The following is a 288,358-nucleotide window of genomic DNA, read 5'->3' as shown; positions in this document are numbered from 1 at the left end:
GGGATGAAGGGCTACGGGAATAGTAGTGCAGATACCCCATAAAGGTGTTCTCAGTTGTGTCTGACTCTTTGCGACCCCATGGACTGTAGCTCGCCAGACTCCTCTGTCCATGGGATTTCCTAGGCAAGAATGCTAAAGTGGGTAGCCATTTCCTTCTCCAGGGACATTCCCAACCCAGGGATCAAACTCAGGTCTCTTACATCTTATGCACTAGCTGGCAGATTCTTTACCATTAAGCGACCTGGGAAGCCCACCCCATAAAGGTATGCCCATGGTTTATTCCATGGTACATCAGAACGTTGTCACTTAACCTGATGACCTGTCACTTAATCATTTCTAGACCACTACCATTCTTGCACCTTTACAAGGTAAAGGCATAAAGAAAATATGCTTACTTGCCAAGATGAGAACCCCCACCCCAGAAGATATTGCAGTTCTGGTCAGACAATATCCATTTCCCCCAGAGTGGCAGTGGAAAGCCATCAGCAGCTCATCACCAGACATCAACTCAGGCCCCACCTTGACCAATGCCTGGAAGCACTGTGCATGCAAGGACCACTCCGAAAAGACTTTCCTGCTTCCCCACTTCTAACAGTGGGGACTTGCCTTGACTGTGAGCTGGAGAAGGATTACTTACTTATCATAGTTATCCAACAATAATAATGGTCATAGCAAAACTAATAATAATGACTAGCATATATTGAGCACGTACTATATAAGTGATATGCATGTAAAAATTCACATGTGGCATCTTATGTAATCCTTACAGACTCTTCACGAAACACCAGGTCTCACCCCTTTCAGATCTAAGGACTCTACAGACTGAAAGTGTGGGGATGGAAAAAAAGGTATTCCAAGCAAATAGAAAGCAAATGAAAGCTAGAGCAGCAATACTCATACCAGATAAAATAGACTTTAAAATCCAGTGACAAATCCTCTAAGCCCAAGGACAATAACACCATTCAAAAGTGTGTATTATTATTATATACAGTGGGGTTTTCTGTAAATTCAAAGTCAGAGATGCTCTTAGAATATTTCTAAGAAACCAATATATTTTGAACACCATGCATTACAACCAAAAAAAAAGTTTAAAAATTCATGTCTCATTATTTCCCACCATATTTCATGGAAAGTTTCCCAACTCACCCTCAAGATTGTTAAGCAGTCTCTCCAAAAAGAGCCAGAAAAGCAGAGGTATGCTTATCTGAAAGCTTCCAATTCTTTAGGAAAATGTTATGATAATAAAAGCAAGTTTTGGTGCCATGAGCAACTAATTATTGGCAAAACAGTAGTAATAATAACAGTAATAGCATAAAGACTGAGAATGGGAAAGTCTGGGCAGGAGAAAAGTGACCCTTGGTGGAGGAGAAATCGATCAATGCCAAGTTCGGGGGTTATATTGACTGTATTGCTCGTTTGTTTAGTAGACAACCAACGGTAGGTAAGGACTCACCTTCTCTCCACCTGCCACACCAGGCAGTGGTTTCCTATCGTCTGAGGCAGCAAACCCTGGGCTGTGATTTGTGTTAGCAACAGAAGTTTCATTTCCATGGTTCCCTTATGATTTCTAGAGACAACTACGTATATATATATATATAATTTTTTTTAAAGCTTGGCTGATTTTATCCATGGATTCCACCCAATAGTTGACACAGTACAAGTGGCATAAGTCCACATTTTGTAATGTGCATCAACACCTCACAGTTATGAAGTACTGCATTATTAAGCAGAAAGGTCTTTTTAAAATGATGCATCTGTGACAATCCAGCTCAGGGCACCCAACTGTAGGCTCCTGTTGCTGATGGGAACCAGGGTATCTCACTGGTCTTTGCGGGCTGAGGCCTCACAGAGGTCCCCCGGGACAGCACCGAGGCAGACTGGCAATTAGTCTCATCTCAGGTGTCAGTGCCAATGGGTGGCAGAGGCTGCAAAGAACGTGCATTCATGGAGGAGAAGGACTCAAATTCTCAGGACATGTGGTCTATTCTTTAGTATTTTTTAGGACATAATAATTAACTCTGTTTAGGCACCACCTTCTCAAGAAGAATTTCTGCAGAAGGTATAATATGTAGGCTGGATTTTTAAAGAAAAATAAGAATTCACCAGGTGGCAAAGTGGGTGAAGGCCCAGCAGGTGGAAAAAAATAAAGGCATTAGAATATTCTCAGCCTTGGTCGAGACAAATTGTGAGGTTTACATGCACTTCTATCTGAGATCATAATATTTATCAGTTTGTGTAGGGATTATTTTTTAAATTCTTGAAATACCATTTAAAATGGTAATCTCTTACATAGATGGGCCACATTTATTTAATCACACATTAATTGTGGGGAGTTAGGTTTTTCCCAACTTTTCTGTATTATAAACAAGCCTTCAAATAATATCTCTGTGTATAAATTTCCATCTGATTTTCTGATAATTTATTTACGGACTATTCCCAGAAGTGGAAATGCTCAGCAAAGGGGAATGGAGATACATGCCCTTCTAGATGTGTATCGACAAATTGCTTTCCAGAAAAGCTTGCATCATCTGACTTTCCATCCACCTATTAGAGTGTTTGTATCACTAAACCATTTGCATTTGGGAGCATTAATTTGATCAAAACTTGCTAATGTAACTGAGCTAAAATTTTTATTTCTTTGAACATTTTCTTCCTAATGTGAAATGGTCATTTGTTCATTAAGTACTAACATTTCTCTTCTTTTGGAGAATGTACTCTGACAGGGAGAATATCAATTTTTCTATTGCATCTACCCACAGTATAAAGAGTGGAAAGGATTACTGCCCACCATTCTGACCTGGTCTAAGGGATAGAGGGGGAGCGAATAGAGGGACTTTAATTCCCAAATTTCTGCCTGGTGTTGGAATAACAAATGTTGCTGAGTCTTGCTTGATAAGTCTCAGAGCATGATCTAGAAGCAGAAGGATGAGGAAAGAAGAATGGACATTGCTCTGCCTGATAATGTAATGCTCCGCCTTGCCTGTAGGAAAAATTTCTTTTTTCTTATTATCTAAAAACTACTGTCTGCTGTTGGGTGATGTGTTCGTGTGTTCTCTTCACAATTATATGCCAAATTTTACATGGTCACATGGCACAGAGGCTGAACTCAGAATAGCTGAGGGATTAATAAGCATTTGTTGGCATCAAATGTCAAATTGCTTGCTTAGTCATGTCTGATCCTTTGCAAGCATGGGGACTATAGCCCTCCAGGCTCCTCTGTGCATAGGATTTCCCAGGCAAGAATACTGGAGTGGGCTGCCATTTCCTCCTCCAGAGGATCTTCCCAACTCAGGGATCGAACCCACATCTCCTATGTATCCTGCATTGCAGGTAGATTCTTTACCCTCTGAACCATCAGGGAAATTTAAATGCTCTATCCAGGAACTAAAACAATAAGCACAAGTCATCATTTTCTCGCTCTTGATTTAGACTTTATTATCTTCTACACTGACTTCATTCTCATTCAGGCTTTCCCCATGGACCTGTCCACGTGGACCTCACCAGCTCCATACTTTCTGGGACTTTTAGTGTCTAAGATCTCAAAAAGAGAGGGTACCTCTTTTTCAATCACTTTTCAATCATTTCAGGATAAGTCCTACACAGGACTTTGACACATCTTAAAAATTCTACCCATTTTTGTACCCATCACCAAAGCCAGGGAGGATGTGGCACTCTGTGTACTTCTTGGTGTTCAGTCGCTAAGTTGTGTCCGATTCTTTGTAACCCCGTGAACTGCAGAATGCCAGGCTTCTCTGCCACCGAGGAGGGCAAAGGATGACCATGCAACAATGAAGTCAATGACAACAACAACATGTGTGCTAGGTCACTCAGTCGTGTCTGAGTCTTTGGTACCCCAAGGGCTGTAGCTCACCAGGCTCCTCTGTCCATGGAATTTTCCAAGCAAGAATACTAGAGTGGGTTGCCATTTCCAATAGCATACCTCAGTTATTTCCAATAGCATACCTCCAGTACAAAGTAGACTGACTCCAACCACCCACACTAACAACTTGAGAGAATAAGATGGCCTGTTGCCAGAGAAGAAGAGTATTTACCTTGCTCTCTATTATTCTTCCACATTCAGGGTCCAGCATTTCATTAACAACTATGAGATACACACAAAGTCAAGGAGAAAAAAAATCCGTGCATTGTTAGAAGATAAAGCAAATGACAGAATGAAAGCCAGAGACACCCCAGATGTTGGCACCGTCATGCAGGAACTTTTATAAAACTACAGCTAATCTGTTCAAGGATCAAGTATAAAATATGGGCAACATGCGTGAACACATGGGGAATTCAGCAGGAAGATGAAAATGATAATTAAAAGTCAGAAAGAAATGCTAGAAATAAAAATCACCCACAACAGAACTTTGGCATACGTAAAGCAGAACCTGATAGTACTGAAAAGAAAAATAGACAAATCTATAATTAAAATTAGAGATGTCAACACTTCCCTCCCAGTAACCAATAAATAACACAAGTAGGCAGAAAATCACTGAAGATATTGGAGACCAGAACATTACCAAACAAGCTGATATAATTGACATTTATAGAACATTTATTCACCCCAAAACAAGATACAAATTCTTTTCAAAGGCACATCGAGTATTTATCAAGACAGACCATGTTCTTGGATAAAAACAAATCTCAGTAACATAAAAGGAATGAGATCATAAAAGTACTAAGAAGTTCTGAAGTAACTGTACATTATATGTTAATAAGAAGAGAATGTCAACTCTTTCATTGCATCATACATAAAAATTCACTCAAAATGAATCAGAGACCTAAATAAAAGTGTTAAAATTATAAAACTTTTAGAAAAAAGATATATAAGCCCTTGTTTATAGGAAAGATTTCTTAAATAAGATATAAAAGCACAAATCATACAAGGAAATATTAACAAATTGGACATTATCAAATTTAAAACTCTCCCTTTTTTAATCTTCTACTTTCTTTGAAAACCGACATGAGTTTTTAAATTTCTCTGGAATTTATTAAAGTCTGATTTTTTTTCTCGATCACTGCTTATAATTCAGACAGCCATCTTCATCCAGACTTTGAGTTAAGAATGTCTCATATTTCATCCTTGTATCTCTTTAGGGACTTAAAAAGAAGTGGCTGAAAGTTACCACTATTTCCACTATTATCACTGAATATAACTATCACATACTGCTTTGTATGTAACTATTACAACTACTTTGTAGTTATCTGTTTGTCAGACTTTCCCCTTCTATGGGAAGAGTCTCATGAGAAGAAATCGCGTTTCATTGATCTCTGACCACAGTGTTTGGCACATGATAAAGACTTGATAACGGTTTCTTGAGAAATAAATGAGTGATATTGGTCTGAACAGTTGGGCCTTATCCCTCCCCCTTCCATGGCCATGGGGTCAACACAAGCCTACTCACAGCACTCTTTATAAAAGCTAAATTCTGCTTCTCAGTATCTTGTGGTATAACCCACAAAAACTAAGCCTCACCAGAGAAGCACCTGACCAGTTCAGTTCAGTCACTTAGTCATGTCTGACTCTTTGTGACCCCATGGACCACAGTACACCAGGCCTCCCTGTCCATCACCAACTCCAGGAGTTCACTCAAACTCATGTCCATCGAGTTGGTGATGTCATCCAGCCATCTCATCCTCTGTTGTCCCCTTCTCTTCCTGCCCTCAATCTTTCCCAGCATCAGGGTCTTTTCAAATGAGTCAGCTCTTCGCATCAGGTGACCAAAGTATTGGAGTTTCAGCTTCAACATCAGTCCCTCCAATGAACACCCAGGACTGATCTCCTTTAGAATGGACTGGTTGGACCTCCTTGCAGTCCAAGGGACTCTCAAGAGTCTTCTCCAATATCACACTTCAAAAGCATCAGTTCTTTGGTGCTCAGCTTTCTTTATAGTCCAACTCTCACATGCATACATGACTAATGGAAAAATCATAGCCTCGACTAGACGGACCTTGGTTGGCAAAGTAATGTCTCTGCTTTTTAATATGCTGTCTAGGTTGGTCACAACTTTCCTTCTAAGGAGTATGCATCTTTTAATTTCATGGCTGAAATCACCATCTGCAGTGATTTTGGAGCCCCCAAAATAAAGTCAGCCACTGTTTCCCCATCTATTTGCCATGAAGTGATGGGACCAGATGCCATGATCTTTGTTTTCTGAATGTTGAGCTTCAAGCCAACTTTTTCACTCTCCTTATTCACTTTCATCAAGGGGCTCTTTAGTTCTTCTTCACTTTCTGCCATAAGGGTGGTGTCATCTGCATATCTGAGGTGACTGATATTTCTCCTGGCAATCTTGATTCCAGCTTGTGCTTCTTCCAGCCCAGCGTTTCTCATGATGTACTCTGTATATAGGTTAAATAAGCAGGGTGACAATATGCAGCCTTGACGTATTCCTTTTCCTATTTGGAACCAGTCTGTTGTTCCATGTCCAGTTCTAACTGTTGCTTCCTGACCTGCATATAGGTTTCTCAAGAGGCCGGTCAGTATTCCCATCTCTTTCAGAATTTTCCACAGTTTATTGTGATCCACACAGTCAAAGGCTTTGGTATAGTCAATAAAGCAGAAATAGATGTTTTTCTGGAACTCTCTTGCTTTTTCAATGATCTGTCGGAAGTTGGCAATTTGATCTCTGGTTCCTCTGCCTTTTCTAAAACCAGCTTGATCATCTGGAATTTCACAGTTCATGTATTGCTGAAGCCTGGCTTGGAGAATTTTGAGCATGACTTTACTAGCGTGTGAGATGAGTGCAATTGTGCAGTAGTTTGAGCATTCTTTGGCATTGTCTTTCTTTGGGATTGGAATGAAAACTGACCTTTTCCAGTCCTGTGCCCGCTGCTGAGTTTTCCAAATTTGCTGGCATATTGAGTGCAGCACTTTCACAGCATCTTCTTTCAGGATTTGAGATAGCTCAACTGGAATTCCATCACCTCCACTAGCTTTGTTCACAGTGATGCTTCCTAAGGCCCACTTGACTTCACATTCCAGGATGTCTGGCTCTAGATGAGTGATCACACCATCGTGATTATCTGGGTTGTAAAGATCTTTTTTGTACAGTTCTTTTGTGTATTCTTGCCACCTCTTCTTAATATTTTCTGTTTCTGTTAGGTCCATACTGCTTCTGTCCTTTATTGAACTCATCTTTGCACAAAATGTTCCCTGGGTATCTCTAATTATCTTGAAGAAATCTCTAGTTTTTCCCATTCTGTTATGTTCCTCTATTTCTTTGCACTGATCACTGAGGAAGGCTTTCTTATCTCTCCTTGCTATTCTTTGGAACTCTGCATTCAAATGGGTATATCTTTCCTTTTCTCCTTTGCTTTTTGCTTCTCTTCTTTCCACAGCTATTTGTAAGGCCTCCTCAGACAGCCATTTTGCTTTTTTGCATTTCTTTTTCTTGGGGATGGTCTTGATCCCTGTCTCCTGTACAATGTGATGAACCTCCATCCATAGTTCATCAGGCACTCTGTCTATCAGATCTAGTCCCTTAAATCTATTTCTCACTTCCACTGTATAATCATCAGGGATTTGATTTAGGTCATACCTGAATGGTCTAGTGGTTTTCCCCACTTTCTTCAATTTAAGTCTGAATTTGGCAATAAGGAGTTTATGATCTGAGCCACAGTCAGCTCCTGGTCTTCTTTCTGCTGACTGTATAGAGTATGCATTTCTTTGTGTTCTGCCTTTTATGACATAGGAGGGGCTCATTACATTACTTGCAATGAAGGGGTTTTCTCTGCTGGAAGGCAGTATAGCTAGAAGTTTAGACCATAGGCTGTGGAAACCAAATTCGTGAGATTAAAGGCAAGTTTTGCAAAGATAGTGTCTTTCTCTATAAGATGGGGAAAGTACATCTCTGATATGGCCATTTCAAGGATTAGTTGAGATAAGGTACGTGAATATAGCACCTAGGAAGGACCCAGTGAAGGTGAGATCTCTTTTTGTTAGCTATATGGTTGCTGCTGCTAAGTCATGTCCGACTATTTCGCAACCCCATGTACTGTAGCCCACCAGGCTCCTCTGTCCATGGGATTCTCCAGGCAAGAATACTGGAGTGGGTTGCCATTTCCTTTTCTAGGGGATCTTCCAGACTCAGGGATCAAACCTGAGTCTCCTGCACTGGGAGGTGAATTTTCTACCACTGAGCCATCTGGGAAGCCCCTTTATCAGCTGTGTTGTCCCTCTATCCATTTCACTGAGGGTTAGCATTTCACTGACAGTTTGCAGTGAAAACTGTACAGGCTAGTACATTGGGAAGAGGCGGAGGGCCAGGGGCAACACTGAGTTGTATGTTCTCACGCCCACTGACCTTGCTGGTTGGAAGAAGGCAACTCTCTTAACATCTCTGGCTATGTTAAGAATGAGGGGCTGTGTTCAACCTTTCCGGACCCTGTGGTTCTGAGATTATCCTGCAGGATGGCTGTGACTGATAGAAGAGCGTTCTCAGTGAGCTTTGCTCTTGTGCTCTGTCTCTGCAGAGATGAACCATTATTTTTCATCTCATCCTGTCATCAGGGTCCCTCCATTATCCCTGATGTCTCCACTGACACATATGCTGAAAGGTCTGAGAGCCTGGGCACCATCCTCATTCAGCTTCATTCGTGCTGTGATTTCTCACCTATGGAGAACTGTTCTATTTGGGTATCACTTCAGCAGCTGGCTTTCTCCTGCTCTTTTTATGTTTCTTGCTTGCTTTACAAATTAGAGAGAAAAATTCTTTCCTCCTTTTTTATTTCTGTCATGGGGCTGAGGGATGGGAGGAAGCTGATCTTCAAATATCTCTTTCGAGATGCTCAGACAACAGGAAATCGAAGGACACTGTAGAATTTGCTTTTAAGCTGAAGTAAATACATCTGGGACTGTACCTGCTGGGTTTCTGGGCTGTAAGTAAATACTAAACAAGTGGTTATTTCACCAGGATTTTAAACACAGGCTCATTTGCTTCTGTGGAATTCTAAGTGAGACTCATTTTTGAAACGGCTGGTGAAGAGAGACCACAAACTCTGTATTCTAGGCAAATGGTATAACCTCCCAAGGCCATCCACCATCTGCCAGCCAAGTGTCTAAATTGCTCCAGCACAAATCCCACTCCAGTAAACAACATTAACCAAAAGGTTCACTTTGCTGAATCATTTTCAAGTCCTGAAAAGTGGTCCACACTGACATTCAGCATGGCATGAGGGGAGAAGACATCACTTTAGAGGAAGGGTGATCTGAGTTTGAGTAATTCGCAGGAAAGTATGAAGACTAATAATAATAAAATCACAGTAGATCCTGCTTACTGGCAACTTACTCCTCCCTGGCCCAGGGCTCAGAACATCCCAATATCATCTTGTTGTATTTTCAACACAACTCTTGGAGGTGAACACATTACATACTTTAGAAGATGACAAAAGGGAGGCTCTGAGAATTTCAATGACCTCACCTCAACTCACACAGATGGTAAATGGCAGAACCAGGATTCATACTCTGTCCTGCCAGAAACCCAAAACTGCTCTGAATCAGTGGTCTCCTGAATCAGGACTCCGGGCAAGCACACTTCCCCCACTATACGTGTGTCCCCTGAGGAGCCTGAAAAAACAGAAACCACTGGCTTTGTCCTGAGAGATACTGAATCAGAGCATTCAGATGTGAGCCAGGAAATACTTACAGTAGCCACAGCCCAGCATAAACTCTACAATAAGCCCTGGGCTGTGGCATCTGGTCCCATCACTTCAGGGCAAATAGAAGGGGAAAAAATGTAAACCGTGGCAGATTTTATTTTCTTTGGCCCCCAAAATCACTGCAGACAGTGAGTGCATCCATGAAATTAAAAGACGCTTGCTCCTTGGAGCAAATGCTGTGACCAACCTAGACAGCATATTAAAAAGCAGAGACATTACTTTGCCAACAAAGGTCCATCTAGTCAAAGCTATGGTTTTTCCAGTAGTCATGTATGGATGTGAGAGTTGGACCATAAAGAAGGCTGAAGTGAAGTGAAGTGAAGTGAAAGTCACTCAGTCATGTCCTACTCTTTGTGACCCCATGGACATGGAATTTTCCAGGACAGAATACTGGAGTGGGTAGCCTTTTCCTTCTTCAGAGGATCTTCTCAACCCTGGGATTGAACCCAGGTCTTCTGCATTGCAGGCAGATTCTATACCAACTGAGCCATAAAGGAAGCCCAAGAATACTGAGTGGGTAGCCTCTCCCTTCTCCAGAGGATCTTTCCAACCCAGGATTTGAACTAGGGTCTCCTTCATTGCAGGTGGATTCCTGACCAACTGAGCTATCAGGGAAGCCCCAAAGAAGGTTGAGCACCAAAGAATTGATGTGTTCAAACTGTGATGCTGGAGAAGACTCTTGAGAGTCCCTTGGACTGCAAGAAGAACAAACTAGTTAATCTATTCATTGGAAGGATTGATACTGAAGCTCCAATACTTTGGCCACCTGATGCGAAGAACCAACTCATTGGAAAAGACCCTGATGCTGGGAAAGATTGAGGGCAGGAGGAGGAGGGGATGACAGAGGATGAGATGGTTGGATGGCATCACTGACTCAATGGACATGAGTTTGAGCAAACTCAGGAAAATGGTGAAGGACAGGGAAGCCTGGCATGCTGCAGTCTGTGGGGGTGCAGAGTCAGACACGACTTAACAACTAAACAACAATAATAATCCATGGACTCTGGATTTGTGGGAGAAGATTGTAGAAAGAATCTCTAGATTGTGGCTGAAGAAAAGAGAAAGACGGCTGGGCTTGGAGGTAAAAACGCAGGCTGTCATCTTTGGGGCAAGTTGTTTGATGGTGCTGCACCTCAGATTCACACATCTAAGACGGGTGTCATGTATCCCCCGTATCTTCCAGTATCATCTAAGGTTTCAATAAAGATCAGAAAAGGTCATGGTAGACTGCCGCATACACACATATCATAGACATATTACTCTAGTATTCTATTTCTTGAATGCCCTGCATAGAGAAGACTTCAGTGCTCTGTCCAGAACAATGTGGATTCTGTTTTCACAATTTTTTAAAATTGAGGTATAGTGTGGATCAGTGGTAAAGAATCTGCCTGCCAATGCAGGAGATGCAGGTTCCATCCCTGGGTCAGAAAGTTCCTCTGGAGAACAAAATGGCAACCCACTACAGAATTCTTGTCTGGGAAATCCCATGGACAGAGGAGCCTGGCAGGCTACAGCCCATGGAGTCACAAAGAGTCGGAGACAACTTAGTGGCTAAACAACAATAGCTGGTTCACAATATTCTATTGCAAATCCCACTCCCCACACCCACATCTCAGTGCCCTTATTCACAACCATCAGCACCTAGGTTTCTCCGCAAGGCTGCCCTGAGGCAATTGAAGTTGCTTTGTCCTTATACCAGGTGTCAGGGAAGACTGGAGGCCCTCCAGGCTCAGATCCAATTCTGAGGCAGACCCTTCCCTGAAAAGTTCCCTCTGCAGGAGCAGGACTCTAGGATTATACCTGAGATCACATTCTCATATGGCTTTTCCCCCTTTCCTATCTCACCTTGCTCATTTCCCCACCAGTCTCTCCTGGGAACCCTTCTATAATCAACTGCACAGGAATCTTCCACTGAAACTCTGCTCTAACCTAATCTCTAGGTTTCCTCTCAAAGTCTGACAGCAGTGCCCTTTTATCCAGTACCTAAGAACACAGACACTCATCACTTTGCTTGCGTCTTTCCTTCTTCCCAAGCTCAGTGCCATCTTCTAATCTGAGGTTGTGATGGAGTTCTAGACTCTCACCCTGCTCATCAACACTTTTTCCCCTGCCTTTCAGTTGAAGGCACTGGGAATGCTGGGGGTGGAAGGTAGGCCAGGAGTAGACTGTGGCCCATTTGCTTGCATGCATGCTAAGTCGCTTCAGTCATGTCCGACTCTTTGCAATCTCCATAGATTGTAGCCCTCTAGGCCCCTCTGTCCATGGGATTCTCCAGGCAAGAATACTGCGGTGGGTTGCCATGCTCTCCTCCAGGGCCCATATGCTTGGTGAGTGTCAAATCTCTTCCCAGAGGCAGTAAATGAAGTAGCTGCTCAAATGGGAGAAAGGGGAAAAGAGGAGAAATTGATGCGGTGATACTAGTTCATATTTCCAAAATATTGTTTTACCACATGAAACTCAGTATCACAATTGCTTTTTCCATTTTTGCTTACTGTTAGCTTCCTTTTTACTGCTTGGTTCTCACTGGTCAAGATTTTGGGAAAGAAGTTTCCCCACTATTAGTTTCCCACTATTCTCTTCCGAGTGGCAGATGAAGGTCCCTCTAAATAGGGCTCCATGCTGCCAGATCCCTCCCTTTGACTCCCTTATCCTAGGCTGAACAGGATCCATAGGGTGTGAGGGAGGTCAAAACTCCTAAAATTTCTAGATGAAAAGAAACATCTCTGAACACTAAGAAGTTTAGCTGTTTGAGCAACGAAATATTTTTCACAATACGGCTATTTCACTTTAACTTATTCAAGCTCCAGTAGGAAATTCTCAGCAGAAAAAATAAAAACCTGAACTCTTAGAGTCAGTGCATCCTTCTGCCTGAATACTGAATATCTATAAACCCCAAAATAGCTGTAAGAAACTATTTTAAGGAAAGGATTGACACAATGATCCTAAAATGAATGTTATCAACTGTTTCATATCCTATATTTAGAAAGCATCTGTTTACGTTGTTTTGCTGTGCTAATGATTAAAATTTGAATGGCTTGATCATCTTTCAAATATCAAATAATCTTATTTTGACAAATGTCCTTATTGGTTAAAGATTTCAAACCCAAGTACCTAGAATGAAGCATCATAGTCAATTTTTTTTTTTTTTTGCCATCAAGAGAAGCAACTGTAGGGCCTTAGGCATCACAGAATCACCTTACATCCCAACCTACTACCTGGTGCAGACCATGTGATGCTGAAATAGACAGGTGAGAATCAGAACATTCACCCCCTCGAACGGCTATTTCAGCTGCACACTGACAAACAGTGGGAACGGCTGGTATTTTACTTATGGCTAACAGATTTAGGTTTTTAACAGATGACCAAGAAAACTGGATTTTAAAAAAAATAAACTTATGACTGAGATGGCAGGGGAAAAGATCGATTTCCAATCAATATGGAAAAACTGATTAAAAACTCTATAAATAATTCAGACTCAGGACCTGTAGCAATAAGCTACTTAATGCTTATGGGAAGGAAGAAACACAAAGCCCATGAATGAAGAAAAAGGCATCAACACTTTTAGGTATGGAATGAAAAAGACTGAATTCCATTTCAATATTCCTTCAGTAAAATTGTTGAGTTCAGTTCAGTTCAGTCGCTCAGTCGTGTCCAACTCTTTGCAAACCCATGAATCACAGCATGCCAGGCCTCCCTGTCCATTACCAACTCCCAGAGTTCACTTAAACTCATGTCCTTCAAGTCGGTGATGCCATCCAGCCATCTCATTCTCTGTTGTCCCCTTCTCATCCCGCCCCCAATCCTTCCCAGCATCAGAGTCTTTTCCAGTGAGTCAACTCATCCCATGAGGTGGCCAAAGTATTGGAGTTTCAGCTTTAGCATCAGTCCTTCCAATGAACACCCAGGATCGATCTCCTTTAGAATGGACTGGTTGGATCTCCTTGCAGTCCAAGGGTCTCTCAAGAGTCTTCTCCAGCACCACAGTTCAAAAGCATCAATTCTTTGGCAATCAGCTTTCTTCACAGTCCAACTTTCACATCCATACATGACCACGGGAAAAACCATAGCCTTGACTAGATGGACCTTGGTTGGCAAAGTAATGTCTCTGCTTTTTAATATACTATCTAGGTTGGTCAGAACTTTCCTTCCAAGGAGTAAGCGTCTTTTAATTTCATGGCTGCAATCAGCATCTTATTTGTTTTATTTTTTTGGCCATACAGCTCAGCATGTTAGGTCTTAGTTTCCCCACCAGGGATTGAACCCATGACCCCTTGCATGGAGCCTTAACCACTGGACCACCAAAGGAATCCTGTAAAACTTTAAATGATGCTTATAGACATACTGCAAAAACCTGAAAATAATAATAAAAAAAAACCTATTACATATGATGGTACATATATAAGAACATTTTTAAATGTATGTATCAATTTTATGCCATCAGTGATTACATCCATATGTACTAGAAGGTATACATAAAACTACCAGTGAGTTAGATTTGGGGCACCATTTTCCAAACTTTCTGAAATATGGTAAAATTCCTCATAAAAATATGAAAATATAAACCCATTAAAAATTACATCAACTTTTAAATAGGCACCAAGGCACACTTTACAGAGCTCTGAAATCCAGCTAAATGTTACAGTCACTGTTTGCCGGCCGGCAGAAATGCCATGGCTGCCACTGCTTCTCTGTTCCCTGAAACTTGCAGAACAGGTGTCAGTGGCTTGAATAAAACTGCAGAAACATCTGCCCCCATGTCTACCTTCAGCCTTCAGCACATTAGTCTCCACCAGGACCCCTGCCTCCCTCTCCCCAGTCAAGTGCCTTCCCCCAGTGCTGGTTTTATAACAAAACAAAGGAGTTTTTCTTTATAAATAAAGATCATTTGCACAGAGAAAAAAAATCTTAGAAAGACAATGTGGATATCACTACAACCACAGAGAAGCTATACAACAACCCTTAACTAAAAATCATATAGAACACTTTATGTTTTCAGTACACAGCAAAACAACAAATAAAATCATAACTATGTAAACAAAAGAATGTATGTGTGTGTGCTAAGTCATGTCTGACTCTGTGCGACCCCGTGGACTGTAGCCCACCAGGCTCCTCTGGCAATGGGATTCTCCAGGCAAGAATACTGGGGTTGCCATGCCTGCCTCCAGGGAATCTTCCCCACCCAGGGATTGAACATGTGTCTCTTACATCTCCTGCACTGGCAGGCAGGTTCTTTACCACATGTGCCACCTCAGAAGCCCAAACAAAAGAATGACTGCTGATAAATCAAGAACTACAGCAGCATCACCGCTTAATAAATTGAAAACAATTTTTTTAATAAAAGCTGCCTAAGCTTCCCATGAATCTAGTCTCCTTATTTTTTCACTATTTAACACAAGCTGGGGTATAAAAATTCTCTTAGAGATCCTTGTGGAAGACATGAGAAATGGAATGCTGGATTCAAATTATATATAATGAAAAGAAAAATGATTCAGACAAAAAGAGCACACATGCGCATGCATGCGCGCGCACACACACACACACAACTATTCCCAAACTGCTGCACTGATAGCTTTGAATCAGTGTTCAGAATAGCTGGACTCAACGGAGGGACAAAGTTTTAATGACACCTCAGTCCATTCATTCGCACAGAGTCAGACATGACTTAGCACACACACATACATTCTGCTTCCTTCTTACCATGTACACAGAGGCATACATGATAAAAGATATCTGGGTCTAATCAAGGCTAATATTCTTTTCAACAAGTATAAAATGAATATTCTAAGCGACAAGGAATCATTATGCCATAGTTAATTGACAGCAATTTTTCTTCCTTAGCTGTTCAGTCGCTAAGTCATGTCTGACCCTTTGTGACCCCATGGACTGCAGCACGTCAGGCTTCCCTGTCCTTCACCATCTCCCAGAGTTGGTTCAAACTCATGTCCACCGAGTTGGTGATACTATCCAACCATCTCATCCTCTGTCATTTCCAATGAATCTTTTCTTCCTTAGTGGAATATAAAATAATGGTGAAATCTTGCAATCAGTGGTGACTTAGATTGAATAAAATGTAGCATTACCAACGCCAGTCCTTTTCAGCAGGTTTTGTAGCTACTTTGAGTCATTAACCAGTCCATTCTAAAGGAGATCAATCCTGGGTGTTCATTGGAAGGACTGATGCTAAAGCTGAAACTCCAATACTTTGGCCACCTCATGTAATGAGTTGACTCACTGGAAAAGAGTCTGATGCTGGGAGGGATTGGGGGTGGGAGGAGACGGGGACGAAAGAGGATGAGATGGCTGGATGGCATCACTGACTCGATGGACATGAGTTTGAGTGAGCTCCGGGAGTTGGTGATGGACAGGGAGGCCTGGCGTGCTGTGATTCATAGGGTCGCAAAGAGTCGGACACGACTGAGCGACTGAACTGAACTGAACTGACCTGAGCCATTATCCATTATTTTGGAACTACTGTGCTCTTCTATTTTGTTTAACACCACACCCATCATTTAGGGGGAAATTATTAACAAGGAGTTGTGAATGGATAGAAGTCCTGAAAATAAGAAGACCAGTGAGATGATACTGAGACTGAAGATGATTAAACTTAATTTCAGGAAAAACAGCTATCTGGGGATTTTTATGCCTTCTAATCATTTGGGAGGAAGAATAGATCTTTAAGGTTAGAAAGAATTCCAACTGGTAGAAAAAACCGAACTCCTGGGAACAGGTCAAATAAAAACCTCATCCCACTCCTGGAATTCTCTCTTCCAGGAAGAAGATCCTGTCGGGGAGAAATCATCTGAGGAGGGAGAGAGAAGAAGTTAGGACCAAACTGGGGACAGGGAAAGTGAGAGGAGAAGGACTCAGAGGATGCGCTTCACACAGGAACAGAAAACCTTTGCGGTTGTCCTACTCTCTCACTTAGCAAACGTTCATTGAGCATCACCACGCACCAGGACCTGAGCTGTGATGAAGGGATTTAAAATTAAGGATGACTCAGCCCCACAGCGGTGAAGAATCCACCTGCCAGAGGTACAGGTTCAATCCCTGGGTGGGGAAGATCCCCTGGAGGAGGGCATGGCAACCCACTTCAGTGTTCTTGCCTGGGAAATTCCATGAACAGAGGAGACTGGCTGGCTGTAGTCCATGGGGTTGCACAGAGTCAGTCATGACCGAAATGACTAAGCAGCAGCAACATAATATAAACTGGAGGACCCCAATTTATATTTTCATAGAAAAATCTAAGCTTCTGCCCCTTCTGTCTGCCCCTTCTTCATCAGTGGGCAGGAGAACTCTGGTGCCAGATATTATCAATTATAAACCACGAAGGCAGTTACACTGTCTTTGTACACTGGAAGAGCTCTCAGAAATAACTGGGTATTCAAAAAGCATCACTGCAGGGCTCAGGTGCATGGAGTGATTATTTCTGATGATAAAATTCTTTAGGACTCAAATCACTGAATTTTATTAATAAGATCTTTTATATCTTCAAAGATTCTCTGAATAGGAATATCATCCCTTTAAGGTCACTTCTACCTATCATGATCATTTCCCCTCCAAAGGAGGGAGGAACATGGTAGCAGACAGTTGATGTATCTGAAACTGAAAAGGGGGAGTGGGGATCCGCTGTGTTCATTCAAAATGGGCAGAATATTCTGTTCCTTTCTCATTAGGGTAAACAGCACATATTCCTTAAGGTCAAGCAAGTACAGAATCTCAAGCATGAATAATTAATAAGGATGTACAAGATGTCAGAACTCACGTTCCCTGGGTTTGCTAAGATACAGAAAAATTGGAGTCTGGCAAAAACAAATTGTGTTTAATAACCCTTAAAGACGTGATCTCTGAAGCATTCCGCACTGCTCCGGTTGCCCCTTGTCCAGCTTCTTCTATCTTAATTTATAGTTGACAAAGACTAGCAAGAAAAGAATGTTTGAACTTAAGTAATAAAATCAGTTACAAAACCACTTACTTTATCACATATTTAATGTGTTTCCCTACCCCCTCTTTTCTTTTAAATATAACTTTCTAATCTCTTTATTTTAGGGAAGACACATAAAGTATCATTTAGTTTCAGCTGAGAAAGCATCTTCCAGAACTAGCTCTGTGATCAGAGTCATGGGCTGAAGCATCTTTGTGAACTTTCTTGGCTATGTGGAAGAGATGGGTGGTAGCCCCAATTAGAGGTGGAAAAGAAAAAGTCATCTGATATCTCTGTGCTTAGCTGCTCAGTCGTGTCTGACTCATGGACTGTGGCCCGCCAGGTTCCTCTGTCCATGGGATTCTCCAGGCAAGAATTTAGGAGTGGGTTGCCATGCCCTCCTCCAGGAGATCTTCCCAACCCAGGGATCAAACCCAGGTCTCCTGCATTGCAGGTGGATTCTTTACCGCCTGAGCCACCAAGAAAGTAAAACTTTCCAATACTGGACATAGTTCTACCCTGGGCAAGAGGATGAAGCCAGGGAGAAATTATATTGCTACACGATTCTGTATTCCTCCAAATTTTTATCTATCACTACTCCTTGGGGTACCTTTAAACCTCTCAATTAGTTCATGACAAATGTTATTCATTTGTCTTTTTTGGCTTCTCCAAATATTTTCTTCCTTTAAGAATAGATGTGCCCATGGGACTTCCGTGGCAGTGCAGAGGTTAAGATTTTACACTTTCAATGCAAGGGGGGCAGGTTCAATCCTTGATCTGGGAACTAAGATTCCACATCTAGTGGGGTGTGGCCAAAAAATAAATAAAGATTAGATGTGGTCAGTTAGGGAACTGTGCTTGTCTCACAACTGAAGGAGAGAAAACATGATGACTCTGAATTACTCCAAAAGGGATTTAATACAGATAACTCCTTCCCACACAAAAGGAAAGCATTACCAAAATTCAAGGCAGCATTCAAGGTTAAGTAGGTCAAAAGGCTTTCAGCAGCTCTTTAACTGTGCTGTGCCTAGTCGCTCAATCATGTCCAACTCTTTGTGATCCCATGGACTGTAGGCTGCCAGGCTCCTCTGTCCATGGGATTCTCCAGACAAGAATACTGGAGCGGGTTGCCATGCCCTCCTCCAAAGGATCTTCCCAACCCAGGGATCGAAACCAGGTCTCCCACATTGCAGGCAGATTCTTTACCATCTGAGCCACCAGGGAAGCCGTTGAATACTGGAGTGGGTAGCCAATCTCTACTCGAGGGGATCTTCCTGACCCAGGAATCAAACCAAGGTCTTCTGCATTGCAGGTGAATTCTTTATCAGCTGAGCTACCAGGGAAGCCCAGCTCTATAGCTACCTAGAGTTAAATTATATCTTCAGTGTATGCCCTTCCCGGTGTTGTGTGTGTGCATATATGACAAAATAATGTTACTCACACAACTTCATTGGAGCCTTGACACAGCCCCACAAAGGAAAAAATTTTTTTCTCTATCTCAAATAGCTAATTTAGATTGATATTAAGAAAAATTCAGTTCAGTTCAGTTCAGTCGCTCAGTCGTGTCCAACTCTCCGCGACCCCATGAATCTGGGATTAGGAAGGCTACATTATTAAGGGAAAAGGGAAAAATACAATTCACAAATTATCAATCACTGAGGATAAAGACTACATTAAAAAATTATTATTTTCTGATAAATCTAGAACTTCCCATCACTGAGGAAATAATGTATTATTTACTCAATGGTGTTGGAACACACTACCAATCATTTGTATAACAAATTACAGTGGTTCATATATAATACAGCACCAAAATGAATTCCATGTGGATTTTAGATTTAGACATAAAAATAAAACCATAAAATATTAACAGAAAGTCGAAGTGATGATTTATGTAATCATGTTGTAGAAACAACCTTTGGAAGAATTGTGCCAAAAACAAAAAACATTTTTTAAATAGATGTTACAGGATGACATGGTTAGATAGCATCACATACTCAGTGGACATAAATCTGAGTCAACTCCGGGAGATACTGAAGAACAAGAAAGCCTCGCGTGCTGCTGTCCATGGGGTCGCAAAGAGTCGAACAAGACTTAGTGACTAAACAATGTTTAATCATATAAAATTAGAACTTATCTGTATCAAAGATCTATTGTGAGAAAAATTAAAACAATACAAAAAATTTAGAAAAAATATTAGCAACCTATGATGAAAAAAGAATTGAGGTATTGAAAGTCTATCAAAACAAATTAGAAAAATGAAACAACTTGTAGAAAAGATTACAAATAAGATAAAAAAGCACTTTACAAAGATGAAACCTCCCAGCCCACAGCATCTGAAAAGATGCACAAAGCACCCGTCATCAAGGAAACTCACATTAAAATAATGATGAGATGCTACTGTTCAATTCTAGGGATTAAAAAGTGTTCTGAAAAATGGTCCCTCAGAGAAGCATAAATTAATATATATTTTCTAGAAGCCAGTCAGGTGATACATATGAAAAGACCTAGAATTGTTCTTTCTCTTTTTCCCAAGGCTCCTATTTCTGGAAATATTTCTTATCTACTAAGATGAATGGCAATATATTAACATGTATCTGAGAATCACAAAGCACACTGGCTCATTCACCTCCATTCCAACTCCCTGTATCAAAAAATATCAACTTTGTTTACATATGCATTCCAAATAGTTTCTCCAAATATAGTTGTTTTTGATCTTTATGTTAATTTTTTCAATATAAAATTTTAAAATTTCTACAAATTTCTTTAAACGGTGGGAAAGGGAGAGGGAGAAGGTGGGAAGACTTGAGAGAGTAGTATTGAAACATATATATTATCATGTGTAAAACAGATAGCCAGTGGGAATTTGCTGTATGTTTCAGGGAACCCAAAGCCAATGGCCTGTGATGACCTAGAGGGGTGGCATGGGGAGGGAAGAGGGAAAGAGGTTTAAGAGGGAGGGGACATATGTATACCTGATTTATGTTGATATCACCACAATATTGCAATTATCTTTCAATTAAAAATTAAATTAAGTTTTAAAAAATAGAATATGTCTTTAAGTTGCTGGTTGGTTTGAATCATTTCTAAACCAGGCTCACACACTACTTTGGATTTCATGTCTCTTCTCAGATCTCCTTTAACCTAAGAATTTCTGCCCCTTTTTCTTTCTTTTTTCTTGTTACTCAATTGTGACAGAAACCAGATTCATTATCCTAAAAAACGTTCCTACTGTTCAGATATACTTGTCGACCTCCTTGTGGTGTCAGGTAACTTATTCCTTTGTCTCTACAATTCCTGTAAATAGAGGCTAGCTCTAAACACTTGATTAGACTCAGGTTTAGGGTGTTTTTTCTTTTTTCTGTAAGAAAAAGAATACTTCATCAGTGTTACTATGGGCTTCATATAGCATCCTGTCATAAGACAGACAATATCTGATTGTCTCACCTACTTACACTAAGATTGGTCTGGACTGATTTAATTTTCTCATCACCTAGAGTTCTACAGTTACCCCAAATCATGTTCTTTTAACTGAGAATTTTCAGAGTAAGAATCTGGTACCTAATTACTTCAAACAGTGTTAAATTACTTTGTTTTAAATTTTTCATCATGAACCTATGGGTTTTTGTATATTCAATGTGCAACCAGATGACTGTCAACCAGTCATTTCCACTTATAAATTGTCCCATTTTTTGGCCCTTGGGAGCCCTGTCATGTTGGTTGCTATATCTTTTGACATAAAATTAACAGATTTTTTAAAATGAGCTTTTACCCAGAGGGGTGGGATGGGAAGTGAGGTGGGAGGGGGGGTTTAGGATGGGGAACACATGTACACCCATGGCAGATTCATGTCAATGTATGGCAAAACCAATACAATATTGTAAAGTAAAATAAATAAATAAATAAATATAACTGAGACCAAAAAAAAATGAGATTTTAATTTCAGAATTGTTTTACTTTTATAGAAAAATGACAAACACAATATAAAGAGTTCTCATATGTTTCACACACCCATTTCCCCTTATTATTATTAATGACCTCTTATGTTAGTATGGTACATTTGTCACAATTAATGAGACAATATTGACACATTTTCCAAATGACTTAAAGTCCACACTCGATTCAGTTTTCCTTAGTTTTTACTTAATGTCCTATTTCTATTGCAGGATCCCATCCCAGTTAACATAATACATTTATTTGTCATGTCTCATAATGCTCGTCTTGCCTGAGATAGTTTCACTTCAGTGTAAAATAAAAGAGATAAAAGTGTAAAATTAAGCACAAATTATGCGATGAAAATTTGCATGGAAAACTAGAAATTCTTGACTGTTTTTTCTCAAAAATGTACATTTCCTTGCTCTGTTCACTAAAAATATTAGAAAGAAATGAAAATCTATGTACTCTGTATATCACTCAGTATCTTGCTTTTTTCAACTAGTATATGCAAAAGATCATTTTATTTTAGCCTATAGATATTCTTTTAGGATATGATTTACGTGCTATAAATTTTACCCATTTTTTAGTATACATGTCAATGATTTTTAGTAAATTTACTGAGTTGCACAATCACCAACATAATCCATTTTTTGGACATTTTCATCAGCCCAATAAGATCCCTCATGCCCTTTAATAGTTAATCCATGTTGCTATCCACAACCCCAGGTAACCACTAACCCACTTACTATCTCTAGAAATTTAACTTTGAGATCTGCATCGTATTCAACTGAGTGTGTGCTCACTTGCTAAGTCATAACTCTTTGTGATCCCATAGACTGTAGCCACTAGGCTCCTCTGTCCATGGGATTTCCCAGGCAAGAATATTGGAGTGGATGGCTCCTTCTCCAGGGGATCTTCCCAATCCGGGGATTGAACCTGCATCCCCTGCATTGGCAGGTGGGTTCCTTACCACTGAACCACCAGGGAAGCCTCTTCAACTGTACATAATAGTGGTCCCTTTAACTGGACCATAATATGTACAACCTGGTCACATCTCAACAGACATTAGGATTGCTTCTTGTATTTTGTTGTTACAAATAATGCCGTAGGGAATAGACTTCTGCATAAAGCATTTCAAATTTTTCCTATGTATGTTGAGAAAGATTTCTAGAAGTGGAATAGCTGAATTAAAGATAAATTTGTCATGTAGTGATGCTAAATTCCTTTTCATGGAGTTCCACTTTGCATTGTCACTAGCAAATACTCCAGTGAATCTGTTGCCTTCAACCATATCAATAGAGAATGGACTAAACTTGGGATTCTGTCAACTGCAAATCTGAGAAGTATGTTTTGGATAATTTTAGCTTGCATTGCTATTACACTGAATATACTGCTTCCCTGATGGCTTAGCAGGTAAAGAATCCGCCTGCCAATGCAGAAGACACAGGAGACATGGGTTTAATCCCTGGGTCAGGAAGATCCCCTGGAAGAGGGAATGGCAACCCACCCCAGTATTTTTGCCTGGAGAATGCCACGGACAGAGGAGCTTGGCCAGCTACATAGGGCTGCAAAGAGTTGGACACAAATTAGCAACTAAAATATGTAAGCAAATTTTTGTGTGTTTTTGAGTGATTTTCATGTCTTATATGAAATATTTGTTCATATATTTTGCTCATTGTTTTTTCTGCTTTAAGAAACTTTTATATTTAGATATTGTTTGATATAAACTGCACACATATGTTTCCCCTTTGTTTTTTGTCTGATTTTTCTTGCCATGCAAAAGATTTTTAGCATATCATATAATATTTTCACCTTTTCTTATATTACTTCTGAATTTTGAATCATAGTCAGATTTTCCCCCACTTTTAGATTATAAAATGATTCATCAACATTTGCTTCTTACACTTTAATACCATGACAACACCTGACTTTAGTGGAACTTAATTCCTCATTTAGCAAGAAGCTGACTCTCTCCCTGAGAAATACATATTTCAGGCCAGTAAAGGATCTAGCCATTCCTATTTTCTTGAATTTTTAACAATTGAACAAATGTGTTCAATTTTCTCTGTTTTTTCAATATCTGTGGAGATGATCACACTGAACATCTTGGAGTTTTTTTCAGTGAACTCCACTTGGGTATCAGAGAACGCAATGGCAACCCACTCCAGTACTCTTGCCTGGAAAACCCATGGACAGAGGAGCCTGGTAGGCTGCAGTCCATGGGGTCCCTGAGTCAGACACAACTGAGTGACTTCACTTTTACTTTTCACTTTCATGCATTGGAGAAGGAAATGGCACCCCATTCCAGTGTTCTTGCCTGGAGAATCCCAGGGATGGGGGAGCCTGGTGGGCTGCCATCTGTGGGGTCGCACAGAGTTGGACACGACTGAAGCGACTTATTAGCAGCAGCAGCCACTTGGGTATTACATTGATTTTTAATGTGCTGATAGATACCATTGCTACTATTTGAAGGTTTTCTGTTTTGTTTTATTTCCTCAGCTGCGCACTAAAGAGCTCGGTCCTTCCAAGAAATCTAAGGCCTCACTTCATCCTAAGCGAGGTGAGGTCTTCACTTTATCCTAACATTAGCACCAAGTGCCATGGTGCTAGTTCAGCACTAGCCCCCACCATGACCTGGATGGAAGCATCACTATTGCTGATATTGCAAATACGTTTGCTCTCAATACTGCCATCCTGTTGCGTGTTTGCATTGACTATACATTACAGTATCATGTGATCTCATTTCCTTGTTGTTTCTTTTCTCTTAGTTTTAGAAAAGCTAATTTATTTGTTCCAGCCCTTACATTTATACTAAGTAATACTTTTATATAATTCTTTAGTCACTTTTTTCTTTTTTGGGGGAGGCCACATCATTCAGCTTGTGGAATCTTAGTTCCCCCACCAAGGATCAAACCCATGCCCCCTCCATTGGAAGTGTGTAGTTTTTTTTTTTGGATGTGTATAGTCTTAACCGCTGAACTGCCAGGGAAGTCCCTAGTCACTCTTACAGTAAGACATTATCTGTTGGTTACTGAAAATATTAAAGTTAGCTTTAAAAATAATAGGGTCATGTGGGAGAAAGCCAGGGAGGATGTAAAGGAGACGCCCCTCAGAAGAGGCTTGAGTGTGGGGCTAGTCCCCTGTGGAATCTCCAAGGGGGTTGGTGTGACGGGAAGTTATCTTACGTGGCCTGAGTTTATTAAATTGCATCACTACCTGGCACAAAAGGACAGAAACAGAGAGCATGTTCAGAAAGAAGCCTCTCTAAACAAGATGAGCTTGTCATTGAGGGAAAAAACACAAAAAAAGATAAGAAGAAGGGTGGTATCAAAATGTCACTTCAAAAATTTGCATGAATTTGGCCTCATCAGTTGGCAATTTCTACTAAAATTTCCTTAGGAGACCCCCAAGGCGTATCTCCTATGATCCAGTCTGAGGTTGCCCTCTGGGTACCTCCCTAAACTACTAGCTTGCCAAGCTTTAAACCCCAAATATCCTCTGAAATAGAAAATGCAGTTTGGATTAACTTCAACTGAAGGTGTCCTTACGATGCAGAGAAACATATCAGTAAAGAGGTCTTTCCCACAGAAGATCCAGATAAGAGATTTTGGGTAACGAATGAAGAGTTGTGACGTGTGTTGATGGTGCTGGCCCAGAGTTCCTTGCACATCATTGGCCTCATGCTGCACTAGACTACAGTACGTGCCCTAAATATGGGCCTTCAAGCTGAGAACTTTCAAAGATGCAAACGTACCTGGTTCCAGCAAGAACCAGAACCCATGCCATCAACATCAGGCCTGAGTGAAATTGCAGCCTGCCCTCCATCTCCTGTTGCTGACAATCCTTCAGCTCTTCCACCTCCCACTTCCTGTCCCTCCTCTCGTCAGAAATTCTTCTTGCCTGTTCACTCCATACCAGCCCCTGAATGCCGGCTGTTGTACCATGCGTGTGTGCTCAGTCGCTTTGGTCATCTCGATTCTTTGCAACCTCATGGACTGTAGTCCGTCAGGTTTCTCTGTCCACGGGATTCTTCAGGCAAGACTGGAGTGGGTTGCCATTCCCTTCTCCAGGGGATCTTCCTGACAGAGGGGTCGAATTTGGGTCTCCTGCATTGCAGGCAGGTTCTTTACCATCTGAGCCACTAGGGAAGCCCTGTTGTACTGTACTACTGTACTTTTCAAGGTATAGTACTATAAGATTTAAAATGTCTATTTTTGTGTTTGTTTTTTATGTATTATTTGTGTGAAACGTATTATGAACCTCTTACAGTGAAGTACTATGTAGTCAGCTGTGCTAGTTGGATACCTCGGCTAACTTTGTTGAACTTACAAACAAATTGGACTTGGGAATATGCTCTTGGAACAGAACTCATTCGTAGTAGGGGACCTACTGTATCTTCTTCCAACAATGTTAATGAGGTAACTCAGGTTGTAAGGTGGGTGATCTCAGGCATAATACCTCAAGGCACCTACCTAAGGGGGATATTCTGAAAAGTGAAGATTTCACCCATATAAAGTGTTTAGCATGGTTTCTGATGCATCGTGGTGGTGAGTTAGTCACGAAGTCATGTCCAACTCTTGTGACCCCATAGACTGTAGCCCACCAGGCTCCTCTCTCCACGGATGCACTGTAGGACATCAAGAAATCATTCTACTACTTCTATCATTAGAAACCTCCATTGGAATTAGGCCAAGGGGAAGTACTTTAGCACAGCTGTATCTCTGAAGCAAAGTATACTCTTTTGTCCTTCATCGAGATGGGCTATTTCTCAAAAAAAGGATACCTTCCTTGATTGTTGTGACAATTTACTAATGAACACTGTAAAGTGCTTTGGAAACAGCAAGTGAAAAAAAGTGTTAAATGTTGTATAACAGTTTTCTTTTGCATAGCATCTCAATACACAATAATTGTAACCTGATTTAATTAAACAATACAAAGTTAAAAAAGAGCAGAGGAAAAAATAAATATAAATTAAGAGGCATAGTCCAGGGAGAAGGGCAGGTTTTCAGCTGAGATTTGAAAAATGAGTGTGAATCAATGAGGCAGAGAAACCCTGGAAAGTTGTTTTACTTGAGAGAAGCTACAGACAAGGTCTTGTCTTAGACAATCTGCTCCATTCCCTGGGACCTCATTATAACATTAAATGCATCAGCATCTCAAATAACAGTGAATGTTAATGGCCATTGCTGGTGAGACACAAAAGAGCACTTAATTACCCTTTGGGGGAGTAAATGCAATCATTACTGAGAATTGTTGAAGTCATATAGAAGTTGAAAAATGTAATAAATTGTGGCTGGCTAACACTGAAGATCCGGGCTTCTCTTCTGCAAATTAGAGTCATTCCTGGGAGGCACCTGCTCAACCAGGAACTCCATTTCTCCTACTCTAACTGATGGAATGTAAACAGAAATGATGTGTGTCATTTCCAGACTGAGGTGGATAATTAGTAATTGTGCTCTTGCCATAATCCTTTTCCTTCCCACAGTGTCCTGTACGTTGAAGAGAGTGGCATCAAAAAACAAAAAAAGAAAGAACGAAAGAAAATGTCTGAATCCCAGAGTCTTAACTTGAAGGAAAGCAACCCAGGAGAGCAGACCAAGTAGGAATACCCACCTTGACTTGGCATGGGTGAGAAGTAAGTTGTGTTTATTAAACCACTGATATTTTAGAGCTGTTTGCTACCATGCCTAGTCATATATTGCCATCGCTAGTAAGATATTTTTATTTCTAAAATTATATTTTTTACCTAAACACTTATTAGAATAAACATCTATCACAAACCATGTAAAAAATGGATTAAAGGGGCAGAGCAAGGAACAAAAACTGTCATAGACAGAATATTTATACAAAGTAGAGAGAGAATAAAGCATTTGGTCAGCATGGCTGATGAAGAGCTGGGCCAGGGTCCATGCTTAAACATGATGCAGAGGTCAAGTAAGAGAAGAAAAATTTCAGGACTCTCCTGGTGGTCCAATGGTTAAGACTCCATGTACACAATGCAGGGGGTCCAGGTGTGATCCCTAGTCAGGGAATTAGATTCTACATGCCTCCACTAAAGATCTGGTGTGCCCCAACTAAGACTCAGCACGATCAAATAAATTTTAAAATAGTGATAAAATAATAAATATTTTAAAAAGAAGAAAAACGTATTTAAAGTGAATTGAACATTGGAATCTGGTTGCCATAAATGCCTTTAGTGAAAGCAATTTTCACTGAGCTTTGGTAGGCTAAATCAGACTGTAGTGTTTTGAGAACTGAAGTGGAAGTGAAGCAGTGCTCTTCTCTAACAACCTTGGCATGAAATAGAAAAAAAGCAGGAAGGTAGCTAGAGGAAAATGGGACAGCGTGGTACAAAGCCCATGGGAGGGACATGGCAGCAGGAAAGGCACCTCTTCCTCTAAAAACTAGAGGCAAGAACAGGTCCTGCTGCAAGCTGGAGGAGGAATGGCTGCCTGCTTTCACCATGAGTGCAAAAAATTTAGATGCACGGGCACTAATGTTTCAGTCAATCAGTTATGATAATAATAAAAGAAATGGGAATAATTTCAAGCCAATATATAACCAAATGTGAATAAAAATATATAAAACCAAATATTCCTTACCCATAAAAAAGAACAAAATAATGTCATCTGCAGTGACATAGATGGACCTAGAGATGTTATACTGAGTGAAGTAAGTCAGAGAAAGAAAAAATCTCATATGATATCACTTACACGTGGAACCTAAAGAAATGGTACAAAAGAGCCTATTTACAAAAGAGAAGTTGAGTCACAGACATGGAAAACAAGCTTGTGGTTACCAAGGGGGTAAAGGCGAGGGTGGAGGGATAAATTGGGACATTGGGATGACATATACCCACTACTACACATAAAACAGATGGGGGGGCTTCCCTGGTGGTTCAGAGGTTAAAGCGTCTGCCTCCAATGCGGGAGACCCGGGTTCGATCCCTGGGTCGGGAAGATCCCCTGGAGAAGGAAACGGTAACCCACTCCAGTATTCTTGCCTGGAGAATCCCATGGACGGAGAAGCCTGGTAGGCTGCAGTCCACGGGGTCGCATAGAGTCGGACACGACTGAGTGACGAAACGGAACGGAACACATAAAACAGATAAGCAATATGAACCTACTGCATAGCACAGGGAACTCTACTCAATACTCTGTAATGACCAATACGGGAACAGAATCTAAAAGAGTGGACGTGTGTATACGTATAATGATTCACTTTGCTGTACAGCAGAAATTGACACAACATTGTAAATCAACTCTACTCTAATAAAAACTTAATTTAAAAATATATAATAAGCAGTAAGTGGGAAATCCACAAAGTTAGATACAGTGATAGATTCACATACAATAAAGATACAGTATGAAATACAGTAAAATAATATGTAGATAACTGGCAATACATTTGATAGTTATTTTGCAAATATTCTAAGTTAAGTGAAGAAGAAAACTAATTATTATAAAGGGAAACTATGTGCCAGATAGTGGGCTAGTTTTACAAATATCTTCTTATTTATTTTGCATCACAATTGCATGAGGTATCATTTCCCCTTTTTTTTTTTAGCTTGAATAAACTGGCATTCAATTCAGAGTTATTAAGCAACAGAGCTAGGGTTCAAATTCATATCTGTGACTTCAAAACTCATGCTCTCATTATATTCAAAACTGCTGTTGCTTTAGCAATGAAAGGGCATTCACCTCAAAGACAAATAAACCAAAATTAATCTATTATTTCCACATCTTACTTCCTACATTGTCAGTTTTTGAGAGCTCGGTCTGCGCTTTGCTCACCTTTGTGCCACTTAACACATGGCACAGTGCTCAAGTATGTGGAAGGGGCTCAGTAACTGAGTATAGTATGCACCTTCATCTTTTTGTGTCTATTGCAACATTCCCAGCAGGCTAAAATGAAAATATTACCAAAAAAAAAAAAAAAAAGACAAATGAAAGAGAGAAAACAATTTTAAAGAAAAAAAATTTATGATGAGATGATTGTGTGCCGTGTGCCAAGTTGTTTCAGTCGTATCTGACTCTTTGCAACCCTATCATTCTTCTGTCCATGGGATTCTCCAGGCAAGAATATTGGAGTGGGTGTCCATGCCCTTCTCCAGGGGATCTTCCAGACCCAAAGATTGAACCTGCATCTCTTATGTCTCCTGCATTGGCAGGTGGGTTCTTTACCACTAGTGCCAAATGGGAAGTCCAGTGAGAGGATTAAGAAAGAACTAAGATGAAAAAGTAGCAAGGCAGAGATCACATAAATGTACTTGCAAGGGTTGTTTGGTGATCTGCACATGCTGATAACAGCAAAAGTTCTATCATTGTCAGTGGATGAGGATAGTACATTCCTGAGAGTTGGACTGTGAAGAAAGCTGATTGCCAAAGAATTGATGCTTTTGAACTGTGGTGCTGGAGAAGACTCTTGAGAGTCCCTTGGACTGCAAGGAGATCCAACCAGTCCATTCTAAAGGAGATCAATCCTGGGTGTTCATTGGAAGGACTGATGCTAAAGCTGAAACTCCAATACTTTGGCCACCTCATGCGATGAGTTGACTCCCTGGAAAAGACTCTGATGCTGGGAAGGATTGGGGGCGGGAGGAGAAGGGGACGACAGAGAATGAGATGGCTGGATGGCATCACCGACTCTGTGGACATGAGTTTGAGTGAACTCCGGGAGTTGGTGATGGACAGGCAGGCCTGGCGTGCTGTGATTCATGGGGTCGGACACGACTGAGTGACTGAACTGAACTGAACTGATTCTATGCCAGATCCTAGTATTTCTGAGTGGGTGCATTCACAAAAGTCTAAACAGCATATTGTTGTCAATTAATCACTATCATATATTCCAAAAATGCTTTGTTTTTCCCAAAACCTAGATTGAATTTTAAATTACATATCCATGTTCACACTGCAAATAATGATTTTTGCCTAAGTTGATTTTAACCCTTTTTCAGACTCCATTTGAGAAACCCAAAGAGCCCTCCTTTTAAGAGCCAGACTTTCACATATACAATTTTAACAACATGGAGTTAAGAGTTTGGAGGCAAAATAATGCATATTCTAACAAAAGTTCACAGTGTTAGGTATCAAAGGAAATCATAATAAGCATAATGCACAATAAGCAACATTTGCAAACTACACGTATGGAGCGTGGGTACATCTGGTAGAATATTTAATTTTGAATTCTATCTTTGTGTTACGCACTCAGCATGTCAAATAGTACCAGCTATTTTAGTCACCCAAGTTAACAAAATATTTAAGTGCTTTACTCCAAGTCTATAACCAACAAAGTCCAAAACCAAAAATCATAGGGAAATGCGATGGTATGTGCTAAAGCTAAAACACCAGATTTTATTCATTTAAAAATACTTTTATAAATGATAATGGCTTTTTATGATATTCCAGCTAAAAAAAAAAAAGAAATAATGGCTTCAAACCCAACTAGCTAGAAGTTATTCTTATGAAACATAAGTGAACATCAACCTAGACATCTCTATATGAATAAATATACATAAATAAGAGACATAAATGACAATAACACAGTGATTGTTCTAGGCGTGCTTTAAAATTATTTAATTTTTGCATTTGATAGCAAAATAGAATTGAAATATAAAACATCATACTTTTGGATAAGTTTTTACCACTAAAATTAATAAAAGGGCTTCCCTGGTGGCTGGGTGGTAAAGAATTGCTTGCAATGCAGGAGATCGGGATCTAACCCTGGGTCGGGAAGATACCCTGGAGAAGGAAATGGAAACCCGCTCCAGTATTCTTGCCTGGGAAATCCCATGGACAGAGGAACCTGGCAGGCTACAGTCCATGGAGTTGTAAGAGTCAGACACGACTTAGTGACTAAAACCACCACCAAAATTAATAAAAATCACAATGAAAAAGAATTAAGTGGTTGGAATTATCATGGTTACTTTTTAAACCATAGCCATGTTTTAAATACTACTTTTAGTATATTTTAACATACTTTTTTAGTATATTTTAACATACTTTTAAACACTGCTGCTGCTGCTAAGTCGCTTTAGTTGTGTCTGACTCTGTGCGACCCCATAGACGGCAGCCACCAGGCTCCGCCTTCCCTGGGATTCTCCAGGCAAGAACACTGGAGTGGGTTACCATTTCCTTCTCCAATGCACGAAAGTGAAAAGTGAAAGTGAATTCGCTCAGTCATGTCCGACTCAGTGATCCCATGGACTGCAGCCTACCAGGCTCCTCCACCCATGGGATTTTCCAGGCAAGAGTACTGGAGTGGGTTGCCATTGCCTTCTCCACTTTTAAACACTACTGATTCATAATATCAGTGAAGATTCTCACACCAACACTTTCTCCTTTCATTTTTGTTAATTAAATATTCTTTTGGACTGTCAAAGTTTACATTCTATCCCAATTCTAATAATCCCTATATATGTTTTGTCTTAGTTTTATTTTATTTTAATTTTTTAATATAAACTTATTTATTTTAATTGGAGGCTAATTACTTTACAATACTGTATTGGTTTTGCCAAACATTGACATGAATCCGCCCCGGGTATACATGTGTTCCCCATCCTGAACCCCCCTCCCACCTTCCTCCCTATCCCATCCCTCTGGGTCATCCCAATGCACCAGCCCCGAGCATCCTGTATCATGCATCGAACCTGGACTGGCGATTCATTTCACACATGATAATATACATGCTTCAATGTCATTCTCCCAAATTATCCCACCCTTGCCCTCTCCCACAGAGTCCAAAAGACTGTTCCATACATATGTGTCTCTTTTGCTGTCTTGCATACAGGGTTATCGTTTTATCTTAGTTTTATACTGAAATGAAGTGCTCAACTCCATTCCTTTCATCAAGCTGTCTGCATTCCTGAGTTCTCTATTTTAATTAATAGCCTAACTGGAGAAATCTCAGCATCAAGTCATTTTTTAAGGAATGACTCAACAGTTTGAATTCTTTGGGACTAGCTGTCTCTTGCCTTCAGACTTAATGGACAGCTTTGATGGGTATAACATTCTCAGGTCTCACTTAGCCACAGAATCAGGCTTTTTTTTAACTCCCTTGGGAGTCTGAGCATTGAATGTTGCTGTGAAGAAATCAGAAATCAGTCAGTCTTTCCTCTGATAGTTGCCAGATAGGAAAACACTATGTAGACTCTTTTATAGATTAAGAAACTGAGGATCGGAGAGGTTGCGTGCTAAGTCACTTCAGTTGTGTCTGACTCTTTGCAACCCCGTGGACCGTAGCTTGCCAGGTTCCCCTGTTCATGGGATTTTCCAGGCAAGAATACTGGGAGTGGGTTGCCATTCCCTTCTCCAGCGGTATCTTCCCAACTCAGGGATAGAACTTGTGTCTCTTATGTCTCCTGCACTGGCAGGCAGGTTTTTTACCACTAGCCCCACCTGGGAAGCTCCCAGTGAGGTTGCTGCTGCTGCTAAGTCACGTCAGTCATGTCTGACTCTGTGCAACCCCATAGACGGCAGCCCACCAGGCTCCCATCCCTGGGATTCCCCAGGCAAGAATACTGGAGTGGGTTGACATTTCCTTCTCCCGGGTATGAAAGTGAAAAGTGAAAGTGAAGTCGTTTAGCCATGTCCAACTCTTCGCGACCCCATGGACTGTAGCCTACCAGGCTCCTCCATCCATTGGATTTCCCAGGCAAGAGTACTGGAGTGGGTTGCCATTGCCTTCTCCACCAGAGAGGTTAAAGGTCATATAATTTAATGAATGAAAAAACTGGAATCAGACACTAGGTCCCTTGACTCCTTGAAGTTCATGATAGAAAGTCAAGAAAAAGCTGTGGACTTTATGATCCCCCATGAACATCATGCTTGAATGTGTCTCAGAAGATGGCTGTTCCTCACTTATTTCACCAGCTGCGCTGGAGTTCACAGTCTAAGTAATGGAGCGACCTGTGTTCCTGTACATGGCTCATAGAATAACATTGCAAGTATTTTTTTTCCTCTTTAAGACATAAGACAAAATGTACAATTATTCACAGTCACAAATTAAACTGAAACCTCAATGAAAGAAGATGAAACCCGAATACAATGAATATGAAACATCAAATATGTGTTTAAGGATGTGTTAGAAACAAATAAAGATGAGAATCAGTGAATGAGAGAAAGCTAAGATACATGAAGCCATTCACCAGCCACTCTTAAAAAACTGTAAGTAATTACAGGCATGGGAAGTATTGAAATTACGTTATACACATTTGAGCAAGTGGAAAATCCATACAATTCATTTCTGTATTATAAGATGAGATTTTAAGAAGTATCTGTTTGCCTGTCTAATGGTCCATTTTGCAATAAGTGCCTTTGTAATCTCCAAATAAATTTAGAAGTCTAGTATGCTATGATTATTTTCTATCTCTTTTCTAAAGTAAACTACGTATATGCAATTATAAGGGCAATGGAGTGGATGCAGAGTTAAGGAGAGATTGTGATAAAAGGGGTGTCTTTCCTGGAAGGAAAGAAAAAAAGTAAATTTTGATCGTTTCAATCACAAGTAGAAAATTTATTTTATGATAGCTACTATAACATTTACTGCTACTGAAATTACATTGACTAACCAGATACTCCAGGGACATGTATCATGGCCACAAATTCTTGCCACTGGGTGGCAGTGGCGCCATCTAGGGTAGCACTGACCTCTTTTAACAATCATTTCATCCTGATTAATGTACCATCCCCTCTTCCTGTAGCATCTAGAGCTTGCCAACAGTTAACACGTGTCTCCTTCAGAATTCTTAAGTTTTTATCAAAACAGAATTGAATCAACAAAAAATTAATTAGACACCTATTCCTAAGAGCAATCATCTTAGAAATAAAATTTAAAGAAAGCCCTGTACACAACCACAGAATATTTGCTGTGTTGCTCTGCGTCCAATTGAGCTGGATTGCAATGTGTGAATTGAATCCAGTTTGTACAGATAGATGCACTGCTGGGATGCTAAAATAGGTTTTGTCACCACTTACCTTAATTTAGGTTACAAAATTACTTTGACATGCTTCACAGAGGCAGGATTCTGAACCTTCAGGTGAGTTTTAAACTCAGTGCTTACTCTTATCAAGATGATGATCACATTGGATCCTGCTAATGAGCTTTGAAGCAGCGTTTCTCCTTGCAGAACCGTTACTCTTCAAAAATAGGCTGAAGAAATTCTTGCTGGAGCCCTCTGCTTTTTCTTTTCACTCCCAAGCCGACCCATGGTTCAAAACTGTCACCTCTGTTGCAAGTCACACTCACTAAGAATCAGTGCTTCTCAGAAACATTGTCATCTGTCAACCTCACTAATCCACTTCCTCTTCTGACACTTCATTAGTAGGGGAGGTTCTTTTTTTCCCCATGCATTCATTTAAGATACCCTATTAAGTCAGTCAGTACTTTTTAAATCTCTTTAAGATCCTTCTTAAAAAAGCTTTGCTCTCTTATCTTTCATTGTGCATCAATATATTTCAATGTAGAGAGAAGAGACTTATTTTAAAACTTCTATAGGTAACTATCATGTCTTCATACCTTAACTAACATCAAGTCCTACAAAAAGTGCCTGTATTTATTCAACAAGGAAAAAATGCTTTCCTCATTAATGTAGTCTGAGATTGTATTCAACATGTCTATTTCTGTATCATATTTTTAAAATGAAAAATAATCCATGAATTTAAAAAGAAAAAAAGTGCTATAAAGCATCAGTAACAAGAAAATACAGGGAGTTTGACAGTAACGAAAAAACAGTCAAGAGCTGCCCTGACTTTAAGTCGTCTGCAAACTGTTTTCTTTTAAATGGTTGCATGATGAACGCAAGTGATATTTCTGGGTCTTGGCACATCAAACTACCCACAGATGAAAGATGACTTAATTGCTTTGACCACAGTCCGAGTCAGAAGAGCTCAGTTGGCAAATATAAAAATAGCCTGGTGCCATGTGCATTTGCATTTGAGTAAAGAGTGATTTCATTTCAATGCCCAAAGTCTAGGTAACAAAGCAACCCATGGGTAGTGAAACACACCTTACAAGTAGCAGCCTCAATTCCAGACCAGACTGTCTAAGGTTGCAGCAGACACCTTGATCTTGTCAGCTCCCTCTGTATGCATAGGAAATATCACTGTCAGCACAGAGCTTCCGAATTCAGATGACAATATATTGAGAGTTTATGTCTTTAGAGGTTAAGCACTTAAGCATTCACAGAGATTTGTTACCTGAACCATCACTTTTAAATAACCTCCTAAAAACCTTTTAATAATTAATTATTATTCTAAATACCTGCAGTTACTATTAATAGCTTCAGTTGCTTCTCATAATTTCACCTAACAAAGTATTTTCAAACAACAGTCACAGCACAGTGAGGCTTGCTGTATTTTAGACTTTACTACACAGCAGCCTAAATAAAGTAAAAATATATAGAAGAGGAAAAATATGACACAAAGAATAGGAAATTTCTCTAGGCCTTGTATTAAATGTGATTCCAAAGCAAGTAATGGTAAGACATGGACTATAGACGCTCCATTTCTTCTAACCCGTTGTCTTTGAGATGATGTTACTTTCATATTTTCTTAACTTTGTAATATAAACTGCAAACTTAATTCAGGGGGAAAAAAATCTGCTATCACTGATTACCATAGCCAGGATCACAGACATTTAAATCAAAAGTCACCTGAGTTGGAAAAGGTTTAAGTTTTTTCAATAAATTATTTTTTATAATGACTATAAAAGTTATATAGTACATAGAGGCGAGCTGAAGCTACATACTTTACTATACCTGAATTGCGAGGAGTACTTTCGGAGACATAAAAGCTGACAATCAGACATCTGAGTGCGACTGGAAAATAGCAGCCCCTGAAAGATTAAAGTGTGAATTTTAGTAACCTCAGAGGCAAAAACCATTGTTCTTTCACTTTTGAACCAGGAAACAGAATGGGCAAATGATAATACAAATACATGCAAGGAGATCAAAGGTTAAAGTCAGACCCCCAAATCACTTTGTCAAATCTGGAATGAGAATTCTTGCCCTACAACAATCTATAATTGTTCTGCTCTTTAAAAAGAGTTCTGTGATCATGCTAAAATGAAAATATAAAATGGCTCAATTTACAAAGTAAAACTGAGTCATTCTTTACTGAAATTCAATAAAGCCACTAACATTGTAATATAATCATATACAATATGTAAGTAATACATATTATATATATTTTTAATATCATAAATTTTCTCAAAAATTTAATTCCCTCAGTTGGTAAACAATCTGCCTGCAATGTAGGAGACCTGGGTTCAATCCCTGGGTTGGGAAGATCCCCTGGAGTAGGGCATGGCAACCCACTCCAGTATTCTTACCTGGAGAATCCCCATGGACAGAGGAGCCTGTGGGCTGCAGTCCGTGGGGTCGCAAAGAATCAGACACGACTGAGTGACTAAGCACAGCACAGCACATCTCTGGTTAAGTAAAGATATATGTTGTCACTAAATATCACTAAATATCGTGATTATTTTTTAATGCATTCTGGATCCAAACAACATGAAAGAAAATGGTTTTAGGTAATAAAACGTCAGAAGCAAAATTACAGAAAGCAAGTGCTTAAAATCAGGAAAATCACTCTTAATATTTTTAAAATAATAATTGATTTATTATTATTTAATTATAATTTATAATTTAATTTTAAAATAAAAAGAGAATGAATAATGATGCAAACAACCTATAGGAAATAGTAACACTTTCATTTAATCATTTATTGGTAAGTTTTTGTTTCTTAAAAAAAAAAACTACATGCATAACAGACAGTAAATATCTGTCACTCATAATCTTTATCAAGCTATTTAAAATAACTCATGAAAAACCCTGCCCTTGAATCTCAAATCTTAGTTCCCAGAGAGAACAAGGGTTTAACTGTTCTGTAAGCTTCTTTCAGATTTTTAAAAACATTTATTTATTTTTAATTGAAGGATAATTACAATATTGTGTTGGTTTCTGCCATACATCAACATGGATCAGCCATAGATATACATATGTTCCCTCCCTGTGTGGGTTCATGTTTTTTTAATATAAAAATGACTCTTTAGATTCTCTGTCTTGGTTTGTAGACTTAATTATGCATCAGAAATGTTTTTCCATAAAGATTGATTTCATTTACTTTTTATAACCACATACTATTTTATAGAATGAAGAAACCATCATTTATTTAATCATTTGCTTACTAAAGAATATTGTTTCTTATTTTTTGCCATTTCGGAAAACTCTTACACTATTTCTATAGTACTTATGCCATTATTTCTGTAGGAATGGTTCTTAGGCATCAGAGTCAAAACCACCTGCACAAAAAGATTATACTCATTTTCACTACAATCATTTCCCTTACAGCTCTACATATTATTATTATTTAAAAATTTTGCCTATTTAAAATTGCTTTAATTTCTATTTTCTTTTGATTAAAGATTTTGAACATCATTTTATTTCATTCTTTTTTAAAATTTAATTTATCATTATTATCTTTTTTTGGCCATGCTTTGCAGCCAAAAAACAAAGGGATCCTTTAGTTCCCCAACAAGGGATTGAACCAGTGCCCCCTGCATTGGAAGCATGGAGTCTTAACCACTGGACTGCCAGGGAAGTCCCTGAACATCTTCTAATATCTTTTTTCTTTTAGAAATTTATATTTTTTCTATTAATTGCCAGATTACATTATCTTATTTTTCTAATAGATATCTTCTTGTTTTGTAGAAGCTCTTTATATATTTGATGTATCTGCTGTTTGTTTTTACAAAACAGGAATTTTAATTTTTAAATGTGTAGTTAAATGTGTCAAGCTTTCTCTGTGTGAGTGTCTGAATTTTTGCCTTGCTTAGGAGAACTCCACTGTAAATCTATACAAAGCATCTCTATCAATAGTATTATCATTGCCGCTGCTACTGCTGCTAAGTCGCTTCAGTCGTGTCTAATTCTGTGTGACCCCATAGATGGCAACCTGCCAGGCTCCTCCATCCCTGGGATTCTCCAGCAAGAACTGGAGTGGGTTGCCACTTCTTTCTCCAATGCATGAAAGTGAAAAGTGAAAGTGAAGTCACTCAGTCGTGTCCGACTACCCTAAACGCCTTTCTCAGTCCACAGAGAATTGATGTAACTCTGATTTTAGCAAAATAATAAAACAAAATTTAAGTAGAAATTATCTTGAAATACTTACAGGATAATAAATATTGCCTAGGGGCAATAAACAGCTGAAGTTTAAAAAGAAAAATAATTCAGACAAATCTGATTTCCCGTCTTGATAAAAATAACAAAATTAGTGGGTAAGGGAAGAGAAGGTGTGTAATATATTTAGACCTTTGACATACATTGTCTCTATAAGTCTTTCATAAAAAATTAATTAAAATTGGCTTCAAAGTGAATACTGTCAACTGAATTGCAAACTGCCCGATGGACCGACAGAGACAATAAGAGCATTGACCTGCCCAGTGTGGGAAGGGAGGAAACAAACGCCACACAGAGACCAGTGATAGGTCTGGATTCAGGAAGTCTTTACATTAATGATCAAGACAGAAGAAAGAAAAAGGATGTAATCAATAATTTAACGAATGTCACTCTGAAAAGCATGGTCCACACATTTTAAATCTTTAAAATAGAAGCTTGTGGTAGGAGACAGAAACACAGGCGAATAGCCAAGTCGGAACTGACCTTGAACCAAATCCATGGCCATTTCTCCATCCATATACCAGTTAGTGCCATCAAATCACACTATGGTGCCCACTTTATAATTGGCTAGGGGCAAATTCATCCATTCAAGATCCAAGGAAGACAACCAGGACTCCCAGGTAGGGCAGTAGGGATATTCAAGAGAGGGGAGAGCAGTGGAGGCAAAGGGCACTGCTGGTGGGAACATAAAAAGTCCAGCACCTGCGGCTCCTACTTCCACGATCCTCCAAAATGGCTCAGCAGTGAAAGATGCTCTAAAATCTGCCAGCACCTGAAAGCTGTGATTTTTTTTTAAAAGTAAATGAAATGCAAGCCAGTAATGATAATTAAAGGTGATTGGGCTGGTCTAGATGACACAAAGAAGCATCAGTTCAGTTCAGTTCAGTTGCTCAGTTGTGTCTGACTCTTTGCGACCCCATGAATCACAGCACGCCAGGTCTCCCTGTCCATCACCAACTCCCGGAGTTCACTCAAACTCATGTCCACAGAGTCGGTGATGCCATCCAGCCATCTCATTCTCTGTCGTCCCCTTCTCCTCCTGCCCCCAATCCCTCCCAGTATCAGAGTCTTTTCCAGTGAGTCAACTCATCACACGAGGTGGCCAAAGTATTGGAGTTTCAGCTTCAGCATCAGTCCTTCCAATGAACACCCAGGATTGATCTCCTTTAGAATGGACTGGTTGGATCTCCTTGCAGTCCAAGGGACACTCAAGAGTCTTCTCCAGCACCACAATTCAAAAGCATCGATTCTTCAGCAATCAGCCTTCTTCACAGTCCAACTCTCACATCCATACATGACCACGGGAAAAACCATAGCCTTGACGAGATGGATCTTGGTTGGCAAAGTAATGTCTCTGCTTTTTAATATGCTATCTAGGTTGGTCATAACTTTCCTTCCAAGGAGTAACCGTCTTTTAATTTCATGGCTGCAATCAGCATCCGCAGTGAGTTTGGAGCCCAAAAAAATAAAGTCTGACACTGTTTGCACTGTTTCCCCATCTATCTCCCATGAAGTGATGGGACCAGATGCCATGATCTTAGTTTTCTGAATGTTGCATAATAAAGTGCTAACATTAAATTCACATGACATTTTAGTGTGTACAAAATGCTTCCACATCGTTTCCTCTGATTGATACCCAGAGGAGGTCAGAAAAGGCATGATGAATAGATCCATTTTTCTGCTGAAGTTAAGTGGGATCAAGAAAACTGCCAAAGATCACACAGTTACTTCACCCAGGTTCTGCTATTTCTATAATACCTACCCATACCTTCTAAAGTTATTCACAGACAACAGCAATCAAGTTTGGACATATGTAAAAATTATAATTCAAATACTTGTTTACTTTTTATTGTTTTATTTATTTTGTCCACATGGTTTGCGAGATCTTAGTTCCCTGACCAAGGATCAAAAAATTTCTTTTTAAAAGAAAAGCAAAGTGCATCTTCCTGAGACAAGCAAATTTCCACAAACACTGAAAACATGCATCTTTTGGTCTTTATTCTGCACACCTACCTTTCCTCAGTCTTCCTTCTTTCTATCCTTCCTTCCCTTTCTTCCTTTTTGTCCCCAAGACCCTCTCAAAAACACTGGGATATGGGAAGTAACTCAGGGGAGTAAGGATTTTAATGTACATGAATCACAAACAACCTTCCTGGGAAAACCGCAACTTCTTATCTTTGAAGGCAATGGGAATTTTTGTTTTCCTTAAGTACCTAAGGCCTGAAAGAAAGTAAAAGTGTTTTTTGCTCAGTCCTATCCAACTCTTTGAGGACCCATGGACTGTAGCCCACCAGGTTCCTCTGTCCATGGAATTCTCCAGGCAAGAATGTGTAGTGGATAGCCATTCCCTTTTCCAGGGGATCTTCCCCGCCCAGGAATCGAACCTGGGTCTCCTGTACTGCAGGCAAATTCTTTACCATCTTAGCCACCAGGGAAGCCCAACTCTTATGTCACTTTCAGACTAACTTTCATTTCTCCCTGCCTCTTGGTAACATCTTTTCTCCACAAGGGCAGTGCTGGACAATAGACAGATATCCTGGTTTTCCTGCCAATGGAATTGTAGCAAATGATGCCCCCCTTCATGCCCCCAAATGAAGTATTTCACTGGAGGAATGTTATTTTTATGTTAAGACACTCATGTTCTGATGCCTTACCACTGGTGATTTCCTTTTTTAATACTTGTTTAACACTGAGAAAATATAGCACAAATATGTGTGTATGTGTATATATGTAAGTGTGTGTGTGTGTGTATTTCTAAGTGGGCAGTTCAAACAGTACCATTTTAATCAAAATACACTAATAGAAAAACCAAGTTAAATGTTTCTTAAACATAAGTTAAAATGATTATGTGCAGCAATACTGCATTGCTAGAATAGATCAAATGACCTCATCGAAAATGTTTGAGAAGGTGTCAAACTTATCCATGTTAAGTTTAAAAATTTCAACTGTGAAAAGCTCTCTAGCTAACCATCTGTTTATCTTGTTTCTCCTATATATAATCAAATTTCTTTCAAACAGGAAGGCTTACATTGACAGAGTAAATGAGTCCAAATATTTGGCTTAATAGAGCTTCACTTTAATTAATCAAATAAAATTAATCTTTCAACTGAAGTGAAGTTTACATTTGTCTGTTTGATCTACAATATTTTTGAAGGATATTCATAATATTTTGTACACTACAAAAACCATATCTACTTTCATTTGTATTTCAAGCAGCTGGCCTGGGCATATTATCATAGATGAGAAATGTTCTTAATTGGGATATTATCTCTTTACTGGATTCTGATCTTACTTACAAAAGGAAGCAGGACTTGCAAAAATACATTTTGAAAATATTTTAATTCGCAAAAGTGTTAGGTATCCATGGTTCTATTATGTGCGTTAAATTTTTGGAAAACAATTTAGCTTCAGATGACATTTCAGGCTCAGAAAGCCTAAATTAGACATTCTGAAAGATTGTGAGTTGAGAAGATTGTTCAAGAAAGTGAAGGGCTATTGAGAAAAATGGGGCAGATTCTTTACTAATGTTGATGAGTAAAATTCGACGAGGCACTAGAAGGAGAATTTGTTTCAACACAGCATCATCTCACAGTAGTCTCCTTTCTATCATATTATATGGTAAGCATAACCCAGAAAAAGTAAAAAAAGACAACTGCTTTTAATAAATAAACCCACACTTAACAAGAAATGCTTTGGTAATTAAAATATCCCAATAGTAATTCAGCAATTGCTTTTCACTAGTCAATTAATGCCTGAGAGCACTGAGATATTTGTAAAGTTACAGTATCTTTTGCATAAAATAACTGGTTCAAATCCTGATTTAGAAATTAACCTGGGATTTAACTTCTTCCATCAAATTATGTATTGATAATAAATTAAAGAATCATATTTTATCACAAGTCCCTAGAATAATAACTATATCCAAATCTATAAAAATTATGTGTGTAAATATAGCATGCAAACTTCTATTCACAAATAATTAGCTTCCGGGATTGTGTCTGACAACCTTTAATGATCATAAATTTCCAGCTCATATTTTATCATCGCAATCAATTTATCACTGAAATAATTTTTGAGGCGTAAAATAAAGTGTCTCTCATATTTGAAAACTTCATTCTCAGTATTTAATTATCTTGCTGTCTCCATCGTTACGTTCTCCTCACTGCCAGGAGATGGCGCTGTGGGTTTTAAATCTCAAAGCTAAAACTCCAAAGCAGAATTGAGCCCTTTTCAGTTTGTTTCTTCTTAATTCGTGGACACCAAGACAAGCCCTAAAAGTGTTCACTTTTTTTAGGCCAGCAATTTTTCTCCCCCCCACGAAATCGAACGTTTTCCAAGATTCAAAAAGATAAACGCATGTAACAAAAATAAGTATTATCAAACTCTAAGGAACGCGACTGAATATGTCCAGGTAACCAAGAAGGCAGTGAATTCTTCAGAAACTCTTTTCACTGTTTCCCTTTATCTGCGTACCCTGCCCTACCGCTCGAGTCTCAGCAGTGCTATACCACGCCCCTCCCCTTAAAAGTCACCTGGAAGCCAGGTGAGCCCTTCGCTGCGAGCCTGGGGACCTGCCTGAGCGTCCGCCTGGGGCGCATCCTCGCGCTGAAAAAGCTGCTTGTCTTGGGGCGGTGGGCGGGGGGGTCGGGGTCTGAGCGTTTCCCTTCAATGTTTGTTCACACTTAAGCCAGCTAGTCGCCAAAGAGTCGTGAGGATCAACCTCTTTTCTTTAAAATAGATAAAGAAAAGGGGAAGAAAATCTTCACGAAAGAACTTTATATCAACAGGTTTCTGCTTTTCCAAGGTCGAAGTCCTTGGAATTGCCAAGAACTTCAGACCTAAGGCTGGGGACCTTGGCGCGCTGCCAGGGCTGGTCCACCTCCCACTGCCCCTGCTCCTTCGCGGCCCTCCTCCCCATCAGCCCCGCCAATCCCCAACGCACATGCGGACATATAGCATTTCTTGCACTGAGCTTTGGGGGACCTAGCTAAGAGGGTGAGAAAAGACTGATGAATAAACAAACGGGGGCCGAAAGGCTTGACTTCAGGAGCTCGATGGGTTTGAAGCTCTCCGCCACCAAGTCGATCCTGAGTTCCCGAAGCCGGCGGGGGCGCAGGATGACTAACCTCAACTGTACCGGCTTCAAACCGACCTAAGAGTCACCGAACAGCGCCGAGCAGGCGAGGGAAGCCGGTAGGCATATGCAAGTTCAAGGTCACCGTGCCTCTGATTGGGGCTGGAGAGCGGCCAAGAATGCGAGGGCCTGAAGCTCTGGGGATGCGCCCTGCCATTGCGCGCTTTGGACGAGGCGGAGGAGTTCTCGGAGCCCCAGCTCCCTGGCGCTTTCCCAGGACGACGTTCCGCCGGGGTCACTGTGGTCCCGGCCTGATGCAATCCCCAAGGTTGGGCTCCTCCGCCTCGAGGGCAGCGCAGCCCCAGGCGGTTTCCATGGCTCTCAGGGAATTTGCTTTTCCAAGCAGCTCCCAAGCAAAAGTTCGTGACATTTTGGCCAAACTTTGCTTTTTACCTTCTAGAATGTCCTCAAATAGATAAACGAAAATACATTCACACAAGTACAATTCTCCCTTTCAGAAAACACATACTCAAATCCCAGTATTCCAGGGTTCTAACTTTTAAATCTTGATAAATAATAAGAAGTTTATCAGGGCTATAGAAATAACAAAGAGGAACTCCTGGATTTGCTCTTAAATGCTGGATTCGATTGTGTTCCGTTCTGATTTTATTCAGGTTCCTATTTCAAATTACAAGGAAATATTAATGAAGATGATCACCAAGGAATGTAAGTACGACCTAAAAAAAATCAGTTTGGTCTGAAATTCAATAGCCCTGTCATGTCAATGCGGGGTGGCTTGTTAAGTGTTTAAGCGTCTTTACAAAGCCGTAGGTGTGTTCCTTCTGCTGAAACAAAACTGTATTCATCTTTGCACAACATGCGCTGGCGTCTGTAAATTTGGTATGCAACACTCGGCCAAGAATGCTCCCTGTCCGGATATGTGTCTGCCAAACCGCACGGCTGCGCCCACCAGCCCAGCACCAAGGGCAACCTGCTGGGGTGTCCCTGGCCGGCTCCCACCCCGCCGTCTGGACCGCGGGGTGGCCTGAGTTGCCACCACCTCGACTGGGCAGAGGGAACGGTTCCCTGCGTTTCCTGTCCCCGCATTGCTTCAGTAACTCACACTGATGTTCTCTGAAACTGCAGAGTCAAGAGGATTTCGCTTCCACCGTTTCATTCCCAGGGGTCATTTGTGGGTCAGAAGTTTCCCTCGAGGGCTGATTCCACTCCCCATGCCACCCTCCCACCCTTCCCAGACCACCACAAAGTGCTTCCTTTGGTTTTTCCTCTGCTCTCTTTCTAATTTGCTAGTTAGATGAGGAACCGAGGCCCTTTCCCCTCTTCGTGTCAGAATAAAGTTCAAGCGCAGACATTTTTGGAGCTCCTGAGGCCAGAGAGGGGTACTAAGTGAGCAGCTGACGTCAGCCCTTTGCTGGCCCGAAACCAGGCGGCGGGATTTCTACTCAAGTGGTGACAAAGAGCCTAGGCCGTGACTCAGGGCTGGCGACGATTAAACCAGGTAACGAGACACCAGGCAGATGTGTTTTCATTGCCCTGTAAGATAAATGCAGCGTTAAGTGCCTGACAACTTCCCAGAAGCAATCAGCAAAAGTTTACGAGTGCATAAACCTCAAAGACCATTCCCCGACGGTTGTTATAAGGCCCACGTTTAGAGCTTCTATAAATTCTTCAGCAGTTCCCCCAAGCGAAGTTTTCAGGGACTATTAAGCAGCCACCTCCTCCGGGGAGACCTGGGGGATTTTCTTGAACCGCCAAAGAAAGAGGTTTGGGGCTCCTAGTGAGTGAAATGAAGTTGCGCCAAAGTTTGTTTCAGAAGTTTGGGTGGCCAGGGAGGGAGGAGGGAGGAAGGTGGACCGGAAGTGGGGTCCAGGGAAAAGTTCATGATATGCCGAGTTAGCTGACAGCAGCAGAGGACCGGGGTCTGTCGAGGGTCGAGGATCTAGCGGAGCCTTGACTGCTTTGGGTGGTGGCCCCAGTTTGGCCAGTCCGGTTCTGCAGGGCACAGCTCCCTGTGGCGCTCCTAGCTAAGCCCAAGCGCCCCCAACTCGGCCCGGACACGGTAGCTCCTTCGTCTGTCTAGTGCCCACTGAGTGTCCGGCAGGAACCCAGCCGGCCAGCTCACCAGGAAGGCGGCCTGGACGGAGAACGAGTCCGACACCGGAAACGTGTCTCCACTCCGCCCAGAGCCAAGACGGTGCCAGCCTCGGTCCTTCGCCAAGTGGCCAGAGTTCTTGGGTCATTTAGTATCAGACACACTCGACTCACCTACGTTTATAGAGAACCTTTGTTTACGATCCCGGTGAAAACAAAGCTGCTAATTGAAAAATAGTCACGGGAGCGTGTCTTTCAGCCTCTTAAAGCCCGAGGTTAACAGCTGCGCGCGCCGGGGGAGGGAGGGGCGAGGGAAGCGAAGAGCCAGGGGCCGCCCCGCACGTCTACGTGCCTTGGGGGTCCCGGGCGAGACACGTGGGCCGGATCGAGCCTTCAAGAACCCAGGGCCAGGGTCCCAGGCTGGAAAGCCTCCCGCAGCCCGCCAGCTCTTTCTCCACCTTTGGGTTCCAGTCAACCCCAAGGGGCGAAGGTAACCGACGACTGCGTAGCATTTCTGATCCCGTGAGATTTAATTTCGCGCAGTTATTTTGGAAAGATAGAGCTGGGCCCCTTTCCCTGCTTTCCAGGTGAAAACGCAGACGTTTCTCTGCCGTCCTCATCCCTCCTTTCTGAAATAAGGCGTCCAACTGTTCCGATATTACCATTCAAAAACAGGTTCTGTGGCGAACCTCATTTGTGAATCTATTACAGAGATTAATAGATTATTTCTCCTTTTTCAACTAATTCTCAGTGGGGAAATTTAACCATATGGTAAGGAGAGAATTAGAATTTCATCACATTAGAGCAAAATGTAATGAAAAGAGTCCAACACCTGGGGCCAACTCTGAAAGCCACAATTAAAAGGTTTTTAATGAAACCAGAGAAACCAAAAATTTCATAGGCTTCAGTAATTCTGCCACATAAGGAAGATTTATTGGAGATGTTGGGAAATATTGTTTTTACTTATGTTGTAAGGATGAAAACCAGCCGCTAAATACCATGTGCGCCCGGACACGGGACCCAGAAGCTGGAGTCCCATTTCTCATCCGGGGAGCAGCACTTGTTTCCACACTTCGGCTTCCTCTCTCTCCAAGAACAATCGAGGCAGACCCAGTTGTCCCTGAATGGCTTCCTAGCCTTGGAGGCGACGTTTCCGGGTAAATAAATATGCACTGATGCCCCACTTAGTGTGTCAGAGGGTTTGACTCCCGTTGAAGTTGACTATTCTGAAACCACTGGATTTTAATCTGGAGGGAAGTTTGAGCAATCAGTTTCTTCCCGTTTAGGAAATCGTGTGCTTCATCATCACCATCACTGTAGCCGTGGTTTGGAGGCGGCTGCGAAAGTAACCCCCTCCACCACCACCTTTACAAAAAAATCTAATGGGCTGCATTCCCCCCTCCCCCAATCCGGGTAGGAAATGGGCAAGGAGCAGAGTGGCTGGGGCGGAATAAGGCGGTGTTGGCGAGGGGGTGGTAGCGATTGCTTTGCTCTTTTACTAGCTAAGAATCTTGGGTGAATTTAGGGCAAGCCAGCGGAGACACCGTGTCCCCCCCTAAAGTCCCATATCCAAATCCAGATCAGAGTCATCCTATGAACAGAAGTGGAGTATCAGTCTCCCCCGGAAGGGTCATGTAGCAATGAGACAGCAGTGGCGAGAGAAGGGCGGGGGGTGTGGGGGGAACGGGGTGCGAGGGGGGAGTTATTTGCTTTCCCCCGGACTCCCAGGCTTCGCCGCCGATCTACAATTTGCTGAAGGAGCAAAGAACATCGTCGACTCTAAGTAGGGCTTTTAGTGTGCTCATTGATGAGTGAAAGTCGCCACACATGTCAAGCTAAAGGCAGTTGTTGGGTTACTAACAGGACCCAGCGCCTTGCAAACATATGCGCTAAGCTGTGTATACAGATGGCAGGCAGAATAATGGAGCAGGCGCCTTTTATAAAGCTCTAGCTGCTGCCTGTCTTCAGACCTGGGAAATGAAACTATTCAGACTCGCGGCCAGATAGCGCCTGCGATTGTTTGTTACCGTTTTAATCCTATTAATTAAAACGTTAACCTGATTGGGTAGAAAGCGCTGTCCCAACAGGCGACTCTTCTTCATAATAACCTACTCAGAGATAATGATGTAAAAGACTCCCCCGTCTGTGGCGGCGGCTGGTTGATGGGTCCGGAAATCTCTTGAAGGTGAATCCAAGCAAGATAAACGGTGCGGAGAGGAGGCGCGGGGCTGGGCTCAGAGCGGCGGCGGCGGCGGCGGCTCCACACCCTGCGCGCCCACCCTCCCACCATGCGGGGCCGCGGCCCATGGTGAGCCCCAGCAGCCAGCACCATCGGCTGGAGACGAAGAAGAAGAAGAAGAGGAGGCGGCGAGCGCGGGGGAAGGCGAAAAAGAAAAAGAAGGGGAGAGGGCTGCCAGCAGCGCCGGGACCGACGCGCGCACCAGCCCCGGAGCCCGGCTCGGGCGCGTCTGCGGCGCCGCCCGACTCCCGAGCCCAGGAGGCGGCGGCGGGCCGGGGCTGCGCGCCGGGGCCGGACCATGGAGCGCGGGCTGCACCTCGGCGCGGCCGCCGCGGGCGAAGACGACCTCTACCTGCACAAGAGCCTGAGCGCCTCGGCCGCCAAGCGCTTGGAGGCGGCTTTCCGCTCCACGCCTCCGGGCATGGACCTGTCCCTGGCACCGCCGCCCCGGGAGCGCCCAGCGTCCTCCTCGTCGTCGCCCCTCGGCTGCTTCGAGCCGGCTGACCCCGAGGGGGCAGGGCTGCTGCTGCCGCCGCCCGGGGGAGGCGGCGGCACGGGAGGCGGCGGCGGCGGCGGGGTGGGCGTCCCCGGGCTGCTCGTGGGCTCCGCTGGCGTGGGGGGCGACCCCAGCCTGAGCAGCCTGCCGGCCGGGGCGGCCCTGTGCCTCAAGTACGGCGAGAGCGCCGGCCGGGGCTCGGTGGCCGAGAGCAGCGGCGGAGAGCAGAGCCCCGACGACGACAGCGACGGCCGCTGCGAGCTGGTTCTGCGGCCCGGAGGCACCGACCCGCGGGCCTCCCCGGGCGCGGGAGGCGGCGGCACCAAGGCGGCCGAGGGCTGCTCCAACGCCCTCCTCCACGGCGGCGGCGGCGCCCCCCCGGGGGCCCCGAGCAGCGGCGGCGGCGGGGGTAGCGGCAGCGGCGGCGGCGGCGGCGCGGGTAGCGGCGGCAGCAAGAAATCCAAAGAGCAGAAGGCGTTGCGGCTCAACATCAACGCCCGCGAGCGCCGGCGGATGCACGACCTGAACGACGCGCTGGACGAGCTGCGCGCGGTGATCCCCTACGCGCACAGCCCCTCGGTGCGGAAGCTCTCCAAGATCGCCACGCTGCTGCTCGCCAAGAACTACATCCTCATGCAGGCGCAGGCCTTGGAGGAGATGCGGCGCCTCGTCGCCTACCTCAACCAGGGCCAGGCCATCTCCGCCGCCTCCCTGCCCAGCTCCGCGGCGGCGGCGGCCGCGGCCGCTGCCCTGCACCCGGCGCTTGGCGCCTACGAGCAGGCGGCCGGATACCCGTTCAGCGCCGGGCTGCCCCCGGCCGCCTCCTGCCCGGAGAAGTGCGCCCTGTTCAATAGCGTCTCCTCTAGCCTCTGCAAACAGTGCACGGAGAAGCCTTAAACATCCCCTCCACCCACCCACCACCACCACCACCACCCCGCCCCGAAAAACACCAGACCGACCCCAAAGCTAGAGGACAGTGCACAGCTGCTCACCACCCCTTTTATTTGGTCCTCTCGTAGTTGTGGAACACTTGCAGAACAGACAAAGCGGAGGCGAGAACTGAGAAGTATCAGAGACACTCGGGACTTCTAGCCTCGACAACCCCAGAATCGTGGTCTTTGGGGTGGGGAGTGAGGTGGAGTTGGTATGGAGGATAGATGTCTTTATTTTTTCCTCGGAAAAGTGGCAACTTTGGTGGCAGCCTAGACCGCGAGGAAGCAGTTTGCCTTTAAGGTTAAAAAACAAGTTGAGAAGTAGTCGTTATTAAGCGTGGAGGGTATTCCAGAGCAAAATAGTAATCCTACTGATAATTGTGAATTTGGCTAGTGCTGAGGGGGGAAGGAGGAGTCCGGGGTTGGGTGGCTTGTGGGACGGAATATTCATTCAGACAAATCAGAAAGGGCACTTGAAAATAAATTTTGATTCTGAGCCAGGAGAAAAACTTGAAATGTAGATTTATTTAAGTGGAAAAAAACAAAAACAACAGAAAGAGACACACGTTGCTATGAAAGACTTGTATTTTTTATTGTCTCTGAACTTTAATCCTGTGAAAATGCTCAAAAGTTTTGGCAAGAGTGATATAAAAAAAACTGACTGTGGCTGAAAGAAATTGCATTTAAAAATATTTATGTGCACCTTGTTACTTTCCACTCTGCAATGATGTATTAACGATTCATGGTATTTATTTGTTATTCACCAATGACCCTTCCACATCAACAGTATTTATCATGTGTTAAGGTCATGGGGTCTTATGTGCAGATTTTTTTTAATGCCTCTAAAGTTCTGTTTTATAGATTAACTTATATTGTGTGCCAAGTGTTTAAAAGGGTTTATTTGCCAACAAGTATGAAGAGACATATTGATGTATCTGAGCTGCTTAGGTTTATCAAAGGTCACCTGGATATCTTCAGTTGCATCATCCCTGTATTTAAATTGAGCTTTAATAAATTGCTTCAGTCCAAAAATTACAGGAAAGGTGTATTCTTAATTGATGAATGAATTGATCTCTCTCTCTCTCTTTTTTTTTTTTTCCAAAAGGGGACTCTTTTGCATTCTAAAAAGGAAAGACATCACAGCAATAGATCCTATAAGTAAGAACATGCTAAACAAGTACTTTTTCCAGGCTGTGCTGTGCATTTTTAAAAGGTCTAATTTAATTGCTTTTAATATATGTGTACATATATAAGTTATTTTAACTGTGGAGAATTAAGTTGAAAGACTGGTTTGATTTGCCTATGGTGTGAAATTCTTTGTTATTTTTCTAAAAAACAATTAAAAAGAAATAAAATAAAATTAAGGAAGAGCAAGAAGCTATTTACCCAAAGCGAGCTTTCAGTTTTAGTTTGCATGGCTGTTTGCCTGCCTTTCTAGCCTATGAAAATCCAGAAAACCTTTTTTAAAAAATGGAGTCCTGCTATTTTCCACTCCTTGCAGATAATACAAATTCAGTTTGTCAGGTTGGATGGTGAGTGGGGAGTTGTGATGGATCTCTTGGCGGGTTTTGGATGTGTAAAGAATGATATATATATTAAATAGGTCAATCAGACTATGACAGCTATGTACGACCATTTGTATGTGTATCTATGTCAGAAAGAATCTTTATTAAAATATTTTGATCAAACATCTTATTATGCTGTGCTTTGTGGAAGAAGCCATCACCTCTTTTCTGTGTTACTCTTTGCTTGAAAGGTAACGAAAAAGAAAGGAGTTTAGAGAAGGTGAAACTAAAGTTCTGTCAGGGATACGCAATTAGGAGCAGCCCTGGTTCACTTGTTTGCTTGTTAAAAGAGGATGGCTGGGCCTGGTCATTGGAGGAGAGAGAAATGGGGTCAGTGGCGAGACACCAGAGGAGGTCTAGAGCTCCTGTCTGCTGCCATGAACTTTGAAGGCCCTTCTCTCCCTGGAACGCTTTTCCCACTTTGTATGGCATTGTTAACTAACGGTGCCAAGGCCCATCAGAGAGAGTAAAGTTTCTTAAAGAGTTTTTATTTCAAAAATTTCTATCTCCAACTTCCAGAAAGCCAAGGAAAACAGATGAATTTGGATTCTCTGAGGATGAATTCTATTGTGGCTTTCCCCTTTTTTGTGTGGTCCAAGAGTCAACCAGGTTGAATGATATGTGTAAACAATGTCCATAGAGATTTTTACAATGTACTAGTGTTGCTTGTTAATGAGATTTGTAGGGGCTGTGTTTGGATTGGGTTGGGCATTGATTCTATTAAAGAATGCCTGTATAGGCTTGTATTTGGACTTTCCTAATGCCCTCACATTTAGAAGGTTTTATTTTTATTGTGGTGAAGGTTATAGAGATGGTGGTCGTGAAGTTAAGAGTGTTTCCTCTATAGGCAGTTTGCTGATTGCGTTTTGGTCTGTATAGTCTCAGCTCATAATGATATTCTTAAATGCCATCAAACTTAGTAGGGGGTGAGGGAGGATATTTTCTGCTCCACTTGCCATCAAAAAAGATTAATCAGAACCTGTAACTTTTCAGAAAACATCACAGCAAAGGGCCTTGAAGCTGAAGCCCTCCTAGTCTGGCAGTGGGGGTAGAGGGAGGGAAGAGACCAGGGCAGCCCCCAGGCAGGAGAAGACCCGTCTCTCAGCATTTGCCAGACAAAGCCTGGGTGCGTCTAATTATGATTATTAAAACAATTTCCATGACGATGTCTAATATTATGTTAATTTGAAAACAACTGTGTATGAAAACTGTCGACTATAATACCTAAATTCATTTAATGAAACACATCGTTAAGGCAATTAAACCTCCTGGATGTGATTAAGAAACATAATTACGACACTGTTCTGCGCCATAATTGGGTGTCTTTAATCAAGGGGTAAAGTGCTCAGCAACACAGCCATTAGTTTGTATTGTTCTGGCCCGGCTGTCCATCATTCTGATTAGGAATTAACCAGAGCCACCATCAGTGAATTTTTTTTTTTATATATTTTGCATGTTAACATTGTAGAGGACATATTTGTTGCAGGATTTTACTGCTTAATATTTCTCATTTTTAAGAGGACCTCCTTAATATACTCTCTGTAACCTCTGATGTTCAACTCTGATTAGAAATAGTACAAATAAGAGATCTTGAACTTCAGGGGAAAAAGAAATACTCACCCTCCTCTTACTCCTTTAATAACTCAATCCCCAAAGTTTGTCCTGAAAAAACTGGGTGGGGGAAAGGAGAGGATAAATGTCAGGCAAATATGAGCAATTATGCAAAGTAACAGAGTTAATAATATTTAGTTTCATTTTGATAATTTCAGACACATAAATTCTCTTTCCAAATACAGGAGTTGACCAGATGTGAGTTCTAGGAATAAATGGGGGACATCTGAAAGGAACAAGAGAGGACTTTTCCGTGATTTACTAGGTGGAATTCCCTGCCCTCAGCCAACCTTTGTAAAGTTTCTTCAGCAGCAGTTTTTAGGGAGGGAAAACCACTGATTGAAGAGACAATTCTTCCCCCACCTGTCAAAGCCCTGGGCCGCTTTCCGAGGCCAGCTGGACTCCTGTATTTTCAGCCCAGGGTGGAAAGTTGGTGCACACACCTCTGGCCCCAGATGTCTTCCCAGTGCGCAGCATCCACTTCAGGATTGGGTGACTGAGCACCAAGGGGTCAGGGTGATCTTGCTGAAGTGCCCTGGGGCCTGAACAGAGACCCTGGCCCCTAAAACGTTGGTGTCTGTCAGAGTACTTAGGTCAGCTTCAGAGTCTGCATCCACTGCGCCTTGGGGTGCTTCTGAGGGGAGTGCGCCGGCGGAAGGGTCCCGGCAGCTTGAATTTCTTAGGGAACTGACTGTAGGCCGATGCAGTGAGCGAGGAACCAGAATCTCACTTGGCCTTTTATTCCACCAGTTTCCTTCTCTAGTTTCTAACTTCAATATCTCTCTCTAATTTCGAATTCCTATTTAGATCCCATCTCCAACTTGACATCGGGCACCTACAGGAGTGAAGCGCTCGGGGGCTCTTCGTGGACTCCTTCCTACAGAACCCGCAAATGATCATCTTCGGAGAGCTCACTAGTTACACCCTCCTCCCTCTCTGTGGTGCCTGTAAGTGTGTGTGCGCTCATGAGCGTGTGCGCGCGCGCTTGTGTGAGCGCGCGCGCAACGATGCGCTCTCATTCTCGGCATCTGGGCATCCCTTCTAAGATCCCGTGCTGCTCCGTCCTGTCGCACCCAGCACCATCCTTCCTGCCAACAGCTCACTGCGGAGGGCCAAGGCTCACTGGTTCCCGTCTCCACGCGCTCTTGGCCCTGACGCCGGAACCGAACCTTTCTCCGCGCCCGGGACCCTGAGATTGTTCCAGCCTGAGTGGCATTGACTTTTCCAATGTAATGACTTATGAAAGATATAATCATGTGTTAAATTGAATCCTCCGTTTAACTGTTAATGGTGTGCTCTGGGCACATTTACGTATTAGATGCTATGGTAACTAATTACCACTAGGAAAAAGGATAATACACTTCCCAGACTTTGAAAAATAATGATGAAAGATCACGTCCCAGTTCGCAACACACAGTGGCGGCTCTGCCGGGCGAAGACGCACTGAGCGGAGACCCCATCGTGTTCTGGTGACAGGCGGGAAGGTAATGAATCCTGCCCAGAAGAGGCTCCTTAGTAAAAACCTTTGATGAAAATGTAATGCAGTGGGGAAGTGGGGGATGGAGTGGAACAACCAGACAACGTTGCCTCTAAACAGAATTAAATTGCAAAACAAACGTCAGAAACAAAAGAATTCTTTTAATTACAACGCAGTTCAGACTAAATTAATCACTTGCCAAGCAACTTTACATGAATGAACATTTTTTGTTGTGTGGGCACCATAAATGAGTCCCGCTTCTTCGAGCTCTGCCTTGGCGCTTACAAAGTTGGATACCCCTGGATCTGCCAAGCCAATGAGCTGCGGGTTAAAGTTGGCCTTTTAAGTCAGACATTGGGCACAGGAGAAGGAAACAGGAGGGAAAACCAGGAAAAGGTAACTTAAAAGAAAAAAACCCCAAACAGTTCTCAGGACGGTTTTCTTCTCTCCTTGCCGGATCTCTGGCTTTTCTGATCAGTTGATCTGTGTTTAACCAGAACCAGGGTTCTGTAGACTGTGCGAAATAACCAGGTGTCTGTTTGGCCCAGGGCCAGGACCAGTGTTTGTGCTGGGGACCCGGGAGGGCAGGAGGAAGGAGGGAGCGGCTTTCCCGGAAGGCCAGCCCAGTGTTGCAGACCAAATGATGTCCACAACGTGTGCCACTGCGCTGCTCTTCTCCGGCTTCGCCCAGGGAGGGATTTGGGCTCCACAGCAGCAGAGCATCCCTGGACTGGCTGTCGTTCTGGGCCCCTCCTGTGGGGCGCAAGGCCATTCAGCCCCCAAGTTCCTAGGGAGAGAAAGGGAACTTCAGGGGCTCTGCCTCAACTCTTTCGAGGGAAGGCACTAGGATCGGGGTGTCCCTTGCACCTGCCATGGCCTGGTGAGTTCACCGTAAGATTCCCGGCTTATAAGAAGCACCAGAAGCCCAGCCAAATCCAGGAATTCTGCGAAAGCACCTCAGTTTTAAACCCCAAAGAATCTCATCTCTTCCCAGCCAGGCAATGAAAATTAGCTTGCTTTCCCTGAAGCTCGATTTTGGTTAAATTCTACCACTTTTCCTAAATGACTCGTCTTAACATAATCCAGGAGACTTCTGGACTATTGCAAAACTATCAGGTACTCCTAAGTGCTTGTGAGTGTTGCATGTAGGACTTTCTTGTCCTTTCCCTTGTGTCCCCTCCTTCCGACAGTACAGAAACACAGATTAGGGAGCTTTGGAAGAGAAATGACTGGGCTGGGAATGCTAGACTGCAAACGGAAAGAGGATTTTGCAGTTACCATCCACCCCCAGACCTAGCTTCCAATATGTGATGGACAAGCCTATCTTAGAAGTCACCAGGATGCTCTGATGGGGAATTGGCTTTAATTATGCACAATGTGATATCATTTTCCTTCCCAGATTGAGAAAGAGTTAATTCTTTCCCAAAGACCATAGTTGCCCTTGTCTTTTCAACCTGATTCAGAGATGCAATAAAATATGAAGCAAATTTATGATCTGTTTCAAGCATTTTATTGCTGTATTTTTAAATTCATATATGCACATATAAGAACTATGATCTGTGAATAATTTGAAATGCTACACTGGAATGATACATTTTAGATAAAACATAACCATATCTTTATATAATTGTCTCAGATTAAAATAAAAAAGAAAAATAGATTTCTAATGTGGACCAAACTGAAAAACTAATGACAGCCATAAACTGCTAACCAACCATAAATTAACATCTTCATCAAATGCTAAAATGGTATCAGTGGTTATATAAAGCAATTATTATTTCTCTTTATAAGTTTAAGAATAAAGTTCAGGGATATTTAAAGGACCCATTATTTACAAATGCTTTCCAATTTTAAAGATTTCATAATTTTATTAGGAGGATGGTTGCAACTCAAATCTCCTATGTTAATAGGGATGTTTAGAGATGAGAATTTAGTTTTAGAGATAAAAATGCTTCATGGCCTAACCTCATTTTATGCATTTACTCTGCTCTGGCAATTATTGAAGAACTTGGTGTAAGGATTTCTTTGTTAATATCCTTATCTCCTCTTAGAAAATGAAAGACAAATAATTTCTTATTGTGAGCGAGACTGAGATTATGTACCCAACTGGTTAAAACATTAAATCATGCACTGTCTATTCAAGCAAGTGAAGCTGCATTTGCCATGTATAGTCTCTTTCTGAAGAGCTATGGTCAAAATTCAAGTGCTAAGTGCAGCTTGTCCCCTCCATCGAAGACCTGCATGAAAAAAAAAAAAAAAAAAGAGATTTTCCTAACCAGGCCTCCACAGAAACATGAACAGCCATGAAGGAGGAAAGGAAATCTATCTATTAAATCTATAAATGCATCAGAAAGCAGGAGCAGTGAATATCTTACATTTTCTACTGCAGAAGCATCAAGAAAATACATTCTTTAAAGTGTAGATGTCTCGAGAAAGTGAAATTAAGAAATTATTCAACAAAGTAAGCTCTTTTTAACAACTTAGAAAAATTATTTTTTTTATGAAAACAAAACACTGATTTGAACTATGGAGGATCTGGGTGGAATACATACTCAAATTACCTCTGCCACTCTGGTGTTACTTCTGTGTGTTGCCTTTCTGTGGATAAACATCTCCAAAGGTCAAGGATTAACTAAGATCTTCAATTGGCTGAGTCCTGCATTGTTTAGTCTGAGGACTTTGTTTTTAAAAAATGAATACTATTTTTATAGCTTTCCTTGTAAGTCTAAAATTAGTTAAAAATAAAGTTAAAAAATACCAAATTTTAAAATATATGGAGAAAGTACTACTTCCTGTATGCTTTTAGATTTAAAAATTCAAAAGTGATTTCAAATACTTCAAAAATATTCCATCTAAAGTATAAAACAAAGGCATTTATAAAATTTTAAATATATTGGCCAGTTCTTAGAAGTTATGGAATGAAAGTCTATTTCATTTAAATAGTAATCTGAATCTCAAAGACAAAATCATTTACTTAAAAATGTGGGTTGTCATGTAATGATGACATACATTTCATGTGAACTATAATGGTTAGTTCTTATAAAAGTTATATGGAGTGAACGTTCTCTTGCAAACAAGTAAGAATCACAGCTAATATGTGCTTTATAAGTGCTTAAATTTGACGCAATGACAAACCATTAGGTACTAGTATCTTTACCTGTTACTTCCATCACCCTGGCTTCTTCCATGAGCACAGAACATAAATTGTAAGGGAAATAAAATACCTCAAGAGTTTATCTCTAAATATTTACTTTCTAGGTAGTCTGCAGTATATCATGTCTCTCCTTATAAAAATGAATAAAGTTAGGAATTAAGAACATGAGCTATACCTCAAAAAATTAAAAAACTGTATCACATTGAAAATTATCCAGCATGGCCACTGAGTATATATTTTTTCCTATTCAACTATATCCTGAGTAGAAAATGCACAGTATTACCCACATGACCATGGATAATGCCAGGCAGTTCTGCAAAATTATTGTTTATTTAGTAAGTGTGTTTAAGAGTCAAACTGAAAGCCAAGATGATCATTTCATAGATTGTCCATTTAACGACATAAGTGACCCTAAGTGTTCAACCATACTGAATTGCCTAGTTCCAATGAATAGAAACACCCTCAGAGTCCAAGGCAGTCCTTTAAAACATGAATGAATTGTTTCTTAGGAAAGCCAAAAGCCCCAGTGAAATGCTGTATGTAACGGTGACTGAAGGAGCCACATTTCATCAATACTCTTCTGTGTTCTGTGTTTTATTTACAGCTAGCATTTCAGCTCATGAACACACAGAATATTGTCCAAATATTACTCAGCTTCATTCACTATCTGTGGTAAAGTGATCTACAGAAAACAAAGACCACGTCTCTTTTCTGTAGAAACAGAATCTCTCTCTGATTCTTGTTTTCTTATACATCTCTCCACAGAATCATAGTCTATAATCATAATCTGTTATTAAGAACAGCAGCCTAGCAAGATCAACCTTGTTAAAATAAAGTTTAAAAACTTATTAGTCACTGATATTCTTGTACCTGTTTTTATTTCCCACATAAATACGTGAAACTATACTGAAAAATGGGCTTCCCCGGTAGCTCAGCAGTAAAGAATCCACCCGCAATGCGGGAGACACAGAGACATGGGTTTGATCTCTGGGTTGGGAAGATCCCCTGGAGAAGGAGATGAATGGCAACCCACTCCAGTATTCTTGCTGGGAAATTCCATGGACAGAGGAGCCTGGTGGGCTACAGTCCATAGGGTCGCAAAGAGTTGGACACAACTGAAGTGACTGATTACACATGCATGCATACTAAAAAATGTTCTGAATGTAACAATTAATGATCTTTTATTGAAAATATGAGAAAATAAGAATATATATGTATATGGTGGGGAAAGATGAGGGTTGAGGGTCTCTAGACAGCAAAATTATTTCCCAAATCATTTACTAACTGTAATAAAATCTTCTGTCACCCAACATGCTCTTAGTAGGGAAAGAAGGAGACAGTCATTCACCTGTGCTTTAAAAGTTAATTTATTGGCTCATTGCATATTAAAAAAAACACATTAAATTGACTTACAAAGCATTTTCATTTCTTACCTAAAATCTTTTCAAGATAATTTGCTTCCTCATAAATCCACCTATACACCATTTTAAAATCAAGAGTATTACATATTTAGGATTTCTTTTTACAATATACTCTCCTACTTAAAAAATACTTTAAAATGTTAAGTGTTGTCAAATTACTCCTTTTAAAAATTGTTCAGTAGAGATTTTCACAAATTAAATTTATCTTACTCAAGAAAATATTATAAACAAAGTAAACATTTAAGCCAAATATTTCCAACACCAATCATCACTGACTCAGATTAACACTCTGAAACAGAGTAAGTAATAGAAACAAAGACAGTTTTATGTGATCACCCACTTTAATTTAAAATAATGCTACAGGGAACTTAATCTTGGCTTGCTAACTTTTTCCTAATTGAGTATGTGAATATGAATACCTAATAATGCAATTCAGTAAATAATGGCTTGCAATATTGGCACATTTAATAGGTTAAATCAGTGTACATTCTCAGGGCCTATAATTCTTGTTTTAAAATTATTGATATTATTTTATACTAAGATCAAAACCTAGATAATTTTTGTGCTTTGATCTTTGAAATTGTTTTAAGATTCCAGGGTTCAACTAGAAGGATTAGCTTATAGAAAGGCTACTCAAATTATTTTTCATAAGAAAATAAACAGAAGTAATCATGCAAATTTTGAGCATAGAAGCTCTTTTGCCTTAGACTTGTGACCCAAACTTAATGATAAAATGGACAAAATATAATGAAGTGTGTTAGGAAGACAAAACAAGGCAGATAAAAGTTCCCAAACAGGTTGCTTACCAACATTCTTTACTTAGTGACAAATAGCCTTTTCCTGAATACCTTTAGAGCATTTCGTTTTTGCTCAATGAATGCTTCAGTTGGTCACTGATATAATACTGCTAGTCATTCATTTTCTTTAACTTGACATTTAGAGGAGGGGCTGTAAAAATGAAAAGGGTGGGTTTTTACTATATGTAAAATACAGTTTTTTTAAAATTCTGATGCCTCAATGACTGTATTTTGTTTTGGACATCTTTAACATATAATCACTATATATATACTGGATGTATATGTTTTGTTGTATCTAATTAGGCACATAGTAATTTCTCATTGAAGAATACTAATTTGGAATGAGTGATGGAAGGTCAGTTAGAACTAGCGTTGAATCAGAATTTTAAAACAGTTTTAGGAAAATGAATTTATTACAACTACATTTATAATAAATGAATTGGGTATATATTGCTTTCTCTAATAAACTGTGTGTTCTTGAAGAAGGGTAATCCAGTGCATAGTATCAGTCTAAGAGGAAATGCTCAGTAAATGTTTGACTGAAAAAATGAATAATCATTTAACCAATAACAAAAAATGCTTCCCTTTAACAAATAGATACAAACAGTTTTTAATTTAAAAGGCACAGCATTGTCAAAGTATCCCCTTACAACTTTGCATTTGGATATTGCATTACACTTTTCAAAATAAGTGCACACATCTTACTGTGTTCAATCCTCATAATGAACCCTGGCATCCAAAGGCCTTATTATTTTTATTTTGCAAATATGGAAACTGAAACACTGAGAGGCAAAGTGACTTGTTGATAAAGAAAATTTCATGTCTTTTAACTTATTTCTCTATGACATTTATTCTATTCATAGACAATCTTTAATGACCAGGTTTAGGCCTGTCACAAGACTCCATCCATTGCTTTTATGTAATATTTCCACCCTAAATTCCTTTCACTATAAATCAAGCAGAAATTAGAATGGAATGCTTTTCTGTGCTCTCTCTGCTATAGCAGCACCAAGTGTGCTACTAAGATGAATTTAACAATCTGGAGGTTTCCACATCAGGCAATATGGTGGAATAGATGTCCCAGTACAAAATGAATGGGCTCTCCTTTGTGGCAGGATGGGATAAAGGTTGCAGCCGAAGGTGGTTGGGGCGTGTGTGCATGCATGTGTTTGTGTGTTTAATCCAAGACCTGTGCACAAAGGCAAGAACTTGCAGAGGCAACACCTTCAGTACATGACTAGAAAGAAACCTCACTCCACAGAGGACTGGGTATTCTTGCTTATCCCTATCCATAGGGTTGCAATCTGGCTGACTTAGGGCCAGAACCCACCCTATCTATGCAGTTTCCCACATGTGTGTGCTCAGTCGCTTCAGTCATGTCCAGCTGTTTGCGACCCCATGGACTGTACCCCGCTAGTCTCCTCTGTCCATGGGATTCTGCAGGCAAGAATACTGGAGTGAGTTGCCATTCTCTTCTCCACCCAGAGATCAAACCCACATCTCCTGTATTGGAGGCGGATTTGTTACCACTGAGCCACTGGGGAAGCCCAGGTAGTTTCCCATTCCCTCTCAAAATACTCAAGGTGAAATTTTAAATTGATCTGAATTTGATAGTAACAGCAGCCAGGTGAAAGCAAACACAAATTTTCTCTGGAGGTGTGAACTTTAAACTCGGGTCTTAAAAAAAATTCCAGAGATAAAATTCCAAAGAACGAGTCCAGTAAACAAGCAATTCCGAGGAGGAGTTAAAGAAAAACAAACTACAGGATCAGACCCATAAAATACTGATGATCTGGAAATACCAGATATGAATATAAGTTTCTTAATATATTTTTTAAATTAAAGAAGATGTTGAGTGTATGATGAAGGAACAAGACACTGTCAAAAATGACCAGGCAGATAGGAGGAATAAAAGATAATTCTCAAATTGAAAATGTAACCACTAAATTTATCAGACTCAGGGGAACTGAAATTCTGAAAGCTGACAAATTGAAGCCTGGCACTCTGGCTCAGATCAGCTCTGGAGACCCCATAGAAGGGACAGGGTACTAAGGATCTGAGCATGAAATACAAGTCTAGAGCATCTCAGAGAATGAAGGCTGTCATGGACTTCATGTGTGTGTGGATGTTCGGGGGTGGTGCTGACAACAGGGCTTATGGCAGCCCAGGGCGGAGGGTGGGGCATGCAGTAGTGAGAGGATGGGTGGGGGCAAGAGTTTTAGGTTCTGCTTTGGCCTTTCCCCCAAATTACCTGTCCCACCAACACAGTTTACATCACTGGGTGAACAGAGCATTGAAACATCATGGGTACACCTTATGAGATACTGTACAGTAGTTAGAAGCAATAGATCAAATACACATAAAGTAATATGGATATACCTTTAAAGTATAGTGCTTAATAAAAAATTAAGAATATGATGTATAGAATAGACATTTATGAAAATTAAAAAACACATGCACCCAAGATAACATATGTTTTATAAAAACACCTACAAATAAAAAGATACATACCAAACACATTAGACTATTTCCTGATGATGGAGAAGGGAATAATGGTAGGGTTTAGGGATAGAATAGAATGAGTAAATTAAGCCTTGTTTGGACCAATTATAATTGTGTACCGTGAACTAAGGGATATAAGGCATGTGATCACTCAATCCTATGAACCTGAGGTTAAAATAAAAAGACAGAAGAAACAAACCCAATGGATGAGTTAAAGAGTAGAATAAACTGAAATCAATATAAAGATCCAAAGAAATGGCGTAGAATATAAATTAGAGATAAAAAAATACAAGGAGAAAAGGTCAAACAACATGGACTATAACAAGATACAGAGCTGAAAAAGGAAATATTCAGAGAGATGATGACTGTGGACATTCTACGCTTGATGAAGGACACCATGGCATGCAAACACAATAAACAGAAACTAAGAACCTCAAAGACAAAGAGAGCATGTTAAAGCTGTCAGAGAAGAGAGGCAGACTAACCACTGAACAATTAAACCGAATGAAGGCTAACCTCTTAACAACATGAGATATCAAAACAGGAAAGAAGGCAAACTCAGGAATGAGGACAAGAAGGAAAGCATCTTCAAATTGGCAAAAACAAAGTTTAGACTGACCGACCTTCACTTAGGAGCATTTAGTGCATGAACTTCAGGAAGGAGAAAAACAGATGCTAGAAAAGCTATTTAGCTACTAAATATGGTTCAGTATTTTATAATGTTATTTTAAAGATAAATTTCCTTTTCAAAAACGAAAGCACTTTTCTGAAATACTACAAGTTTCAATGAAATAACTAGAAGTTATACCTAGAAGTTCCCATGAAATAACTGGGCTCATTTACCGGCTTTGCCTGTTTATATATGGCATCAGCATTTAAGTTGAAAGACAGACCGTCATTTGGCAATCTGATATTAGCAATCTTTGAATCATCCAGCCAATGCTGCATTTTGGCATATGGAATTATACTGCATTATATAATGCTGTAATTCAAATACTACAAATCAAATCCCAGTCCAAGAGGTGAGGCGTCAAGAACAAATACTGCTATCTAGTTTCTCAGTTGATATAAATCGAAGCATTCAGGAAAGTTAATTATAACACTGGCATAACCCTTACAGTTTACACTGGAGTCAAATGCTATAATCAATCCTGTAATGGTCTCAACATTTACTCCTACAATAAACCTAATACTAATGTCTAGGGCAATTGCTGAATATATAATAGGTTTTGTGTGTTCTTACACTGATAAATCTTATCACTATCTAACTTGAACATGAGTAGCCTTATATAACAAGAAATTTTGTTCTACTGAGCCACAGTACACAAAGTAATAAAGTACACTTATGGATGATTAAATATTGAAGTGAAGTTGAAGCATTTAATCTACCGCAAACCTCATTTAATGCAAACGTACCCAGCAATATAGATATTATTGATATTATACTTGAAGGGAACATTTTCATCTAGTGTATCTCATGGAAATTTAATTTCCTTCTTCTCTGAGAACTTGGAATTTGTTAGACTCTGTCCATTTACAGCATAAATTTCCATTAGTACATAAAGTGTATTTTTACATATTATAGAAGAATTTGTGACTTAACAAAATCCCACAGTGTCAGATCTATTACTGTGAAGGCACACTTACAATGACGTTTGCAAATCACAATATGTATAAACTTAAAAAAAGTTTACTTTAAATTTATCATTATGTTGATTTTGATGTCCATTTTCATGCTACCATCTTTTGTTTTTTTATGATAGGTTTTGTGATCAAGTACAGATGGGACTGATCTCAGGTCAAATAGAAATTGGCATTTTTAAAACAAACAAAGCAATTACACTTGCAGAAATTAAAAACAAATAGACGAACTGAGGACATTTAGGTTAGTTTTTGAGATAGATTTCTTTCCTTTCCTTTTAGCTTAAGGTTTTATTTTGTACCTAAATAAAACATCAGAGTCTGGGTAAGGAATACCAAACAAAAAGCGGCTATAGTTTAGTTCTAACGGCTTATTATCAATTATTTCTAAATCAAAGTAAGTTAAAAGCACAATCAACAACTGCTTTATTTCAACCATGGCCAAAAATCGGCCTGGACATTTGCTGACTCCCAATCCAAACGGCAAGTGGTAATACTTCAGCTTTTTCCCTCTTTTAAAAAAGGTGGTTTTCTTCTTACCATTTTCTGTAAAACGATCAAATCTAAACTCCTGTAAAGAAGAAAACAGCATGTTAAAAAATTTCCATGAAAAAGTTTGAGTTCAGTTCACAAGGATGCTAGCTCTCCTTGCCCATCTTAAAAGGTTTATTTTAATCTAGCAAACACCAGGAAATAAAACTTAATTAAGTGAAAATCAGGTATGAACTTTCAAAAATCTCCAATGTTATTAGACATTTACTCCTCTCATATCAAACAGAAATCAAGACTCATCTGTAGGACTTTTCTTCACATTTTTTTCCTATGCTAAGTATAGAGGCAGTATTTCTGTTTTTGTTCTCTAAGATGGGTCTTAATGACACCTGAAATACCAAGGCTGGGAGAAAGGGAAAGGCAAGGCCTCCATGGTTACTAGGGAATAGTGAATTCCACTGACCAGAGAGGCTGCTACAGATGGACAAGTAGAATGAGTTTAGGATTCAGTGCTTATGTTTGGATGAAACAGATATGAAATAATAAGATTCACATTAAGCACTAGAAAAGAAGAGCACCAAGATACAAAGTCTGTCTGGATTGCTTTTTGACGTTTTATTGACTTTCTTCTATGACAGTTCTCTTTAGAATGACTGTTCCTTGGGTTAACTCTCTTGGTTTCTGATATGCTTTCATAAATAAGTTATATTATTTGTTACAGAAAATTATGGGACTGGTTTATGGAAAGTGTTTGGTCCACCATCTTAATTCACTCTCAGTTGAGTTTCTGAGAGGACACTGAGTGACCTTATTTCAGCCCACGGTAAATTAAACCATTGATTAGATTAACACACGTGGCATGCATGACAAGGGAGAAGTCTGTCCTGTTTGCTGTGCTCATTAGCACTAGACCTGCTCAGCACACAACTTTGCCATGAACTATGAAGCCAGAGGCAAAGAAGCAGGTCAGACTGAAGGCATTCAGATTATAGCAAAAACCCCACAGTACCCAGATAGATTCTGAATCTATGACAAATGATCTAATTTTCTCACTCAATGCCAATATTCATGTCATTTCCTTTAAACCATTTCCTTTAAAAGTATTGGTTTCACCCTCATTTACCTAGGATACTGATTTTGATAAGTAATTAAGCTTTTAAAACACATTTTGGGTAGTTTCTATTCCACCCCTGCCCCCTAAACTTGCAAGCTGATGAGATCATAATGGGAAAATTAATCTGCATCAGAATCGAGCATATTTTGCCATAGATAGTTCTAGGATGTATCTGAATAGGATCTACCAGTGGTAACCTATAATAACTGTCCATCCTTGTAGCATTGATAAGGACATTCTCTAGGGACATCGACTTTGTTACTAGAAATGGAATTACAACTTGGCACTGTATCTCAGTAAATCTTTTTTTGTTATTGGAGCCCAGGCCTGCCTGCCTGAGTTCAATACTGCTGCTTCCTCCTTCTCACTGACCAATCTAAGATCATGCTCTTCTCAAGAGTTCTTTGCCTAGGCCAAACCAGTGGACATCACTTTTACATTTGAAAAACTCTCACTGCAGTACAGTCTCATAGTTTAAGTCAGAATATACAGAAGGAAAATTTAGGTTGAGTTACGACTTTATAGTATGCTGATATCATAAATAAGCCAGACACTGTTACGGCATTTCGATTTTCCTTTGTATACATGGATATACAGCTGAGAAGCCACAGTGACCAACAAAAAATGCCTAAATCCTCCCCCTCCCCTGCCACCTTTGCACATGCAAATCCCTTAGACTTCTAGTCAACAGTAATATCACTTGTCCAGTTTTCCATCACCTCCCAGTCAATTTCCTCACAATAAATATCACAGAAATTCCTATTTAGTTGTTTATATTATGGACCAAGAAAGGAAAAGGCCAATTTCTTTTGTTCTGTGGCTACCATCAAGCTCAAAGGGAATATGGGCATACATAGCAATTTTTTTTTTAATGTGGACCATTTTCAAAAACTTTATTGAATTTGTTACAATACTGCTTCTGTTTTATGTTTTGTTTTTTGTTTTTTTTTGGCCATGAGGCATGTGGGATCTTAGGTCTATAACCAGGGATTGAACCTGCACCCCTTTCATTGGAAGGTGAAGTCTTAACCATGGGACTGCTGGGGAAGTCCCCATAAATAGCTTTTTGTGTTAAAATTTCTTTTCAATCTGTTTTCCATTGCCAGGACATGGAGAACCTGAGCAGGTTCAATGTTATTAGGAAGGGCTTGTGACAGCTGCTAGAAATATAGTCTGTTTTTTTTTTTTTTTTAAATAAAAGGAAGGGTGTAATAGTCTCACTTCAGAGATTCTGAGGTCACAGTGACATAGAACAAAAAGTCAGAAAGCTTGAGATGCCTTGATCTTTGATCAGGAACACAATGAAAACAGGACCCATCACGTGGCAGTACACTACCATAACAGTTCAGTGCTACACAATTAAGGAACCATTAAACGCAGTATTATTCAATGTGTGAGAAGAGAGAAATCCTAAGAGACAAGCATTAGGCACCGAGATTCCCCAAGGCTCCTCTGCTGATTGTCTACTTCTCCACCGGCTGCTCCCCTTCATCATTTTTCTGTATGAGACCTATTGAGGCACCCATCATGGTGATCATATTGCTCTGGCCTCTGACTGATTCAGGACAGGGTGTGTGAACCAATCTCTCAGGGCTACAGGAGAAGAGTCTGTGGGACCATCTGGGAGAAAGTCCCTTCTCATGAAGAAGGAAAAACACAATGAAATGGTTCACCACTCTTCCTCCTCTGGATCTGGTTATATGAGAATAAGATCCCTGCAAGGCTGCAGCTATTCTGTCACCAGGCTGAAGACGAAGCTAACCCACAGGAGATGGCAGAGCCAAGAACTCCCAAGAGATGAGACTCGTCACATTGTCTTATTTATCTCCATATTTTCAAAGTCCCCACCAGAGTGCTATGCACATAGTGAGGTTCCATATATGTTTGTTGAATTAATGAATAAATGCATGACAATAAAGTATATTTTAAAAGCAATCTTCAAGCTTTTGAAGAAAACAGAGATATTGAATGAGTAAATAAAGATGGGGAGAATGAAGAGTAGATGAATATTCAAATAGAAAATGTTTACAAATAGAAAGTGGTATAATATTTAGTGCTAGAAATAAAGATTGGGTAGACGATACAATTTCCTGGATAGAGAAGAATTTTGGGTCTGAGTGACTGAGGAACATTGCATAACACCCTAATCTGAGTTCTTCAAATTTTATGTTTAGTTCAAGTCAACAGCTTTTTTTTTTAAAGCATTTCCAGCATGTGAAGGAAGCACTAAAGTTTAGAAAGGCATAGAGACTTCCCTGGTGGTCAATAGTGGTTAAGACTCCGTACCTCTAATGCAGGGGTGTGGGTTTGATCCCTGATTGGAGAACTAAGACCCCACATTCTGTGTGGTGTGGCCAAGGAAATATTTTTAAAAAGTAAAAGACATAAAACGTAGTCTTGTTGGAGTAGTTGTAGGTGTTCATATCCATATGATCAGCTCTTGTATTCACTCAATTCATCATTTTCGGTTTAGAAATCTGGATTAGATAAAAGATATGACTTTCTAGAAATAAAAACTGTCACTATTTTGAATGTATGACTAAGAGGCTGCACACTTGCCTGGTTTATAGCCAGACCTCCTGGGAGCAAGATGACTAAGTACAGAGATTTCTTTTTTATCTCCGTGACTTGGATTCCAATCAGTGGAGCGCTGTGGCCAGTTTGTACCAGCAAGAGAGGACGTACACATCTCTTCCCCACACTGTGTTCAGGGTCTTCACGTTGGGTAGCAGGAAATCAGTGAAGATGAGAGCATTTACACCATGACAATTGACAAAATCAGGGTTTTGCAGAGTGCTGGTTGGTTCCAACATGGTAGGAATGCAAGTGCCAGTTCACTCAGTTCAGTTCAGTCGCTCAGTCGTGTCCGACTCTCCGCGACCCCATGAATCACAGCACGCCAGGCCTCCCTGTCCATCACCAACTCCCGGAGTTCACTCAAACTCATGTCCACAGAGTCGGTGATGCCATCCAGCCATCTCATTCTCTGTCGTCCCCTTCTCCTCCCGCCCCCAACCTTTCCCAGCATCAGAGTCTTTTCCAGTGAGTCAACTCGTCGCATGAGGTGGCCAAAGTATTACAGTTTCAGCTTTAGCATCAGTCCTTCCAATGAATACCCAGGATTGATCTCCTTTAGAATGGACTGGTTGGATCTCCTTGCAGTATAAGGGACTCTCAAGAGTCTTCTCCAGCACCACAGTTCAAAAGCATCGATTCTTCGGCGATCAGCTTTCTTCACAGTCCAACTCTCACATCCATACATGACCACGGGAAAAACCATTGCCTTGACTAGACGGACCTTGGTCGGCAAAGTAATGTCTCTGCTTTTTAATATACTATCAAGGTTGGTCATAACTTTCCTTCCAAGGAGCAAGCGTCTTTTAATTTCATGGCTGCAATCAGCATCTGCAGTGATTTTGGAGCCCAAAAAAACAAAGTCTGACACTGTTTCCACTGTTTTTCCATCTATTTCCCATGAAGTGATGGGACCAGATGCCATGATCTTTGTTTTCTGAATGTTGAGCTTCAAGCCAACTTTTTCACTCTCCTCTTTCACTTTCATCAAGAGGCTTTTGAGTTCCTCTTCACTTTCTGCCATAAGGGTAGTGTCATCTGCATATCTGAGGTTATTGATATTTCTCCCAGCAATCTTGATTCCAGCTTGTGCTTCTTCCAGCCCAGCGTTCCTCATGATGCACTCTGCATATAAGTTAAATAAGCAAGGTGACAATATACAACCTTGACGCACTCCTTTTCCTATTTGGAACCAGTCTGTTGTTCCATGACCGGTTCTAACTGTTGCTTCCTGACCTGCATACAGGTTTCTCAAGAGGCAGGTCAGGTGGTCTGGGATTCCCATCTCTTTCAGAATGTTCCACAGTTTATTGTGATCCACACAGTCAAAGGCTTTGGCATAGTCAATGAAGCAGAAATAGATGTTTTTCTGAAACTCTCTTGCTTTCTCCATGATCCAGCGGATGTTGGCAATTTGATCTCTGGTGCCTCTGCCTTTTCTAAAACCTGCTTGAACATCTGGGAGTTCACGGTTTACATACTGCTGAAGCCTGGCTTGGAGAATTTTGAGCATGACTTTACTAGCGTGTGAGATGAGTGCAATTGTGCGGTAGTTTGAGCATTCTTTGGCATTGCCTTTCTTTGGGATTGGAATGAAGACTGACCTCTTCCAGTCCTGTGGCCACTGCTGAGTTTTCCAAATCTGCTGGCATATTGAGTGCAGCACTTTCACAGCATCATCTTTCAAGACTTGAAATAGCTCAACTGGAATTCCATCACCACCACTAGCTTTGTTCGTAGTAATGCTTTCTAAGGCCCACTTGACTTCACATTCCAAGATGTCTGGCTCTAGGTCAGTGATCACATTATCGTGACTATCTTGGTCGTGAAGATCTTTTTTGTACAGTTCTTCTGTGTATTCCTGCCACCTCTTCTTAATATCTTCTGCTTCTGTTAGGTCCATACCATTTCTGTCCTTTATCGAGCCCATCTTTGCATGAAAAGTTCCCTTGGAATCTCTAATTTTCTTGAAGAGGTCTCTTGTTTTTCCTATTCTGTTGTTTTCCTCTATTTCTTTGCATTGATCACTGAGGAAGGCTTTCTTATCTCTCCTTGCTATTCTTTGGAACTCTGCATTCAGATGCTTATATCTTTCCTTTTCTCCTTTGCTTTTCGCCTCTCTTCTTTTTACAGCTATTTGTAAGGCCTCCTCAGACAGCCATTTCGCTCTTTTGCATTTCTTTTCCATGGGGATGGTCTTGGTCCCTGTCTCCTGTACAATGTCACGAACCTCCGTCCAGAGTTCATCAGGCACTCTATCAATCAGATCTAGTCCCTTAAATCTATTTCTCACTTCCACTGCATAATCATAAGGGATTTGATTGAGGTCATATCTGAATGGTCTAGTGGTTTTCCCTACTTTCTTCAATTTAAGTCTGAACTTCGCAATAAGGAGTTCATGATCTGAGCCACAGTCAGCTCCTGGTCTTGTTTTCGCTAACTGTATACAGCTTCTCCATCTTTGGTTGCAAAGAATATAATCAATCTGATTTCGGTGTTGACCATCTGGTGATGTCCATGTGTAGAGTCTTCTCTTGTGTTGTTGGAAGAGGGTGTTTGCTATGACCAGTGCATTCTCTTGACAAAACTCTATTAGCCTTTGCCCTACTTCATTCCGTGCTCCAAGGCCAAATTTGCCAGTTACTCCAGGTGTTTCTTGACTTCCTACTTTTGCATTCCAGTCCCCTATAATGAAAAGGACATCTTTTTTGGGTGTTAGTTCTAAAAGGTCTTGTAGGTCTTCATAGAACCGATTAACTTCGGCTTCTTCAGCATTACTGGTTGGGGCATAGGCCTGGATTACTGTAATATTGAATGGTTTGCCTTGGAAACGAACAGAAATCATTCTGTCATTTTTAAGATTGCATCCAAGTACTGCATTTCGGACTCTTTTGTTGACCATGATGGCTACTCCATTTCTTCTAAGGGATTCCTGCCCACAGTAGCAGATATAATGGTCATCCGAGTTAAATTCACCCATTCCAGTCCATTTTAGTTCACTGATTCCTAGAATGTCGACATTCACTCTTGCCATCTCCTGTTTGACCACTTCCAATTTGCCTTGATTCATGGACCTAACATTCCAGGTTCCTATGCAATATTGCTCTTTACAGCACCGGACCTTGTTTCTATCATTGGTCACATCCACAACTGGGTATTGGTTTTGCTTTTGCTCCATCCCTTTATTCCTTCTATAGTTATTTCTCCACTGAGCTCCAGTAGCATACTGGGCACCTACCGACCTGGGGAATTCCTCATTCAGTATCCTATCATTTTGCAAAGGGCCAGTTCACTAGCGGAGCAGAAATCCTCTCAACACGGAGCACGTGGTTATGAGAACACAGCCTCATCCTAAGGACAAATCCCTGAATAATAAGCTCTTAAGGACAGGGGCCTTTGTTATATCTATATCACCCATTATGTCCATCAACGTGCTTTCTGGATAGTAGATGCTCAATACAGATTTGTTTTGTGGAAATGTACTAATGGCACAATCTCTATTCTAGTTTGAGAGACACAAAACCATTGAGACTGTTTCCACATTTGTCATGATCTGTGTATTTTAATAACAGTGACAATAATCCAAAGAATATTGATGAAACAATTTTTACAGCAATTTAGAATTTTTTCAAGGGCTTTCAAACTCATTTATCATTTTTTAATCCCTACACCTCTGAGAGGTAGACTGGGAAGGCTTGTATGGCATTAACTCAGAGCTTTGGGGTTGGTAGGGGGTACTCCAATGGTTTTGTAATTACTTTGTTTCACTGTGTCCTTCTTTAGAGGCTATTTGGTTATAGAAATGCATCACCATCTAAATGCTGGCTATTTCTTCCCATGGGCCAGCTTCCCTTTATACCTTAGCACCTCCACAGAGAAACCAACCAATCAATACATTTGGTCTTCTCCACGGCTCTACTTTAGGATGCTTCATTTTGCCAGAAAAGTAATCATCACCATTTACTAATTACTTGAAAGCCAGCGGCTAGAATTCTGGCTGACAATTGACATAAATTTGAGGAAGCTTCCAGAAAATTTTAAAGGTAATTATTTAAAAAGGTACCCATTCCGAGTTAATTAAGAGATCATCCAGACTTTCTTGGGTGGCATTTAGATGGATAAAGAAGGAAGAAGAAAGAACTGGGAAGGGGGTTTCCTTTGTTCTCTTCCACTGTTTTAAATTTCACTTGCCAATCTGTTTTTCCACATCAGCATGTGCCACCTGACAGGCTAACATCACAAAAAACTAAGGAACCCACATTTAGGAAAAAAAAATTTTCAGTACAGGTTACATGCTGGTAGCTTACAGGCCCAATTAGGTCTCCAAACATTTTTTGATAAGCCCACATTGTGTTTAGACTTAATTTTTTCAAATATTAAAAAATTCTAACCTTCACCCAAAAGTCTTTTTTTTGAAGTTTAAAAAACTAATAATAAAAATGACTTGGTTACATCAGGTCTATGTGCTTATAAGAACTGAGGGTTGGTTCAGAAGCAGCCAAATGATCTCACATGCCTCCTGAGCGGTCCTTTCACCAGAGTTTTTACCACTCCCAATGGGATTGCATATTTACACACAAGCCACCCTATCTATTGGATCTAATTAGGCCCCGAACACATTTGAGTGTGCGGTCTCTACAGTGATTTAACATTTTAACTGAAGTATAATTTCACTTTCAGAACACTCACCCATCTTAGCACTTCCTATTTACTTCCTTCTGTGGGTACCCTCCTGCGTGCCAGGCACTGAGAAATCAGAGAAGGTTGAGGACAGGGTCTCTCCCCTCAGAGAACTCATAGGATATGGGCACATGAGCAAACAAGTCACTGCAAGATACCGTGGGGTGTGCCCCCTCACACAGGCTACACAGGCCACAGAGCGAATGATGTGGAAATCAGGGACATTGTCAAAGACGGTGAGTAAGAGAGAGTCTTGTGAAGTCAACTGGAGTCTCTCGGTAGACAAGTCAAGAGGGACACTCAACAAGAGAGAGATGTGTGAGGAAAGAGGTGGCCTACTTTTAGAATGTAATATTCCAGGGTCTCTTGGGCTTGAACATCCTGAAACCATGCCTCACTGGTTAGGAGGAACCCATCTTCTGCTGAGGATTCTGTCTCCACGTTCTCTAAGAATAACTATACTTATATCTGGAGTTCATCTTCTCCATGATTTTGGCCTAACAGCTAGTGGTTGTTTTCTGTATCTAAGGAAGGCCAGGTCTTCGTATATCTGTAGAGTACCAAAGTCAGGCAGTGAGGAATATAAGCTTTTGATAAGCTCCTGGGACGATGCTGTCAGTGACAAATAACCAAGGACAGAACTTCCCAGAATTTTCTTCTCTGTTTTTACTCTTATCACATGATGGTTTTGGGATGGGCATCTGTTCTATGAGCATTGATAGCATCTACTTATTGCTATACTAAGTTATTAAGCACAATAGAAATCAACCCACAAGGCTGAGAGGAGTGAGTGCTCAGTAAATGTTTATAGAATGAATAATTATGTAAGACTTTGCCAAACATATAAAATTGGTTCTTCCCCATACCATTTTTTTTTCTGTGCCACTAGCTATCACATGTCACCATTCCACAACTAATTTCAAGGAAACAATCTCACAACAAAAATTAGCTAGTTGATTTTAACATTAGTCAGGCATAACTGACTAAGGTTAAGTCTGGTAAATAGTACAGAATGCTCATCAAGTCAAGTCAGAGCTGTCCAAATGATGCTAACTCGGGGTTCACAGTACTGCAATTTTGTTCTTCCCACCAATTTAGTATGAGGCAAACCCTTCTGACTACAATTTATTATGTATAGTTTGGGGATTGATATTTAGCATTGCACAGAAAAAATATAATTGAGCACACTTCCAATGTTTACCTTTGATACTGGGTTGACCAATGTTTAACTTCCTAAAAGTCTAACCCATGAGTCTAACTCATGGGGGTAAGACTGGGGATACAGATGAGGAGGAGTCCAGGGATTCTTAATGACAGTTGTGGTTGGGTAAATATTTATTATTTGCTGATGACTTAAATGTTGATTTGACTATCATGACATGAATGATAAATTTAATGACAGTGGAATAATCACAAAATAAAAATACAAAGTGGAAATTAAATTAAAAATTGTAGATAGAAATCAAACTATTTTCAAATTTTAAAGTATTTTTCAAAGATTAGCTATTTACTTGCTTTATTTATTGAACACCTAACTATGTGTGGAATTTTTTTTTTTATATTTACAAACATGGAGATGAAGCTTGTTGTCTGTACAATGTTCATTCACTCACTAATACCCAACTTCTGATTTGTCATCATTAGTTAAGTAAGACCTCTTCTGAAACACATAGAAACTACATGTATATTCTCCCCTCACTTAGGAAGTTTTGTCTTTGCTGATGAAATAAATGCAAAACTATCTCATTGCATTTGAAGTCTGTCCCTTTCTAATTAATTTCCAAAACTCAATCAGATTTTAAACCAGCCTGGCTGTCAAACACCTTAGAAACTGGGTTCAGAAGTGGTTCAGCTCTAAACTGCTCAGAAAGTACATGGAAGTTTCTCTTTTTTCTCTTTGAAACATGGCATTTTACATATAAAAACCACTGCAGCAACAACCTGACTCCCTGAGAAGCACAGGCAGAAGATGACTGCTTGCAGTTTGCATGCAGGTGGTGAACCTCTGAAGTGGTATTAAGGGATGAGCCAGGGTGGATTAATTTCCAGTCTTTGATATTCATTAACTCCAGCTTCAGAAAAAAATACAAGGAGATGACACAATTACCCTCAGAGCTTCACCCGTGAGCAGCAGTTTTACAATCTCAAGTTCACAGTGCCATCCTAATTGATCAAGAAGGGGCACGTGCCTTTAGTGAGAGGTGAAGAAGTAGAGAGCTTAACTATAGCAGTGATGGTATTAGACTCTGGGACCGTCAAGCCCACACTGGAAACACTTAGCAGAACAGTCTACCAATGTTTATTCTCTAAGTGACCTGTCAACAGCCAGCCCTCCATGGTTTTGTAACACATCTCTGCCAAGCAAGACTTAATTTTGGCCTAAAGTGAATAGTGTCCATTGTGGTATATGTTCATTTCACTTGATGAAACTAGAGTTTAGTCTCATCTCCGTACTTTTATTTATAGACCACAAAACCTTTGAAAGAGAGGTCCTTAAGAAAACCTCTCAGTAGATAGGATGATCTTTCCATTGGAAGGAAAAACTGGAGTCATTAAGCTCTCTCAAATTCTTTCTGGAACAAGGCGGCAAAAGAAAGACAGACCATGAGGAAGGAATGTGCTTGCAGCATCTATGAGGGAGCGATGCTGGCAGGATGTTTACTTACATCTGGAGCTTCAAAGATTTCAGGGTCGTGGTGTAAGATGGGGGGAAAGATGACGACAAAGTCTCCCTTTCGCAGACAGCAGTCCTGGCTCTCTAAATGAAGTGTCACGTCCTCTTGAACGAAACGAAAGATGCCAGAAAAGGAGCAGAGTCGCAAAACCTCGAGAATGGTACTTTCTGAAAGAAACAAGCAAGCATCATTTTTATTAAAATATGACTGTTCTTGAAAATTACTCTCATTTAACCATCAAAGCTCATTACCAATAACTTCAATTGACAAGGAAATCCTTTCCCAATCAGATCCATCGAGCAGCAAGAGGGAGCCGATGCGGGCTCTGGATGGGAGAGGAGGAGGGTAGGAGTGAGACAGTGTGGGGCATTTCACAGGCAAGACACAACTCTGCTGTACTGGGACAGAAAGTCATTAATTAAGATTTTTTTGTAGGAAAGATTGATCTGCAAGACCGGAAAGCTGTGTTGGGGTACACACTTTGGAAATTAAAACTGTATCCCAGTTAAAGTATACCCCTGATGAGTTATTTCACCAACCTTCTGAAGAACAGCGATGCCTTCAAAGCCAGGCTTAGGCATTTAACATCCACTTAGGCAGTTAATAGTAAAATAATTGTAGTAGTGCTTTCTGAGACAGCTTAACACTTAATTTCTTTTATGCTAGCTGTAAATAAAATGTGAGTCAGCATTTGCTGGAAAAATTTCAAAGGGAAAATACTTTGTGAGTATTCAGAAGAAAACCAGATTTCTCTGTGGCATCCAGGGAAAATAACAGCCACCATCATAACGTGGAAGATTCCAGAAGCTGAATGTCCTTGCTTTCCCAGTGGCCTTCACCTTTTGCTCCTAGCACGACAGATTTTATGGCTAATTTCCGGCAATTTATCCTGGCAGTTTGAGGAGGAATTCCTTTGGGAATAATATGCATAATTTGCATAAATCATTCTGATAGCATGCACATCAGCATGTAGCTGCTGTCTAGGTCTGCATCTCTGCCTTCATAATCAAAACTGACTATGTTTTCACCACCGCGAATGGGTCCTAGAATAAAAAGCTTGATTCTTTCTAATCAGCAATGTGAAAGAAGAGCTCCAAATTGAGCATTTTCTCCCTCCTCCACATGGTAACAAATGGTTGTGTTTATGGCTTGCAGTTGAGAATCACACACACACACACACACACACACACACACAGAGAGAGCCCAGTTTCTTAGTGTTCAGTAAAGCTCTGAAATGTAGAATGACTAATTATTAGATGATAGAAGCAGGCCACTCAGGGAGGGCTTGCATCAGCCAAACAGATAAAAATAAATGCTATTTCCCCAAAATTGAAATCTATGCACAGCTTGCATGGGGATATCTAACAGCTTTCGGGACCTTCTCCCAGGAGGTTTTTCCCTAAGCATGCATTTGTCTAAAGAAATGAGGCTGCGGTCAGCTCTGTGTGGCCAGTGTGGTGATTCGATGTGACGCACAGTGAGACCGTGCATATTCTTTTAGACTGCCTTCGTTATTATAATCAGGCAGAGTCAAATCGGTTTGTTGGTGATGAGGCCAGAAAAGAACTTTGGTTTTGGAACGGGAACTCTACTGCAGATAGCCACAAGGCACCTGACACGACGGATTTCAGCTGGCAGGACACCAGCGACCAACATTTCCATGGTGCAAAGCAAGGGTCAGCTTCCCATGAGCTGCTGCTGGCTCTTGCTGAATCAACAGCAGCGCAGCATCATTTTAGCTTGTGGTGTGAAATGGTAGCTGACATATGCAGCAGAGCTGGGCACCCACCCGGTCCAGTAGGGGTGCGGGAGGGAGAAATACAAAAGCATGGTAATTGCGGGCTGGCCACTGTGACAGGGCAGGCATCGAACGGTCTGAATAACACGGTCAAATCCCATTGGCTGACGTGCTCTGGGGGAAGCGTGGCAGCTTGCGGCCACCACAGGATCACAAATGACAATCGGGCAAGCGTATCTTAGGCAGAAGTTAATCACAATAATGGAGCCCAAAGTGTGGCTTAGTGGCTGGATCGCAAATGACAAATCTGTTTTACCTTCCAGTACCAGTTATGTGCGTGAGATGAGGCTGGCTCTGGGCCTGAGCGGTCATGCGATCATCATCAGAGGACACAAGTCATGAACATTATTATCGTCAAAGGAGGGGGGCTTCTATGGCTCTGCGTCACAAGGTGCAGACACAAAAGCCATAGCCTCGCTACCGGCCCCAGGAAGAACACGGGCAGGGCTATACGTTGAGAAGAATGACAACTGCACAATTAAAAAAAAAAATCGCAGCCTCAACTTGTAGTTGTCATAGTTGAGCAGACACCAGCCAGTGCCACTGACAGACCAGCTGGGCCTTGGGAGGCCGTCCATGCCGCACCAGGAGGTAGAGTAAATTATCCTACACGCCAGAGCAACATCTGTTTCTGTGCTAGTGCCGAACAAACAAGGCAATTGAAAACATACCAAGGGATAACCAAGCAACAGATGAACATGACCCTCATTTTTTCCCCCTTCTCACCCTCGAGGTGCTAAACTTCATTGTGCAAGCACTCCACGAAAGAGGGGCCAGGTTGGTTTGAGAAGGTGTTGTCAGAGAGAGTTTACATATTGCCAAAATGGAAAGAAAAACCTGATAGTATTGTTATTCTTAGAATCTTCCTTCCCCCTTCTATCTTCATTTCTTTTATACCAAAGCTAGCACTCAGTTCTCAATTCGCTCTAGAATTAAAAAAAAAAAAACTTTCCATACACTTATAAATATTCAGTCTTTAAACCTAATTTGCTATACTTAGTTCACATGCCTTCAAGCATTTGTCTTCCAATTTCCACTGAATAAATGCGTACTAATGAGAACTAGAGCAAGCTGCTGAGGCAAAGCTGGGTGACTTGGGTCTGGCCTGCCACCAGCTTGTGATAGGCGGGCAAATTGAGTTAAAATGAAAAGTCTTGTCAGCTGAAATTCAACATGGTAGCCAAACAGCAAGCTGTCAATCATTCCAGCCAAAACAAGGGACTGCAGGTAATAAAAGGTCATCGTGATCATTAGTGCACTTGGCTTTCACAGGCAAGTTAATTTTAATTAAATGTGATCTCTATCTGTAAATGTTTTATAAAACTTATTGTGCATAATGGGTTGTTAATTTATACTTACATTTAGGAGGTAATAGGACCCTCTACTTACTAAACGCACCATAGAGAAATGGCTATCAAGAAAGCAAATATTTGGAGGATCATTTATACCAGCCACTGCAAGGTGCCAACAATTGCAATTTTGAATACAATAAGGCTGCTGATGTTTTATGAAGAACTGAATTTTACTGACCAGTATCCCCAGGAAATTAGACTGCAGAATTCCCACAATGAACTTACAGTTCTGAGCCTGCCCTGTCTCCTTCACTTGACTAGGAGAGATTTGTTTCTATTTGCAGGATATAAAAATATTCTGATTAAGTATCTTTTCTAAGCAAAAAGCTGAGAAGTATGTTGAGCTAAGAAGCATCACAATGTGACTGGGAAAGAAAATGGGAAAGAAAAGGAAAGGCAGGTAGAAAAAAATATATACACTTTCTCTTCTGCCCTCAGATCTCAATTCTGGCTGTAATAATTGACAGATGATTCTCATTTGCAGATTTAAAGCGCTGAAGCTGCTTATGACAATCAATAATGCATGTTACAATGCAAACACAAACAAGCACATCCAAGTTTCTGCCTCACACTTAGGCCATGTCTGGATGTGTGGAATGAATGTACTGTGACATGGCCAGGCTGTTAATTTGGGTCATCTTAATGATTGGTGCAGACTGTCACACCATCTGATTAGCCATGGTGATCGGTGGATAGCAATGATGGCTGGAGTGAAATAACAGCCAGCCTCTGCTGAAATGGGCTGGGATGGTCTCTAAAAAGAAGGCGGACAGGAAAGGGGCTGGGGGGCTCGCAGATAGTGCTCTAGATGAGTGAGAAATGTAGTGAGGCTACAGATGTGCGTGCCAGTTTTTATGTCACTGCCTTCAAGACAGGTGAGAAGCTATTGAATAAAAAAGACACTATCATCATCAGATAATCTGAAGCCAAATAACTACTTTTTGGCTCAACAATTGTATATTTTAAGTAAAGTTAAAAATAAATCTGAATCAGTACGCATGCCTACTTTCACTCTGCACTGCAGACACAGCTTTTGGTTCACTGCTAAAACACAGAAATGTAAATTCAACATTCATAGAGTCAATAAATAGACTATCAAAGTTCTTCGCTGCTCAGGACACTGGGCCACCGCTGTTGGAAAAAAGAACAGAGATTATGGATGCTCCCCAGGGTCCTACTGAAGATACTGTTAAATTTCTGATTGGATAACTCCAACGATGGCATTCTGAAAGTCCATTTGGTTAGCAAGTTATTTTCCATATTGGCTGAAATTTTCCTCCCTTTATAAAACACAAAGGCAAAAATTTTTGAATCTCTCTTCTATATTACAGCCCTTTAAAAATATTTAAAGACAATGATCATGTCATTTTTAAATTGTACGTCAGAGATGATAACGGCTTTTACTCTTTAACTCAATTAGTTCAACGTGCCTCTTAAAATGTGGCAGAGCTGGGTGTGCTGTTTCAGCTGGGAAAGTAGACAGGAACTACTTTGTCTGCCCTAGATACCACACTTCTATTAATATTTTGTTGGATGCATACGAACAACAGATTTTTGAAGTAATATCACCATGGACTTGTGTTAAGCTTTCTGATGTCCCTGAAGTATCGGCTCTGATGGCTCACTTACAATCACCTGAGGTGGTTTTAAAAAAAAAAAATACTCCATCTCAGGCCAATGGCATCAGAACCACTAACATTAAGGAAAACCTTTACATTCATGGTTTTGAACCTTGGTTGCACATTTGAGTCCCCTTGAGAGCTTGTAAAGCCATCAGCCTGTACCTCATACAATTGAAATCAGAACCTTTGAGGGTGGGACCAGGTTTGAGTACTTTTGTAAGCTCCACAGATGATTCCAAAAGCAGCAGCACATGGGATCTTAGTTCCCCAACCAAGGATCAAACCCATACCCCCTGCCTTCAAAGCATGGAGTGTTAACCACTAGACCACCAGGAAAGTTCCTGAACCTAAACCCTCCTCTGCTGGGCCACTCATTTCTTTCCTTATCCTATTCTTACGCAGTTGATGTTTGGACCTATGTACAATAATCTGCATTCTCTTTAAATTTCCCTTTCAATCCCTTCAACACCTGTTTCCAGCATTCATTATATTATCTAGCCCTCTTTGCTTTGTGCTGAGTTGAAAACTTGATAAACATCTAAACCAGTATTTTTCACTTTTTAACCACTGTCTCCTTATGTTACTTACAAAAATTCCATCACGTTTTTCTGGTGTACACCTTGTGGGAGATGCCTCTCTCCCCTCCTCCAGTTGAAAATATCTAACATGAAGTAGAATTTGAACCTCCTGTATAGCCCCACTGGAAGAGAGGATTTTGTTGAACTTTACTATTGCTGTTTAAATTATAGACACTCTTAATTTTTAAAATACACAATTTTTTAAAATAATGTATGTGCTTTTACAAAATAACATCCACAGTTATGACAAACATAATACATCAAACTAAGATGTTAATAGTGAGGCAAACTGTGCGTGCATGAGGCATATGGGTATTGTCTTTGTAACTATTCCGTAAATCTAAAACTATTCTAAAATAAAAAATTTATTTTTATTAGGAAAAACCCACAAAATTATATAATGTGAACCTCTAACCCCAACCTTACCCTCAAATCCAACTGCATTTGAGAATTCATGATATATATCCTTGTGAAATATAATGGTCAAGGTCTCTGGTACATTTCTAGAGCATTTTTCCCTGAGTTGACAATGTTTATGGATTGGCATTGAAATTAGGTAGACCTGACTTCAATTTCAGGCTCTGCCACTATCTAGTTGTATGATTTAGATCAGTTAACTAATCTCTGCACCTTGTTACCCAACAAGTAATGAATATAATATACTTGAGGATTAGATAAGTTATACTTGAGTTTACTTACATGTATATAAGTATGTTAATACTGGATGATGATGAAGTAAGCTAATATATCTGCTACATAATAAAATAATAATTGTGAATATTGTCATTCATACTGTCTCATCCTGAAATTAAACTCTATCACCTTCTAGCTCACATTTTCTGGTCTCTTCTATATGCACATCACAGGTGGCTTTGATGAATCAAGATACAAAGAACTCCCCTCCTTTCTTTGTTTGGACAAATTAAAAAAAAAACTCCTTTGGGGACTTCCCCGGTAGTCCAGTGGGCAAGAATCTGTCTTGCAATGTAGAGGACATGGGTTCGATCCCTGGTTGGGGAACTAAGATCCCAGGCAAGTAGCCCATGTGCCACACTACTGCACACGAGCACCACAAGGAACACTCTTGCATAACACAACTAAGACCCTGTGCAGCAATAACGAAATAAAAATATTTTTTAAAAACTCCCTTCCCTCTGTATGTTCTACTAATATAAAAGTTCTCCTTCCTGGTTTAAAAATAAATTAGCATTCCTTTCATCCTTGTGATCCTTTTTCTTAAAATAATAAAAATCCAAGATACCTATCTTTAAAGAAATGATACTTAGAATACATAAAACTCTTTTCTTAAGGAGATGAGATGCACCTACACTCAGTCCATGAAGTGCACTGTAAATATTTAATCCTGTAAATCTTGCCTTTCAGCTTATAACTCATACCCTTCTGATAGAGATACCCATCATACAGTTATGACTAGATGCAGAGGTCATCTGTTCTCAGACTGTTCATATTAAAGAAATTGCTTCAATCTGTCATCTGGAAAAAGAAAAAAAAATGGACCCGATTTTCTAGAAGATTCAATTCTAGTAATGAATAACACTGGCCTCTGCTGGTACCTGAGGCGGTGATGAACAAAGTCTACCTTCTAGATTGCTGAAGGTGCTGCCTGTACTCAGGTGGATCGCCAGGCATTTGGGGTTGGTGGTGGTCCATTCATTGATGATAAGTGAATGATGAGGTCTCTACTCTAGTGATGGACTTCAATGGCCCCAGTTATGGCTCTGGAACGTGCCGTTTCTTCTGCTCGAATAAATTTAAACTTGCCTGCTCTAATGTTGTTCAGTCGCTACGTCATTTCCAACTTTGGGATCCCACAGACTACAGACTACCAGGCTCCAATGTCCATGCTGTTTTCCAGGCAAGAGTAATGGAGTGGGTTGCCATTTCCTCCTCCAGGGGACCTTCCCGACCCAGGTATCAAACCCACATTTCCTGCATTGGAAGGCGGATTCTTTACCACTGAGTCACCTGGAAAGCCCATCAGCTCTAATAGCACAATTTTAAAATAATCTTGTCTTTGAATAGTGAGAAATTGAGAGTGAAAAGAAAGTTGATGAATCTCAACTAGATTGTACTGGATACAAACACTTATTCCTTAAAGTTTATTTGCTTTATTTCCTGGTATATATCATCTGATTCATAAAATGCAATATAAATTACTTGAATTTATGGGAAACACAACCTTGATCTTGGTAGGAACCATAAATCTTCTACCTCGAAAATAATGTAGATCCATGGGAAAGCAACTACTCAGAACTTGATGCAAATTTTGTGCATTTGAAGAAAGGGTGTTAGCCGCTCAGTCAGGTCTGATTCTTTGTGACCCCATGGACTATCGCCGCCAGGCTCCTCTGTCTATGGGATTCTCCAGGCAAGAATACTGGAGTGGGTAGCCATTCCCTTCTCCAGGTGGCGTTCCTGATCCAGGGATCAAACCCGGGTCTCCTGAATTGAAGGCAAATTCTTAACCGTTTTAACCAGCTTAACCAGCTACCAGGGAAGCCCCATTTATGCATTTGGTCCCCAGTAATTCTGAAAACTAAAAATAAAATAATGTTCATATTTTAATAATGCTGGGGTTATTTTCCTTCTCCAAGCAAATATAAAATTACTTTGATAATGTATGCTAAAAACAGCATGACTGAATAAGCTAGCCAACTGTCACTACAAGGCAAGCTTCCTGCTATTGCCTCTGATGGGCTTTATCCTAACCAGGGGGAACAATCTCTCAAACACTTGGACCAGTCTTTTTAATGTCAACTGGTGGTCAACACTGATCAAGACCTGTAGGGCCTCTACTCTCAGAAGTCCCCATCAAAGAACCTGGAACATATTTTAAAAATATGAAAAAAATGTAGACTAATGTGGGCAAAAATACTTGTTACATTGTCAAAGGAGTGAAATAACAAACATCTTTGTCCAAAGGGACCTGGGATAGAGTGTAAAGAAAGCTACAGGATGAAAGGCCAATACAGAAAAAAAAAAAAAAACAGAATAATTTGCTGATGAGGAATTTAACTTTGGGAATTAAAATTTATTCACATAATGACAGTCATCTGACCAAAACTGGGAAAGGAGAATCCACTGTCATCAAATGCTCATTGTTACTGGCACACAGACCTACATAGATGTTTAAAAGCAACTTAGTCACTTCTGACTTCAAACATATCTGAAAGGGTGACCACACATATCTCATGAATCAGTGACTTTTTTATAAAACATGGACATTTCACATGAAGTAATCTGTAGCTGTAACCTGCTCTTTTCCCTCCTTCACTCCCTACTTTTCTTCCTTCATTTTTTTTTTCTTCCCCAAGTATGTTTAAATCGTGAATTTCCAGGGAAAATCGCTCTTACTAAGTTTTGGAGAATCAAACACTGTAAGCTGTATATGACATCCTAATCTCTGCCTAAAAAAGACACCATTTTAGGGAAGAGTAAGTAAGTTTTACACAGAAGCTGCCTGTTTGAAATACTTTCTTTTTCAATCCCAAATACCTTTCTTGTTAAGATACTACTGCAGTGTTTGGAAAGCATTAGCACACCAACAGATGCTCAGAATCAAATGACTTAATAGGCATAAACTTTTTTTTTTCAAATAATTGCAAAGCTTTGGTTTAGCCTTTTGCATACCTTACATAGTTAATTACCTAGGCTTTAATGTTTACATGCAATGAGAGCATCTACAGCTATAAACTACATAATTTATAATTGATGTAAATGGGTGTTATTATGTCAATTAGGCAGCTGTGTCCTCCACCTCTTGGTAAACAGCTTTGAGTGATAAACTGAGTTTGCAGAGAGGTACCTTCTTTTCTTCATAACAGATAAAAATAAATTACCAAGGTAGACCAGGCTGTCCAATTGTTCTCTGGTGAGGTAGATGGAAAATCCGGGCCCTTTCTTTTGACCTGTTGACTGCAGCAAATGGTCAATTTCGTCACGCAGCACGGCCATAGCTTCTGGGTGCCGTAGAAGGTAATACATTGCCCAGAACATGGTTGGAACAGTGTTTGTCACAGAGGCCCAGAGCAAGCCTAAATGATGTGCTGGGAGAAAATAAGTGAAAAGGAAGATTAATAGCGTTTATTACACTGATTAGATTTGCAGTGTGCTAATTAAAAGATGTTAGGACACAGACCCAGCCAAGGATCAGTGCATGCTAATGAGGACCAATAGGCTTCTGAAGTCTAATTTTCTGCTTAATGAGAATAGTTTAAAATGTAATGTGTGTGTGGTGGGGGAGGGGAGGAGGGCGACGAGATAAGGGGAGTAAATGCAGCTTAGTTATACTCTTTCTCATTATCACCATTAAGTATCTTGCATTACCATCTCAGCAAAAAAAAAAAAAAAAAAATCAATTATCACAAAGGGTTGTTTCAGAGTAAAACATTTTATCATTAGCCAATTAGAAGGAGCATAAAAATTCTCAAGGTCGCCATTTTGTCTTTTTATTTCAAAGGTCTATTGTAAATTATTTTATTTTAGACAAGTTATCATTCAGAAGTTTCTTACCTCCTATTTCAGTGTCCTTGGGCGTATAGTATTTCTCCAGGATATCATTCCTTCTTTGAACAACTTCAGACAGTCCTTGTAACTTAGCTAAGCTCTCTATTGTCAAGTCTTTTATAAGTTTAGTTCGAACAGACTTGATGTTTCCTAGAAGCTCAATGGGTATGCCTGATACTAAATGTGTGACTTTTTCGTCAAATTTTAAAAAATCATCTTTTAACTCAGCAATAAATGTTTTCTTATCATAAGCAAGAACATTTCCATATATGGTTGTAAATGTCATTTCAAATATTACTGAGTTGCAGAATGGCAACAAATATTCCGTGCTCCAACTTGTGGTTTTTAAAAGTTGGGGTTCAAAAACTTGTTTTAGATTCTGCATTGTGCTTTCCATCAGTATGTCCAAATGCTTCCCTTGTAGAAATTGATAGGTACTATGAATCTCATCGATGAGGTCAGAATCTGTTATCATCTTTTTGATAGAAAATACTCTCTTTAAGAATTTATTAGTAAATATTTGAAAGCTTAATTTTTGATTTTTTGCCACTGACGTGTAGTGGAAAGGATCCAGGATAAATGTTATGTACTTTCCTAAAAGAAATAAACGAGAATATGAATTCATGTGGCCATACAACAAAAGAAAACAAGATATCTGAAATTTGAGAATATCTTACTCAAAATTAGAAAGACCTTAATAACTCATATCTCAAAAGAAGTAAAGTACAATAAAAATCTATTTGATTCAAAATTCCACTACACGTTTCCTTTTAAAATGGAAGATGGTGGGAAAACCCTAGAAGTCTGAAGTTAAATATTCTGAAATTCTTAATAACTTTCAAAAAGATATCTTATTCTTCAGATTTTTATTTTAATGAACTACCAAGATATTTAAGTTATCTTTTAAATAGTCTCAACATTCATTACTTAAACATTTCTCATATTTTTCCTCAATAATAGAATTAGAAAACAAACAATTCAAATTGGTAAAGTATATTATCTTAGCTTTGATTGAATATAATTATTTTAACTCAAATGAAGATTTCGTGCGAAGCAAGTACTCACAAATGAACATCTAATTCAACACTAACAACAAGTCACAAATACCAATATTTTCATTTTTATAGATGAAAGTATAGTAGGTCAGGGAGATTCACTAACACTGCCGAAGTGTCATACTGATTTGTGATCAAAAGAAGATCCATTCACGCTTTCATGAATTTACTCAACATTTATTGACATCCAGGTACTTGGTTGAATCTCTTTCCTCTTAAGATAAAGATGTAAAGGAACCACTGCATCATTATGGACAGTAAGAGAGCAGAGGCAGGAACAGAACCTAAGAGCAGCAGGAAGTGGAATCCGCTTCTGTATGCCTGGAGGGATCAACAAGCGTTCTTTGAGGAGGTGACATTTGGCATTTTCCATATATTGGTCCAAAGTTAAGGAGCTGGTTAAAAATAGATTCCTGCTTGATTCTGACTCAGATGGCTCCGAGATGGGACCTACAAGTCTTTCAAGTGGTTCTTATAAGAAGGCACACGTAGGAACCTGGCCATCTGATGCAAAAGAGCGGACTCATTGGAAAAGACCCTGAGGCTGGGAAAGATTGAGGGCAGGAGGAAAAGAGGGTGACAGAGGATAAGATGGTTGGATGGCATCATTGACTCAATGGCTATGAGTCTGAGCAAATTCCGGGAGATAGAAGGTCAGGGAAGGCTGGCGTGCTGCAGTCCTTGGGGTCGCAAAGCCTTGGACATGACTAAGTGACTGAACTGCAACACCACCACCACCTCTAAGGTACAGACTCATACTGTGGTCTAGCTCTCAAAACTGGCAGGGATCTTGGAGATTTCTGGTTGCAACCTCCCCACTCCCACCACCCTGGGCATTTACCAGTGAAAGAAAGTCAGGAGAAGCTAACGGTCAGGATTATGTTGCCATTTCTTAGTGGCAGAGCCTAGACAAGAAAAGAGTCCACACACTGTGCTTTTCCTGGTACTGTTCTGTTTCCTTCTCACTCAAGGCTTGCTTCAAGACTCCTGCTAATGAGAAGTCATATGCATTCAATACTCAATATTAGCTTTAATAAGCCTTCCTTTCCAAGAACACACATGAAATTTAGTTGATCCTACAAACTGTAATAGAAGGGGATGACAGAATGAGATGGCTGGATGGCATCACCGACTCGATGGACAGAAGTTTGAGTGAACTCCAGGAGTTGGTGATGGACAGGGAGGCATGGCGTGCTGTGATTCATGGGGTTGCAAAGAGTTGGACACGACTGAGTGACTGAAATGAACTGAACTGAACTGAATAAACTGTAATGCTTATGTTACTGTCTTCTAGAAAACGATAAATAATTGGACATGAAAGTTTGTCAGATCATCTATGCTCAGCTCTTCACTTCATCATTTTTGTGTGTGTATGTGTGTGTGTGTGTGTGTGTGTGTGTGTGAACCTTTCTTAGATAAAAAACTCACTTATTATTTCTGGTAACTCAAGCAGCATCACAGAAATTAAATTCAATTTGGGACAAGTTTTATGATGAAGTTTTGAATAATTTTAACCTAATCCTAGAAATAAGATAAATTTTTTTGTTTTTCAGTCTTAAGGAATAATTTAAGGTTTTAGTGTACATAAATATACATGTGCTACAACTTTTTCCCTAAAAATAAATCATATGACTTGAATTGCATTCACTCTATTTCTCCTTGATTTAGTTAATAAGGTGGACCAATTCAGGAATGAGAGTAAAACTCGAGTGACTACTCATTCTGATCAGATCCCAAAGTTATATCTACAAAATAAACTGGATTCCCAACCCCCCAGGAGAGCAAAACTGACTCAACTGGATTTGGCATATTTTATGACACCTGCTTTACCATAGCAGCTTAATTAAATAAAATTACCAGCATCTGCCTGACAAATAATTGAAAAAAAGAGTCAATTCTCTTATGTTGCAAAAGATATAATTTTAGACAAGGCTGTGTATTTTCACAGGTGGTGATTCATACTTTTCTCTTTTCACTAAATGAAAGGATTTTGCTACATATCTTTACAGAGTTATTTTAAATTCATCACTAAAATTCAGAGAATGTATAAATGGCTCAGTTTGTAAAACATAATTTTAGAGAATAGTTGGAAGTTTTTGTTACCAATTGTCTGTATTCATCAAAGTCTAAGCAGAAAGACAAAACTGTATTCAGTCATGGCAGTAGAAGCCACTAGACACTGACTTCTTGAAGCAGAAGCCTCATGTACTTTAGAGATTTTTATCTATAATTCATCATGAATACACATGTATTCCCTCTCTCTCCCTTTCTCTATCTCACCTTGAGGGTGAGGAAATGGGAAGAAATTCTGAGGTTAATATCAAATAAAAACAGTAAAAGCTAAATGTGGAAAACTGTCTGATTAGCAACCAAGTGTTAATTGATTTTTAATAACTGCTTGTTTTTAATAGGCAAATTACTGATCAGTTTAATGCAATTTATTTGTAGATAAAATTCTCACTCTTTCCAAGGCTCTTTACACTCCAGGATCTGTAGTTTTTTTCTCATTTCTTATTTTGATTTTCTTTAATATCAAGGCATTATGCTTTACTGACTCTTTTATCCAAATAAGATGTGGACTGCTGAGTAAGACATTTTGATTTTCTGGATTTTACTTTTCAAGTGGGTTTGGAAGTACTAATAACACTGGAGATGCTAGCTGGCTTTCCAACTTTTAATCTTCAGTATAAACAATTTAAGCTAAGTTTTCCAAAATTAATATTAATTTAAACCATCTGTCCACCATCTGCTAATGTGAGATGCAAAATCAGAGTTTCTTTGTAATCTTTAATCAGACAGTTAGGAAAACACATATACATTCATAAAATGAATTTAAATTTCTTAACAAAGGAAATTTGAAAAGTTATTCTGAAGGCCATGGATTCTTGGAGCAAAATTAACTTTTGTTCCCGTGTGCTTTTATGTAAGTGAATGCCGAGTGTCAACAGGCAACTCGTCTAGTTCACAAAGATCACAAGATAGAAACAATATCTTTTGCCATGTTTTCAAAAGAGAAAGGAAAGCTATCAGCAGTTGACGTGAAATATTGATTTAAAGAATTTCAAAGAATAAATGTCAAAATGAGGCTCACTTCTGCAAAATAATGTATATATATGTGTGTGTGTATATATATATATAAAATCATCCTTTGAGCAGTAAGTTTGAAATGGGGTAAATTTTTTAAATATATTCTTTACCAAACATTTCATTGTCCTCCTTTTTTTAGGAACTGGCTCAACATAAAGATATTAACTCCATCATTCCTGAATAACCTGCACGTGATCTGTTACTAACCTAAGAGCCGTTTCACTTCCTGTCAAATTACTTCTTTTAGGAAGGTGAAGCAACGTAGTGATAAGTATGTCACTAAATGTTAAAAAAAAAAAATAAGTCTTTCACTCCGATGTCTTCTACACAAGAAGTTTGACATCTGGATCATTATAACTTGAATTTTGATGTTTTCATCTCAGATATTTGGTGCTATACAGGAAGACATCCAAGGGAATTCGGAACAACCATTTGACTATTTGGAATAGAAACGTCTAGTCAATAAATAGTAGATAAACTAGAATTTTATAGAAATTTTCCATAACTAACACCTTTTAATCTCTACATATACCTGGCTCTCCATTTTAAAGTCTCCAGCTGAAAATATTCATTGGAAGAGTGGATTATGAGCCAACTTTTTATTTGGTAAGGATGACCACATTATCCTCCCGCTCTTATTAGGGAGATTTCGCTAGCTGTTGACAATGATGTACATTGGTGCTTCGCTGCGGTGACATCTAGGAAAAACGATTCCGCTGCACCACCACACAAAACCAATTAGAGAACTATTTTCTGCGACAGGTCACGAATTTACGTAGATTCCCATGAAAAGATGTACCTTTTAATTTCTTTATTAAGATGACATTCATGTCCCTTGAGACTTTTGGGGATGACAATCATTCGCTCATCACGAGAGAACATATACTTAGTGAAATCACATCATGGGACAAAGGTGGGAGACACTGTTTCCTGTTTCACATTTTCCAAACAAGCTATTTCGCCAACTGATCATTAGAAGCACGAACATGAAAAGGATTTCTTGACAGGAATTTATTCAAACTCTAGGAAGAAGCCAAAGGGAAGTAGCAGTATATATTCAACTCTAGTTGTCTACTGTGCAGTTTAAAAACATAACCATGGTCAATAGATATTAGAAATTCAGCAAGTGTCTCAGTATTTAAGATAAAGATATCAAGTATCAGCAGAAATTTGTTGTTTTCTGAAAAGTGAATAAAATTATTCCAATCTGCCTTTAAGATTCTGCTTAATCATCTGAGGTTATTTTTGTAGAATGTATTAGAAAGGAAAACTGAAAATGTCAGTAATTTGTGGTATTTACTCATTAGAATGTAAGGTTTACTTTTTAAAGTTAAAAGTGACTTTTTAAAATTTAATTTTTGTTTTATGTTGGAGTATAATTAATTTACAATGTTGTGTTAGCTTCAGGTGTGCATTTAAGAGATTCAGTTACACATATATCCATTCTTTTTCAGACTGCGTTCCCTGTGCTATACAGAAGGTCCTTGTGGATTATCTATTTTATATATAGTAGTGTATATGTAAATCCCAAACTCCTAATTTATCCTTCCCCAAGAATTATTTTTTTAAGTGAAGAATATAGTTTTGTATTATGAAGCCAAGTCATGTCCGGCTCTTTGCAATCCCATGGACTGTAGCCTGGCAGACTCCTCTGTCCATGGAACTTTCCAGGCAAGAATACTGGAGTGAATTGTATTCCCTTCTCCAGGGGATCTTCCAGACCCAGGGATTGAACCTGGGTCACCTGCTTTGCAGGCTGATTCTTTACTGTCTGAGCCCTATATATAGAGATGTGTATATGTTAATCTCAAACTCCTAATTTATCCCTCCCCAAGAATTTTTTTCTAAATGAAGGATATAGTTTTATCATATGAAACCAATAATTCACTTAGGCTAGAAGCCCCAACTAAGGCCTTTATTTGTGTTATAGTATTTTATCAGCTCTAAGGTATTGAGAATTTCCTCATCAAATATTTATTGTGACTCAATCAGTGCTGAGCTGTGACTAAATGTGGGCAAGAGAGGAGTTAGATAATAATGAAGGCAAATAGATAATGTGAATTAACAGTACAGTCACAATTTATTAAATGCTATGACAGAAGAGATACTAAGAATAATTGGAGAAGAGGCATCAGACATAATAACATGGGGAGGTGATAAGGATCACTGTAAAACACCAGTGCATTTGACAGGTATGTGGGGATCTGAGTGAGATCATACCTGTTGTCTTCAATTTTCTTGGGAAAGAAATGGAAAGTTATCAGAGCCTAGTGATAGGGAGCTGGAACAGAGCCTCCTATCTGCACACTCAACCAGAAGTAGGAGGGCAGAGGAGTGTAGCCAATCTAGTGTGTAGAGATCAGCCTCCCAGACATACACGGGACAGACGAAAGCAAGAAAAGGAATGGCTAGCCCAGGTGATAAGCTGATGTGGAAGACTGTGTGCAAACATGGCTACCATAAATTTATTCACTCTTTCTACATTTGCTCCTTTGCAACTCTGCCACTTTGCCCAGGAAGAAGTGGAGGTCTCTTTTCTTAGCCTTGAATATGGGTTGGCCTGAGACCTGCTCACACTAATAGAATGTGGTAGAAGCAAGGTTCTATGACATCTGAGCCCAGGCCTCAAGAAGCCTTGCAGCTTTCCTCTAATCCTCTTGAAATATCAGCTGCCACATAAGGACATCATCTTGAGGATGAAACATCATGAGAACAAGGAGGTCCTAAGTGACATGTGATGAGGTCATCTTTGGACATTTAGCCCCAATCAGTCAAGTGGCTCAAGCCACATAAGTGACCTGGGCAAGACCAGTTGTTGTTTCAAGGCATTACATTTGGGGGAGGTTTGTTTTGCAGCCAGAGATAGCTAACATAGCTGGAGAGTTTGGGCCTTAAAGGAAGATGATTTGAGAACATTCCAGCTTCTCCTATCAGCACCATGATGTTGGACTATGTAGTGATCCTGCTGTGTAAATTTTTTCTTGTTCTGTACATATCTTCTGGAAGTTAGAATCATAAAAAAATATTTTTAAGTTAAAAATATTTTCTGGGCTTCCCTGGTGGTCCAGTGGTTAAAACTCCCTGCTTCCAATGCAAGAGGCATGGGTTCCATCTCTGGTCAGGGAAGTTCTGCGTGCCACATGGTGTGCTGTGCCCCTGCCCCCAAAATGTGGGCTTCCCTGGTGGCTCAGTGGTAAAGAATCTGCCTGCCAATGCAGGAGACAAAGGTTTGATCCCTGGTCTAGGAAGACCCCATATGCTGCAGGACAACTAAGTCCATGCACTACAACTACTTAGCCTGTGCTCTTGAGCCCAGGAGCCACTGCTACTGAAGCCCACATGCCCTAGAGCCTGTGATCCTCAACAAGAGAAGCCACCGCAATGAGAAGCCCATGCACTGCAACTAGAGAATAGTCCCCACTCGCCACAACTAGAGAAGAGCCCATGCAGCAATGAAGACCCAGCACAGCCAAATAAATAAATAATTTAAAAAGGTGCATCCTGATCTGTGGGTGCTTGGGGCTCAGGGGAAAGGGACGAGAAGTGAATAGGAGAAATGCAGGGGATATTTTAGGCCAATGAAACTACTCTTGTGACACCATAATGACGGATACGTGACATGATGCATTTTGGAACAGGACCCACAAAGGAACAGGACAAACCCAAGGAACTGGACAACACAAGGAGTGGACCGCAGAGCAGACCACAGACTTGATGATGCATGCACATTGGCTCATCAGTTGCCACAAATATGCCACACTAGCATAAGATGTTCATAACAGGGGGAGTTATGACCGGGGAGAAGAGGGAGTATATGGGAACTGTCTGTATTGTCTGATCAATTTTCTCTAAACCTAACACTGCTCCACAAAACCAAGTCCGTCAATGCATTCTGGCTTTTTAAAAAACAATTCTTAAAGGTAAGCTAAAGCAAACCTAATAACATGTGACAACAGGAGAGCAGTATTCCCCAGGCACTCTCAAGAGAATTCTATAATTTGTTTTTTAATGTTAGGATTACTACACTCAAAAACAGTTTTCTTTTGTATTGCTCTACAAGTAAAGTAATATACAAATAATCCAATTTTGCCTAGAGAAAAATATAACGACATTAAAGAACAAGTGAGAAATTCTAAGTAGGGAACTTAAAATAAATGCCATGTACCTCCAAGGAGAAGAGTGAAAATGTCACCATATTGCTTTTGAAGAGAAATCATGAAACCCAAAGGATCTTTTTGTAATTTCAGGGCTTGTCCAAAGTAAGGAAGCCAGCCTTTTATCAATGGAGGCTCGCCACGTCTCCTATAGGAAAAAAAAGAAAATAAAAGAAAAAATTAAATCATTCTTATTTTAATACCTGTGGGTCATTTATCCAGTCTAGAAGTAGACTGGAAGAATTTCACAGTTTTTTTTTTCCCAATTCTTTTATTCGGTGAATGCTAAGTCACTGCAGTCATGTCTGATGCTTTGTGACCCTATGGACTGTAGCCCTCCAGGATCCTGTGTCCATGGGATTCTCCAGGTAAGAACACTGGAGTGGCTTGCCATTTCTTCCTCCTGGGGATCTTCCCAATCCATGGATAGAACCTGTCCCTTATGTCTCCTGCATTGGCAGGTGGGTTCTTTACCACTTGTGCCACTTGGGAAGCCCTTTATTCAGTGATTCTTATATAATCTTAGACATGTATTTATTGAGCCCCTTCATGTGTGTGGCTCTGGGGCAGATAGTTCAATTTACAGTTTTTGGTGAGCAACATTTGTGAGAAATTATATCTTGTGAGACTCAATTGGCTGAAATGACAGACACATTCAGTAAACATTTTGTGTGTGAGCGCTCCTGCTGTGCTTCTGGGGGTTAGATGTCAGGTAGTTTAGTTGCCAAAGTAAAGCTCTTTGTTATCAGATGCCAATTAGACTGGAATTAAATAATTAGAAGAGGGGCAATTATTAATCTTGAAAAATCGTTTGTGCTGTTGAGAACAATAAAAACCTCAATATTATTCTATGAAAGCATTTTTTATTATATTCTTTTATGAAGATTTTTATTCAAACTATAAACAAATAGGAATATTTATTAAGTTTTACAAGATTTTTTAAATATATGAAGTATGTTCAATGAAGCATTAAAATATTGTGAATTAAAAACCAAGTTTCTTCTTTTCTGACCCATAATCCTAGCAAAACTGGACTTCAAAATTTCTTCTCAGTCATTTATTTGGTGAACTCAATCTGATTTAAAGTTAAAAAAAGAGATCCAAAGCCATTTTATCCTACAAGGGATTAAAACAAATATTCAAGAGAACTCTGATGATTCCCCATCCCATCTGTGAAGATGACTTATACTACACGCAATACAACCCATTTTGATTAATCACAAGATATTACAAGCTCAGACCTAATCAAAGACCAAGATTATGATCATACTCAGCATGGAATTTTATGTAGCTAGATTAACCCTATCAGAAGCTTTTATTTTCCCACAACCGAATATGGTAGAATTAAACTTGAAAAATTTATCTTTCTAGTAATTTACAAAATACAAACTGTTATTTAAATACATAGAATAGGAAGACAGGGAACTCAACATAGAAACGTGTATCTTAGGGGCTTCCCTGGGGGTCCAGTGGTTAAGAATCTGCCTTGCAGTACAGGGGACGCAGTTGAGGAACTAAGATTCCACATGCCACGAAGCAACTAAGCTCGCTTGCTGCAACTACTGAGCATGGTGCTCTGGAGCTCATGCACCACAATGAAAGATCCCACAGGACACAACAGAGATCCCATGTGCCACAGCTAAGACCCCGTGCAGCCAAATAAATAAGTAAATAAACAGATAAATAAAAAATACAAAACCCCATCACCCCTTCCCCCAAAAAAAAAATGCATCTTACTCTTCACCTCACTCCCTGTTATTTCCTTGAATGCAACTCAGCAATGGCAACTTGCTTTTTTGAGAAATATAAAAGTGTACCAAGAAAATACTGTAACAGTTAATTTTAGGTCCAAAGATTAATCACTGAGAAGACATTGAACATATGATTGGAAACTAGGCCCCCAAGTTAGAAACTACCAAAGCTATTCATCAACAACTCTTTTGAAATTTGCAAGTGATCTAGTTCACAAAACTTCCTGTCAAAATATTAACTCTCTTCCTCGGTCTACTTTTACTCTATTGTGCTTAATATTGCTTGAATGCTACACTGTGACAAAGATTTTGAAAGGCTTTTTGTCATATCATAATTGAATGCAACTGACTTCATCCTCTGTGCTTTGTCATCTGGTCAAAAGTCGTACATTCTTCATGGGGTTTCCGAGAGGGTAAAGGATGGAGCTCGGAAATCCAGAGGAATGAACTGAAAATTCAAAGGTAGGGAAACACATTAGGAAGCCATTTTCTTGCTATGAAGATGAGAGGGTCATCATTTATTACAGCTGTGCTCATTTGGGTAGAAATAAGCCTCAAGCTATTAAATGTGTGTGTGTGTCACTCACTCAGTCCTGTCCTACTCTTTGCGACCACACGGACTGTAACTCGCCAGGCTTCTCTGTCCATGGATTCTCCAGGCAAGAACACTGGAGTGGATTGTCATTCCCTTCTCCAGAGAAACTTTCCAACCTAAGGATCAAACCCTGGTCTCCTGCATTGCAGGCAGGTTCTTAACCGTTTGAGCTACAGGGTCAACCATTAAATACCATGTCACAACTGTGCATATTTTCAGGAAAAAACATATAGTGCTAGTTCAATTTATGACCCATTGAAGACAGTTAACAGAAATCTGTCTTCATCACTATATTTGTAAAAATTATTTAGGGAGGAAAGGCATCATCATCACGATCCAGAAAGCCCTGTTGACACCTGGCACAGGGCAAATACTGCTATCTGTCTCTCTTATTTTCTGTGACTTTGAAAATGAAGTACCAATTGCTCACTGCTGAATGAAGAGATAGGATGCTTAATGCTTATTGGGGATGCTACAGTTCCAAAGCTTAAGAGGAACAAGTCCTGAAAAAATGGTGGGTCATCAACCTCTCCCCTCAGATCTACAGTCCATATCCCTCTTTTTCCTCCACTCAAATAATAAACACTTCCTCAAATACCTTCTTTACTATTTTAGAGACTATAAGATCATATCCTATAAATTATACAACTTATGCAGATGACACCACTCTTCTGGCAGAAAGTGAAGAGGAACTAAAAAGCCTCTTGATGAAAGTGAAAGATGAGACTGAAAAGGTTGGCTTGAAGCTCAATATTCAGAAAACAAAGATCATGGCATCTGGTCCCATCACTTCATGGGAAATAGATGGGGAAACAGTGGAAACAGTGTCAGACTTTATTTTGGGGGGCTCCAAAATCACTGTGGATGCTGATTCCAGCCATGAAATTAAAAGACGCTTACTCCTTGGAAGGAAAGTTATGACCAACCTTGATAGTATATTAAAAAGCAGAGATATTACTTTGCCAACAAAGGTCCGTCTAGTCAAGGCTATGGTTTTTCCCGTGGTCATGTATGGATGTGAGAGTTGGACTGTGAAGAAAGCTGATCGCTGAAGAACTGATCCTTTTGAACTGTGGTGTTGGAGAAGACTCTTGAGAGTCCCTTGGACTGCAAGGAGATCCAACCAGTCCATTCTAAAGGAGATCACTCCTGGGTGTTCATTGGAAGGACTGATGCTAAAGCTGAAACTCCAATACTTTGGCCACCTCATGTGACGAGTTGACTCACTGGAAAAGACTCTGATGATGGGAGGGATTCGGGGCGGGAGGAGAAGGGGACGACAGAGAATGAGATGGCTGGATGGTATCACTGACTCGATGGACATGAGTTTGAGTGTACTCCGGGAGTTGGTGATGGACAGGGAGGCCTGGCGTGCTGTGATTCATGGGGTCGCAAAGAGTCGGACACGACTGAGCGACTGAACTGACTGACTGAAGGCCTACAAAGATTCTCAATAATTAATGCCAAGTTCTATGTAGAGACCACAGCATCACTGCTCAAAAGATCTTCCCTACAACTTGTAGGACACAACTTAAAGTTCAGACAAAGTGCCAAGTATGGTCCAGACTTATCTGGAAGCAAACAGTGGAAAAGAATCTAAATACATAAAATAGCTATAGAACACAAAAGACATTTAAGACATTTCCCTTTGGTGAAAAAAATAGCACATAAAATTTAAAAGAGTGGACCAACAGAGAATACTTGGTTTCTAATGATAGATGAAGTTCATCTTTATGCTACACCTTCCATGAAATAAACAGGTAAAGATTTGACATCCCACACATTGTACCCCTGGACATTTAGAGCCAGCACTTTCCAAAGCAGTCTACATGTGTCAAAGTATTTTCTTTCTCCATTTTTCCCATGATCATTCTAGGCTAGGAATCTCAGTTATTGAAACAATCTTCTAAGCAAGTAGGGAGCAACCCTGATACATGCGCAACAATCTAGGGAAAAAAATAAAATTACATGTTGATGAACAGTTTTTCTAGGCAATATATTTGTATCAGATCACCTAATATCTGGAACAGTACCTTAGTAATTTTTTAATTTTTCCTAACTAATATTTTCTTTGTGTAGGTGGGTAAATTTCAGAAACTACACAACTGAAGGGCATTGTAGTATCTGACGATAATACTGATCTTTTGAACAAACTGTGCTGTTGAGCAAGGCACTTTTGAAGTTGCTCTGTTTCATGCTTCCCTGACTTATTTTGGAAACTACTTATTTGCAAAATGTCATCTGCCTCTTTGTGTCTCTTAGAACTGTATTCTTGAAACATCCTCTATTCCACCATTCTTTTTTGGCTCCAATGGGGGCACCAAGATACCTAAAAATGTTCCTGCAGCTCTGAAAAGCAGAGAATCAACATGCCCTTTGGGACATTGTGGAGAGGGAGCATCATCACAGGGTTGTGGATGAAAGGTCCCAAGAGAGAGCATGTGGACGATGTGTTGGAGCAACCTCAGGGAGAACCCAGGTGGGGCCAAGCGAGCCCAGAACCACATGCCTTTTTTCTCCAGAAACTTGGTGAGTTAAAATCAGCTGGGGAACTTCAGTAAGGGACACAAAGGCGGAGGACCACCCCCAAAACCCTAGCCAGGAGGCACCTCTGGGAAGCCATAGATGAACCACATGAACATCTGTACAATGGGACTCACCAGATCAACAGAAAGGGGAAGAGAGAATACCAAATCTCATTTATTTCTGGTACAACAGAGACCAAGTTTTAAAGAAGTGACTGAGCCACTTTTCACTGGAAATATTCAGCGTTTTCTGCTATCAACAGAAATAGGCTCAGAAATCAGAGTTCAGGTATAAAGAATTAAAGCTACATTTCTGCACATCTGACTCATCCTAGGAGACTGCAAATCCCATATGCTAGCTATGTGTAGCTAGATGCTCAGTTTTTTCACCTGAAAATGAGAATAAAGATATTCAGTTTAGAGATTCACCCGTAAGGCTGAGGTAAAGTATTAGAAAGTAGCTGGTACACGGAGCATGATTAGTTTTCCCTTGGGAGCAATAAAGATGTCCTTAAACTGGTGAATGGATAGGCAAACTTCTATATAAGTCCATATATATTGGAACGGTATTTAGGCATGTAAAGAAATAGTTATCCTGTCCTAACAAGACTTGGAGGAACCTTAACTACATATTGCTAAGTGAAAGAAGAAAACCTGAGATACTGTACAACCATATGACCTGGAAAAGGTAAAACTATGGAGGTTTGCTAGATTAGTAGTTGCTAGCTGTGAACAGGGAAGGAGAACAGAATGAACAGGTGGAACACAGGAGTTTTAGGGCAGTGAAACTATTTTGTATCACTGTAATGGTAGATACACGTCATTCTACATTGGTCAAAACCCACATAATATACAACACAAAAAATGAACCCCACTGTAAACTTCAGGACTTTAGTTAATAGTAGTGAACCAATGCTGACTCAGTTGTAACAAAGGTAACACAGTGATGCAAGATGCTAATAAAAGGGATGTTAAAAAAAGTGTTGGGTGGGTCAAGAGGGGGTCGCGGGAACTCTGCAATTTCCTTTCATTTTTGTGTGAACCTCAAACTGCCTTATAAGATAAAGCATATATATATATATATATAATGAATTTTGAACATGAAATATATTATCAGTTTCCATTTTTAAAAAAAGCTAAAGAGTTTTGTGGGTTTTTTTTTAAGATAGGAAATTCTAGGTTTTAGGATTGGTCTTGTAAATTGATACAATTTGCCACATTCTCTGTCTTTTTCTGGGGAGGCAGGATGTGGACCATTTTATAAGGTCTTTATCAAATTTGTTATAATATTGCTTCTGTTTTATGTTTTGGTTTTCTGGCCGAAAGATAGGTGGAAACATAGTTCCTAGACCAGAGTTTGAACTGGTACCCACTGCATTGGAAGGCAAAGTCTTAATTACTGGACCACTAGGGAAGTCCCAGTTTTTTTTAAGAGTAAAGAGTTCTGGAAACCAAAACATGAGACTATTGGCTGTGGATTATTCTCATTCGTGTTAGGTACATTTCTCCCTATGACCTAATAAGGAGCCACTCTTATGGGACTCCAACCATCTGTTTAAGACCCTGCCTGGACTAAGTGTTTTTGTATCTTTTAGTTCAGGAAGCTGGTTTCCAGTGACCTGAGGGACTCTGACCAAAGTTAGTTTCTTCCTTGGCATTGTGGGGTTTTTGGCAATTTTTTTCACTATTATTTTTTATTTCACGTTTTCTTTATTCTTTTTGATTTTTCTCATTTTCCCTTTATTTCTTTTTCTCATTTTCCTTTTTCATTCTTTACCCCAGTTTTTAAAATTCACTTTTCTTACTTAAAAATACCAGTTTGTTAATAATCGCTGTTCAACTTCATTTTTGTCTAGCTCTGTGTTTTGACTCTGTTATAAAGATCAGCTTTTCAGGTGGACTTTTCAGGATTCTCTTTTGAGGTGATTTGGATCCAGTTTATCCCCCAGCGTTTCTCCATTTTTAAGCTGACCTCGGGGGCACCTTATCTCAACAGCAAAGGCAATCTGCTCTAAGGTCTCTTGCCTCCATCTCTGCTGAGGAGAAGACCCATATGGGCAATGACTATTGACAAGGTTACCTTCACCAAGGTGAGGTGGCCTTGGCAGATCCTGACTGAGAAAGAGGTGGCTGTGAAGATCATTCACAAGAGCCAGTAGAATTTCTTGGGGCTGCAGACACTGTCCCACAAAGTCAAGATAATGAAGGTCTTGGATCACCCCAACATCATGAAACTATCTGAAGTGATGGACATGGAGGAAACACTCTGCCTTGTCATGGAGTGTGCTGGTGGAGGAGGGATGCTCCATCAACCAAGGGATCATGGCAGCACAAAAGAGAAACAGGCCTCAGGCAATTTCTGCCAGAGAATGTCCACCATATAGTATTGCAGCTGGACAATCCACCCAGGATGCTGACTTGAACATCAAGGTAGCAGAATCTGGCTTCAGTCACAAATTCACCTTTGGCAATAAGTGGGATGCCTTAGTGGAAGCCCCCCACACCCTTGAGCTATCAGCCCCCAAATTAAGATGGCATTGCAGCAGATATGTGGGGTCTGAGTCATTCTTTAAACACACTGGTCACACAGATCCCTGCCTTTAGATGGACAGAACTTAAAAGGTGAAGAAGGAACATTCAGTTCAGTTCAGTCACTCAGTCATGTCTGACTCTTTGCGAACCCATGAATCACAGCGATTACCAAGTGCAATTCACCATTATCTCCTACTGTTTGTCCACTGAATGTGAAAACCTGCTCAAGAAATTTCTCACTCTCAATTTCAGCAAGGAAGGCACTTTTCAGAGCAAATCATGAACTTTCCCTGGATGCCTGCAGCTCAAGTAGATGGGAAACTAAACTGCAGGAGGCCATTCCCTGACCTTCCCAGGTGGCACGACTGGTAAAGAACCCGCCTGCTAATGCAGGTAGATGAAAGAGAAGTGGATTCGATCCCTGGGTCGGGAAGATTCCCTGGAAAGGGAAAATGGCAACCACTCCAGTATTCTTGCCTGAAAAAATCCCATGGACAGAGGGGCCTGGAGGGCTATAGTCCATGGGGTTGCAGAGTCAGACACCACTGAAGCGACTTAGCACACATGCACTCCCTGAAAACAATGTTTTCGGTGACTTGAGTTGGTGGCATCCTCGGCTCCACAGTGTAAAGAAGGGAGACAGCGATGGCATGGTGTAAAGGAATCAGCCCTGAGTCCTTATCTGCAGATGAGGCATTCATCTCAGAGGTCAGGCACACTTACTTCTCAGAGAAATTTGTTCACAATACACCTTTAAGTGAATAAAGCAGTTAAGGAACCACAAGCCAAACAGAATAATATTATTTTTCTAAAGAAAATATGGGAATAGAAATGCAAGGATGGGCTTCCCCAATGGCTCAATGGGTAAAGAATCCACCTGCAACGTAGGAGTTACAGGAGATGTGAGTTCAATCCCTGGGTCAGGAAGATCCATTTTCCAAGGAGGAAAATGGCAAACCACTTCAGTACTCTTGCCTGAAAAATCCCAAGGACAGAGGAGCCTGGTGGGCTACAGTCCAAAGGGCTGAAAAGAGTCAGACACAACTGAGTGACTAAGCACATATAAATGCAAAGAGTCTAGTCTGCTTCAAAATGTTAATGGTCACTACTTTGGGGTGGTGAAATTATAGAGATTTGGTCCTCTGGTCTGACTTGCAAGACAGAAACATAGTGCTTATGAAGATTATGTGTCATTGGTTTTGTTGAACATCTCTCAATTTGGCTTGTCTGATGTTTCTGCATGATTAGACTGAGGTTGCAACATTTTTTGGAAAGAATCCCACAGAAGTGTGCCTTTCTCAGTGTATTGTTTTGGAAATTTAAGAAAATGCTATTTTAGTGTGAACATGAAAACCAGGTGCCCAGGGCACCGTTTTCTAAAAACCAGTTGATGAGGACTTCCCTGGTGGATCAAGGGGTTAGAACTCCATGCTTCCACGGCAGTGAGCATGGATTCCATCCCTGGTGGTGAGAACTAAGATCCCCCATGTTGAGAGGCCAAAAACTTTTTTTCTTAATGTGTTTAATTAAAAAAAGAAGCTGATGGCAAAAATTCTACAAATAAATGAAATGTTGGTCACTCAGTCTTTCCTGACTCTTCGCGACCCCATGGGCTGTAACCCACCAGGCTCCTTTGTCCATGAAATTCTCCAGGGAAAAATACTGCAGTGGATTGCCATTTCCTTCTCCACAAAGGAATCAAAGGCTGATTCTAAAAATGAGCACAATGTTCCCAAGGTGGGGGGTGGGTGGGTGGGTGAGTGGAGGTTCACCCTGAGCAAGTGCAGAACTCAGTACACCCCACCCTCTAACCTGTTCTATCTCCTCCCCAACACCGCCAACCACAAGCCAAAAAAGGAAGAGTAGACACTGGGGATCAGACTCTGCAAGTGTACAAAGTATGGATGCACGGTGCCACCTGGCTTCCCTGCTACTTCCTCCAGGGTCCAGGCGACCTGCAAATAAGGCAGGCAAAGTTGGCTTCCATGATGGTCACGGGAAGGGGAGTGGTGCTTGTCACAACTGAGGGTGCAGGTGTTGGGCTATGACAACTTGATAGCCTCTTCAAGGCTCCACTCAGAGGAAGAAGCACTGTGGCTCCGAGGACACTGCCTCCACCCCTCATAAGACGCCAGTGACTCCCATCTGCACAGCAGAGAACAGGTTAACTTTCCCCGTGTAAACGATAAATTGTATGTGCTTCAGGATTCTCGATTCATATGTTGTGCATGTATGATCTGCTTAATATTTGTTTACTGCAAGAAACAGATCTCCTATAATCTCTTTTCAGGATGAACATTAATCCAATGCCGTCTAGAAAAATTATACAATTCATTACCATAAGTAATCTCCATTGTACCCCGTGTTTAACCTTCATTTTTTTCCCCAGTCCGATAATCTTGCAAATCCACTGGTGCTGTGTGATTGGCATCTGGTGTTCACACAACCTCTGCCTCACAAAAAATAAATGAAAAATTCCTGGATAAAAAATGCAACTTTTCAGTCTATCAGTGATTCTAATCTTTGCTCTTTGGTAAATTTTGTTACCACTCTAGGAAGATCTGAGGGATCAGAAACAAGACCTTTACTCTTGGAATGTTTTGCCTCTATCAGGATGACAACTGACTTAAAAGCTTGACTTGATTTCTCAGTAGCAAAGATATTCACAGTTCAAGCACTTTTGATCGAAGCATTAAATGTAATGGCAATGTAAAGGTAACCAATGCCCAATGGTCACCAATTTCTCCATTATTAGCATGGAATCAGACCAAAACTAATACTAACATGACTAAATGTATTTTCACACCCTAGAGCATAACTCTTCAAGCCATATTCCAGTTGAATCTTTAACTGTCAGTTCATCTCTGCAATTGCTTGATCTGAACAAAGCTTTGTTTGTACAGTGTGCCTTTCTGAACTCGATTCCATTAGCAGATTTATACTAAGGCCTTGATCAAGTGAGTGATTTGTAAATGCTCTTTAGCTAAAAAAAAAAAAACCACATCCATATAGGATTTTAATCCAAGAAGTCTGTGAAGGCATATTTCATAAAACTATAATTTAAAACCTAATTGAGTCTCAAGCAGGCTTCCTAATGACCACAATACTGGTATACTATTTTTTGTTTTTAATGAACTTGACCCTGGGCTAAGCAGGGCATAGGTCCAGCCCTCATCTGTTCCCATGTTCAGTGCTACAATGACTCCTGATTAATCTTGCTACACTCAGATCTGGGTTTCTGCAGACAATCACCAATTTGGTGACTCTGACCAACTTACTTATCTGTGCCTCAGTTTCCTCACCTGAAATACTACTGTACTTTCCTCATGTGAGATTTAAATAAGTTAGTACACATAAAAGAACTGAAGACAGTGACTTCAGATAGTGTGCACTAAGTATTCGCTGCTTTCATCATCTTCATCATCATCTTCATATTCCTACTGGGATCATTTAAAACATAAATCTAATGACCACTTTCTCCTAATTTCTCTTTCCTAAAAGTTTTCAATAGAATACCAATTTTTAAGACATTTTATTTTCATTTGCTGGCATACTTCCTTTATTTGCCTAATTTACATTTTAGTTTAGTGCTGCCATACATGATTTGCGGGCAAGGAAATGGGGCACGAGAATCACCTTCCTACATTTTTCAGGTTTTATGTCTCTGAATAAACACACTCAAAAGAACAAAAGAGGTTCATAAGAGCTCTGGAGCTTAGGAGGAAGCCAGTTAAGAATGTTGAAAGGGCCTAGATAATTCTAAAAGAGGGAAATCGATTCATAATGGAACGTTATTTCAACTCCTTAATTAAAATAGAAAACCATGCAACTGTATTTGTAATTTCTGAGATGATCAGTTGCTAATTTATTTTACAGACAGGATTTGATTGGACACCATGGAAGAGATATCAATTCCATTAGCTCATCATTTCTTATATTTGATTAAATCATTTGACTTTGAAACATTTAATCAAAAATCAGAACCTACAGTTTTGTGAAAACTAAATTATACAGAGAACTAGCCCAGAGAGCCTTGGTAATGACAATACAGAGACGAATGTCAATAATATAGAAGTGCTTTGTCAAGTTATCAAACGATGGTTTATCAATTCAAGCCCATGAAGAAACCAAGTTCCAAATTCTGACGGCCAACACTAAAATAATCAAGTCCAGCTTATCGGAACCATAGGAAAGGCAATTCAAGGGTACTCTGGTTTGCTAAGTTTGCTAATGAAAACCATGCACTGCATGGTGTACATAATGCAATAATACAAAACCATATCTTAAAATTGGGTAAAACATTAACATAGCAAAAGCCAAGAGCAGCTGTACATTTGTAATACAGCATAGCACCAAGAAAGGCAAAGCTTTGATCCTGTCATGAATTAGAGGGCATTTAGAAAGGAAAAATACCATTCTTCTCCAAAAACTGGTTCCTAACTTTGGCTGCTGATTTTAAGTCACTGCGTAAACGGAATGGATGACTACTCCAGGAACTCCATTATCACTAATACTAGAACATAGGACAGAGAAGACATATACAGATTACTTGTAGAGAGATAATTCTAATAGTATCCTGCAAATTTGAAAGTTCTATTAAAGATAACTTCCTACATATTTTAAACATATTATTGCAGTGTCCTTTGCACACGTTGCTCCTGTTATGTACACCCTGCCACGTGTTTTGTGAAATCAACAGTGTTTTTACCAGGCGCATTATTTAGGTAGTGTTCAATTGCTTTATTTCTGTCTTTTTGCCTTGCTTTCTGTGTACCCATCACTAATTCTTATCAATCTCTTTCAGTCCTCTCTAAAATCACTCTCAATATGGTCAGACATATGGTCCTGTAATTTTCATATAGCTCCTCTCCTATTTTCCATCAATTTTTATTTTGCTCCAGTCAGCAAGAGACTTTTGTGATTTTATCCCTTTCAAAGATTATTTTATTTCTACTCTTAGATTTCTAATTTCCAAGAGGTCTTTTTGCTGTCTGCTATACCTTATAGAAATTACATTTAATTCTTGTTTATAAATGCGATTTCTTCTCCTATGTTTCTAAGATGACTATACATAGTTTGGGGGGAATTTTTCTGTCCCCAAGTTGTCTGTCTCTTCTTTTTTTTCCTGTTTCTTTGTCATAGTCTCTCTCTTTTATGATGAAGCTTTCATCAATGGCTCAGGAACTTAGCTTCCTTTCACATTTGAAAACAACGCTGTGTGTGTGTTGGTGAGGCTGGTGGACTTCACCATATCATTATTGGAAGGGGGGGCCTCATCATTTTAATGAGCTGCCTTTCTACCAGTTAAGTGGGGGATGTTGTTATCTTTGATGAATTCTAATTTTGCTTTAGGGACTTTGGGAGTAGAACATAGTATACACATATATGTAAATCTGTTTCCTATAAATAGTTAACATTAAACAACTTTTTGAATTTGACTTAATTCTATTTTTTGTGGAGATTATTGCCAAAGTCATTTGGAGTAATATTTGCAGATAAAAAATTTTTTAGAGTTCATTTCTATTTATGGAGGTGAGAACAGATAGGCGATCTTATAAGAAAATGTAGTGTTAACATTAAAAGTCAGAAAAGAGGAAAAGATGATGGGGTGTAGAGTTATGCAAGTTTCAGGTAAAATTCCAGAGTGAAGTAAGGGATGCTTCTAGTTCACTTCATTGTTTCCAGAATTACTCCAATACTCCCATCAATTCTACTATCTTGTTTCTGAGGCTTGGAGGATTAGGGGGGACTGGCAGAGAGAACTGATGTACTGATAAGATTTTTCTTGCTCATTGGAAGAAGTGTGTGTGTGTGAGAGTGTGTGTGTAAGTGAGCAAGCACACATGTAACTGTATTGGGAACTTGGACCTGCCCAAAGTGATGCCAGTATCAGTAACACATTTAATTCTTTGCACAGACCACACATCAGAAGGCAAACGTACTAACTCTCAGTAGAATAATAAGCCTGAACAAAAATAATGTCAGGGTTAAGGAAGTCCTGGCTTTCTGAAATCAGATTCTTCTCTTTTCTGATACGTTTTTCACTTGCAACGAGCCCAGAGGTGATAATGCTATAAAGTAAATAAACATAAGATGTTATCTCCCATAGGGCAACTTCTGTTGGTGGCTAAATGAGCCAAGATGAAGAAACACTTCAAATAAAAGACTCAGCTGGAGGAGCAGAGCAAAGAGCCTGCTTAGCTTGAAAGGAAGTCTGGCACCTAGCCACTGTGATTCATAAACTATAATGTAATAAACTTGTATGAACAAAAATCTCATTTCCATATTCAATACTGGTTACCTGAATGAGCCTTATGAGAGCTAATTTTTGGAAACAACATTAATTCTCTGGAAGTAAAATGAGCCACTTGATACCAGCCAGAGTGCAGTAGCAAAAGGGTTTCAAGTCCCACATCCCATCCATACCTTTTCTCCATCTCCACATTCCAAGGGGTATCTCTAGAAACTTCGGAAACTGAACCTTAGTCTAGTTTAATGTTTGTTTTTTTTTTTTTTAAATCCCCACTGGCAGATGGAAGTAAGTTGTTTAGTCGCTAAGTCATGTCCAACTCTTTGTGACCCTATAACTGTAGCCCACCAAGTTTCTCTGTTCATGGGATTTCCCAGGCAAGAATACTGGAGTGGGTTGCCTTTTCCTTCACCAGGGGATGTTCCTGGCCCAAGGATGGAAGCTGCATCTCCTATACTGACAGGCTGACTCTTTACCCCTGAGCCACCCGGGAAACCTATAGAACAGTTTGAAACAAATTGCTATAACATACATTTAATTATCAACTTTCATATAAATCACTAGGACATATATTTGCTTTATACTAACATGCATGCTTTCACTCCTGAAAACCTGTCACCTTAATTTGGCCTCCGAGTTACAGAAGATCCCAAAATTGTCTCTTATCTGGTCATACCATTCCTTTTAGGTGCCAATAATTTCAAATGAATTTTGGCTCTGTGTAGCCATCTCAATTACCTGGGTCAGCCATTCATCAATGGATCAATCAATTCATTAATTCAAACAATTACTTGGTACTCAATTTGTGTCAGATGCTGTTTGAGGTGACAAGGACACAAGGAAGAATAACAGACACAGGATCTTCCCTGGGAGGGCTCAGTGTTCCAGAGGTGAGGGTCAGTATATACACAGAGATAACCCAGACATACTGTCACATGAGTAATGGCAGAGTTCATTACAAATTATGGAATTATGTGTTCTGACTTATAACTCACTTCTTAGTTTCATTCCATTTTTCTAAAACTCTTCTGTACTTCATTTTTCCCATCACTTTGTTGAGTTTAAAACCCTAGACCACATATCTGCTCCTCTACCCTGTATATCTGCAGAAGGAAATGGCAACACACTCCAGTGTTCTTGCCTGGAGAATCCCAGGGACGGGGGAGCCTGGTGGGCTTCTGTCTATGGGGTCACACAGAGTCGGACATGACTGAAGTGACTTAGCACCCTGTATATCTGGTTTGCATACACCCTCAAGAAAGGAATATTGTTACTTAACTGAAAGAATGATATTTAACGATTGAATCTACCTTCAGTTCAGTTCAGTCGCTCAGTCGTGTCCGACTCTCCACGACCCCATGAATCACAGCACGCCAGGCCTCCCTGTCCATCACCAACTCCCGGAGTTCACTCAAACTCATGTCCACAGAGTCGGTGATGCCATCCAGCCATCTCATTCTCTGTCGTCCCCTTCTCCTCCTGCCCCCAACCTTTCCCAGCATCAGAGTCTTCCAGTGAGTCAACTCGTTGCATGAGGTGGCCAAAGTATTGGAGTTTCAGCTTTAGCATCAGTCCTTCCAATGAACACCCAGGATTGATCTCCTTTAGAATGGACTGGTTGGATCTCCTTGCAGTCCAAGGGACTCTCAACAGTCTACTCAAGAACCACAGTTCAAAAGCATCAATTCTTCGGTGATCAGCTTTCTTCACAGACCAACTCTCACATCCATACATGGCCACGGGAAAAACCATAGCCTTGACTAGAAGGACCTTTGTTGGAAAAGTACTGTCTCTGCTTTTTAATATACTATCAAGGTTGGTCATAACTTTTCTTCCAAGGAGTAAGCGTCTTTTAATTTCATGGCTGCAATCAGCATCTGCAGTGATTTTGGAGCCCAAAAATATAAAGTCTGACACTGTTTCCACTGTTTTTCCATCTATTTCCCATGAAGTGATGGGACCAGATGCCATGATCTTTGTTTTCTGAATGTTGAGCTTCAAGCCAACCTTTTCACTCTCCTCTTTCACTTTCATCAAGAGGCTTTTGAGTTCCTCTTCACTTTCTGCCAAGAGGGTAGTGTCATCTGCATATCTGAGGTTATTGATATTTCTCCCGGCAATCTTGATTCCAGCTTGTGCTTCTTCCAGCCCAGCGTTCCTCATGATGTACTCTGCATACAAGTTAAATAAGCAAGGTGACAATATACAGCCTTGACGTACTCCTTTTCCTATTTGGAACCAGTCTGTTGTTCCAGGTACAGTTCTGACTGTTGCTTCCTGACCTGCATACAGGTTTCTCAAAAGGCAGGTCAGGTGGTCTGGTATTCCCATCTCTTTCAGAATTTTCCACAGTTTATTGTGATCCACACAGTCAAAGGCTTTGACATAGTCAATGAAGCAGAAATAGATGTTTTTCTGGAATTCTCTTGCTTTCTCCATGATCCAGCGGATGTTGGCAATTTGATCTCTGGTGCCTCTGCCTTTTCTAAAACCTGCTAGAACATCTGGGAGTTCACGGTTCACATATTGCTGAAGCCTGGCTTGGAGAATTTTGAGCATGACTTTACTAGTGTGTGAGATGAGTGCAATTGTGCAGTAGTTTGAGCATTCTTTGGTATTGCCTTTTTTTGGGATTGGAATGAAGACTGACCTTTTCCAGTCCTCTGGCCACTGCTGAATTTTCCAAATTTGCTGGTATATTGAGTGCAGCACTTTCACAGCATCATCTTTCAGGATTTGAAACAGCTCAACTGGAATTCCATCACCTCCACTAGCTTTGTTCGTAGTGATGCTTTCGAAGGCCCACTTGACTTCACATTCCAAGATGTCTGGCTCTAGGTCAGTGATCACGTTATCATGACTATCTTGGTCGTGAAGATCTTTTTTGTACAGTTCTTCTGTGTATTCTTGCCACCTCTTCTTAATATCTTCTGCTTCTGTTAGGTCCATACCATTTCTGTTCTTTATCGAGCCCATCTTAGCATGAAATGTTCCCTTGGAATCTCGAATTTTCTTGAAGAGATCTCTTGTTTTTCCTATTCTGTTGTTTTCCTCTATCTCTTTGCATTGATCACTGAGGAAGGCTTTCTTAGCTCTCCTTGCTATTCTTTGGAACTCTGCATTCAGATGCTTATATCTTTCCTTTTCTCCTTTGATTTTCACTTCTCTTCTTTTCACAGCTATTTGTAGGCCTCCTCAGACATCCATTTTGCTTTTTTGCATTTCTTTTCCATGGGGATGGTCTTGGTCCCTGTCTCCTGTACAATGTCACGAACCTCCATCCAGAGTTCATCAGGCACTCTATCAGATCTAGTCCCTTAAATCTATTTCTCACTTCCACTGTATAATCATAAGGGATTTGATTTAGGTCATATCTGAATGGTCTAGTGGTTTTCCCTACTTTCTTCAATTTAAGTCTGAATTTGGAAATAAGGAGTTCATGATCTGAGCCACAGTCAGCTCCTGGTCTTGTTTTTGCTAACTGTATAGAGTTTCTCCATCTTTGGCTGCAAAGAATATTGACCACGCAAAGAGGCGCAGCTGTGAGGAGCCACCCCACGCCTGAGGCCAGGGCCGGCGGCCAAAAGGAGCTACCCCACGTCCAATAGGCAGTGGCTGCTCGGGCGCAGGAGGGCCGAGAGGAGCTACTCCACGTTCAAGGTCAGGAGGGGCGGGGTTGAGGAGATACCCCTCGTCCACGGTATGGTGCAGGGGCTACGCTTTCTTGGAGCAGCTGTGAAGAGATATCCCATGCCCAAGGTAAGAGAAACCCAAATAAGACAGTAGGTATTGCGAGGGGGCATCAGAGGGCAGACACACTGAAATCCTAATCACAGGAAACTAGTTGATCTGATCACATGGACCACAGCCGAATGTGGTCCACTGGAGAAGGGAATGGCAAACCACTTCAGTATACTTGCCTTGAGAACCCCATGAACAGTGTCAAAGGGCAAAATGATAGGATACTGAATGAGGAATTCCCCAGGTCGGTAGGTGCCCAGTATGCTACTGGAGCTCAGTGGAGAAATAACTCTAGAAGGAATGAAGGGATGGAGCAAAAGCAAAACCAATACCCAGTTGTGGATGTGACTGGTGATAGAAGCAAGATCTGGTGCTGTAAAGAGCAATATTGCATAGGAACCTGGAATGTTAGGTCCATGAAGCAAGGCAAATTGGAAGTGGTCAAACAGGAGATGGCAAGAGTGAACATAGACATTCTAGGAATCAGTGAATTAAAATGGACTGGAAGGGGTGAATTTAACTCAGATGACCATTATATCTACTACTGTGGGCAGGAATCCCTTAGAAGAAATGGAGTAGCCATCATGGTCAACAGAAGAGCCCGAAATGCAGTACTTGGATGCAATCTTAAAAATGACAGAATGATTTCTGTTCGTTTCCAAGGCAAACCATTCAATATTACAGTAATCCAGGCCTATGCCCCTACCAGTAATGCTAAAGAACCTGAAGTTGAACGGTTCTATGAAGACCTACAAGACTTTTTAGAACTAACACCCAAAAAAGATGTCCTTTTCATTATAGGGGACTGGAATGCAAAAGTAGGAAGTCAAGAAACACCTGGAGTAACAGGCAAATTTGGCCTTGGAGCACGGAATGAAGCAGGGCAAAGGCTAACAGAGTTTTGTCAAGAGAATGCACTGGTCATAGCAAACACCCTCTTCCAACTACACAAGAGAACACTCTACACATGGACATCACCAGATGGTCAACACTGAAATCAGATTGATTATATTCTTTGCAGCCAAAGAATCTACCTTGGTGACGTGAAATTATGCTCAGATCCCCACATGAACATGCAACTCCGAGAGTGGGTTATTCACCATCCTGCAGGATGTGTTCACATTTTTTTTTTCAGCTAATTATTTAACTTCAGTGCTTGTTAAGTGGTGTTTTGATGGTCCTTCTCTCACTGCTATCTCTGTGAAGCAGGAAATCAGATTATTTGATTCAATATTCGTTTTGTTCTGGCCTCTGCTAATCCCTGGAAACCTCATAATAATTGTTTTTCTTCTGATATAAAATACTCATATCACAAGAAGGTTATGTGAAAGGTACTTAGTGAGAACTAAGTATGGGAATACTTTTCCTATGTTTGATCTAGAAGATAGACTACTATATACCTTTTCTCAAAATTTAATTCCCTAGAAATCAAATTTCCGCTAAATGGGAGATATGCGAGATTCAAGTGATTAGTAAATTCCACACTTTAAAACAATCAACTGTCAGTCTCCCAAAGTGATCTGAGATTTAAAAACTAATAGTCTGAGTAGTACCTTAATGCCAATAAGTATTAGCATCAGCCTTCCATGCCCACATGCTCTGGAATCTGCTGCTGCTGCTAAGTCGCTTCAGTTGTTTCTGACTCTGTGCGATCCCACAGACGGCAGCCCACTAGGCTCCCCCGTCCCTGGGATTCTCCAGGCAAGAACACTGGAGTGGGTTGCTATTTCCTTCTCCAGTGCATGAAAGTGAAAAGTGAAAGTGAAGCCGCTCAGTCATGTCCGACTCTCAGAGACCCCATGGACTGCAGCCTACCAGGCTCCTCCGTCCATGGGATTTTCCATGCAAGAGTCCTGGAATGGGGTGCCATTGCACACATCTCCGATCTGTGCATATGTTTAGAATAAAATTACTTTACACTTTGTTTAATTTCAAAATAAACAAGGACATAAGTTAACAGAGGCTTCTAACAACACAACTCCCCAAAGAAAGATATATGTTGGGAGCTCAGTATGGGTCAAGTTTACTCAAACTTGTGTATCTGTTCCTAATAATAAAATGAAGCAGATAGGCAAAACTAGATGTGTTATTAAAAACTGCCTTCCTGCCTTAAAAATAATTAGAAAGTCATGGATCATTCCTATATAGAAATATTTAATTTTTTACGCCAGGGATAAAATCATTTTCTAACATAGCCTGGCAAAGATTTTTTTAAAGTTTTAAATTATTATAGCTTTGAAATTTATTTTTTAATTTGGACCTTCTGAGACAGTTATAATTCAAAGTGTAAACTAATAGCAGCAGAAAATTTGCTAGTTGGCCTTCATGAGGCCTTTTAACCAGATAAAAATGCCTTATTCTAGAATGTGCCTGAGAATTTCCTCTACAAAGCACAATGGGGTCAGGCCAAGAAAAAGCCTATACTTTTTACAGTTTTCACTGGGTGTATAAAATGCAATTATGATTGCCTACTCTTTAGATCATAAAGATATATACAGGTGTATTTGATGGGAATTCAGTTCAGTTCAGCCGCTCAGTCATGTCCGACTCTTTGTGACCCCATGGACTGCAGCAGACCAGACTTCCCTGTCCAACTCCTGGGAGCGGATGTAAGAAATGAGGTTGAGCGGCGGAGACTATCCATAATGCCCTGTGATCATCTGCACTTTGGAGAAATGGAACTTGGAGAATGCTTTCAGTGATCCCACAACATCCAAAACTCCCTGGCCTTGGATGGAAATGGTCTTGCTCCCTTCTGACAGCACTGGGAAGAGGTGGCTCATTCTTCCATTTTGCAGCCAGAAGGGCAGCTGATAGATGGACAGCTCTTCCCCCTCAGGCCACTCGTCTGCACTGCTTCACCCATCAGGTCCATGTTAAGGCTGATGATGTTTCCACCACATAAAATGGTATGGCTGGAAGATCATCTGGGGGAAGGTGATGGACAAATTGAATCTCTGGACTTTAAAGCAAAGGTTGCAGTGCTTCCTGAGAACCTACATTGTTGATCTTCATGGTGAGGAGCATGGGGTCTAGGGCCTGACTATCTGCATTTGATTCCTGGTTTCATTCTACTCAATGTATTCTCTTAGGAGACTTCCCTGTGGCCCAGTGGGTAAGAATTTGCCTGCCAATGCAGGGGACATGGGTTCGATCCCTGATCTGGGAAGATTTCACATGCCACGGAGCAACTAAGCCCATGTACCGCAACTACCCAGCCCACGTGCTGCCACTACTGAACCTGCCCACACATGGAGCCTGTGCTCCACAGCAAGAGAAGCCACCACAATGAGATGTTGGTGCTCCACAACTAGAGAGTAGCCCCCGCTCACCGCAGCAACGAGAGAAAGTCCACGCAGCAATAAAGACCCAGCAGAGTCAAAAATAAACTGAAAAAAATATATATTCTCTTGGGGCAAAATCTCTTTGTATCTTGGCTCCATTTTCTGCAAACCTACCTTATCACATGGTTGTGAAGATTCAATGGTGTATGTACATTACTTGGGAACATTCAAGTTTAAAGCAAAGTCTCTTAGCTATTACTGCAAATCACATACAGCCTAACCTAAAAATTAGTTGACGAGAACACTGAGACAGACAGGCTGATGGCTTGCAATCATCTTAAAGTTACAAAGACCCCAAATATAAATCTAGGTCTTTTGACGCGAAGCCTACAATTTGTTCAAATTATTGATATTCCAAACTTTAGGTCTTCAAAGACCCCTGGCAAAATGTCTAGCTATATTCATGAAACACTGGCTCATACTGTTTTCTTCATATCTATCTTTAAAGGAACTCATTTATTTATTTATTTTTAAAGACTCATTCATTTATTTTTAACTGGGCTGGGTGTACATTGCTGCACAGGCTTTCTCTCGTTGTAGCGAGCAGGGGGCACGCTGCAGTTACAGGGCTCAGGCTTCTCATTTTGGTGGCTTCTCTTGCTGCAGAGCACAGGCTCTAAGCGCACAGGCTTCGGTTGTTGTGGTGCATGGGCTTGGTTGCTCTAAGGCATGTGGGATCCTCCCAGACCAGGGATTGAACCTGTTCATGTCCCCTGCATTGACAGGCAGATTCTTAACCACTAGACCACCAGGGAAGCCCTCATTTTTTTTTTTTATAAATAAATCACTACCATACAGAAAGAAAACTTAACATTGCAATGAAATTCTAGTTGGATATTCTAGTCTACTGAAAGGTCCAAGCTTAGACCCTATTATTGGTTAAACAAAAAGATTTAGTGAGTCATTATGGGGAGTGGGCTTCCCTTGGTGGATCAAATGGTAAAGAGTCCGCCTGCAATGCAGAAGAGCCAGGTTCAATCCCTGGGTTGGAAAGGTCCCTTGGAGAAGGGAATGGCAACCCACTACAGTATTCTTGCCTGGAGAATTCCATGGACAGAGAAGCCTGGCAGGCTATAGTCCATGGGGTCGCAGAGTCGGACATGACTGAGCCACTAACACTTTCACATCTTTCTTTCACTTTGTTTAGAGTGAAGACTTGGTTTTGAACTTAATAAGGTTTAAAGAAAACTGCAAAGGGGTAATTTTTCACTAGATGATTCGACTCTAATGTCACCTCCTTGCCACAGTGAAAGTGAAAGTGTTAGTCATTTAGTCGAGTCTGACTCTTTGCAACCTCATGAACTGTAGCCCTCCAGCCTCCTCTGTCCATGAAATTCTCAGGGCAAGAATACTGGAGTGGGTTGCCATTCCTTTCTCCAGGGGATCTTCCTGACCCAGGGATCAAACTCAAGTCTCCTGCATTACAGGAGATTCTTTACCATCGGAGCCACAAAGTACACTTTGGGAAACGCTGTCTACATTGCTTCCTAGTGAAAGGTTCTCGGGAGCAAATATCAGACAGGCTCCCTTGCCAAGACACTAGTGAAGCTTCTCATTTATCATCATCTCTCAACAGGTAAGAAAAGTGCTCTATATGAGGTCCCCAAGTGAAAGACTAACCAACAAGAATTCACTGAAGAGATCAGAAAAAAATAAAAAGCCCAGTCGTCGTACAATCCTTTCATGCAGTATTCAGATTTTCTTTCTGAACTCCATTTACTAATGTTAGAAGGTGTTCCTACTTGATGCTATAAGTCTTACAATGACTTATAATAAGACATAATAATAATAAGACTTATAATAAGGTCACTCACAACTGCAATGTGCTTGGGGACATCACTAAAATTTAAACCACCATATAGACACATAAAACTTTCATTTGAAAACTCTGAAAACTGAAGGCGAAACATAAGGAGTGATAAGGCAGACAGGCAGCATTCAGGAGCAGCCTGTGTCAGTCACATCCCTGGGTCCAGAGGCAGGGCAGGCTACATCTGTGCTTCTGGCTATTCAACACTCTGACTACAACATGTTTGGTTTTTGTAAAAAGTGGTATGGAAAACAAAAATCAAGACAAATCAAGATGAATCCCCTGTGGTCCAGTTTCAATGACAGAAGGAAACAGATAAAATCAGTATCTGAATAATTTCTGGTGAAAGATTTCACTTATTTTCCTCTTACTTTGTTACCTTTGCCTTTTTCGTTTGTGAGACCCAGAACTAAAATTGGTTCTAGAAAACGGGCTCTAGGTTTTAGTAATTTCCAGGATAAAATTTGGTGGCCAATTAGGATCCATTTTTCCTTGAGGGCAAAACTTTAATTCTAGAGTATAAGAAGCCTGAGGCCCTCTTCAGTTTTCCCAGAAGGAATTCCTAGCTTTCTTTCCAGTAGTCTCCTTTTTTTTTTTTTTTTTGTATTTTTATTATACTTGACATACAGAGCAAAAATTGTGCGTAATGTGGCAGATATTTGCAGTGCTCCGTGACCTTCGTCTTTTTCTTTCTTCAGTGCCCAATACCACCAAATTCCTTCCAGTTGTAGAAACTCAAAAATACATGTTTGAAGAAAAAGATGCATAACTAACTAGGTCGGATTTTAAACATTTCTATTCATTGTAGTTGTCCAGTCACTCAGTTGTATCCAACTCTTTGTGACCCCATGGACTGCAGCATGCCAGGCTTCCCTGTCCTTCACCATATAAACAGGAAATAATAATAATAATAAAAGTCATCAATAATGTAACCATCCCCAAATACTCTTGTTAGCATCTTAATGTCATCTAAAGGACGTTTTGTTTTTTACTACTATATGCAGGCAATTCTTGCTTTTCACAGGCATGAAGGCCATAAAACTCAAAGTGATCTTAACAATCAATGGGGAAAATTATGATTATTTTGTGATCTTTAAAAGTTTTTGTCAAGGCTTTGGTATAAATGTATAATGAAATGGAAAAAATGGTAAAGTTAATATTTATTTAGTACACTGTAATTTAAAACATTAGAAACACTGAGAAGTCCTTTTTTTAAAAACAGATAAAAAACTTAAGAGTAGTTTGACCAGGAGTTGCTTGCTTCTTGTTATATGTTATATGATATGGAGTGAGCATCTTTTCTACTCCTTGGCCAACTGTTCCATTCTTTTCTAAGTTTGGATCAGGTTCCAACATTGTATCCTTCACAACCATATGCTTCAGTTCAGTTCAGTCACTCAGTCATGTCCAACTCTTTGCGACCCCTTCCACCACAGCACGCCAGGCCTCTCCGTCCATCACAAACTCCTGGAGTTTATTCAAACTCATGTCCATTGAGTCAGTGATGCCATCCAACCATCTCATCCTCTGTCATCCTCTTCTCCTCCCGCCCCCAACCTTTCCCAGCATCAGAGTCTTTTCCAGTGAGTCAACTCATCGCATGAGGTGGCCAAAGTATTGGAGTTTCAGCTTTAGCATCAGTCCTTCCAATGAACACCCAGGATTGATCTCCTTTAGAATGGACTGGTTGGATCTCCTTGCAGTCCAAGGGACTCTCAAAAGTCTTATCCAACACCACAGCTCAAAAGCATCAATTCGTTGGTGTTCAGCTTTCTTCACAGTCCAACTCTCACATCCATACATGACCACTGGAAAAACCATAGCTTTGACTAGTCGGACCTTTGTTGGCAAAGTAATGTCACATGCTTGCATGGACTTAATAACAAATATGGAATGGCCAATCACTGATCAAGACTGAAACGACTGACTGATGTGATTTGTCACAGGATTTGCATCTGTTACTTACATGGTGATTTGTGGAGTGAAGAATTAGCAGCAAAGTTTGTACTTCACTTTTCACAGTAATAGACTGTAGCAACTGACATTTGAAAAGCGCTGCTGGGGAATCAGTGTTACTTAACTAAGACATGGTAACTAAAAAGTTGTTCATGATGAAACTGTGCAACGTGCTTGTATTGAGAAACTTCTTATTGTATATATCCATATCTAAGCTTAGATGCGTTTTAATATTGTGCTATTACATATACCTTCGTAATTTTCTTTTCTCACTTTATAAAATTTCATGAGTATTTTTTGATATGAATTAGATCTATACCTATAGCATTCTTTAAAACGGGCTGTGTCAATTCCCCTGACTAAATATAAACAGAGTTGTAATGGTTTAAGTGGCAACATATATATAAAGTTCTTAGAACTGGGCCTGCCAACTATAACAAGGCCTAAATAAGTGTCAACTTATTATTATTATTATTAATTATTGGTAACTCAGTCAGTAAAGAATCTGCCTACAGTGCAGAACACTCAAGTTCTATCCCTGGGTTGGAAAGATCCCCTGGAGAAGGAAATGGCAAACCATTCCAATATGTCTGGAAAATCCCATGGACAGAGGAGCCTGGTGGGCTGCAGTCTATAGGGTTGCAGAGAGTTGGGCACGACTGAGTGACTAACACTTTCACTTTCATTATTATTTCTGAGCACAGTTTAGTTGATTTCCTATTGATGGATGCCTAGACGGTTCCTAATTTTAGCACTGTGTGTGTTCAGCTGAGTCTGACTCTTTGTGACTCCATGGACTATAGCCCGCCAGGCTTCTCTGTCCATGGATATTTCCTGGCAAGAATACTGGGGTAGGTTGCCATTTCCTCCTCTAGGGGATCTTCCCAACTCAGGGATTGAACCTGAGTCTCCTGAGTCTCCTGCATTGGCAGGCAGATTCTTTACCACTGCGCCACCTGGAAAGCCCAATTTTAGCACTACCTTATGATGAGTATCTTTGTATATAGATTGCTGTATGCTTGCAATGATTGTCTTAAAAGATTAGCACACTCTTGGTTACCCCTACTCGGAACAAGGTTCTTAGATCATGATTCCTCTCAAGCAGAATACAAGAGCAATAGCTACTGTGGGGTTGGGAGGAAAACTAGGACTTTTGAGATACCTGTGGTTGGGACAGCTCCATAGTTATTCCACAGGCAACAATATACACACATTTTGAGGTCATAAGAGATGAGAGGCTTGGTGGTTATCAACACACAGTGGGGAAGTAAAATTCTGGGATGTATGAGACCCACCCACGAAGAGCCAATGGGACAGAAAACTCACAAATAATTGAGAGGCTGGAAAAACATTATGAAACTTTTAGAAAATTGAGCAGAATCTTAAAAGAGGCTGCAGGGCCGTCCCTGGTGGTTCAGTGGTTAAGATTTCGCTTTCCAATGCAGAACTCCTGACTGGGGAACTAAGATCCTGCATGCCTGGGGGCCAAAAAACCAAAACATAAAATAGAAGCCGTATTGTAACAAATTCAACAAAGCCTTTAAAAATGGTGTACATCAAAAAAAAAAGAAGTCTCTAAAAAAAAACTGGAGGCCCGCACTGAAACAGAATGTACGATGATTTGCAGTTCTTAACTGATTAAATGAGAGTGAAACGTGGTGGCCTTAAACTGCAACGTGCAGAGTTTCATATATCCTTTTCATAAAGGATAAAGCCTTAATAAGATCAAAGACAAGAATAGGAAATCCTGGAAATTCACACATGTTCTCACAGGTCTGAGAAGTGTGAGGGTGGCCCTTCCTGAATATGAGGGATTTTGCATCAGATGTTGTAAGTTTCTTCCAGATTAAAGTTCCAACAAGAATTAAACAGGGCTTTGTAAAGGTTTGGGAGGAGGTGGCCAAATCTTCCACATCAGGCCACTGTAGTGTTCTGAGAAGTTAGTTTCTGCCAGTTCAACGACTCTGACTTATGGCTCTATTTGTAAGGTAGCCAGTTTCTGTTTTGAATCTCCTTCTTTTGGAGAACCAGAGATAATTTAAACCATTTTTCTAGTGGAGACAGAACAGTTGATTCTAGCTATATCCAGATGGTTTGCATTATTTAGGCTGATTTCTGTTAAACTGTTCAACGTTGTTAATAATCCTTCTAATATATTTAGATTTGTGTGCAGGGTAGAGGGGAGCAGATCTGGTACATATTGGAAGTCACAGCTCCTGCTGGACTTCTGTTGATTTGTTCAATCCAACTGTGGTCTCTCCTACTTGTTCCAATTCTGTTGAACTCAAAGCGACCCCTTCCTTTGTGACACTCAAAAATAATGGTTCATTAATAGGGACTTCCAGGAAATGTAGACCTGACTGGAAATGGATACCTTTAAACAGAAACGCATACCTCAGGAGGGCTTCCCAGGTGTCGAGGTGGTAAAAAATCCTCCTGCCAGTGCAGGAGATGCAAGAGACATGAGTTTGATCCCTGGGTCGGGACAATCCCCTGGAGGAGGAAATGGCAACCCACTCCAGTATTCTTGCCTCGAGAATCCCATGGACAGAGGAGCCTGGCAGGCTATAGTCCATGGGGCCACAAAACAGCTGGACGACTGAGTGACTGAGCACATACATACCACACTTTAGGAAAATTAGTTCAACTACAGTTTTTATTCCATAGAGGAAAAAGCATGCTGTGAAGCATGCGTATCTTCCACATTCAGTGATCCCAGGCCTGTTGAATTGATTCTACTTTTTAAATATCCAACACCTGGCTACCCAGCCCATCTCACAAGGTATGGCCCCATCTCGATTCCTAGTTGGACCCTAACAAAGGCCTCCTGGCTGGCTGGTCTTTTTGCTTTCAGCCTCATCCCTATATAGAAGATGAAGATAATAATGAATACATATTGAAAGATTACTACTGAGTTAGACACAGGGCTAAAGGCTGTTCGTGATTTCATTTAATCTTTATAATAAAGTGAGGAGGTAAATTCCATTACGGTCTCCATTTTCTAGATGAACAAAGACTTAGAGGTTAAGCAACTTGCTCAAATTGTGTCAGTTCTATTTTTCTCAATAAACCAGAATGTGAATGCACGCTAGGCTGCTATGCTGATTAAAATCCTTATTGGTTCCTTGGAACAAGCAAACTGAAGCAAAAAATCCTTAGCATCCTGTTTACTTACTTATTTATTTTTAACTGTGGCATGTGGGGTCTTTCAGTTGCAGCATGCAAACTCTTAGTTGTAGCATGTGGAATCTAGGTCCCTGACTAGGGATCGAACCCAGGGCCCCCAGCATTGGGAGCATGCACGTAGTCTTAGACTGGACCACCAGGGAAGTCTCATGGTGTTTAAATACTAAGTAACTTCTACATATCCAGAATTTCACTCACATGGCCACAAATTCTCACTACAACCCCACAAGGTACTGTGAGTTCTTCATCGTAATGGATGAAGACATGAAATCTTAGAGGTGATTTCCGAGGTCACAAAGCAGGTATTCATTCATCCTGGCAGAGATGGGATTCAAACTCAGTCTATTAGACTCCAGTCCTATATTCCCCCATCTGCCACTCCACCTTTCTCCTCCAACTCACATGACTTCATCTACCCCTCTTCCTTTTCCTACCCTTCATTCAACTCCTACACTCATATAATTCAGAAAAAAGGTAATTTCTGAAGCAATGTGAAAAGAAGAGAAGCGAAAAGCAAAGGAGAAAAGGAAAGATATAAGCATCTGAATGCAGAGTTCCAAAGAACAGCAAGGAGAGATAAGAAAGCCTTCCTCAGTGATCAATGCAAAGAGATAGAGGAAAACAACAGAATAGGAAATACAAGAGATCTCTTCAAGAAAATTCGAGATTCCAAGGGAACATTTCATGCAAAGATGGGCTCGATAAAGAACAGAAATGGTATGGACCTAACAGAAGCAGAAGATATTAAGAAGAGGTGGCAAGAATACACAGAAGAACTGTACAAAAAAGATCTTCACGACCAAGATAGTCACAATAACGTGATCACTGACCTAGAGACAGACATCTTGGAATGTGAAGTCAAGTGGGCCTTAGAAAGCATCACTACGAACAAAGCTAGTGGAGGTGATGGAATTCCAGTTGAGCTATTTCAAATCCTGAAAGATGATGCTGTGAAAGTGCTGCACTCAATATGCCAGCACATTTGGAAAACTCAGCAGTGGCCACAGGACTGGAAAAGGTCAGTCTTCACTCCAATCCCAAAAAAAGGCAATACCAAAGAATGCTCAAACTACTGCACAATTGCACTCATCTCACACACTAGTAAAGTCATGCTCAAAATTCTCCAAGCCAGGCTTCAGCAATATGTGAACCGTGAACTCCCAGATGTTCAAGCAGGTTTTAGAAAAGGCAGAGGCATCAGAGATCAAATTGCCAACATCCGCTGGATCATGGAGAAAGCAAGAGAATGCCAGAAAAACATCTATTTCTGCTTCATTGACTATGCCAAAGCCTTTGACTGTGTGGATCACAATAAACTGTGGAAAATTCTGAAAGAGATGGGAATACCAGACCACCTGACCTGCCTCTTGAGAAACCTGTATGCAGGTCCGGAAGCAACAGTCAGAACTGGTCATGGACTGGTTCCAAATAGGAAAAGGAGTACGTCAAGGCTGTATATTGTCACCTTGCTTATTTAACTTGTATGCAGAGTACATCATGAGGAACGCTGGGCTGGAAGAAGCACAAGCTGGAATCAAGATTGCCGGAAGAAATATCAATAACCTCAGATATGCAGATGACACTACCCTTATGGCAGACAGTGAAGAGGAACTCAAAAGCCTCTTGATGAAAGTGAAAGAGGAGAGTGAAAAGGTTGGCTTGAAGCTCAACATTCAGAAAACAAAGATCATGGCATCTGGTCCCATCACTTTATGGGAAATAGATGGAAAAACAGTGGAAACAGTGTCAGACTTTATTTTTTTGGGCTCCAAAATCACTGCAGATGCTGATTGCAGCCATGAAATTAAAAGACGCTTACTCCTTGGAAGAAAAGTTATGACCAACCTTGATAGTATATTAAAAAGCAGAGACATTACTTTGCCAACAAAGGTCCATCTAGTCAAGGCTATGGTTTTTCCCGTGGCCATGTATGGATGTGAGAGTTGGTCTGTGAAGAAAGCTGATCACCGAAGAATTGATGCTTTTGAACTATGGTGTTGGAGAAGACTCTTGAGAGTCCCTTGGACTGCAAGGAGATCCAACCAGTCCATTCTAAAGGAGATCACTCCTGGGTGTTCATTGGAAGGACTGATGCTAAAGCTGAAACTCCAATACTTTGGCCACCTCATGCAACGAGTTGACTCACTGGAAAAGACTCTGATGCTGGGAAAGGTTGGGGGCGGGAGGAGAAGGGGACCACAGAGAATGAGATGGCTGGATGGCATCACCGACTCTGTGGACATGAGTTTGAGTGAACTCCAGGAGTTGGTGATGGACAGGGAGGCCTGGCGTGCTGTGATTCATGGGGTCGCGGAGAGTCAGACACGACTGAGCGACTTAATTGAAATGAACTGAACTGAACTCTTCCTTGTATCCAGAATGCCTTTATTTTTCATCTAGACATCACTTAAGACAACTTAAATAAACTGCTTCTTATGAAACATTTTTTGATCTCCTCCCTCTACCCTCTCCTGGCTGGAAGATGATAACTATTTTATTTTCGAGGATATTTTATAAATAATTGTGAGGTTGCTGCTACCTTATTGTAAATATTTATTTATAATAGATAGTTATGGGGAATCATATATTGATTCATTTTGCACAACTAATTATTCTTGAATGCCTACTGATGTGTGTTCTATTTATCTCTGTTTTTCCTGCTCTTAGCACAGTGCCCTACACTTAAATAGTCCAAAACAATGACTGTATGCATGAATGACTAAGTGGATATAGACTCGACTCAGGAATGTGTACGAGCTGAATCCACAGCAGTCATTTCTGAATCAGATTATAAAGCTCCTGAAATATGGTTTGCCATGATTCACTTTTCTTCTCCTTTCATGGACACGGCCTCTTTGATCTAAACATCATATTTTTTAAAAATGCATTAAATTTCCAAGGACCCTCTCTAACTCCTGAAAGTTTCAAATACAAAGGAAACATTTGTTAGGTAATTGCAACATAGTGACCCTTCATATGGGATTTCCCAGGTGGCACAGTAGTAAAGAATTTCTGCCTGTCAATATAGGAGACTCTGGAGACTCAAGAAACACGGGTTCAATCCCTGGGTTGGGCAGATTCCTGAAGATGGAAATGGCAACGCACTCCAGTATTCCTGCCTGGAGAATTCCATGGACAGGAAAGCCTGGCAGGCCACAGTCCATGGAGGACGTGACTGAGCACAGCCACACAGCGCAGACCCTTCACATCCTGAGTTCTTTAGCTCTCTCACCTCAGCCAGTATCCCAACTCCAAACAACCATGCATGGATGACTGCCCTCTTTGTCCTTTCTCTGCTAAGTTCCAAGTGCTTTCTTTTCAGCCACTGTTTTGGCTTAAAGAGATCAAGTTGCTCTCAACATCAGCCCTAGATCATGAGGACCAAGAATTTCATTTCAGTCCACTAAACCTGGCAGCATCATACATCCCACCCACCTGTTCCCCAGATACCCAATCTTCCCTCTGAAGTTGCCCAGCATTCCCTGGCTCTCAGTTGCACCCTCTCTGCCACTCTTCTCCCTGGTTAGACCCACTCAGGCTCCTCCAGAAAGGCTGGAGATACAGATTGCCGCTGGGCAGTTTCAGGAGCCACCCAGGCAAGGGAAGGGCAAAAGTTGCTCATACTGTTCCTCCTTGCTGTATCTTAAGTTACACCCTGTCCATGCCCAAGGTCATGGGTTTTAATGTCTGTGGTGGTGGGGGGGCAGTATTTCAGATGTGGCCTATTTGCAGTTTGAATCGTCTAGCCAACAGGAGTTCACTGTTTTTCAGGTCACACTTTATATATGCTGGAGAAGACTCTTGAGAGTCCCCTGGACTGCAAGGAGATCCAACCATTCAACCCTAAAGGAAATCAACCCTGCATATTCATTGGAAGTACTGATGCTGAAGTTAAAGTTCCAATTCTTTGACCAACTGATACGAAGAACTGACTCATTGGAAAAGACCCTGATGCTAGGAAAGATTGAGGGCAGGAGGAGAAGGGGCCAACAGATGATAAGATGGTTAGATAGCATCACGGACTCAATGGACATGAACTTGAGCAAACTTCAGGAGACAGTGAAGGACAGGGATGCCTGGCATGCTGCAGTTCATGGGGTCACAAAGAGTCTGACAGCAACAGAACAAGAACAACACACACACACACACACACACACACTATTATTGGTTCCGGTTCAATTTTAATAATAATAGAATTCATTTCTTCCCTAGTAACTCAGACAGAAAAGCATCCATCTGCAATGCAGGAGACCCGGGTTCGATCCCTGGGTTGAGAAGATCCCTGGAGTAGGAAATGACAACCCACTCCGGTATTCTTGCCTGGAGAATCCCATGGACAGAAGAGTCTGGTGGGCTCTAGTCACAAAGAGTCGGACACAACTGAGTGATTAATACACACATTTCTGTCAGATACTGTGATAAAAGCTTTGAATTACCTCCTTTAATCTTTACAATTTAATCTTGGCAAATAAATGGGGAAACAATGAAAGAATGTTTTCTTGGGCTCCAAAGTCACTGCAGATGGTGACTGCAGCCATGAAATTAAAAGACGCTTGTTCCTTGGAAGAATCTAGACAGCATACTTAAAAGCAGAGACATTACTTTACCAACAACTGTCCATCTAGTCAAAGCTATGGCTCTTCCAGTAGTCATCTATGGATGTGAGAGTTGGACTATAAAGAAAGTTGAGCACCAAAGAATTGATGCTTTTGAACTGTGGTGTTGGAGAAGACTCTTGAGAGTGCCTTGGACTGCAAGGAGATCCAGCCAGTCCATCCTAAAGGAAATCAGTCCTGAATATTCATTGGAAGGACTGATGCTGAAGCTGAAACTCCAGTACTTTGGCCATCTGATGAGAAGAACTGACTCACTGGAAAAGACTCTGATTCTGGAAAAGATTGAAGGCAGGAGGAGAAGGGGACAACAGAGGATGAGATGGCTGGATGGCATCACCAACTCCATGGACATGAGTTTGAGCAAGCTCCGGGAGTTGGCGAGGGACAGGGAAGCCTGACGTGCTGCAGTCCAAGGGGTTGCAAAGAGTCAGACACAACTGAGCAACTGAACTGAACTGAATCTTTACAATAACCTTCTGAAACAGATTTTTATCTGTACTCTTTTTTTCCAGAGAGAGAAACCAAGACTTGAGAAGTAAGAAACCTGTCTCCCAATGACAGCAGGAATGCTGGGATTTGAATGGTCTGCTCACCTCTGAGCCAGAAGATGGGTTTTGGGCTCCCAGCTCGCCCTCCTTCCTGAATGGCACAGGGAAACTACACCCTAGAACTGTTACTCCATTAAGCTGATGCACTCTGACTCAATTTCCTTGACTTTGGCTGATGCCAACAGACTTAAAGGCCAGGAGTGCAAGAGGTTGAGGGACCCCGGGGTGAGGACAATGCTATGAGCTGAGCCTTCATCTCCGTGGGAAGTAACCTTGATTGCACCTGTCCCTTATCTACCAATTCTTGTCTGTCCTAAAGGCACTGAAGCACGAGAAAAACTGAAAGAGAATATAGAGCTGAAACACCAACAGAAACAATGGCATCATTCATATGTCCAAAGGAACCCAAGCCAACTGCAATTTGGCTTTAAGCATGGAATTAAAATTTGTCTCTGCCAATCACATTGGCATCATCATAAAAAGAAACCCAGACCACGGCTGGCCATGAATTGGACTCTGGCAACTCATACAATTATTTTCTATGTGTCATATATGAAAATGACACTAGCTCATTACTGTCCATGGGACATACATTAATGCTGCCTAATTCAGCAAACGATGCCTACTGTGTCAGAGGCACTGAATCAGGCTCTGTGTACAATGTCTGGATAAAAAGCTATGATTTTTGCCCTCCCTTAAGAGGCCATTAATAGAAGGAAGGGAAAAAAATCATATTGTTACTCCAATCTGACTCCTGGGGTTGTCGATCCAAAAGATACAACCAAGCCAGAGTGGGAGAAGGAAGGATTTATTACTCGCAGCAAGTAAGAACAACAGGGATATTTCCCAAAGTAGTGTGTCCCTCAACAACAAAATTGAAAACATTAAAAAAAAAAAAAAAGCTAAGGGTATATGCATATTCATGAAGGGGGTTTGGATGGTATATGCATATTCATGAAGGGGCTTGAGCAGAGGTGAATTCAGCCTAGAACTGAAGCAAAGGATGATAACAGTTCAGCTTTAGATGACTGAAGAAGTTATGAGCGTCAGAAAGGGTCAGGTTCCTCATTCTTTGGGTTCTAGTTGATTTGATGATTGAGGAGTAAGGTGCGGGGGGTGTTGAATTCTGCAGAAGAGCTCAAAAATATGCTTCAGGCTAATCTTTGCCTTTGAAAGAGAACTGTGAGTCTTTACAACTGTTCCATTGTCTTCTGACACTCCTATATGGTTATCTCCCTGGCTTGGTAATAGTTGTTTATTTTTTACCTTCTTTTGTTGCCTTAAAATCATTGACTACTGAGACTATTCTGCAAAGATCTGTAGCCAAGATCACAAAATAGCTCCAGCCTAAAATGACTTCTCTTATGTGCTGAAAGTTAGGTCTGGTTCTCTTCCTCTGAGGACCTCCTACCCCATCTGCTTACAAGATGATGAAGATAGGGAGAATGAGGTCATATGGAGTACCAAGTACCCTTGAATTTTGGAGATCAAGGTCTTGTTCTAATGAGGGGATCTAGAAAGGCTTCAAGAAGGAGACGGCATTTCATATAAAAGGGTAGGAATGTTGGAGAAAGGCATTTAAGAAAAGAGATATTTAACAAGTGAAATAAATGAAACTAGACAAACTGAGTTTGGGCAAACTGTTTTAACCTAGACAAATTGCTTCACCTTTAGAGCAACTTTAAAAAATTAATTAAATTTCTTCAAATTTTTTAATGACTGCCCAGTCCTAATATATTAGCTCTCACTAACACAGAGAAGTTACACTTCAAGCATTTGAAAAGTTAATGTACTGTTTCTGCAACAATGTTAATGTTCTTTTTAAAATGATTTGCTTTATAAAATATATGCACTGACTGAGAAAAGACTTGAAGGCTATATACACACCAAAATGGTAAATTAACTGTGATTGTTTCTGAGTAGTGGGACTGTGATTAATGATTCTTTGTGCTTTTCCAAGTTTTTCACATCTGCAATAATAAAGATGCATTTTTTGGTAAACAGTTAAAAGCACAAAACTTGCTTTAAATTGACATTTAAAAGTGTTACTTTAGAGAAAGCATCAAAGCTAGTAACTCAGTAACTTCCACATTTAACAAAAAATGTATTTAACAAATAAAACCCCACTTACATGCCAGGCACTGCCCTTTTTTGGTGTGTTAGTCACTTAGTCGTGTTCGACTCTTTGCAACCCCTTGGACTGTAGCCCACCAGGCCCCTCTGTCCAGATTCTCCAAGCAAGAATACTGGAGTGGGTTGCCATTTCCTTTTCCAGGAGATCTTCCTGACCCAGGGATCAAACTTGGGTTTCCTGCATTGCAGGCAGATTCTTTACCATCTGAGCTATAGGGAAGTTCTGTCCTTTTTAGAATTTTATTTAAAATTTTATTTTTATTTATTTTTTTTGGGGGGGTGGGGAGGAAGCCACACCACATGGCATGTGGGGTCTTAGTTCCCAGACCAGGGATCGAACTGGCATCCCTTGCATTGGAAGCATGGCGTCTTAACCACTAGACCGCCAAGAAAGTCCCAGGGTATCAATTTCTGATACAAAAGAAATGAGCTTGTATAAATAAAGCCCTGCATACACTCAAACACACATGCACATACATACCATTTTTCTCTTTTAAAACGTTGTTTTAGGTTAGCATCATTCAATTTAACTGGGGCTCGGGCTAAACAAATATATTTTACACTGCCAGGAGAGCCTACGTTTTCTTGTTATCACAAATGCATTTTATAACCCAAAAGGCTGATCACCCAGAGGAAACGCAAATGGGAGGAGAAAAATCTGAAGTGACCACCTAGGAGAGTGCATTTGTCTTCTGCAAAATGCTTAGCTTTGATGATTTAGTGAATGGGAATGAGTAGAACTCACCAGAATATTCAGTGGAAGAGAAAAAAAGAGTCTACTATTCAGTTATTCCCTCTTCAACCCTACTGGTTATCCGTTATTTAATATAATGGCTGAGCTGGTTTGCTATAGTCATTATCTGCCTTAAAAATATTACACATACCACCAAATAACAATCGCTGTCGGCTACTGAAAGGAAGTTGTGGGAAGGTAGTTATTTGTATTTGATCTGAGAAATTCAAGTGAAAACACACATGCTAGAACGTTCATCTGTTCTACTTCTCAAGTCTTTACACAAGCCTTACAAGATGAGGTTTCTACTCTAATTCCCTTATTTCTATCCAGCTTCTCATCCAGACCACCTCAAAGTTACTGGATATTATAGAAAAAAGTCAGAGTTCTCATGGGTTCAGGGACTACCTGTCAAAGTAAACTTTCTGCTTTATTTGAAAGATATATTCCTAAATTAAACGCAGCTATCATTCTTAAAGAGAGGGGGAACTTTGACTGGTGCAAATAGAAGGGGACAAAAAACCAAACCCTACTATTAATACTATGTGCTAAGCTGTGTTAGTGGAATTACATACTTGATAAAAGTAAAGAGAAAGATTTTGAAGTGAGGGTCTCATAATAACTAACTGCGGTTGGCCCTTGAACAATGTGGGTTTGAATTGCACGGTGCACTTATACATGGATCTTTTTCAACAGCAAATATTACAGCACTACATGGTCCTTGGTTGGTTGAATCCACGGATGCAGAAGCGGAGAGCCAACTACAAGTTATACAAGGATTAATCCCCAACTTGTCCAAGGGTCAACTGTAATTTGAAATTGGGCAGAATTCCCTCAGGGGCCACCGTATGAATCCCCTTGCAAAAGAGAAGTAGGTGGTTCCTCGGAGCACCCTGGCTCAAGAGAGCCAGGCCAGGAGCTAGGGAAGATTAATTCTCTCATATTTTGTACACAGGCCCAGAGAACACTAATGGCTCAGTGGTAAAGAATTCACTTGTCATACGGAGGCACAGGAGACACAGGTTCGATCCCTGGATTGGGAAGATCCTGGAGAAAGAAAAGGCAACCCACTCCAGTATTCTTGCCTGGAGAATCCCATGGAAAGAGGAGCCTGGCGAGCTATAGTGCATAGGGTCGCGAAAGAGTGGGACACAACTTAGTGACTAAACAACAATAACAACAAACAAAGAACCCTAAAAAGCCACCACTTTTCCAGTGCTCCCAGGAAACAACATCAGTTTTTCAGGACTTGATGACAATAGTGATCTGTAAAAATCCTGAGCTCTCGAAGCAGACAAGGAAGATAATTATCATCTGATCCTTTTGTACTAAAGCATACTGGAATGATTCATTAATCTGCTCACCAAGTTACAGGAGATGAGATTCACCTCTAAAGAGGAACCAACTGGACACCTTGCCATGAGACAGTAACTTAGGTGAATATGTTTCTTATTCATATTTGCAAAATATCTGTGATGGGAGAAAGAACTGTGTTTTGCTTCCTTGAAACTTAATGGCTCAGATGGTAATGAATCTGCCTTCAATGTTGGAGACCTGGGTTCAGTCCATGGGTTGGAAAGAACCCCTGGAGAACGGAATGGAAATCCACTCCAGTATTCCTCCCTGGACAATTCCATGCACAGAAGAGCGTGGCCAGGCTATCGTCTATGGGGTCACACAGAGTCATACATGACTGAGTGACTAACATTTTCCTTTAAACAGGATGGGGGATAAATGATTAGATGGTCCTTTTTTAAACAACCTAAAGAAGTGTTTTATTTGGATCTCCATCAACAGCTATAAATATTAGATATACGATAATAAATAATAGGTGCTTTGGATTGCTTTTGTAAACCCACTTAACTTTGCTAAATAGAAAAAATATTCATATCAGATATGCAAATTTTTGTGCAAATATTCATATCAAAATCTCTATACAATTCAAACAACTCTTCAAACAACTGTTCCATCTTTTAAAGATTTTTTTCATATAGGAATAGTCTCAGAGGGTAATTACTCCCCTCCCCAACCCCCCAAGTTAGATCGGCCTTCCTGTCCCCAGCAGCGTTTACTATGTTTGGGGCTTTACCTTTTGATGAATACATGACATACCAAGTTCTATGGGTCTACAGATTCATCACTCTCCAAATTTATAGGGATGTATGCAGTGTGATTTGATAAATTGTTTTGTTTTGCTTTTCATCACTCACACGATATTGAAAGGACGCTCCCTGTATATCTTAGGCATCATCTATCAAAAATAAGGCTTTGGGGAGAACAAATAAAATGCAGTAAAAACTTGTTGAACTGATAACTATATAATATGAATGTGTCATCTCTGAATATGAAGGACCACTATATGAGGCTCATATTTTATTTTTTTTAGCAAGTTTACATATCTGGTTCCCAGTGGTTTAAACTGCACTTTGGTTCAGACATTTGCAAAGCTTCCCAAGTGTCTTTGGGGGACAGAGTGCTATAAATTAAAGTGATTATTAATCTTACTAAATCTATTTCTTTTTACTGGCATTTACTTAGGAGATCTGTACCTCCTTATGATGGATTGGCTTGGCAACTTACTTGACGTACTGGTTGGTATATGAAATAAGGAGCTGGAGCCTGATATCCTGTCTTGTTTTGTACTGTTTTTAAAGGGAAAAACATCTCTATTAAATTGGCAACTATGTACATTGACTAAAAAAAAAAGGTTTAAAAAAAGATTTCTAGGACTTCATAATTTCTGGACATGGCAATTTAAATCAAGGTAGGAATGATGATTCTACTTACATTTTATCACAAGAATAAGTTTCCTCTAATTGATAAAATGTTCTTTATCTAAGGCCACTAATGACTATGAGTCCACCAAAATATGTTTGAATTGCAGAAGAAAATTGCTTTACAGGCTACAAAGCCTAAATTTCTTATCAGAGACATATAAACGTAACGGTCAAGGGCTCTGTTAAACAGATTCCATGGTTAAAATGTTTACTCTTTTTTAAGCAATCTTCACCCCCTTAGGCAATCTTCAATGTAACAGGTAATGGAAAAGGTACATGGCCAATATACAGAACTCAAATGAATGAAACAGCAGTGAAAATAAATTAAAACAACAGGAAGGTTTCAAATTTGCCATTCAGATAGGAAACATTTCATAGATTGAAATTTTCCAGTGCTGTTGATAGCGGGGTGCAAATGATGATATTCATACTCTTTTATCCCTTGAATTCAGTATACTTTACTGACACAGAAAGATTTCTAAGGCATGATGTTGAGTGAAAGAGGTAAGTCATAGGATAGTAACTCTAATATGGTCCAATTTATATAAATGACCCCTTCCCTCATGCATATATAAAATAAATGCAAAAATAAAGATCTGAGAGGCTTCAAACCCAACTCCCAACAGAGCTTGGGGTGATGACTGGGAGAGTGGGAAAGGGTGCAAGATGAAGGGGCTTTGCCCAGAGACCCCTGTTATCAGTTAAACTTTGTATAGGAAGTTATGTCCTCCTATTTTTTCTGTAATTACTGTTTAAAAGAAAACATGTCTTTATAAAAATATGTGGATGAATGACCTCATTCACAATTTTTCATAGAATGTTGAAGGGCTATTCCCACTCCATTTTGAATTTGTTCCCACAATGACAACCCAACTTGCCCAAAGCCACACCCGAGTGCAGACCCTAAAGAACAGTAGGGATTCCACCTTCCCCAATGCCCTGTAACCCACGCAGCCCCACACATGGAATCAAAAGCAACCAGCAGTAGGGACAAAGCCATGAACGAACCTCATCCTACACTAGCTTTCCTATTCATGTCTGCTTAAATATTTATATTTACCTTTTAAAACCAGGCATAGATAAACAGGCTTCCTAGATGGCTCAGTGGCAAAGAATCCGCCCACCAATACGAGATGCAAGAGACTAGGGTTCAATCCCTGGGTCAGGAAGATCCCCTGAAGAAGGGAATGGCAATCCACTCCAGTATTCTTGCCCAGGAAATTCTATGGGCAGAGGAGCCTGGCAGGCTGCAGTCCATGGGATTGCAGAGTCAGACACAACTGAGGTACTGAACATGCGCGTGCGCACACGCGCGCGCACACACACACACACACACGGAGGTATAATTGCTTCAAGTTTTCTAGGTTCCTTAGGAGAGATAACCTTAGGAGATGATCTAAATAAGTACAAAAATAAGAAAAAGGTTGGTTTCCACTATTATCCCCAAGATAAAAAGACTGCCAAACTAATGAATAAGATGACATTTATTACCGTCAATAAAATATAACATTAAAGTTGCTAAGCGCAAAGTAGGTTAAATGAGTCACCTCCCTCACCCAATTAAGAGCCGACCCCACAAGATCCAAGAGGACGACCGCTAAGAGGAGACAAAAGGGCCACTCATTCTACAGGAACCAAACCTTAGCAGCACATCCTCCCAGCTCACTGCCATTCTCATCAGTAGAGATGAAGACAGACGACTCCAGACTCAGCGAGGGCAGAGGCAAACCCACCCCACGAGGCTGTTAGTTACTGTCACACAATGAAAAATGACAATGAACTAACAGCCCAACATAGACAGGCAGACCCACAAATAGATCTCTCATTCCTCCTGCTAACTAGGATGGTCCCTTCTCTGAAAGCCTAGTCCTTTTTTTTAAAATCTGTGTTAGTATCACTCATTTAATCTCTGAATCATACATTGTCCATTGTTGTTGTTGAAGCGATAAGTCGTATCTGACCCTTTGCAACCCCATGGACTGTAGTCCACCAGACTCCTCTGTCCATAGGATTTCCCAGGCAAGAATACTGGAGTGGCTTGCCATTTCCTTCTCCAGGGATCTTCCTGACCCAGGGATCGAATCTGTGTCTCCTGCATTGGCAAGTGGATTCCTTACCACTGACTGAGCACATAGTGTCCATTGCTGTAGTTTAATCGTTTCCTTGAGTGGAATGTGTTTTCCCATCCAGATCATAAGCACTGGAGGGTGGGGCTGTATCTTACAGGGCTTCTTGTAAAGTCTATACAATGAATTAACTACTACACAGGCAACAGGATGAATGTGCCAGGCATTCCTCTATGTGCTAGAGACATAGAGCTGTGATGGTTAGTTTTTTGTGTCAACTTGGCTAAGCTATAGCATCAAATTATAACAATCCACAGACTTTAATAAGTCAAGGAGATTACTATCAATAACGGATTGGGCCATATCCAATCAGTTGAAAGGATTTAAAAGCAAAACTGACTTTTCCCTGAGAAAGTAGAAAGTCTGCCTCAAGATACTATCAGCTTAGCTCTGATCTTAAAATATTCAGGCTCCCAATCTAGCCCATGGATTTTAGACTTGATGGCTTCTACAATCCTGTGAGAAAATGTCTTAAAATAAATTTCATATAAATATATACATTATATACATACATGCATTATATATATATCACATATACACATTATATATCATATACTTTATATATAACATATATATATGTATATTATTATGTATATCTCTATCTTATTGGTCTTCTTTGGAAAACTTGGACTATTATGAGAGTTGAAAAGATTTAAGGTTTGTTATGGACGATACATTCTCCTAGGGACAAACTAATAATCACTTGAATACATTGCTAATCAAAAGAAATAGAGTGAGGGACAAGGCTGTGTAGGAAATAAAACAAGATGAGTATTTTTGCAAGTAGCTGGTGACCTCCACTTAGACCGAGTGAATTGGGAAGGCGTCTCTGGAGTGATGACATTGATGCTGAAACAGGAGTTGATACTCTCCTGACTTTTTTCTGTTCCTTCCATACAGCTTGTATAAAGTGATTTACATAGTATGCACTCAATATACTATTTTGAATAAATAATGAGTAGATTAATAATAAGGTCTTATGGAAGATTGGCTGTTCTAATTTTAGGTAACAAAAAAACAAGCTGAGTTGAAGACCTTAATGAGAAGAAAGTCTTTACACTGAAATTACATCAGCTTGGAGCTGGAGGCTCTCATTTCTGGCTTGATTAATGAATGGAGGTGACTGATTAAGTCATTCTGGGCATGCAATTCCTTTTACCTGCACTAATTTGAAAACAATATAGATATAACAGAGTTGGGAGACAAAGTACAAAGCAGGACAACGATCCCTTTCTGACCCTATTCTGTCTCTTCTTACATCTTTCTCCTCCTCTTTTACTTCAAAGCTCGTAAACACTCACCTACTCTAAACCCACAAGACGTGATGGGTTATTTATCATGGAGAAAACACTCTGTATTTCATCTTTATTATCCATTATTCCTACATCTAGCCATTCACATTTCAGTTCAGTTCAGCTGCTCAGTCGTGTCCGACTCTTTGTGACCCCGTGGACTGCAGCACGCCAGGCTTCCCTGTCCATCACCAAGTCCCAGAGACTGGTCAAACTCATATCTGTTCAGTCAGAGATGCCATCCAACCATCTCATCCTCTGTCGGCCCCTTCTCCTCCTGCCTTCAATCTTTCCCAACATCAGGGTCTTTTCAATTGAGTCATCTCTTCACATCAGGTGGCCAAAGTATTGAAACTTCAGCTTCAGTATCAGTCCTTCCAATGAATATTCAGGATTGATTTCTTTTAGGATTGAGTGGTTTGATCTCCTTGCAGTCCAGGGGACTCTCAAGAGTCTTCTCCAATACCACAGTTCAAAAGCATCAATTCTTCGGTGCTCAGCTTTCTTAATAGTCCAACTCTCATATCCATACATGACTACCAGAAAAACCATAGCTTTGACTAGATGGACCTTAGATGGCAAAGTAACGTCTCTGCTTTTTAATATGCTGTCTAAGTGGGTCATAGCTTTTCTTCCAAGGAGCAAGCATTTTTTAATTTCATGGCTGCAGTCATGCTCTGCAGTGATTTTGGAGCCCAAGAAAATAAAGTCTGCCACTGTTTGCCATCTATCTGCCATGAAGTGAGGGGACCGGATGCCAAGATCTTAGTTTTTTGAAAGTTGAGTTTTAAGCCAGTTTTTTCACTCTACTCTTTCACTTTCATCTAGAGGCTCTTCAGTTCTTCGCTTTCTGCCATAAGGGTGGTGTCATCTGCATATCTGAGGTGATTGATATCTCTCCCCGCAATCTTGATTCCAGCTTGAGCTTCATCCAGCCTGGCATTTCGTGTGATGTACTCTCCGTATAAGTTAAAAAAGCAGCATCACAGCTGTGTATTGTACTCCTTGATGTACTCCTTTCCCAATTTGGAACCAGTCAGTTGTTCCATGTCCGGTTCTAATTCTTGCTTCTTGACCTGCATACAGGTTTCTCAAGAGGCAGGTAAGGTGGTCTAGTATTCCCATCTCTTTCAGAATTTGCCAGTTTGTTGTGATCCACACAGTCAAAGGCTTTGGTACAGTCAATAAAGCAGAAGTTTTTCTGGAATTCACATTTACTATTTTTATTATTGAATGGTGTGTGTGTGTGTGGGTGAAGGGGGAGAATTTGTGGGGAAGAAAGTTGAGATTCCTCCAAATCTTAGCCCAAGAGATGTCCTTATCATTCAACACCTGTAACTCATATCACTTAGGGGAGATCTGAGTAGACGACCATTTCAGATGAGACAGTAAGATCTAGGGATACCTTTCAAAAAATGCAGACTTGAAGGTTCTGTTTCTTCAGTTCAGTTCAGTTCAGTCACTCAGTCGTGTCTGACTCTTTGTGACCCCATGAATCGCAGCACGCCAGGCCTCCCCATCCATCACCAACTCCCTGAGTTTACTCAAACTCATATCCATCGAGTCGGTGATGCCATCCAGCCATCTCATTCTCTGTCATCCCCTTCTCCTCCTGCCCCCAATCCCTCCCAGCATCAGGGTCTTTTCCAGTGAGTCAACTCTTCACATGAGGTGGCAAAGTATTGGAGTTTCAGCTTCAGCATCAGTTCTTCCAATGAACACCCAGGACTGATCTCCTTTAGGACGGACTGGTTGGATCTCCTTGCAGTCCAAGGGACTCTCAATAGTCTTCTCCAACACCACAATTCAAAAGCATCAATTCTTCGGCGCTCAGCCTTCTTCACAGTCCAGCTCTGTTTCTTAGCACATACAAATTGACTTCTAGTATGAGCATATGAGGCGTTGTTGTTTAGGTTATGACTAAAGACCAAGTGTAGACAAAGCGACCCAGTGGACATTAATTTGAGCAAACTCCAGGAGATAGTGAAGGACAGGGAAGCCTGGGAAGCCTGGCGTGCTACAGTCCATTGGGTCAAAAAGAATCAGACACAACTTAGTGACCAAACAAGGCAAAGAGAGGTCTACCATCAGCTAGTGTGCCCTCTTCTGTCTGTTCTCCACTGTTCTTGGATGGCAGGTTTTCCAATGTTATGTGAGAACTGATGTTAACTTTGCTTAAAAAGATACTCATTTTGTTCAGCTGAGTCTCAAAGGGGTCAAATAGGAACAGAGTTCAGTTCAGTTCAGTCGCTCAGTCGTGTCCAACTCTCTGCGACCCCATGAATCACAGCACGCCAGGCCTGCCTGTCCATCACCAACTCCCGGAGTTCACTCAAACTCATGTCCACAGAGTCAGTGATGCCATCCAGCCATCTCATTCTCTGTCGTCCCCTTCTCCTCCCGCCCCCAACCTTTCCCAGCATCAGAGTCTTTTCCAGTGAGTCAACTCATCACATGAGGTGGCCAAAGTATTGGAGTTTCAGCTTCAGCATCAGTCCTTCCAATGAACACCCAGGATTGATCTCCTTTAGAATGGACTGGTTGGATCTCCTTGAAGTCCAAGGGACTCTCAAGAGTCTTCTCCAACACCACAGTTCAAAAGCATCAGTTCTTCGGCGATCAGCTTTCTTCACAGTCCAACTCTCACATCCATACATGACCATGGAAAAAGAAATGCAAAAAAGCAAAATGGCTGTCTGAGGAGGTCTTACAAATAGCTGTGAAAAGAAGAGAAGTGAAAAGCAAAGGAGAAAAGGAAAGATATAAGCATCTGAATGCAGAGTTCCAAAGAATAGCAAGGAGAGATAAGAAAGCCTTCCTCAGTGATCAATGCAAAGAAATAGAGGAAAACAACAGAATAGGAAAAACAAGAGATCTCTTCAAGAAAATTCGAGATTTCAAGGGAACATTTCATTCAAAGATGGGCTCAATAAAGGACAGAAATGGTATGGACCTAACAGAAGCAGAAGCTATTAGGAAGAGGTGGCAAGAATACACAGAAAAACTGTACAAAAAAGATCTTCACGACCAAGATAGTCACAATAGCGTGATCAGAAGCAGAAGATATTAGGAAGAGGTGGCAAGAATACACAGAAAAACTGTACAAAAAAGATCTTCACGACCAAGATAGTCACAATAACGTGATCACTGACCTAGAGCCAGACCATCTTGGAATGTTAAGTCAAGTGGGCCTTAGAAAGCATCACTACGAACAAAGCTAGTGGAGGTGATGGAATTCCAGTTGAGCTGTTTCAAATCCTGAAAGATGATGCTGTGAAAGTGCTGCACTCAATATGCCAACAAATTTGGAAAACTCAGCAGTGGCCACAAGACTGGAAAAGGTCAGTCTTCATTCCAATCCCAAAGAAAGGCAATGCCAAAGAATGCTCAAACTACTGCACAATTGCACCCATCTCACACGCTAGTAAAGTCATGCTCAAAATTCTCCAAGCCAGGCTTCAGCAATGTGTGAACCGTGAACTCCCAGATGTTCAAGCAGGTTTTAGAAAAGGCAGAAGCACCAGAGATCAAATTGCCAACATCCGCTGGATCATGGAGAAAGCAAGAGAATTCCAGAAAAACATCTATTTCTGCTTCATTGACTATGTCAAAGCCTTTGACTGTGTGGATCACAATAAACTGTGGAAAATTCTGAAAGAGATGGGAATACCAGACCACCTGACCTGCCTCTTGAGAAACCTGTATGCAGGTCAGGAAGCAACAGTCAGAACTGTACATGGAACAACAGACTGGTTCCAAATAGGAAAAGGTGTACATCAAGGCTGTATATTGTCACCTTGCTTATTTAACTTGTATGCAGAGTACATCATGAGGAACGCTGGGCTGGAAGAAGCACAAGCTGGAATCAAGATTGCCGGGAGAAATATCAATAACCTCAGATATGCAGATGACACCACCCTTATGGCAGAAAGTGAAGAGGAACTCAAAAGCCTCTTGATGAAAGTGAAAGAGGAGAGTGAAAAGGTTGGCTTGAAGCTCAACATTCAGAAAACAAAGATCATGGCATCTGGTCCCATCACTTCATGGGAAATAGATGGGGAAACAGTGGAAACAGTGTCAGACTTTATTTTTGGGGGCTCCAAAATCACTGCGGATGCTGATTGCAGCCATGAAATTAAAAGACGCTTACTCCTTGGAAGGAAAGTTATGACCAACCTTGATAGTATATTAAAAAGCAGAGATACTACTCTGCCAACAAAGGTCTGTCTAGTCAAGGCACAGAGTAGTTACGCTCAAAGCCAAGGGAGAAAATGAAAAAGCAAATGAAGTACAGTGGCAAAATGACAACCTCCATTTCAGAAGTTAGACCTAAGAAAGTCAGACTCAAAGTGTCTAGTTACATCTCAAGAGGCACTGTACCTGCCACATACCAGCTCAAGACCTGGGGGTCTAGACAAAATAAAGCCAAGTGAAGCCATCCCAGAAGAGGATACTTGGAATGATGAAGATGGTGGGTTTTTTAAAGGTTTAAAAGGTTTCAAGGAGAGATATCATGTCTTGCAATACCAATTCCACCTATTGGGAGGGATTAGCTGAGTGAGATAGGACTGAGTTGAGACCTCTTTACTTCCTCTCTTGAGCTGTGATGCAAAAAGTGTGAGTATAGGCTGATGCTCTGAATACAGAAGGTACTTTGGAGCATTTTCAAGCAGATGCTCCCAGGCAGTAGAGGTTGACCAGATTAGGGAGTGTGTGAGGAGATAAGAGGTGGTGTTAAAGACTTAATTAACATTCATGCTCTGAAAAACAGACAGAATACTTTGCTCAACCAGGTTGAACAGGATTTTCATGCTAGTGGGGCCATGTTTTGGGGGTGAGATCATAGAAGATGGATTTGAAGAGTTTTTTCTTTTTTTTTTTTCAGCAAAGAAGAGTGGGAAGGGAAAGGCTATGGTAAGTGACACAAAGATAATAACTTTCAGAGTCAAGAATCATAGATTTTGGTAGAATTAAATTGATCACAAAAGTAACTCAATTTCTCATCGTCATTATTTCAGTGATGAACTTGACGCCCAAAGAGAAACCCCTTTCATTCAAAGAAATCCCTTTCCTCTGCCTTTTATTCTGCAGGTAGAGGCTACCCAAGTCTTTGAATAGGTTCTTAACAGGAAGTCATCTCTACAGTGCTTGCCTAGGTCCTAGCTCTCAATGATATTATAGCAAAAGACCATTTATAAATAAAACCCTGGTGTGGTCTTTTGTTATTTATTGTTTCTGTTTCTGCATTTCATGTGTCCCACCTATTCACACTGATTCAAGCTATTACATGATAATAATACTAATAATGAGCTTCCTAGGTGGCACAATGGTAAAGAATCCACCTGACAATGCAAGAGACACAGGTTCTAATCCCTGGGTCAGAAATATCCCCTGGAATAGGAAATGACAATCTACTCCAGTATTCTTGCCTGGAAAATTCCACAGAAAGAGGAGCCTGGTGGGCTACAGTTCCTCAGGGGTGGCAAAGACTCAGACACAACTGAGCACACAGGCAAGTAATAATGTCAAGGATAGGGATTTACAGGCAGTAACTCATGGAAAGATATTAAACTTTTTCCTGTGAGCCCAACATTTCTGATGATCCACTATGTGCAGAACATTTTATGCACTGCTATGCAACTCCTCTTCCCTGTAGCTCAAATGGTAAAGAATCTGCCTGTGATGCAGGAGACCAGGGTTCAATCCATGGATTGGGAAGTTCCTCTGGAGAAGGGAATGGCAATCCACTCCAATATTCTTGCCTGGAGAATTCCATGGACAGAGAAGCGTGGAGGGCTCTAGACCGTGGAGTCACAGAGTCGGACATGACTGAGTGATTAACACACAATGCAACTCTTGTCTCCCCCTGACTTCCTCCCAAACTTGAAGGTTCAAGTACTTATCTAGAAACCCATTTGCTCTGGTCTCTTGGAGTTTCTCTACCTTTCATGGGCCCTGGGGTCGCACACATCTTATGGGGCTGTACCATGTTCTGATTTTCCCTCATCTTATGTTTGTGTATATGAATCTACTTGGAAAATACTGTTCTGCATAATGTTCACTCTGTTTTATAATCCTAACCCTTGATCAAACTCCCCCTCTTGACCTCTTTTCAGGAAGTGGAATGCCTTTGCATTACCCCTGTTTGAACCTGATGTCAGACTGCTTCCTGCCTCTTCCACACTCTTGGGTTCCTTTCTGTTACTGACTTTCAATCATGAACAAGATAATATGTTTAAGCCTGTGGCTGGTGCTTCCTTGCTCTGGTCTTGTTCCCCTTCTGCCCACATGACTGCTGCATGGGCATTATAGCCACTTCCTGGGAGCCCATGCTAATAATATGTGCTTGTATTTCTGCAATTTTTGCATTGTAAGTCGGATGTAGAAGCCAAAGCAGAAAGCATAACTCAAACCAGTATTCTGAACAGAATTATGAGCTGCAGGTAATTCATGAGTCTATTAATTGTTTGTTCTTTCCTGCTCTGGGTGAGGTATTAGCCACCATTGAGTCTTTAACCATAATAAACGGGCAGACAAGGTGACAGTGGAAACAGGCCCTTGATTAAAAATCCATGCCCTGCAAACCTGCAAATTAGATCATCAGAGGAGATGGGATAGAGTTTCTCAGCAAACACCACTGCTACAGATCTCTCGGAAAATAAATAGCTACAAGTCTAAAGGATCTGAGACACATGACGTTTGGAAAAGTACAAAAATATCCATCTAAATGGATATCCATCTAAAGCCTTAAAAATGGTATAAAACACCTGATTCCAAAAAACGCCAAAGTGTTCTGAGTGTTCTGTCTGCCCCTTCGGAACTGAGCAACGCTTTTAGCACCTTGTTGACAGAGCCAAGAAGTGAATGATCGACACTAATGGGATTTTTAATCTTCAACCTAATTAACTTTGTTAAAATTAAGGCTTACTAGGAAGAATCGGCACAAAGAAATTAATTAAAGTAATGGAATCTTTGCCGGATTTAACAGCTGAGTACTGACTCTAGCTATAATGCACACAGAGATGGGATATTTTAAATTCAGTTCCATTTTTCTCTTGTGTGCTCCAGTGTTTCCCATTTCCAGAAGCACCTACATTCCCAGAGCTGAGTGTGTCCACCTTTGTCACTGGCATGGACCAAGCTATACCAGAGGGGATATTTCCCTGTGTATCCATCACCTTGTTGGTCCAGTTTACCTGGAGCCTGGCAAAGGTCTGGCATATGGCAAGTATGTGACATACACATGCATGAATGAGTAAGTCATTATAACTTTTAAAAATTGCTATCATTGATACTCCAGCTTACTTTCTTGACTTTGTGGTTATTATGTGAAAAGAAACAAAGGCAAAGTGAATGGGGGATTTTCTTGTGCACAGCTTGCAGAAACTCAGCAAGCTGATGTTTACGACATTACATATTATGCAGAAGAATGTTTTCTAAATTTTTCTTTTTTCTTTCATTCATTTATTTATTGAAGTAGAATTGATTTACAATAAGTTAATTTCAGGTGTGGGCTTCCCCTGGAGGCCCAGTGGTAAAGAATCCACTTGCCAATGCAGGAGGCGCGGATTCCATTCCTGGGTCAGGAAGATATAAATCCCATAGACAGAGGAGCCTGGCTGGTTACAGTCCATGGGGGTTGCAAAGGAGTCAGACACGACTTAGGAACTAAACAACAACAACAGTTTCAGGGGTACAGCAAAGTGATTCAGCTGTTCAGATAGGCCTGGGCCCATAGGTGGGGGCAGGTGGTCAGGTGCAGGGGCAGCTCAAGGGCAGAGAGGTGGGATGGGTCCACCCAGGGCAGAGACAATAAGAAGGACACTGTGCGGAGAACTGAAATATAAGGATGAAACTACTAAGTGTCAGCCTTCTCTTTAACTATCACCAGCCACCAGCAACTCTAAATGATGTTCATGATAACATACTCCTCTCTCTACAAACCTTTTGTTGACCTTAAAGTCTAAGCAACTGTTGGGCCTATTCAAGTTAGTAAATTTCTCTTACGTTTCCCTTCATGAACATGGTCTTCTACCTGAAAGCTGTCAGGAGAACTACCAGGTGTACAGCCTTCTCTCCTGACCCACCCAGACTCAGCATAATGCTTTTATTTCAAGAGTAAATTCTTCACTGTGCAAAAGAATATAAACTCATTTTGAAAGTAATTCACCTCTCCTAACCCGGTGGTTCTATATAGTTCTGTGTTTCCACAGTGGATTCTAAATAAATATGATAGCACAGTGGTTACAATGGTGAAGAAACAGATCCAGTGTTACAATTCTGTCATTCTATGGATGCCCTGGAATTTTTATTTACGCTCAAAAATTTAAATGATGAAATGGTACAAATTGCAAGGTATGATATTTTTATTTGGTAAATGCAAGTTTTAGCTTATACTTACGAAGGATCATTACATAACTTGTTATTGTTCACTGGCTCAGTCATGTCTGACTCTTTGTGACCTCATGGACTGCAGCACGCCGGGCTTCTCTGTCCTTCACCATCTCCTGGAGTTTGCTCAAATTCATGTCCATTGAGTCAGAGATGCCCTCCAACCATCTCATCCTCTGTCACCCACTTCTCCTTTTGCCCACCATTTTTCCCAGCATCATGGTCTTTTCCAATGAGTCAGCTCTTTGCATCAGGTGGCCAAAGTATAATATTAAACATAACTTATTAATATTATTCAATGACTGTGTCACATAGAAGAAGAAATATTAAAAAATCATATCTGAGTGTTAAATACACTTGCTCCAATACTGGAACAAAGGTGGTTGACATGGGGAGTGAGGGAGCAGGTCCTACCTGAAAGGATGTCCCTGAGATGTGCAGGCATAATCCCAAGGTCACCAGCAGGATTACATGCACAGGTCCTGCCTAAGGGTGGACACATTTTTCCTACAGAGGTTTACCCCAAAAAATTACTTTTGTACACAGCTCCGAGGCCAACCCTCGGAGGTCTGTGCCATCTTGTACTCTTCTGCGTCATGCGGGAATACAGGCAGATCTCTAATGTGACCCAATGACTCATCCTATAAAGGCTAAACCAGAGGCTCCTTAGAGAAAGACAAATATCATATGATATCACTTGTATGTGGAATTTTATAAAAGTGTCCCTTGGACTAAAACAAGATCAAATCAGTCAATCCAACCCTGAATATTCATTGGAAGGACTGATGCTGAAACTGAAGCTCCAAAACTTGGGCCACCTGATCCGAAGAGCTGACTCACTGGAAAAGACCCTGATGCTGGGAAAGACTGAAGGCAAAAGGAGAAGGGAGTAGCAGAGGATGAGATGGTTAGAGAGCATCATTGACTCAATGCACATGAATCTGAGCAAACTTGGGGGAGATAGTGAAGGGCAGGGAAGCCCGAGTGTGCACAGTCCATAAGGTCTCAAAGAGTTGGACATGACTTATCGGCTTAACAGCAACAAAGCATACAAGTGAAATTATATACAAACAGAAATAAACCCACATACATAGAAAACAAACTTGTGGTTACCAAAGGGGAAAGGGGGGGGAGATAAATTAGGAGTCTGGGATTAATACATGCACACTACCATACATAAAACAGATAATCAACAAGGACCTACTGCATAGTACAAGGAGCTCAATATTTTGTAATAACCTATAAGGGAAAAGAATCAAAAAAAGATATATATGTATATATATATATGAAACTGCCATACTTTGGCCACCTCATGCGACGAGTTGACTCACTGGAAAAGACTCTGATGCTGGGAAAGGTTGGGGGCAGGAGGAGAAGGGGACGACCGAGAATGAGATGGCTGGATGGCATCACCGACTCTGTGGACGTGGGTTTGAGTGTACTCCGGGAGTTGGTGATGGACAGGGAGGCCTGGCGTGCTGTGATTCATGGGGTCGCGGAGAGTCGGACACGACTGAGCAACTGAACTGAACTGAACTGATATATATATATATACTGAATATATATATAACGGAATCACTTTGCTGTACACCTAAAACTAACATAACATTGTAAATCAACTATATTTCAATTAAAAAAGGAGATGCATTGAAAAAAACTGAGGGTCCTTGAGGGCAGAGACTGTGTGTCATTTCTCAAGTCCTAGTCCAAGCACAGTGCATGGGACAGCTCTGATGTTCTGTGTGTCAACAGAATAAATAAGCAAGTGAATAGACTTCAAATAAAACGAAGGCCTTCTACCATGATAATTCATATTTTTCTTAAAATTGTATCCAAATAATCTATTGTTTGTATTCAGATTTATACGTATTCTTTTCTCACCCATTCTTTGGTAAATGTCGATAGGTGCCTACTCTTTGGGGGCACTATTTTCAGCCCTGGGAACGTAATAATTGACAAGCACAATGTTTAGTCTCATGAGTTAAGTGCTTCTTGATTACAGAATACCATGATATAACATTTTGTGCATGACACACCCCCATGCACCTGCTAGCCACTCAGGAAATGTGGACTACATGGAATTTTCCCTTGAATCTCACCGAGTGACCTGGATTTTACACAGTCTGAGACCATCCAATGCAAAACCTTCGAAGAACCTCTTCAGAGATTTATGGTTGGATTGCAATTTTGTCCTCCTAATTACAAGGGGCAGTCACATTGGGTTTGGACTTGGGGCTTGTACTCTCATTAAATTTACCACCTGGCATGTTGTGGACCCTCAATAAATATTTATTAAATGAATTAATCATACAATATCCACAATGGCTCATTTGTGATCTATTAATAATATATAAATTTCTCAGGAATACAGTCTTGGCTGCAACCGGATTTCTCTTGCACTCTTAATTCACTCTTAAATGGTCGTGCACTCCCGTTTTCTTTTACTAGTTCACCGCATTGAAACACTGCTTTCTACCCCCCCAGCCTGTGATTTAAATATGCTTGCAGAAATTCCTATTAATTCCATTCCAAGTATTTGCACAGAACTGATCCACCATCACCGTCTGCTAATGATGCATCTGTCATTTTATTGACACCCCTAAACAGCTTTATTCTCTTTTCTAATTAAGAGACAAAACTGGTATTGTCAGCTGATGAACCGACATTTGGGGGCTTTTGTTCTAACGTAAAAGGCAGCACATTATGCTGCAAAAACAAAAACTCTGAAATGTTAACAGAAAAGCCCACTAGACAAAATATATTTACATGTAAGACTGGAATTAAGATGGTTTAGAAGCCTAATACTCATACAATATTTTGAGTTACAGGGGGTAAAAAAAGACACACTCAAGGCAAAATAGATTCAAAACAAAAAGTGATGCTTCTTGCCCTAACTGGTCATTAATATTCGGAACAAAGCAGTCTCGTGCTCACTGGACAATCAAACATCTTAAGAAAAAAGCTAAACCTTTTCAATCTGACGAACATAATATGCTTCAATATAACTTGTCATAAAAGATAACTATAACACGCAAACAACAGCTAAGTAAGAACTTGAAGTTCTTACCAAAGACCCATAGAAAGGAGGTAAATAGCACATTTTGAAGGGCTAAAAAAGCAATGATTTCCTCATGACTATATTAGACAATTGCCAGTGAAATGATAATTACATACAAGTACAGAACTAACTGCTCACCAGAACATTCTCAAGCAACTGAGGAGGACAAGCCATAAAAGCATAAAAGCTCTATCACCATCACATTAAAAATCTAATCTAAAATCATCGCATGTCAGAAAATTAAGGATTCATCAAAATATTCCCAAAGGTTATGTGATGGAAAGAATACATAAAGAGGAGTCACAGCCCTGGATTTCTTCACAGAGAAATGCATCGTAGGATCTACATTTTAAAATAAACTCAATATAAAACCTGGTCTTGCCAAATGAGATCATTGTTATAAAGCAGTCAGCTAGGATGTCGGCACACAGAAAGCGTCTGATAACATTAGCTGCTCTTATGATTGTTATTATTATTGTGATGTCAGAATCGGCTCCCTTAGTGCCTTTCATGGTTCCCTCCCAAGGTTTAAAGGACCCCTAGAAGGACTGCTTGTGGCTAAGCCATAATTCTAGCTAATTCTGTTTCTAACACTCCTTTCTGGATATTTTTATTCTGCTTTGGTGCACTAATTCCAAGCTCCTGTCTTCTACCTAAATTCCCTCTCTGTGCCTAAATGCTTAGGGCCGAGGCTCTAATCTGTCTGTGCCTAAATGCTTAGGGCCAAGGCTCTAATCTGTATGTCTTGCCTTTATGGTTCATTTCACACTGACTTTGCCCTTGTCTCACTCTCTGTATCTGAGACTATGAACAAAACCTCCCACACATGTAGCCCAGGGCTAGGCTCCAATGCCTGCTTGCTGAGAAGCAGAGTTGGGGATTCGATGAGTGAATTTCATTTCACTAGAAAAGGTTTCGAGTCCACCAACTGCCCTGCCCTAAGCCCTATGGAAGAGTTAGACCTCATAGGGTTCTTGGGGATCACTAATCCAGCAGGATTTGTTTAGCATCAACTCTTTTCCCCTTAAAAAGCCATTAGAACAAAAGAAAGTACCTATCCTGTTCCCCCCAAGAAAATTTCTTGGGACAACAAAGCCAGTGTATCAGTTACAAATAAAGTGCTGGCTCATTTGCTGTGATTCAGTGGATACCTATGGCATCCAGGAACCACTGCTCCCACCATCCTCACCAAGTGCTATAATATGACATAATCTTGGGTCTAACAAAAACAGTAGATTGGTCCAGGGTGGGCCTCTCACCTACAAGGAGTCAAGGAGCCAAGATAAGCCAAGATGAGCTTTTCAACCAAAAGGTGGGGTAATGTGATGTGCAGAGCTGAGCAAAACAAGGTATACCATCAGTATGTGGCCACATGACAATTACTGGAGATGATTATTGCATCCATAGAGAAATAAAGAAGAAAATACTGCTTTGAGCCAGAGAACATACACTGATAGCCAAATTTGTGTGCCAAGACTAGTGTTTCATATATGATGAGATCTGTATGGACCTTTCATATACAAAGAAATCAGAAATCAGAACTCTGATAGAACTTAAAGAAACTGGATTTGTTAAACAGTAATGCCATATATCCAAGACCATCATGTACGTTTGTGAGTGTGTGTGCATTCATCTGTCTATTTAGGAGTCAGAGACACAAGAAGATACAAGGAGACCGTGGTGACAGTTTCTGAAAAGCAGGATGGTGTAATGGCAATTGGGCAAGAGACTCTTGAAAATGTATTTGGTTGCACACCTATGACAGTCCTTGTGTGTTTTGAGCTTCAAGGGGGCAGAAAAGGTAGAACTGATGATTAATAGACCTGTAAAACTTTCATAACCTTCTGGCTGAAATTCAACTTATTAAGATAATCCAACTAGAATGCCCACTTTTTTCCACATTCATTCATGCCTCCAACAGTTAGCTCGAAGGAGGAAGTGTTGACCAAAATCAGTTTCTTCTGTGCTAGACCTTACTGACTTCTTGTGGAAGTGGACAGGGATTTATATCATCACTGCTTCCCTGGCCAGCGACCAGGGCTGATGGATAGGAAACAACGAGGAAACTCTTTGTTAAAGGAAGACGTCAGCCTTCACACTTCCCCGTAAGCAAATCTATTAGCTTTGACCTCCGCTGGTGGCGACTCCCCAAGACCCACAGTCCACCAAGCAGGAGTCCTTTCCTAGGATCTGTGTTATGTCGATAGACAAAAAAATCTTTAAACATATTTTCTTGCTTTTGAAAATATTTTTGTTGCTATCTGTTACATACAATTAAAAAAAAAAAACAAACAGAAAACATTTTTGGGAAAAGGCTCAGTGAATGTTAGCAGAGATGGCTCATTCTTTTTTATAGCAATTGTCATGTGTTTTTCAACATTTTTTTCTTGCTTACTAATTTCTATTTTTTTTTATTTTTAAAGGGAACTGAAAACTTTTCCCCTTATTTTAAGTATAGTAGATTTTATATTCATGCTTAATGGAGGATAAGAAAACCAGCTCATTTCCTGTCCTCATTTTGTGGGAAACCTCCCACTTTTTCTTTCATCACATCTTCATTTTTCTCTCATATGTTGTACATGCTTATTTTAGTTTGTCTCACCAGTTGAGTGTTCCTTTTAAATACAGTCTTTCTTTCCTGATAGGTTCCTTTCAGCTGTTCCCAGATGGCTCAGTGGTAAAGAATTCACCTGTCAAGGCAGGAGATGAGGGTTCGATCCCTGGATTGGGAAGATCCGCTGGAGAAGGAAATGGCAACCCACTCCAGTATTCTTGCCTGGAAAATTCCATGGACAGAGGAGCCTGGTGGGCTATATAGTCCATGGGGTCACAGAAGAGTTGGACACAACTTAGGGACTACATAACAACAAGTAGGTATGAGGGCAGGCAGGAATGGGGAGAACCTTACGAGCTATTTGGTGGTGGTGAGGTAATGAATATGTTCCAGAATCAGATAGTGGCAATGGCTGCACAGTCTTGTGAATATAATGAAAACTGATAAAACTGGACACTTTTAAAAGGTGTATTTTATGGTGTGCAAATTATATCTCAAAAATAAATGCATCCCCCACAAATTCGATAGCATCTAAAAGTATGTGGCACATAATAGATGTTCAAGAAATGTAAATTTTTCTTAAAAAAGTACTCCTTGGCCAATTCAAAGTTTCTTCAAGTATTTTCCACGTGCGTGTTTTCACTCTGGATAGCTGGGAAAACAGCTCCACCTGCTTTCAACATTGTGGAAGGAGTAATAAATAATAAAAGCCTCACTCTGTTCCTTGCGAGCTTTTCCCTGGATAAAATCTCTCTCACATTCCGGTGGATTTACCTGAGGTTGTCCACAAGAGTCTCTTCAGCATGAGCTCACTGAAGCTGCTGGTACAGGGGATGAGATAGGACACCCTGGAGGTCACGGTGCCCTTCCCAGCCGCCTCCTGGGCTTGCAGAGCTCGCTCATCAAGCATCACAATGCAGACAAGTGCATTTAGTACCAAATAATTATATTCAGTCGTCCTTCCTATGCTCTCAGCTCTTATCGTCAGCATAAAACTCATTTCCCAACTCAGTGACAGCCATGGTGATAACACAGAGGTTTGCCCATATAATCCCAAATTCAAGCTGCATCACAGTACCTGTGACAGGGTTCTGGTGGCTTCTAGTAGAGCACTCCTGCTCTCCCCCATAACCTCGCCAAGCAAAGCTTTAGAGGTGGGGACTCTCGTGGCTACAATTAATATGTGTAAAGCCTTGAAAACTAGCTTTTTTGTGACGCTTTTCCGTTTTTCAGGACCTTTTTTCCCCCCTACTTTTTTTTTTAATTCACTCACTTATTTAGCAATATATATTGATGATATATAGACTACATGTCAGACATAACATTGGATGTCGATAAGCTGAATGAAAAAGACACACCTATGACCCCTGCATATTCATTGGAAAGACTGATTCTGAAGCTGAAGCTCCAATACTTTGGCCACCTGATGCGAAGAGATGACTCACTGGAAAAGACCCTGATGCTAGGAAAGACTGAGGGCAAAAGGAGAAGGGGACGGCAGAGGATGAGATGGTTGGATGGCATCATGGACTCAATGGACATGAATTTGAGCAAACTCTTCGAGATAGTAAAGCATAGGGAGGCCTGGTGTGCCACAGAGTCGGACACAACTTAGTGAGTGTACGACAACAATAATGACATATGAGCAGTTTACACTTCATTTAAAAATGCACCCCTCCCAGGAAGCTCTCAGGAGTCCGACTTCTGCTGAAGTGCAAGTTTCTGGGGTTCTGGTTTTCTAGGCACTGAGTGCTAAAAAGCTGTTGATTTAAAAATAGATTTTGTGATGTATGTCATTAAGTTTAAGCAGTCTTTCATTTCTTAGTATTAACTTGGTTTTATAAAATAGCTGTATAAACATTTTTACCTTTAAAAATACTTCTTTGTTTCCAAATATATGACACACTTTTTGAAATAAAGTCTTTAACATGTATATGAACACCAAACTTGAAAACATAAATTTTGTAAAATATAAAAAAAATCTACTTACAATGTCCCCGGTACTTATCATTTAAAGAAATAATGGAGTAAACATATACATCAAAATACTTATAACTGAATGGTAAATTCAATTTTATTTCTAGGCTTTTCTTAGACATGTGAATAATTGCATTCCTTCCTAATGCACCCATATGTTGCCCCTACTTCCGTGACAGGAACCACTACGATCTCTACCTTCTAAACTGACACCAGCAGATGTATATCCAGAGAGGTTCAGTTCAGTTCAGTTCAGTCACTCAGTCGTGTCCGACTCTCTGCGACCCCATGAATCACAGCACTCCAGGCCTCCCTGTCCATCACCAACTCCCGGAGTTCACCCAAACTCATGTCCATTGAGTCAGTGATGCTGTCCAGCCATCTCATTCTCTGTCATCCCCTTCTCCTCCCACCCCCAATCCTTCCCAGCATCAGAGTCTTTTCCAGTGAGTCAATTCAGGTTCAGTTCAGTTCAGTTCAGTCGCTCAGTCGTGTCCGACTCTCTGCGACCCCATGAATCACAGCACTCTAGGCCTCCCTGTCTATCACCAACTCCCGGAGTTCACTCAGACTCATTGTCCCTCAAATCATAAAAAGCATAATACTCTCCCTATTATTTATTAATTAAATCAGTCCATGTTGAAATAATCGTTGTCTCTACCAATTATACATAACCCTGATCTGGCTAACCATCTACCAAAAAATTTATGTGATTCTGGGTTTCAAAAAGCATCTCCACTCAAAAATGCCTCAAGTAAACTGCAGCTGTGTACTTACTGCATTAAAATATATCTTCCCTTCATAAGGAGAAATGTATGGTGATGTAATACTCTTTTTTAATACTTTTTTTTCTGAACTCTAAAAGGAGGTCCCAACACTACATATTCTTGAAAATAAAACCAACTGTTTGACACCTTCCAGTTTTCCATGTTTATGATGCTAGTGCTAAGTCGCTTTCAGTCGTGTCTGACTCTTTGCAAGTCCACCAGGACTGTGGCCCACCAGGCTCCTCTATCCATGGGAGTCTCCAGGCAAGAATACTGGAGTGGGTTGCTGTTTCCTCCTCCAGGGGACCTTCCCGACCCAGGGATCGAAAAGCATCTCTCATGTCTGCTGCATTGGCAGGCAGGTTCTTTACCACTAGTGCCACAAAATGTTCTATTTCAAAAACCATGCACTAATCCAGATGTTGCATATGGAGGCGGGGCGGAGGTAAGAGAGTTACTCCTCGTCGCAGCCTTCTTTGAATTCAAGAGATTCTAAGGCCCTTGTAATCAGTAATCCCATTTTTCTGCTTAGAAAATGGTTAAAGACACACACATACCTCCCCCCCAAAAGAATTATTCTTTCCCAAATTTGAAGGAGTAAGACACATTTTCAATAACATATACATGGAGAGCTGTGGTTTAAGAAATATTTGAGACTTGCTCTATTCAAAAAAAGAATGGAGAAAATACATTTTGGAAATTGAAGAGAATGTCCGAGGCTGCCTTCTGCTTCTCCTGTAACTGGAACTATTCTTCCTGTTCATTCCACTGTGGGTTGTGGATGCAAATATCCCCAGGCATTCACTTTCTGCCAGGACGTTTTTGTGGTTTAAACATGCACATAAGCAATTAGTTTTATGCCTTCCAGTAAGAAATGGAACTGAATTCTCACGGTATGAAGGGCTCACACATGTGCCACTTTTGCATGGAACCCACCACTCCATCCCCCCTCCTGGTTTTATGAACAATTCAGTGCTTTGAGGTGAAGTGGCTCCAGGGATAATCACTGTTTGGGGTGGGGGATGGAGGCAACTTAACAACAGTAGTGAGAAGAGTCATATCAACAGCTTAGGTATTATTTAAACATTCTACAGCAACATCGATAGCTTTATGTTTTTGTTGTTTAGTTGTTAAGTCACGTCCAATTCTTTGCAACCCCAAGGACTCCATGGACCAGGCTCCTCTGTCGCCCACTATCTCCCACAGTTTGCTCAGATTCATGCCCATTGAGTCAGTGATGCCACCTATCTCACCCTCTGTCACCCCCTTCTCCTTTTGCTCTCAACCTTTCCCAGAATCAGGGTCTTTTCTAATGAGTCGGCTCTTCGCGTCAGGTGGCAAAACTATTGGAGCTTCAGCTTCAGTAACAACATCCAAACCTAAATTGACATAAACATCTCTCAAAGTTGTAGTCTTTACCCAAATGTGTCCATTTCCTCATGTATCAAAGCAAATGCATCTATTAACTAGGGAATAGAATTTAGGGACTGTTGGCTTGGTAACCACAGAAGACAATGACATCAGCTTTCCCTAAAGCTCTAAAATAAAGAACAGAGAAGCCAAAGGAATATTCACCTCCTCCTATTCTTGCCTCTGTCCACTGTCAAAGGCTCCAGAAGACCAGGAAAGCAGAAGACCCACTGTCACATGCATCCAACACCAATACAAGTTCATGGTTGTTATGCCAGCGGGGGTGGAGGACGCTGGTGGTCCAAGGTGGCCTACAGGTCCTTTCCACATCTACAGGCAACAGGCTAGTTTCTGCTAGCCTCTGACTCTCAAGTGCAGAAACAACACGGGCATATAAAGGAACACCTTCAGTGACATGATAACAGCACAAAAAGTACCTTCCACCTCCATGTAGCCGGAGGAACTAACAAGTCTGTGTATGGCACCGAAGCCTGGGGATCATCAGAGAATCAAGGCTCAACAGGCCCTTATTCCTCCCCCAACCCCGCCTCTTCCACCTGCAGAGGAGGTAAGCCACGGTTGTAGGCATCCTGCTTCATAACTGTTAGATCAGGACTCCTCAATACCGACCACGCTTATCACAGAATTTCTGGGAACACCCCCCAGGGCTGTACTTCCTGACAAAGGTGTTTATACTGCAAGGCGCACTGTCCATATTTAGATTCTGTCTCGTAGGGCTGAAACTAATCAGCACTAAACACGTGTACTCTGTGGGCAAAATATCATTAGAAAAGAAACTCACAGATGCAGAAAGGAGCAAGCCTCATGGAAATGAATACACAATACACTGACAATTGCTGCCTGCCCACGACAGGCCCGGGACTATCCACCTTCCATTGCTCCTGATTCTGTTTCATGAAAAACAGATCCCACTGGAAAACCAATGGGATCTCAAGTTACCCCAATGTCCTGATTAGGACATGTTAATTTCTGTCTCTCTGAAAGGGTCTATCTCCAGCAAGAAGCAGGCCCTGGAGCACAGGAATGGAGCCCGAACCTCGCTCTGGGCTGCCAGCTGTTAGCTCTGTCTGCAATAACAATAGAACCTGGCCAGAGACATTTCAAAGAATGTCTCTGAGGAGCTCAGAGAGAAAGCAGAAGCCTCATCACAGAGGATGGAGTGACTCACAGTTGTAGCTGTGGCAAAATAAACGTAAACTCAAGCTGGTTTTTTCAACTTCCTCTATCAAGCTGCATATCCTTCAAAGCCCATAGAAGAGGAAAAGTTTGCTGAAGCCATTCCTTACATTGTAACCATCTGGGATTCTCAGGAGCAGGGGCCAGGTTATTTTTCCATTGCCTCTGTCTACATAACACAAAGCATTGACCCTGGTTCCTAACAGGTGCTCAGTAAATATTTGAGTGGATAGACAGATGAGTCAATGAATGAAGTGAAAATGTTAGTTGTTCAGTTGTGTCCAACTCTTTGCAACCCCATGGACTGTAGCTCGCCAGGCTCCTCTGTCCATGGAATTCTCCAGGCAAGAATACTAGAGTGGGTTGCCATTTCCTACTCAAGGGGATCTTGAGTTGCCATTTCCTACTCAAGGATCTTCCCAACCCAGGAATCAAACTTGAGTCTCTTGCATCATGGGTGGATTCTTTACTGTCTGAGCCACCAGGTAGAAAGGACCATAAAATATACACAGAAAGAGTTAACAAGGAACTTAAAATGTGTATTTCAGGGGAGTTCAAGAAAATAAATGTTTGATTAAGAAAAACAAAGAATAAGAGGGAGGGGATATGTGTATTCATAGAACTGATTCACACCGTTGTACAAAAGAAACTAACAAACTAACAACACTGCAAAGCAATTACACTCCAATAGAAAAGGAAGAATAATGACACACACATATACATATAGGTATACACACACACACACATTTGCGTGTGTATAACATGCCCAATGGCCGCCAAAGCCAACTGCCTAATTAACCTGGTCCTCCTAGGAATCTTGTGAGGAAGATAAAAATTACTAATAGTCTCCCCATGTTAAGAAGGGAAAACTGAGGTCTAAAATGATTTGCTTAAGGCCAGATGGCTAGTAAATAGTGACAATATAATAACCGAGTCTCTTGATCCCCAGTCCAGCATATTTGTCTAGTTAATCTATCCTCAATATGCACTGAGGCTTGGGAGACAAAATTACCCTTAGTCCTCTGTCAAAAGGGCACCTAAAAAGAAAGAGAGAAATAAGGCAATGTGGTCAAGTCTATTATTTTACTAGGCTCTCTAGATTCCTTACCTATTGAGTATTTCATGAACATGAAGACTTCCTTTAATTGCTTCACTCCTGCCCCAAATTCAAAGACAAAAATAATTTAATTTCAAAGCTTTTATAGTGAAAGCTGATTAGACAATATCATTTGCAACAAACTTTTAATTATATGCTCAGGGTCAAACATTTGAAATCTTATTTTCATTAAACTGGCACTGCCATCAACTCTGCTTTTTAATTTTTTAATACAGCCCCTTTTCTATTTACCCCAACCTTACATAGGGCTTCCCTGGTGGCTCAGACCGTAAAGAAACTGCCTGCAGTTTAGGAGACCATGGTTCAATCCCTGGGTCGGGAAGAGCCCCTGGAGAAAGGAATGGCAACCGACTCAAGTATTCTTGCCTGGAGAATCCCATGGACAGAGGTGCCGGGTGGGCTACAGTCCAGAGGGTCACAAAGAGTCAGACATGACTGAGCGACCAACACACGTATTCAGCTCAGAAGCAAAACCTTCCAGCTCCTCCCTGGCTCTGGATAAGGGCAAATAAGTGAGTTCTGTTAAAGCTGCTGTTCTCTGCTACTCTGAAAGACAAGGTTACCTGTTCTCTGATTGGATCACCAGGAAGCTGTGAAAAAACAAAGATGCTACTAGGCCTAAGATTGTCCACTCTGGTCCACAATGAGATTCAGAACATGAAGGACATTGTTTAGAAACTCTTACAGCCTAAGATTGTCCACTCTGGTCCACAATGAGATTCAGAACATGAAGGACATTGTTTAGAAACTCTTACAGCAATTTCAGAGTAGTTTTATGTCCAATGAATGTAATAAGAAAAAATTAGTATTTCCAATGCTTATTTCATTTGTCTAGTCATTTATTTTTATCATACTTGACAGAAGTATCGATTCACAACCAATTGGAAGAGGAATAAAAGAATGGGTCTATCACCACAGAGACTTTGAGAAATACTGTGCTGGACAAGTATGCCAGGGCTTCTGAATCGGGTTTTGTTTGAGAGGAAAAGAATGATTTCCTAAAATAGCAAAGAAAACTCTATCTGAAGGTGAGAACCAATCATCTGAAGATGAGAACTAACCAACTGCCTCTTGAGAAACCTGTATGCAGGTCAGGAAGCAACAGTTAGAACTGGACATGGAACAACAGACTGGTTCCAAATAGGAAAAGGAGTGCGTCAAGGTTGTATATTGTCACCTTGCTTATTTAACTTATATGCAGAGTACATCATGAGGAACGCTGGGCTGGAAGAAGCACAAGCTGGAATCAAGATTGCCGGGAGAAATATCAATAACCTCAGATATGCAGATGACACTACCCTTATGGCAGAAAGTGAAGAGGAACTCAAAAGCCTCTTGATGAAAGTGAAAGAGGAGAGTGAAAAGGTTGGCTTGAAGCTCAACATTCAGAAAACAAAGATCATGGCATCTGGTCCCATCACTTCATGGGAAATAGATGGAAAAACAGTGGAAACAGTGTCAGACTTTGTTTTTTTGGGCTCCAAAATCACTGCAGATGCTGATTGCAGCCATGAAATTAAAAGACGCTTGCTCCTTGGAAGGAAAGTTATGACCAACCTTGATAGTATATTAAAAAGCAGAGACATTACTTTGCCGACCAAGGTCCGTCTAGTCAAGGCAATGGTTTTTCCCGTGGTCATGTATGGATGTGAGAGTTGGACTGTGAAGAAAGCTGATCGCCGAAGAATCGATGCTTTTGAACTGTGGTGTTGGAGAAGACTCTTGAGAGTCCCTTATACTGCAAGGAGATCCAACCAGTCCATTCTAAAGGAGATCAATCCTGGATGTTCATTGGAGGGACTGATGCTAAAGCTGAAACTCCAATACTTTGGCCACCTCATGAGACGAGTTGACTCACTGGAAAAGACTCTGATGCTGGGAAAGGTTGGGGGCGGGAGGAGAAGGGGACGACGGAGAATGAGATGGCTGGATGGCATCACCGACTCTGTGGACATGAGTTTGAGTGTACTCCGGGAGTTGGTGATGGACAGGGAGGCCTGGCGTGCTGTGATTCATGGGGTCGCGGAGAGTCGGACACGACTGAGCGACTGAACTGAACTGAACTGAACTGAAGTTAAATATCAACACATATCTGTAATAATCATCTGTATTGTCAATAACACCTAGTATGGTGATCCTCTGACTTCTGCATACATGGGTGCATGCGTGCTCAGTAGCATCCAACTCTGCGCCCCTATGGACAGTAGCCCACCAGGCTCCTCTGTCCATGGGATTCTATTCTCTAGGCAATAATACTGGAGCGGGTTGCTGTGCCCTCCTGCAGGGGATCTTCCTGGACCAGAAATCAAACCTGCATCTCTGGCGTCTCCTGCACTGCAGGCGGATTCTTTACCCACTAAGCCACCTGGGAAGCGCCTGTGTAAGAATCAAATAATCCAGGAATAAATCACATCAATCGTCACTAACGGGTAAGGTGAGCTATTTCAGCAAAAGCTAAGGGGCCTGTCGAAAACCTGAAGTTTTAAAAATCTGAACTGTGCTGGCTAAAACCAGCTGTGCTGAGCAGGGAACGTGGCCCCCGCTCTCCCTCTGCTTTCTGGGGCCGAGTGGAGTGAGCAGGTGGTTTCGGCTCAGTTCCTCATTTATAAACCGGCTCTGCGAAAACACACAGGGCCACTTGTTTGGTGGTCTCAGAAGAGGAGCTGAGGACTGACCGGACATGAGACACAATTACCCTCTCGCCCTCCAAAGAAGTCCCCGCAGATTAGGGAAGATGGATATCAGTAGGTCAGAATGAAAAACGCCAGCACAGCTGCTCCTTGTGTGGAGAGAGGAAAGGAATCTCCGTTCTTAGAAGGAAGCCTGTGAAGTTATCACCTTTTGAAAGTTGCACTTGTTTTTTTCCCCAAGAACAAAATAACATATGATGAAAACTTCCACGGTTGGGGGTGGGGGGAGCAAAATAATGGACCTGATAAAATTGAGTTTATTTTGTATTGGCATGATTTTTGTATGACATCGTGCATGCATACGTTTTGTGGGGAGACAATGGATGTATGATCAATGCTCTAATACAGCCTGTTTCCTGTTCTCCTGGGTTTCTTGGGCGTTAGTGACAAGGCGGACTCCCTCTAGTGGCCAAAATAATATAGCAATATGTAAATTCCCTGGTTTGATGACAAAAACGGTTTATCTCTTGTATTTTCGAGAGAAGATAATTTTTTGTATTATTTTTTCAAATGAAGTAGTTGTATATAAATCTAAGAAACTGTAAAATGAAGATCTTATTCTTAAAGTATTGAAGTGGATATGATAAATGTAATATTTAGCTTACAGATCTTATAATTGATCAGACACAAATTCATCCTTGTGCATATATAATATTAAATGTTCAGAACAAAGAAGACTCATTATCAAATTTATTAGTAAAGCTATGATTATTGTTTACCACTACCAGGGCTTAGCATCTTGGTGACTGAATTTCCACAGACAGATACTTTTCCAAAACAGGTATCATTAAACAGAATCGTGATAATCTGATGCCTTAAATGAGGGCTTTGTTTTACATGACAAATGTGTACCCTTTAAAGTGAAATTACAGATTCCTAAAACATTAGAGTTGAAATGTATGGTTAGAGGAGATAATAGAGGTGGAAATGCTATATTGCAAAGCAAAAAATTGGATATAAATGATTATTTTTGCCATCTAATCCTGAGACTTTGCTTTACAGGTGAAATATAAAAACCTGGGAACCAGAGAGCTCAAATGACTTGCTCTTGGATCACCAAACTGGTGAAGCAGAAGAGGGAGCTGGCATCTGGGTATCACAACTCTGTTTTGACTACATATGACTGAGGAGAAATAATCCTAGCTTTATTAGCATCCTCCCCTTAAGTTTGAACTTTGCATGGACTAGTGACTATAACATATGCAGGCTGATTCCCATACGAAAGAGTCTCATTCCTTTAGACATATATATCATTTACAACTTTTTACATTTTGTTGATTACTTAAGCACTTTCAGAAGCATTTGTTAACTGAAAGAACAAACTCCTAGGGAATTCCTTTGATGGAATGAAAATGAAAAATTAGTAATTAATATTAAATGGGCTTCCCTGGTGGCTCAGAGGTTAAAGCGTCTGCCTCCAATGCGGGAGACCCAGGTTCGATCCCTGGGTCGGGAAGATCCCCTGGAGAAGGAAACAGTAACCCACTCCAGTATTCTTGCCTGGAGAATCCCAGGGACAGAGAAGCCTGGTAGGCTACAGTCCACGGGGTCGCAAAGAGTCGGACACGACTGAACGACGGAACGGAACGGAATAACAATAATATATGCAGATTCCTGGTCCTAATGATCTCCTCATTACTATGGACTTAAAGAGTTAAACTTTATGTTTCTTATAAATTTCTGGGATTTGGGGAAGAAAAGTGATAGCAAATTAGTAAAAATATCTTGAAAATTGTGGTAAATGTGATAAAAAAAATCTTATTTTAGTCAAAGTGAAATCACACAGGAAAAAAAAAGATTTTATCTATGGCTATAATATTCTTGAAAATGAAGAAAAGCAGAAGGAAACTGACAATCATTTTAGGAAACGAATAAAAACAGAAGAAATTCAAATGTTCTCCGCAAATGTGTATTGAGCAGCTGTGTCAGGTGCTGGAGAAGGCACTGTAACTTTTTCCTGAGAGTTTGGACGTTTGATTTGGACTGGAATGAAAATCTTATAGTCATAGCTGTGAACTGTCATATATTCACCTACAAATAGAGTAGGGGCTTCCCAGGTGGTGCTAGTGGTAAAGAACCCGCCTGCTAATGCAGGAGACAGAAGAGACACAGGTTCAATCCCTGCATCAGGAAGATCCCCTGACGAGAACATGGCAACCCACTCCAGTATTCTTGCCTGGAGAATCCCATGGACAGAGGAGCCCGGCAGGCTACAATCCATAGGGTCACAAAGAGTCAGACATGACTGAAGCGACCTAGCACAAACGCACCAATGGAGTAATGAGTTGCCAGTTCTTACGGAAGGCCAAACACATTTTGAATCCTTGAGTTGTTTCCCGACATGAACATTTCTAAGCCCTGAAACAATCCAGATTATAAACTCTGAGAGACCAGGAGAGTATGTCTGTTTTGACCCCTTCTGTACACCCAGCTCATAGGATGAACCTGCCAGGCACAGGGTAGGCTCCCCTTGACTGTTTGCTAAATTTGAACTCCAGCCTAGAAATCATCAGAGTCCTCCTGAAGGGCAAAGGGCTGAAGGACTGAAAGAAGATGGAGATGCTTTGCAGCCTCTATAAACAGCATGTGACCCAACCACCAGTGGCTGGGGAAGGGTATTCAGTCTGGAACTTCACTCTTCAGATGGGCAAACACTGACCACAGCTGGCACCAATACGGACCCACAGATTATGTAGCATCCCTAAACTGCCTCCTACATCCCAAACTGGTGGATGAGAGATGCAGGAGCTCTTACCACAGATAGAAATGTCAGAAGAACAGACAACAGATATCAACACCAATTCTTCAGAGTCAATACAAAACCAACACAGAAAAACAGTTTGCATGATTCACTTTTCATTCTTTACAGGCTGACCAAGAGGAACGTGTCGGGGCTCATTTAGACTAGATGTCTTCACACATTAGATGTATCAACTGTGACAATATTTTGGAAATCAAGAGCAGAATCACCTCATTCAGTGTCTCTGTCAAACAGAATGCCCAGCTTAAATTAAAAAAAAAAAAAAAAGAGCTGAAGACATACAAAAATCCCACCAGTTTTCCATGCTTTGGAATTAAAAAAAATCCTAACACATGATGGGTGATAGAAGCTTCTTTTTACTGTCAGAGAGATCAAAGGGAGGTTGAATCAGACTCCATAACAGATGCTGCCCAGTGACCAACCTGAAAGAAGCAGACAGTGGGGCCAGATGTTGGGGTGACCTTCGGTCTGCAGAGCACGTCGGCATGGTGTTGATTTAGATGGTTGTTGGCAGAAGCTTTAGATCCAGCAGCAGGGGGGTGGAAACTAAACTATTGAATCCTTCCCTAACTCTTTGCCTTCACTGGAAAACCTGAAACCTCTGGTCAGTAGCACTGATGGCTGTCACAGAAGTTGAAGTCACCACACCACCCTGCCAGTAGGCATCACATCAAAAAGGAGCTGGCCGCATGAACAAGAACGTCTTCGGGCGGTGCCATTTTGCATCCCACTCAACTTTCAACAGCTGTTTCTTGAGTGAGTACAGACGCAAAATAATTATATGAAAAGAACAACAAACATTGGCGGGCCAACGTTTATGTTTATTCCATAGTCATTAAATGGAGATGGAACTAAGACAGGCACTGACATCTGAAAAGTTAGTGTCCTGGCCAATAAGTCTAATTAGTGCCCAGTGGAGGCTCTCTTCAATTAAACCATTGACTCTGAAGAAGGAGGAAGGATTTTTCAATCAAGCAGAATTCCTCACATCAGTACTGCGAGAAATACCTAATGGCGTGCTACAGTTTTAAAGAGCTCAATCACATCATGCTTCAATTCCCATCATGCACTCAGTAGGAATCTAAATGATGTTTTGAGCAACCCCAATTGTTCTCGTTATTGTAAACACTCCTAAATAAAACAAAAGATCTATAATCTCAGGTTCCAACAAAATTTCCAATCTTGGCCATCATATGATGCTACAACACAGAAAGGAAAGAAAGCCCTGCTTTAGAATATTAGATATGATTGAAGACCGCACAGTTCTTCTGACACTTTTAGACATTTTGTCACTTTACCTGGAGAAATATACACTGCTTATTCTGCATTGCTGCTGATGTCCAGCACTTGTCAAAACCTCTATCTGTCAAGGCCTTCACAAAGAGTTTCAAAATGACAGATCAGGATGTCTGAGTTGATGGAGCCCCAGGAAAAATGGAACAGATAGAAAATTCATGACTCTAAACTACATCAAAGTGACTTCTGTCAACATCATGTCAAAAGAACTGTTCATTTTTAGAGGGTTTTTTTTTTAATTATATAAACACTTCTTTGAGTATGAGCTAAGTGTAATGAAAAAATTTTCCTAGTGTACAGTATGATCATCCAAATGTTCCAAAAATATACTTTAGATCATCCAGGAATAAGGAAAATTCTAATAGTAGACTGTCTGCCAGTTAAAACCAATGACATTCAAGAGAGATGTATGAAGATACTATCAGCTTAAAATAGGACAAACCATCTGGCTATAAAGGAACAAAAGTATATTTTTTGCATATTTTTTGGACCCATCAAATTTCTACAACTGGATTAGATTTTATTTTTCTATGATCAATTCTGGTCCTTTTTTTTTTTTTTTTTTGCTTAGTGTGACAATTTTAAAACACAAATTCAATGTTATTTGCCTAAACAGGTTTCTGAAAATATCTGGCATTATATTAATTTTTAAAAAAATCACTGAAAACCCCTTCTAGTACATAATTCCCTTAAATTATTGCTTTCAGAAGGAAGTAAAAAAAAAATAAATGGCTTATAATATGCAGTACTGCATACACAGAAGCACTCCATAATCACATTCAAAAACTCATTCACCGAATGAAATATGAGTCGCATAAATCTGGCAATGACCACTCTTTCGTTTTAATTCCCAACACCCTTCAGGAAGGATGGCTGGCATCTGGTGCTGGAAGCCAGGCAACTCGAATCCCCCTGTTCACACGTCACTGGAATAAACAGGGGACGCGACCTTGTGAGCAAGGACCGTGGACTATGCAGTGTGTGCATAGCGCAGACCAGGGGAGAACACATCTGACCCACCACACACACACACGCATGCACACACGTGCAGGGACACAGTCATGCACACACACGACCTGAAAGGAATCAGACGTGCAACTTCCACAGTCACCGTAACTGTCCACGATCTGGTTGATCCCTTCCACTGCTCTGTTCACCTTTCCCTTTAGCTAGGCTTTAATCATTTCCACACCAGCCCTTCCTCAGAGTTACTCTTATTGAGACCATCTCCAATCCTAATCATCATGGCTACAGATTTGGTACACTCCTCCAGTGGCAGAAAAAAAGTCCATTATCTGCGACCATAAAGGTTTGCTTACCTCCAGAATGACAAAAGAGCTCGAAATAAATGACCACCTCCAGTTTGGAGAGAAGACGCCTGCTCCAACATAGTCCTGTTGCAGTGTCTGAATACATACGGGGAATACCATCCATTAACACAAAAGTAGGACAAGATGCCCATTTCTTATTATAGGCAGAACTCAATATATCTCAGGTCCTACTTATGAAAAGATGTTTATTACCTGTAAGTGTACAGAGGTGTGGGCTTCACAGCAACTATGATTGGTAATTAAGCCTCTTTTTTCTCATTTACATTGATAGCAAGCATTAGTGAAGATATATGCATTTCATTTCATGGTTCAGAAAGAACAAAGTATATGTATATGTGATAGCAGTAGGTGGTTAATGAAATGGTCTGACAAACATAAGCTAATACATAATCATACCAGAATGTGAACTGGAACACCTGTTCCTGCTTCTCCAGACTTGCAATTCTTAAGGAAAAGTTACCATTCCCAAGGATTGAAGCCATTGCTATTTAGACATCAATATGCTCCCAGGAAATTTTAGTCACTTTTTTTGGTGGTTGTTGCAATCCCTAAAAGGTGGCTATTTTAATGATATCAAATCTCTTTTGCTTGTGTCCTAAGAGGAATGAAAACTTCACACATGCATGAAGCTCCAGTAATTATTTTAAACTGCCTTCTGTTGTCCCCCTGAGGAACACGGTGGTATTTGTTTGATGCAGTTTAATTAGTGTCAGGGTAATTAATGCTATGCTATCTACATGAGATCAAAACCCTTTCTTTGTAACACTCTGGTAACTAAGAACTAAGAAAAGGAAGCATTTTGAAACGTAGAGGCATGGTGTCAGCCTGGGTTCATGAGAGAACCAAACTGCTTACCTCTCCCCACTGGCCTTGCCTGAATGGCAGTTTCAGCCCCTCCCAGGACAAGATCAGCCCCTAAATACGTTGCAATCCCACTGTCAGGGAAAAGACCCAGTGACTGCTAAGGAATTAAATTCTATTTTTATTGGTATAATCAAATTAACTAAAACAGTCACAGGCACCAGGCACATTTTACCACAGTTTAATCCTTTAATAATGAAACAGGAAACTTTTGCAGAGCCAGAGAACTAAAGTCCCTGGTAAAGAGGGGGTGATCTTACCTTGTGCTGATATATTTTTTCAAATAAGAGAATCATTTGGTTTAATGAATGGACGTGATTCTGCTTAAATGCCGGAACAAAATTTACACTTAATAGTAAGTATAGATATGCTCTCTATCTGACAATAATGCTAAGAAAGGATAAACAGACAGGCAAGGAGAGAAGTTAAGTACACAAAAATTCCAGACACACACATAATGTGCAGCCCCATAAATCCTTTTTAACTGTTTCTTTGGTAATAAGCGACGCCAGTATAAATCTCCCCACACACAAACTCAAGCTGATCACAGGCTTAAGGAAATAGCTCCAGTTATCTTGACTAGATAAATTATTATATCCTAGAGGTTATTCCAGTTTCTAATAAAGCACTGCAGCTAACAAACAAAAATAAAAAAGATCAACCGTTTTCTTTATTTTATAACAGATGAAATTACAGGCTGCCCAGAATAGACACAACAGCATCGAATTTATTTTTACTCTCAAAGATGCACCATGCAATGTTCATTTTGGAACAAGACCGGTGCTTTAAACACAACGATGATAACCAGCATTAGACTGATAACATTTTTTATGGGACGGAGAGGCTTAATGGCACATATCTAAAAAATAAACATGACTGGTTTAAAGTCAGACCAAATGGATTTAGCCCATTACCTAAGTATACTAAGCATGAAAATCACTTCTGCACCTTTCACAAGAAATGAACAAAGAAAAATCCTTCTAGAGGGTACAAATGTTAGGTCCATAGTAGTTATGGAATGGTGTCAGTATCCATCAGCAGCTGAAATTAAGGTTAATGTTATAAAATGAGATTTCACCAGCTCAGGCTGGCTCAGAGAGTTTGTGCTGAAAGCATCTGTATGGGGTCGGTCATTCATTACTGAACACCTCGTGGGATCAGCTGACGGGCAAAATATGTTCTTTCACATCTTAAGTTCTGCTTCCCGCAACTTAGTTGTTTATCAATTAAAGTGATAAATACAAGTGACTTTGGTAACCTGAGAAACACATTAAGTAGCAGAGCAACCTCCAGGAACACGGCCATAAGAACTGCGTGCAAAGTTCAACAACTGTGAAGGAACTATTAAAGAGGACACACAAACAAGTGACCTTGACTGACAAACGCACTTCATTCCAGCAATAAACAGTGGTGGTGCTGATAACTGTTCATTGGCGCAGAGAGTAATTACCTATCTGTCAGCGCTGCTGGTGTGTGCGAAATAGTATAAATGAAACATACATAATGTACGGCAATAATATCGGGCATGCAGAACCTAACACATTATCATCATTCTCAGGACCCAGGTTTATGCGGCTGCCACCACTGAGTAAATGCCTTCTAGCCATGATAATTTCATTCTAATCTCTGTTCCATATTATAATTTTCATAGCGAAAAGATATTGAGGAGCAATACGTTTCAATCAAGGGCTAAATAGAACACAACCTGTAACTGGTATTTTATACACTTATATATATTTTTTCTTTCAAAAAATTTAGTCAATTTATGAAGAGATGGGAATAAGCTGGAAATTTATGGGTGACAAACCCTGTCGGTAGCAATGTCACCATGTTGGAGATGGGCTGAAAGGAGCTTATTGAAGGGGTTGGGGGCTTTGTCTTCTATTTCTTTAAATAATTCTATCTTGTTCAACAAAATGCTATCTCATTCAATGTTTCTATTCTGTTCCAAAATACAAGGTAAAGATGCATTTTTGAACAAAATAAAAGGTAGCCCCCATTCAATAGGAGAAAAAGAATCATCTAGTTTTTTTAAGACAAATTATCTTGGTTTGCATGATTTGCTTACATAACAGAAGGATGGGAAAATCTCCGCCACCATGATGCTCTACTATTTGTATAAAACTGTCTGACTCTTGCATGCTTGTTTATCTTGTGCCTTTAATGCAAATGAAATTTGATGATACCTCTAAATCACATTTAAGACCATACAAAAGAAACCAGGAAAATCTTAAGTAACAGCAAGGCCATCAGGATAAATCCCTTGACTCAAGCATGAAGCATTAGAAACCCTCACAGTTCACAGGGTGAACAAGAGAAAGCAGTGCATCCCAAACTATTGATACATAATAGAAACAGCTGTTGGTCCCACCGGCTCCCTCACTTAGAAAAGGAAGAAAATATATGAATTTGGGATAATGCATTGGCACACCTGATTGTTTTAATTTAGCCTTTCAGTCTTTACCCAGGAAGAGTACATATTTTGGAAAGTTTACAGATGCTTGAACTAATAACTAATGTAATAGTCTGCTTTTTTCAAGATGCATTTTAATTGACCATCTAACATCACATTTTAAAGTACATGTATCATTTTAACTTTTAAACGATGCCATCTTCATTTAACTTTTGGTTTGCCGATTTCTCAAAGCGGTTTTCTAAAACTGATGCTGTAGCTGATAAATGAAGTCTTTATAGAAGACTGAGCAAAATAGAGAAACAGCACACATTTTTCTTCAGTGCATCCTTTTATGTGCTGCGTTTTTCTAGTTCCCAAGCCAGGAGAGAAAGCAATCAAAAAAACAAAAAAACTAACTCATACTAAGTTGTTAGGGATATGATAGGTTAATTCTCAGGGAAACATATCTATGTAAAAGAGGCAAAGCTGGGCTAATTCTTAAGGTGAAGAAATAAAACGACAAGTAACTGTTCATTCTACTCATGCATCATCCCACTTAATGGTATGACTAGCCCACTATAGAAAAGATTTTACCCAACTTGGAGGCATTCAATCAGCGTAGCCCATTGGATATATATGATACTCCTTAGCTGAGCAACTTAAGTCTTTCTTAATGTATAGATTTTATGTGTTTTACAAGTAAGTTTTAAGAATACAGTATTGGGGGGAAAAAGAATACAGTATTTATCAGAATACAGACAGAAAAGTTTCAGGAAAAGCTAGTATCCTATGTCATTGATTCTAAGAACAACAGCACATTTCTTTACATCTTAACGTTTTTGAAACATCTCCTTATAGCCTCTGCCAGCCAGGTGGCAGCTGTTGACACCTTTGGTAAGATCAAGAGTCGTCCATCATCAAAACATCTTAGACCTGACTACATTCCATGAAATACAGTATTTCACGCTAGTCTGGCTTTGAGGAACATCTGTTACACCTTTATCTTAAAATGGTCCTGCTTAGATGTAAAGAACGGACTTATGGATAAGGGTGGGGAGAGGAAGGAGAGGGTGAGGTGAATGGAGGGAGTAGCATGCAAGCATATACACTACCATATGTAAAACAGATAGCCAATGGGAATTTGCTGCATGACTCAGGGAGCTCAAAACGGCTTTGTTACACCCCACTGTGACAACCTAGAGGGGTGGGATGGGGTGGGGAGGTGGGAGGGAGACTCATGAGAGAGGGAACACATGTACACCTATGGCTAACTCACGTTGATGTGTGACAGAAATCAAGCCAATATTGTAGAGCAATCATGAATTAAAAATAAATAAATATAATAAATGATAGACTAAGTCACACTGTAAGAAAAAATGGTCCTGCTCACAATCACATCTTTACAAAGTGCCCAGCCAATGTTATATACGTTATGTCTTGTGAAACACATAAAGTGGGTGTTCATTGGAAGGACTGATGCTGAAGCTGAAACTCCAATACTTTGGCCACCTCATGCGACGAGTCGACTCACTGGAAAAGACTCTGATGATGGGAGGGATTGGGGGCGGGAGGAGAAGGGGACAACAGAGAATGAGATGGCTGGATGGCATCACCGACTCGATGGACATGAGTTTGAGTGAACTCCGGGAGTCAGTGATGGACAGGGAGACCTGGCATGATGTGGTTCATGGGGTCGCGGAGAGTCGGACACGACTGAGCGACTGAACTGAACTGAAAGTGTTAGTCACTCAGTCGGGTCCGATTCTTTGCACCCCCATAGACTATAGCCCACCAGGCTCCTGTGTCCTGGGATTTCCTAAGCAAAAATACTGGAGTGGGCTGCCATTTCTTCCTACAGGGGATCTTCCGGACCCAGGGTTCGAACCTGGGTATCTTACATTGGTAGGCAGATTCTTTACCATCAGAACCACAGGGAAGACCAAAACACACAAAAATATAGTTAATTGATTTAATTAAATAACTAGTTGATTTGTTAGGGGGAAAAATCCACTAAAGTTATGTAGTTCTACTGACTGTCTTAGAAACATACAGACCTTACACTGGATGTATTGAGGTATTTACCTCTGTGGCCTGCTCCGTAATTAAGCAAGATTTCATTTACTGGTAATTCTGAACCTAGGAACAGGGCAGTGAACCAAGGGACTCACTCATCTCCAGCTCCAACAAAGGGACAAGTGACTGTCTTTCTCCACCTGAGAAGCACTGCTCTAGGGGCCAAGTGTGTCTGGTGGGGTGTGTCTTGTCACTATGGTGTGTTAAGGTGGTAAAAATATTGAGAACCACTGAAGAGTATAATCTGCATAATTCAAAACAAGTTTGGGCGGAGGGAGACCACCTTTTCATAATTTTCTCAAATAGCCCCAAGGATATTTATCCACAAATACGATTAGAACTCAAGTTCTTTATTGCCTCCTGACACACTAGAAAATTGCTGTTGCATTTCACAGTCATTATTCTCAATGCCTGAAATCCAACTTTTCCAATGAATCCGTGAGGAATAAATGAACGAATCACTGAGTGAACGAACAGTCTTCCCAAACCAGGTTAGTTGTAAGAACAAACATCCCACTGTGATGTTGCAAAGCTCACAACAACAAAAAAAGAAACTCTTAAAATGTTAAGCAAAAGTACTCTATCATGTTCTTTGGTATTATAAGATTTTTTTTTTTTGGTAATGGAATTATTTAGGATTGATGGCTTTGCAGTTAAAGTACACTTTTAAATCAGAAATTAACTTTTAATATATGACTTGGTGATGATAATACTGAGGTATGTAAAGTGTAGTTGCCTCCTTATAGGCAATATACTTGATTAATTTTGAACAATTTAACAGTGAAAGATTAATTAAGAATTTCATCCAGTACAGGCCATCTTTCTTTTCCAATTACATTCCTTTAGAGCCACTATAACTGTTTCAATAATTGTACTGAAAATGCTAGAAAGTATCAAGATAATACAGTGATTCAGCGAGAACAATAAAATCCAGGCACTTTGATGTCTGGAACACTTAACACTGTGGTGTATATAAGCCTTCTGAACTCCAACGGGTTATTATAACCCAGGAGGTCTAAAATCAGCCTTAATTTTTTAGTTATATAAGAACTGCTTATTATTAAATACCTATTTGAAAATACTTTGCTAGAAGAAGAAAACAGTATTAAGAATTTCTCTAGTCAGATGCGAGCATATTTCAAGTTTATGATATTTTCTTGGGCAATATATTCAGTAGAATTATCTTTGAAACAAAAGTATATCTTATACAGCTGTAAACTTGACCCTAATTCAAGGAAATTGTAGAGTGCAAAGATAAGTCTAGAGTTCATAGTAAACTTGACTATGAGACTCTGAGTACAATGTACCAACTCCCAGATGTTCAAGCAGGTTTTAGAAAAGGCAGAGGCACCAGAGATCAAATTGTCAACATCCGCTGGATCATGCAGAAAGCAAGAGAGTTCCAGAAAAACATCTATTTCTGCTTCATTGACTATGCCAAAGCCTTTGACTGTGTGGATCACAATAACCTGTGGAAAATTCTGAAAGAGATGGGAATACCAGACCACCTCACCTGCCTCTTGAGAAACCTGTATGCAGGTCAGGAAGCAACAGTCAGAACTGGACATGGAACAACAGACTGGTTCCAAATAGGAAAAGGAGTGCGTCAAGGCTGTATATTGTCACCCTGCTTCTTTAACTTATATGCAGAGTACATCATGAAGAATACTGGGCTGGAAGAAGCACAAGCTGGAATCAAGATTGCCGGGAGAAATATCAATAATCTCAGATATGCTGATGACACTACCCTTATGGCAGAAAGTGAAGAGGAACTCAAAAGCCTCTTGATGAAAGTGAAAGAGGAGAGTGAAAAGGTTGGCTTGAAGCTCAACATTCAGAAAACAAAGATGGCATCTGGTCCCATCACTTCATGGGAAATAGATGGGGAAACAGTGGAAACAGTGTCAGACTTTATTTTTGGGGGCTCCAAAATCACTGCAGATGCTGATTGCAGCTATGAAATTAAAAGACGCTTACTCCTTGGAAGGAAAGTTATGACCAACCTTGATAATATATTGAACAGCAGAGATATTACTTTGCCAACAAAGGTCCATCTAGTCAAGGCTATGGTTTTTCCCGTGGTCATGTATGGATGTGAGAGTTGGACTGTGAAGAAAGCTGATCACCGAAGAATTGATGCTTTTGAACTGTGGTGTTGGAGAAGACTCTTGAGAGTCCCTTGTACCACAAGGAGATCCAACCAGTCCATTCTAAGGGAGATTGATCCTGAGTGTTCATTGGAAGGACTGATGCTAAAGCTGAAACTCCAATACTTTGGCCACCTCATGCGATGAGTTGACTCACTGGAAAAGACTCTGATGCTGGGAAAGGTTGGGTGCGGGAGGAGAAGGGGACGACAGAGAATGAGATGGCTGGATGGCATCACCGACTCGATGGACATGAGTTTGAGTGAATTCCGGGAGTTGGCGATGGACAGGGAGGCCTGGCGTGCTGTGATTCATGGGGTCGCGGAGAGTCGGACACGACTGAGCGACTGAACTGAACTGAACTGAAGGAAAAAATGTAATTTAGGGGCTCTTTCATACTCTTAAGATAGGAAGACAGTTATTCTACAAACATTTATTCTACTCATATACTAATTTCCCATATATTTCCCATAGACTAACATACTAAATTATTAGTCATTTAACTCTGTAACTTCCAATCTTTTTAACTTTGGTCATTACAATTGTAATTCTAACGAAATAGAAATAGTTGTCAAAAGTTTAGCAATTCTGAAAGCTTCTTTCCTATATTTCGTTTCTGATAAACATGTTGCAGCATGAAATCTTCGTTGCTTCAGGACAAGGGAAATAAGTTCTTGTCCTAAATAACAGCACTAGTATTCTTATCAGGGCTCCCTAGGTGGCGCCATGGTAAAGAACCCACCTGCCAATGCAGGAGACGCAGGAGTTGTGGGTTCAATCTCGGGTCGGGAAGATCCCCTGGAGAAGGAAATGGCCACCCACTCCAGTATTCTTGCCTGAGAAATCCCATGGACAGAGGAGTCTGAGTCTGGCAGGCTATAGTCCATGGGGATGCAAAGAGTGTCTAAGCATGCCCACGTGCGATTCTCATCAACCAGATTTAATCCCGTCCATTTCATCCTGTGTTAAAAATACTATATGCATGTGTGCTAAGTCTCTTCAGTCGTGTCCGACTCTGTGCGACCCCATGGACTGTAGCCCGCCAGGCTCCTCTGTCCATGGGATTCTCCAGGCAAGAATACCAGAATGGGTTGCCATGCCCTCCTCCAGGGGACCTTCCTGAGTCAGGTATCGAACCCGTGTGACTTATGTCTCCTGCATTGGCAGACAGGTTCTTTACCACTAGCGCCACCTGTGAAGCCAAAAATATTATAATAACCCTGATAAACAACACTTGCTTGATAGGGAACATCACCACCAGGAACAGGCTTTCAAGGAAGACCTGGGTTGCACCTGTCTTAGCGATTCACATTACAGGGGTTCACCTCTTTGAATTGCATCTCTATTAAAGTAGTGCAGTAACAGTAATGTCTCACACAGGAAGTCCCCTAGAGATGAGAGCAAAGATTATTACCAGAAACATGCTTTCTTAAAAGAAAGTATTTAAACCACTATCAAAAGTAGAATTGAACAATATATCTATTTAATGTCATTGAGTGGCTCATAGGATCAGAATTTGCATTAGAAACCCTGAATAATTCCGTTTTAAACAGAATGCATTAGTATGCACTTAGAATCTACACCTGAATAACTCAAAATGCATATGCTGTGCAACATATGTGTTGTAGCAAACAAGCCTTCAAGAGAGAAAATGAAAGCCTCAGAGTTTTACTAAGATAATGCTTTCATCCTTAATGGAGTTCATCTTCATTTAGTTTTGAGGGTCCCTAGAGGCCAACAAAATGAATATCCGAGCCAACATTATTTCCCAAATTCCAGAGTCTATTATCTGTTCCAACATATTTGTCTGATTCAAGTCCACATTCCCCTGATAAATGATTAGGCAATCAGCTTTCCGATGTCACCTCCAGGTGAAAGATTTTTTTCAAGGCAAACGCGTAATCCAAGGGCATATATTTGGGACTGAAGAGGAACCTCTTCCTCTCTTTTGGGCCAACAGAGACCTCACCAACCCAGTTAGACTAGTCAGTCAGTTCAGTCGCTTCAGTTCAGTTCAGTTCTGTCGCTCAATCGTGTCTGACTCTTTGCGACCCCATGAATCACAGCACGCCAGGCCTCCATGTCCATCATCAACTCCCGGAGTTCACTCAAACTCATGTCCATCGAGTCGGTGATGCTATCCAGTCATCTCATTCTCTGTCGTCCCCTTCTCCTCCCGCCCCCAATCCCTCCCAGCATCAGAGTCTTTTCCAGTGAGTCAACTCGTCGCATGAGGTGGCCAAAGTATTGGAGTTTCAGCTTCAGCATCAGTCCTTCCAAGAAACACCCAGGATTGATCTCCTTTAGAATGGACTGGTTGGATTTCCTGGCAGTCCAAGGGACTCTCAAGAGTCTTCTCCAGCACCACAGTTCAAAAGCATCAATTCTTCGGCGATCAGCTTTCTTCACAGTCCAACTCTCACATCCATACATGACCACTGGAAAAACCATAGCCTTGACTAGACGGACCTTGGTTGGCAAAGTAATGTCTCTGCTTTTTAGTATGCTATCTAGGTTGGTCATAACTTTCCTTCCAAGGAGTAAGCGTCTTTTAATTTCATAGCTGCAATCAGCATCTGCAGTGATTTTGGAGCCCAAAAAAATAAAGTCTGACACTGTTTCCACTGTTTCCCCATCTATTTCCCATGAAGTGATGGGACCAGATGCCATGATCTTTGTTTTCTGAATGTTGAGCTTCAAGCCAACCTTTTCACTTTCCTCTTTCACTTTCATCAAGAGGCTTTTGAGTTCCTCTTCACTTTCTGCCATAAGGGTGGTGTCATCTGCATATCTGAGGTTATTGATATTTCTCCCAGCAATCTTGATTCCAGTTTGTGCTTCTTCCAGCCCAGTATTCTTCATGATGTACTCTGCATATAAGTTAAATAAGCAGGGTGACAATATACAACCTTGACGTACTCCTTTTCCTATTTGGAACCAGTCTGTTGTTCCATGTACAGTTCTGACTGTTGCTTCCTGACCTGCACACAGGTTCCTCAAGAGGCAGGTCAGGTGGTCTGGTATTCCCATCTCTTTGAGAATTTTCCACAGTTTCGGGTCCAATTCTTTGCGACCCCATGAACTGCAGCATGCTAGGCTTTCCTGTCCATCACCAACTCTGGGAGCTTGCTCAAGCTCACATTAGACTAGAAAACCTGGTTAAAATCTTAATAGATTCTACTGCAAACATGACTTGCAATCACTGGGAATGGAATTCAGCTGTGATTCAAAATGGACAGTCTCTCCTGGACTGTTCTTTGCTGGAGGGTCAGTTATTCCCAAGTTATACTGGTAAACAATTTCACCAAAACATTAATATTTTATTAACTTCGGTTTTTTTCCCCCTATTTTTCTTGGCCCCTAACTTGTTTTTCTAAAGACTTAAAAGTTCAAAATCAGTTGTAAACTTGACCCATGATAAACTCTGGACTTTTGAAGAAGGTCTTATTGGTAAATACTTACCAATAGGAAACTGGATGTGGCTTGTTTTTATAATTCACTATCACAGTGTAACCAGAAAGAAAGAGATATATTCTGGGTATATGGACAGTGAGGGGAGAAAGAGAGGTAGAGGGGAACTACACTGGGAATCAGAAGTGCTAGTGATATAATTCTTTTTTTGTTTTTTGTTTTGACCAGACTGTATGTGGGATCTTAGTTTCCTGACAAGGAATTGAACCCATACCCCTTGCATGGTCAGTGCAGAGTCTTAACCACTGGACCACCAGGGAAGTCCCTGAAAAAGTGAAAGTGAGTAAAAGTGCTCAGTCATGTCTGACTCTTTGCAATCCCATGGACTGTAGCCCCCCAGGCTCCTCTGTTTATGGAATTTTTCAGGCAAGGATACCAAAGTGGGTAGCCATTCTCTTCTCAAGGAGATCTTCCCAACCCAAGAATCAAACCAGGGTCTCCCGAATTGCAGGCAGATTCTTTACCATCTGAGCCACCAGGGAAGCTGAGAGACATAATTCTAATCCAGGCAGGACTGCTGTCATTTCCCACTATCCAAATACACACAGTGGCCTCTGGGAACACTGGCCATGAGCAGAAAGAGGCAAAGGCAACACTTTTTCCTTCCTTATCTGACTGTCAGTCTGTCTCGACACCAATCATTGAGTAAACAAATATTGGACAACAGAGTACAAATCTTATCTAGACTAAACTTTGAGTCTCATGTGTAAACATGTATATATTGTATGTATATATATATATTATAAAAATGTATATATTTTGTTTAAGATTACAAAAGATTTGAACGAAATTTTAGCTTTACTCTCTTAAATATACTGACTTGGGCGGGTTTATGACATCATCTTCTGCTGCTCTCTCGTTGGCCCCTGTTGCTTCTACCAGTTTACCCTACTTATCAGCAAGTCACCCTTCTCCCATTCTCACAACAAGCCAATATCCCACCAACTCTTCTTTGGTACTCTGGGAAACTTACTTAGCACAATATTGTTGTACATGGAATCTTTAAGGAAAGATGTCTCTCAGGACAAACCACAAAGGCACGAATAAAACATTTTTAAAACGTGTAAAGTCGGAGAAGGCAATGGCAAGCCACTCCAGTACTCTTGCCTGGAAAATCCCATGGATGCAGCAGCCTGGTAGGCTGCAGTCCGTAGGGTCGCTAAGGGTCGGACATGACTGAGCGACTTCACTTTCACTTTTCACTTTCACACATTGGAGAAGGAAATGGCAACCCACTCCAGTATTCTTGCCTGGAGAATCCCAGGGAAGGGGGAGCCTGGTGGGCTTCTGTCTGTGGGGTCACACAGAGTCGGACACGACTGAAGTGACTCAGCAGCAGCAACTCAGCAGCAAAGTCAGTATTGGAATTACTAGACACCCTGGACCTTTCCACTTGCTGCTTTATACTGTTTGTGATACCCTCTCATTTAACCATTTCAAACCCAATACTGAAGAGTTTTCAGCAGGTGTACTGCAAGGAGATCCAACCAGTCCATTCTAAAGGAGATCAATCCTGGGTGTTCATTGGAAGGACTGATGCTAAAGCTGAAACTCCAATACTTTGGCCACCTCATGCGACGAGTTGACTCACTGGAAAAGACTCTGATGCTGGGAAAGGTTGGGGGCGGGAGGAGAAGGGGACGACAGAGAATGAGATGGCTGGATGGCATCACCGACTCTGTTTGAGTGAACTCGGGGGGTTGGTGATGGACAGGGAGGCCTGGCGTGCTGTGATTCATGGGGTCACGGAGAGTCGGACACGACTGAGTGACTGAACTGAACTGAACTGAACTGGAGAGATGAAAATAATAAAATTAAAAGGCACATGAAAAATTCTCAGAATAGATAATAAAAGTAAAACTAAGAGCAAAATGTTTTAACAGAGTTTAGAAGGGCTGATATGTGGCACGTAGTAGGAATTCAAAAAATTTCATGAATGGATCAGTCAATGGTTTAGTTACAGATGTATAAATACAAAGCAGCCTACAAAATATATATTTTTATAAATACAAAGCAGCCTGAAAAATATCTATTTTTATATATTTATTTGGATTATGTTTATATAAATATATATAATATGAACATATAGGGGCATAAGGCACCTTATAAAAATAGACAAGATACCTTACCTTCAAATTAACTTAATATTAAACATTATATAAAATCTTCAAGCTACCTAATTATTAAAAGGAAATGCCTACTTTGTAGCAGTTTAAAATGGGAACTCTCCCTAAAGCGCTTAAAGAATAAAACTACACATATCTTTTCCAACTTAAAAATACCTTGTCTACCAGCATAACAAACTGCCCATCTAGAAAAAAGCACACTGCACAGTGTCCCTTTCCCTTTCATATGTTTAGAAGCAGGAGGGGAGGTATAGAGCTGGGAGGAGGGATGGAACAGAAGTTCCACTTTTCAAATTTTTGAAAACGTAATCCACCAGAAGACAAAGTTAGTGGAAACTTTAGTTCCAGCAATACTCGTAATATTCTCTATCTCTCAGCACAGACACAGATCCGCTACAACTTCTTGAACAGCAGAATTAGCTGCAAGCCAGCTCTCTTGTTTTTAGACACTTCACAGCTGAGTGGAAACGATTTCCCAACTGCACTCTAAGCCCACTGGTTCTGTTTGCATCTGCAGCCCCACCGCCCTGGAACCAGGCACTGGAGGTCACCCCATCCCCTCCGCTCTCTGGGAAGGGGCCATGGTGGCACCACAACAGGTGCGGCATCAGGAAAGGCTATCTGCTCAGCGTGGCTCTTGTCACCTGTCTCCCTCTGGAAGGAGCCCCTGCCTTAGAGAAGGAAGCCAGGGTGTGTGAAAAGCACCTTGGGGCATGTGTCCCCTGACCATTTTAATCTTATCTACCACTCAGCTTTTAGGTAATTCTTGGGAAAGCTAGCTAAGGAGGGTATTTGCTGTTCAGGAAGGCGGAGATACTAGAGACATTCTTGTGAGAGTTATTTTAAATTGCCAGCATTCTTTTTTTTGGCCAAGCTGTGCAGCATGTGGGAAATGTAGTTCCCTGACCAGGGATCAAAGCTTTGCCCTCTGTACTGGAAACAGAAGAGTTTTAACCACTGGACCACCAGGGAAGTCACTCCAGTATTCTTACACTATGCCTTCCTTCTAGAAAACCATGTAGAATTTGATTTGAATCTTTCAAATAAGCCTTGCTCAGAAAGCCATCTACTCAGTCATCAAGCCAACAATAATGAAAGAAGTGAAAGTGTTAGTTGCTCAGGCGTGCCTGCGCTTTAAGCCCACTGGTGTCTGCCTGCATCTGCAGCCCCACCGCCTAGGGATCAGGCACGGCAGGTCAGCCCACCCCTTCACTCTCTGGGAACGGGCCATGGCGGCACGACAACCAGGTGTGGCATCAGGAAAGGAAAGGCTTAAAGACCCGTCGACCGTAGCCCACCAGGCTCCTCTGCCCATGGAGTTCTCCAGGCAAGAATACTGGAGTGGGCAGCCATTGCCTTCTCCAGGGGCTCTTCCCAACCCAGGTATCCAACCTGGGTCTCCTGCACTACCGGTAGATTCTTTACCGTCTAGCCACCAGGGAAGCTCAAAACAACGCAAACTGCAGTTTACAATCTGCAGCACAGTATGTGCTAATAGTCTTATTATAGCACTTTCAATAATGCAGATTGACAATTATTTCTGTCTTGATATGTCTTATTTTCATAAATACTTTAAAAAAGGATTTTATGGCCATCCTCCCTTTTTCTCTTCTGTACTATTATTATTCTTCACATCCTACGATTCTTTGAAGGATGAAAAGAGATTAAGTTGAGAACTTCACAGAATACTGAGCAGGGCCCCAGCAGATGTTGATACTCAGGAAATCGCAGCAGCAGGAATAGTAGTAACATTTGAAGTTAGGAGCTCCAAATGTTAGATAGGAGCTCCTAGCCTGGCCTTTCTTCTGCAATTAAGAATCTTATTGAATTCATACCACGGAACTCTACAAAAAGGAGTCCAATCTGTATATACAATAATAGTACTTTCACAGGCAAAAATATAGATACATCAGCAATCCTCTTTAAAAACACTTCTCTGGAACTAGCCATTTTCAGCAGCACTTAGGATCTGAAACTCATAACGGGCAATAAACTGGCCTGTCAAAGGGCAATTTTTCTACCAGTAAGTCAATGCTAGAATCATGATGTCACTTTAAAAGCAGGAAGAGAAATACAGAGTCATGATTTTGTAATTCGGTATACGTTATCACTGCTAAGGACTTTGTTCTGTTCATGGTTGTAGCTTCAGTTTTAGACACATGGTAGCCAATCAAGATATACTGGTTGAATCAATGCTTGAATTGTTGTAAAAGTAGATAAATTTCTCCTCCTAATGTACATATTTACTATATATATATATACACACACACATATATAAGTATACATCTTTATAATACTGAAATTTTCTTAAACACTGTGAAGCCAAGAGAGAATCATCACAAAGAAAAGAACATTCAGTACAAGAGTACACTTTGGTTGAACATCCATATATACACATGGGAAGAGAAAGATGCTAGCAGATTTCCAGCAGTTTGCATGTATCACTGTCTGACAATATCTCTACATGGATCTTCTCTCCTGAATGGTTAAGTTCCTTGAGGATACTTATTCAACTTAACCGATCAGAGAAATTCAATAAAGTAGGTAGGTGAATGGATAAAACAGAGAGCTAATTAATAAATTAATGAATAAGTAGCACCATCAAACAAAAGTGGTCAGTGTGTTGTATGAGACTTGTGAAATGATCCTTTCAGGACCCAAAGTTATAAAGTTGAAGAGCAAGTTTCAAATTAATCATACTGACATCAAGAGGCTTAACTGCATGCCAGAACAAAGTACACTATCAGAAAAAATGTCACACCCCCAAATAAAATCCTCAATGTCCAGAACACAAAAGAACTATTAGGCAAACAAAGAAGTAGGAAAATACAGATAAAAAGTCAATCAATAAAAGCTGCCACAAAAACATGAAAGAGAATAAAAATTGGCAGATGACATACCATACTCGCTCAGAACATCAGATAAAACATGAACTTCAAAAGAAATGGGATAATCATATGATTTTTATTTTTCAGTTTGTTAATGTGGTGTATTACGTTCATTGATTTGAGGATATTGAAGAATCCTTGCATTCCTGGGATAAAGCCCACTTGGTCATGATGTATGATCTTCTTAATGTGTTGTTGGATTCTGATTGCTAGAATTTTGTTAAGGATTTTTGCATCTATGTTCATCAGTGATATTGGCCTGTAGTTTTCTTTTTTGTGGGGTCTTTACCAGGTTTTGGGATTAGGGTGATGGTGGCCTCATAGAATGAGTTTGGAAGTTTCCCTTCCTCAGCAATTTTCTGGTAGAGTTTGAGTAGAATAGGTGTTAGCTCTTCTCTAAATTTTTGGTACAATTTAGCTGGGAAGCCGTCTGGACCTGGGCTTTTGTTTGCTGGAAGATTTCTGATTACAGCCTCTAGTTTCGTGCTTGTGATGGGTCTGTTCAGATTTTCTATTTCTTCCTGGTTCAGTTTTGGAAAGGTGTGCTTTTCTAGGAATTTGTCCATTTCTTCAAGGTTATTCATTTTATTGCCATATAATTGCTGATAGTATTCTCTAATAATCCTTTGCATTTCTGTGTTGTCGGTTGTGATCTCTCCATTTTCATTTCTAATTTTATTGATTTGGTTCTTCTCCTTTTGTTTCTTGATGAGTCTGGCTAGTGGTTTGTCAATTTTATTTACCTTCTCAAAGAACCAGCTTTTGGCTTTGTTGATTTTTGCTATGGTCTCTTCTGTTTCTTTTGCATTTATCTCTGCCCTAATTTTTACGATTTCTTTCCTTCTACTAACCTTGGGGTTCTTCATTTCTTCCTTTTCTAGTTTCTTTAGATATAGGGTTAGGTTATTTAGTTGACTTTTTTCTTGTTTCTTGAGGTGTGCCTGTATTGCTATGAACTTCCCCCTTAGCACTGCTTTTACAGTGTCCCAGAGGTTTTGGGTTGTTGTGTTTTCATTTTCATTCATTTCTATGCATATTTTGATTTCTCTTTTGATTTCTTCTATGATTTGTTCATTATTTAGCAGTGTATTGTTCAGCCTCCATATGTTGGCATTTTTAATGGTTTTTCTCCCGTAATTGAGATCTAATCTTACTGCATTGTGGTTAGAAAAGATGCTTGGAATGATTTCAATTTTTTTGAATTTACCAAGGCTAGATTTATGGCCCAGGAAGTGATCTATCCTGAAAAAGGTTCCGTGTGCGCTTGAGAAAAAGGTGAAATTCATTGTTTTGGGGTGAAATGTCCTATAGATATCTATTAGGTCTAACTGGTCTATTGTATCATTTAAAGTTTGCATTTCCTTGTTAATTTTCTGTTTAGTTGATCTATCCATAGATGTAAGTGGGGTATGAAAATCTCCCACTATTATTGCATTGTTGTTAATTTCCCCTTTAATACTTGTTAGTAATTGTCTTATATATTGCAGTGCTCCTATGTTGGGTGCATAAGTATTTATAATTGTTATATCTTCTTCTTGGATTGATCCTTTGATCATTACATAGTTTCCTTCTTTGTCTCTTTGCACAGCCTTTGTTTTAAAGTCTATTTTATCTGATATGAGTATTGCTACCCCTGCTTTTTTTTGGTCTCTATTTGCATGGAATATCTTTTTCCAGCCCTTCACTTTCAGTCTGTATGTGCAGAGAAAGCCTTCAACAAAATTCAACATCCATTTATGATCAAAACCCTCCAGAAAGTGGGAATAGAAGGGACATATCTCAACATAATAAAAGCTATATGTGACAAACCCACAGCAAACATTATCCTCAATGGTCAAAAAATGAAAGCATTTCCCCTAAAGTCAGGAACAAGACAAGGGTGCCCACTCTCACCACTACTATTTAACATAGTTCTGGAAGTTTTGGCTACAGCAATCAGAGCAGAAAAAGACATAAAAGGAATCCAAATTGGAAAAGAAGAAGTAAAACTTTCACTGTTCGCTGATGACATGATCCTCTACACAGAAAACCCTAAAGACTCTACCGGAAAACTACTAGAGTTAATCAATGAATACAGTAAAGTTGCAGGATATAAAATCAACACACAGAAATCCCTTGCATTCCTATACACTAATAATGAGAAAATAGAAAGAGAAATTAAGGAAACTATTCCATTCACTGTTGCAACGAAAAGAATTAAATACTTAGGAATATATCTACCTAAGGAAACAAAAGACTTGTACATAGAAAACTATAAAACACTAGTGAAAATAATCAAAGAGGACACTCATAGATGGAGAAATATACCGTGTTCATGGATTGGAAGAATAAATATTGTAAAAATGAGTATACTACCCAAAGTAATTTATACATTCAATGTAATCCCTATCAAGCTACCAACGATATTTTTCACAGAACTAGAACAAATAATCTCACAATTTGTATGGAAATACAAAAAACCTCGAATAGCCAAAGCAATCTTGAGGAAGAAGAAAGGAACTGGGGGAATCAACCTGCCAGACTTCAGGCTCTACTACAAAGCCACAGTCATCAGACAGTATGGCACTGGCATAAAGACAGAAATATAGATCAATGGAACAAAATAGAAAGCCCAGAGATAAATCCACGCACCTATGGACACCTTATCTTTGACAAAGGAGGCAAGAATATAAAATGGAGAAAAGACAGTCTCTTTAACAAGTGGTGCTGGGAAAACTGGTCAGCCACTTGTAAAAGAATGAAACTAGAACACTTCCTAACACCATACACCAAAATAAACTCAAAATGGATTAGAGAGCTAAATGTAAGACCAGAAACTATAGAACTCCTAGAGGGGAACATAGGCAAAACACTCTCCGACATAAATCACAGCAGGATCCTCCAAGACCCACCTCCCAGAATATTGGAAATAAAAGCAAAAATAAACAAATGGGACCTAATTAAAATCAAAAGCTTCTGCACAGCAAAGGAAACTATAAGCAAGGTGAAAAGACAGCCTTCAGAATGGAAGAAAATAATAGCAAATGAAGCAACTGATAAAGGATTAATCTCAAAAATATACAAGCAACTCCTGCAGCTCAATTCCAGAAAAATAAATGACCCAATCAAAAAATGGGCCAAAGAACTAAACAGACATTTCTCCAAAGAAGACATACAGATGGCTAACAAACACATGAAAAGATGCTCAACATCCCTCATAATCAGAGTAATGCAAATCAAAACCACAATGAGATACCATTCCACACCAGTCAGAATGGCTGCTATCCAAAAGTCTACATGCAATAAATGCTGGAGAGGGTGTGGAGAGAAGGGAACCCTCTTACACTGTTGGTGGGAATGCAAACTAGTACAGCCACTATGGAGAACAGTGTGGAGATTCCTCAGAAAACTGGAAATAGAACTGCCATATGATCCAGCAATCGCACTCCTGGGCATACACACCGAGGAAACCAGAATTGAAAGAGACACATGTACCCCAATGTTCATTGAAGCACTGTTTATAATAGCCAGGACATGGAAGCAACCTAGATGTCCATCTGCAGACGAATGGATAAGAAAGCTTTGGTACATATACACAATGGAGTATTACTCAGCCATTAAAAAGAATGCATTTGAACCAGTTCTAATGAGGTGGATGAAACTGGAGCCTATTATACAGAGTGAAGTAAGCCAGAAAGAAAAACACCAATACAATATACTAACGCATATATATGGAATTTAGAAAGATGCAAATGATAACCCTGTATACGAGACAGCAAAAGAGACACAGATGTATAGAACAGTCTTTGGGACTCTGCGGGAGAGGGTGAGGGTGGGATGGTTTGGGAGAATGGCACTGAAACATGTATATTATCATATGTGAAACGAATCACCAGTTCAGGGTCGATGCATGTTACAGGATGCTCGGGGCTGGTATGCGGGGATGACCCAGAGGGAGGATAAGGGGAGGAGGGAGGTGGGAGAGGGGTTCGGGAGGGGGAACTCATGTACACCCGGGGCGGATTCATGTCAATGTATGGCAAAACCAACCAATATAATATTGTAAAATAATTAGCCTCCAATAAAAATAAAAAAAAAATGGGAGGTTTAAAATATAAGTTTTAGAGATGAAAAATAAAATATCTGAAATGAAACTATACTAGATGAGATCAACAGCAAGTTTTATTAGATACTGTAGAAGAAAAGTTCAGTCAACTTGAAGAAATAGCAACAGAAAGTATCCAAAAGGAAGAAAAAAAGGTATAAAAGAAATAGTCGTGTTGACCTTTTGGACAGTAAAAAGCATTCTAAACGATGTAACTCATTGGAATTCCAAAAGGATAAGAAAGATGCAAACAAAAGAATTTTCAAGGGATAATGGCTTCATTTTTTCCCCAAATTCAATCAAAATTATGAACTCAGAGACCCTCTCTTTTTACATTATGCCATTTCATAGAATTTGCACATTGGATATATGATAGTTCAGCAACACAATTTAAAAATAATTATGTGGCACCCACCATAAGATCCTGAATCTGGGAACGATTGAAGGCAGGAGGAGAAGGGGACGACAGAGGATGAGATGGTTGGATGGAATCACCGACTCAATGAACATGAGTTTGAGTGAACTCTGGGAGTTGGTGATGGACAGGGAAGCCTGGCGTGCTGCAGTCCAAGAGGTCGCAGTCGGACATGACTGAGCGACTGAACTAAACTGAACTACCAGATACCAGACCTATTCTAACAGCTTCACAGGGAGTAACCCACATACTCCTTACAACCTGGGGAAGAATGAGCTCTAGCCATCCTTGATTTATAGATAAGGACACACTGACTCCCAGAAATATCAGCTATTGTGCTCAACATGGCTCAACTCTTTTTTATTTTTTCATTTTTATTTTGTATTGGGGTATAGCTGATTAACAAATAATGTTGTGACAGTTTCAGGTGAACAGCAAAAGGACTCAGCCATATATATACTGTATCCATTGTCCTCCCAACTCTGTCCCGTTTAGGCTGCCACATAACATTGAGCAGAGTTCCATGTGAACGTAGCCCAATTCTTAAGTGGATCCATAACTCAAACCCATGAGATCTGGCTTCAATATCTAAGCTCCTAACCACTATTCAATGTGGCCTCTGTTACCTCTGCAAAAGGGACAGACATTAACATTTAAAGACTCAAACTTGAGCCATTTTTATGCTAAACATGGTTTTAAAACACTTGAATTGTAGTTTTTATAACTAACATCAATTTATGCTTTATCATTCAAGATCCAGAATTATGTCCATAAATGCGTGCAAATTCATACACAAACTGGCAAAAAGACCATGAACACACAGCACTGAAATCGGTGTGACCTGCCATTTAGTCATGGACTCGATCAGCAGAAAACCTGCCTGTCTGCAAGAGTGAGAACCTGTGATTTTCTGAAGTCATATTTAATAAGAAAACCAAGAGCCTCCAAATACCAGAGTTGTCAGCAACTTGACTCCCTCCAGTCAGAATCAGAGGGGTCTTGCTGATACGTGTAGCCCCTGCTTGTCCTTTGTCACATATGTGCTTCTCCTGCAAACTGTCAGTGACTTGTCAGAACTGATCAGGAAGTCTAAGGTCATTCCTCGGTGACAGACAGATGCAGACACGACAGCGTCCCATCTCTGGTTCTGTGTCACATACCGTATGAAAACTGATGCCCCCATCACTCTGCTCTCAGGACGAATCGCTGCAAGTGGTGATGATGAGATTTTTAAAGGTTTTAAAAAAAAAACACCAGGACAAACTCAACATTTTAGCATATTTTCAACAAATATTTACTCCAATGATATAAAGAACAGGGATGCTGTTTAGAAAGAAGTAGGATCCATTCTCCTTATGTCTGAATAGAGCTGGCACACTCCTTACTTGGGAATGAAAAGCATGAAACCACCAAATGTAGGAATAAGGAAAGAGGGGACCTAGGTAAAAGATGGGAGACCTTGATATCTCTCAAGGCCTTGCACTCATGAATCACAGACCAGAGTTCTAGAAGGAAATCCGTACATATCTACCAGGAAATTTGGTAGGAATGAAGATTTGTGTTCCTCTTCAAAGACCATTGTTTTAAAAGACCCACTGTTTTTTTAAATTCATACTTAGATTGTCCTTTCGGGAAGAGAAAAATGCTGGAAACTTTTTGACGATCTTTTTAATGTCTGACTCCATGGAAATATACTGAGATGACAACAACCTCAATCTTTACTGAGGAACAGATAGGAAATCACTAACTGCGAGCGTGGTTATAAACTATACACTTTATCATCGAAAAAAAAAGGGGGGACAAAAGAGGACATCCTTTGGGTAATTTGTGTGAATTAGCCAACAACACCTATGCTACCCTCTCTTTAGGCTTCCTAACCCACCTTTTCTCATTTCCTCATTGCCCTTGACTTCTCTCAGTGTCATCCTTGCTGGTCACTTTTTAAATGAAAATTTATTTGGCTGTGCCAGGGTTTACAGATCTATTTCTCCAGCCAGGGATCAAACCCAGGCTCCCCACATTGGGAGCGTGGAGTCTTAACCACTGGAACACTGGGGAAGTCACCCTTGCTGGTCACTTTATTCACTCAGAGGTTTACCACAAAATGTAGAGAAGATCCTCCACAGTCCAGGATCCCATGTCCACTTTTCCATAATGCAGCCATCATGTTCAATCTAGGTCTGTGTTTAGCCAATGGTTGTTTGGGGGTGGGGAAAAGTTCAATGGCGCTTCCTATGGGCTGAGTGGTCTATTCCAGGCATGCAAGAACACGTGTAGTGTGGCAGATGCAGGTTGAGGGCCACCACTTGTATCTCTGTCTCAAATATATCACAGGTGGGTTTTCCTCGGGGTAGCTGGGAAGGAGAATATGAGAGAGTCCCTAAAGCACCTAGCTAACTTTTCAGTGGTGAGGTAGTGAGGGCAGGGTTATTCTTTCAAGGTCATCGTGGCTCCATCTGCCATACTACTACTGCTGCTGCTGCTGCTAAGTCACTTCAGTCGTGTCCGACTCTGTGTGACCCCACAGACGGCAGCCCACCAGGCTCCCCCATCCCTGGGATTCTCCAGGCAAGAACACTGGAGTGGGTTGCCATTTCCTTCTCCAGTCATGACTTAAATTGTCACAGGATGCAGTGCCTTCTAAAGTCCTAAATTAGTGCTGCATAATTTTGAGGTCACTGGGGCAAGCTTTTCAAGGAATTGTGACTCATGACAAATGGTTTTGGTAGGTTTTAGGCAACTATTGCTGCTATTGTTCAGTCATGAAGTCATGTCTGACTCTTTTGCAATCCCATGGACTAGCCCACCAGGCTCCTGTGTCTGTGGGACTCTCCAGGCAAGAAAACTGGAATGGGTTGCCATTTCCTTTTCCAGGGGATCTCCCTGACCCAGGGATCGAATCTGCATACCCTATATTGGGAGGTGGGTTCTTTACCACTGAGCCACCAGGGAAGCCCTTTAGGACAACTATAAGTACTCAAATGATCATACCCATCACTCAAAAAATTAGATGAAATGAAATTTAGAAGAATAAAAATTTGGAGAGAGCTTATGAATGTCCTAAGTGTGAGTAACCAACATTTAGGACATTTGAGATGATCCCGTGACTCACATTGTTTGTAAAATATCCTCCTCCCCTCCCCAGCTTCAAATATTAACCCCTTAAAACATACTAAATGGTTCATTCTATAATTTTCATTAAGACCCCATAAAGCAAAGCACAAACTAACCTCCTCCTTAAATCACGTATGTGAGAAATCAACAGTTCAGCACACTCACATACTGTTAAGTTATAGAACTGTCTGTCGAGATATTAACAGTGCTGATTTCTAAAATGAGGTCTAGAATTTTAAAAGCCAAACTGAGCTGATCAGCCAGGACAGATTGCTGCTTGTCTAAGCGACTTAAGTTTGTGACAGAGCTACAAGCTGCCTTTGGGTTCACAAGTCCTTCAAAACCAAAGATCCATGCTAATGGAAACCTTTTCAGCAGAAAGCACCCAACAATCAGAGTTAAAGTTTTATTTATTGGCTTTGACCATCTACTTCTGTTATCAACCATAAGGGCCCATACACTTCATCAACCCCTAACAATAGCCGCGAGCTTGGACAATCTGTCTTGCGTCTTCATTGGGTAACACTTCAATGGCACAGGCTGGATTAAAGAGCAGCCCACGCATAAAATGGACACTCATTAAAATAAACTTTCTCAAAGAGGGGAAACTTCAGTTCCAATTGAACTCGACTGTTTTTATTTCAAAGATGAAAGGCCCATTACCCAGTCATACATTCATGTGCTCTTGGCCTAAGTGCGTTTTATTTGACGACTTTAACTTTGGGTCCCTTCCCATGTCTTTTTGAAGGCTTTAGAAACATAATAGGAATTCAGCCCTTATTGAGCCTGATTGGAACATAGTATCTGTGAACCTCCTAATAATACTTCAGACCTTTATGGTTTAATTTGCAATGTCCCTTTTGTCTGCCTTACTGGCCTTTAATCTAAAGCGCAATACATCCACTTCACATTTATTTGCAGAAAAGCATTGACTACCTAAGGATTTTTTAATGTGTCCATTAGAAATAGTGATTTTTAAAAGCACACAGGTATGGTTATTTACATAACAGGATGCAAAGGTGAATGAATAGAAAGATGATGTCAAAGATGGTTGCGGCTGATTGTTTACATGAAAACTGAGTAATAGCTTTGAGCCTGAAAACTTCACCTTGAACTTATTATGAGTCTATTTTCAGTAAAAGAAACAGTACAATAAAATGAAAAAGTCAAGAGACGGGAAAATCTCTGTTATGTGAAAATATCAGCCATCCTATAAAAGAGTAATATAGCTGGTATTAGCTGAAGAAAATAATATTCTCAAAGCTTTAATTTTATATGAATGACCATTAAGTGAAATGAACCACAATCATGGTTACTTAGATACACAGAATATTCAGAGAAAATGTTAATGCTCAAAGCAATGCAAAAACATCCACACAATGGTTGTACACACATGCCATCAAAAGGAAATTAAGCTCTTTGAAATTGGTTGTGTGTCATTATTTTACACAATTTTAAGTCATCCATCTTTGTCTGAGGCCAGAATGTAATTCATGTGCATATTTTAAAAGATGTATTAGTTAAAAAATATAAATCTCTTTGATAAAAATATTCTCTTAAATTATGTAATTAACAAAACTATACATGGATGAATTTCAAATTTTATCATAATTAATAACTAACATAATGGTCTCTGTGACATGGAAGTGTTATATATATTTTTTTCAACAAATTTTTTCAGCAGTTTACTAAAGGGCTGTCAATTATATTTGAATTTAATCTATTTGTAAATTACTTCCAAATAGGTATTTTCCTTTATGCAGAAATGTACTGAGAATGAAATGTATAATAAAATGTTTTTCTCTGAACCAAAAATTATCAAAAACAAAACCAAAATCTAAAATAGTACAAAGTCACACACACATAATCACAAATGACAAATGATAGAAAAACACATGACTCTTACTTAGTTCTTTACCTGCAACATTTCTTGCATGTTTGTTTTGTGGGTGTGTTCTCTTTTAATAGAGAATGCATTAAAATTTCAACATGAATTTTAACTAGCAAACAATGAAACAAAACCTACCTTCACCGAAATCACAAACAACCCTGTCATTCACCAAGTGACTCTGCAAGTTCAAGTACAAGATACACATCTGCTCTGGCTGTTAGAAAGCTCTAAGTGAATTCTCTAGGATCCCATAGATACAGTGTTTCTCCACTCCTTTTTTAAAACACCTTCAGTTCAGTTCAGTTCACTTCAGTCCAGTTCAGTTCACTTCAGTCGCTCAGTCGTGTCCGACTCTCTGCGACCCCATGAATCACAGCATGCCAGGCCTCCCTGTCCATCACCAACTCCCGGAGTTCACTCAAACTCATGTCCATCGAGTCAGTGATGCCATCCAGCCATCTCATTCTCTGTCATCCCCATCTCCTCCTGCCCCCAATCCCTCCCAGCATCAGAGTCTTTTCCAGTGAGTCAGCTCGTCTCATGAGGTGGCCAAAGTATTGGAGTTTCAGCTTCAGCATCAGTCCCTCCAATGAACACCCAGGATTGATCTCCTTTAGAATGGACTGGTTGGATCTCCTTGCAGTCCAAGGGACTCTCAAGAGTCTTCTCCAGCACCACAATTCAAAACCATCAATTTTTTGGCAATCAGCTTTCTTCACAGTCCAACTCTCACATCCATACATGACCACGGGAAAAACCATAGCCTTGACTAGACGGACCTTGGTTGGCAAAGTAATGTCTCTGCTTTTTAATATGCTATCTAGGTTGGTCATAACTTTCCTTCCAAGGAGTAAGTGTCTTTTAATTTCATGGCTGCAATCAGTATCTGCAGTGATTTTGGAGCCCCCCAAAATAAAATCTGACACTGTTTCCACTGTTTCCCCATCTATTTCCCATGAAGTGATGGGACCAGATGCCATGATCTTTGTTTTCTGAATGTTGAGCTTCAAGCCAACTTTTTCACTCTCCTCTTTCCTTAGTTTCTATATTTTATTTTATATGGTTTTGGTCTTACTACATTGCTCCTATCATCAAAAGGAAAGAAACAGTATTAAAATAAGCAACAAGCTCTCAGGAAAAGGGGGTATGTCTTGCTTTAAACAAAAGCAAAATAAGTCTGTCTTGCTTTAAACAAAACCAGCATATAAATGAAGGTGAAGGATGATGAAAAGATTCATATTTATAACACGCGGCACTTGCAATAGGAATTTTTCAGTAGCGGACTCCCATTGAAATTTGCAGTTTAAAAAATATATGTCACTTGCTGTGTGTATGGCTGAGTCCCTTTGCTATGCACCTGAAACTATCACAACCTTGCTTATCACCTATATGCCAATATTAAATAAAAAGCTAAAAAATATATGTTATTTACAACTGTCCCTGAGTGTATCTAATATACAAAATATTTCATATTTATATTGATACTGTATTATTTCTTGTATAATACAATATTATTTAAGTATTAAGAATTATTAAGTATTACTTTTTTGCATTTACTGTACTGTTCAAATAAGTCCAATGAATCTGGATTGCTCCACTCAGTTCAGTTCAGTTCAGTCACTCAGTCATGTCCGACTCTTAGTGACCCCATGAACCACAGCACACCAGGCCTCCCTGTCCATCACCAACTCCCGGAGTTCACTCAAACTCATGTCCATCGAGTCAGTGATGCCATCCAGCCACCTCATTCTCTGTCTTCCCCGTCTCCTCCTACCCCCAATCGCTCCCAGCATCAGAGTCTTTTCCAGTGAGTCAACTCGTCGCATGAGGTGGTCAAAGTATTGGAACTTCAGCCTTAGCATAAGTCCTTCCAATGAACACCCAGGATTGATCTCCTCTAGAATGGACTGGTTGGATCTCCTTGCAGTCCAAGGGACTCTCAAGAGTCTTCTCCAGCACCACAGTTCAAAAGCTCCACTAAAGAATGCTAATTCATAAAAATATGATTATTGTTAATTAGAAGATGTTCTTGCCTAAGAAGGTTAGCTTATGAAACTTGTGTTCAATATAAACCATTTATAATTTTAAAAAATAGAATGAGGGCTTCCCTGGTGGTCCAGTGGTTAAGACTCTGCTTCCACTGCAGGGGATGTGCATTGATTCTTGGTTGGGAAAGTTTCACATGCTCTGAATTGTGGCCAAAGGAAAAAAAAAAATTTTTTTTTAAATAACATAATGGGGGTATGCAATGCTTTCAAGTTCAAGTACAAGTCATGAGACTGAGTCATGAAAGTTCAGAAGCTATGATTAGTTTCTTACTGAATGAGGTTGGTCCAAGCTGCCATATAGCTTCCTACAGCTTTAAGACCACTCTTAAGTTCTGTTTTCTGGTTGTGAAGTTCTTTTTTCAGCTTAAGCAGCATTACAGACTTCCCTGTAGCTCAAATGGTAAAGAATTTGCCTGCGATGCAGGAGACCAGGGTTCAATGCCTGGGCTGGGAAGTTCCTCTGGAGAAGGGAATGGCAATCCATTCCAGTATTCTTGTCTGGAGAATTCCATGGACAGAGAAGTCTGGTGGGCTACAGTCCGTGGGGTTGCAAAGAATCAGACATGACTGAGCAACTAACACACACATACAGCAGCATAGCAAGTGATAAACACAATCCAAAACTGCATGATGGAAGCTATGGCCTCTGTAGACCATCCTTATAAACAGAAAGAAAAGAAGCCAAACCTGGTACAGTATGTGCTAGACCATATATGGCAGCTCATCAGAAAAGTTACCCCCAATCATGTACAGTGTTGAAAATATTAACCACAAAGAATCATTACTAATACAAAGGAATTCTATTTTCATTTCAATATGTCATATAAAGGTGAAACAATTTTTAACATGCTATAATGGGCTTCCCTTGCAGATCAGCTGGTAAAGAATCCGCCTGCAATGCAGGAGACCTGGGTTCAATCCCTGGGTTGGGAAGATCCCCTAGAGAAGGGAAAGGCTCTCCACTCCAGTATTCAGGTCTGGAGAATTCCATGGACTGTATAGTCCATGGGGTCACAAAGAGTTGGACACGACTGAGAGACTTTCACTTCACTTAGATGATAAATAGCTTTTCAAGTTTGGACATACCGTTATCTACTAAAGAAGATCTAATGTAATGTAAATGCTCATTTGTGCTGAAATTATCATGTGTCACAAATGAGATGAGACAGCAGATTTCCCCTCACATTTATATACCTGCTAATATTTGGGATGTTTGCAAGTCTTCATTTTTATGATGTCATCTTCTGACATTCTTCTAGGAAAACAGGGATACTGAAGCAGAAGATTTAAGAACACCAAACATGATTTAGAGAATGTCTAGAGTGTTTTGGGGTGGGGCGGGGGGAACTTAATTTTTTTTTTTTTTGCCTTCTTTTTCTTTTTGCCTTAATCCTCTCATTTGGTTTAGAGAAACATAAGGCCCTGTTCACTTCATTTAAGCCTCACAATGACTGGAAGTCTGATCAATCTGTCTTGTGTCGTCTTAGGGTGGAACTGCAATTGAGCGGAAGCAACAGATGAACAAAGGCCACATTCAAATCTGTAGCTCATTAAAATAACGTTAAAATAGAGTAAAACCCCAATTGTCAGTGAATTGTAACTGGGTTTTTTTTCCTGCTAAATACATTTGATTAATAAACTGTACAACCATTAGCCCTGAATCAGTGGTCTTTAAAATAACTTTAAATACATGCCTTGTTCTTTTAAAAAATTTGAACGTTTTGAAAAACACGTTGAAAGTAGGTTTTCAGGAAAGCGCCAAAAATGAGATAACATCATAGCGTGTACCAAAGGCATATGCTGTCAAGATATCATTGTCGAAGATTCTATGCAATTCGTGAAGGAATCATCAATTGAACAGTTCCAGCTCTCAATTCCCATGACTCTACAATGATATATCATAGGGGGTGTTTCTATACACAAATGCACAAACTGATCTTAGCAACAATCTGCTATCCAAATGTCCTGTAAGTAAACTCTAGAACTTTTGTGAGTTTTACGTAACCCAGACATTCAGTAGAGGCGTACCTAAGGAAACATATTATCTCTGGAGATCTGTTTTCAATTTTATCCTGTGGAGTCTGGCTTGTACCTAATCCAGGACTGAGATGTTTATAATACATTTGATAAGGGACAGTCAGGGTTTGAGACGGCCAAATTAGAGCTGGGAACGCATGCGTCCATTCTTATGTACGTCTGATGGGTTTTTGATAAATGGCATTTCCACATGTCCTAGAAACTGGTTAGGCAATCTGGAGATACTAAAATTTTAAAAAGGCATATTTTTCAACCCAAAAAACCTCACCTCTGGGAAAGTCTAGCCCATAGAAATAAAAGCACCAATATGAAATAAGATGTAATCAAAGATATTTAGTACAAAATTGTTTCTCCGGGAAAAGAGAAAGGAAAAAAAACTGAAACAAAGTAGAAAAACTATAGATCACGCCTCTTACATAGTATTCAGTTCAGAAAAGGTTGGCTTGAAGCTCAACACTCAAAACAAAGATCATGGCATCTGGTCCCATCACTTCATGGGAAATAGATGGAAAAACAGTGGAAACAGTGTCAGACTTTATTTTGGGGGGCTCCAAAATCACTGTGGATGCTGATTGCAGCCATGAAATTAAAAGACGCTTACTCCTTGGAAGGAAAGTTATGACCAACCTAGATAGTATGTAGTATTACATACCTTTAAAAGAATGTGCTAGTTATACCAGTTGGCCAGGAATTTTTTCTATGATGTTACTCTTGAGTGAAAAGATGAAGAGAACATGTTTTTAAAATAACTAACATGAACAAACTCCCTATTCATGCTGTGTGCACACCTGCAAATTCGTTCCAATTATATGCTCTTAGAGCAACAATTGAAGGGCTGTGTCACTTCATATAGGTATGGAAGGGTTCTGGAGGTGGGGGAGGGGGTAGGTAGGAGATATTGGTAAAGGTTGGCTGAATAAGAATTATTATTAATAACAGTAATTATTAATATTTTAAAAGAGATCCTCAGCGAAAACAGCATATTATTCCAATATACCAGATTTTTCAAATAAGCATGTAACGTATAGAATCAGATTAAGGCCATTTTCATAATAAAGAAGAGATGGCCGAGAAACACCTAGAGTTAGAAGCTTAACAGGTCATGAGTAGCTCTGCTGATCAATTCCTAGTTTCTCCATATGCTTGTTCTATAATTTTGGGGAAATCTCTGAATTTCTCTAAGCCTCCATTTTCCACTTGTGTGCAAAGTAAGGTAATAATCAAGTGGGCATTACATGAAATCATGTCTTTAAAACACCCAGAAGAGGGAATGACGTCAATATATCATGGTTCTGAAACCCTTCACCACACTTGCCCTAGGGTTTAGGGAGGTGACCTCTTTGCTCACAGGGCTGTTTGGATTCAAGTTGAAAAAGCACTAAATGGTTCTCAGACACGTATAGCCTACAGATGGGAGAAAGGAAAGCAGGGAGAGAGGGAGACAGGTGGAAAAGTGGAACAGGGATGGAAGAATGGCTAAATTCTTAGGTCTCTTCATAGTGATGAGAATAGAACTCATAACCATGAATCCCTTAGTTCAGTTCAGCGATAGAGAAAGTCTCTCAGCGTTAAAATCTGGGTCTTGATGATCTACTTGGCATCTCTCCTTCCCTCACTGGCCTACTAAGGGGCCTACTACTGGCCTACTCTGCCTCCAGCAAGGGAAACTCACAAGCTCTTCCCCTGCTATCCCCGCATGCCCACCGCATGCCATTCTGTTGGGTGCAGGGTCAGAGATTTCTGAGTAATCACAAAGGAAACAGACGGTCCGTTTCATGGATATCTGGTCCCCTTATGAGGATCTGACTGACATTTTTTAATTAAACTAGCCCACTGGAGTCTAATTAAGGTGTCGCCTTCCTGAGATGAAACTAAAGGAAAAATAGATCCCTTTTACAGGAGGAGCACGTAAGATAAGAAACCTTTTCCAGGCCTCTGATCCTTAAAAGAAAAATGTAAACCAAAAACTTCTATTGTTTCTCTTATTCCTTAACCTTTTCATCTCTTAATTATCAGATTTGTTTCAGAAGAGATTTAAAATGAACCACAGAGCACTGGTATAGAGGTCCATGCATCTGAGAAAATATGGAGACTGAATATATGTTGGTGTGGGGGTCAGAAAGTCCTTTGTTTGAATGCAATTTCACGGCAACCAGCTTAGCAAATATGTATTCACTGACCCTATAGTGACACAAATTCTGTAAAACACTTTGAATCCCAGGGGGAAACTCACAGTGTTTAAAAAAAAAAAAAGTGCAGGATCAAAACAACTGATTTTGAAAAGAACACTGGCCTTGGAGTCAAGAGAGTTCACTTTGGCATGAGCCTTACTGTTTCTTGGCTCTATGACCTTGAGTAAGTTACCCAACCCCCCTGAATATCAGCTGTCTAATTTGTAAGGATGGTGGTGCTGAAGATGAAATGAGCTAAGGATGTGGAAGGCTGGGTGAACTGTGTGGAGCTGTAATAATATAGGGAGTTGTTATTGTTTGGGAAATAGAGACTAAAGATATTTAAAAACAATTTTCTTTTGAAAAGGCATTTACATCTTCCTCCATTTACAATGGGATTACATGTCCTGATAAACTCACTGTATGTAGAAAATATCCTAAGTCAAAAATGCATTTAATAACCTAACCTACCAGTCATCAGAGCTTAGCCAAGCCCACCTTAAACATGCTCAGAACACTTATATTAGCCCACAGCGGGGCAAAATCCTCTAGCATGAAGCCTATTTTACAATAAAGCAGTTGAGTATCTCGTGTAATTTCATTGAATACTGTACTGAAAGTGAAAAACAGCACCGTTGTCCAGGTACAGAATGGCGGTAAGTGTATCTGTTGTTACACCTCTGTGATGGCACGGCTGATGGGAAGCTGTGGCTTGCTGCTGCTGTCCAGCATCAGGAAAATCCAAGAAAAGGTCAAAATTCAAGGACAGTTTCTACGGAATGTGCTATCACTTTAACACCATTGTCAACTTAAAAAACCATTAAGTTGAACCATCGCAAGTCGTGAACGATCTGTATACTGGAACAAATTAAACCACGTGGGGTCAGACAGATGACACTGTGTCTTGAGTGAGCCATTTACTTACTTATTTTAATGAGATAAATGGAATAAAAGTACATGTCGGCCAATCTTTAATTCAATAGTGTTAGTTGCTCAATCGTGTCCGACTCTTTGCAACCTCATGGACTATAGCCCACCAGGCTCCTCTGTCAGTGGAATTCTCCACTCAAGAATACTGGAGTGGGTAGCTATTCTCTTCTCCAGGGGATCTTCTCAACCTAGGGATCAAACCCGCATCTCCCAAGTCTCCCGCATTGCAGGAAGATTCTTTACCATCTGAGCCACCAGGGAAGCCCCATCTTAAATTCAAAAAAGTGTGGCCATTCATTTGCTCATTCAAAAATCATTTTGGTGCACCATGGCTTCTGGCAGAGTTTCTGTTCTCTTTGAAGTGAGAGAAATAATACCCATTTTCACTGACCTGAGAATCAAAGAGCTAGTGACTGGTAGGAGCTCAATCAAGAGCAGGTTTCATGTGTTTGTTATATGACTAAGAACAAAACAACACACAAGGATTCCTGGGATGGTCAATTTGATTTTTTTTCTTTAATCTGAGAAATTATCCAGATTTGAAATATCCTTCCTGAATTTTTACACATTTTTAAAAAATTTTATTTTAACTGGAGGATAATTTTTATAATATTGTGATGGTTTTTGCCGTATATCAACATGAATCGACCATAGGCATACATATGTCCCCTCTCTTCTGAACTCCCCTCCCACCTCCCTCATCCCTTCAGGTTGTCACAGAGCATCGACTTTGGATTCCCTGTGTCATACATCAAACTCCCACTGGTTATCTATTTTACATACAGTAGCTGATTGCAGCCATGAAATTAAAAGACGCTTGCTCCTTGGAAGGAAAGTTATGACCAACCTTGATAGTATATTAAAAAGCAGAGACATTACTTTGCCAACCAAGGTCCGTCTAGTCAAGGCAATGGTTTTTCCCGTGGTCATGTATGGATGTGAGAGCTGGACTGTGAAGAAGGCTGACCGCCGAAGAATCGATGCTTTTGAACTGTGGTGTTGGAGAAGACTCTTGAGAGTCCCATATACTGCAAGGAGATCCAACCAGTCCATTCTAGAGGAGATCAATCCTGGATGTTCATTGGAAGGACTGATGCTAAAGCTGAAACTGCAATACTTTGGCCACCTCATGCGACGAGTTGACTCACTGGAAAAGACTCTGATGCTGGGAAAGGTTGGGGGCGGGAGGAGAAGGGGACGACGGAGAATGAGATGGCTGGATGGCATCACCGACTCTGTGGACATGAGTTTGAGTGAACTCCGGGAGTTGGTGATGGACAGGGAGGCCTGGCGTGCTGTGATTCATGGGGTCGCGGAGAGTCGGACACGACTGAGCGACTGAACTGAACTGAACTGAACTGAATGTAGGAGCGACTTCACTTTCACTTTTCACTTTCACACATTGGAGAAGGAAATGGCAACCCACTCCAGTGTTCTTGCCTGGAGAATCCCAGGGACGGGGGAGCCTGGTGGGCTGCCGTCTATGGGGTTGCACAGAGTCGGACACGACTGAAGCGACGTAGCAGCAGCAGCAGCAATGTAGGAGGTGGGGTGCATGCAGAAATGGTAAAAAGGAATAAGAGGGAGTCAACAGTGTCTGTTAAGCAGATGATCCTATGTCACAAAAATGTATAAAAATGAAATCTGGAGTTTTCGATGGCCTGGCCTGCAGTGCTTCAGAGGACAACTCTCAGGCTGCTGGGGCTACCTGGCTGCAGGTGTAAAAAGTGGGAAGGACCTGAGGGGTTGTGACTCTCTTACACACCCTGAGACAGTCAGTGATTATGTGGTGACAGAGTATAAACCTTCAACACGTAATTCATATTCCAGAGGTCTTCTGCAGGGCTAGGCTGAAGCCTACCCTTTGGGAGATTCTTCCTGAGATCAGTCTCTTTCCATGGTTTTCTCCTCTAATGACTGGTTTTTCCCATTTCCTTAAGGTTTCCCCTGGGAGTTCCTGCACAGCAGTTCTGCTTTCAAGGACCACAATCTAAGAAGATCTACAGTCTCTTATAATTTATTTTACTTAATTTCAGAGCCTAAGTTCTCATATTTCTTCTTTTACACAATACATGTAATGATTCACTGTTTTTTGTTGTTGTTGTTGACAAGATTTCCTAAGGAGATAATGCTGAGCATTCATTGTTTTCCTTAAATTATTTGTTCTTCACAATTAATTTCTGTTCACTTGAGATCTTTCAATGTATATTTAGCCAGTGAACCAGTTTTCATGATCATTCTCATGAATCAGGTCTTTACACAATATGTGCATTGATCATAAGAGTAAATGACACCAAGGACCTGAATTCTTGAAAAGAATACTTATCATGAGGATTCCAACATCAAAGTGATTGCTTCAGTCCTATTAGTTCATTCTTCTAAACTGAAAAAGACCATAGGAAACAGCTAACCAAGTAAAAATCTCTTGGCAAAGATTATGCTAATATACTTGCCAACAGAGTCAGGGAAAATTAGTCTAGAAAAACTAATGAAAACAATTTAAAGTCTTTTTGGATTAAAAGGTGTAAAACCAATAATCAAGGTTCATAGCAGGGCAAAGTGCTTTGCCAGTTCTAAGAGAGAATTCCAAAGGTATCTTCCATTTCAAAACACAGAAAATTCAGCAAGAAAGTAATGTTATATGATTTAATCCCACTTGGATTCCAACTTTTGAAGCAGCATGGTTAATGTGAAAGGTATTTGAATATTTAACTAAAGTCCAGGACAAGGACATTCAAACGATCGTCCTTCATTTCATCATCATCTCTTCATCCTCTCATTTCACCGGCACGACACAGAAGTTATCCCTGCCACTCATGTGGACAGTAGGGTCATAAGTCTTGGGTTGCGTATGCAGTGCCTGCGGTGGTACATATTCTTCTGCTAATGAGCATGCATAACTCTTCATCCCCAAGGAACTGTCTTTGCACATAAAAGGATACATAATTTTTATAATGCCAGAAAGAAGTAAATACAGCTCATTGAGTTTTTTACTGGAGGATTTGGAGAGTATAATTATCATCATTGCCTGTATCTCCAGGCAGCAGGTTGGTTCCCTTTCTAAACTGGGGCTGTGTTTAAGTTTTTAGATCATACAAGCAAGTTACCAAGTATTTTGTTACTGAGTATAATGTAAAAACGAACTTTAGATCCTCCTGGTGCTTTCAGTGGTCAGCACCTGCAGCTCTTCTCCGGAGGGCAAGTCATAGGCCACTGGGGCCACTTCATCACATGCAGTGAATGGGGAATGTCTAGATCTTAATAAGACCCTTCCCTATACTCTGTCAGCCCCTTGCCTCAGCTGGGAAAAAGTCTAAGATGCGACAGGAATGATGTGCAAAAGACGTTTTAAGAAAAACATTATATTCTCTCATAATCTATATGAAGCGCTTGTGCAAAGAAACAGACACACACCAAATATTCAGGATATAGATGTGATTATTATAATTATTACTATCACTAAGAAAAACTCTAGGAAATTATCACACACTTCTAAAAAATCAGGAACACAACTGAGATTAATTTCAAAATGTTTAGGGAATTTCTATTTCCCAAATTCTTCAAAATGCAATCATAGAAAAGGTCTGTTAAGAGAGAAAATTTCATTTGGGGGAGAATGGATACAGGTATATGTATGGCTGAGTTCCTTCGCTGTTCATCTGAAACTACCACAACATTGTTAACTGGTTATACTCCAATACAAAATAAAAAGTTTAAAGTTTAAAAAATAAACAAAAAACAAAAAAGAGAAAATTTCAGAATAGGAATTCTAGCTCAATAACGAACAGATTGGAAAAAGAAACTCCCACAACTAAATCAAAGAGAAGCTGAAAGATAATAACTAATTTAAAGATAGACACTCAGATGGCTTTATATTATCTGATACATCAAAGCAAAGGGAAAATCTCCTGTGTTAAGTACTTCATTATTTGAGCAGAATGTGCACACATGTACACACACGTACATACATATACACCCACACATACAAACACAGAGGCAGTCCTCACTTTGCTCTGTAGTTCAGAAACACAGCGGTAACTACATAAACCAAACTGTACAAAACAGTCTTGATAATCAATAGGAAAAACATTCTGAACAGATAAACCAAGCCTCAGAACCAGACTCCAGTATTACATTGATTGTGGAATTAATTGCAAGACAGGGAATCAAAAATAACTGTGATGAATATGTTAATGGCTCTCATGGAAAAAATATACCGCACTTAAGAAAAGATGCATAATGTAGACAAGAGAGATGAAAACTCTAAGGAAGAATCAAAAAGAAATACTAGAAATTTTTTTTTAAGTGTAAAAAGTGTAACAAAAATGAAGAATGCTTTTGCTGGGCTCACCTATATGCACAGCCAAGGAAGGAATCAGTGAGCTTAAAGATACTTCAATTCAGAACTCATGAAACTGAAATAGAAAAGAAAAGAATGAAAAAAACAGAATAAAGCATCCATGATCCATGGGAAATTTTCAAAATATGTAACAGATGCATAATTGGAATAATAGGAAATGAGAGAACAAAACAAAAAATATTTTCATTTTCTTCTAAGAATTTTCTAAATTAGTGACAGATATCAAGCCACACATATGCAGGAAGCTCAAAAAGCATGAAGCAGCGATCCTGAAAATTCCACACTTAGCCATGTCATTCAAATGAAAGAAAACTAAAGACAAAGTCCTGAAAGAAATCACAGGAGAAAAAACTCTTACCTGAAGTGGAACACGGATGAGAATTACAGCAGAATTCTCTTCATGCAAGCAAGAAGAGAGTGGATTGAAATATTAAGTGTTGGGAAAAAAAAGAATTCAATATGCACCAAACTTAACCTTCAAAAGTAAAGGAGATATAATGGTTCTCTCAGACAAATAAAAACTGAAAGAATTCATCACCGGCTAACCGGATCTGCAAGAAATGTTCCAAGAATTTCTTCAGAGAAAAGGAAAAAGATACAAGTCAACAACCTGGACCGACATAAAGAAAGGAAGAAAGCTTAATGGTGAAGAACTGGACACGCTCCCTTAGGACAGAGAACACGGCAACAACATACCCCTCAATATTTCCATGTGATATCATGGTGGAAACCCAACAGGCATGCAGATTGTGAGAGACAGAGAGGAAGGAAGAAATAAAACTCTTTATTGTAGATGACATGATCTTCTCTGCACACATCCTAGAGAATCGAACAAAAAAAATCCTTAAAGAAATAATCACTTATAGCAAGGTTATATGATACAAGATTAATATATAAAAGGCAACTGCTTTCCTATATACCATAAATGAAAATTGGAGTTTGAAATGAAAACACAATACTATTTAAAATAGCACCAAAAATGAAATATCTAGGTATAAATCTAACAAAACATGTTCAGGATCTATATGCAGAAAACTAGGTAAAAACCAATCATAATTAGCTATTGTTAAGTGTAATACTATGAACATTATGTAATTATTCTTTGGTGGATGATGTGTCATTATGGCCCTTCAGGTCATCCTTGTGAATATCTCTTATCACAGCAAAAGTTCTTTCTACAGATATGAGAGGGGAAAATGGCCAAATGTTTATTCACACTAAGAATATAACTTGGAAATTACTTTATAGAATAAACCCTTTATACTGGCTTAAAAATTATAATTGGTCTTAATTTCTTAAAAGTGAAGTAAGTCAGAAAGAAGAACACCAATACAGTATATTAACACATATATATGGAATTTAGAAAGATAGTAACGATGACAGCAAAAGAGACACAGGTGTAAAAAACTGACTTTTGGACTCTGTGGTAGAAGGCGAGGGTGGGATGATTTGAGAGAACAGCAATGAAACATGTATATTATTATATGTGAAATAGATCACTAGTCCAGGTTTGATGCATGAGACAGGGTGCTCAGGGCTGGTGCACTGTGATGACCCTGAGGGATGGGATGGGGAGGGATGTGGTAGGGGGGTTCAGGATGGGGAGCACATGTACACCCATGGCCGATTCTTGTCAATGTATGGTAAAAACCACTACAATACTGTAATTAGCCTCCAATTAAAATAAATAAATTAATTTAAAAAAATAAAATAAAAATAGAGGCTTTACAGATGTATGTAATAAGTTGAGATCATAGTGGATGAGAGTGGGACCAAAAAAACAGTAGACAGGAAATATAATCAGTTGAGTGTTAGAAAAGTGAAATATTGTCTATGTCTATGAATAGTGTACATAAAACTTTTAGGACATTAGAACCAATGAAATTTATTTGACAGTTATTTCCTAGCTATTCCATCTGCAAGTATAAGTCAACTCAAGTAAAAATCAGAGATTTAATTAAGAAATGGCTTTTAGTATTTTCCTTTCACATACACAGGCCTGAAAACCTAGTGGTGGGCTGAATTTGCCATGGTGGAATGCTCTGTAGGCTCCACCCCATGTCACACTCACAGTGACACCAAGACAACCAAATATATTCTGCAGAAGCATAGTAGGTTGCCAATTAAAGTGTTTTAATTAAAATTAAAACAATGAGTAAGATATTTTCTTAAGAAAGACTCACAAGTCTTATCATGGCCCCTGTATTTGACAATAATAAAGGTTGGTTGGTACATATGGTATTGAGTCTTTTTTCAATCATATTCTACAAACCTATATATTTCTTAAATCTACCCTGTTATTTCTGGTTTACACTGCAACAGAAAGCAAAATTTCATCCAATACCAAATAGCTCTGCTTGAGGGACTTGTCATTGCTCTATAATGAACTACAGAGGAATTTTTAAAGGCGATAAACTACAGATATATGTATATATATCCTTTAGCAAATAACCAGCTGTAGCCACATTTTTATTAGGACTCTACAGTACAACGACAATAAGTTTAGGTGTAGTACTATCACGGCTAAAACAAAACGTATGCATGTGTTATAACTGGCTGATCATACAAATAACTATTAAATATAAACACATATGCTTTTGTAGATTTGTTGGAGAGATTCGTTAATTGCTTAATGAAAGATGTCTTTCAGATACTAATTCCTTCATTTAGTTCAACAGATTAAATTTTATATGAGAAGATATTAGCATGCATGCAATGAAGTGACAAGGACAACCAAAAAGCTTAAAAGTTAATGGATAAAAGATAGCGTTCAGGTTATTTTTAAAAATTAGCCAGTATAATTTTCCTTTTGTGTGCTTCCACTTGCTCTCTGCATTGACCAAAATGTCCTTTTTAATAGTCATGCAAAGACTGAAATATCAAGATTGTATTGCCATTTTTCTGAGTTGTATGTCAATTGTAAAACTTTAGGCAGTGTTAAAATCTGCAGAACTAAAGGACTCAACACTTCCAACCAAAGCAAATCATGTTTTGTGTTATCATTTTAAGTCCTTATCTAATTTTATGGAGAATCTAGATTTCTAGTTTGCAGAAAGCTTTCATACACAAGAGTAGTTTTACCACCCTAGAGCTAATGTTGACAATGTTTTTGTGAGAGAAAATTGCCACTAATACCAATAGACCTGTGTCTCCATTCCCTCCAGTCCCCTTAAACTGCAGTTTAATCTGGTATAATCTTTTTTTCTTCCCTCAGTAGGGTACAGGGAGCCCTCTAGCCTCCAAGCCTGTTTCCTACTGAGGTACATTTTGGCCAGCATACAGCTGCTCAGAACAACTATTTGCATCTACAATGGGGTCATCCCACCACGTTCTTTTCAGATCAATATGATTGGTACAAACAATAGTTTGATTTTGATTGCTCTATAGTACGCTTGGGTAGAGCCTCTGAAAGCAAGTGAATCGCTTAGGAACAATGGGCTGGTTCATCATCCAAAGCGTCCCTTTGCAAACAGCTGCCTCTGCCACACTCACCCTGACAACGTCCAGAAAAACAGATGGTTTCAGCATTCATGGCCAGTTTAGTGAAAGCCCCTGAGTCAACCATTCAATGTGTGTTTTTGAATCTATTTGATATGAAGGAGTATTTCTCTCCACTAAAATTTTCAAATGTGCTTGAATTCTCTTGCTGAATCTAAGTTGAATTAAAAAGAAAGAAGTGGGTATTTAAGAGGTGAGAATGGAATCCCTTTCTTAAGGCAGTATACCCGAGGTCTTTTGTTAAAACTGCAGTGAAGACCTTCATGTATGTTATGTGTTGTAATTCTGCAACACAAAAAGGTAGATTAACAATGCAACTAAGATTCCTCAGCGTTGATCTCCCAAGCTTCTGTTGTCTATTTAAAGCAGGCCTGTAAAGTTACTTTAAAAGCAATACATTTTTGTCCCCGGTTTTGTTTTACCATGAGAAAAATCTGTTCTGAGTGATGGATAGGGACAAACACAAGAGATGCTGTAATGCTTGTGTGCATGCTGGTGTGTTGTCATCACGCACTTATAGACTATATTAATACATTTTGTAGCCAGTCCGTTCTAATGGCTATGAAGACTTTAGTATTGATCCTAAATGCAGTCACATTTTGGTACCTTCAAAGACACAATAACTCTATTTTATATGTGAGCTATCATCTCAAAATTATTTTCCTTCGGCATGTTTATAGTAGGGATTAAAAGCAAGAACATTTTTACCCATTAGCCAGGAGAAATATTTTCATTTCAAAAATAAATTACTAGAAACAGGATAGTAAACAAGTTGAAATTAATTTTTTGTTACTTAAAATATACCCAATGCTATATATTTTTTCTAAATACCTTTTGCTTATATGGTAATACTCTAAAGACACAAAAGAGATGAAAAGGGCATTTTGACATTCCCATTATCAACTGCCTCCTGTGGAAAGTATTAAATCTCAATCTGCATTGAGAAATCTCCAACATTACAGTATACCTTCACTTTATGAAAGATCTGGTTCCTCAGATTCGAGTAAAAAACAAGATTATAATAATAATTCTCTGTTTTCATTGACACTATTTTAAATTCATTTCGACTCTATTTCTAAATTAATAAAAAAATACTCATTTATTCAACTAATTTTACTGATCTGTGAAATGGGGAGAATAACTTTATCTATATCATTATTAGCCTAATTAGATGGTACTTACAGAAGCACTTATCACAGTACCTTGCTCACCATTATTATTACTGTCACCACCACTGTCATTATCATGATGAGAGAAACATAATGAAAATGTACTCAAAAGAAAGTCTGTTGCTATTATTAATATGTCACCCAGTAGCAAAGCTGAGAACTTGAAAGGGGAAAAATTCAGCTTATGACCTTTCATGCTCTGCTGCGTAAGAAGCAGCATCTCTATGACCTTGGCATCAGTGCTCGTCCCCCCTTGCCAACTGCTCCTCTGGGGTCTATGAGATGTTTCTCGGGCAAGAAACTGCCCCCAAAGCTTTCCTTCCCTTTCCTTCCAAGAGTTTTCCTTCCCTTTTCTTCCTCTCCAAGAGGGCCTTCCACTTCTAGGCCCTCCCTTTCCTTCCTTCTCCACTCACCGTCTCTCCCTTTTCACCTGCACTGCCCCCTCCCCCAGCTCTTGCACCAAACACTCCACTACTGTAATAAATTATCCCATTGATGACCAAGGATGCCCTAACTGCCAGACCCAGCGAGCTCTTCTCAGGCCCTGCGGTTTTCAACTTGGCTTCTGAATCTGAATCTCCTGACCATCATTCATCCAACCCATTTCTTCATCCACTCCTGTGCTGGGCCCTGCAAATACAAAGAAGCATTATTTTTTTTTTTTTTTTTTGAGACTCTGGCTTCTCCACACCCTTCTGCATTCTCTTCTGAGTGTCTTCCTGTCTTTTCAATCATTCTCACAGTTGACCCTTCTCTACCTTGCAGTGAAATGTGAGTGTTAGGGTTCTACTGTCTACATCTCTCTCTAGTCTACTAACCTTTGTGATAAGTTGCTTCAGCCGGGTCCAACTCTTTGCTACCCCATGGACTGTAGCCTGCCAGGCTCCTCTGTCCATAGGATCCTCCAGACAAGAATACTGGAGTGGGTAGCCATTTCCTTTTCCAGGGGATCTTCCCTACCCAGGGATCAAACCCAGGTCTCCCACATTGAAGGCAGAGTCTTTACCACCTGAGCCACCAGAGAAGCCCCAAGTAACCTTCATTATTTACCTATTCATTCAACAAAAGCCTTACCTACCAAGCAACTCCTAACCCAGATGTCATCTACACCAATGACTTCAACTAAATATGACCTCAACATTGGCATCCTCCATTCATCGAAGAGATAGTGTCCAGCCCTTACACTGTGCCAGGAACAGTCCTTGGTATGTTCATTTACTGATGAATAAACTAGTCTCCACCTTCAGAGAGTTTTCTGTGTGGTTGAGGAGAACAATGACTATGCAGACAGTTGAATGTTGATTGAATGAGATGAAGGCACAGAGGAGGTTCACCTAACTTCTACTAAGGGTTTCCATGTACAAAAGCAAGAGAGAGACATAATCAGATTTGTGTTTTAGAAAGATCACTGAAGCTATGATGTGAAAAATGGGTTCCCAGGAAGCAGAGACACCAGGTAGGAAGTGATCCATGTAAACAATGATGGAAAATGGGATTATGGGAGAGGCAATAGGGGACTGAAAGAAATGGAGTGAATTTTAGAGCAACTTATTAAATAGATTTATATTTGTTCATTGAGCCCAAGTCCCTGGTTATGTAAGAAATCCCTGGAAACAGGATAGGAGACGGGAGGTCAAGGTCAGTATATTTCTACAGTTACATTTCTGTGGCCCATGCCCCCCAAAATATCACCCTGTCATAGATCATATGGGGCTTCACAGGTGGCTCAGTGGTAAATAACCCTGCCTGCCAGTGCAGGAGATGCAAGAGACATGGGTTCAACCCATGGGTAGGGAAGATCCCCTGGAGGAGAAAACGGCAACCTACCCCAGTACTCTTTTCCAGTGAGTCAACTCGTCGCATGAGGTGGCCAAAGTATTGGAGTTTCAGCTTTAGCATCAGTCCCTCCAATGAACATCCAGGATTGATCTCCTTTAGAATGGTCCTTGCAGTATAAGGGACTCTCAAGAGTCTTCTCCAACACCACAGTTCAAAAGCATCGATTCTTCGGCGATCAACCTTCTTCACAGTCCAACACTCACATCCATACATGACCACGGGAAAAACCATAGCCTTGACTAGACGGACCTTTGTTGGCAAAGTAATGTCTCTGCTTTTTAATATACTATCAAGGTTGGTCATAACTTTCCTTCCAAGGAGCAAGTGTCTTTTAATTTCATGGCTGCAATCAGCATCTGCAGTGATTTTAGAGCCCAAAAAAATAAAGTCTGACACTGTTTCCACTGTTTTTCCATCTATTTCCCATGAAGTGATGGGACCAGATGCCATGATCTTCGTTTTCTGAATGTTGAGCTTCAAGCCAACCTTTTCACTCTCCTCTTTCACTTTCATCAAGAGGCTTTTGAGTTCCTCTTCACTTTCTGCCATAAGGGTAGTGTCATCTGCATATCTGAGGTTATTGATATTTCTCCCAGCAATCTTGATTCCAGCTTGTGCTTCTTCCAGCCCAGCATTCCTCATGATGTACTCTGCATAGAAGTTAAATAAGCAAGGTGACAATATACAACCTTGACATACACCTTTTCCTATTTGGAACCAGTCTGTTGTTCCATGTCCAGTTCTAACTGTTGCTTCCTGACCTGCATACAGGTTTCTCAAGAGGCAGGTCAGGTGGTCTGGGATTCCCATCTCTTTCAGAATTTCTGAAACTTTCTTGCTTTCTCCATGATGCAGCGGATGTTGGCAATTTGATCTCTGGTGCCTCTGCCTTTTCTAAAACCTGCTTGAACATCTGGGAGTTCACGGTTTACATACTGCTGAAGCCTGGCTTGGAGAATTTTGAGCATGACTTGATGCTGGGAAAGGTTGGGGGCGGGAGGAGAAGGGGACGACAGAGAATGAGATGGCTGGATGGCATCACCGACTCTGTGGACATGAGTTTGAGTGTACTCCGGGAGTTGGTGATGGACAGGGAGGCCTGGCGTGCTGTGATTCATGGGGTCGCGGAGAGTCGGACACGACTGAGCGACTGAACTGAACTGAACTGAACTGAACCCCAGTACTCTTACTCTGGAGAATTCCACGGACAGAGAAGTCTAGCAGGTACAGTCCATGGGGTCACAAAGAGTCAGACATGACTGAGCAACTAACACAACATATCCAGTATTCTTGCCTGGAAAATTCCATGGACAGAGAAGCCTGGCGGGCTACAGTCCATGGGGTCACAGAGTTGGACATGACTGAGCCACTGGGCCCTCATAGATCATATGATGGTGATCTATAATTGCCTGTATATGAGTCTATCTCCTGCATTAGGCCAGTGGTTTTCAATATTTCTCTACCTCCATACAATCCATAAATACAATCAAGTTCTATCATAATACATCTTATTAAAAGCAGTGTGGGCGGAAGAGGGAGAAGGAGGAGGTTCAAAACCTCCAGGGGAATATACAGCAAGAATATTGAAGATTTCATGACACAGAAGGTTCCTTGACAGCAGGATCTTTTTAATTTTTGTTTACCTAAGACCCAGCATGCCACATGAGACAAAACCAGGTGTTCAGCATCTCTTGAATGAGCGAATAGATGAATAAGCAAATGTTAAAATGCTCCTGGGTTTTTAGCTATACAGTCAGTCTGTAAGGACACCAAGGAAAAAAAAAAGAACCATCTCTCCCCTCAGTATGACCTTCTCTGGGGGATGTTTCTCTTTTGTGGCTCTTTTATTTAGGGACTGGGATAGGTAGATATGAGAGAAGATACGGCCATGGAAAGAAGAATACAGTTTCAGGTCAGGAGAGTCCTGGGGTTTCAGGGCTGGCAGCATCTTCCACCTTTATCTCGCTTTGCAGGACTAAGATCTAAGGCACTGAAGTGACTCTCTCAGTCAGGCATGGCAGCACAAACAGGATCGAGATCCACTGACCCAAATCCAATGGTCTTTTTCTTTCCCAAACTTTGCAATCAAAAACTTTTTGCAAGGTTTCAAACATCTAGATGTTGCAAATTATCCCAATTTAAGGGCATGTTTGAAGTCAAAGGAATGAATTTAATCACCTTTGCTTCCTAGGGAAAAATTAAGTGGGGGGAAAAAAAGACATTAGTTCCATCTGTTGGCTTAGTTTTATTTGTATGTTTTCCAACTCGTTCCAAGTACGTTAATAGCCTAAAGCAACCTTTATTACACTGGATATGATGCTTCTTCCATCTGCAGACAAACGGCTCTCTGAATCTCAAGTGTGGGGGAGGAAGAGGGAATGAAGCTTGTCTGGGGCATGATCAAGGGGAAATGCGGCGAGCTGGGACAGTCGTTCGGTCATTTAACACTGAGTTGGACTTGTCTCTCCCTCTGCCCTGGCTTTACCTCCTCTTCCCAGAGCCAGCCCTCATTCCTATCTTTTACTCTCTTGCTGGCCCCCCAGCTTCTCTAGGACAAAAGCAATTTCTAACTTGGAGCTACTCTGCAGTCACCAAGTTGCCATTTAAACAACCCCAATGCTACTGGTGGGCTACTGGTGGGCTTCCCAGGTGGCATTAATAGTAAAGAATTTGCCTGCCAATGTGGGAGATGTAAGAGATGTGGATTCGATCTCTGGGTCAGGAAATATAAGAGATGTTAGTTTGATCCCTGGGTCAGGAAGATCCCCTGGCAGCGGGCATGGAAACCTACTCCAAATTCTTTCCTGGACAATCCCACAGACAGAGGTGCCTGGTGGGCTACAGTTCATAGTCTTGCAAAGAATTGGACAGGACTGAAGCAACTTAGCATGCATGCACGCAATGCTACCTGTGCAAGCACTTCTAGGCCCTCCCTTTACGACAGCCAGGAAGCCACCAATTCCATCAAGGCCGGAGATCCTCCCTGTTTAACCTCACTTCCCATTAACTTCCTGCTGCAGATACCAGTCCCTCTCCACTTCTATCCCTGTTGGTTCTGTAGTCTCAGTCGCTGGTTGCTTCCTGTTATCATATTCTTAATTCTCCTAGAAGACAAGCTGCTCTAAATTTTATTACATATTTAAGATTTTTTTATGAGGACCATTTTTTAAGTCTTTATTGAATTTGTTACAATATTGTTTCTGTTTATGTTTTTTTGGCCTGGAGGCATAAAGCATTTTAGTTCCTGACCATGGATCAAACTTGCACCCCCAGAATTGGAAGGCAAAGTCTTAACCATTGAACCATGAGGGAAGTCACTAAATTGTTCTAAATTTTTAAAATGATGTATTTTCATTGAAGACAATTTACAAAAGAGGGATGGGGAAAAGAAGAAAATAAATGTGATCTGCCATGTTATTAGAGATAACCACTATTGGTATTTTGGTAAATCTTTTACATAAGGCCACACAACTCACATTTACACATATACAGTTTTACTTGGAAAGTTGCATCATCAGCTCAGTTCAGTCACTCAGTCACGTCCGACTCTTTGTGACCCCATGAATCACAGCATGCCAGGCCTCCCTGTCCATCACCAACTCCTGGAGCTCACTCAAACTCATGTCCACAGAGTCGGTGATGCCATCCAGCCATCTCATTCTCTGTCGTCCCCTTCTCCTCCCGCCCCCAATCCCTCCCAGCATCAGAGTCTTTTCCAGTGAGTCAACTCGTCGCATGAGGTGGCCAAAGTATTGCAGTTTCAGCTTCAGCATCAGTCCTTCCAATGAACACCCAGGACTGATCTACTTTAGAATGGACTGGTTGGATCTCCTTGCAGTCCAAGGGACTCTCAAGAGTCTTCTCCAATGCCACAGTTCAAAAGCATCAATTCTTCGGCAATCAGCTTTCTTCATAGTCCAACTCTCACATCCATACATGACCACTGGAAAAACCATAGCCTTGACTAGACGGACCTTGGTTGGCAAAATAATGTCTCTGCTTTTTAATATGCTATCTAGGTTAGTCATAACTTTCCTTCCAAGGAGTAAGCGTCTTTTAATTTCATAGCTGCAATCAGCATCCGCAGTGATTTTGGAGCCCAAAGAAATAAAGTCTGACACTGTTTCCACTGTTTCCCCATCTATTTCCCATGAAGTGATGGGACCAGACGCCATGATCTTTGTTTTCTGAATGTTGAGCTTCAAGCCAACCTTTTCACTCTCCTCTTTCACTTTCATCAAGAGGCTTTTGAGTTCCTCTTCACTTTCTGCCATAAAGGTGGTATCATCTGCATATCTGAGGTTATTGATATTTCTCCCAGCAATCTTGATTCCAGTTGGTGCTTCTTCCAGCCCAGCGTTCCTCATGATGTACTCTGCATATAAGTTAAATAAGCAGGGTGACAATATACAACCTTGACGTACTCCTTTTCCTATTTGGAACCAGTCTGTTGTTCCATGGACATCATAAACCAGCTTTTTTGCTTAATAATATGGTATAAATAATTTTCATGTCAATAATATTCCTATACAACATTTCCAATGGATGAATATAATTCATTTATAGGGATATACTATAATTTATGTTAACAACACTTTGTTACTGGCTGTTATTTGGATCATTTATTTTCATGATTGTAGCAAATGCCATAGTATATAGTATGTGCATGTGTGCTCAGTCACTGAGTCGTGTCCAACTCTTTGCGACCACATGGACTATAGCCCACAAGGCTCCTCTGTCCATGGGATACTCCAGGCAAGAATACTAGAATGGGTTGCCTTGCCCTCTTCCTTTTGACCCAGGGATCAAACCTGGGCCTCCTGCTTGGCAGGCAGATCCTTTACTGCTGAGCCATCAGGGAAGCATGTAGTATATATGTATGAGAGAGAGAGGTGCAATAATTATATATATTAATAAATCTTTAAGCACCTCTCTGATTATTTTCTGAGGATAAATGACCAGAATTGGAATTGGTTAGTCAAATGGCATGCACATTTTTAAGTTTTTATTTGCATACAGGAAAATTGTCATTCCCCCCAAAAATGGAAGCAAAATACCCTACAACTGGCAGTATATAAGATTGTTCATTGCCGTCCAAATCCTTCTCATCTGAATAGCCTTTTCTTTTTTTGCCTCAAAAACTAGGTCATCCTAACTATTTCCCACAGGCATAGATTTTCCTTGCATTCACCCTGTGAGCTGGGACAGTTTCTCAGAGTTTCTGATCTCTAACCTCTCTGATAGCGTGGGGAAGAACACACCACCACATGGACACAGGACATTCACAACAAAAGTTCGTTTTCTTCCTTCCATATGCCACACACCAGCCAGTATGTAAATGATCATCACCACTCTGTTTTGTTACTTATCCTTTCATGTATATGTTTGTTCTAAAAAAACAACACCATGGTCTGCTTTCCAGGGATGCACTGTTACGGGAAGCCAGGCCGCCTATAGAATTAGAAAGCAATATCACTCATTGCCAGCAGATGCCAGTACCTGATCCATCATGTATACCAGGAAAAAAAAAAAAATAAGTTCCAGGTCCCATAAGCAAATCAGTGCTCTAGCTAGATCACACATGGTACACAGCTGAGATTATGTAAAAACTATGTAAAGAGAGTTTACTTACAAGCAAGGCTACATCCTTTGGCATAGATTTTCATAGTTAAATGTCATGTCCAACTTTCTGTTAAAACAAATCGTGTCTCTCTGTGTGTGTATACGTATATGTATATATCAAGATCAACTCTCAAGTTTCCCCACGAGGTTTATATTAATTATGAGCGGTTCTCCAATGTATCTCTGCCACCCACAGAGTTCTAATGACTTTAAAATATGCCGGTAATGAGGAAAGACATATGGGATATTATGTAGAGCTGAGGTAGGTGGTAAGAGATACAGAATGGGACTCAAGGAGAGAATGTTTTTTTCTAATGTTCGCTGTGTGAAATTATACAGTACAGTATTTGAAGGGAAACTGCAAAACCTTATGTCTTTTTCTATATATGTAAGTCTATATATACTTAAGTCTATATATATAAGAAACTTTGACCCTATATGTAAATATATACATATGTGTGATTTTTGTTATAGTTTCTCTTGCAATGTAGGAAAAAAAGTAAAATCTGAGAAAGTTCTATAATTTAAAGGTCCCCATCAGTGCCTTCTTACCAAATACCTTGATTCGGGTTTTCTAGTCAGGGATTACAAAAGTTCTGGAAAATCCACTATGCATCAAGAACATCTGTGTGTGTGCTTAGTCACTTTAGTCGTACCCGACTCTTTGCAACCCCGTGGACTGTTGCCCATCAGGCTCCTCTGTCCATGGGGATTCTCCAGGTAAGAACACTGGAGTGGGTTGCCATTTCCTACTCTAGGGGATCCTTCTGACCTGGAGATCAAACCTGCCTCTCTTACGTCTCTTGCATTGGGTTCTTTACCACTAGTGCCACCGGGGAAGCCAATATACTACTTCTGTTACATGTTAAAGGGATGAGGAGAAATCTGAGAGAATCTACACACACAATGAACAATCTGGAAAAGTTAACACAGTGAGCACAAAGTAAAGGTCAAATATGAATTCCTAAGGTCTTCCAGAATTTGAAATGTTATTTTCCACTGGAGATTTAAAGAGAAGACCTTTGGCTCAGAAGTTTCCATAATTCAAGAGTTCTCTTTACGAAGTTAATACTCTTGAAAATGAAGATGATGGACTCACATTTGGAAAGACTGACAGGAGTTTCTCACGAAAGCATTGCAGCAATTTTTCAAAACAACAGAAAAAGCAATGCCAAATATCCACTATTTATGACTGTTCTTGATGTGAGTTTACTGATAGCCTGAAAAATATTTATTTTGTTTGGCTGAAGTCTGAAACATTCCGCCAGCATTTAACATCCTTACATCAGCTCCCACCGCTCTGCAAGCAAACTTGCCTTCTTGTCTGTCTTAAGCAAAGGTTTGTGTGTGTCAGTCACTCAGTCATGTCTGACTCTTTGTGACCCCATGGACTGTAGCCCACCAGGCTCCTCTGTCCATGGGGATTCCTCCAGGCAAGAATACTGGAGTGGGTTGCCATGCCCTCCACCAGGGGATCTTCCTAACCCAGGGATGGAACCGGGGTCTCCCACATTGCAGGCAGATTCTTTGCCATTTGAGCCACCAGGGAGAGAAAATTTCTTTAAAACCCAAATGTGTAACCCCGTCTCACCAAAGGTTAATGTTCGCTTTGAGAGAAAGCAACCCATTCCTCACAGGGAACGAAGGAGACCTTTTGCACTGACTTTTGCATGTTAATCCTAAAGGAATAAAGACAGAGCAGGACAACTGAGGGGGCCTAGCGATGGCAAAATAGAAAAGATTCTTGCTCTCATAAAGCTCGGATTCTGGTCGTGGTAAACAGATGGGACTAAGTACACAAACCACAAGCCAGAAGGTTTCAGACTGTGATAAGTCCATTGGGAAAACACAATGGATTCATTCAACGGGGGGAGAAGACAGCTTTACACAGGGTGACAAGGAAAGGCCTTTCTGAGCAGATGACATTTGAGCTGTACTTTGGATGACAAGCCTGAACACGTCATGAAAATATAGGGGCCGAGTCCCAGCCAAAAGGGCAAGGGTGGAAGGGGAAGCAGCATGGCATACCCCAGGAACCAAGAGATCAGTTTGGCTGGTGCCCCGAACGTGACGTGGTGCGGGAGGGGAGGATGGGAGAAGGCTTCTCTTAGGGCCCTGCCACCCTAGCTAGGATGCACTCTCTGCTGAGAAAAACAGGAAGCCTGGCAGAATCGGAAGCAGGGGCCTGACACGCATGGCCTGATTAAGTTGTACAAAGCCTGTGCAAAAAGTGCAGGAGCTCCTTTCTAGTACTGGGATGACTTCAGTACTGGAATATTTGTGCAGACTTGATGTACTGATCCTTGTAATATTTAAGATCCACAAGAGGGCTCAAAACCAGAGTGGTGACTGCTTCGACAGTCACCTGAAGTGCTCAGAAAGATGGTCTGATACATGAACTTTAAAGCAATGTTCAAATGTTCAACATGACCTATTTAACAGGCAGGCGTCAAGGCTGATGGGGCCCTGAAGGACTAGAAGTTAGTGCAGCAGAGCTGAGAGGAGAGAGTGGACTGAGGATGCGGGTAGATGAAGCTGCAAACTGAGTCAGGCCTGGACAGGGAGGTACTGGGTTCAGGAAGGAAGCTGGCGTCTGAAAGGCAGTGTGTATCAGTTGGCTGGACATGCAGAGAGACCACCCTTGTGCCACGGCCCGTCTCTGGGGTGAGGAAAGGAGTGACATGATCAGATTCGAGAAGGAATGAGAGCTTTGAGGGCAGAGAGCTGAGTGTAGACTCATGTGCAAGACCTGTATATATGCAGAGGATTTCAGAACAGAGGAGGATGACAAGACCAGCATCCTGAAAACCAGAGATGATGCTTTCAGGAGACAGACAAGGGAGAGAAGCCACTGGTTTCAACAGTTACAAGTTCCACAGGCAATTTCAGCGAACTTCAGGCAGGAAAGATAAATAATTCACTAGATAACAAGGTGACTTCAGTGGCAGAGACGGGATTGTGGCTTAGGGCCGCATTTCCTTCAAAGCATTCCCACTGCCTGCAGGTGTGTGTGTGTGTGTGTGTGTGTCCGTGTGTGAGTGCACACACACACTGTGTATGTGTTTTAAGTTACGCACAGAGAAGATCATTTTTTGCTGAGCTTGGCAAAGTGGGCAAGTCCTTAAAAGATCCCACTTAAGTGCTTCACGTGCTTACAGAAAGAACATTCTTTTTTTTTTTTTTAGAAATTCTAAAATTTATTCAAATAATCCTTAAAAATATGGAAAGAAGAAATAAAGAAACAAATTAGAAATGAAACCAACAGAAAATTAAAGAGAAAAATGTAGACAGAAGCCTAATCATATCAATAATTACTTAAATATTAATGAACTGCACATTAATATTCAGAAAGAACATTCTACTTGTTCCATTTTCCATGTGACATCATTTTCCTGTGCTCCATTTCCCTTTTATCCTCTCCCACATCTATCACTCTTCCTATTGTCTGATTTCTTTTCCTATCAACAAGAGGTTGACAAACATTTTCTGTAAACAGCCAGATAGTAAGTATTTTAAGCTTTGTGGACCAAGTAGTAAAATCAGTTCTATTATGTAGGTTGGTTCTATGCTAACAGTGAGGCTTCCTTGGTGGATCAGACGGTAAAGATTCTGCTACAGTGAAGGAGACCTGGGTTCAATTCCTGGGTTGGGAAGATCCCCTGGAGAAGGGAATGGATACCCACTCCAGCATTCTTACCTGGAAAATCCCACGGACAGAGGAGCCTGGCAGGCTATAGTCCATGGGGTCACAAAAGAGTCGGACACAACTGAGCACGCATGCACACATGGGGTGAGTTTAGAGCCTCAGAAGAGTCCTATCTCTCAAAAATGAAATTGGCTGAAGGGTGACATTTCCTTAATTTCAAAATTAACTATAAATCTGAATAAGCAAATGCACCTGGGGAGGAGAATACACTGACTTCAGATCCTGCACACGAAGACACAACTAAATGTCCAACCATTTATTCAGCACAAGGCTTGTCTTGGAAGCAAAACTGATAGATGTTGGAATAGGATGCAGACCAAGGAGTAGAGGAAAGAAACACAGAGGAAAGGTGCCCTGTCCATTTCGAATCTCATTGTCATCTGGCAAATGCAGGTGAGGAATTTACTCTGTGCTAAACACTGAGGAAGCAGTTTCCCAGTGCAGCCTTGCCCCTGCCCTCTAGCTCCTCCTAATCCAATTGAGTAGAGCCTCAGTCTCAAAAACTCTATCTTGAACGCCGCCTTCAGTTCAGTTCAGTCGCTCAGTCGTGTCCGACTCTCCACGACCCCATTAATCACAGCATGCCAGGCCTCCCTGTCCATCACCAACTCCACTCAAACTCATGTCCACAGAGTCGGTGATGTCATCCAGCCATCTCATTCTCTGTCGTCCCCGTCTCTTCCCACCCCCAATCCCTCCTAGCATCAGAGTCTTTTCCAGTGAGTCAACTCATCACACGAGGTGGCCAAAGTATTGGAGTTTCAGCTTCAGCATCAGTCCTTCCAATGAACACCCAGGATTGATCTCCTTTAGAATGGACTGGTTGGATCTCCTTGCAGTCCAAGGGACTCTCAAGAGTCTTCTCCAGCACCACAGTTCAAAAGCATCAATTCTTCGGCGACCAGCTTTCTTCACAGTCCAACTCTCACATCCATACATGATCACTGGAAAAACCATAGCCTTGACTAGACGGACCTTTGTTGGCAAAGTAATGTCTCTGCTTTTTAATATACTATCTAGGTTGGTCATAACTTTCCTTCCAAGGGGTAAGCATCTTTTAATTTCATCGCTGCAATCAGCACCCGCAATGATTTTGGAGCCCAAAAAATAAAGTCTGACACTGTTTCCCCATCTATTTCCCATGAAGTGATGGGACCAGATGCCATGATCTTTGTTTTCTGAATGTCAGTAACCTCAGATATGCAGATGACACCACCCTTATGGAAGAAAGTGAAGAGGAACTCAAAAGCCTCTTGACGAAAGTGAAAGAAGAGAGTGAAAAGGTTGGCTTGAAGCTCAACATTCAGAAAACAAAGATCATGGCATCCGGACGCTGCCTTAGAGAACTTGAAATTCACCCCTTGTTTCATTAATGAGAATACTGAGTTGCAGAGAGGTTGATGCTAATTTTTTCTTAATTTATTATTTTTTTATTGGAGTATAATTGCTTTACAATGTTGTGTTAGTTTCTGCTGTATAACAGCGTGAATCAGCTGTGTGTATGTTAGTTGCTCAGTTGTGTCCGACTCTTTATGACTCCATGGACCATAGTCCGCCAGGATCCTCTGTCCATGGGATTCTCCAGGTAAGAATACTGGAGTGGGTTGCCATTGCCTTCTCCAGGGTATATTCTCAACCCAGGTATAGAACCTGCATCTCCTACACTGTAGGAGAATTTTTTACTGCCTGAGCCACCAGGGAAGTTATATCAGCCATAAGTGTGTGTGTATATATATATATTATATATATATATATAATATCCCCTCCCTCTAGAGCCTCCCTCCCACCACCCCAAGCCTGCCTCCCCAGGTCATCACAGAGCACCAGACTGGGTTCTCTGGGCTATGCAGCAGCTTCCACTAGCTATCTATTTTACACACGGTAGTATGTATAGAGAAGGCAATGGCAACCCACTCCAGTACTCTTGCTTGGAAAATCCCATGGATGGAGGAGCCTGGCAGGCTACAGTTCATGGGGTCGCTACGAGTTGGACACAACTGAGTGACTTCACTCTCACTTTTCACTTTCATGCACTGGAGAAGGAAATGGCAACCCACTCCAGTGTTCTTGCCTGGAGAATCCCAGGGATGGGGGAGCCTGGTGGGCTGCTGTCTATGGGGTTGCACAGAGTTGGACACGACTGAAGCGACTTAGCAACAGCAGCAGCAGCAGCAGTATGTATATGTCAATGCTACTCTCTCAATTTCTCCCACCCTCTCCTTCCCCTCCAAATCCACAAATCCATTCCACTTCTGTGTCTTTATTCCTGCTCCGCAGATAGCTTCATCTGTATCATTTTTCTAGATTCCTTTTTTTTGGTGGCATTGTGTGCTGTGTTTCTAGTTCCTAGTTCCCCGACCAGGGATTGAACCAGTGCCACCTGCCTTGGAAGCAAGGAGTCCTAACCCCTGGATCATCAGGAACATCCCTTTCTTTGTTAACTTTTGACATTCTATTTAACTTAATGTTTTTGAATACTAGAGAGAATGTGGCCTTCAGTACTTCTGGGGAAAAAGGGTACAGCTTCTAGGAACTTTCAACTTCAGTGTGTGCTTGCCCAGGCAGTTTATAAAGATCTGTGGGCTCAGTAAGACACCTCTGAGTCAGAGACACAGCGGGAATTTCCAGCTCTTATCGTGGAGACCAGCCAGGTCCCCAGTTGACTCACTTGGAGGATGCTGACAGGCCCAAATCCCCAAAATGAGCTCATTTCGTAGAGTCCCAGGGTGAGAGCTCAAGCCCTTGTCAAACAAGAGCCAAGACCTTAGTACATCTGCCCATCAGACAACCGCAGGATGAAATGAATCTGGACTTAGGCATCAGCTGGAGGGGGGCCTGAAGTACAGCTCTGCAGAAGTGGCCTTCAGTTGAGTTCAGTTCGATTCAATTCGGCTCTTAGCCTCAGTTTCCTCCTGTGTAAGATGGGATTAATACACACTTCACAATATTGTGGTTAAGACTGAGTGGGCTTACAGGGGGACGAATGAAGGGAAGGGATAGTTAGGGAGTTGACATGTACAAACTGCTATGTTTAAAATGGATAACCAGCAAGGATTTACTGTATAGCACAGGGAAGTCTGCTCAATGCTATATGGCAGCCTGGATGGGAGGTGAGTTGGGTGAGAGCGGACACATGTATATATACAGCTGAGTCCCTTTGCTGTCCACCTGTGCATGTGTGTATTTGTGTGTGTGTGCACGCACATACTCATTTGCTCAGTCATGTCCAACTCTTTGCACCCCCATGGACTGTAGCCCACCAGGCTCCTCTGTTCATGGGATTTCCCAGGCAAGAATACTGGAGTGGGCGGCCATTTCCTACTTCAACGGATCTTCCAGACCCAGGGATTGAACCCACATCTCCTGCATTGCAAGCGGATTCTTTACCACTGAGCCAATGGGGGAGTCCGCTGTCCACCTGAAACTATCACAATATTGTTCATCAGCTATATTCCAATATAAAATTAAAAGTTTAGAAAAAATAAAAGATCAAGTGGGCTTACATAGTCTAGCATACAGGCTGGCACACAACAGATACTCAACAAAGCAGAATCGCTAATGCTCAACAAACTTGGTCTCTTAGAAACAGATTGATATTTATGAGCCCAAGTTTCTGTCAGTCAGAAGGATGGAGAGAGGGAAAGTTTGGGAAGTACTGCAGATGACACGTTATTAGTACTCTCCTAGCCTAATTATGGGCTTCCCTGGTGGTTCAGCTGGTAAAGAACCTGCCTGCCAATGCAAGAGAGGCAGGTTTCATCCCTGGGTCAGGAAGATCCCCTGGAGGAGGAAATGGCAACCCACTCCAGTATTCTTGCCTGGGAAATCCCATGGACTGAGGAGGCTGGTGGGCTACAGTCCATGGGGTTGCAGAGAGTCAGATACAGCTGAGCAACTGAGCACGCACAGCTTTGTTACAGGCTTTAGAAGGGTCCTGGAGTCTCCCCAGGTCTGAGGGAGTTACAGACATCATAGTAAGTGTCCTCCTGGGAACCACTTCAAGATCCTCTCAGCCCACTGCTCACACCAGCCACTACCAAGCTGGCCCAGCTCAGGCTTTACCAGCCTCACTGGCTGCGTCTCAAGAGTTTCTCACCAAGATGCACTGCCCGTTCTTGCTTTACCCGTGAGCTTCCTTGCCTGCAGCAGAGAACACCCTAAAAGCCCCCTGAACACACACCAGGCAGGATGGAGGAGTGATCACTCGCAGATCTGGCCTGGTAAAAAACCCAGGAGTCTACACTGATGCTTCTTGCTTGCCCGTGATCTTCCCCCATGGAGAGTCCTCAGACACATTTCACGATGCTTCTTAGGAGGTTGCACCAAACTGAGTACAAGTGGTGGCCACCTCCACAACACTTCCTTCTGCTGGTTCTCCCTCTGTCCCCATTCTTCGCTCCTGCACCCAGGTCACATTCTTAAATTAACTACCTGCACACAAGACTCTGTCTCAGGCTCTGCTTTCAGGGGAATGCAGGCTGACATTACCTATTCCCATGGTTACCCAGAATAACAGGTTTGTGGACTTGAAAGGGACTTGAAAGAGAGTTTACTTCGAGGATGAGAACTAAGTGGCTGGGTGTTGCTCTGTGCCCTTCACGCCCGTGACAAAGGTCACTAACTCAATGTGACACTTTCTCCCAATGAGCCCAGACACACCTTCAGAATCCTCTCTGCACTGCTTCAGGCAGCCTCCATCAGCTAACTGAGGCTGATGCTCCAGATAAAATTCATCTGCTACCCTGAGTCCTGTAGACCCAGCTGGGGCAAATCTCAGTTTTACCACTTGTTAATTATGTAGCCTTAAAATAACTTCCCTAACTTCCATGAATTTCATTTCTCTCATTGACAAAATGGGCATAATAATGGCACAATAATTTCTTTCATAAATTTCTTTCTTTGTTATAAAGAAATTTTATTTATTTAATATTTAATTACATAACACAGGGCTTCCCAGGTGGCTCAGTGGTAAAGAATCCGCCTGCCAAGCTGGCGATGCAGGTTTAATCCCTGAGTTGGGAAGATCCCCTGGAGGAGGAACTGGCAACCCACACTAGTATTCTTGCCTGGGAAATCCCATAAACAGAGGAGCCTGGTGGGCTACGGTGCATGGGGTCACAAAACAGTCGGACACAACTTAGTGACCAAATGACAACATAACATATTGAAGCACATAAGAACACATATGGCACGTACACAATACATGTGATCCTGTTCTCTCTTGCTTTTATTTTAAAATACAATGCGCAAGGGAAGTACAGACACAGTGACTCATTGTATAAACTTGGCCAAGACACCCCATCTCCGTATTTTACATCTCTAAAAAGGATACAATAATTTATATGCCATTTCTCATTGTAGGGAGATCAAACAACATAGTGAATAGACCATAGTACTGTTTCTAGTAATAATATTAGGCTTATTACAAACATTAAGTTAGTAATAGTACCATTACTCATGTTATTTCAAATGAAAAATTCTAAGGCTAGTGAGCATAGTAATGATGTCTTTTTACTCTGTTTTTGATGGTTTGACATCTGGGGCCTTGCTGATGCTAGAGAGACCGCCTCTTCTAGCATTACCCAACCATTCTTATCTAGAGATAAATTGTGGCTCACCTGCAAGCATAACTTTCATACACAAACTCATCAACCCAGAGTTCACGCTGCAACAACCTCCTTTATTTTGGATTCTCACAATTTGGGTGACTATTCCCCTGCCCTAGTCACCCCGTGACCTGGCACCAGGTAGCTAGTAACAGCCCCTATACCCCGGAGCCTGCTAAAATCATTCAAACTAGCCAATCCTAAGCCTCTTTACCCTGACTTTTTACCTCTCCCTTCTTCTAGAAACCACAAAAAACTTTCTTCCTCATATTTTTCCCTTGCTCTCTCGGCCTCCTGACCAACTCTGGTGCTTCCCTGGGTGACCCCAGTCTTACTCGCAGTGTGGCATTATTCACAATACCTAAGTAATAACAAAACAAACCCTCATATTAAAACAATGAGGCTCAGAGACCAATGTCATCTACCTGATTGAAGGCAGAACCCTCAGTCCCTGATCTATTACACTGTGCTGCCTCCCAGCTGGGGCATTAGGCAAATCTGACCACCATCTACAAGCCCAAGGCAGGGTCTGTTAATCAACAAATACTGACCAAGGAGTTCTCCAACCACCTTGGGGGCCCTGCAGCATGGTGGGAAGGGGAAGGAGGAGAAAGTTCAGTAAATCTTAAGGTGACCTTCCTGGCCTGGTCAGCTCTGAACCCAGTGATGGGAAAAGAATCTGGAGTCTTGACTACAGAAACCTGAAACTGCTGTAGCTCACCCCAATAAAAGATTTATTCTTAAATGTCACAACCAGTGTTTATATGAGAGGAGAGACATTACTTCTGATGTCACAGCTAAAAGGAGGTATACATGATAAAATGTGAAAGGTCATCAAGCTGCTAATCTCTGACTCCAAAGGTCCTCCCTCTAAACCAAAATCAAGGCCATGAACAATTCTGCCATCACTTTTCTTCTTTTTGATGGAGGGGCTTGATGATGTTTATGATCACTTCCATCTCTAAATGGGCTTCCTGGTGGCTCAGACAGTAAAGAATCTGCCTGCAATGCAGGAGACCTGGGTTCGATCCCTGGGTCAGAAAGATCCCCTGGAGAAGGGAATGGACCCACACCAGTATTCTTGCCTGGAGAATTCCATTAACAGAGGAGCCTGGCAGGCTACAGTCCATTGGGGTCACAAAGAGTAGGACACATCTCTGAATAACTATACTTTTTACATTATTTTACAAAAACTCAAAAAGTTCCCTTTTATCTATTAGCTACACAAGAAAGGTATCAGAAAAATTAAAGAAACAGCCAGCAACAAAGAATAATCATATGCCAAATTATAAGAACTAGCAAACAAAGAGGATTGCAAGCCAGTGATGTATTTTTAAAACTGTGGGAAATGATCAAACTATAAAGTGAGTAGAAGATATCAGACTTTTATGAAGATAGAAATTCAGATTGCAAGAAGTCTGAGAGATTATGAAATACAAAAATCTTCATTCTATGAACAAGGACACACGTTCAGAGCGGCTAAATAAATTGCTTTAAGATGAAGCAGCAAACAAAGAAAAATATTGATGTCTGAAAGTCTAGAGATGTGAACCCACTCTAGCATACCCACATATCATAGGTAACATGGATTATTTCGGGGGAAAATAAAGAAATTCCAACAGTTTACAACTTCATTTTCAGTTGGGCAAGCCCATGAAAGGATCAATATTTCACAGAATATTTTATATGATAATTTTAAAAATTAAATGTAGAAATGAGATCTCTGAAGTCAAAAACCACAATCAAAATGGTCTTGAAATGAACATTTACTTCCTCAAAGGGACTGACAATATTTTAAAATATGTATATAGAAGTACAGATTTGTCACTGGGTTAGAAAAGACTTGAAATGATCAAACAAGAAAAGAATATAATCAGTTCCTGGACTGGTGGACACTTTTTTTTTTAAGGTAAAAAATATGCTTGCCCTCTGTTGACCACCTAAAACTCTACTTAATGACATGTAGTTTCTACCCGAATGCACATAAACCAGAATATATTTAGAGGCTGGTCTATTTCTAGTCACACAAGTTTTGTTTCCTAAATAAGACTTCGTATTACCATTTTGGGTTGCTCCCAAAAATTCCGGTATTCCATATGGTTGAAGATGGGGTCCCATCTTCTTCACAAGACCTCGTGTGAACTGTGTATACTACTGTCTTCAACCCGTTCGTTGGTTCCTATTGCATATTCCACGGTGAGGAGGAATGCAGGGCTTGTGAGAGAGGCAGGAAATGAGAAAGACAGGCATGTTCCAAAGTTGAGATTCTGAACTGCTTTCCAAATTTTTTCAGATGTGAAAATTTCTTTAGTTTGCAAAAACTGTTATAAATGATAGCACAGAACATATACATTCAGCTTTTGGAGAATCACACAGTATGGTAGCTATCCTAATCACAGCTCAAAAACCTACTACAGTAAATTTCTTAATGCATCAAGAACATTATAGTTGAAATGTTATCACAATTAAAGAATTATATATTTGTAAAAAAGTCTATAGACATCTGGAAATGGTCACTGGGATGTATTAAATGTATTTTTGATACAATATGAGAATAAACTTACCTTCTCATGAGTGATCATATTGATTTTCTTTTCAGATTCCTTTTCAGTTACATGCTTAATTTAGGTCAATTTTATTTATATTAACCAAGTAATGAGCCCCCCAAATTTCTAGAATTTCTGTAACACTGATAATAACTTACATGCGATGGAATTAAAACAATGAATTATCAATACCTGGGTAGAATTCGCTTGAGAAGATAACACAAATAGGTAAGAAAATACATTATTTCACTTAGTTCTTTTAAAAAAAAAAAATTTAATAAACGGTACAAAGCATGATGCCATAAACATTAACAGTTAAAATTTCACCAAATGAAAAAAATACTATAGAATACACAGTTGCAAAAAGCTACATTAAGTTATTTTACAACTGCCTCAAGCTGCAAAAAGAAAAAAATCCAATGCCATACCTAAGTTATCCCTCTCTCAAAATAATGCCATTTATATTATAAACCATGAGTTCCCCATCAAAAGACAGGAACTGCTTTTGTTAATTCATATATATATATGACTGTATCACTTTGCTATACACCTGAAACAAACACAACACTGTAAATAAAATATAGTACAATATAAAATAAAAATAAGTAACAGATCTTTGGGGCTTTACACTGAGTTAGAGTTCCTATCAGAGGGATAACAGCACCACAGCCGCACTGAATCCTCATGAAGGAGGCACACGAATGACAGGGATACAAGAGTTACAGGAATGAGAGCTGCTCACTTCCCAGAAACTACAGCTCACAGAAAGCCAACAAAGGCACGAGATACAGACCATTCACTTATGAATGTGTAAAACTCAAGAAAGTCCACATCACTCCTACAGCATGTCGAAAGTGCCTCAGAATTCACACAATACCAACTTTCTCATGGTTCTGGTTAAATTACATATACCAGTTTATAACAAATGGCAAAATCTGTAACTCTGTTCAAAGTTTTAAAAGATTACCTAAGAATAGTTTCTTGTATTTCTATGCCACCTTTATAGTTCTGGTTTCTCATTTCTTAATTAGTAAATTCAGCGTGCAGGTTCTATCCCAGGCTAATTTATACACTTCCGGTAGGAACGGCCTCTTAAATCCACAGAGTGTTGAGGTGGGGAGCCCCCAACCACGTCAGATTAATTTCACATATGATAATATACATGTTTCAATCCATTCTCCCAAATTATCCCACCCTCGCCCTCTCCCACAGAGTCCAAAAGACTGCTCCACACATCCAAGTCTCTGCTGTTGTCTCGTATACAGGGTTATCGTTATCCTCTTGCTATATTCCATATATATGTGTTAATATACTATATTGGTGTTTTTGTTTCTGGCTTACTTCGCTTTATATAATAGGCTCCAGTTTCATCCACCTCATTAGAACTATTTCAAATGTATTCCTTTTAATCGCTGAGTAGTACTCCATTGTGTAAATGTACCAAAGCTTTCTTATCCATTCGTCTGCAGATGGACATCTAGGTTGCTTCCAAGTCCTGGCTATTATAAACAGTGCTGCGATGAACATTGGAGTACATGTGTCTCCAATTCTGGTTTCCTCGGTGTATATGCCAGGAGTGCGATTGCTGGGTCATATGGCAGTTCTATTTCCAGTTTTTTAAGGAATCTCCACACTGTTCTCCATAGTGGCTATACTAGTTTGCTTTCCCACCAACAGTGTAAGAGGGTTCCCTTTTGTTCACACCCTCTCCAGCATTTATTGCTTGTAGACTTTTGGATAGCAGCCATTCTGACTGGCATGAAATGGTACCTCATTGTGGTTTTAATTTGCATTTCTCTAATTATGAGTGATGTTGAGCATCTTTTCATGTGTTTGTTAGCCATCTGTATGTCTTCTTTGGAGAAATGTCTGTTTAGTTCTTTAGCCCATTTTTTGATTGGGTCGTTTATTTTTCTGGAATTGAGCTGCAGGAGTTGCTTGTATATTTTGGAGATTAATCCTTTATCAGTTGCTTCATTTGCTATTATTTTCTCCCATTCTGAAGGCTGTCTTGTCACCTTGCTTATAGTTTCCTTTGCTGTGCAGAAGCTTTTAATTTTAATTAGGTCCCATTTGTTTATTTTTGCTTTTATTTCCAATATTCTGGGAGGTGGGTCATGGAGGATCCTGCTGTGATTCATGTCAGAGTGTGTTTTGCCTATGTTCCCCTCTAGGAGTTTTATAGTTTCTGGTCTTACATTTAGATCTTTAATCCATTTTGAGTTTATTTTTGGGTATGGTGTTAGGGAGTGTTCTAGTTTCATTCTTTTACAAGTGGCTGACCAGTTTTCCCAGCACCACTTGTTAAAGAGATTGTCTTTTCTCCATTGAATATTCTTGCTTCCCTTGTCAAAATAAGGTGTCCATAGGTGCATAGATTTATCTCTGGGCTTTCTATTTTGTTCCATTGATCTATATTTATGTCTTTATGCCAGTACCATACTGTCTTGATGACTGTGGCTTTGTAGTAGAGCCTGAAGTCCAGCAGGTTGATTCCCCCAGTTCCATTCTTCTTTCTCAAGATTGCTTTGGCTATGCGAGGCTTTTTGTATTTCCATACAAATTGTGAAATTATTTGTTCTAGCTCTGTGAAAAACACCGTTGGTAGCTTGATAGGGATTGCATTGAATTTATAAATTACTTTAGGTAATATATTTATTTTCACAATATTTATTCTTCCAATCCATGAACATGGTATGTTTCTCCATCTATTAGTGTCCTCTCTGTTTTCTTTCACCAAAGTTTTATAGTTTTCTATATATAGGTCTTTTGTTTCTTTAGGTAGACATATTCCTAAGTATTTTATTCTTTTTGTTGCAACGGTGAATAGAATTGTTTCCTTAATTTCTCCTTCTATTTTCTCATTATTAGTGTATAGGAATGCAAGGGATTTCTGTGTGTTGATTTTATATCCTGCAACTTTACTATAGTCATTGATTAGCTCTAGTAATTTTCTGGTAGAGTCTTTAGGGTTTTCTGTGTAGAGGATCATGTCATCTGCAAACAGTGAGAGTTTTACTTCTTCTTTTCCTATTTGAATTCCTTTTATGTCTATTTCAGCTCTGATTGCTGTGGCCAAAACTTCCAAAACTATGTTGAATAGTAATTGTGAGAGTGGGCACCCTTGTCTTGTTCCTGATTTTAGGGGAAATGCTTTCAATTTTTTACCATTGAGGATAATGTTTGCTGTGGGTTTGTCATATATAGCTTTTATTATGTTGAGGAATGTTCCTTCTATTCCTGCCTTCTGGAGGGTTTTGATCACAAATGGATGTTCAATTTTGTCAAAGGCTTTCTCTACATCTATTGAAATAATCATATGGTTTTTATTTTTCAATTTGTTAATGTGGTGTATTACATTGATTGATTTGTGGATATTGAAGAATCCTTGCATTCCTGGGATAAAGCCCACTTGGTCATGATGCATGATCTTTTTAATGTGTTGTTGGATTCTGATTGCTAGAATTTTGTTAAGGATTTTTGCATCTATGTTCATCAGTGATATTGGCCTGTAGTTTTCTTTTTTTGTGGGGTCTTTACCAGGTTTTGGGATTAGGGTGATGGTGGCCTCATAGAATGAGTTAGGAAGTTTACCTTCCTCAGCAATTTTCTGGAAGAGTTTGAGTAGGATAGGTGTTAGCTCTTCTCTAAATTTTTGGTAGAATTCAGCTGTGAAGCCATCTGGACCTGGGCTTTTGTTTGCTGGAAGATTTCTGATTACAGTTTCAATTTCCATGCTTGTGATGGGTCTGTTAAGATTTTCTGTATCTTCCTGGTTCAGTTTTGGAAAGTTATACTTATCTAAGAATTTGTCCATTTCTTGAAAGTTGTCCATTTTATTGGCATATAATTGCTGATAATAGTCTCTTAAGATCCTTTGTATTTCTGTATTGTCTGTTGTGATCTCTCCCTTTTCATTTCTAATTTTATTGATTTGGTTTTTCTCCCTTTGTTTCTTGATGAGTCTGGCTAGTGGTTTGTCAATTTTATTTACCTTCTCAAAGAACCAGCTTTTGGCTTTGTTGATTTTTGCTATGGTCTCTTTTCTTTCTTTTGTATTTATTTCTGCCCTGATTTTTAAAATCTCTTTCCTTCTATTGACCCTAGAGTTCTTCATTTCTTCCTTTTCTAGTTGCTTTAGGTGTAGTTAGGTTATTTAGTTGGCTTTTCTTGTTTCTTGAGGTATGCCTGTATTGCTATGAACCTTCCCCTTAGCTCTGCTTTTACAGTGTCCCACAGGTTTTGGGTTGTTGTGTTTTCATTTTCATTCATTTCTATGCATATTTTTATTTCTTTTTTGATTTCTTCAATGATTTGTTCGTTATTCAGGAGCGTGTTGTTCAGTCTCCATATGTTGGACTTTTTAATAGTTTTTCTCCTGTAATTGAGATCCAGTCTTACTGCATTGTGGTCAGAAAAGATGCCTGGAATGATTTCAATTTTTTTGAATTTACCAAGGGTAGATTTATGGCCCAGGATGTAATCTATCCTGGAGAAGGTTCCGTGTGCACTTGAGAAGAAGGTGAAATTCATTATTTTGGGGTGAAATGGCCTATAGATATCTATTAGGTCTAACTGGTCTATTGTATCATTTAACTTTTGTGTTTCCTTGTTAATTTTCTGTTTAGTTGATCTATCCATAGGTGTGAGTGGAGTATTAAAGTCTCCCACTATTATTGTGTTATTGTTGATTTCCCCTTTCATACTTGTTAGTATTAGTCCCACATATTGTGGTGCTCCTATGTTGGGTGCATATATATTTATAATTGTTATATCTTCTTGGATTGAGCCTTTGATCATTATATAGTGTCCTTCATTGTCTCTTTTCACAGCCTTAGTCTTAAAGTCTACTTTATCTGATATGAGTATTGCTACTCCTGCTTTCTTTTGGTCTCTATTTGCATGGAATATCTTTTTCCAGCCCTTCACTTTCTGTCTGTATGTGTCCCTCGTTTTGAGGTGGGTCTCTTGTAGACAACGTATATGGGGGTCTTGTTTTTGTATCCATTCAGCCAGTCTTTGTCTTTTGGTTGGGGCGTTCAACCCATTTATGTTTAAGGTAATTATTGATAAGTATGATCCTGTTGCCATTTTCTTTATTGTTTTGGGTTCGAGTTTATACACTCATTCTGTGTTTCCTGTCTAGAGAAGGTCCTTTAGCATTTGTTGGAGAGCTGGTTTGGTAATGCTGAATTCTCTCAGCTTTTGCCTGTCTATAAAGCTTTTGATTTCGCCTTCATACTTGAATAAGATCCTTGCTGGGTACAGTAATCTGGTCTGTAAGTTATTTTCTTTCATCACTTTAAGTATGCCCTGCCATTCCCTCCTGGCCTGAAGAGTTTCTATTGAAAGGTCAGCTGTTATCCTTATGGAGATCCCCTTGTGTGTTATTTGTTCCTTTTCACTTGCTGCTTTTAATATTTGTTCTTTGTGTTTGATCTTTGTTAATTTGATTAGTATGTGTCTTGGGGTATTTCGCCTTGGTTTTACCCTGCTTGGGACTCTCTGGGATTCTTGGACTTGGGTGATTATTTCCTTCCTCATTTTAGGGAAATTTTCGACTATTATCTCCTCAAGTATTTTCTCATGGTCTTTCTTCTTGTCTTCTTCTTCTGGTACTCCTATGATTCGGATATTGGGGCGTTTAAAATTGTCCCAGAGGTCTCTGAGATTGTCCTCATTTCTTTTAATTCGTTTTTCTTTTTTTCTCTCTGCTTCATTTATTACCACCATTCTATCTTCTAACTCACTTATTCTATCTTCTGCCTCCGTTATTTTACTATTGGTTCCGTCCAGAGTGTTTTTGATCTCATCTATTGCATTATTCATTGTATATTGACTCTTTTTTATTTCTTCTAGATCCTTATTAAACCTTTCTTGCATCTTCTCAATCCTCGTCTCCAGATTATTTATCTGTAACTCCAATTTGCTTTCAAGATTTTGGATCAATTTCACTATCATTGTTTGGAATTCCTTATCAGGTAGATTCCCTATCTCTTCCTCTTTTGTTTGGGTTGGTGGGCATTTATCCTGTTCCTTTATTTGCTGGGTATTTCTCTGCCTCTTCATCTTGTTTATATTGCTGTGTTTGGGGTGGCCCTTCCATCTTCTGGCAGTTTCTGGAGTTCTCTTTATTATGGAGTTTCCTTGCTATGGGTGAGGTTGGACGGGTGACTTGTCAAGGTTCCCTGGTTAGGGAAGCTTGTGTCAGTGTTCTGATGGGTGGAGCTGGATTTCTTCTCTCTGGAGTGCAATGAAGTGACTAGTAATGAGTTATGAGATGTCAATAGGTTTGTAGTGACTTTGGACAACCTGTATAGTCACTTCCAAGGTGGTTCCCTCTGTTTTAGCTTCTGTTTGCTGGTCTCTTCAGTGTCTAATTTCCGCCCTGACACTAGGGGGTGGTGGTGGACACTTTTTAAAGCTCACTTGTTCAGTCCTGTTCTGGGAAGGGAGGAACACTGCAGAAAAATATCTCTGGCATCTGTGGGGAGTGCTCACAGTGTCCTGGAAACACTGGGTTTACCCCCCGCTCACGGCGTATGTGCTGTCCCAGTCTACACTGCACAGGCTCTAAATTGCTTTGCCGATAACTGTCTGAGGCCAGCGCCAGGTTGCATGCACGTCCCAGGTTTAAGCCACTCAGGTTCAGGTACTCGGGTACTCCACAAAGGCGCAGACTTGGTTGGGCCTGCGTTTTGTGCCTTCCCCGGACCCAGCAGCTCAAGTGACCAGGTGTTTGGCAAGTGCAGTTGCTGCGACTTATCACCTCCCTGGTCCCTCCCGCTCAGTTTTCTGTGTTTACACTGCCGCACCTTCTCAGGTGGATGTTAACCAGCCAGAAACCCAAAAAGTCTTGGTTAACACTGAAGCCTGCCTGCAGATTGTTATCAGATGCCTCTCTGGGACTGCGATTGCCCCCTTCTGGCTCTGACTGCCCTCCCCTGCCTGTCTCGGTGGGGGATGGGCCGTCCGCAGCCAGCTAGCTCTGCTCAGTCTTTTATTCTGTGAGCGGGGCTGACAGAGTCTTAAGTTAGGGCTTTTCGCGGGTTAGCTACCCCACAGTCTGCTCTGCTATCTCCAGTCAGCTCCCCCAGACGGCCCTCATGGCATTCAGGCCCGGTCCTCGCTCTAAGCAGTTCAGCTGGCTCCTCCCTGCCCAGGCCCCGCTTGTTAATGGCGGATGCGGGCGTCTGCTCTGCATCTCCGCTGGGAGTTACCTTTGGACTCGTAAGCTGTGAGGTTTAATTATTTATTTCTTTTTCTCCCGGTTGTGTTGTCCTCTGAGGTTCCAAGGCTCACCTCAGACTCGCCTGTGAGAGTGTTTCCTAGTTTCAGAAACTTCTCTTTTTTTACGTGCCTCCCTTCCCAGGACGGACTCCGTCCCTACTTCTTTTGTCTCTCTTTTTATTGTTTATGTTTTTTCCTACCTTCTTTTGAAGACAATGGGCTGCTTTTCTGGGTGCCTGATGTCCTCTGCCAGCACTCAGAATTGTTTTATGGACTTCACTCCGTGTTCAAATGTTCTCTTGATGAATTTGTGGGGGAGAGAGTGGTCTTGCCGTCCTCTCCCTCCGCCATCTTGTTTCAGCCTCCACTTGGTTCTTAGAGTGCCTTTGAAGCCTTGGTTAAATGATTCAGTGAATAGGCCTACAAACCACTTATGACAGTACAAGTTTACACAGTATTAAGGGTGTCTATTTTAATAGTTCATGTCCTTTTCAAGAGGAAGCTAGTTTTGGTGGCCATTATTCATGTAAAAGCTCAAATCCCTCCAATGAGCTTTCAGATAACTGTTATATGCATTAATCTTATGAATCTAAATTAACCAAAAGACTCCATATTCTATTATTCGTTGTTATGGTTATTAGAGAATAATAAATATTTTTCAGGTATATCTAACATTATTAAACTGGTAAGGTAGATAGGCAAGTAGATAAACAGTGTATAAAAATCTAAACTACAAGAGGGGAACTAAGAGGTATTATTTATATTTCAAGGAGGAATTACATTGTAATTTGCTCTTTTGATGCATTTCCAATATTTTCTTTTTTTAAAAAAAAAAAACCTAATATATTCATCACTTTTTCCAATAGTTTTCTAAGTGAGGTTTACTTTTTAAAGCCATATTTAAATTAATGATTGATCTATAATCAACCTGAGTTTCCTACATATGGTCTTCCCAGATGGCACTAGTGGTAAAAAATTGAAACATGGGTTTGATCCCTGGGTCTGGAAGATCCCCTGGAGAAGGAAATGGCAACCCACTGCCGGATTTTTGCCTGGAGAATCCCATGGGTAGAGAAGCCTGGCAGGCTACAGTCCATGGGGTCGCAAAGAACTGGATAAGACTGAGCGCACACACACACACACACACACACACACATTTCCTACATATAATGAGAGAGCAAGAAAGAGCAAGTCCACCGACAGAGTCTTCTGTGTACCTGAAACTATACTAAGCATTTAAGACCGTGATCCCATCAAAACTGTGATATGTGTTATTATCCCCAGTTTAGTTAGGGAAGCACTGAGGCCCAAAGAAGTAATTTAAGAGATTATGAGATTAAGATTATAAAACTAATAAAATTATATAATCAATAGTTGGCTATGCTTGAATTCAAAGATTCATTTGATTTTAGGTATAACCCAAATGCCTGACTTGACAATTTGAAAAATCAAACCTAATCAAAACAATTTCCTCAATAAAAGAATCACCTACCTTTGAGTGGTTCTAATGTCTAATGGATTTTCCAAAACAGACTGCAAACTATATGAGATTAGTTGCACAGAATTATGAGCTACACGCCAGTTTTTTCATATGTCACCCCACTATACATCTCTGCAAAAAGTATTATGTGTATTAAAATTTAAAATACTGTTTTTCACGATCATGACCATCATACTCTGTTAAACATGTTCTTCTGGGTTAAACCATCATTAAATTATAAAATCATTAGCATCATTCATTGAACAAAACAAATGAAATGCATTACACATTTTAATACATTAAGCTTTAAAATTGGAAACAAATCCCTTAAGAAATGCATGGGAGGGGCTGGTAGAGTGCCTTGATGAAAGGAGACTTGACAAACACAGATACTTTGAATCTTCACTCTTTTTTCTTCACAAAGAGATCTTTATACTTTGAGACAATGGTAAGATTCAGTATGAGTGGGAAGATTGTTAAAGAAAAGGCAGACTCTTTGGCATCCAAGCATGTCTCAGGCATATCACCGTTAGATTAAAAGTTTATAAAGTACGCAAAAGCAGAGAGCCCAGAAGCAGACTGCCTTTACACCATCTTCTGCCTGTCCCCCAAGGAATGCACAAAAGCCATTTTTTATTCCCTTTTCCTAAAGATTGCTTTGCTGTTGCTGTTCAGTCACCCATTCGTGCCTGACTCTTTGTGACCCCATGGACGGCAGCACGCCAGGCCTCCCTGTCCCTCACCGTCTCCCGAAGTTTGCCCAAGTTCACGTCCACTGTGTCAGTGATGCCCTCCAGCCCAAATCATCCTGACGCCCTCTTCTCCTTCTACCCTCAATCTTTCAATACAGATGGCTTTATCCCGTGTTACATTTCCATCCCCTGCTACATTTTGGTTTTTCAACATTTCATAAAAATATTTAAATATTAATATTTGAGTATGAAAAAGAATAGTTACATGTATATATACCACTGAACCACCTGCTGTACACATGAAATCAACACAACCTCGTTAATCAACTCTACTCCAACAGAAAATACAAAGGTAAAAAAAGATTTTTAAAGTACTTGAATGTACTCTATCCATTACATTTCACATTAGTATCAACCACTTGTGGACAGTCTGAACTTTCTGTATTTCTAGTCTTTCCTTCTCCTCCTCCAAGGCAAGCTGATCTTCTTCCTCCATCCCTCAAATTTCATCCATCTTTGTCCACATCTCCACTTCCATCCCATCACCCCAGCCAAGTGCACAAGGGAAAGTCTTATTTTCCCTGAAGACTGAGATCCAGCTCATCCTGCAAACACTGGGTCAACTGCCACCTCCTCCCTGGGTTGTTCCCAGACCAACAAGGAAGCAGTGCTCTCCCCTTCCTTTCAGAAGTCCACCAGGAGCTCATGTTTTCCCCATTCTTCTTTATCCATCTGTATCGCTTAGTGTTGTCAATGATGCTGTTCTCTGAACACATGCCCTTACTCTTCACAACAGTGCATCACTAAAAGCCATACCAGAAAACTGGAAAACAGACTGTTATCAAGTTTATTCACGTTCTTCACTGGGCACCAACCAAGATACTCCAAAAACAAGGAGTGACAATAAGCCACAGGTGAGGCCAACAGTGTGAAGCCAAAAAAAAAAAAAAATATATATATATATATATATATATATGTATATAAAACACTTTTGTATCTTTAAAAAAATGGGAGAGAAACTATGGCTTATGTCATAGATTTTTAGGGCTGAAATGAGTCTTGGAGCACCTCAGTTTACTGATAGAGACCCTAACACAAAAGGGGTGAGAAACTTGTCCTGAATTTCAGAGCTGGGATGGGACAGGAACAGAACTTGAGCACAGCTCTGCTGACACAGAGACCAAAGCTCTTTCTAGGATGTGTGTTGTGTGTTAGCCACTCAGTTGTGTCCGACTCTTTGCAACCCCATGGACTGTAGCCCACCAGGCTTCTCTGTCCATGGAATTCTCCAGGCAAGAATACTGGAGTGGATTGCCATTCCCTTCCCCAGAAGAACTTCTCAACCCAGGAATCGAACCCTGGTCTCCTGCGTGGCAGGCAGATTCTTTACTGTTTGAGCTACAGGGAAGTCTTTCTAGGATACTCTACTGCAAAATAAAAGTGAACATGTCAGTCGCTCAGCCATGTCCAGCTCTTTGTGACCTCATGGACTGTAGCCCTCCAGACTCTTCTGTCCTTGGAATTCTACTGTCCTGTTGTAAATGCCTATTAAAAGGGCATACTTTACACACCAATAATTTACGGAGCCTTAATTTGCCATAAAGTGTTCAGAATAAATACAGAATAAAACTACTGAACCATAAATCTAAAACCAATACACTCCTCACAATAAACATTAAACAAACAATAACACAAAAAACGCATGGTAAGCTCCTGGGGAGTAGCAGCCACACCTCTATCCTCATGGTGCCCAGCACCCTTGGGTCACACCTAGGCTGCAGGGGACCTCACCATCCTTTGCCAGCCTCCTCTGGCCCTGCACGTGGCTGGGCACTAGAGCTGTAAAACGTATCCAGGGAAAATCTGAACACCTCTTTCTTTCCTCATAAATCTCCCAGTAGCAGGCCGACATAATCCAAAAATTATAGATCATTGAATTCAAAGATTAATTTGTAGCATCTAAATAATTTGAAGCTGTCATGAAAGACCTCAATTTAGAGGATTTAGAACTAACATTCTCAAGCCAGGTTGAAGATTGGATTTTATGGGGGGTGTTGAAAACAACTTCCTTAGATTTCACCAAATGAATCAGAATCTCAGGGATGGGATCTGAGCATCACTTAATTTTCATTTGATTCATCTCTTTAATTCTGATAATTCTGACACACTGAGAATTGAGACCCATATGTTTGAAGGGTGCAAGTTTTGTCACTTGGGTCCTTCCCTTTTTTTCTTTCTTTTTCCTGTCCAATTGGCAAGAATTTTTCAACTGCAAGTGACAAAAACCCACCCTTCTTCAGGTCAGAGGGGAATGTGCTCATGTAACTGCAGTCAGGAGTGACAGGAAGCAGGGATGGGGTGCCTCAGAACATCCCCCTGAGACCCCCTATTTTCTGAGTCCCTCTCTCACTTGGGACTCAGTGAGACTCAGTGATGGCCCCTCTGGCCATCAAATTCCATGGCCAGGCATAATAACCACTCCCTGACTTACTCCTTCAACAGTCCCATCCCTCTCACATGACACAGGGCCACAAGCAGAAGCGCAAGCTCTGCTTTCTCCACCCAGAGCCATTGCAGTGAATGGGGCCAAAGAAAAACCCACCTTCATGCTGACAGCTCTCCCTTTCACGACCCCAACCCCGAGTGACCCCGAATCCCGCCACATTGCCCCACTCCACTCACTCCCCCGTTTCTGGATAACAATTCCTACCTTTAACGGATTGGGTAAGGCTGACTTTTAATTTCATGGTTGCACTCACCATCTGCAGTGATTTTGAAGCCCCCTCAAATAAAGTCTGTCGCTATTTCCACTGTTTCCCCACCTATTTGCAATGAAGTGATGGGACCAGATGCCATGATCTTTGTTTTCTGAATATTGAGTTTTAAGCCAACTTTTTCACTCTCCTCTTTCACTTTCATCAAGAAGCTCATTAGTTCTTTGCTGTCTGCTATAAAGGTGGTGTCATCTGCATATTTGAGGTTACTGACATTTCTCCTGGCAATCTTGATTCCAGATTGTGCTTCATCCAGCCCACATTTCACATGATGTACTCTGCACATAAGTTTAATAAGCAGGGTGAGAAATACACAACCTTGACACAACGTGATGTCAAGAACTGACTCATTTTAAAAGACCCTGATGCTGGGAAAGATTGAAGGCAGGAGGAGAAGGGAACGACAGAGGATGAGATGGTTGGATGGCATCACCGACTCGATGGACATGAGTTTGAGCAAGTTTTCAGAGTTGGTGATGGACAAGGAAGCCTGGTGTGCAGCAGTCCATGGGGTCTCAAAGAGTCAGACACGACCGAGTGACTGAACTGATTGACTGATTAAGGCTGACTAACAGTACGGAGGGCAATCTGCTTTACTGAGATCCACCCACTTAAATATTTACCTCATCCAAAATCACCCTCACAGAAACATCTAGAATAGTGCTCAACCACATATCTGGGCACTGCGGCCTTTCCAAGTTGACATCATGGTGGATCTCCCCTGAACAGACCTCTTGTGGGAAAGCAGGGCTGGGTTAGACAGGGGCACTGACCATTCCTCACAGGATGAGGTGGGAAGGCAGAGTGAAGGACTGGGAGCTGATTGGCAGGTGTGTGTGGTGCTGAGTCTGTGAAAATTCTCTTCAGATAACCTCAGTCCTCTCGAAAAGTAGGAAGCAAGGTTCTCTGATAAGAGTGAATATGGGGACCAGGTGTCAGGAGTCTGAGAACCAAAGGGAAGGGAAGGTGGGAAACAGAAGTGTACACAATGGCAAATAAAGGTGTTAAGCAATAGGGACTTAAGAGAATAGGGAAGTCTGAACTTTGAAGACTGGGACCTATTTGTACATGGCTTCCTAACTCCACTATAAACTCCTTGGAAGCAAAAATGGTATCTTATTCTGCTGTCTGCTTACCTCAGGGTTTCTCACACTGGAAGTCACTGAACAGTGAACACCTGCTTTCCTTTAAGGGCCTGAGCAATGAGACCTTTTCAAACTCACCTGTCTGCCTCCAATACTATTTCCATACCCAGCGGTAAAATAACTTGTGAAAAGTCTTACCTAAAATAAGTAGCAGAACTAGAAATTTAATTCTTCTCTTTGGTTCTATAGCCTAAACCATTCTGATATATTGCCACCTGAAGTATTCTGAACACGTGTAAATGATCAAACAACTTACTCTCTTCTATTCTGGTTTTGTACCAAGAGTTTCATCCAATTATTCCTGAAATGGCCTTCCTGTCTCTGCTCTAAGTTCCAGGGACATACTTTAATTTCCAAATGTCCTTATTCAATCCCTTTCAAACAACCCTCTGCTTTAATTCTCAGAAACAGTGTTGCTCTGAGTCTTCAGGAATGTTACGTTTTTCATAGCCTTGAACTTACTCTGGGATTCAGGGTCTTGTGATTCCTCTATGTTGGGCCCTGAAGCTATTCTTATAGCTTATAATTGTCAAAGTGGAATTCCTGATAACTGGCTCAGCTCTGACTCAGGTGGAGTCACAGGTCATGCTCTTCATAGTCAACTCTGTATGTCAGGTTTCTCAGCATTTTGTGAACCAATAATGACTACAAAGAAAACTGTCCATAGTTTAATTCCATATTATGATGTATATTGATTCTTTCCAAGGGAAGTTCTATTTTTAAATCACTAATGCATTACTTATTAATATATTACTAAATGCGCCAGACATTTTTTCCTAAGTGCTGAGAACACAGAGGTGAATGAAAAGAAAAGTGATTGTCATACCAGTTGCTGAGACACTGACTGGGGAGCGATACATATTGACAGATAATTATGACACATTGTGAAGTGAACTCTGAGATGCTGGGAGAGGTTAAGGGAGGAGATGGCAAACCCTGCTTGGGAAAGATCTGGAAAATTCCCAGCGAGATGGAGCTTTGACACTGGGACTAAAAGGGCAGAAAGAAAGGTACGACAATAGAATCAGAAAGAGACACACTGGGACTTCCATGGTGGTCCAGTGGTTAAGACTTGGCCTTCCAAACAGGGGCTGAGGGTTCAATCCTTGGTCAGGGAATTAAGATCCGACATGCCTTGCAGTCAAAAAACCAAAACATAAAAACAGAAGCGATATTTTAACAAATTTAATAAAGACTTTAAAAGAGGTCCTTATTTTTAAAAAACAGAGAGAGATGCTGTGTTTGAGCACAGGTACCTTTTATAGAGCTGAAATATATGTATTTGGGGAATTAATTTGAGAATGTCAGACTCCTGGTAGAATCATATCACTTTCTTAGTGATTATCTCCTCTAACTTCCTCATTCATCGATGAGAAAATTGAGGCTCAGAGGCAGTGAGAAATGTTATCATACCATTTCCTCTTCCGTGGGATTTCATAAATACCATGATCCTTGTTCTCTCTGAATAAGGATACAGATATACATATTCAGGTTATTTTCCTGACCTGCATGCAACGGTAGCATCTTAGTAAATTTGTAAATAGCAGTTGGAAAAAAAAATTTTAAAGTTCCCACTGCTCTGTATGCTTCTTCACTCCCAAGGTTTCAGAGACCCTGTGAAAAGTATATCACCAAAATTCCAGTCATTTTCCATTATCCTGTGACAGACAGAAACAATGCTCCTGCAATGTTTCTTCCTTGTTTTCCCTTTTATTAATAATAGTTTTAAGGAAGAGGGTAGATTTGAAAATAAATCTATACCTATCACAAAACAGAAAACTGTCAGTATTCAAAGTTGTTGACAGATCAAGAATGATCAATTTTAACTGGTTGAATAACCTAGTATTATTTTAAATGTATTACCCATGTCATGAGATGGCCTCAAATATGAATCATCCTCAATTACTTAAAGGCCCTCTTTCCCATCACAGAAACACAGTGCTTAAGACTGTAGTTCTGTGTTCTTTTTTATAAGACAGTGACAGTTTTAAAGTCCAAAAACAGACGCTATTTCAGCTGTTGGTTCTATTTGGCCAGCATTTCTTCTCAAATATGACTGTCTTAAAAGAGTACAAATACAGAGTTTCAAACAGGGATTGAGTTATCTTAGTCCCACTACCGCAGACTGAGAAAACTGACACAAATCAGTCACTTTGGCATCTAAAAAGAGGAAAAACTAGCCCTTTAAAAATATTATAGTTGCCTATAAAGTAGAAGGCAATTTTCATCTATCTTGCAAGGCAATGTAATTAAGAACATTTATACCGAGAAGGCAATGGCACCCCACTCCAGGACTCTTGCCTGTAAAATCCCATGGACAGAGGAGCCTGGTGGGCTGCAGTCCATGGGGTCGCTAAGAGTCAGACACGACTGAGTGAGTTCACTTTCACTTTTCACTTTCATGCCCTGGAGAAGGAAATGGCAACCCACTCCAGTGTTCTTGCCTGGAGAATCCCAGGGACGGGGGAGCCTGGTGGGCTGCCATCTATGGGGTCGCACAAAGTCAGACACAACTGAAGCGACTTAGCAGCAGCAGCAGCACACAACTTTATTAACTTATGTCTGGAACTAAAGAGAGGAGATCTCAACATACGGAAAAGCATAAAAACAAATAAAACGTGTAGATGCTTCAGGAACAAGACTTTTGTTTGAACATTTTTGAGATCTATGTGTTGTTCTCAAGGTAAGGCAAACACTGCCCAGGAAGTCAATTGCAATATCACAGGGTTCAGACATAAGTCATATAAAATGAGAAAGGGCGCTGCTAAGATTTGGTCTAGCAATACTATTTTATTATAGATCCACCCTGTAAAAATCAAGCCCAGGCAGAGCTATTTTGTAAAAAAAAATAAAGAAAAATAGAAGAGCTGATTAAATACAAAAGAAGAAACATAATCAGTGAAGAGATGAAACATTAAGGTTGGATCATTGTCAAATAACATGAGAACTATTTACAGAACTGTTACCCAGAAATTTCATGGCAATGGCACTTCCTCTATTTTATGTGATAGCTTATCTCTCTAGTAAAAAAAAAAATATGCTCAATCCTTGGCTAGGAAACTAACTGCTAAAGTTTTCCCCCTATTTTTGTTTAATTAAGTAGTTGGAAACAATATTCAACATAGCGCAAAGGAACCTGAGTCTTCTTGACAAGTAAAATGAGTGAAATCTAAGTAGCACAATCAGACATCAGTCTACACTAATAAGTCTCTGTCATCGGCAGACTCTTTATTGCTTACGGCTGGGACTCAAACAGCCCTGAGTCACGCTGACACTGTGACTTTATCCCATGGTCCCTATGAACACTGTAGGATTCGATTTTCTATACCTTTCTTTTTAGGTTGAAACATCCCACCCAAGGAATAAGTTAGAAAAAGCTGTGTGGTGGCTGTGTTATTTGCAGTCCAAAGACTCCAACCCCAACCCCCGACAGAGTGAGTTCCACCTCCAGTGTCTCCCTGCACAGTAAATCTAGAGATTAAAATAAGAGGGGAAAGTTCCGTAAATACATACGGGAAAATTTCAACAGAGAAGAAAGAACACTTTATTTGAATCAATTCCTTCAGAAAAATAAAAATCTGAAAGACTTCACTTCTGGATTTATTCCCTTAAATAGAAAGAGGCACTTTAACTTCAAAATATGTCCTTCTTTTTTTAGAATTGCGGTATTAAGCCATGTTGCCATTTGCCCACAGATGTATCAGAGTCACAAGTGCTGTGGTCAAAAGTCTTTCCCCTTCTTCAGTTGACTGGTGATTTCATATGTTCTAGGAATATTTTTATCTTTTGGCATGATGCTCTATACCATATGGCATAACACACTGACAAGCAAAAAGGGTAGAACTAGTTTGAAATATATACACATATATACACACATATATTTATACATTTATATATTCACACACACACACACACTGCATGCGCAGTGAAAGAAGCTGCATGGATGCCTGCAAAGAAATAAGGGCAAAGTGACACACTCTGCATACAGAACTGAGCTTCTTTGTCCCTGTGGAAAAAGGTCATTCAAAATCCAGAACAAGACTGTAAGTTCACTATAGGCCTGAAAGCATTCAAGAGACACATCAGAAACCCCTATGCTTTACTACAGTATCAAGTAATATTTGAACCGCCTGTAACACTTTTTCACACAATATTTAATGCTGCTTCTCTAAGTGCAATAATAACTGCAGCAGCCCCACACAACAACTTGCAGAATCCATTTAGGAAACAGTGTGAAAATGGGAAATACACTAAACTATCTTTAATGGGATTCCAGAGGGTGAAAATATCCTTCATCTTGGATTTCAGGTTATCCTTCAACATGATTTTCCTTTTGAAAACAGTGATCTTGAATCAAATTTTACAATCAAAAAGATTAAGGTGTGACACTCAGCCTGCTCATTATTCTTCCTGTCAAGAGGTGGTGTTCAGTCACTGAGCGATGTTGTTCAATAGTTCAGTCATGTCCGATTCTGTGACCCCATGGACTGTAGCCCTCCAGGTTCCCCTGTCCATGGGATTTCCCAGGCAAGAATACTGGAGTGGGTTGCCATTTCCTTCTCCAGGGGATCTTCTCTACCCAAGGATCAAACCAGGGTATCCTGCATTAGCAGGCGGATTCTTTACCACTGAGTCAATGTGATTTTCCTTTTAAAAGAGTGATCTTGAATCAGATTTTACAACTTTTCAAAAAGATTAAGGTGTAACAGTCTGCTCATTATTATTTCCATGGAATCCTTCAGGCAAGAATACTGGAGTGGGTAGCCATTCCCTTCTCCAGGGGATCTTCTCAACTCAGGGATAGAACCAATGTCTCCTGCATCACAGGCAGATTCTTTACTGTCTGAGCCACCAGGGAAGCCCTGTCAGTAGGTAGGAATTCCACGAAAACACACAGAGGAAAAGCTTAACAATGATTTCTTGGATAGGACACTAAAAGCACAGACAACAAAAGCAAAACTGAACAAGCGGGGCCATGCCAAACCCAAGAGCTTCTGCACAGGAAAGGAAATAATTGATAAAATGAAAAAGCAACCTACAGAATGGGAGAAAATATTTGCAAACCATATATCTGACAAAGCATTTACTATTCAATATCTATAGGTAACTCCAACAACTTAATAGCAAAAAAACAAATAACCTGATTAAAAATGCAAAAAGGAACTGCATAGATGTTCTTCTAAAGAAGACATACAAATGTCCTCATACAAATGTGAGAAGGCGCTCAACATAACTAATCATCAGAGCAATGCAAATCAAAACTAGAATGAGATATAACCTCACACCTGTAAGGATGACTACTATTAAAAAGAAAAAAGCCAGGTGCTGGCAAAGATGTAGAGTAAAGGGAACTTTTGCACTGTTGGTGGGGACGTAAATTGGTACAGTTACTCTAGAAAAACAGAAAGTTCCTCAAAAAATTAAAATTAGAACTACCATATGATCCAACAATTCCACTTCTGGGTATATATCCCCCCTCAAAAAAAAATTGAAATAAGGATATGTGTACTTCCCAAAGAGATATGTGCACTTCCATGTTCATTAAAGCATTATGCATAATAGCCCAAGACACAGAAGCAACCTGAATGTTCATCAATGGGCAAACAGATAAAGAAAATGGGGTTTATACATATAATGGATTGTTATTCAGCCTTTAGAAGGAAGCTCTGCCATTTGTGACAACATGAACGAACCTCAGGGAAATGATGTTAAGTCATATAAGACAAACACAAAAGGATAAACACCATGTCATATCACTTATATGAGGAATCACAAATAGCCAAACTTGTATAAGAAGAGACTAGAATTCAGGTCAACAGGGGCTAGAGGGAGGAGAAAACAGACAGGTATTAGTCAAAAGGTACAAAGTTTCAGTTACACCAGGATAGGTAAGTCCTAGAGACCTACCATTGGAGAAGGCAATGGCAACCCACTCCAGTACTCTTGCCTGGAGAATCCCATGGGTGGCGGAACCTGGTAGGCTGCAGTCCATGGGGTCGCGAAGAGTCGGACACGACTGAGCGACTTCACTTTCACTTTTTACTTTCATGCATTGGAGAAGGAAATGGCAACCCACTCTAGTGTTCTTGCCTGGAGAATCCCAGGGACGGGGGAGCCTGGTGGGCTGCCGTCTATGGGGTCGCACAGGGTCGGACATGACTGAAGTGACTTAGCAGCAGCAGAGACCTACCGTATACCACAGTGCCTCTAATACTGTGGTGGTGGTGGTGGTGTTCAGTCACTAAGTCATGTCCAACTCTTTGTGACCCCATGGACGGCAGCACCCCAGGCCCCTTTGTCCTCCACCATCTCCCAAAGTTTGCTCAAATTCATGTCCATTGAGTTGGTGATGCCATCTATCTATCTCATCCTCTGCTCTGCTGCTCCCTTCTCCTTTTGCTCTCAATCTTTCCCAGCATCAGGGTCTTTTCCAGTGAGTTGGCTCTTTGCATCAGGTGGCCAAAGTATTGGAGTTTCAGTTTTAGCAGCAGTATTTTCAGTGAATATTCAGGGTTGATTTCCATTAGGATTGACTGGTTTGATCTTCGTGCAGTCCGAGGGACTCTCAACAGTCTGCTCCAGCACCACAGTTCAAAAGTTATCAATTCTTTGGCACTCAGCCTTCTTTAGGGTACAATTCTTACATCCGTACATGACTACTAGAAAAATAGCTTTGACTATATGGACCTTTGTCAGCAAAGTGATGTCTCTGTTTTTTAATACGCTGTCTAGGTTGTCATGTATACTTAAAAATTTGCTAAGAGGGTAGACGTAGATACTATGTTAAGTGTTCTTAATAATAATAAAGAAAGTAGATGGGAAAAAACTTTTGTAGATGATGGATTATGTTTATGACACTTGTTGTTGTGATGGTTTCATTGATGTATGTGCTGTGCTGTGCTTAGTTGCTGAATCGTGTCCAACTCTTTGTGACCCCATGGACTGCAGCCCACCAGACTCCTCTGTCCATGGGGATTCCCCAGGCAAGAATACTGGAGTGGGTAGCCTATCACTTCTCTGGGGGAATCTTCCCAACCCAGGAATTGAACTGGGGTCTCCCACATTGCAGGCAGATTCTTTACCAGATTCTTTACCAGGGAAGCCCTCATTGATTTATAATTATCTCCAAATTCATCAAACTGTATATATTAAACATATACAGCTTTGTGTATGTCAAAAAAAAAAAAATAAGAAGAGAGAGAGACAGGGTCCTGCATGATCTGTCCTGTTCTCCACTCTCTCTGAACAAAGGATGATGTGGACACACAGAGAGCCTCAATTCCTCTGCTAAGCTATTAAGTGAGGGGGTGCAAAAGCCAGTAAATAGAAAAAGGAAAAAGAGATGTTTTCTCACACTGGCCAACAAATGTGACTTCCATACAATCTAATGTAAGAAGGAGATGGCTGGATGGCATCACCGACTCGATGGACATGAGTTTGAGTGAATTCCGGGAGTTGGTGATGGACAGGGAGGCCTGGCGTGCTGTGATTCATGGGGTCACAAAGAGTCGGACATGACTGAGCGACTGAACTAAACTGAACTGAATGTAAGAAGGAGACAGCAGACTAGCACTGCTTGCTTTTTTTTCAATCTTAACATATTCTTCTTTTAAAAATCCAAGCGTACATATTCATATTGTAGTTAAATTTTTACTAGAAATGCTTAAAAGTCGTATTAGATCTTAATACTTTCATTCTTAGTCAAGGGTAAGGGCATATGCCAGAACATTATTGCAAGAAAACTTCAAAAGAACATGGAAAAAAAAATGCTAAATTTTTTAAAAATGAAGTCAGCATTAGGGCTTTGAACACTAACTGCACTGTATTTTGCTGTGTGACTTTGGGAACGTTATTTCAATAAGACTTACTTTTGCACCCCGATAAAAATGAGGAAAGTTACTGTGAGGGAGGACTATCAATTCACTCTACTAATGCCTATGAAGTCCTTGCCTCGGTGTCTCTTAGGCACACAGGAAGTGCTCAGAAGGGTTGGCTGCCATTACTCCCAGTCAAACAAATTCTGTAGGAGTGTGTACTCAAGACACAAAAATAGACTGGAAAGTCAGTAATACCGGAGTCGCTGAGCATCTCCACCAGTTCAGTTCAGTTCAGTTCAGTCGCTCAGTCGTGTCCGACTCTCCGCGACCCCATGAATCACAGCACGCCAGGCCTCCCTGTCCATCACCAACTCCCGGAGTACACTCAAACTCATGTCCACAGAGTCGGTGATGGCATCCAGCCATCTCATTCTCCGTCGTCCCCTTCTCCTCCCGCCCCCAACCTTTCCCAGCATCAGAGTCTTTTCCAGTGAGTCAACTCGTCGCATGAGGTGGCCAAAGTATTGCAGTTTCAGCTTTAGCATCAGTCCCTCCAATGAACACCCAGGATTGATCTCCTTTAGAATGGACTGGTTGGATCTCCTTGCAGTATAAGGGACTCTCAAGAGTCTTCTCCAACACCACAGTTCAAAAGCATCGATTCTTCAGCGATCAGCTTTCTTCACAGTCCAACTCTCACATCCATACATGACCACGGGAAAAACCATTGCCTTGACTAGACGGACCTTGGTTGGCAAAGTAATGTCTCTGCTTTTTAATATACTATCAAGGTTGGTCATAACTTTCCTTCCAAGGAGCAAGCGTCTTTTAATTTCATGGCTGCAATCAGCATCTGCAGTGATTTTGGAGCCCCAAAAGATAAAGTCTGACACTGTTTCCACTGTTTTTCCATCTATTTCCCATGAAGTGATGGGACCAGATGCCATGATCTTTGTTTTCTGAATGTTGAGCTTCAAGCCAACCTTTTCACTCTCCTCTTTCACTTTCATCAAGAGGCTTTTGAGTTCCTCTTCACTTTCTGCCATAAGGGTAGTGTCATCTGCATATCTGAGGTTATTGATATTTCTCCCAGCAATCTTGATTCCAGCTTGTGCTTCTTCCAGCCCAGAGTTCCTCATGATGTACTCTGCATATAAGTTAAATAAGCAGGGTGACAATATACAACCTTGACGTACACCTTTTCCTACTTGGAACCAGTCTGTTGTTCCATGTCCAGTTCTAACTGTTGCTTCCTGACCTGCATACAGGTTTCTCAAGAGGCAGGTCAGGTGGTCTGGGATTCCCATCTCTTTCAGAATGTTCCACAGTTTATTGTGATCCACACAGTCAAAGGCTTTGGCATAGTCAATGAAGCAGAAATAGATGTTTTTCTGGAACTCTCTTGCTTTCTCCATGATCCAGCGGATGTTGGCAATTTGATCTCTGGTGCCTCTGCCTTTTCTAAAACCTGCTTGAACATCTGGGAGTTCACGGTTTACATACTGCTGAAGCCTGGCTTGGAGAATTTTGAGCATGACTTTACTAGCGTGTGAGATGAGTGCAACTGTGCGGTAGTTTGAGCATTCTTTGGCATTGCCTTTCTTTGGGATTGGAATGAAGACTGACCTCTTCCAGTCCTGTGGCCACTGCTGAGTAACTGTCTATTATCCAAAGATGTTAATCCCTTCACTTCCTGCCCCGAAAGTACAGCCCTGCCGAAACGATGGATCACGACTAGACGTGACCAAACAACCACCTGCCCGTCTTCTGGAATACAGTGGTTTGGGAACCAGACTTCTAAAGAGCAGCTGATACAAAGCAGAGCTTTCACCAGGGCAATGCTGATTTTCAAACAGAAAACCTGGTCTCTAATATTTACAAGTAATCAGCCCACCATTATTAGCGATCAGGGTACTAAAGACCAAAATGTGTGTGAAGATTAACCCAAATCAGTCTCTGCTCTTTCACAAACAAGCTCTGATTTGTCCAACAAAGCACACTATTCACCAACAGAGGGGAGAGGAACCATAAGCACAGTTATACAAATCCAGTGCCTAGACCTGGAAGTTAACAATACGTATTTTTAAGTTCTGAATTTTCAGAACCAGGAAATCTTAGGAATTGACTGCACTCTAGTTGCTATGGTTTCAGTTAGGTTTACAATAAAGAATAATCAAATAATCCTGTGGACTTCCCTGCTGGTCCAATGGTAAAGAATCCACCTGCCAATGCTGGAGACAGGGCTTCAATCCTTGATCCAGGAAGATCCCACAAGCTGAGGAGCAACTAAACCCATGCACCACTATTACTGAGCCTGTAATCTAGAACCCCTGCTCCACAAGAGAGGCCGCCACAATGAGAAGCCTGTGCACCACAATGAAGAGTAGCCCCTACTTGCTACAACTAGGGAAAACCTGTACAAAGCAATGAAGGCCCAGAACAACCAAAAATAAATAAATCAAATTTTAAAAATTATCATTGCACCAATATATGTTCTCCATTTATAAATACTCATGCTAGGTAAGCACTTGGTTATGAAATTATTTTATTAAAGTTGCAGAAAAATTGACACATGACATTTATCATTTTTGTATATAGTTTGTATGCTTTGATATCAATACCTATGACTGTAAAATAGTTATACTGAAATAAAGAACAATTACTGCACCAAACCCATTCCCTCATCCTTTATTATAATAAGTATTGACTGAGGACCTATTCGGTGTCAGATATTGTGCTTCGTGCAAAAACTAAAGTCAAGCTTTCAAAGTTTCTTCTTCATTATTATCAATTATTTAGGATAAAGTTACGAAGAGAAATGACAATGGACTTAAATCCTGTTATGATTGTACTTTTAATAAAATTTCTATTAATTTTTGTATTAAGCAATTACAGACTTAATGAATCCTCTCCACTTTGCTATAGACCAAAAAAAAAAAAAAAAAAAGATCCAATCCCAAATACTTCATTGTTGAAAAAAAATGCCAAAGCCATAAAAATGAGCACTTGGGCCATAAAAACGCATGATATAATAGATGTCACCTTCTCTTACTCAGCAAAGAGCTTTCTATAATTTTGTCCTTTGCCTTTCACAGAACAGTAATCTGAAGTTGTTTCAATGGGGTTTTACTTTGGATAAAGTACAAAAATATTCTTCTCCAAGAAGCCATTAATCTTTCTTCTGCAGCTGATGGCGCTCTCTGTTCCACTCAATTTGGGGAAAACCAGGAATATACAGCATCCTGCCACCCAGGTCCCTTCAGCTCCCCCAGATTCTCCCTTTGCTTTCTCCTCCAGGCCATGGGTAGCAGCAAACAGGAATGAACCTCAGTGCCCCCAGTCGGCAACACACTTTCAAAAAATATTTTCCTTTCTTTAACCTATCAGTGGGGTCCCCTGGTAGCTCAGTGGTAAAGAATCCGCCTGCCAATGCAGAAGACCCCGATTTGATCCCTGGGTCAGGAAGATCCCCTGAAGGAGGAAATGACAACTCACTCCAGTATTCTTGCCTGGAGAATCCCATGGACAGAGGAGCCTAGCAGGCTACAATCGATGGCGGTCACAAAGAGAGTTGGACATGACTTAGCGACTAAACAGCAACAACCTATCAGCATACATTTTAAAAAGTCACCGGTGCAACAACAGGATTAAAAAAATTCAACTTTAATTCATAACTTCAGCTTTTTCTTCCTTTTTTTGGAAACCATTCTTCCTGAGCCTTTATTTTAGCAGACATTGTAAACTTTTATGTTAAAGAAAAATATATACATTTACAACTTGTGTGATTTTTAAAGAGAATTTAAGACATATACTCCCTTATTTTTTAATTTAAACTGGGTTGCCGTTGGCACTGGTGGAGGTGAAGGGTGTTTTTAATCCCTTGTTCCTGGCTTTGAAGGTTGGGACTTTGAAGGTCCAGAAACTCCGGAAACTTCAGGAAGAAACCTACTGAGTGTGTTTTGTTTTTAGTTTATTCTCTGCTTTTGATGACTGGTGTGCCTAACCGTGTCTGCAGGAGTGCTGTGGAGCCCTCCTGCCTGCATCCACCCTTCCTGGCATCAAGGATCAGGAGGCCAGGCCAGCCCATAACCAACACTCTGGGCTTCAGGCCTTTCTGCTGAGTGGTTTCAATACAGAAAGTAAATTTGGATTAAAAAATATATATATTTAAAAGATACATGGAGTTACACAGATACACAATAAACCTCACTAGTGAATTGATAGATAAGGAAGAGAAATATCAATGAATAGCTCATGGTAATCTCCAATTGTTATGTATTAGCAAAGACTGAGTATTTTTTTTAAGTTTTTTTTTTAAGATGTATTTATTTTTGGTTGCAATGGGTCTTCGTTGATGTGAGAGATGAAGTTGTGGTGCTTGAGAGCTTTTCTCTAGTTGTGTCAAGTGGGGGCTACTCTCTAGTTGTGATGGGCAGATTTCTCATTGTCGTGGCTTCTCTTGTTGGGGAGCACAGATTCTAGGCACATGGGCTTCAGTAGCTGCAGGGCACAGGCTTAGTTGCTCCGAAGCATGTGGGGTCTTCCCAGACCAGTGATGGAACCCGTGTCTCCTGGATTGGTAGGCAGACTCTTAACCAACAGATCATCAAAGAAGCCTGATAGTATTTTTAAATCTTTACCTTCTATCCTGTTCCTCATGGGCAACCAGAAAAGTGACCCCAGTTCCAGTCTTTTCTGCCCTCTGAACTTCCTTGCAAGAAGCTGCAATGTTAGCTTTCTAGGGCCACTATAACAAATTAGCATGAAGCTGTGGGTTGCACGTGAGTAAGCTAAGTCACTTTAGTCATGTCTTACTCTTTGCAACCCCATTGCTGTAACCCACCAGGCTCCTCTGTCCATGGGATTCTCCAGGCAAGAATACTGGAGTGGGTTGACATGCTCTGCCCCAGGGGATCTTCCCAACCTAGGGATCGAACCCATGTCACTTCCTGCATTGGCAGGTGGGTTCTTTACCACTACCACCACCTGCTGCTGCTGCTGGTGCTAAATTGCTTCAGTCGTGTCCGACTCTGTGCAACCCCATAGACAGCAGCCCACCAGGCTTCCCCGTCCCTGGGATTCTCCAGGCAAGAACACTGGAGTGGGTTGCCATTTCCTTCTCCAGGGCATGAAAGTGAAAAGTGAAAGTGAAGTTGCTCAGTCGTGTCCGACTCTTAGAGACCCCATGGACTGCAGCCTACCAGGCTTCTCCGTCCATGGGATTTTCCAGGCAAGAGTACTGGAGTGGGTTGCCACCCCTGGGAACCCTGAATCTGTAGCTTAAACAATACTAATTTACTATCAGATGGTTCTGTAGGCCAGTTGTCCAAAGTGGCTCTCCCCAAGTGAAGATCAAAGTGTTAGCAGGGTGATCTATTTCCTTGCTTATCCAGCTTCAAGAGGTGTCTGCGTTTTTTGGCTTTTGCACTCCTAGAAGAATTGATGCTTTTGAACTGTGGTGCTGGAGAAGACTCTTGGGAGTCCCTTGTACTGCAAGGAGATCCAACCAGTCCATTCTAAAGGAGATCAATCCTGGGTATTCATTGGAAGGACTGATGCTAAAGCTGAAACTGTAATACTTTGGCCACCTCATGCGACGAGTTGACTCACTGGAAAAGACTCTGATGCTGGGAAAGGTTGGGGGCGGGAGGAGAAGGGGACGACAGAGAATGAGATGGCTGGATGGCATCACCGACTCTGTGGACATGAGTTTGAGTGAACTCCGGGAGTTGGTGATGGACAGGGAGGCCTGGCGTGCTGTGATTCATGGGATCGCGGAGAGTCGGACACGACTGAGCGACTGAACTGAACTGAACTGAACTGAATCCATCTCCAGAGCAGCAATGGTCAACTGACTTCCCCTCCTGCCTCCCTCTCCCCATTTTAATTTGTGCTTGCATTGGGCCCACCAAATAGTTTGGGATCACCACCCATTTTAAGTTTAGCTGATTAGCAACCTTCATTCCACTCTGCCAAGGAGAAGGCAATGGCACCCCACTCCAGTACTCTTGCCTGGAAAATCCCATGGACGGAGGAGCCTGGTAAGTTACAGTCCATGGGGTCGCTAAGAGTCGGACACGACTGAGCGACTTCACTTTCACTTTTCACTTCCATGCATTGGAGAAGGAAATGGCAACCCACTCCAGTGTTCTTGCCTGGAGAATCCCAGGGACGGGCGAGCCTGGTGGGCTGCCGTCTATGGGGTTGCACAGAGTCGGACACAACTGAAGCGACTTAGCAGCAGCAGCAAGGGACTTAGTCATAGGTTCTAGAGATTAAGGTGGGAACAATTTGGGGATTAAGCAGGTATTAGCCTGTCTACCACAGCTATAATGAACCTAGAATCAAAAACCCAGTTCTACCCAGGCAGTCCTGCAAACTGGTTCATTTCTCATTGTGTGGTTCATTTCTCATTGTGTTCATCTCTTCTGAAAAAATAGCTTCACAGCTATCTCATGAATGGTAGGGAAGGTTAAATGAGACAATATGTGCAAAACCAGCTAAGCACAGAGCCTGGTATGTTCATTTGCATTTTCCCTTACCTTCCTCTCAAAAGTCAGCATCCTAGTTGGGTAGAGAAGGATCTTGGACCCAGATCCATTATGGCTTCACAGCCTTGCTCCTTGCCTTACACTGCACTTCTTCTACAAGAAAGTTCCACTATTAGGGAACACCTAGCTATGGGTGATTTTACATACATAATTTTATCCCTCATGACTAAGGTAAGCAATTCAAGATTTCACTCTGATAATGATAAGAGATTTATGCTGATCTGGCATAAAGTCTGAATATTCAAAGGCAGCAGTTGTCAACCTTTTTGTCACCAGGGAACCACTTTCACAGAAGACAGTTTTTCCACAGATCAGGGAGGGGCATGGTTTGGGGGTGATTCATTACAAGCGCATGACATTTATGGTGCACATTATTTCTATTATTATTACATCAGCTCCACCTCAGATCATCAGGCATTAGATCCCAGAGGTTCAGAACCCGTGTTTAAATGGATAGCCAGGATTTATCAGCAAATTGTAATTCCAGCGTTGAGCAAGCCTCAGTGTGGATCCTGTCAGCAGTTTGGAACTTCCCAAGACCCAGAGAATAGTCTCTTTGAATGACACACAAATAAACAGCGCAGTACTGCATTTTCCAAAACTCAGCTGTTCCTCTAATCACACAGTAGGAACACTATCTTCAGGACCCTTTTTTAAAAAGATACAAAATAAGATGTGATGCAGCCTGAAAGGTCACAAAAGGTAAAAGCAATCCAAGCTCCTTGGCTTAGTAAGGGTAAGTGTAGCAACCTCTAACTGATCAGTCAATTAGTCAAGGGTCACAGATGTGCCTGGAGAGCTTCCTATCACCTCCTATGTAAAAGTCATACAAATCCACCTGCTGAATCAGCATCCTCTCAAGTAGAAAATGACTGCTTTCAGGTGCCCACATCCTTCTCCCTCATTCTGTCAAGTGAAAAGGGGAAGAAACAAGAAAACCATCCACTAATGATGACAACCTAGTTCCTCTCATTCTCTTGGCAGTGGTAACACAGTGAGGGATCCGGAGCATCAGGGGCTCATTGAGGAGTAATTAAGTAATTAGAAAGAGGAAATAATTGATTTGTGTGCTACAGAGATGTCAACAAACCCACATTTCAAAACAACTCGTTATGTACATACCCTTGACATCTTATAACTTAAAAAAAAAATCAGATTGTTTACATTGACTAAAATTTATCCTAAAATATTTAAGTAGGATTTCTTACCAATGAGAGCATTGTGGGTGGGGTGGGGTGGAGATATATGTGTTAGGGGAGAAGAATGGAAAAGGGAAGGAAACTCATTCTCCTTTTTCCTCCTAAATAGCAACGAGGAGAAAAGTGTTTCTGGGAAATACCAAGGAAACCTGATGGTGCAAGCCAACTGTCTTCCAAGCGACTTCACGCTTTACAAAACGTGCACTTCACTTCTCATATCTACCTGTGTGGTAGCTGTCACTTCCACTTTCTGTTGAGGAAGATGATTCAGTGGTCACTGGACTATGGATCCTTTGAACATCCTGTTGAGGAGGGGAACTCGCTATGACATCGTCCAGAGAATGTCATTCAGTGAGGTGTCCTCTCCTGGGCTCAATCTCGGAGGTCTTTCTCTAGCTGAAGATTTTTCTCGGCCAGCACGTGTTCAGTTGTGTTCTCAGAATCTAGTGTTCTCCCCTAGACTCTCCAAAAGGTCTCACTCTGCTGACTCCTTGATATTAGCCCAGTAGGACTCTGACCTCTAGGACTAAGAGAGAGTCCCTCTGTGTTGTTTAACATCACTACATCTGGAAGCGATGTGCCGCTGTAAACAAAAACCAAAAAACACAGAAGTGGCTTTGGAATTGGGCAATGGGTGGAGGCTAGAAGAATTTTGAGGAGGAGGATGGGAAAAACATAGATTGGACTTCCCTGGTGGTCCAGTGGTTAAGACTCCAAGCCTCCACTGCAGGGTTGCACGGGTTTCAGCCCTGCGCAGGGAACTAAGATCCCACATGCTCAGTGATGCAGCCAAAATAAATGAATAAATAAATAAATAAAGTAGTTTAAAAATAAAGTATCAATAATTTGTTCCTCTAAAAAAAACTGGTCGCCTTGAATAGATGGCAAGGAGAAATATGGATATCAACATTTCCACTAGTGAGAACTCAGAAGGAATATATATTGATACAATTATCTTAAAGAACACTTACTTTGTCACAAATAAACTATAAGTAGAAATACATACATTAAGGGCACTGCTGCTGAGGGCTCAGGTGAAATGAGGAACCTGTTACTGGAAACGGGAGAAAATGGATCTTAATCATATAGCTACAGAAAGTTTAGTCACAGTGTGTCCTGCAGTTATGTGGAAAGTAGATTTTGTAAACAGTGAATTTGGCTATTTAGCTGGGGAGATTTTCAAGCAAAGTGTTGAAAGGACAGACTGGTTTCTTCTTGCTGCTTACATGAAAGTGTGAGAGGAAAGATACAGATTAAGGGAAAACTGTTAAGCATTGTACAAAGGACACAGAAATTAATTTGGGGAAAATTCTCAGCCTATCCAGATTGCAAGAGACCCTAAAGCTAGAAGATTCCCTGTCAGGAAAGAGTGCTCTGAAGGGAAAGTCAAGGATGTGGCTGGACAATTTTTATTAGTGCCTGGGAAGAATCAGGGCTTCCCTGCAATGCAGGAGATGTGGGTTCGATCCCTGGGTCAGTAAGATCCCCTGGAGGAGGGCTCAGTAACCCACTCCAGTATTCTTGCCTGGAGAATCCCATGGACAGAGGAGCCTGGCAGGATACACTCCAGAGGGCCGCAGAGACTCAAACACAACTGAAGCGACTTAGCACGCACACAGGGGAAGAGTCAAAAGGTTGACATGTTCAGTCATACACGTTCATTCATGTATAATTAGTCAGTCATCGAAAACATTAGGAACGTGACTCACGTTTCCCCTCAGGCATCTCAGAAGAAGCCAGGAATATAAACGGGGTTACCCAGAAAATATAATATCTGCAGGAAAGCCTCTTGTCTGATGGAGTAAATTGCTACGACATACATGGGAGATCCACAAGGTTCTTGGGAATTTTTGTCCTAGCACAGATCATACCCAGAGGCCCACACCTGATTTAGATGATTGAAATAATGAAACTTGGGACTTCTAAGCTGATGAAATTTAGATGAGATTTTTGAGCTTTGATTTGATGCTGTAATTGGTAGAGAATTTTATGGATGTTGCAATAGGTTGGTTATATTTTACATGTAAGATGGACATAAATCTCTGGAGGTCAGAGGGAGCACTGTGATAGGAAGAATAGCGTCCCCCAAAGATGTCCATGTCTTAATCCCTAAAACCAAAGATGTCCATATCTTAATCCTTAATCCCTAACCTCAATATGTTACCTAACATGGCAAAAAGGACTTTGCCAATGTGACTGAATTAAGGACCTTGAGATGGGAAGATTATCCTGGGTGGTTCAATGTAGTCACAAAGGTTCTCAGAAGAAAGGAGTGTCAGAATCAGAAAAAAGAGATTTGAGTTCTGGTGGCCTCTAGAAGCTGGGAGAAGGAAGGAGACGGATTCTCTTGTCGATCCACCAAAAGGACTGCGGCCTACCTACACCTTGACTGAAGTCAGTAACACCTATTTTCAGACTTCTCATATACCAAACTGTAAGATTAAAAAATTTGTGTTACACATGTAAAGATCCTGCATGCTGCAACTAAGACTGGCGTAATCAAATAAATAAATTTTAAAAAAATCTGTTACTGCCCTCTCCCCATGACATTTTCTGTAAACACTTTCCGCTATTGATTATAAAGCTTTTAATTTTGTTTCATGTGTCCTCTTCAGGAAACACGATATTTAGAGCCACTTTTATCTCATTTAAAACAATTTAACAATTTTCTATTTATTTTATATTTTTTGGTAGGACTGATTTTTGTCCTTTTTACAGCGGATGGGGAAGTAGGAAAAGAATAACAGATGTGTTTGTTTTCAACTCTGTCTTGCGACACAGACTCTGTATTTATATGATGTTGTCTTCTAAAATATATTGGAAAGTATATGTATTTAAGTCTATTATTAGTAAACAGTGATTTTTTTAAAAAGGTAGCTAATGGACAAAAACATATATCATATGTTATTAATGATGTTCTGGAAATGAATTGGATTTCCTAGCACCACTCAAATCATATCTTCTAAGTTAGAATCCTACCACTACCACTGATCCAGAATGCTGTTCTTTGAAAAAGAAAAAATGATTAAAACATTTTAAAATAATTTTTCAAAGTTTTATTTAAATGTATTGCTTATTTTGTATTATGAAAGAAAGGCATATGTATCATGACAATTTGAAAATATAAGCATAAAATAGGAGATAAAAAATCATCCCACAAAAAGAAATCACCTAGATATAATCACTGTTAGAAATCTGGGTTTAGGTTCTTGTTAATGATGAAGTAGGACTTCTCAGGTGGCTCAGTGGTAAAGAACTTGCCTGCCAATGCAGGAGATGTGAGTTCAATCCCTGGGTCAGGAAGATCCCCTGAAGAAGGAAGGGCAACCCTCTCCAGTATTCTTGTCTGGGAAATTCCATGGACAGAGAGAAGCCTGTTGGGTCACAAAGAGTCAGACACAGCAAAAATGGTGAAGTAGCTTAAAATAACCTAACATTTTCACAGATAATAAAATACAAAACAAACAAACAAAAATGTTTTAAATGTGCTAAAGGACAAACAAAAGAAGGCAGATGCTGAAGGGAAATCACCCCTTAAAGAAGAGACTCATAATGAATTAGGTCCAGGGTACACAGCATTTCCTCTGATACATCTGCAAGAGGGACAGAGAGCTGAAACTCAAGCAAAATGCTACAATATTACTGATCGAGGTGTCAGAGTTTGGGGTTGGAAGTGGGTGTAAATCCAGAAGAGAAATCTAGAAAAATATGCATATAATCACCCCTCAAATTGTTGGCCAAACTCAGAAGTGTGGATCTGTGAAGGAGATTTCAAAGAGCCCTTTGGCAGGAATCAGTTGGAAGATTCAAAGAACTGAGCAGAGGTTTCAGGTGCTGCCCACTGCTGGGGGAACAAAGTTTAGGGTTTGAATCCTATCAAAGAAAAGATGCTTAGAAAATATCCTGAGCTTTCCATGTGTGTGTGTTAGTCACTCAGTCATGTCCAACTCTTTGCGACCCCATGGACTGTAGCCCACCACGCTCCTCTGTCCATTGGATTTCCCTGGCAATCCCACGGGAAGTGGATTTCCCAGTATATGGAGCTTCCCATAGACTTTATAAAAAAATAAAGCTAAGCTTCCCCAAGTTCAAGTGAAATACATCTGCACTCTAAAACAAAATTCAACACTCTTCAGGGGAAGACAAACATTGAGAATCTAGAAAGCTTTCCCCTCCCTTCCCTTTGTTCACTTTCTCTTCTATCTCTCTGGCTTCTCTGTCCTTCTTTCCTTAAGTAATTTAACAACTTTATTTATCACTAGATAGGGAAAGAGATGAAGAGAGAGAAAAAGAAGGCAAAAAAAAAAAAAGGGAAGGAACAAAATCAAAAAGAAACACCAATGTAGGTGCCAGAAGATAAAAAAAAATTTTTTTTTCTTTTAAAAACTAGAGGATAATGTCTCAAAAGAGTAATTTGAAGGCCAGAAAAATAGTGCTTAGAGAAAACCAATTTTAAATGCAAAGCTAGACTTTTGGTCAGGGAAATGGAGCAGAAACTTTTCTCCCCATTACTTCTAAGTGCAGCAAAAAACCCTAGATAAAAAAAAAAAAAAAAAGAATCTAGAAAGCTAGGTTTATAAACCAATAGACCAGCCACATCTGATACAGGTGAAGATACAGAGCAACTGGAACTCTTGTATAGTATGTACTGGTGTAAGTGTTACAAACAGTATACTTTGGAAAAGTGGCATTTTCCAAGACAGTTATGAATCTTTACCATGTGACCCATCAACCTTCTCAAAGGTTTCAGGATTTTAAACCAAGAAATAACTAAATATATGCCCACAAAGAGTCTTATATAAGAATGTACATGCATGCTCAGTCACTTCAGTGGTATCCAACTCTTTTGTGACTCCATGGACTATAGTCTACCAAGCTCCTCTGTCTGAGATATCCCAGGCAAGAATACTGGACTGGTTGCCATTTCCTTCTCCAGATCTTCCCCACCCAAGGATCAAACCTGAGTCTCCTGCTTGGCAGGCGGATTCTTTACCAGTGAACCACCTGGAAAGCCCCTTCCCATACATAGAAAAGAACTAAAATCATTAACTTGAGATGTCTATTTTTTGTGATTAGCAGTAACATTTTGATGTACATGGATTTCCGCGCCCCCCACCCCCAGCAAAAACTCCTATATATCCTGGTTCCTCCCTTGCCCTTTTGGCACAGTTCCTCGGAGCTATGTGAAAGGCTGTCTATTAGGCTATATAGTTTTCATAAGGTTCCGGATACAACATAACTCATAACTTTAGGTTGTGCATTTCTCTTCAGTTGACAATAGCTACGGCACTTCACTCTTCTGCTGACCAAACATGAAGCCATTATTACTCAAACATTTGATTAAGTGATCAAAGAAAGCCAGTCCATGACTATTACAAAGTCAAAAATGAGATCAATCCATAATCACATCTAAATATTGACAGAAATCATGTCTACATACTGACAGAAATCACTGTCTAAATCAATAAAATGACCAAATATCCCCAAACATTACTCATTCTAGTGTCTGTTGCTTTTTCACTAATTACTGATTCAGCCTCAATGCATTCCTCTTGCCTCATCAAGGAGACTTATTAAGGTGTCCAATCACAGACTAGCCTCGACCATCTGAGAGTATCTTACCAACAGAGCAAAACCTTGCTTCCTTGAACTGTCCCCAAAATCACATAACACAACCCAAATCCCATAAATAGGTCTTTTCTAACACTCTCATCCTGGAGAAGGCAATGGCAACCCACTCCAGTACTCCTGCCTGGGAAATCCCATGGACGGAGGAGCCTGGTAGGCTGCAGTCCATGGGGTTGCTAAGAGTCAGACATGACTGAGCAACTTCACTTTCACTTTTCACTTTCATGCCCTGGAGAAGGAAATGGCAACCCACTCCAGTGTTTTTGCCTGGAGAATCCCAGGGACGGGAGCCTGGTGGGCCGCTGTCTATGGGGTCGCACAGAGTTGGACACAACTGACGTGACTTAGAAGCAGCAGCAGCAACACTCTTACCCAGAACAAATGGTGTGTGTTCTTTCTCATAGCGATAAGCAATAATTCAACTCATTCCACTACAAATGTGTTCCCAGTGGTCTTTGGCTGGACGTCATTGAACCATGAACATGAATATATTCTGTTTTGTAAGTTTGTTCACTTACTGTATCTTGAATGTAGATTTCTATGTCTTCATCATGGCTACATAAGTTTCTATGACTCCAATATACGATAATTTTTTTAACTAAAACATTATTTCTTTGGAAAACAGTTTTTTTCTAATGTCTCATGTTATAAGTAGCCCTAATGAGCACTGTGCTAATTAAATCTTTAAGGACCTTCATGATTACTTCACCAGGAGAAATTCCTTTAAATAAAATTACTGGAATTATTGCCTCAAGAGATATGAAACATAATACTACATTTCACTCTCATCTGCATATAAAACCTCAGGAGCTACTACTGTAGGACAGACGGTGTTTAAATCCACTTCAAACAGGCTAGATGTCCATCAACTCTCAGTTTCACTCTTATCAATTCTGTGTTGTGCTGTGTGCCGTGCTTAGTTGCTCAGCTGTGTCCAACTCTTTGCAACCCCATGGACTGTAGTCTACCAGCTCCTCTGTCCATGGGGATTCTCCAGGCAAGAATACTGGAGTGAGTTGCCATGCTCTCCTCCACAGGATCTTCCCAACTCAGGGATCGAACACAGGTCTCCCACATTGCAGGAGGATTCTGCGTCTTATCAACTCTGATGGTCCTTTGTCCTCAATAAACTAGACTTCTCAGCAGCTTCTGACACGGATAACTCCCTTACCTGTTTAAATATGTTTCTATTTAGTTTCCAGGACACCGCATTCACTTGGTTTTCTTCCCATGCCATTGGCCACTCCTTCTCAGTCTTTGGTGATCTTCTTCTGCCTGGCTCTTCAATAAGGAGAATGCCCAGGGACCCTTGCTTCTTCATCACTCCTTCAAGGTGACCAATCTTACTCATGACTTTATGTTCCATTTTCATATTTGTGACTTTTATAATTAAATATCCTCCCTGGACCTTGCCACCAAGCACCAGAAACAGACTTCTCTACTGATCTAACATGTCCCCAACAAAATCACTGATCTCCCCAACTTCCCCACCTGACCAAGATCCACCCAGATGATCAGACAAAAAACAAGGGAGAGGAAAAAAAGCTACGAAGAACCTGGTGGTATGAAAAAGTGACTCAGCAAGAATAGACAAATAGATTTCAGAGTGCTTTTATGTTCCATTCTCCTTCACCTTTTCAAATCAGATAATGAAGTGACACACTTCTGGGTTCTATTGTTGTTAATATGCTGTTTTTTCTGTTCTAATAAAAATAACAGAATAAGTGTATAAAATACACACTACAAGCTCACTGCTGTGCTTAGTCGATCAGTCGTGTGGAACTCTTTGCACACTCTTTGTGGGACCCATGTACTGCAGACCACCAGGCTCCTCTGTCCATGGGATTCTCCAGGCAAGAATACTGGAGTGGGTTGTTATGCCCTCCTTCAGGGTACCATTCCCAACCCAGGGATCGAACCCAGGTCTCCTCAATCGCAGACGGATTCTTTACGGTCTGAGCCGCCAGGGAAGCCCAAGAAACTGAAGTGGGTAGCCTATCCCTTCTCCTGGGGATCTTCCCCACCCAGCAATGGAACCCGGATCTCCTGCACTGCACGCAGATTCCTTACCAGCTGAGCTACCAGGGAAGCCCCTGCAAGCTCATTAAGTACCCACAAAATTCCCAGGGGTTACTATTCTTTTTTCAAGATGCCGGCCAGTGGTAAACTGAGTCCCAGAGAGGCAGCAAGAGGTACTGTTCATACCATACACTAGGATTTTCCTAAAACATCTCAAATTTTAACAAAATGAAATGAAACAGAATTCCCCTCCTGAGATACTTCGCAGGCTAGGCCATAAAGCATCAACTCACTGCAGCAAGGCACCAAAACGTGTCTGGAAACCATGCGTGACACCTATGTGTAATACCGCAAACCCAGGGCTGACTACAACCGAGCCTGGAGCAGCGAATCGAATTCGAATTCGGTGCCCACGCTTGCACACGGTCTGCGCGTGCCTGAGAAAGAGGCAGGGGAAGCTTTGTGTTAACACCCGACCCCCAGAGACGCCGGCGTGACCACAGATTGTGAGCCCGCGCGCCGGGGATGGCTGAGGGCGCGCTGGGCCCAGGACGCACGCGTGGCCCGGGCAGGCGCGGGGTCGGCGGGGCGCTTACCTGGTGCGCCGCGCACTCAGGCACAAGAGCAGCAGCAGCAGGGCCGCGGCCAGGGCCAGGCCCGGGGAGCCGAGCGACCGCGGCAGCCACGGCTCCGGCCAGAAGCCGCCCATGCCCGCGCTCATGTCTTCCGCCGTCCCGATTACGCGCAGATCAGGGTAGCCGGGGTCTCTCTGCGAGCGGCGCGGCTCCGCGACTCTGCAAGGGCCAGGAGGCTGGCCAGGCCGTGGCGCCGCCTGGGTGTCACCGTGGGCCGAGTCTCAAAGTTCCCGGACTCCCCTCCCCCGGCACCCGCCCACCCCGCTCGGTCACCGCCGCCCGCCTGGCGCTTCTGGGACGCGCCGCCCCCCGCCCCTCCGGTCCCCGCCCGGGGGTAGGAAGGAAAAAGGGCTAGAGCCGAGGGGGAAGGGGCTAGGATTTCCCCGGCTGGAGCCGCTAATGGCCGGAGAAAAGGGGATTTCAGTTTTGAGCTGGAAGTGAGTCGCTGGCGTCTGGCATCCCTTAGCCCGCGCCCCCGGCCGGAGGGGCCGCGCTGGCCCTGGAGGAGGTTTGGGACTGTGCCCGCTGCGCTTGGGCCCCCGCGACCACATAGAAATCCCCACACGCCTCCCCCAACCCCCGCCCCTGTCCATCCCGCGGGGTGCCTGCGTGCCGCGCCGCCCTCCGCCTGCCTGGTCTCTGCCGCGCTCCTCGGCTCCCTCCCGCGCTTGCTGGGCACCCAGGCCAGTACCGGGGGCCCGAAAGCCAGGGATCCAGATGGGACCCTCCAGAAGCCTTGATGAGGCAGGCCTTCCAGAAGAGAGAAGACACGTGAAACAAGCTGTTACAAAAGGACGCCAGGGTACTAACTACAGCAGAAGTGGTACAAGCCTCCACAAGTTGTCCTTAGGATAAGGGAGAAACTTTTGAAAAGATCTTTTCCTTAGTAATGATCATTCACATTGCTTGCTGCTACTGCTGCTGCTGCTGCTAAGTCACTTCAGTCGTGTCCGACTCTGTGTGACCCCACAGACGGAAGCCCACCAGGCTCCCCCGTCCCTGGGATTCTCCAGGCAAGAACACTGGAGTGGGTTGCCATTTCCTTCTCCAATGTGTGAAAAGTGAAAGTGAAGTCGCTCAGTCGTGTCCGACCCTTAGCGACCCCACGGACCGCGGCCTACCAGGCTCCTCCATCCATGGGATTTTCTAGGCAAGAGTACTGGAGTGGCTTGCCATTGCCTTCTCCGTCACATTGCTTGACACATGTGTATTTACCCTCCACACCAAACTTGGATCAGTACTTTTTTGTGTTAGAGGACATATAAGGCTTCCCAGGTGGCTTAGTGGTAAAGAATCTGCCTGACCATGCAGGAGCCTCAGGAGACTTGGGTTCTATCCCTGTGTGACCAGAAGGTCCTCTGGAGTAGGAAATGGCTACCCACTCCAATATTCTTGCCTGGAGAATCCCATGGACAGAGGAACCTAGTGGGCTGTAGTCCCTGGGGTCACAGAGACTCCCACATGACTGAACAGGTATGCAAGAGAAAATACAATGAGGCTCATTTTAAGGGTTTCCGTGGGGCTCAAACTGGAAAGAGTCTGCCTGCAATGCCAGAGACCCAGTCGGATCCCTGGGTCGGGAAGATACCCTGGAGAAGGAAATGGTGACCCACTCCAGTATCTTTGCCTGGAGAATCCCATGCAGAGAGGATCCTGGCAGCTTACAGTCGATGGGGTCACAAAGAGTCGGACAGGACTAAGTAACACTTTAACTTTCAGGTGAAGTAACTTACCTCTGGCCACCCAGTTAAATAATTAATAGCCATTCTAACCAGGACTATTCCAGTACCATCATGCTCTTTGCTTTAAGTAAGATTTTATTTCACTGTTCTCCAGACTATTACAGTGGCCTCAAAACTGGTCTCCATACCTCTGATCTTTGAATTTTCCAGCCTGTCTCCCAGTTGCCACATCCCTACAACACAGACTTATCAAGCGTTGACCCTGTTCAAAACTCTCACTGGTTGCCTTTGTGATAAAGTCGTTAATCTTGGACCTGAAATGAGAAGCCCTCCACCATCTGCCTCCATCCAAAAGGTCCATATACTGGAACGCTTGAGACACTGAGTCCCTCACAATCAGTCCTTTCACACCTTTGTTTATGATGTTCGCAGCCTGAAAAAGTTTCCTCTCTCCCCTAAATTCTATTATACCTACCTGCCAAGACCCAGCCCAAATACCACTTCCTGGTAGAAATTACTACTAAGTCTTGTAATTAATATTTCCCTCTTCCAGACTTTTAACACTCTCTGCTTTTCATTCCAGGAATCAAACCCGAGTCTCCTGTGTCTCCTGCATTGTCAGGCAGATTCTTTACCACTGAGCCACGTGGGAAACCCTATATGTTCTCTAACACAATGCTGAAAATTACGTTCCAAGTTTGGTGTGGAAAGTGAATACACGCATGTGAATTTTCACGTTTCACATTTTCCCGAGGCGAGTTACTTCTGTTTCACCTGCTATAGAAGGTGAGAACCCGCTCTTAGACAACCTTGTCTGCACCTACACTCTGCCCTTATCGCCCTGGTCCCTGACCCTGGAGTTGAGATAACGTATTGGGTTGGCTAAAAGGTTTCTTCAGTTTTTACGTAAAAATGAAAGAAACATTTTTCATTTTCGCCAAGAACTTTACTGAACAGTGTATTCACTGTTTTGTTCCTCTACCTTCTGACATTTTTCAGCAACTTTGTAATTCCATCTTCCCAAAACCTTTTATCTTTTTGAGCAAAGAACTGTTCCAGGTGCCTTTTACAGTCTTCCAGGGAATGAAAATTTTTTCCACTAAGAGAATTTTGTAAAGACTGAAATATGGAAAACTGAAAGTACCATGTGTGGTGAACGCATTGGATGAATCAGAGCTTCCCAGCTTAACAGTTTTTACCTGGTCATCGAAGAAATACGTGGCATTGTGGTATTCTGATGGAAGATTGTGTGTTTTCTGTCACTTAATTCCAGACACTTTTCTTCGATGCTACTTTCAGTTTGGTCTAATTGGGATCAGTACTTGTTGGAATTAATCATTTGGTTTTCCAGAAAGAAAGTGATAGTTGCTCTGTCATGTCCAACTCTTTGCGACCCCATGGACCATACAGACCATGGAATTCCCCAGGTCAGAATACTGGAGTGGGTAGCCATTCCCTTCTCCAGAGGATCTTCCCAACCTAGGGATCGAACCCAGGTCTCCCTCATTGCAGGCAGATTCTTTACCAGCTGAGCCACAGTGAAGCCCTTGGTTTTCCAGAATATTAGAAGACTGCCTTCCAATCCCCTACAACATCACCTTCTTTGGATGGAGACCAGCCTTTGGTGTGGTTGGTGGTGGTTCATTTCGTTTGCTCCACAATCTCTTCTGTCCTACGTTGTTGTACAGCATCCGCTTTTCATCCTCTGTCACAATTTGATTTAAAAACAACATGTTTTCATTACATTTAAGTACAGAATTGCATGCAGAAATACTATCAAGAACTTTTTGGAACCGAAATTCAAAGTGATGAACCTAACAAAACTGTTGCTAATGATTTTCAGCGCTTGATCTGGATATTTTGAGTCTGTCATCTATTTTCCACATGACATAAGGTTGATTGTGCTCACTTAATGTCTTGATTTGATCACTATCAACTTCAACTGGTCTTCTGGAGCATGGAGCAACAACCACCGAGAAATCTCCACTTTTGACCCATTTGATCAAGTCACCGCACTTTCTCCATGCCCTTCTTGAAATAGTAAAGCATAATATATCAATGTTACTTTTTTCTTCCACCTTCAATATTAAAATGGTTATACAAAAATTCACCTTTTATTTTTAATGCAGGCTGATATTGTTGTCACAATACAATCTTAACAAAAGTGTTTATAATGAAGTTAGAGACAACAAAACACTACTAGAGTCATCTTACAGGAAAAAAAAGAAATGAACATTTTGGGTAACCCAATAGTTAGAATGACTTTGCATGTGCCTGACCCTTAGTTCATGGTCCAGAACTGAATTACTTGTGTTGCTGTGTTTGGCCTTAAAACTGGGAATGTCTGGGCAAGCAGGAGAACTCTAATGTTTTTGAGCTGCTTTATCTTGTACTTTTATTACAGGGTTTTTCTACTGCCCCTCCTACCTCCTGTCATAGATTCAGTTTTCCAGGAAATCAGCATACAGTGAGCCGACAGCTATCCTGTCCCCTTTGAGAAAAAAGCAAATTGGTTTCCATCACTGCTTGGCCTGCAGAGTCAGTTTACAGGATGGTATCAATGCATCACAACTCTGCATCCACTGAAGAAAAGCCCTCTCACTTAATTTTCACAAGAAGCCTCAACTTTTATACTTCGGTTTTTCATTTGACTCCTGGATGACTCTTCTGTTTGAAAAGATAGGTTAAAATGTTCAACATTAGCTTATTGAATGTTTACCATGGGCCGGGCACCATGCTAAACTTTTTATTTTATAACATTAATAACAGATAATGTCAGCAGTTAATCACAGTGTCTTAGGTAGCTGGAAGGAGGAAGACTACACTGTTAACCTACTGAATATGGTTGGCAACTGAATCATCTCCCTGTGATATCACTATAGTATCTTACTTAGAATGCTTTATGGCAGGGGTTCCCAACCTCCAGGCCTTGGACTAGTACCTCCTGTTAGATCAGTGACAGCATTAAATTAGAAATAAAGTGTACAATAAATGTAATATACTTGAATCATCCCCAAATCATCCCCACTCCCTTCCTGGTCCGTGGATAAATTATCTTACATGAAACCAGTCCCCTGTGCAAAAAAGTTTGGCAACCACTGCTTTATGGTATACCCTTAATACATTTTGAATATGTGTTTCTCTTAGGTTTGCCATTTATGCTAAAAGGGGACTCCATACTGTAAACTGGGGCTTCTCTGGTGACTCAGATGGTAAAGAATCTGCCTGCAATGCAGGAGACCTGGGTTTGATCCCTGAGTCAGGAACATCCCCCCCTGGAGAAGGGAGAAGAATACTGCTCTAGTATTCTTGCCTGGAGAATCCCACAGACAGAGGAACCTGATGGGGTACAGTCCATGGGGTTGCAAAGAATCAGACATGACTGAGTGACTAGCACACACATACTGTAAACTAACCTGGTTGAAATAAAATCTAAAGACCTCTTTGATTCCCCTTTTGCTTTTGTAACCCAGTGTCAACATCACTATATTCAATCCTGTTCAATTTATTTTACTTCCAAAGCATGCCTCGATTTCCATCACTTCTCTGACAGAGATGACGAGTTGACCCACCATGTCTGCCCGTTCCTCCTCTTAAGCGTCCTCAATTTTTAACTCAGCATGTGGTTGTCCATTACAAAGACTGCTTTCTCAGCCTTCCTTGTATAAATAGCTAGATATAACCTTGTGACTGAATTCTCACCGGTATGCCAAGTTTAAGGTGTTACTTCAGACAAGTGTCCTTAACAGCCATGGCCAGGCCCTTTACTTCCGTTCTCTTTTCTGCTATTTAGAATATAGACACTACGCCTGGAAGCCAGGCAGCCATTGGAACATGTATAAGTATATCCCAAATATTACATTCAGTGTTGTTTGTTGTTTATATGAAATTCAGATTTAACAGGATCCTTTGTGGTTTTTGCTACATCCGGTAACTAGCTTGATTCCAACACAGGAGTTCATAAGGCATCCAGGTTAGGCAACAGTAAAATTCTAGTTGCCCAACATCCCCTTCAGAAATCGGCCAAAAATTTCTCCTTCAAACACTGGCTACCAACATTAGTGTCTTATGTATATTGGCTCTACTAACTAGACCAGAATCAACAGGTCTAAAGGTCATGGGGTGGCCTTTAGATTTTGAGATACCCAGATATGGAAATGTTTTCAGAATAGATAGCAACTAGCCTAAACATTTATCTTCAGAAAATATTGATTATGAATCACATGGAGAGAGAAAAATACATGGAAAAACAGAAGTAGGACCAGAGGAAATAAAGGGAGAGGGTGCTAAACTGGACTCTCTAAAGGGAGAGCCATGAAGGTCCAGATGACAGGGTTTACCCCAAAGCCTTCTGCCTCCAGCCCAGCTGACCCTCATCCACCAGGTGGTCTAAGCTGTCTGCCTTTTTTGCTGTCCTCTCTCTAATCTATGATTAAGACTTGAATCTTGGCCCTGCTTCCCTTGAGGCCTTCTCTTTTACATAAAGCATGTTTGGAAATCACCAAAACTTGAAAAATGGCTATGTCCCTGCATTTCAACGTCTATGTCCTAATCCCCCTGCTCTGACTTTGTTTTGTTTTGTTTTTGACTGCTTGACTGTGGGATCTTAGTTCCCCAACCAGGGATTGAACCCAGGCTGTATGGCAGCAAAAGTTTGGAGTCCTAACCCCTGGACCACCAGGGAATTCCCAGTCCTGCTGTGACTTTGAAAATACAAATACATTGGCTTGAGACCTCCAAATCCACCCCTATGTGACTGAGACCTCCAAGTCCACCCGTATGTGGTCAATAACTTCTGTTTAGTGCACATTGTGTCCATGGCCCTATGCCCAGCCTTCCAGAGCTGTAAAAGTGGATGAGATTGTTCTTTCAAAAAGCTGGACCTAAGAGGACTAGAAGGGTTCACATTGGAAGGGAGAAAGAAAGGAGTCTGGTCAACATGAGATTGTGGGGTGAGATGAGGGGATTTTAAAACATGACCCCATATGACTGCAATCTTATGAGTTTCTGGGAAACAATGTGTTGGGAAAAGGGGGGTTTGTGGGCTCCAGTTATTGGGAAACATTTGAAAGCCCCACTGTGGGAATTGTCAAAGAAGAATTCCACACATTCTCTCTTTTTTTTTAATTGGGAGTCTCTTAAAAGCAGGTGTGAGTACTCAAGCCTGCAAGTTCCCGTTAACTTTTGTCATAAAATGTAGATTGAGTTTGAGTCATATCTTTAAAAAGAATGACTGTAGTTACCATTCTCCCCTGCCTCATGAGCTTTGTCTTAACTAACCTTGACTTCCTAGCCCACTGTTAGAATTAAGACTGCTTCTGGGCCAGAGAGTGAAGCAGAGGAAGGGAAGAAAATAAAAGAAGAAAGGAACAAAGATTAAGAGGACCTGCCATGTGCCAGGTACTGCTTCGTGTTTTACTCACATGTTTTTCCTGGTCTTCAAAACCAGTCTCTGATGTAGGCATTACTACTTGTAAGAGGCAAAGAAAAACTAGGCTTCCCAGGTGGCGCTAGCAGTTAAAAAAAAAAAACCCACCTGCCGTGTGCAGGAGACATAAGAGACATGGCTCAATCCCTGGGTCAGGAAGGTCCCCTGGAGGAGGGCATGGCAACCCACTCCAGTATTCCTGCCTGTAGAATCCCATGGACAGAGGAGCCTGGTGGGTTACGGTTGATAGGGTCCCAAAGAGTCAGACACAACTGAAGCGACTTAGCATGCACACAGAAGAAAACCAAGACTCAAAAGAGTTTCAGGTTATTCAGCTTGTACTAAAAAGCCATCTCTCCTTCCAGAGTGCCATCCTGTCTTCTTTAGAGCTTCGTTTTACGAACCTTTCCCACCCAATCCTTCTGGCCTCCATTTTTAGGGATACTATTTTTACCTTGAGCTGTCCATAACCACAGCACCCCGCAAGGACAGTTGGTTCTCTGCTTTATACCTTGGCCTCCCTCAGAACTCTCTCATTAGCTCAGAGGCTAGTCTTGGTTTTTCCTTCTGAAAAATGGCAGAAGACTGCTTTCCCTATAGATTTATGAGAATGAAATTGTGAGCAGTAAATAAATGACAGTCAAAATGCCTGGTGCTTCTCCTTATTTTTTCATATTTGAGCACCTTCTGCTCCATTGGCAGAGGGTGTAAGTAGAAATGAGCTTATCAGACAAGTTCAGCCCAGCTAAGGTGTTAGCTTGTTGATAATTACTTCTGCCCAATTAAAATGTAAAATGTGCCATTTCTTGCTTGCTTAAGGTGGATATTCTGATTGCATCTGAGACAGTAATTATATATATATATATGTAGAAGGAAATGGCAACCCACTCCGGTGTTCTTGCCTGGAGAATCCCAGCGATGGAGGAGCCTGGTCGGCCTCTGTCTATGGGGTTGCACAGAGTCGGACACGACTGAAGCGACTTAGCAGCAGCAGCATATATGTATATGTATATATCCTGAGACTGCTGTTAGTATTGTTTAGTTATCACATAGTAAATAGCAAGGCACCTCAGATGTTGGCCCTGGACCTGACCAAAAATATCTTAAATCACAAATGCTTCCTCTTATTCTTTCTTTAAAATAAAGAAAATTGCACTAATTTTTCCTTTAGTTTCTCTTTCTCCTAAGAAGCCAGTTTATAATGTCAACCTAGCACTCACTTTATACATACAGACATGGCAAGCAAGAATGCTCATTAAAAAAAAAAATTGCTGTTGAATGAAGAGTGATCCAATAATAGAGACCATTGTTAAATGTAAATCTTTTTCTTAATAAAGTACAATTTTAGGTAAGGCCTGGATGTAATTATTTCGAAGCAGCTTTAAAAATGGTGGAACAGATGGCTCTGATTATCTCCAAGAGGAAGGAAAAGATTCAAGAGTTTTGTCATTTCTTGTTTAATAGTCTTGGCATTCCTTATTCACACTTGAGTTTTGAATACTCTGGCTTATAAATTCACAATCCCATGCTAAACCTTAGTTCATTCTCATGATCTGACCCTACTTCCCATGCCAAGATTTGAGACTCCATCTCTGTTTCTGATTCACTGGCTTTTCCAGCATTTCATTTTCTGATTAGCCTCTGAACCTAGATTCCCCCCCGCCAACTATCTGTGTTCACTAAGGGGACGTTATAGACACACAAAAACTCTTTTCTGGGGGTGGGGGTGGGTGGTTTGGGCCCGGCTGGTTCTTATAGAAGCCACAAAAGCCCTAGTCTGAAATAAAGTCTAACCACACCACCTCTCCACCACCACCAGGTTCTGCTGTTTCTACCTGTTACAGAAGAGGTCCAGGAAGACAGAGAAAGATAGACCAGCATGGGACTTTACTAGGACAGAGTCTGAGGATAAATGCCAGGGGGTTGAAACAGACAGACAGAGGGAGAAGTTGGCTCGGGGTGAAACCTCAACCAAAGACTCGGGGTGGCAGGGGGTGGGAGGTTCACAAGGGAGGGGATATATATTAATATATTCTTTATGGCTCATTCATGTTGTTTTACCGCAGAAACCAACACAACATTGTAAAGCAATTTAGTCCCCAATTAAAAATTTTTAAAAAACCAAAGACTCAGCCCACAAGGATATCTAGAGCCCATTCTGCCCCTAGAATTGTCCCAAGATTAGGGTGAAGATCCAGGCTGTCAGAGCTCAGTAGCAACATGCCATTGGCTATGGACTGCCCCCAGGGTGACGGAAGGCTGGTGGGGTGGGGGGCAACCTTGGAAAGGAGCTCTCTTTAACTGAAGGCAGTTCCTAAAGCAACTGGTGACACTCCCAAAAGCTGGGAGCACCGGTTCTCCCACCCTCACAGAATCTGAGTGACACAGCCCAGTGAGCATTTATGCATTATTCACTAAATACACAGTGTCCAGTACATACACAGTGACCAGTGAATACACAGTGTCCACCATATAGTCAGTGACCAGTACATATGCAGTGTCTGCTCCAGTGCCACAGAAATATAACAGGGCAGGTGGCAATAGGTGGTGATGGTTTCTGTATTCATTCATTTTGGAGTTGCTCTCTGTCTTACTAGCAGAACCACAGTAACACTAGCCTCTCAGGTTCTGTGATGATATAGCAATCATGTTTATTAAATGCTTCTAATGTTTAAGAAAAAACTAGACTAAAGCCTATAGACTGCAGTAGACCCCTTATCTACAGGAGATACCTTCCAGGACCCCCAGTGGACACCCAAAACGTCCAACCTTATACATGTTTCTCTTCCCCCTGACGGAGTCCAGCCTCTCCGGTTCTTCTCTCCCTCCAGAATTTTCCTCTTCAAATATCAAATACCTCCTGCTTTTGTGAAGCCAAGAAGTTCAGGTCACACCATTTATTTGTGCCAACCACTCTCATGTCAAGAACCAATAGAAAAATTTCTTCTCAACAATGAGCATATACTATTTTCAAAATACAATTATCATCATCAAAAATATCAATTAAAAAAAATTTTAAAGCAAAATTTACTCTGCTGTCTCTCAAAAATATAAGTAAATGTTAAGGAAATCAGAGAATAATAATGTTCCTTCCCTCCCATCCTTAAAGTTACTGTGATGACACTGACTGGTCAATCAGAGCGCCTTGTTGTTTAGTCACTAAGTCGCGTCCGGCTCTTTGTGACCCCATGGACTGCAGCACCCCAGGCTCCTCTGTCCTTTACTGTCTCCCAGAGTTTGCCCAAATTCATGTCCATTGAGTCGGTGATGCTCTCTAACCATCTCATTCTCTGCTGCTCCCTTCCTCTTTTGCCTCCTTTCCCAACATCTGGGTCTTTGCCAATGAGTCGTCTCTTCACATCAAGCGGCCAAAGTGTTGGAGTTTCAGCATCAGTCCTTCCAGTGAATATTCAGATATTCACTGAATACTTGGTGGACAAATAATAACATGAGCCTCTTCTACATTGGTAGGTGTCTCAGAGAGTCCCACTTATAGACACATTATGTCTTTTCTCTACCTGTTACTCCCCACCATTTTAACGATTCTTAATCTGGAAAGGTCCAAGGGCCAGTTTAGCTTTTCAGAATTTCCTCCTTCTGCCTTCGGTATTCTAGAATCTCAAAATCCCATACTCTTTTCTCATGTCTCCTGGGTTTTTGCTTCTTCTGTATCAGTTCTTTGAACAGCCTGAAAATCTATACCTTACCTAGATTTTCTTATCTCCCATTTCTCAGTAAGCCGCTGAGTCCTCTAGCATGTGTACAAGCCCCAAACCAAGAAAAGTGTAATACAACACTTTAAGGAACTTTCTGTGCTCACACAGAAATTAAGGAATAGGTTAGAATTCTTCCCACCTACTTTTCTCTGCATTTCTGCATCAGGAATCAGAACATAATTATTTGGTAAGTAGAAGTCTGAAAATGAACTAGCATAGTTCTTTGCTGATTTTTCAAACATTATCTCATGTGACCACTGGACAATCTAGCTGGCTGAATCTTATCATCTTCATTTGACACATGTACCTGATAACTTCCCTGCCATCAAGAACCTTGCCTGTCTCACCAGTGTACACACTGTGCTTGGCAGAGTATGTGCCACTTAGTAGAGTCTCAATAAATACTTGTTAAATGAATGAACATTGGAAAACTAATGTTCACAAATGAAATGGAATGAATATTTATTGAGTACCCACAATGGGCTGATCACCAATCTAAATATTTTCATCTACATTTTATCTACACAATATTCCTATGAGGTTGACCAAGTGCAGGAGCTAGATTGTGCAAGCAAATGGATTCTCAATAAAATCTGAATTTTATTGGCACATTTTCTACTGTGTAGGGTTGCCTCACTATATGTAATGCATTTCTAGACTATTTCTAGAAAATATATTATAAATATGTACTATGTATAATGCATATCAACCCATCATATAATTTTTCTCTTTTCTAAAAGATATTTCTAGATATTGGGTCAATACAATATCAAAGCTTTAATTTGAGGAAAACATCATGATTACAGAACTAACTTAGAGGAGCAAAGGGTAGGTTTAGTTGGTTGTTTCTGAGAAATAAAAAGAACAGACAGTAGGGGCCCTTAAGGATAGAGGCTGGGTAATTTTGTGTGTTTTAGTTTTCTAAAAAAATAATCTAAAATAGATGATTTGTAGACATAACAATAGTTGCTTGTCAAAATAACAGGAATGATTAACAGCAGTCTCTCTTAAGGCTTATTTAAGCTATCTGTTTTAGAAAGAAAACATCTCAACCTGTTCTTTGCCTCCTTAGAGTATTGCATTTCATTTTCCTAGCATTTATGACAGTATCATTAAATAACAGTTATTGTAATGAACGGTTGAAACTCTTCTCCACAAGAATGTCAGCTTCAGAAAACAGGGACTTTGACTGTCTAGTTCACAACATCCTCACACAGGGTCTTCAGTATAATCAGTGGTTTATACATATTTGATAAATAGACAGAAAATCACTCAGTATCTATTAATCACTTTTTATGTGTTACTTACTGTTCTATGTTCTTTCATATGTATTTTCATCTGCCCTCACAATAACCCCACTGGGTTGGTACTTTTATAATCTCTATTTTAAATATGAGAAAACAGGGACAAGAAGATGAATAACTTGCAGGCATACAGTCTCCATTCCTGCCACCATGACCATCTTGTCCGAGAACTCATGGATTAACAATAGGAATAGCTGAGAAAAGAGGCTATTTATTGAGATCTTCTGCTGAAGTTGGTCTTTGAGAAGCATTAATATGAAACAAAAAAAAATGCTTTTACAGTTAATAACCATGTGGCAAGGCTTATCTACATACCTCTGCCCTAGCCCTCTTGTCAACTGTCTTCCAATCGTTGTTCTTCTAAATAACTGATTGTACAACTGAGCTCTCATCTAATACCCATCACTCAAAGAAGATCTGTATTTCTGGTCATCTTTCGTTTCTGGAAGAACAAACAACCAGGTGCATTGCCTGAAGTTCTATTCGTTTGGAGGGTTTACTTTCAAACCATTTTTCAGTTGTGAAATGGGCTGTACTGTTGCAGCCATTTATTTTTGGGTGGTGTCACCATATCATGCAATACTCTTTATACAGCAGGCTGGGTTTTGTGGTGTTTTTTTCTCTTTTTAAGTTATCAGACTGCAGAAAATTGTGGTAGGTTGTGAAAGAAGGTAATGTAGCAGAAATCTGAGAATTGGTTCTAGAAATTAGTTGTACTTTTAAGATTTCTGGGGCCTGATATATACATGTTACACTTGACGATGGAGTGCTGCTCTCTACATCCAACTTCATGGCTTGATGAGTCAGACCCAGTTCTCCATGGGCAGCTCAGGTTGCATGGCAATTTGCTGGCCGCAATCGAATGTTTTGTTTCCATGAGACCCAGAGGCAAGACAAAAGTTTTTCGAAAGAATTGTCATAGGCAGAGAATTATGGCTTTGCTCTGAAATCTTATAGGTTTTTCTGTGACTCACCTTCAGAGACCTGCCAGTGTCTCCAGAGGGCATCTCTGTTGTCCAAAGACACTTCAGACACTATCGGACCTGCTGGATCAAATGAACCCAGCAGCAGGGTCACTTACATAACAGCCTGAACTGTTCAGGACTTTGTCTTGCTCTGAACCCTATCAATACTTGCAGGCTTCTGGGTTACTCAGTAAACATATTGGGGAATCAAACCCTAATGAGACACTTGTTTTCCTTAAAAATCCAAAATATTCGGTAACTGTTGTGCTTCTTCCTTGGGGTACAAGGAATCAGATCCAGCAACCTGCTTTTCTTGACACTTTATCACCATCCCCTTAAAAAAATCCATCAAGGTGGCATACATGTGTCTAATGTGATGTCTAGGAAAGTTTAATTTCCTCTTCATAAGGTCAAATCAACACGATAACAATCAGTGTAGTGGATCAGGAATGAAGAATGAATATGTGAATGAAGAATATGTGAATATGAATGAAGAAGCAATAAAGGTCTCTCCTAATTGGATTGTGATTATGACAAGGGCTAAAGACTTGATATAAGTGGATGGGACAGTGACTGTTCATTGCTGACCCTTCTAGGTGAAAGCAAACTACATTTCTGAGATTAATAGCTGCAGTGTCTAGGGATGTGTTAATATGCTACAACGGGGATCTTCCCGACCCAGGAATCAAACTGGGATCTCCTGCATTGCAGGCAGATTCTTTACCAACTGAGCTATCAGGGAAGCCCACATGTGGTACAGCAGCTCTAATTCAAATCATCATCTTATTAAGCTCACAATACACTATTGTCATTCTTGAGGATTTACCTGTGTCCTGCATAGTCAACATAGGCAAGTGAAATGGGGATACAGTAGGAATTACCACTCCTGCCTTCTTTATGTTTTTGATGAGGCATAATATTCTTTAATCATCTTTTTAATGCCCTTGAGGTCTGTAGTGATGGCCCCTCTTTCACTTTTGATGTTAGTGAGTTGCATACCATCTCTTTTTAAATTAGTTAACCTGGCTAGAGGCTTGTAGCTTTTGTTGATTTCTTCAAAGAAACAGCTTTTAATTTCATTGATTGTCTCTGCTGATAATTTCATTGATTCCTACTCTAATTCTTATTATTTATTTTCTTCTGCTTATTTTGGATTAATTTGCTCTTCTTTTTCTAGTTTCCTTAGATGACTGATTTTAAACTTTCCTCTTTCCTAATATATGCATTCAATGCTATAAATTTCCCACTAAACATTACTTTTAGCATCTCAAAATTTTGATAGCTGTATTTTCATTTTCATTTACTTCAAAATATTTTAAAATTTTTCTTGAGGTCTTTTTCTTTGGCCCAAATGTTATTTAGAAGTATATTGTTTAATCTCCATGTGTTTGGGAATTTTCCAGCTGTCTTTCTGCTTTTGATTTCTAGTTTAATTTCATCATTATCTGAGAGCTGACATTGTAATATGTATATCTTTATAAATGTGTTAAGGTGAACTTTGTGGTCCAGAATGTGGTCTATCTTAGCAAATGTTCCATGTGAGCTTGGGAAGAATATATATTCTGCTGTTGTTGGATGAAGTAGTCTATGGCTGTCCATGATACCCAGTTGATTGACAGTGTCTGCTTTATCTACCTATTTCTGACAGAGGGATTTTGAAGCCTCTGTCTATAAAAGTGCATGCCTGCATGCCAAGTCACTTCAGTCATGTCCAACTCTTTGCAACCCTATGGACTATAGCCCACAAGGCTCTTCTGTCCATAGCATTCTCCCAGCAAGAATACTGAAGTGGGTAGCCATTACCTTCTCCAGGGGATCTTCCTGACCCAGTAATCAAACCCAGGTCTCCCACATTGCATTCTTTACCATCTGGGCCACCAGGGAAGCCACTTAAAGTAGTGGATTCATCTGTTTCTTCTTGCAGCTCCATCAGATTTTGCCTTATGTATTTTGATGTTCTCTTGCTAGGTACATACATTTTAAAGATTGCTATACCTTCTTGGAAAATTGGTCACTTAATCGTTATGCAATGTCCCTCTTTATCCCTGATAATTTTCCTTGTCCCAAAATCCACTTTGTCAGAAATTATTATAGCTTTCTTTTGATTAGTATTAGTGTGGCTACTGTTTTCTCTTTGTGGCCCTTGTTCCTTGTTCCTATTTTGTTCTCTACTCTTTTTCTGCCTTTTGAGGTTTTCATTGAATATTTCATATGAATTTCCATTTTCTCTTTCTCAGCCTATCAATTATACTTCTTCCTTTTACTCTGTTTAGTGGCTTTCCTAGAACTTGCAATACACATTTACAACTAATTCAAGACCACTTTCAAATAACACCATACTGCTTCACAAGTAGTACAAGTTCCTTGTAATAAAAAATAATTTTATTCTCCCTATCCCTTAGGAGGACATCCTCTTGGGTCATACTCTGTAGCTGAACCTCTGGAGTCATCTGGGATTTGAATCTGTTTGTACAGTTAGGACCAATGAGAGGTGATGGGAGTAGGGCTTAAGGATGATAGTAATGCCCTGAAAATAAGAGATCTTTTACAGTTTCTTCAGACAAAAGGTGACTAATCTCAGAAAATGGTAGAAATCTCACTTTGATTGTCAAAGAAAATGGTAGAATTTGGGTCTTCGAAATCCCCAGCTTTCTTGGAATTTGTGTAAGTACCCTCCTTTCAAATTTCAGAAACTCACTCTTTTCTAATTAATTTCTAATTAATTTTCTAAAAGACCTTGAGAATTTAGAATTAAATTTGCCTTACAGTTCAGCCATCCACAGGATTGAATTTTGGTTTTAGTTTTTAGAAATTTCAATTCTTTGACTACAATTTTAGTTTTTAGAAATTTCAATTCTTTGATTACAGAGGATAAAAAAAAAAGTCACCTTAAGGGCCATTATTGAAGTTTTCAATTCCTTACTAAGACCTTGAGTTACGAATTTAAAACCCTAATCCCACCCACTCCCCCCACCTCCATGTTGCCCAGCACATTTAGAAACAGCCAAATCAATCCATGGTAGTTTCACATTTATTTCCACTAAATTGTCCTATGGTGGGAACCACTTGGATATGCAAGGTCTTTCTAGGTGGCTAGAGGTGACACTTTTAAGTAGTGTTCTTTGAGGACTTCCCTGGTGGTCCAGTGGTTAAGAATCTGCCTGCCAATTCAAGGAACATGGGTTCAGTCCCTAATCCAGGAACTACTAATATTAATAAGATCCCATAACTAAGCTGATGTGCCACAACTACTGAAGCCTGTGTATCCATCCTAGAGTCTGTGCTCTGCAACAAGAGAAGCCATCCCAATGAGAAGTCTGCACACCTAGCCTAGAGAGTAGCCCCCACTTGCTGCAACTAGAGAAAGCCCACACACTTCAACAAAGACTCAGCACAGCCAAAAATAAATGAACTAAAAAAATTTTTTTTAAATATAGGTAGTGTTTTCCCACTGCATGCCATGGACTACCACTGCCCTGTTTGCATCTGGAAACAAGATCATGATGGTCTTTAAATCCAGCCAGATCAAAGAACCCATTCTAGATTGCTAATACTAAGATCCTGTTACCCTGGAATTATTCTAGGTAAAAATAATTGTTTTGGTCAAGAAGCAGAGCCATCATGCATATTGTGAGAGTAGGAAATTTATTAATCTGATTAAACTTTACACGATTATGGGAGGAGCTAGGGAAGTGAAGGCACAGAAGGGAAACTCAGAGGATCACTGAGCAAAGTAACAACCAGGCCTCCTGAAACACTGTGGCAGGTGGACATGGTGGAGCTTACAGAAAAGTCATGGACACATCTGCCCACATGGACTCATGAGAAGTGTATGGGAAGAAGGGGCTTCTGTGTGGCTCTTGCTTTTACAAGTCTGCATTCCAGCATCGGGGGTAATCTTAGGGTTCCTGTGGGTCAGCCAGGCCAACAGTTGGAAAGACAAATAGGCCAGGAAGTGAAGTGAAGTGAGGAAAATCTGGGAAATTGAAGGTGCAGTGGTAAGTTTGGAAGATCAGAGTCAAAGAGACTCTTCCTGCTTTCATCATTTACTATTGTGAACTTGTGAACCTTAATTAATTTTTGTGAATTTTTGTTTTTCTAGTTGGAAAAGACAGATGAAATATTTACATTTAGGGATTATTTGCATACCTCTGATATTTTTAAAAAACTATTTTACCTTTTTCCCAAATTTTAAATTAACAGTGAAACGTTTTCATCATAAGGTAAAATAATATCAAAAGATGTGATTTTCAGCATATTTTAATTATTGACATTTGATATAGAAATCATATTGTCATCCTTTCAAATGTTCTCATCAATATAATTTAAATGCTATAGTGACTTTATGTCCACCATCCTCATTTTAAAAATCCATGAACAAGCTCTTCTTTAACACCCAGAAATTTTACATTGTCCCATTTTCTCCTTGAAATCATATTTCCATTCCATTTCTCCTACAGAATTTTATCCTAACATAATATATTTTTATGCTTGATGGTCTTTTATTGATCACATTTTATATCTTTCTGCTATAAAATTAGGTATATAAACTGAAATTAATTTTTTTATATTCTCTGTGACCAGAGAACCTAAGTGCTATTCTTCCTTCATCTGGATTAAGTTATCATTACAATTATAATTGGCTTATTATTGATCAAAGAAACTTAGTATTTTACAGAAATGGATAGGTAAACCTTGAAAGTACAATTTAGTTAGAAATATACATTTTAATATGTATAATGGTGGTGGTTTAGTCACTAAGTCGTGTCTGACTGTTGCGACACCATGTGGACGTAGCCTGTCAGGCTCCTCTGTCCATGGGATTCTCTAAGCAAGAGTACTGGAGTGGGTTGCCATTTCCTTCTCCAAGGGACCTTCCTGATCCAGGAATCAAACCCAGGTCTCCTGCATTGCAGGCAGATTCTTTATAACTGAGCTACAAGGGAAACCAATATGTATAATATATATGTATATATAACTCTCTCCTCTGACAGTGAGAAACATGGATTCTATCATCCTTAAAATATTTACTTATCTGATCAATCCTGCCTACGGACAGTTTCCCATCACCACTGCCCTGTCGCCATAAGCACCTCACACCCCTTAGGTCCAACACCCCACATGTGGCCACCATACAGCGTGCATGCATGCTCAGTCCTAAGTCACGTCCAACTCTTTGCAACCCCATAGACTGTAGCCAACCAGGCTCCTCTGTCCATGGGACTTTTCTAGGCAAGAATACAGGAGTGGATTGCCATTTCCTTCTCCAGGAGATCTTCCCCACCCAGGTATCAAACCTGTGTCTCCCTGCTTGGTAGGCAGATTCTTTACCACAGCACCACCTGGGAAGCCCTGGCCACCATGCAGTGCTGGGCATGTGCTCCTGTTTCCCCTCTTCATGTTATTTTGCTCTGCCCTAACTGCTGGTGTATGGACTCAGTTATTCTAAAAGGAAACGAGATAGAGAGAGGGAAGGGACCATGAGTGTTTACAAATCTCAACTTTTTAATTCTGAAATAGACACTGGACATAATTAGTTACAGCCTTTCTATGAGTTTCTATGAGAAATAGCCTACAATACCCTTTAGTATTTATTACTGACATAATTTTGTTGCTTTCTTCTCAGGATCTTCCTCAGCGTCCACGATTTTGTTGACAGCAGTTAGGGGTATGGAAGAAAATAGATCTTCAGAGATGATTGTCACTTCTTCTTTAACCCAACTCTACATATATATCTGATTTCAAAATATTCCAACAAGGGCAGAATATCCTATTTCTAATGCCCTAGTTTGTCTGGAAGACAAAAACAGTAGAAAGGGAAAGATAAGCCTTATCAAAGTCTTATCAAAAGTTTATGTTGATTTAGTTGAGGAAGTTTTCAGATACATTTCCCCTAAGATTTGGATTGGGTGAAACATAACCCTTTCTTTTGTAATATGAGGGAAGTTTGATTGTTAGAAGGAAATGGAAAAAAATAAGCTAAATTGATGCCTTGACCCCAGACCTAGTCTCAGGCAGATCAATTTTTGCAAAAAGTTGAGAATATGAAAATGAATATGAAAATGGATTTTCGTCTACTGCCTACAAAGTTCTTGAAAAATCTTCATGGATACTCAGAGGCATATCTACCGAATTTGGTAATTATTAGCCTATGTATTGGTCTCTTAGGCAATTTGAGTTGCTACAACAAAGGATCATAGACTATATGGCTTATAAACCACAGAAGTTTATTTATGTTACTTCTTTGAGACTGAGAGTCTGAGATCAAGGATTCTGTTGAGAGCCCTCTTCTGAATTGTAGATGGCTACATTCTTGTATCCTCGTGTCATAGAAAGAGGCTGTCTGGCCTTTTCTTATAAGGGCACTAGTCCTTTTCATGAGGTCTGTACCCTCATGATCTAATTACCTCCAAAGGCCCCACCTCCAAATACCATATTAAGAATTAAATTTTAACATAAGAATTTTTGTGAGGGGGACACTAACATTCAGTCCATAACAGTGCTTTACAAAATTAAATAGTGAATTGATGGATGTGGAAAAACAATTTGTGCAGATAATCAATAATATGCACAGATGAGAATGAAAAGAAGTATGTTAAAATGTTATTCACCAAAGAGTAAGTAGGGATTGCACTTTAATTCTATTAAGACATATAATGGACAACACAAAAATCATTTTTTAAAATTTTTGTCAAAACTTTCTACCCTTTAAATCCAATTTTCATACTAATACTCATCTCTGTCACGTTATTTTATTAATAGATGTTTAATGAGAACTACCTCAACTATTTAGATTTAAGATGTTAAATTTCCGGGGCCACACCATGCAGCATGGGGGATCCTAGTTCTTAGACCAGGGATTGAACCCGTACCCCCTGCAGTGGAAGCATGGACCACCAGGGAAGCCCCTAAAATGTTAAATCATAAAGGCAGGAAATATTTTTAGGCATTGGGTGAACTTATTCACCCTGTTGTTTCATGATTCAGCATATAGTTGAATGCCTGCCAAGAACTCAGTGGAGCCAAACACAGGGAATCTAACAATGAGTGAAATTCAGTGTGGTCCCTGCATCCATGGAGATACATCACCCTTTGGTGAAAGCAAAAGGAGCTATAACTTAAGCAAGAAAATGAGATCCATGTACAGAACCGAGATTAGCTTGACAAAATGAAAGATAAGCTCTAGAATATCCCTATGACTTTCAGCTTTAGGAGCCTGAGAACTCTATTTTTAATAATTCCATTGGATCATCCAGTCATGGACACCTTCTGCATCTATGGATCTTTGCTATTATTTAAATCCTGCAAGGGTGAGTATGGTTGATGTAGCTTGTGTTGTGTTTCTATCTCTGGGAATAGTTGTGTGACTGTAAATGGTAGTTTCACCATAAGTACGAAAAAAAAAGGATGTTCGTTAAGGTTAAAAAAATAACAGGGAAGGCAGGGTTTCTACTGAAAGGAAAAGAACGTATATTGTGGGTAGGAATGTCTACTTCAATTTTCAACCATGAACTAAAATCTGTATCTGGTTCATCTTCTTATAGAAAAATCAGCTCATTAGTTTCTAATAGTTTATATTTTAAAACTGAATGGATAAAGAATATGTGCCCAACAATATTGTATATTGTACTCAGCCATAAAAAGGAATGAAATTGTTTCATTTACAGAGACATGGATGGACCTAGAGAGTGTCATACAGAGTGAAGTAAGCCATAAAGAGAAAAATGAGTATTGTATATTAATGCATATATATGGAATCTAGAAAAATGGTACACATGCATCTATTTGCAAAGCAGAAATGGAGACAACAGACAGAGAAAAAATGTATGGCCACCAAAGGGGGAAAGGGAGGTGGGATGAATTGGGAGATTGGGATTGACATATATACACTACTGTGTATGGTTTTTCCAGTAGTCATGTACGGATGTGAGAGTTGAACCATGAAAAAGGCTGAGCCCTGAAGAATTGATGCTTTCCCATTGTAGTGCTGGAGAAGACTCTTGAAAGTCCCTTGGGCAGCACGGAGATCAAACCAATCAATCCTAAAGGAAATCAATCCTGAATATGCATTAGAGGGACTGATGCTGAAGCTGCCACCTGGTGTGAAGCGTCAACTCATTGGAAAAGACCATGTTGCTGGGAAAGATAGAGGGCAGGAGGAAAAGGGGGTGACAGAGAATGAGACGGTCAGATGGCATCACTGACTCAATGGACATGATTTTGAGCAAACTCCAGGGGACAGTGAAGAACAGGGAATCCTGGCCTGCTGCAGTCCATGGGGTCACAAAATAGGACATGACTTAGGGACTGAACAACAGACGCAACGGTGTGTAAAATAGATAACCAATGAGAACCAACTGTATAGCTTGGGTAACTCTGCTCAGTGCTCTGTGGTGACCTAAATGGGAACGAAATCCAAAAAACAGAGGATATTTGTTTATATATGGCTGATTCACTTTGCTGTACAGCAGAAACTAATATAACATTGTCAAGAAACTGTACTCCAATAAAAATTTTTTAAAAACCGAATCAGCACCTACGATGCTGTTTGTCTCCTCTGCTCCACTGCCCCTGATCCTCTTTCATCCCTCCTCCTGTTCCCTCCTGTCTCTCTCTCTGAGACTTTCCACTCAGTCATGTCCAACTCTTTGTGACCCCATGAACTATAGCCCACCATAGAACTCCTCTGTCCACGGAATTCTCCAGGCAAGAACACTGGAGTGGGCTGCCATTTCCTCCTCCAGGGGATCTTCCCGACCCAGGGATCTAACCAGGGTCTCCTGCATTGCAGGCAGATTCTTTACCATCTGAGCCACCAGGGAAGCTTCTCTCTCTTTATATCTAGGCAATTCTGCCCAGCTTTCTTTGAAAAGATACTCAACCATCTTTATATAAAATAAAGTCAAGGCTATAATATTTTTCTATAAGTATAATAAAATTAAGATAGAGTTAATAATTTATAGTTTTATAAAAGTTGATTTCATACATACATACATTTGCTGTATGATTGACACATGGATGCTATTCTCACCGTGCAGCACATAACACACAGAAGCAACTCAGTCACAGCCAGTGCGTGCCCTTTGTATCCTCTACGCTGTGGCCCATTCATGTCCAGGGTGAAAGAAACCCTCCACGGAAACCATCGAGGTTTACAAAGGGAAAGCTGGTCCAAGGGAAGCAGTGACAGCCAGCATCTAAAACACTGGTTTCCTTTTACTACACCCTATGTTCATACAATGTTTTTTATCTTGATGTCATTTAAAAAATTTTTGTTCTGTTTTCTTTTTCCCTATTAGTAACCATTTCAGTAGTTCTGGAAGCTCATTAATTGACCTCAGTTTGGAACCTTTGCACTGATCTTTTATTTTCAGTATTTATAGATAATGACACATTGCAGCCATTAAACCAATATTGCATTCCTTGGTTCCGGGCTTGTATTTAAAACCATTGTTTGTTTTCTCTGTCCATGGAATCTTAATATGCATGGCATGTCTCTCTTGAGTGGCCGCCAAATTTCCCTCAGGCTGGACTTTTAACTACCCATGGCAAGCCCATTGGATTGGCAGTCACATGGACATGCCTGGGTTTCAGTGGTTCTTGAAGATGCCCGTCACTGGGTGGTTGGCTGTTCCTTACACCAAACTTCAGTCCTCAGTGTCTTTGGCAAAACATGCCTCTCCCAAGTGTCCTCAAGAGATTATCCTTTCCAGACCACCTTCAGACTCACTTAGAATCCTCACTTTTGTTTTCAGAATTTTGATGATATGAATTTAAGATTTACTCATTTTTGAGCTTGCCTTTTGTCTGGGATAATTTCTCATGACTGTAGCCAAAAGAACATTGAAATTCATGGTATTAGAACATCAGTGAACATTTGGAGCTCTCTTCACTTAAAACATAAAGTGTTTTTTATTTTTCAAAATATGTACAGCATAAATAATGGAAATATTTAAAATTATGCTCCCTCAACCCCCATACATAATTTGCATGATTGTGCATACTGTATAGTTTAGATTATAAATCAGCATTCCAAACATACTCTCAAAATTGGGTGAAAAATCTATTTGTTTTCATAGTGTGTGGTTTAAAAGAGTTAAATACACAGCCCCTTTATTTATAGAAATTAGCATCTCACTGATGCGGAGAAGGCAATGGCAAGCCACTCCAGTACTCTTGCCTAGAAAATTCCATGGATGGAGGAGCCTGGTAGGCTGTAGTCCGTGGGGTCGCTAAGGGTCAGACACGACTGAGCGACTTCACTTTCACTTTTCACTTTCACACATTGGAGAAGGAAATGGCAACCCACTCCAGTGTTCTTGCCTGGAGAGTCCCAGGGACGGGGGAGCCTGGTGGGCTTCCGTCTATGGGGTCACACAGAGTCGGACACGACTGAAGTGACTTAGCAGTAGCAGCAGCATCTCACTGATGACACATGGATGAAACTTCCACGTTCTTGCTGAATTCCATGTTCTCTGTACACAGAATTGATAGTGTGTTGCTGAATATTTCTTTGTAAAGCCAATCCCTGTCCCCAGCTCTCTATCACCCGACATACCTAGAGCAACCCAGAGTAGCCACAGAGTTTCGTGTGAGTGTGTATGTGTGTGTACTCGGTTGCTCCACTGTGTCTGACTCTTTGTGATCCCATGGACTGTACCCTGCCAGGCTCTTCTGTCCATGGGATTTCCCAGTGGGTTCCCATTTCCCCTTCCAGGGAATCTTCCCGACCCAGGGATTGAACCCTCGTATCTTGTGTCTCCTGCATTGACAGGCAGATTCTTTACCACTATACCACTTGGGAAGCCCCAACTACGGGGTTAGAGCATAATTATTATTATGGTTGTAGTGACAAAGGAGTCATTAGAAGTTATTCTGTTTTAAGTACAGAGCACAACTGCAGGAATGTTTGATAACTGGAAAAAGGAGAATGAAAAGTGAGATGTGTCGAGGAAATTGCTTGGGTTTTCTAGATATTGCCCAAACTTTTTTGTTAAGACTTTGTTTAAAAAAAAAAAAGCAATCATTCTTAATATACTTTTTTCCTCCTCGTTCTTGTGAAATTCTGCACTTCTGTCAATTGAAAAAACAAAAAGGCCAACATGACATGGAATAGTTATCTCCAGATCATTGATTCTGAGTGCCATATTTATATACATTAACTGATCTGAGTTTTATTTTAAAGAATTAATGATAGGTTGTCAATGACTAGACTTCAACTTCCAAGATGAATTAGCAAAGGAAATCGTATTAAGTGTGACTAGGGCTTTCTGGTTGTCAGGAAAGTATTTTGTTTGTCCTCTGTATGCCTTCATCTTATCCCTTTCATCTTTGGTTTGAGACTTCAAGAAATTTCACCTAAATTCTCTTGAGAGAAAAATGATTGGCAGGAGCTTACCAAAACCTTGTGTGAGTGGAGTGGCCCTTGTTACCTGTGGTTTGAGCAAGACCAGAACACTAGCTTTAATAACTTGCACTGTTTTAGGTATAGTGTGGGGACTTTCCTTGTTGAATGTAAGGATTTATTTAAATTATGAGAACCAGTGGTTATCACTTGATAGAACTGGGTTGGCTAAAGAATTTGTTCAGGTTTTTCCTTAAGATAAACCAGAACAAGTTTTTGGCCAACCCAATTAATACAAATGACTGTTGTTCTCTTCTTTATAAATCTCTGCTTTTTTTGAATGTTAAATTTTTTTCAACGTACTGAGTTTGCATCGGGATTTCATAAAAATGACGGTTGAAAAGTGGATTCACATACCCAAGATATCCCAAACATGCTTAAAGATTATTTGCCAATAACTGAACTGAGCATTTATTTTTGTATTTAAGTTAATTCTATACATTTTTCTTGAATTTATTTTAAAGACCTAAAAAAGTAACTTAAAAATTAAGATAAATAGTTCTAAGGCTAGTGGTCTGTACTTGTATCCAGGGTTAATCATTAAGCTCATATGAGTTAAACAGAAGAAATGTTTTAGGGATTTACATCTCCAGAGTAAGAGATTAGACAGAAACATACTAAAGTATTAACAGTGGCTGGTGGGGGTTAAAGTGGTTAAAATATTTTTGTACTTGTCTATATTCTCATATATATATATATATATATATATTTATATGTCTATATTCTCCTAAAATTATTATCAGAAGGTAATTTTTCTTATTACTTTTTATAATTAGAGAAAGAGGTCCTTAAAGGCATTGCTAAGGGCCATCTTGGATTTCCCCGGTGTCTCAGTGGTAAAGAATCTGCCTACAGTGCAGGAGATGCAGGAGACCCTGGTTCAATCCCAGGTTCAGGAAGATACCCTGGAGGAGGGCATGACAACCTACTCTAGTATTCTTGCCTGGGAAATCCCATGGACAGAAAAGCCTGCCGGGCTACAGTCCATGGGGTTGCAAAAGAATCAAACACAACTGAAGCAACGTAGAGCGCATGCACATTATTGGGAGAAACTTGGAAACTTTGTAAATATTGTATTTCTTGTCAGAATTTCAGTGTTAGTCACTCAGTTGTGTCCGACTCTTTGTCAGAGTTTTATTATTCATTTGTTGATTTATTTAGATCAGTGTAGATGCATGATTCCTAATTTATTAAAAGGCATATACTCGTTCTTGTCATTCTTTTATTTTTCCTTCCTGTCACTCTTTCAGACTCAAATTATCTAACATTTGGCCAGTGGAAACTATTTCAAGATGGAATCTGTGTTCTTCGGATACATTCTTATCATTTTTTTGAGCATTTCTTTGCTTTCTGGCAAACAAGATGTTCCAGGCTTTCTTGTACACTCTGTGCCTCAGTCCTCCAAGAAGCTCTGGTTTCTTTTTGAGGAGGATGGTGTTGGGCAGTCAGCTTCTGTGTGCAAGTATCAGTGGCTGTTGGGAAGTTGTTCTCAGATGATCTCAGTGGACAGCACTGAGTATGTGTTGATATATTGAACACTGTGAGTTCACACGTTATACATCTAATTCCAGTCCAATAGTGCCGAACTCATTTTGGTTTTTTCCTTTCTGTAACTGTAGCCCCTTTGGCAATTCTGAGAAACACAGCTCCTATAATCCTTAATATATTTACTTCTTTGATCACTTAGTATAAGTGTTAGTCGCTCAGTCGTGCTCAACTCTTTGTGACCCCATGGACTGCAGCCCACCAGGCTTCTCTGTCTATGAGATTTTCCAGGCAAGGATACTGGAGTGGGTTGCCATTTGC

General features: G+C 40.7%; 2 protein-coding genes across 2 annotated transcripts; one reads left to right on the top strand and one right to left on the bottom strand.

Moving 5' to 3' along the window:
* Window positions 1-48,306: 48,306 nt before the first annotated feature.
* BHLHE22 (basic helix-loop-helix family member e22) lies at window positions 48,307-50,099 on the top strand. The gene has a single exon (XM_055432605.2). It carries the CDS (start codon window positions 48,417-48,419, stop codon window positions 49,509-49,511), a length of 1,095 nt encoding a protein of 364 aa, XP_055288580.1. The 5' UTR covers window positions 48,307-48,416; the 3' UTR covers window positions 49,512-50,099.
* A 4,267-nt stretch (window positions 50,100-54,366) lies between these two features.
* Window positions 54,367-262,255, bottom strand: CYP7B1 (cytochrome P450 family 7 subfamily B member 1). Its single transcript, XM_055431651.2, has 7 exons — window positions 262,015-262,255; window positions 93,434-93,570; window positions 85,133-85,720; window positions 84,460-84,666; window positions 75,241-75,416; window positions 64,255-64,285; window positions 54,367-54,986 (listed from the first exon to the last, which is right to left on the bottom strand). The coding sequence occupies exons 1-7, from the start codon at window positions 262,137-262,139 to the stop codon at window positions 54,628-54,630; spliced, it is 1,623 nt and encodes a 540-aa protein (XP_055287626.1). The 5' UTR covers window positions 262,140-262,255; the 3' UTR covers window positions 54,367-54,627.
* Window positions 262,256-288,358: the final 26,103 nt, after the last annotated feature.

The sequence above is a fragment of the Moschus berezovskii genome, chromosome 16, assembly GCF_049115385.1.
Source record: "Moschus berezovskii isolate FMDL1 chromosome 16, NW_MosBer_1.0, whole genome shotgun sequence".
Taxonomy (NCBI): Eukaryota; Metazoa; Chordata; class Mammalia; order Artiodactyla; family Moschidae; genus Moschus; species Moschus berezovskii.
Note: the sequence above shows the minus strand (reverse complement) of the source record. Positions and strands in the feature narration are given on the sequence as shown.

Coding starts and splice junctions, on each gene's coding strand:
- BHLHE22 (XM_055432605.2), top strand. CDS start 48,417: ATGGAGCGCGGGCTGCACCTCGGCGCGGCCGCCGCGGGCGAAGACGAC.
- CYP7B1 (XM_055431651.2), bottom strand. CDS start 262,139: ATGAGCGCGGGCATGGGCGGCTTCTGGCCGGAGCCGTGGCTGCCGCGG. Junction 64,286..75,240: donor AAATCTTTGAAGCTCCAGAT/GTAAGTAAACAT, acceptor TCTTCTTTACAG/GAGTTTAGATTTGATCGTTT. Junction 54,987..64,254: donor TGATCGTTTTACAGAAAATG/GTAAGAAGAAAA, acceptor TTCTCTCCCTAG/GAACTTGGGGGCTGAATGGC.